Source organism: Caenorhabditis remanei, chromosome X (assembly GCF_010183535.1).
Source record: "Caenorhabditis remanei strain PX506 chromosome X, whole genome shotgun sequence".
Taxonomy (NCBI): domain Eukaryota; kingdom Metazoa; phylum Nematoda; class Chromadorea; order Rhabditida; family Rhabditidae; genus Caenorhabditis; species Caenorhabditis remanei.
In genome coordinates this window covers 716,478-953,089 of record NC_071333.1, presented here as the reverse complement: position 1 = coordinate 953,089, position 236,612 = coordinate 716,478, and the positions used below count along the sequence as shown (strand labels likewise).

Sequence of the window (236,612 nt, the reverse complement as noted above, 5' to 3'; positions counted from 1 at the left end):
ATTCAGCTAGGTTTAGATGTCTTGGAAATGAGAATAAACGCAATTTGACCTAAAGGCAAGGTCAGTCGAATGTGTGGGTGGGAGAGAGCACACTACTTTTTTGAGATCACTAGCTAGCAAATGCTACTTTTAATGTCGAGATGACAGCAACAGAAAGTTCTTTTTTTTAAACTTGACCTTTGTGGCTTGTAAACTGAAAAAAATATCTCAATTTTAGGGAAGGCACAAGCTGCCGTTTAGAAATTCCTAGCCGCAGTAAATAACGTATCTATCTAACATACCTAACAAGTGAACAAGAAAACAAAGAATTGAGTTAGATGTAGACTTCGACAAAAGCAATTTTCGAATTTAGAGGGCCAAGGAAAACGATTTCTTAAGATTACTATAAGGTTTTTCAAAAAAAAAAATCTAAAACTGTCTGAAAACTGCGATTTTTGTAAAAAAAAAACATTTCCGGACAGATGCAATCCGTCGGTGCACTTGAAACTAAGATCAATGAGAGTGGGAACCTGCGCGCCGAGAAGAACACAACTTTTTGCCATCCCCCCCCCTTTCCCCCACCTCCTTTTCCTCAACATCATTCAGATTTTATTCGATAGAGTATATGAGACTCTCTCTCTTGTCGTGAGCAGCTTTGAGCTTTGAGACAGCGCGGCCTAACGGAAAAACGACAACGGACAAGAAGAAAAGGCAAGAGTTTGGCACGGAAGGAGAAAAAGATCTTGAGGTGTGAAGAAGGAGAGAAGATGAGATAAAAAGAGAGGAGGATAAAGATGCTAACAAATGAATATAATGAATCAGTTCAATGGATTCTGGTGGCAGATAAAAGGAGACAAGAGATCAGGATAAATTGAAAGAAGGAAGAGAGAACTAAGATTGATAGATAACATCAACCAAATTATTTATTGCTTTATGATGAAGTTTTGGCATATTGGATAAGAAATGCCAGGTGTGGACTAGTATGTGGAAAAAACAAAAAGAATTGCAGTCTTAAATTTAATTTGCAAGGACAATGATAGTGTGTGGTTTAACTTTATAACAAAACCTCAAAGAATTAGGAATCTATCATTAAAAGAAGCTTGACAAAGAACTCACCTCACAAAATTCTTATTAAAATTTTACACTGACCACCCCTTTGTCACTAGCTCTACTTCTCACCTGTTCTACCTTTTTTAGTGTAATAACCTTTTATGGCAAAAGCCTAACTTTTTGATTAATCCAGCCATAATAAGATATGGGGGCGTATCTAGCTTCTCTCATGTGAGAAAAATGCATCTGAGCTGAGATTACACGCCCCACAAAACTTTCGTCTTGCTATAGCAACCAACATGTAGAAGAAAAGGAAATATCACATGTTAAAGTCATGAGTTTTATCTTTTATCTGAAAAAAACTTTCAATAGAAATTCAGAATTCAATACACAACAAACGAGTGAAAGAAAAAAGCAGAGACCAGAAGAAACATCACAGGAAAGAAAAGAATTACATTATTCATTTGGAATGGAATTCAATTCAATCAAATAATTCTTCATCAGCCAAATCGAATAAAATATTTCGGGAAAAAGAAATCATTGTGTCCAGGTTTTGATTGACTGGCTATATTAAAATATCCAATGAACTGATTGGTTTTTAATATTAAACAAAAATTGGCAATATCAATCCAGACAGGTGTTTTGAAGTTGTGGGACTAAACGATTTCCCATAAATTTTGTTTTCAGAATCCAAACTATCGCAGAATTTCCCAAAGAGGGATGTAACCTGAAATGTGTTTTCAAATTGAACGACTGACAACCAAATTCCACTCATCCGAGCAATGTGAAGACCCATTTGTGTAGAATGACGTCATTTGCCTATCCCTAGCGGAATTTCACATTAGTTACCTAAATCCACCTTCCAAAAATAGCAGACCAACAAGAATCAGTTTGAACCCAATATCTGTTTTGTCATTTCTAGTGGTCTTGTTATGATGTCATATTCAGGTGTTGTCTCAATCTCAACATGGTAAACAAACATTCGGTGTATGGTTTTCCAGCAAGAATAACATGGTTCGTATCATGTGGAGATGTTCATAACAGTAACCTCGAGACATTTATTTCAGATGTTTTTATTCGTTTTGCCTGTGGGATTCATAATATTATTTTTACATGCGGACAGCTGTGATAGATTAATATAAATGAATCTGTGTAATTTTTTTCCATTTATATTTGAACATTGCTTCAGCCAACGTTTTTATTAATTTTCAAAAAAATCTATTTTCTTCACCAACTTCAAATTTTGAAACACTTCAGTTCCAAAAAAAAACAAACACATTAGCAAAAAATTCCTGAAAAAAAACTGTGACCATAATCTTCTAGTTTATGAGTCTAGTGTGTGACTTGTATCAGACCTCGTACTATACATTGTGTGCCATAATTATTATCTTCAATTGTGCAGTTGTGCACTGATAAGACAGCGTTGATTAGACAAAAATAATCGATTTATAGTGACACTCACCTATTTGTATGTGTCTGTTTAGTTGGAAACCTCACGTTCTTTTATTTTTCTTCATTTTTTTTACCTCCCAATCTCTTTTTAGTATATTTTTTATATTTAGACTTGAACCTCAATGAGAACAAGTAATAATGTCTGGAACCGACATGCCCTACACTTTCGATCAAGACCCATTAGACATGGACACAAGTAGTGAAGTAGTTGTAAGTATTAATATGTACTGTCTACTTTTAATTTAAGAAAAAAATAAATTCCAGTATCCAAAAGTAGGCGGCTATGGAGGCACAAGTCACCAGAGGTCAGGATCAACATCTGCGCCGAAAGCAAAAAAAGTGGTGTCCATCAATCCGTCAGACACTAAAAAGTCAACACAGGTAACTTTTTTTATTAAAAAAACATTATTGAGGCTGTTCCTGTATTTTTATTACACAATGAAACTAGAAAAAGTTTTTTGTGTTCGAAACTTTCTGAAAAGTGTTCAAATAACAAATAACAAGAAAATTAATGTTAAAAGAAACAATTATGTCTTGATGACTGTGTAAAGCATGATTTGGGGTGAAGAAAAATCGTAAAACCTCAAAAAAAAATTTGAAAATTTCAGTCTAGAAATCTTAAAAATCTAAAACTTTTCAAACCTCACCCGCATAGCCTCAAGTATTTTTGTCAAAAATCATCACTTTTCCCAAAAAATATAAACCAAGACATCAGTATCAAAAACTTAGTGGTGTCCATCAATCCGTCAGACACTAAAAAGTCAACACAGGTAACTTTTTTTATTAAAAAAACATTATTGAGGCTGTTCCTGTATTTTTATTACACAATGAAACTAGAAAAAGTTTTTTGTGTTCGAAACTTTCTGAAAAGTGTTCAAATAACAAATAACAAGAAAATTAATGTTAAAAGAAACAATTATGTCTTGATGACTGTGTAAAGCATGATTTGGGGTGAAGAAAAATCGTAAAACCTCAAAAAAAAATTTGAAAATTTCAGTCTAGAAATCTTAAAAATCTAAAACTTTTCAAACCTCACCCGCATAGCCTCAAGTATTTTTGTCAAAAATCATCACTTTTCCCAAAAAATATAAACCAAGACATCAGTATCAAAAACTTGGCACTGTTCTAGAACGCCGGAACGAAACAAAAATCCCGGAACGAAAAAAAAAATCCCGGAACGAAAAAAAAAATCCCGGAACGAAAAAAAAATCCCGGAACGAAAAAAAAATCCCGGAACCAAAAAAAAATCCCGGAACCAAAAAAAAATCCCGGAACCAAAAAAAAATCCCGGAACCAAAAAAAAATCCCGGAACCAAAATTTTCATTCTATTATTTGAATTTTTTTACCTTTTTCTTTCAATATGTGTCTTATAATTTAGCTAGTCATACATTTTTTTCTTCACTCTGCCTTTTAATTATTATAACATGATTTTTGCGGATATATAGTTTTTATTCGAATTAGATGTGTAAAAGAAAAGAAACTTTGGGAAAACAATCATTAACCTTTCTTGTTGGTTTTTTTTGTTTTTGGGGACTTCGGGGACTTTGGGGACTTCGGAGCTTGTGTGGCCTTCGGAGCCTTCGTTGTCTTCGGAGGTCTAGTGGCCTTCGGAGATTTCGTTGTCTTTGGAGGTCTCGTTGTCTTTGGAGGTCTCGTTGTCTTTGGAGATTTTGTTGTCTTTGGAGGTCTCGTGGGCTTCAAAGGTTCAGTGGGCTTCGGAGCTTTCTTAGTTGTTCGAGATTTTGTGGTTTTTGGAGCGTTTGTGATTGGAGGATTGACCGATTTGTTGGGTTTGGGCTTCGTTGTCGGTTTCGGTTTTGGAGGTGCCTTTGTTGTCGGTTTGGTGGCCTTGGAGTTAAGGGCAGACTTAGTTTTGGAAGTCTGCACAGCAGTGGGTGCCTCCGTTGGGAGTTTCCGTCTTAAACCCCGTGGAACATGTTCTGCAGAAACGGAAGGTGGTTCGGTTGTTTGATCTTCAACTGTTGGTCCATTTTGAGACGAATCAGATACGTGTTGTTCCCGATGATGTTCTCTGTGTCGAGTCCTGCTTGACCGAGGCTCACAAGGGCATGCACAAGAAGCATCTGAAAAATGAAATTTATGCAGGTAAAATTGACAGGAACCATTACCAATATCTGGTTCCGAGTCATCTTGAGGTTCAGGTTCCGATTCATTTTGAGGTTCAGGTTCCGATTCATTTTGAGGTTCAGGTTCCGATTCATTTTGAGGTCCATGTTCCGATTCCGTATCAGATTCATCTTCCTGTTCAGTTTCGGATTCATCTTCCTGTTCAGTATTAGACTCATCTTCCTGTTCAGTATTGGACTCATCTTCCTGTTCAGTTTCGGATTCATCTTCACTGTTTTTCTCTGTATTCTTTTCCAACAAACACTAAATATCGCATTTTGTTATAATAAAAATGTTATAATAAATCATGTAATAATAAAAAAAGCTTATTCAAATAAATTAAAAGACACACATTGAAAGAAAAAGGTAAAAAAATTCAAATAATAGAATGAAAATTTTGGTTCCGGCATTTTTTTTTGGTACCGGGATTTTTTTTTTGGTACCGGGATTTTTTTTTCGTTCCGGGATTTTTTTTTGGTTCCGGGATTTTTTTTTCGTTCCGGGATTTTTTTTTCGTTCCGGGATTTTTTTTCGTTCCGGGATTTTTTTTTTTCGTTCCGGGATTTTTGTTTCGTTCCGGCGTTCTAGAACAGTGCCAAAAACTTATAGGTTTCAAGTTTCATCCCAGCATATCAAGTTTCTCTCCTCAACATAATCATCTCTGATATTTCCAGTTACTGAAAACAAGAAACTACTCTACATCAAATGCAGTCGACAACGAACTAACCCCACTCCTACATCCATCTGTGTAAGAAATCGGCATATGCCCATTTTTGGTCGCCCTCTCTTTTTTCCTCTTTTTTTTCCTCTCGTCAACTATAAAATATCTTTCCCTCTTTTTTTTAGTTCTCTACCTACGGTTGTGGGCTATGACGGATTCAGTGAGGATTATCAACCTGGTCATACTGCGACTACCACTCGATCAGAGGTAGTGAAACAATTTGGGGACCCAATTATTCCATAAATCATTTCAAATATTTCAGATTGGCCAACAAGAACTTGCACGAAAGAAGCGACGTCGGCCGAGATACAACACACTTCAGGCAGCGAACAGAAGAAAGAAGCCAAGGTGATGAAATATTACAAGAATTCTGAGTGCTTTATGTTTTGTTTCTTGATTTCGAACAAAACAATTTATATAAGAGAGAAAAAAGGGAGGCGGAATCACGATGCTTTGTTTTATTGTTGACAAAGTATCCGTCATTTTACACTTTTTTCATATTGATTTTCTCTCTTCTCTACTTGCTCAATGGGAGATACACGATTTACGAGGCAAAAGTCAGTGGGTTTGAGAGACATTTATGGCGTATAGTGGCAGAAAAATATAGATTTTTTTGAAGTGCCATACACAAAGTTGGCCACAGCGAGGTGTATGCTAAAAATGAGGGAAATCGGATACATTTTTGTCATGTTATGAAAAGTCTTTAATTTTCTGATTATCTACGTTGCATTCTTATTAAACAGGAAATTTTCTTTCTAAGTAGAATTTCGGTTCAACGTTCAAAAATCGCTCTCCTAGGGTACTGTAGTTTTGAGAGATATTTGAGAAAAAAAAGCTCAAAAACGGAAGAAAAATGAAAGAACCGGTTCCTAGAAATTGAGGAAATTTTTAAAAAGAAAATAAAAAGTTCAATTACCGATCCTTCGACATTATATCTCATTAAACGATCAAAATTTATTAGATTTTTGACGCGAAACGACAAGAAAAAATGCGAGAGATAGAGAAAGACAATAGATAAGTACACGCAGACATCTCGAACCTCGTTCAGTATCATCACCTCTAATATTATCACACGGTACAAAATTGGTATAAAAAATGATACAATTCGCACTACGATGGCATGAACTTGGCATAACCTTGGCAAAATAATCCTATTTTCCTTTCGAACAACCCATTCCCAGTAGGTCTCTGTTTCCTCGTCCTTTTGCCTCCCCTCCTCCTTCAGATTGTGATGGTTGTACGAATTTAATGTTGACGGTACAGCTTATACGCGCAGTCCGATTGTCATTTTTATGTTAAACATAACTGGTTGCCCCCTCATTTGGACAAAATATTGTCTTTTGTCTCTTTTCGATTATTGCTATGGTGCGAACCGGTGAAAACAGGTGAAAACGCTTTTTTCCAGGGTTTCAAATGTTGTGTTTAGCATGAATTAAGAAGGTGGGAGGAGTAGGGGGCCTGAACTTATAAGGTGGCACATGTCTAGAGTAGTCAAAGTACATTCCATAAAAAAAGTTTTTCGATTTAGACTCTGACTAGTTTCGCATGAACGGTTTCAGTCTATCTCTCATAGAGAACAAATCAATACAAAACGAAAAGTGACTGTCCATAGAGTTCTCCGCACTTTTAAATTTCTGACCGCAGCTAGACAAACACCACGAGACAACTTTTTTTCTAAAATAGTTGTCAAAACTTCAAGGACACAAGGTTATGCCAGAATGCCACTCAGCAAACAATCAGTATACACCAAAGTCACAACTATTTACGGCAGTCTATAAAAAGTATTAATAACCTCCCTATCATATTTCAGACCATTCATCATTTCCCCTTTTATGCCTATCTCAACACAAATATCTGTGGATGGACCGAGAACATCAGTGTTGAATGCGAAGGTGAACTATGAGACGGCAGCGGAGACACTCAGTATCAAAGAATCGGAGGGAAGTGAAAGTGATTCTGATGAGGAGAGGTGAGTGCAAAAAGAAAATAGATTGATGTATGGCAAAAATTAATTTCAGTGGAATTTCGGATGAGGAGCAGACAGTACCGTTTTTGAAGGTGAGTTGGACAAGATCTAGTTCAAATTTGCAAATTTAAAAATCTAATTCATACAGAGTGCGCTTCAAACTGTGTCTGCTCTCTCTTCCCGCCAAATCTTATCCATTTCAATGCTTAGTCTTGCCAACTTGTGCTCAACTATTGCCTTCTCATGTATCGCACCATTCTATCCAGCAGAAGCCAAACTGAAAAATCTCTCGGAAACTCAAACTGGAATAGTTTTTGGAATTTTTGAATTTACCATGTTCATAATTTCACCAATTTTTGGGAAATACGTAAGTCAAGGTTATCCGGATTAAAATGATTTAAATCCGGATTTTCAGATTATCTTAATTGGAGCTAGGACAATGTTCATTGTAGGTATCGCTGTTACTGGTTTCACTGCAATCTTGTTCGGGTTGGTTTACAAAGTTGCCTGATAAAAATTTCAAAAAAAACATATTTTTAGATTCTTGAACTATCTACCGTCGGGTCAAGTGTTTTTCTGGTTCAGTGTATTGGTACGGATATTGGAAGCTGTCGGAGACGCTGCGTTTGTTACTTCTAGTTTTGCAATTGCTGCCAAAAGTTTCCCGAAAAATGTTGCATTCGTTGTGGGAATACTTGAAACATTTGCTGGTCTAGGATATACAGCTGGTCCTGTAATTGGAGGACTTTTATATGATATTGGTGGATTCCAACTTCCATTCCTGGTACTTGGTGTTGTATTGTTAGTTGCTGCTGTCTTGGCTTTCTTTGTGATCGAAAATAGCAAAGGTTTGTAATCCGGGACGCAATATTTCAAATTTTGCGTTTTTCCAGATGACGAAACTAATGCAGAAGGCAAGGGAATGTTGGAAATTTTGAAACTCCCTCAAATCTGGCTACCCATTTTTTCCGTAATATCCTGCGCTATTTCTTTATCATTTTTAGATCCTACACTATCGAACCATCTAGAATCAGTAAGTTTATAACTGAAATTTTGGTTCAAATTAACAAGCTTTTTGATTTTAGTTCAAATTGACGCCAACAGAAATCGGACTCATGTTCTTGCTTTGCGGAGGGTTCTACACAGTAATGTGCCCGGTATTCGGTGCAATTATGGATCGTCTTCACAATGGTAGCACACTTCTGTTTTTTGGATCAATCGCTACACTTCTTTCTATGTTCTTTATCGGACCTACACCACTTCTTAGCGGATATGTTGAAAAGTAAGCGGTAAATTCTTCAAGAAATTCAATAATTATGAAACTTTCAGAGATTTATGGGTCATTGGTATATCTTTAGCTGTTCTAGGACTTGCTGCAAGTGCTTTATACATTCCATGCTTCCAGATGTGTCTTGATGAAGTCAAGTAAGGAAAATTGAAAAATGTAATCTAGACTCAATGGAAAAGAAATATAATTTCAGAGACAAGGGATTTGACGACAACTTCCAAACCTATGGTTGTGTTTCCGGAATTTTCCAAGCAGCATTCGGATTTGGCTCATTCATTGGTCCAACATTCGGAAGTGTCGTTGTAGAAAGCGTAGGCTTTAGGTGGACCACGACAATGATTGCTTTCTTACATATCCTTCTCAGTACCGTAATCTTAATGCGTATCATCATTAAGAAATGCAGGAAATAAGAAACATATTTGTAAATTGTGATGATTATATTGTAAATTTTGTAACTGATTGACCAAAGTAGCAAAAAACTTAAATTCGGTTATTGATCTTTAATAGTCATGTTGCTCTTCTAAGATTCCAACTCTGTGATAAACGCTTATTTATCAGTATGCATTTTTTTAAACGAAACGAATGAAGTATTAATATTTAGCAAACACTTTGGATGTTTCATGTCTCCCACGCAGTTTGAGGCTCCGAGCTCAAAGAAAATCGCTGAATAAACATTCGCTTTTTTCTCACACAGTGTACACAGGTAACTCGGATAGTTTTGGATTTCGCTGAGATATTGATTTTCACGGTTCGAAATCTTATTTCACTGTCGAAATTGTCAAAAAATGGAAAAAGAAACAGTGAGTGTAGTTTTCAAACCAAAATGTTTTTTAAACACCGGTAGCCTCTCTTTTCATTTATATTCTCAGGATTACGCCAAGCAACAAGCCGAAAAACACAAAAGAAAAATAATTCTGCCAAACGTTATCTCTTGGGAGTATGGAACAAATAAATACGCATCACAGAAGGGTCAATCTGCTTTCGGCACTATTCGTAACACTAGTATGTGTTTTTTTGATATGGAAACTCAGATAATTGTCGAAAAATTTATATTTAATTTTCCAGAACTGAACAACGACTCGGATGTCCAATATTGGAAGAAAAATGACGTTGTCCACTATGTGGTGAGTATTACAGGCAATTTTATTATTGAAAATAGCAATTTCAGTATGAGCAAGTTCCGAATGATGACAAAAAGGATGCAAAATCGCCAGAAGAACCATCAGGTAAAATTCTTAACCCCTCTAAACAAATTGAAGAAGTCCCTAATTGCAGACAGCCGCCCCACATCTTCTGCATCTTCAGTTCCCCGATTTGAGTCACAACATAACACTGACGCTAGCGACGAGCAGTACAAGGCATGGATCGGAGGACAGGTAGAAAATTTTAACGCCATCGCAATAACTTTCAATTTTCAGACTACAACGTTCACGCCGGCTAAGTCCAACGAGTGATCAACCTGATAATGTTTTTTTCTTTTAATTTTCATTTCAAATTCATATAACACAGAAAATTTTTGTTGAGAGTTGTTGAACGTATTAAAATAATTTAGTCGCGAGAAGAAGACACCCATTGAAAATTAAAAAAGGGAACTGGCCAAAAATTAGAAAATGAAGAAACGCGCAACCAGAAAGAGGAAGCCAGCGATTCCAATTGTAGCAGCCACTTTGAAAATTGTCGACCTTCTGTTCAGCGCTTTTGCGTCGTCACGATACTTCTTACTCATTCCAGACAATTCAGATGCGCGATTCTCCAGAACTGAAAAAAAAAGTTGTTGATCTCCTGGTTGGGATCTCCTGGCTTATTATTAATCTTATAGGACAAATATTGAGATTTGGTGGCTGCTAAGGTTGTATTCATGTACCGGGGAGCATTAAATCTTGTTTAAGAGCACCAAGAAAGACCTATAAAAGATTATCATAGAATTTCCTTCAATTTCTCACTTGATGGCTTCCCTTTAAACATGAAAAGAAAGAGCTCACAGCTCAGATTTTAGTCTGCTCACATTTTCCTTCATAAATTGAAAAACGCGGATTTCCTACGTTTTAGCTTTCATTCCTAACGTATTCTATGGCTATTTCTAACTATTCCGATGTTTGGTATCACTTTTCTAGTGTCTTCTTGGATTTCCACTGGAAATGTTGTAACTATGTTTAAAAACTCACTATTCAAAGCTTCTCCACGATGAATGACGTCTTCAATGTTGGTAACCATGATTCTTGTGACGTCTTGAAGCTCATTTGACACGGCGTTCATTGTGTACTTGTTTGTATCCGCATATCTCTGCTTGGCTTGTTGAATGTATTTGTCTGAAACCAATATTGTTAGAATTCATCACACATTTTCTATAAAACTCACCGAAATCAAGGAAATGATACGGACGAACGACTTGCTCGACTTTCGTGCTGTATGAATTCAAGAATTCATTTCCTATGTCGTTCAAATACTGGAATGCAGCTTTCCGTGGGAAACTGCGCTCACAGAGCACCAATGCGCAGATGTTCTGGATGATGACATAGCTGAAGAAGGGAATTGTAATCAACGAGATAACAATTGTGAAATGACAAACTTACTGGAAAACATATGGTCCACTCTCCACACTTTGCTGGGCTGGAGCTCCATTCAACTTCTTGAAGAGCATTTTTGCCTGGTTGGAGTATTTCACCATACTGGAGTCGCCCTGGAAAGGAAAAATCGATTATTCCGAGAAGATCGACTGCCAATGCGTTTTTTTTTCTAAAAGTTTTGCATTTTTCGAAAAAAAATTGATCGGCGGTGATATGGAAGCAAAAAACTAGAATTTGACTTTTTTTTTCTTTAAAAAACTTACACTTTGGTCATTATTTCCTTCGATTGATGTAGCCAAAATAAGTCCATCTCTGACACGAGCAATCAGTGTCAACTCCATTTTCTGCTGAAAATCCGACAAAATTATGCACGAATATACCCGAAAAAGAGAGGAGAACTGTACAAAGAACAATAAAAGGTCGCGCAATGACCGAAACACACAGAAAACGGGAGAGTCGAGTGAAATCTGTGCGCGGAAGGCGACGTCCGCTAACCACGTTGGCCACCGCTCGCAGCAAACGCGCTCCACTGAGAGAGAAACGACAGAGGGGGGCAATGAGGAGGAAGATACGGCGCAGTGTGTTGGGAAATGTGCATCGCAGTATATTGATTGTTTCTCAATGCAGGCTGTATTAGAACCGACAGGGGTACAAAAAATGAATGGGCCGGCTGCAGAGGGAAATGCAACCGGCTCGAAGACACAGACGGAAGATGGAGTTCCTGTGGAAGGTGCAGTAGAAATAGTAAGTATTTTTGTTGATTTGCAGGCGAAATAAAAGGAAAATCGATGCGGAGAGATGATTTTCGTGATTGAGATAAAAAATTTGACGCCAATTTTTAAATAACATGAACTTCTGAAAGCATAACTTCAAGGAAAGATGATTTTTTGAAAATTTCTACCAAGAAACCCAATTTTAAATGAAAGAAGCTATTTGAAAACTCTTTCTTTTGCCAGGTGGACAAAAAATTAAGCTCTTTGAGTTAAGAATTTTGTCCTCAAGCTCAAAAGCTTTTCTATACGTTTTAATAATCATTTTAATCGAAATATTTCGATATAACAGCAGGAATATAGTTTCATGCAAAAATATACCGTTTTAGTAAATTTGATGCGTATTTGTTAGATTTTGCAGGCGAAATTATTGTTTTTACTAAAAATTCGTGATAACATTGTAATTTTAAATTTTAACTGTCTAATTTCGAAACAAATTAGAAATATTCTTATTTTAGCAATGTTTCGATCAAAATCGTTCACAGGGCACTAACTACGTTCTAGGCACTCATTTTTTGGTGTTTGTTATGTCTTCTGGTGGCGGGAGAAGGGACTTATAAAACCATTTATTACATGGTGAGAATCAACAACTAAGAGTTCTCTTCATCTTATATAGGCAGATCTTCTTGCCACGTGTGACCTCAGGGTTGGACGTTCACTAGGCTAGGCCATTGCTAGTTCAAGCCACAACAGTGTTACTACCATTTATCAAAAAAAAACCGCATAAAAGCCAATTTTCACAAAACATTTGGCCAAAAAACTTATTAAAATTAGGGAAACAACTATTTTTTTTCCGAAATTTTGAAAATAGTTGAAAAACGTTTCATGTAATCAATTTTGTTACCTTTCCAGTTGAAACCGGAACGAGTTCATCCCCATCACTGGTGTGGACAGCACAAGTTTGAGGCGGACTCTCCCACCAACTTCTACGACTACACCACTGCGAAAAACAAGCAAAAGTCGGCAATGTGTCGTGTGGCAGAGGTAACTTGGCATTAGAAAACATTTCAGTTTGCACATTCCAATCATTTCAGATTGCGCGATTCAACAAACTGCGACACATCTACGACTTGCAAGATGAAAGTGGTCCTGCTCACAAGAAGTTGTTTACTGTCAAACTAGTCTTGACACCTGAGGAGTCTTTTGAAGGTGAGAACATTACTCTAACCCTAATATTCAAGTTTTGGAAGAGCTCATTTATTACAACTTATTTCCAGGAAGTGGACCATCCATCAAGCGAGCACAGCAGGCGTCAGCAGAGGCAGCTTTGAAAGGCACCAAACTCCCACTTCCGACAGAAAAACCAGTTCGGAAAAAGGGCAACGGTAAGAACTAGTCTCTGTTATATTGATACTGTTTCAATGACTTGTAAGAAAAAAACAACCAAACTTGTTCAAAATTAGAAAATTTTACCGTTTTATGACCTGAAAAATATACCAAAATGTAAACGTTGGCGAGTTCTATGTATCTGATAAAGTGCGGGCGAGATGGATATTCGTTAACATGTTGCGGACCGGGGAGAAATGCAAAAAGGCGCAAAAATGGTCAAAAAAGTTTTTTTATCCAGGACCGCGGCACATTAACGAACATCCATCCGACCCATATTTTATCAGAGACATATAACTCGCCGAGATCTATATTTTGGTATCTTTTTCAGCTCATAATATTGCGACTTAAGTGAGTTACGTGCCTGTCCAGTTTGCAAGTATGAATTTTGCAAACACGTTAATTAAAATCAATTCCGAAATATAAAAATGAAATATGTGATGTTTTAGAGCTGACTAAACCGCATCGTGTGCTTCAAAATGTCTGCCGGACTCTCCACTATCCAACACCCGACTACATTGTCTGCAACCCACCCGTCTACCCGGATCCAAAACACCTCGTCCCCGAACACATCCTCATACCGCCCACAACGTTATCGATGTATCACCCACAAAGCCCGGTGGCACCAATTGATTCAACGAGACCACAAGGTCCAAAACTGCAAGCGGTATGTTATTTTTGGCACTAAAATTGTGTTCAACAATTTTTTCAGGTTATGGTGCACATTGACGGGAAACCAGTTGCCACTGGAGTTGGGGAAACGTACCCGTTAGCAAAGCAGGATGCAGCAGCCAAGGCTCTGATCGCCCTCAGTCCAAGATTGAAGGAACATCAGCGAAATTCCTCGAAAGAAAACATCAATGAGCCGACAGCTGTACGTTTTATCAATAAAAAAAGCAAAACTCTACATTCAAATTTTCAGGAAAGAGTTCCGCTTTACAAGCAGAAGTCTGTTATTAGTGACATCCACGAAAGAGCCCATCTCCTGAAACTCAATGTGGTTTTTGAAGTTTTGAAGGAGGAAGGACCACCTCATGACCGTCAATACGTAGTGCGGTGTGCATTCGTGACAAGTGCGCAGGTAGTGAAGGCGGAAGGAATTGGAAGAGGGAAAAAGAAAAAGATCGCTCAACAAGAGGCATGCGCACAGCTGATAAAAACTGTAGAGCAACTGAGTAAATCGAAAAACTAAAAGAAATAATAAAAACTATGATTTTTCAGCTCCTGACAACAGTTCGGTGACTCTCGCCACCAATGTTTGCAAAACTCAAAAGAAACTTGCTGCATTGAACCGAGAGCCAAAACGAAAAACGATTGTCAAGGACAAGAAAATGGATCCACTTTATGGGCATCAGATTAACCCAGTGTCCCGTCTGATCCAAGTCATTCAATCCAAGAACCAAGAGCATCCGACATTTGAGTTGGTGGCCGAGCACGGGGCGAGTAAGTACAAAGAATTCGTGATCCGAGTGAAATGCGGTGACGAAATGAGAGAAGGAAGAGGACCAAACAAACGGTTGGCAAAACGAGCGGCTGCAGAGGCTATGTTGGAGACTATTGGATATGTCAAACCTTTGCCAGCTCCGGGAAAGAGCTTATTGAAGAAAAATATGGATTTCCAAAGCTCTGAACCAATTATCTCTCACTGGACAGGACCACCGACCCCGCCACCACCCAAACCAGTTGAAGTGATAGTAAAGTGAGTAGTTAGAAAATAGATAACATTATATTTGATTCAAAAAAACATTTTTCAGTGTGCCTGAACCAGTGGAAGCGACACCACTTTCACCGGATTCAGCAGCAACTGATGAGAAAAGAGATGGGTCACCGGAGACAGAGAAACGACGTGTCACATTCAATTCTCAAGTGCAGGCGTGCCCACCACCAGGTAAGAAGCTAATTTGAGGAATTTCGAAAATCGCAATAACAACAACCCTAACTTTCTTTATATTACACATTTTCAGGAGATCAAAACTACCCGAATTCCATTGTGCAGTCTCTCAAGATAGACGAGATTGTGGAAGGAAAGTTCAGGAAGATGAAACGGTCCAAGGAAAATCGTCGTGCACTGACCGAGCAACAAATGCAGGAGCTATGCGAAAAAGCCCAATTGTACCTGGATTCCAAACTTTTGGGCCTCCCAGTTGAAAGTAAATTTTCATTTATTTGAAACATAGAAACTATATCTGAAACTTACATTATTTTCAGCGGACTGCACTGCACAACAACAGCTTGAACGATTCTCTGAACAATTCAAGTTTAGTGTGCACTACACTGCTTTTCCGCATGTTGGACCAATGCAAGAGTTTACAATAGTGTCGCTGGGACTGGAAGCACCTCTCGTAAGTGATGTTTTGAGAATCAAGTAGTGTAACTAGTTTTACCAAAGTCGGATGAGTGCTATTTTTCTACTCAAGCGGTTTTTTCCATACTTGGGAAATCTCAGTTCACTCCGGACCGATCCTCCCGGATTCAGAAACAGAACTTTCTGCCATTTGTTTTTAAACTTTTGTCAAAACTAGTCGGAAAACCGATGTACATTCGACCTTTAATAAAAACTTGAGAACATTATCAAAAATTTCCAAAACAATCTGCGGCAAAGTTTTTTTAACAATACGAAAACACCACACAAACGAATAGTATAAAAAGCATACAAACAAAATATTTTTGGTAGGCCAGCACCAAAGTTTTTTGCGAACGTGTTAGGTGCTAATATATACGCAGTAATGTACAGTGCCAGCCAAATAGATATCATATTTTTCCTTTTTTAGCTGAAAATGCCCAACTTTGAGAGTGTGTCATGCCAAAACTAAGTACCAAGCCAAAGACCTATTTATGGATCGAACCGACCAACAATACATAGTACTCAATTTTTGTAGTTGGCAACTTTTTTTTACGGTTGCTCCCTAGCAAGTCTCATATCCAAAATGTAATTTCTCGTTCAAATCGACTCATTTCACTAGGGAAGGATCCCGAGTCAAGATGGAGTTACAGGTCGAGATATATATTACTAGAACCGAAATTTTGCGCTGATTTTAAATCTGCATTCCAATTTTGCTAAACGATCTCGTGAAAAAAGTTATTCGCGTTTTTGTGGCTTCTTAGTGCAAAAATGAGCATTTTCAAGACTCCCAAAATTAACGTTTTCTTTTTTTTTTTTAATTTTTTTATGTTGTACGTGCAGTTCCAATCATGTAAATTGTATTGTTTGTGTTGGAACTTCAAAAAAAAATTTGAAAAACAATGAGAAAAATGTTAATTTTGGGAGTCTTGAAAATGCTAATTTTTGCACTGAGGAGCGACAAAAACGGCAATAACTTTTTTCACGAGATCGTTTAGCAAAATTGGAATGCAGATTTGAAATCAGCGCAAAATTTCGGTTCTAGTGATATCTATCTCGACATGTAACTCCATCTTGACTCGGGATCCTTCCCTAGTCAGTGCAAAAGTGCGATTTTTGAGCTGCAAACTTAATAACTCTCTAGGAAGTGTCCGCACAGAAATTTATAATTACAAAAACGGATCTCTAATTTTGACCCGTTCGCTCCATGAAAATACTTTGTGAGAAAAAATGTTTTGCTATGACACACCCTCAAAGTTGGACATTTTCACCTGAAAAAGTCAAAACATGATATCATTTTGGCCGGTACTGCACATTATCACATCTATTGTACTTAACAGTAGGTCTAAACACTAGAACTAAAAAAAGAACACTAAACAAGACATTTCTGTTTCAGGTCGGTCATGGAACCGGGTGTACAACCAAAGAAGCAGATGAAAGAGCTGCATTAGATGCAATATCGAAACTCAAAGAACTACCATCTATTATCCAAAAGAATAGACAACAAACCATTGCCAATCAACCACCTCCAATGCCAATCATTCAACAAACTCCAATTTTAAATTAATATGTTCCATAATACCTGAACTTACGTGTTAATCGTTCAAACACGGTTTATTGTTTTCATCCCCTTCTGGCCTTAGTCTTATTTTAAACTGTGAACTAGATTTTTCAATGCCATTCCTGTGTAACTTTTTTCTTTGCTTGTTAAGATTTCAGCTTTTTTAAACCATATCTTTCTGTAATTGTTTTTGTGTCAATAAACTCTCAGAAATCAGGATTATAACAAGTTTTCGTGGTTATACTGCTATGAGAAATTGTTTTTTCGGAGTCACACATGAGAGTAGATAACGTGAGTAAAATTTGCGTAGGTCCTTTCTATTAATTATCCATGTTTGGAATGCTCAATTATTCAGAATTTTCAGAGCCCGTGGATTTCAGCTCATGGATATCTAAAAAACCATGTTAGTTAATAGTTTTTAAGAGTTTGCATATGTCCATTTTCTGAAATTTAAAGTTCACAACATAACAATCAAACAATAAAACAAAGGAGTATTTTTCTTTTGAAAACAAAAAAAACTCTTCTTTTTCTGTAAATCGGAAGTTCAAACAACTAATTTTCAAATTTTTATAACATAAAACTTGATTTTCAATCACGTTTCAAATTGTACTAGATATAATAAAATGCACAGAATCGAAAAACGAATACATTTTGTTGGAGAAGAAAATAGAAAGAAATGGAAAGTATGAAAGAAATGGAATCAAATCAGCCGAGTTTTTTGTTTCTTTGACACATGTGAATTACACTTTTGCAGGGTGGGGTGAAGATTAGGAGGAGTATTTTAAAAAAGAGAAAATAAGGCAGATGATCTACTATAACAACAACGTAAATCGAAGGAACAACAATAGAAATAAGGCTAGTTCACAAAAAAAGAAATTAGAAAGTTTTGGTAATGATGAGCTTGAGGACAAAGCGAGAACATTGTTGGTTTCACTCCTTTTAACTTTTCGAATTTGTTTGAAACGCTTGTGGCACTCTTTTTTACGGGTTTCACAATGAATCTGTAATTATTTTTCATTGAAACTGAAGTCAGACCAAAAACTGATGCAAATTGATCTTTATAATGGTATACTGTGACAAAAAGAGCGTTACCTGAGCAGCAAAGAAATCATGTTGAACTGAGGGTGCAGTTCCCATACCAATGCCTGGTGCTACGATTCCTTTCACATCACACGGATGAATACAGTCACATTCATGACGCCAACTGTCAATATCCATGTCTGAAAATCGTTTTAACAGTGTTGAATGCTCAATCAAATGTTCAAACGGTTTTTTTGTTTCCCAAATGAAAATTTCTACATTTTCTCATTCAAACTCAATATCCCAAATGCCAAGTTTAGTACCACCGTCACATATTTGAAGCGCCGAAAACGTGCAACTTAAGGGCATAGGAAAGGGGGGTAGGGAGAATTCAGGAAATTGAGTAACATCGCACACAAAGTGCACAAAAAGGGTGTTGGAGGGAGATGAAAAAAACATAGTGATGTGGGAAAAACCCAGAAACTTTGAAACTTTTTTTGTCGCACAAGTTTGGGGAGAACTAATTCCCGAACAAACATTTTTTGCGTAGATCTTCTAAACATAAATCAGATGTCGTGTGATTCCCAGTGCGAAATATTTGTCACTTACCAATGATGACACCCTAACCCTCCAAACACCTGGACCAAAATATCCCAGACACCTGGACCGCAAAAATGATTTCAAAATTGTATGTTATTACCTCTGCACTGAAAAGAAGGATGACCTGCGTAGTCCCATAGCTTGGCGGGAGCCAAATGTGGGCAAGCTAGTTGAGTATAGTAGCACCAGTTGATACACGAAGGACGTTGCCAAATTTGAAGTGATTGAACTAACAACCATCGCCGATACCATATCTAAACGAGTTGAATTTATTTGACTTTTAACGATTTTTTCATTCAAAAATTCCATTTTATAATAAAATTTTGTTATCACTGTTTCTGTTCCCATTTTTTACTAACTTTACAATTTTCACACGTTGCGTTAGGTGAGAACGGTCTTGTTGCAGAGGCAGTGTCCACTGCTGGCAGGCAGTCGAATCGAGAAAGAGTTGTGTCGAAAGACCGATAGGCTTCATTAAGCTTACGTAGAGTGCCTGAAGCAATATTCATTATTATTTAAAGTTTTCTCTCCTTTTCCCTCTTTTTTCTAAAATAAGTATGTTTGCAAAACGCAGTGTTTATACAAACCTGAGATCCTCCGGAAGCAAGATGTACACCGATTTATACTTCCCGAAATGCAATCACTACCCTTCTCGCCGGTGTTCAACTGCCACGTATCAGTACTTCTCAAACCCACAGAAAACATCTGAAACAAATGAAATTATGATTAAAAAAATAACAGAAAAAACTTTGCTCACTTCGAATAATGATAATGGTTGTAACTCTGGAAAAAGAAAGACATGTTTCAAAATTCGAATCCGCGATTGTGTGCCAGCTGAGCAGATTTCAGGAATGATGTCATCCGACCAAACAGAGCAACGATCAGTAACAGTTTCGTTATGCTGCAAAATGTTTTGTTCAATAAAACCAATTCAGAAAGAAAAAAAAAACTTACCTGTTTAAAAAACCCAAATGTTTTACAAGGAGGAATTGTGTTAGATAAGTGAGTTGCCGAAGCGCAATTGAATAACATAAATAATTGAATAATCAGAATACTCTAAAAATTTAAGTATATTTTTGTATCAAACACAAAAAAATAACTCACATCGGTTAAATATCGATGAATACTATTGGTCCAGCATCGTCTTGGAGAACTAGTTTTTTTCGAATCGGATAAAATTTGTGGGGAAGGCACAATGTTGAAAGGCTTCAACCATAATCTATTGGTAATAGAATTTCGGAATAAAAAGTTAGTGTTTGTGGAATAAACCGTCTCCTTGACATTGTAACGGAGCCGGACACAGAATGATTTGATAAAGTCGATGATGAGAGTGGAGGGTTTTGCTCCGTGCCGGCCGCAAAATATATTTTTTTGATGTGAAGGAAGAGGTGAATGAGGAATAGGCGGAGGCTTTTGGTGACGACGCTCGTATCGTAGCGGTTCTTTTGTGTAAGGCGTGCGAGGCCGCATCGTGCGCGGAGATTCCACGCATGTCAGGCTAGCCCGCGCACTTCGGAGCACATCTAACTACTTTCTGAAAAAAAATGGGTAGGTTTTTGTAAAGATTCTGAGATAACATTGTGATAAGAAAAAGTAACTAAAAATAAAAATCAAAGTTATTTTTTCATTATGGTCAAATACAGAAAAAAAGCAAACAACACATAAAAAGACCTAGAAATAACTAATATAAGTTTCATAAAAGTTTCATAAAAGTTTCATAAAACCTTGAACACTAGATTTTTGATCATTCCTCTCCCAAACCTTTGGCCCCAAGCAGCTCCACCAATATTCCCGTAGGCTCTCGATTTTTCGCTTGAATTTTTGAACCGGAAATAACTTGAAAAAAAGTTTTTGGGTCTTTGGGTTTTCTAGGGCACAGCTGCTCTTATCCGCAGTCTCGACGGCAGTGAAAACAAAGAGAATGATGTGAAAGGGAAATTTTTTTTCAAAAACGAATAAAAATCAAATCTATTATGTTCCGATTCCTATTGCATGAAGGGAAATTGAGCAGTTGGCAACAAAAATGGGTGATATTGGAAAATTCGAATTAAACGAAAGTGCCAAAAAAGGCGTTGAATGAAAGTTTGTGAATAAAAGCCACTGGAGAATAAACAAACATTTTGATGCCTTCACTCTGCTCATCATATCAAACCCAACACGAGAAATAAGAAATACACATTAAACAAGTTTCGCTCAAGAAAAATTGCACATACATAACTTTTGAGAATGTTCCTCCTTCTCCCCCCTTACAAGCAACTCTCAAAACGCGAAAAAGCTATCTTCGTATAAATAAAACAAAAGGCATGCGAAAAGAGAGGATGTCATGAAAATACACACCATCGGCGCGCCAATACATCCCTCCCCACACATCCCCACACACACACACATCTCGACACACCATACGAAAAGCAGAAAAGAGCACCACTCAGAACAAATGAGATGCTCAAAATCAAATTGAAAAACCAGGACAACGACACAAAAAATGCATAGATATCGATCTTCTGGAAAGAAAGAAGAAAATGGAAAAGGGGGAGGAGAGACGGGGAGGGATGCTCCTCCTCTTCTCTCACGAGGAGAAGCAAAGGCACTAGCGGATATAGGACTTTAAATAAGTTATCGTGACGAGGCGGTCCCATAGGACCTAATTTAAATTACGTCCGGCTTGCTGGATGTGAGAGAAGGGGAAGGAAGATGAAGGAGGAAAATGGAAGGATGAAAATAATAGAAACTACAATAGTTTTGGGAGGATTCCTTTTTTTGAAACAAAGGAATATATATTTTGTTATACAGAAAAATGAGATAAAAATCTATGAAAGCCCAATTTTCCAGTATCTAGTCTCAATGAATCAATGTAAGATTATTAGTAGGTCAGTAATTTATCAACAAAAAAACTTTCGCGTCAAATAACAAAAATTAGTTCTCCTGGCAACCATCAATTTTTAATTAATGTGCTTAAAACAAAATTAATTCATGGAACACATTTCAATAATAGTTATTTGACGTACACACAAAAGTGGACGAAGTTTGTCAAAAAACCTCGTTCCATAAGATTTGAATTCTATTAAGCCGCGCAACACAACGTTGCCTTTAATAAATTTGATTTCACTGTGACCGGTCATAGTTTTATTTCTTTTTATTTCATTTTGTTGAAGCAGCTCCTCAAAAACCATGCATCTCAAATTTCAAGACGGAAAGGGGGAAAATGAAAGGCAACATACACAAAAAACAGTTGGGGATTACATTTGAACAACAATTTATTAGTACTAGATTGACAAAACTACGAATAAAAGGTTTTGAAAAAAGTAATGTTTTGTGAATCAACATTTGAAAACGCGTTATTTCAGTCTAAAATATTCAATAACGTGTTTCGAGTGTGATCTCGAGGCAACACTTCAGGCTAAACAAACATCCATCTGCCGTTTGAAACCAAGCGCGCCGCCAGATGGATTTTGGGATTTCGCGTTTTGAAAAAAAACTGAAACATGCGGAAACAAGCCCAGCTGCCAAGCCGTCATGCAAATATTAAGGGCAAATAGACAAAAATGCAAAAAAAAATTTCGGAATAGGAAGAAAAAGAAGGCAACCACAAAAGTGAAGGCAGGGAAGAAGAAGAAGTAGAAGGAGAAGAAGAAAAAAAAGAAGAAGATGGAGAAAACGAGGGATGATGCAAAAGAAGCAGCAGTAGTAGTGACGAGGAGCATCAACTTTGAGCAAGGGTGGGAAGGGGGGGGCAGTAGAAAGAAAAAGAAGCAGGGGGCCTAACCACTTCAGTAAATATCTTGCCAGTAGCATTAGCCCCACTGTTACCCTGTGTCTCCGATAAATTCATACTATTCTGGTCCCAACGCATTCTTTGCCTCCCCCTTTTTCCGTCTTCTGTCTTCATACGCGCGGGCGCAAGGCCGCCTCCACGATGCTCTCGCAACCGCGACGGACGCAGCGCTTTCGCTTTACAACAACAACTTCTTTGAGACAAACTCATAGTTGCCAAATGGAACAGCGCTTCTTCCTCTTCTCCCGGGCTCCTCCATCAATCGCCGCCCAGAGGCCTTCCTCTTTCCCCCTTCACCAACTTTTCCATCTTTTTCGCCATCCTTTTTTGTCTGGTTGCTGGTCTGATAGGGTTTGTTAATTGTGCCGTCGAAGAATCACTCATCTTGTTTGCCAGTCTTGTTGAAACTTTTCAGGAACAACAGTTCAGTTGGCAGAGGCTCGTCAGGTATACTTTTCTGTCTTTTCTTGCATTAAAAAAAGAATCGTTGCTTTACCTGTTGTTTTTCCTTCAAATAAACTTTGCTTATAATTCAAAATTCAGGGATGTTACTTTTACCTAAACGTTCACCAGAAAACTAGAAATCTTTGGATTTTTTCAGAATCTTCACGTTACACGTGCCTATTTCATAGGTCTCAATGCACAGTGACAAAATTTATTCAAGAAACATAACAACCTTTCAAATCACTGGTAAAAGCATAGAATCACTGACAATTTGTGTTATTATGTTATCATGAACAATGTTTTAGTTATTTTAGGCCACTGGGTTAGGTGGAGCATTTAGAAAAGTCTTTTGATGCGCTTGAATCCGGAGAACGCCTCGATCTGAAATACGCTAAAACCAGATGAATCATTCCAGCACTACAAATTACCAGGAACAAGATGACCCCGAGGATTGAGAAGATGATGATTGCATAGCATGTCCAGCTCACTAAAATTAAGGAATGTGGTTTTTTGAACCCTTATCTCAAAGTGCTAGTCATGCTATTTTCTAGAAAAAGACTTTTTCAAAGAACTCACTTGGCTCCGGTTTCTTCTCGATTTTGTAGATTCTTTCGGCTCTATGTCTCTTCCGGATTTCCGTCGCTTCTTGTCCGACACGACGTCTACGAAGCTCTTGGTCCGCCATTCTGAGATACAAGTATAAAAACAGAGCAAGCTAGAGGGAAAAATGTTGAAAATGAGGAGAAGTAAATGTGAGTTGGAGGGAGATCGATAGGCGGTGCACGTCGTCCGGTTACCTAGGTAACTGTGATAACAATAGGTTAGAGATAACGGGTATTAGCAGTGATGGGGAAACCTGAGGAGACACAGAGACACGCCGTGCCATTTTCGAAATGAAATGAGAAATTTGGGAGACTAATGAAGCATGCATTGTTGTTAATGCTGAATTTTTGATTATACACATGTAAGCCAGAAGAAAAACTGGACGAAGGACGGATATTTAGCAGCGAATTCAAAATAAATGGATTGTTGGTATTAGAAACTCTTGCTTAACCTTAAAAAGAAAATGTTAAAAAAGTTTTTCAGTTTTTCCTAAATGATCAAACAGAACTGAGTTTGAAGTTTCAGCTCACGACGCTTCCGTGTCTTACCTGTATTCAATAAATTTTCAAAACCATCATTAAATAAGTACAAAACAAAAAATAATCCAACTAGTTTATTCTCAATAACGCAAAATGTTTATTAAATTAGTAATGATGCAAGAACCCGTTGTGTTTGTTCCTCTCCACCAAATTTTCACCAATCGGTTTGCACATTTCCCACATATAGCTGGAGTTCCGATCGTGAATTTGTGCGGTCTAAGGAGTTAGTCTGAAGGTTGTTTTTTTTTTTTAATTTAATCTGAAAACGGTAACTCTGTGCTTACCAATGCTCGATGTACACATATTGCAATCTCATGCCACTTTGAAGAAGTGAACATGTTCTTGTATTCTTCATGCTCGAATATGTTTTCTATTTCTGCTGAACTTTTAGAAGAGAGCAGTAGATCACGAATGCGACCATCTTGTTGTATTAGATTTTTCCATCGTACTGAATAAGAACCATGTTGGGTTTGTAAAACAATTAGTGGTTAGTTAACCTACTTATTTCTTGCTCTGTCAGTTTTCGGTACCCAAATCCTCTTATTGGTAGTACACAATCCATTAGGATGTTCTGCATGTCACTGGAGTCACCATTGTCTCTTGATTCTGAAATTGGGGATGTAAAATTATATATAATTCCTGTATCTCACTGCTTTTTTAGATTAGGATGTTTTCTACTACGTACCTTTAGATGTGGTAGCTGTTTCCGCAGCATGAACTATTTCCGTGATGGATCTGAACGATGACACAGCTCTTTCATCCGGTCTCGGTGCCCTTGGTTTACTGATGTTACGTTTTTCATATGGCCTCTGTAAGGAGGGACGTTCAATATATTTTGTATTTGAAATACTTGTAGTACCTCGTATCTTGATTCACTTCCAACATCCACTTCCCTTTCATCGTGAATTTCAGATGTATAGGCGTATGCTGGACTTGCGAGATTATTGTATTCTCCAAGGGCATACGTTTTTGACACAAATTCTTCTAGATTTGACCTGAAAGTTTGTCATTCAGATTGTGAATTACAGTTATTTCTTACTTTAAAGGTAAGTTAACATTTGGAGCAGGCGATTTTTTCTTAGATAGCTTCACACTCGGTCGTCTTCTGCCAGGTGCTTCGTTGGAGCTCTAAAACAAAATGTTGACAATACAGGTTTCATGCTTATATCACAAATTACTCACATTAGATTTTACAACCGTTGGAAGCTCACCAAAAGTTCTTTGTGGTCTGGAATTGTCAAAGTAAAATATATTAAAATATATCATTTTGGAAAATGGACCTACCTGAATAAACTTCTTCCAATAGAAGTGTTCTGGGACTCCAATCGATTTTCAGATTGTTTCGGTTTTCCAAGAACTGGAGGTGGTCTGAATACAGAAGACTTACGATATGAATAAAGTTTGAAAAACAGATAAATTGATTGTTGAATTTGAACTATCAAAAGTATGGCCTGATTTATGAATACTTGAAAAAAATCTAGCGTAAAAATGTAAACATTTACTAGACTGCATTCTAAAATTACTTATCAAAATTATTCAAAAGTCAAAACATACGAAGTGCTTCCATATTCATCATTTGAGGTCGCAGGCCATGTCCTATCTGTAACAGTAACAAATATTTCAATTGACTAAATATTTTATACTCACCCGAAACTCTGTCCACTAACAGTCTTCTATTCCTGATGGCAAGTTTCCGTCGGAGACACATCAGACACAACCCTAGTAAGGCCAAGAACACAATAACTATCAGAATAACTGCAATGATAAAAATCATTGAGAAGGATCGCTTCTTGGTGTTTTCACTTGATGTTAGTCCTGAAAAGTTAGATACACTTGTTGAAATGAATTTTGAAAAAATAGCTACCAAAGTTATTCAAATTATCACTCATCCCTGCCGCATTTCCAAATCCATTATCAATAATTGCTCGATTATTATCATTATTTCCAGATTCTATAATACTTGGTGCTCTTGTGTTCTGACTCATCCAATCCCCAGTTGGCACTTGGTTATTTCGTATAGCGGTTGTTGCGAACTGCTCAGAATTGAACCCCTGTGTAGGGAGAAGTTGAGGAATACCAGAATTTGGAGAAAAATCGGTGACTTTAGTTTCTGAAAATAGAAAAATGAAGAATTATAAATAATATATCCTTTTATGAACCTCGTTGACGAGCGTCCAGGGATTCACTATTTTCGAATGGTGCTGGGTGTACTGATTCCTGTAACTTTCATGGATGAGTAGTTTGTTTTAATTTAGAAAAGTAACAAATATAATACCTTTACAGATTCATCGACGTTGAAATTTGGTCGAGACTGAGAGATACTTGCTGATTGATCTGAATTGTTGGAGAAAGAACGAATTTCAGCCTCCGGGTGTGCAAAGCTGGAAAAAAGTAAACTTCCAGTTTTAAAAAGGAGAAGAGCTGAAAATTATGTCTACTCACTTATCAATATTAAAATTAGAGTTGATAATTGGTAGAGTCATTGTTTCAACAGTTGGTAAGCCATACACACACTTAACAGTGACTGACTGGTCCTCTTCCAATATTACCACTGGGTTTTTCCCAATTCTTATTCTATTTTGGAACACATTTCTGGCTGGCTGAAAAAAAAACGCAAGTTCCATTTTATTCCCGAAATCTCAGGTGCTTACAATTTGTGTCAAACATGGATCGTTAAACACAGCTATCTCAATGATATACTTTGTTTCGCCATTACCACGGAGACGGCATTCCGGTCGTCCTGGGGAAAAAAAAAATCAATGTGTTCCAGGATATATGACTACCTGATACACCAACAATGATCCAATCTGTGAATTTTCCTCCGGGGAGTTGAGAGGGATCAAAATTGACTTCTATCGAGATGAGTTGTGAGCCACATCGTGGTGTGACTAAAAAAAGTTTGGCTTTCCATTTTATATTTCAATGGTCTACTCCAAATAAATTTCTTAGGTCATTCATACAAACCGTTATACTCGTTCCTTCCTATTACCCCTTGTTCGATTCGAACTCATCAATTTCCCCCGGGTGCTCAAATTACCGCTCTCTGTCTCTTTTCAATGACCTTGTTTTGAGATGCGCGCATTCCTTGCGAAGTATAAATCTATCCATGTCTCTCTATTTTCTCTTTTCCTATCCAACTGAATCCACACTCAGGTAGTCTCTCTTCTTTATAATTACCGCTACAGTCACAATACCGGCATGCGACACCTCCCCTTCTCTCTTTCTCTTCCTCTACTATTCAAATCATAATTACCCCTGGCATAATTATGACGAGATGGGGTACTACTACTACGCTCGAAAAAGAGGAGGAAGAGAAGTCGCCTAGACAGAAGAAGTAGGAAAAGGAACAGCAGTGGAATAGAGATAGAAAGTAAAAACCCACTAGATAATTTATGACAATTAGCAAACGTTTTCTCAATGAAGCTTGCGAGGGAGAGGACAGCTAAATCAAACAAAATAAACGGAGGATTTGATCCGGAAGTAATTTGGATGAAATGGTCTGTAGTTCGTTTTTATTTTTCATGGTATACTGTAAACAATCTAGAAATAAATAACAGCGTGAGTTCAAAACAATATATTTTCAAATTTTTAAAGTTTATAGTCAGTATCATGACTAGAGAGTCGTTTACAACTATTATGAACGATTTGGCGGTCGGTTTCACGCTCAATAACACTTTCACACCACATTTCATACTTCTTGAAAAGGGGAGCGTGACTGTTTTTGCGAATTTGACAAAAAAAAACCAATTTTGCAGAAGTGAGAACTCAATTCGAATACTTTATCTCAACAGAAAAACAATTATAGTTGCTGATGATTTATATACATATTACTGTATTACTAAATAAGACTTGAGAAAGGTTTTGTAAGTCCTCAAATGTTTTAACACAACTTTAAGGTAGTAACACTACATGAACAGAGTATGGTGGCAAGAATTTTCGGGATTCGAAAAATATTGCTCATTTTTCATGGAAACATGTATTTTTCCATAGGATACATAATGAATTTGAAAACTTTCTTTATTATGAACTAAGAGTTCACATAAATAGACAGAAAAACATAGAAGCATACAAAAACAATAAAAACTTACCTTTTGTGTTTTTAGCAATAATAACTTGACCAAACGACGTCGATATGAAGGAAATGAGCAGTAGTACAATATAGAGCCTCATGGAAAAAGCTGAAAATAAAATTATGATGTGGAGTAGATTGAAAATTTGGAAAAGGAAATTTTAAGGAAAGATAGAAAATCAGAATATCAGGAGGAAAGTTGAAATACAGAAAATTTACAAAAATAACAGAATGGTACTATTTTGAAACAGGTAGATCAAAAGCATTGACAAAAAAGTTTTATAAGTTCGGAATAGTTGGTTACAGCATTGTGTATCACAAACTGTTCGAAAAATGAAACTTGAAACTGTTGTAGTCTATTGACCGGACGGAACAACAAAAAACAGGAAGCCGATGATGTTACGTCGTCAGTGAGTAAGAGAGAAAATAATACTCATCGGTACATCCGCGCACATAGGTACTAAGTACCGCCCCTATAGGAGGGAAACTGGCTATTTTACCTCTCTTTTCTTTTTTCCCGCATGCATCTTTACAGTGAATGGGGCTGGGTTGGGTTCTATATAGGAGGGCAGAAAAAGGGAATGGAGAAATGAAAACAATGTCTCATGTCAAACCTATAATTGGGTGGAAGGTACTTTAGAGACAAAAGGGGTACAATCAAGGTGAAGCATTGGCAAGTGTAGTTTTCGATTGGAATTATTCTTGGTGAGGTTTGAATGAAAACGAACCCTCGGAATCTCGGTTAGTACACAAAAACGCAATCTGTACTGATAAAATTCGGAGAAACAGTTTAATTTACAGTTATTGCCAGGTAATCAATTTTGTAGTTTACAGTATTTCCTAACTCGAATGGCGCTGCTCCTCGTTTACCATTCAAACCGTAAAGACTCTGAAACTGCAAATTTTTTCGTCTGGTTTTTTTTCAGCGAGTTCACATCTTTTTGAATTCAAAATCACTGAATAATTTTTTATAGCATGTAATTAACGAGTTTTGGCATTTCCCTGATTCAAAAATCAAATTACATAACAAGTACACCAGTTTCGAAACCAGTAGCTTAACCGAGTGCCCGTCACACCAAACGACTGGGCATATCTACCGCATACCGCCAACCATCAAAAACCCAACCCGGCAGAAAATTAAGTTGAGTAATCGCGCAGAAAAACTAGTAGGATGTACTTTAACAACCCTTCTGTTGGGTAGCGTCGTCAACCGGCACGATGTTCTGTTAAAAAATGTGTTCGCATAGGGTAGCGTGATACAAATTTTTAATATCATCGGTCTTGATGAAGACAAAAACTGACTGATGTCTAGCCAGACTGCTTGCTTTATTAATTTTGATGCCGTGCCATTTTAGAGGTTCAACTCTTTTTTCGTGGAATACTTGAAAAGATCACGAAGAATTTTAGAAGTTTAATCAAAAGGTCAACGTGTCAAATGACTTGTATATATTGGAAGTGAATTATGGGAACTCTATTTCCAATAAAAGATTAATTTGTCATAGATGTTGGTAGGCGAGTTTGATAAGCCTGGAGACATGGATTATATAAAATGGAAGAATTTTACAGTGACAAATCTTACTCTGTGAGCATAGCAAACCCCAACGTTTGCACTTCCGTGGAAAAAAAAGAAAAGCTTTGAGATCTCACAGCTGCCACAAGATTTTCCAAGATAAATGAGAGATCTAAACGAAGAAAAAGGCTATACTGTCATTCATCAATGGCTTTGGTTTAATTTCCTTTCCATTTTCTCCATTTTCTCGTTTTCAGGCTCTGATTTATATTTCTCATTTTTCATACGGAAACTGTAGTGTGCCACAGGAAATTGATCAGCGAAGGCCACACCAAAATATTTCCAATTTTCTCCCGGTCTCCCACCCCACCCCTTGATTGTTTGTCGACATTTTTTTGAGGCAATACATATATTTCTTGGCCCATGTTATTTCCTCTCATTGTTATTCGAATTTGAATTTGGTGCTCATTCTACGACTATTCATCGCTTGAGACCTCAACCCGCCATCTTTCTATTTTTGAGGAAATTTTTTCTTAGGTTGGTTTTGATACAATTCTATAGACGCTTATGATTTGGGAAAAAGAGGAAAAGGAGAAAAGGCAAGGTCGTTCTTTTTTTTTGCTCGGCTCAGAGAGTTGGTGTGAATTGGATTTGGGAGCACACACGTCTGAAACTAACAATTATCAGGTATCGTGTCGATTTTTATAGGGACATGTACCAATTTTCGTTCGAGTGTCCTGTGGGCCAAAGGCTGTATTTAGGAAAAATTGTGTATTAGATTCCGAAAAAAAAGGGGCGAGAAGTGCAAGAAGAATGGAACTCCGCCCACATCGAGGAGAACGCGCCTATTTCAATGGAGCTCACACCGACTATTCTTTCAAGAGAGAGTGTATTGTTTCTCAATTTTCGTCCGTTTTGATATTCTGAATTCTAACTTCTTTTTTGCTTTGCCGACGACGAATTTCTCTGAAGTAAGTCAACATCTCAATAAATATAAAATTTACTCCATAAATCTTGAACCATAAATATCAAGTTCATCAATTTATGAGCATAATCCTGGAAAAGTATTTGATATTCCCATCAGCTCAAGAAGGTACTGCGCCTAATATTACGATGCGGACTCCAAATCTTACGGCTCAAAATTTGTTTTTATTCAAATTTCAAAGTTGAGCGTAGAAGATACACTGAGTAATACTGGATTGGAAACATTTTTAAATACCATGACTGTGAAACCAGAAAACTACATGCATTCTGAAATACAGAAAATTCAATACAAAATTCAAAATTCACGACTACCGTAACCCGTGATATTCCGAAAACTTAAAAACAACATAGGACATGATGTCACATATGTTTCACTACGACACTGTCACTATGAGACGGTTTCATAGAAACACAAGAGTTCCCACTTGGATACCACCCCGTCCGTCGCCATTTTCTGCTTCTATTTTTCATTCAGATTCTACTACACACGCAGAGTTGGCGCACCAATTCTTTGTTTTCTTCAAGATCTTCAACATGCGAAAAGTAAGTTAGAGAAAATGGTTTTGAAATTGATAAAGAGTGAAAGGTGGATATCGGTGTCAGTGTGAAGGTTGGGTGGGAAAATGTGAATTTCACACGATTTAGGTGATTCTGAAATTCGAGAAAAAGAAGGGTTTCGTAGCTGCCATTTATTTTCTTAAAATAGTTCCTCTATAGAAGTTGATTCGAGTAAGTTTCTAACATCAGTTGCTCCGTCCGCATTTCTCCAATCTACCATAACCATCGTTGATCACATATGTACATTCTGAATACGAATGTAATTCATTGACGTTATACACAATTTTTTGAAGTAATTATGATTCCGTGACATATCCAAAAATCTAGTTAGATTGGATATGTCGAGTTTCCCAGAAAAGGTCATTTTTCAAGAAGGTAAGGTTTCAGTTTTCCGACATCTTTGTCATTCTTCTTTGATATATAATTTTGTGTTACATCTCCGATGAGAAAGTTTTTGTTGAAGAAGGAGAGATTCTGAGTAAAAGTTGATAATATAAGGCTCTCTCCACCAAAAGTGCATCTTGAATCGCACTAATTCTTAATGTGGGAAAACTATCAATTATGATCGAGTATATATTTCCATATAAATACGGCGTTGACGCTCTTTTTCTGAGAGATTTTCTCTTTCTCACCCAAATCACTAGTTGTGCCACGTCGTTTGCACTTTCGAGAAAGAAAACTTTTTAGACTTTTCGAAAATCAGAAAGACTCAAACAAAAAAGCCAGCAAAAGAGCAGGAAGACTCCAAATGACTCAATTTTTACTTTACCCCACTACTTTCAAAGTGACGTCGTCGTCGTCATAGTTTTTCTCCGTGAGATTGATGCTCTGCCCGTTTATCCTGAGGCTTTCTAGATTCCGGCGGATTCAGTTCTCCTGCAGAAAGCCTTTAGTGCGGCTCATTGGTTCAGCACCCCGAGCCTGTGATTTATGTTGTGTGAGGTCCAGGAAATTGGTTAGACTTGTGCCGCAGCTCCAGAGGAGAGCTTCATATCCCCTCTTCTCATCCGAAAGCTTTTGTTTTTTTTCTGTATTGAGCTGCTAAGAGTTGTTGATGAATCCCAACTGAACGTGAGTCTATTTTTTGGCGGGGACTTTTTGATCATGTGTTGTTTTTCTGAAATTTGTTGTGGGAATCGGTGTGATATTGCATTCGAACAATGACGAAAAGTAATTCTAACCTGAAATTCAGTCTTCGGAAAAAAGTAAGTTTGTGATATTTAGTGGAAACTATAATACTAATGTAATTAGTCAAGCAATGAAAAAATAAGTTTTCTGCAATGTTCAAAACTAGAATAAAATGTTATTTTATGTATTAAATAACTTCAAGTAGTGAGCTTTAAAAACTGTTTTGTGAGTTCTAGAATGTAAGGTATAGTTGAAGTAAAATTCACAAAAAATGTGTGATCACTGTAAAAAATTACAGGATCATTTTCAGTTACAAATTTCATCTTGTGGTACAGTGACAAAAAGTACAGTGACCAATGATTCGGAGTCCCTCTTCATTTTCAGTTCTGATACCAATCTTAGTGAAAGCTACCATTTGGTCTTTAATTGCTTACTGTAATTTTTGTGATCATGTCCAAAAACCAATTCCATCAAAAATGATCCTTTTACTGAAACTTTGAACTTTTCGTCTGATAGATTCTTCTCCGAACTTTTTAGGAAATCCATTCTAGTTCTCGTCTCCTTTCCAATGAAGCTAATCATCTTCTCATTTATGTCACTTTTCGTTATTCATTTTTTTTCTTATTTTTTCATTCATATTGGGAGTACTGTAGGTGTCTATGTTTCCAAAATGAAAGATTCTGCTCGTTCTGACCTCTCTTCTCTTTCCGAAGATCCAAAAGTTTCAGATTTCGCCAGGACTGCTAATAAAGATATCCACAAAGATTCTCCCTATTAGTCACATATAACTTTTCTAGACATGTGTAAATTTTCCAACTTGGTCCCATCCCACTCCACATATCTTCTTTCTCTCTTTTCCTCGTATATAAAACATGAAAAGAGGAAAAGAGACAAAATCAGTCGGGATCCATTTTCAGCAAGAGTCGACTAACTAGCCTCTTCACAACTCCCCCCCCCCTTTTCCATCTCCTTTCCCTTCCAACTCCCTATCCTATTCGAAAAAAAAACCGCGGAAATAAAGAGAGAGAGAGAGAGAGAGAGATGGAAAATTTCTTATTTCTCTTCGTTGAATAGTTTTCTTCTTCTCCCGCCCGTTTTTTCTATGTGCCCCGTTAGGCTAAGCATTGCATCAAAGATATTTTTTACTTCCTACTTTCTCTCTCTCTCTCTCTCCTTTCCTCTCCCTCTCCCCCTTTTGCCTCAAGTCCAGATATAGGCAACGGGGGCCTTCGGACTCCTCGTCCAGCGGCGGTGGCGAGACAGCACAGCCGAGCGGGCAGCCTCCTTCTTCCCTCGGTGGAGCAAAAAATAACACGCTATTCACGGAGATGTTAGATAGCTTCTCTCCCCTCGCCTCCTCACTCCCATCGGCTCTTTGTGCGTTTTCTCTCAGGCGTTTCGGATGGGAATAGGACGGGGGGAAAAGGGGGGGGGGAAGGGACGGAGAAGAAGTGGCTGGGGGGATACCAACGGACGAGAAGACGAGAGGAAAAAGGAGAAGAAGGGTGCGGAGTAGTGGCCGAGAGCTGACTGCGTGCTCCGTGCTCCGTACTGCTGCTACTGAAGGCGTATTTCGTTGCCATTTTGTTGTTTACGCTTGCCCAGCGCCAAGGCCACAGCAGTTTTCTTTCTTGGCTTCTCTCTAATTCACATGGTATTTTTACCTGTGTGTGGTACTGAAAACGAGAATTTGTGTCTTTCTCTATCCGTACGCCCCGTCCTCCCACCCCGGCTCCCCCCCCCCCCCCCCCCCCCCCCGTCTGTCCCTCTATACCTCCCTCTCTCCCTCATCTCCTATCTGGGACCTTCTTCTTCTTCTGTGTGAACATTGAAAAATTATTCACGCAGAAAAAAGAAAAAGAAACAAAAAAGGAGAGAGTCGTAAGTATTTGAGAGTAGAACCACTTGGGACACTCAAAAATAAGGCGAAGAGAGTCTTTTTATTTAGCAGAAAATAAATTACCGACTTTGACTTTTGCATGATTACGCGCAATGGCGCTTTACCCTTTTTCTCTTTTTTCCCGCCGAGAAAAGACACTTTTTCGATTCTAACCCCTTCTCTTTCAAGCTTTGCTTCCCCCGTTTTTTTCCCATCTCTTTCAATCCTATTTTTCATCTTAGAATCTTAGTTTTCCTTTCTCGGGTTGGCTTTCTGATTTTTTTTTCATGAAAAAAACTTCTCTGATTTACTAATCCCCAAGATGCCCACTGGGTGGTGAGAAAATGAAAACAGATATGTTTCAGATCGCTTCTAGATCCCCAAAGAGATTAAGGGCACCGTTCTTTTTTGGTTAATCCCACCCTATTAATAGATTGTTCCAGATTATTTCAGGATTGGAAAATATTTTTGGGGATCATTAACATATTTAGCAAATTTTTTTTCACAATTTAGAAAAAATTCAGTTTCCAAAAAAATAAAGATTTTTCTCATCTCTCCCCATTCAATTACCAAGCACAACAAATCATTCAGAAAACCAAGTACCGTAATCCATTTGTCTGACTGGCATAAATACTTCATTTGTGCTCTCTTTCTGCCTCTGTCAGAGCCATTTTTCCACTAATTTCCGTTACCCATTCTTCCCTCGATTCGAGCCATTTTCATCAATTCGGGGCAGTTAATTTGACATTTCTTTCTCTTTTCGTCTTCCAGTTTGATGGTCTGACGTCTTCAATCTTCTTTTATTACTCTCCCCCAAATGTTCAGTTTTATGGGGCATATCTGGAAGTTAAGTATCCAAACTTTTTCCCCCCTCGTGTTCAGTTTTTTAAGTGTCAGATACCAACCCTCCCACCCGAAAACGTATAAAAATACGTTATTGAATTATTAAGCAAGCATACAAATGACTAACTAGTGACAGATAGAAAGTATGAGAGAAAAATTCAGAATTCTATCCTTTCTCTCGTCTCCTTTTTGATGTGAATCCGTTGTTCTTCTCCCCGTTTTACACACCAAGTACTAAATGTACTTATACTTATAATTCCACTTCTCTCTACTGAATTTCCACTTGAAAAATGAAAAAATTCATTTTTCGCCGAATTTTGAGTTGTCGTAAAATTTTGAAATTTTGCGAGTTTGAAATGCGGATAGTTGTCACTCTTCTCGTTTTTGAAGTTTTTTCCAAGTATCCCAGAACTTCTGACTTTTTGAATTCTCGTGCTCTCTCCCCACTCGTAATTCTCTTAAGACTCTGTCTGACGTCTTCTCTTATTTTCAGAGAGTACTTTGAGCTGAAATCTGTTTGGATTTTCGGAACTCATAATTTCGGTTCGAATGTTATGTACTCATGCTAACTTGAAACTCACCTGACACCGAAAAGCATCACAATTCTGCTGTAAGTTTTGTCATTTTGTCATTCAAATCAACCAAATCAGAAAATTACAATGACGCTCTGACAGTGACAGTGACCAATTTTGTCACTGATAATGGCACAATTAACTAATCCAAAACAATCAAGTCAATCTTTGTTATTTACACAAGTGTATACTTCCAGATGGCAGCTGAGGGGCATAATGTTGATGCGAATTTGGTGGATATGCGGCCGAACCATGGCCATTATTTCGTGAAGAAAACGTTCGGAAAGCCCGCATATTGCCATCACTGCTGCGACAAAATATGGGGCATGTTGACAACTGGCTACAGCTGTGAAAGTAAGTTTTAAATGTTAGCCAATCAGATGCGATGGTTACTGTAGAAGACACCAAAAAATAACGAAAAGAAACACATAATGCCCCACTCAATAGGATTAAAAAGGGGAAGAAGATAGAGACTGTCCGATTTACATAATGAGCTGTTGAATATACAGGACACACGTAATTATAGAGCACGCATTTTCTGTCCCCTTGGAAGACCGAACCCTACAATTTGTAAACCCGACCGCCCCCGCAACACCATGCTAATTTTGGAGCTGTTCGGTATCGAATTGGTAATTAGTGTGTAATACAACATACTGAAAACAGGGGGAAAGGATTTTCACCATGAGTCAGCAAATTGGAAAAATCAAAAAATAAATTTGAAATTGGAGTGTTCTGACTGGATAATATATGGTTGGAATGAAAATGGAGTGTATAGTCAGAAGATGGGACTACTGTAGCATCTGAAGAAATTACAAAAGATGCAATACCCATTTCTCATTCCATTTCCCATTTCCTCCCTCATACCTCATTCCCTTCCCTTTTCTTCCAGTGTGCAACTTCATTTGTCACGAAAAATGCCTCCGAACAGTGGTTTCCTACTGTAGCAGTGTGGCGTTGCAACTAATCAAAAACCCAGTTGCCCACACGTGGTCCGCTCCCTGTTTGATTAAAAGAAGATACTGCTGCGTTTGTCGGAAACGAACCGACGAGGCGATGTCAGTTGAGTGTGAAGGTATTGCGAATCGTTTGACAAAAGTAGAGCATAATAAATGTTTCAGTCTGTGAGTACTATGTTCATGTCGACTGCTCAGATCTTGCTGTATCGGATTGTAAGGAGGCCGCGACTTATGTAGCAAACATGGAGAGTGTAAGTTTGAAAAAAATTGGAAAAGTTCTACCTGGAAAATTTTTTTGACTCAAAAAAGTTATGAGGGTGTAAATAAAGAACGAAACAACAAAGAAATTTTAAATCCAAAATGCTTTTAGGCCAACGCAGTACAGTACCATCATATGAGAGAAGGAAACTTGCCGAAGGAATCGAAATGTGTCGTATGCCGGAAAACGTGTTTCTCAACAGAGTGCCTTGCTGGAATGCGGTGTGAATGGTGTGGTCAAACGGTAAATTTGAAAACTTCAATCTGAAAACACAAAATCCTGAAACAAAACCAAACGTTTAGGCTCATGCGGTTTGTTACCGCCAAATGGATAAGGAATGTGATTTCGGAGTGTTACGGAAAATTATGTTACCACCAATGTGCCTGACTATCCCACGAACGGAACTTCCAATGGAACAGCTGTTGAACATCTCATCACATGATCAGCCACAGTCTCGTAAGGGTCAGATTTTTCACTATCCTGTCTGTCGGTACATTGAAAACTGAACGTCTCATTTAGGCCGACTGAACTCTGGATAGTGTAGTTGTCTTTTCTGTTACCTCTCTTCTTTTTTCAATCCACATCTTATACGAATGTTTCTATCCATTAGTACTTTATGCTTACCTTCTGACTGTCTCTCTAAACTATCCCATTTTGTTTGGACTCTGTAGTGTCATGTGAATTATGTTTCGTCTTTTCAGTATCATCGCCATCAAAAATTCAAGCGGATGACGTCTCAACTTCTGGAGAGGACGTCAAAGAACGGGATGATTTTGAAGTTATTCGAGTTTTCGACGGGAACAACTCATATCGACTGCAGGTAAGAATCGTGGGAAACGAGAGAAGCGAGCAATGCGTGTGTGGGAGTTTTCTTAATTCAAGTTATGAGAAAGGATATATTTGTTTTGTTGAAGAGAGAGAATTCTGAAAGACAAAATAACTGGCTATACAAATTTTGAGACCTGCCATTTTCAGTGTACCAAAACAGTTTGGTATTGGGTGTGACTGACATTGGGAGCCAATTTCAAAAGTAGTACAACAGAAAAACCCAAATTCCAATATGAAAATGCCCCACTGACACTGTTTATAAAAAACATCAAAATTTGAGTTGTCTGAAAAATTCGACTCGTTCAACGTCTCCACTTCATCAATCCAACTTCTCTCAGATTTCGCGCAATATTGTCGTCGCAAAACATGTATCGGTGCAACAAGTTCGCGACGCTGCCCTCCGCCGGTTCCACATCAACGACACTCCAGAAAGATATTATATTACTCAAGTGGTTGGCGAGGGTAAGATTAGAAAAAGGAGGGGAGAGTGACCGCATACGAATAATTCATTTGCAGTAGAGGAAGAAATACTCGAAGATCCAGTACCTTTGAGAAATGTGAAACGTCCTGAAGGGAAGCGTGCTCAAATATTCATCAGATATTATGATGATCCGGACAAGGATGAGGTCAAAGTGTACGGTGGATGGTTGCGGAAAGTTCCGGTCACATTTTGTGCGATCAATGTCACAAAAGACACGATTGTGCAGGACCTAGTGACAGATGCTCTTTATCATTTTGGACTTGATGGGTCGTTTTGGAACCGATATAATCTTATTGAAGTTTCATTAGACAGAGGGGTCGCTGAGAGAACATGTAACCCACAAGAAAACGTGTTGCAGTTGGTTAGAAATTTGAGAAAGGTTAGACCAACAGTAACCAAAAACTACAACAGTTGGCTTTGTTTCAGGATTCTCTGCGGCGGTACCATGTTGTCCGGTTTTATGTCCAAGAAAAAGAGGACCCTCATGATCATGCGGTTTTTGTTGGAAATCTACCTGTATCTCTTGCCCAACGTCAATATGAAAGAATTTTACTAAAACTTCTAGGTGCCAAAGGTAGAGAATCTGGATATTTGATTATTTCAGTATGTAATAATCTTTTTTCTAGAAAAGCCGTTTACTGCAATTGGACCAATCTATTTTGAGTATGGCAGTCTTATTATCACATTCAATACACCGAAAGCCGCGACAGCAGCTGTTCAAAAACTACAATCAGCAATATACGAGGACAAGAAATTAATAGTTTTATGTTTACCCAATGTACAACCACAAATGATTCCGAAAGATGTGGAACCCTTATTGGTGCTGGTCAATGTGAAATCTGGAGGGTGTCAAGGAACTGAATTGATACAATCGTTCCGCAAACTTCTCAACCCATTCCAAGTGTTCGATGTGTTAAATGGTGGTCCTTTAGTTGGGCTATACGTGTTCCGCAATATTCCGAAATACAAAATTCTTGCATGTGGTGGTGATGGAACCATTGGATGGGTATTACAATGCTTAGATATTGCAAAACAGGTATGTTGTGAATGAATTTAGTATTTTAGAACCACTAGGTTACCCTTTAGAACACCTTTAGAATCTAATCTTGTTGAAATTTACAATCACCACTTATTCAGGGATCTGAAGCAATCAGTTTTCAGGATGCCGCTTGCTTTTCTCCACCATGCGGAATTGTGCCATTGGGCACCGGAAATGACTTGGCTAGAGTCCTCCGGTGGGGTGGTGGTTATACTGGAGAAGAGAATCCAATGGATATATTGAAAGATGTTATTGAAGCAGATACTGTGAAACTTGACCGGTGGGCTGTGGTATTCCATGAGGAGGAGAGAAACCAGCCGACTTCATCTGGTACTCAAACTGAGATGAACGAGCAGACAATGAATAATCCGGAGGATCAGACATCAATGATTATTATGAATAATTATTTTGGTATTGGAATTGATGCTGATGTCTGCTTGAAATTTCACAATAAGGTTTGAGGGAAATCTAGGAAAACAATTATCAACAAGAAGACATTTCAGCGAGATGCGAATCCTGAAAAATTCCAATCCCGTCTTTTCAATAAAACGCAATATGCAAAAATTGGGCTGCAGAAAATGTTCTTTGAACGAACGTGCAAAGATTTATGGAAACGTATCGAGTTAGAGGTACTTGTTCCCACGGACCAAGCAATTTTCTCAACTAAAAACAAATTTCAGGTTGATGGCCGTACTATAGAATTACCAAACATCGAAGGAATAGTCGTATTGAATTTGCTCAGTTGGGGAAGTGGAGCCAATCCATGGGGAACGTCGAAGGAAGAAGGAAACTTCTCGAAACCGACTCATTATGATGGACTATTAGAGGTATGCTTTAATAATTCAATAATAATTAATAATAATTGCTTGACTATAGGTTTACGGTATTCTGTGTTTCAGGTTGTTGGAATATCCGATGTCTCCCGTTTGGGTCTAATCCAGTCGAAACTTGCCGCTGGAATCCGGATAGCTCAGGGTGGAAGTGTAAGTCGACAAGATTGTGAAGTCAATTTATTTTTTTATAATTTAGATCCGTATTACTACACACGAAGAATGGCCGGTTCAAGTCGATGGTGAACCTCATATCCAACCACCTGGAACTATAACAATTCTGAAATCGGCTTTGAAGGTAGGCGGTGTTAATGAGTGGGGTGATGGTTCTGTTTGAAACTTTGAAATGGTTACCAGTTATAAAAAATATAATTTTTGATGGGGGGGATTTAATAAAAATTTGAAGAAAAGGAAACATAATTGACGGGTTTCTTGAGAAGAAAGTGCATCATTTCAGAAATAAATGTTTTATTCATATTAATTGATATAAAATTAGGCAAAAAAGAAAATTAGTAGTTACGGAACATTAGGAAAAATATAAATTCGACCAATTGGTAAAACTGAACTTGTTTTCTGAGAAAAATAAAGTTTTGCAATCGGAAATTAGAAAACCGAGTATTGAAAAAATTTCTAACTTTTTTTTCCAACAAAATATTTTTTTTTCCACGTGTTTTTGGTATTTATTTTTCTTCGGTTTGAGATTTCTTCCAACCAAAAGTAATTTGAACTACTAGCAAAATTGTAACTTTAAAAATGTTATGAAACTTACTAAAATGAGCTTTTCCCCCTGAACCCGTACCAAAATTTGAAATAAGAGGTATTTTCTGGAATAATGCACTTTTTTCTGTGTGAAAAAACTTGTTTATGAGATGTATAGTTTGAGACTTGGTTATTTCTTGGTTTCAAATTCTTATTATTCTTATTTTCTGCTGCAGCTCTGTCCCAGTGACGTCATCATATTGTCTTATTTTTATCGATGTGACTCTGTGAATTTTCCAAATTTTTTAATTTACGCTGCATCATACACGCCATTCTTCTTTTCCTTATGTCCCCCCTTCAATTTTCTTCAAGAAAGTAATTGGTAACAAAAACGTTTATTCCCAATTTCATTTTTGTTTCGAATGGAACCTATAGACTCTTTTGCCCCCTTAACGCCCGTCCCATCTTTCTCTTTTCCATTCATTCATCAAGCTTCGCTTCAGTGCAGTATCAATTGAGTCTAATTACAGGCGCAAATGTTGAAAAAAGCCAAAAAGTCACGTCGCGGTGGCAATGCCACAACAAGTGGCCTAAACCAACCGCATCCGGAAACATCCGAATCACTATCCGGACCATTGGGTGTACCATCAACACTTGGTGATCCACATCATGGAAAAACGACTCCAGATAACACTGCCGCGGATTCTGACGAGGAAGGCGACGCCTTTCTCTGATATTTACTACCACACATGTCCTCACACTTCTTTTTTCAAAAGTTTTGAAAAGAAAAACAAATCTCAACAAAATTCTCTTAAGTAATACGTCAAGAAATAATTTGTATTCATGATCTCTCACTCCCCCCTCACTCCCCGTCCCCCTTTTTAGTACTTGGCTCGGCTTTGTCGTAAATTTGATGTTTTTTGGTATGTTACTTAAGTTCAGCTTTCATCATCTGAAACTAATAGTAAATTTTTGAAATTAAATTATTCTGTTGAGTTTGTGGTTGTGCGCAATGTATGCATTTTTCTTTTTATTTAGTTTAAAAGAATTGACTAAAAGGTTGGGAAGGAAGTTCCAAACGTATCTAAAACCTCTGGACAAAAAATCGAAAAACTCAGGCTCAAATGCTCTACAAACCTAACCACAATCATAGCTCTGCACAAAGAAAAGAGTCACAACACAAAAATTCCACTCATAGGTAAGTTGTAGACGTTGGATATTCCTCCAGAAAGAGTGTCACATTTCAGAAGGTCCAGTAACTTGGGAAGCAGCAGATCGAGATGTGACGAGGCACCATTGGCGTCACCGGAACAAGAATTTCTTTGTGAAAAGCGGAATATTCTGGTGAAATTGACAAAGAAGCAGCAGAAACGACACTAGTTGGATTCTTGGACTCGGATTTTTTAGGGGTCAACTCACTTTACACTCACTTTACAATAGAAACGAATAATATGTGAAAGATTATAATTTAAAACAAGATATATGCAAAGACTACTTTTTTTAGTAAGATTTTTTTATCATTTCGGTGAAAGAACAGTTATCCATATCATGGATAATTACATTTTTCAGATTCATATTTTAATTTTTTTTGATTTTCAGTCATTTGTAAACTTTAATTTATTTTATTCTGATTTTAACAAGAAAATTTTGGTTTTAATTGGTGGGGACAGTTCAAAGCATGAAACAGAAATACTTTTTTTTCGAAATTCGAGAATCATTAGAAACCACTGAAAAAATTATGTTTAAATGCATCTAGTCAATTACTAATCTTTTTTCTGTCTTCTCGAAAACGTCAAACACGAACGGTAGATCAAAGAGATAACAGTCCAGGTTGAGAACAAGCTGATTCCAACCCAATGGTTTCCAGACCAATGTTCGTAGGTTTGAGACCAGATTTGTGCTCCGAGAATGGAAATGCAGCAGATGACACGTCCATCAACCGCCGCGTATCTGTCCTCATTGGTTTCCCAGTGAAGAGCATGTGTGGAAACAATATAGGAAGCAATGAAGTTGGCACCCATCACTCTCCCAAGGAACTCATGGGATTCGTCAAGCTCGACAAGTACCTAAATTCGGGTTTTGTTTTTAGTATGGTCAGTGTAACTGTTTCTGAGCTCAAGATCCTGGATCTTTAAAAAAGTTACCTGTCGATGAAGCAGCCATTGTGGGAATGTCATCCAACAACTTCCAATACAAATGGAAGCAAGAGCATCGAGTTGGTACAAGAAGTTTCCGAATTTATTTCCAGCAATCAACTTGGTACCTACAATACTTTTTGTAATCATTAAGACATGCAAAGGTATTGACCAACACGCGAGTCTCTTTCTTATCTCTTTAAAAATCTAAGTATCTTCATGTGGTGAAACTCAGTTTTTGGATAAAATCTAAAATCTACCTGTTTTCCATCCAGCAATTGACAATAATGTGACGTGCAGAGCGATAGTGGAGATCATAAGATATTTGAAGAATTTCAGAGTCTATAAATACATTTTAAGTCTTAAAACTTCATTATAATGTACCGCTGGTTCAATTAGTGATGGGGTGACTGATTGGATTTGGAACACCAGCATGAGAATCAAGATGGATGGCTGTAAATAGTAAAAACGTTCAAATGATTGTCTCAAAATGGTAAACTCACAATAAGCCTGATGAAGTGACAGACAGATTGACTTGTTTGACTTGATCCTCTGAATTTGAAAGACACAAGACACGAAGCGAAGATTTGACCTCCGATGCAACGGATAAGATGCCAGTGGACTCCATCGGTTTCTTTTTGCTAGAAAAAAGTATACTTTTTGGATAGCGTGAGAATAAAAGAATAAACTTACAAAGCAAAAGTTTCCAAACTGAGCTGGGAACAGATAAAGGGCAAGTCCAGATACCGCTGCAAATATCGCGTCGAACGTCAGCGCCACTTTTACCAAACCCATGATTGTAGTGATTCAATACCTGAAATGAAGTTACATAAAAAACCAGCAAAGCAAAAGGTACAAAGTTTGAAAATGCATACTTAGAATATATAAAAACTAATGAAAAATGTGATGCTAGTTCATAAAAACTTCAATGATCAGACTTTAGATCAAAACTTTTCAATCTAATGTATGAGCGGCATAACATTATTTCCAAAAGTGTAAAAGTGATTTTTAGCATTTTTAGCAAAAGAATACCGTTACAAACTCCAATTCCAGAAAAACACATAAAAATGAAAACTATTGGTCAAGTTGACGAACAATGTACATAACACGTTAAGGTTCTCCTATTGAATGGTTTGAAAAAGGGTAGGAAAAAGGATGAGGGAGAAAAGACAATCAAGATAGACGGTACAACGCCATGCGATGGCCTATTTCAAGGTGGAGGGAAGAGAGAGGAAGATGTATGTAGTCGGAGTAGTGAACGATGGAATCTAGACAATTTATATGAATTGAGGCAACACAAGTCGTCAGAAGTGAATCGAAAAGAACGCACTATTTGCGAGACTCGACCTTGGGACACCTATCGCATTCTGCCATCATGTTTTAGATTGGCAACACGTTTTCATAGGAAAGACATAAAGATGTGAGTGAATGGTTATAACAACTAAACCGAGATTCAATTTGTTTTACAGTGGAATGTAGTTACACTTACTTGTTTTTTGATTGTGAAGTGTTCAGTTGATAGAATTGTATTTCAATACCTAACTATGTACGATATGTGTAATGTCTAATGAGTAGTAATAAATAGTAATAGCAATATAGAAAGTGTTCCCTGAACAAATTTTGAGGAAAATTAAGCCTGTTATCACACTGCACAGAGGATAAATCACATTTATCAAATCTATTAGCTACTGTAAAACCATGATCAAAAATGAAACATAATGTTCAAAAGAACAAAAAGAAGAGAGAAAAGTGCAGATTCTGAAGATTCTTTTGAATCATCTATTACACAGAAGATTTTCCAACCACAATGCAAGCATCCTATCTTTTTGTAGATTTCCAATTCATCGGAAAGGAATTTGCTGTCAGAAATGAAAAGGTGTTTCTGATCTTTGTGATTTGATTGGGAGATAAAGAGAAGATTTATTTTTATTTCCAATTTTACAGTCTGTTTCTCGAAAAGTGTGTGGGATGGTGAGGATGATTGTGGGGCGATGTTGATGGGAAAATGGGCAGCTTCTTTGTTGTTGAAATTTATTGTCTTGTTGCTGAAATTGATTTATTGTTTTTTTTTCTCAAACGCTAAAGAAGTAGATGAACATTTCACGAAACTATGAACAACTGATGTTTTTTGAGAAATTTACTATGAATATGATTTCCAAATGAAAGACACACCAAATAAATCACTGATGATATTTGAAATGATATGAAATGCAATTTAATCATCATGAAAAATATTAAAAGCATTGCAAATTAACATTCCTGCATGAAAAGCTGTACAAAAGACTACAGAAGCTGCCAAAATGATATCATATTTCGTTTTTTTCAGTTGAAATTATCCAACTTTGAGAGTGTGTCATAGTAAAACAATTTTTCCTACAGAGTAAATTTTTCATGAATAAAACAGGTCAAAAACAGATCTAGGTTTTTGAAGTTATCATATTTTCTGGACGGGTACTTCCTAGAGAGTTTCAGGCACTTCTATCGTACAACCAGTTCGGGCCAATTTGACGGATAAATCACTTTTTTGATATGTAACTTGCTAAAGAATGTCCGTACAAAAAAGTTGTCAACTACAAAACTGAAGTGCTACTCTTGGTCTGTTCAACCCATAAGAAGTTTTTGTGGGATAGCTAGTTTTATCATGACGCACTCTCAAAGATTGGCATTTCAAAATAGGTTCCAATTTTTCACATGTATCGGCACAAAATCTCATAAAAAAGAAAATATTTTGGAGGAGGGTCGAGAAACCATGATTTTATACAGCTATGAGCGGTCCAGTTATTTAAAATTTACTTTTTTGTGATCAGGCAACCAAGCTTTCTGCCAAAAATTGTTTCCAGAGCATGTAACAAGAGTTTCACTGAAAGCTCATACATACACTTCTTAACTCTGATTATAAACACTGAGTGAATGTGAACGTATTTCTTATAACAAATTCTAGGAAATCTTAATGTTTTAAAGATTTTTAAAATCGTATTGCTCAAGGAGACTTGAATTCATTCAAAGTGGAATCTATTACACTGCTATAATGGGCTGAATCAGTGTTTTCCAGATTTAACCGTGATTTTGAATCTTGAAAATATTCCTCTACGTTTGAAAATAAATCTGAAAATGTTTTAATGATAACTGACTTTTGGACCGTTGATTTATTATTACTTTGCTTTCTTGAAATAAAACATCAGTTTCCTTCCTAACAGATTCATTTTTCAAAACGTCAACTTTCCAATTCGATTTGTCTACCAAAGAATCAAAAGAATCATCCCATACTCGCACTTCGTCCTCCTCCTCCTCCTCCACCGCCTCTAAAACTTTCATCGAAACTGGCCTGACCTGTCAAAAAACGTTATCAAAAACGTCTCTCCGTTTTAATGATAACGTTCTCTAAATGTACAAAATGCAGCGTTATCAGCGCTCAGGTACAACTATTCCGTAAGTCAGCGTACCGCTGCACAAAGCAGATTAATATCACGCGATCGTTCTGTGGGCTTATCTTATCGGTTGGTATACTGAACTTGCGCCATTAATTTCAATGAAAAAGTTAACGATTTTTTTGTTTGATTATTTCTTTCATTTTGCTTTTGTTTTTCGGCAAGAGACTGCTTTCTGAGAGCTTCTCAAATAACACACAGCGGACTGAGAAAGCTAGGCCATCACGGCCAGCGGGGTTACATTGTAGCCTTGCATTTAGTAGAAAAATGTATTGTTTAGCCTAAAAACACTGTTTTTCCGTTTTTCCTTTCCCACTAATCGTATTTAATCAATCTTCCGTCTTCCATAATGTGAATACTCCTAATGAGATTTCGCTTTAGCCCAATATGGTTCTGGAATTGGTCTTTTTCTTGGTACTAATTGCTCCAGTATTCCTGTGGATGTACTCTTGGTACATTTCAGCAGTATGTATACAATTCAAATGATCTGAAATAATAATTTATGTTCTCAGGTACCAAAGCACTTTGTTAAACCTGGTACATGGCTGCACAAAAAGGCTCAGACTAATTTGAGAGTTTTGGAACAGGTAAACTGTGGTTTCAAGATTCAAAGGATTCGTTAACCCGATATGTTTTCAGAAGTACCACCCAAGTTGGTGGTGTCCATTTGGCACTACTCAGACCGTTGTTCGTCAGCTTTTCAGAAACTGCCCAGACCTTCCTTTCGAGAGGTAAGTGACTTCGGTGATAGGGGGCGACCAGCAACATAAAAAAAGTTAATATGGGCTTATAGTAACAAGTATAGTTTGCTTATGAGGAAGCAATTTGCTCTTCAATGTTTGGTTTGTAAGCCGAGTAGGGGTTGTAGTTGATAAAGAAAGGACAAAGATTGTTTCCGACTTTTTGGACAAAAATTTCAAACTGAACCAATTTTTGAGAAAATCTAATTTTTTTAGGTACTGGGCTTGCTTATCTATAACAAAGCAAATGTTATCTTTTGAACCACCGTAATTAATTTTGCAACAATTGATAATGGGCACTCTCAGGGGCTACTGGTAAAGTAAATAACTTTCATTTTGTGATAACAACCTAAACATCGAAAATTTTTAAGAGAAAATCATTTTTTCAAGAGAAATCGTGGAATTCGAGGATGGTGGTGCTGCTGGAATTGACTGGCTCATCCCTGAAGGCACCGATGACACAACACCAATCGTAATCTTCTTGCCTGGAATCACTGGAAGCACCCATGACAGCAGCTACGTCCTCCACCCAGTCATGGAAGCCAGAGACAAGGGATGGAAGTGCCTTGTAGTGAACCCACGTGGACTTGGTGGTGTCAAACTGAGAACTACCAGAACTTACAATGCAGCCCTGCCACATGACTTTGCTTTCATTGCTAAAATGGTTCATGAGAGATATCCAGAGGCGAGAAAACTTGGATGTGGGTTCTCTATGGGAGGGTAAGTTGGAAGTGGAGATAGTTCAATACATTTTTTTTTCAATTTTCAGAATGATCCTTTGGAACTATCTTGCTATGATGGGTGAGGATGTTCATCTAGACGCCGGTATGATTGTATCATCTCCATGGGACCCAATGGTTGCATCTGACTCCATTGAATGCTTCATCCCTCAGACCATTTTCAACAGATTCATTGCAAAGAGTTTGGTGGATATTGTTAGACCGTAAGCTTAAATAGTTTTTTAAAGAAAAAAAATCAAATTTTCCTTCTTCCAGATACCGAGAGCTTTTCAAGGATATGGTAGATTTTGATGCAGTTCTGAAATGCAACACAGTTAGAGGATTCGACAAAGCTTTCGTGACACCAATGTATGGCTTCGAGAGTTATGAGGCTTACTATAAAATGGCTACTTTGGCAACGAAAGTCGACAAAATCAAGATTCCATGTGTCACACTCAACTCAGTTGATGATTATTTCAGTCCAGTACAATGTTGGTGTTGTTAATTTCAACGGTCGAAGACACCTATTTTTCCAGGTATTCCTATTAATGACATTGCTGAAAGTGAAAATGTTCTTGGTATCATCACCAATCATGGAGGTCACACCGCTTTCATGGAGTCCGCTGATCCAAATGCTCGTGGAATGGTAGAGAAGCTGTTGTCACAATGGGGAAACTTGGTTTTCCATGATTATCATTAATTTTTTTGTCCTTTTTGTATCTTTTTTGTAACCACGTTTGAAATCCAATAACCGTATTACTTGTAGAATTTAGCTTTCAATCTCAGTATAGAAAAATGTATACTTATCACGTTCCGTTTCTCATAACACTACATTCCATTCTCTTTCATAGTTTTTAATAAAGATTTTGAATAATTTGGCAGAGTTTTTAAAATTCGCGTCTAAGGTGCGCCAGACAGTTTCAACTGGCTTTAAAATGTCTCGATGCATTCAAAACACTGCTAGAATGCGCCGCAGAATCCGAACTTAATCAGGAATCCATATTTTTCTGGTGAAATTGGTCAAAAGCTCAAAATGCGAAACGTAAATGCAAACCACCAATTATTGGATCCTAACGAACAAAATTTCGAGAGAAACCTTCTTTCTGATCACTTGGTATTCTGACAGAGGAGTCCCTCTGCTAGTAGAATTTGTGGGAAGTGAAATAAAAAAATAATGTAGAGTAAATCCAAATTAACGTTTCCCTCAGTCATGCCAAGTCTCTGGGCGTTCTATTGATATATAAATCTGAAAAAAGTTCGAAAATCTGCTTTTTCGAAAAGAAAACTGAAAATCACTTTTCCAAGTCACTGATAAGTATCTAAAATCCTTGAAAACTTTATAAAAACCAATTCCAAACTCATTTCCTCTATCTATCTCTCCTCGTTCAATGAACATTTACCAATTTTCTTTTCCCTCTCCTTCTCTCTCGTCTATTTGCGCTGAACAAACGTCGACGGCGCACCAGACTAACGGGGGGAGACCACCCAACCGACCTCGACGCATTATTCAATTCTCTCCTCATCTTCTCGGGACAACTGCGCACACTCCCGCATGCTGCGTCTCTTCTTTTCAACGATCCTGCTATATCGATTCCTCGAGACGGCGCGCCGTAGCCCCGTGAGCGTGAGTGTACGCGCACACTCACGGGTCGCTCACAGACATACACTCACTAGGCTACGTCATCATTTGTGGGGAAGGTGGAAGAGAAATGGTGGTCGAACTTTTACCTTCTCTTCCACTTCCATCATCCAGAATTTTAACGTCACTATTCCAGTCGTCGTGGCTCGGTTTGCAAATCAACAATGGATCTCGTACAATCAAGTCGGAAATTGATATCGGATATGATTCAGCTCGCCGGATCCCAGATGAAATTGTTTCTTATGGACGCGGAGACAGTGAGTTTTTGATTTTCAACTTAAAATGGCTTTTATAAATCCTGAATACATGCTTAACAAAAACTTCCACTCTGAAGAGGTGACAAAGCAGTATACAGTTGTATTAGAACCATTTTTGAGAAGGTATGAGTTACTAAACCATTCAAAATGTATCATTTTCGACAATAAATACTTTCAGACTCCCACCGTCTCGTGTGCATTCGCCCAGTCCGAAGTGATGCAAAAAGAAGTGTACATATTCGACAGAATCGAAAACAAAACATCCTCGGAGAACATCAAAAACCTCAAATGCATTGTTTTCGTCCGCCCAACAGCCCAAAACATTGAACGACTGGTCAAAGAGCTTCAAGACCCCAGATTCAGCCAGTATTACCTTTGTAAGTACTTATTCTTGAACAAACATTATCCGAACACGATAATCTTTCAGATTTCACCAACACTATCAACAAATACGATGTGAAACGGCTTGCGGAGTCCGACAAAAACGAAACTGTAAGCTTTTCATTATATTGAAACCATGAAATGTTCCATATTGCAGGTTCGAGAGGTCCAGGAGGTATTTCTTGATGGAATTCCACTCCGAAAAGATTTGTTCACTATGAATCTCAACCACATTTTCGACTCAAGCTTCAATGTCAAGGAGAATGAAGCGGAAAGAATTAAGAGTGGAATCATTGCTCTGTTGCTGCAACTGCGGAAAGCTCCGGCTGTCAGGTGTGTAATTTTTAGTTGAAAATGTTTCAAGAAGAGGACATGAAATTGTCGAAGGTTAAATAGTTCCTGAATTCGAAATAGAGTTAAAACCCGTCTTCTGAAGTTTTCGAAGATGCTCTGGGACGGTGACGTAGAAACGCTGCTAGATGCTGTAAACCTACAGGGTCTTCAGAAATGAATTCAAACCTGGCAGAAGCTAGTAGTGGTTATTGCTTCTTAGCTTTTTTTATGACCAAACTCCAATTGAATGAGCAGAAATTTATCAAATTAACAAGAATTCATAGCTGGGACGGGAAAAAAAAAGAATGCTGCTTGTGAGAGCCCAGTTATCCAAGTTTATTGATTTCTTTTAAACTACTGATGTTCAGATACCAGAAGACGTCCTCAAACTGCAAAAAGATTGCCGATGAAGTCGCGCAATTCATTCGCCGTGAGAACGGCCTCTTCGAAAACGCCAAAAGCGACACGACACTTCTGGTCATCGAACGATCTCAAGATATTGCAACACCTCTTCTAAACCAATGGACTTACGAAGCAATGATTCATGAGATGCTCACTTTGACCAACAACCGTTGCACCTGCACTGACCAGAGCATTGTGCTCAGTGAGCTGCATGATGACTTCTTCGCGAAGAACATCATTTCAAACTTTGGAGAAATCGGTCAGAACATCAAAGCGTTGATCAGCGAGTTCCAAGAGAAAAAACACATCAATAAGAACTTGGAGTCGATTCAAGACATGAAGAAGTTTGTAGAAGACTATCCACAATTCAAGAAGATTAGTGGTACAGTATCCAAGCATGTCACTTTGGTTGGAGAGCTCAGTAATCTCATCCAGAAGCATAATTTATTGGAGATCTCCGAGGTAGGAGTGGATATTCGAAACTCAAAGAGTCTAATAGAAGTTTTTGCAGTGTGAGCAGACGATCGTGTCAGAAGGAGATCAGAACAAGTGCATCAACAAGATCCGTGCGCTCCTCAAGAATCCAAAGACCAGAGAAGTGGTGAGGATGATAAAATTGAACAAACTTTAAACATGAAATGTTATTCGTGCTGTCAAATAAGAGTTGGCCATGTCTAAACTCGCATCGGTGGTGCAAAAACAAAATAGGCTTGTCTAAGTTACCAAGGAGTACTTGACCAGTAAATCGATGCAGTACCACTGGTTATTTCGAATACCACTACACTTTCCGTTTCACAAAATTTATCTTTCCGTACCAGGAGATTCAAGAAAATGAACATTTAATTTTAGGACATTCTTCGCCTTGTTCTGCTGTATGCAATCCGCTATGAAGGGACTCAAAATGAGCTGGAGAGTCTCTACCGGCAGTTGGGACCTCACGTATGTTATTTCTCTTGTGATATCGGAATGAATTTTCGATTTTAGCGTTCCAAAATAGAACAAACGGTGAAGGCCTTACTCAGTTATGGTGGATCCCGACGAAGACCTGCAGATCTATTCGGAGGACAGTCTACAATTGATATCACTAAACGGTAAATTCATTCAGCAGGTGAAAACACCCAAAATCACAAAATGCTCACAGATTCATCAAAGGACTGAAAGGTGTCGAGAACATCTACACTCAACACTCTCCCTACCTCAAAACTATTGTTGAAATGTGCCAACGTGGAAGACTCGACAATTATCCGTTGCTAAGCAATGATTGGTAAATAACTATTGTGAAAAATAAAAATAACCATGAATATGTGTCTTTCAGCGATCGCATGGACAACATCATTCTGTTCATTGTTGGAGGTGCTACTTATGAGGAAGCGGCGTTTGTGAGAAGTCTCAACGAGCGGAGAGCGCAAGGTTTCGGAGGTCCAGCTGTGGTTCTTGCTGGAAATTGTATGCTGAATACTAAATCGTGAGTTTTTCTCTCAATACGTGTGGTTTTATAGAGTTGTGGTCATACGGCTTGGTGTTTATTGTAATTGGTTGGCGCGATTATAAGATGGAATGATATAACGCACTACAATACTATTTTATGGTGCATCTGATATTGTCATTACATAGCGCAATAGGACACCATCCCAGGGTGGTTCTAAACAGAACTCTGTGGGGCATCTAAGCATTATATGAAACATTAGGAAAGCATCATGTGGCGCATCTGAATAAAACGGGATTGAAAAAATAATTGTTTATATTGATTCACAGTGACCTCAATCGTCCGTTGCAATGACAAAACATTTTGATTACAGCGACAAATATCGTTAGTTACAGTGACAAAATTGTCAGTTGCAGTGACCAAAGCTCTATTTACAGTGACCAAGTTGGCATCGTAGTGCTGGTACTTTTATGAAATGAATCAGGCTTATGATGTGTCTTCAAGTTTTGATTTAAGAAATTCCAGTTTTAAAGGATAGCAGTAAAGTGATAGCAGTCTCACGTTCCTCTCTGTCACCTCTACTGACCAGACTGCGCATGTTACAGTAAAAGAAAGTTTAAAGTACTTTCAGTCATCATAACTGGTTCAGTACCCTTTATCTTAAAATAAAGCGACCTTGACTTCAATTTTCACGCTGAATGATTTGACCTCTACTATATTTTTCAGATTCCTGGACGAATTCACCAACCTTGACAGATCTACGGGAGCTATTTGATTGATCCTCGCTATTTATTAATTTGCTATTCTTATTTATTATATTGCCATCCAAAATGTGATATTCCAAACGTCATTTTGAATTCTCTCGCCTGTGAATAAATATGCTTTGATCCGTTTTTTTCTTGTTTTTTTTTCTTTTCAATTCACTGGAAACCGATCTTGACCGAGAAGACGATAGTTATTTCGATCTAACGTTTTTAAAACCAACACACCCAAAAATAGTGTGTGTCCTTTGCCAGTAGTGAAAAACAGATCACACTCACTAATTGGTTAACCAAACTGGCGCCGTTTCGTTTATATTGAGAAAGATTGTAGTGTCGATGCGAGTGCGTGACAGGAGGCCCTCCCTAGCGATGATTCTTGATATCAGTCAGCGAGAAACGAAACCTCAAAACTAAAAACTTTAGTGTTTCATTTCAACCTGAACGATGGTGTACCGTCATGTGAATTTCTTGTGGGTTTTGGTTCTCGTATTCTCTCTTCTATTCTTAGTCTCGACTACAGTAAGCTTTCCAATAGAGGAAACATCGCTAGGGACCATCAACGGTAAGTTATGGTTCAAGTTTTCAGTGTTATATACTTTTATTGTCCATTTTATTCAACGGAATAGAAATTTTTCAAGAAAATAGATCAGAATTCAGTTTCAACAATAAATTCAATTTTTGCAGGAACATCCGTCATTGCAATAACACATGGCAACTCTGAGCGTCTCAAAGAATTGATCCCATTAAAAAACAGCGAGAATGATGATTTCAATATGTTTGGTGGAATGGCTCTCGGAGTTCGAAAACTTGGAATGGATCAAGATGATTGACTTCCTCAACTGTGCTATACGTTTTGATTTAATACACATTCTCGTGCAACTTTTGTATCATATCTTTTCATGTGTTTTGCTCTTTTTATGTATTTTTCCCTTTTCGTTTCTAAAAATAAAGTCCTCTTTTCTATTTCTCCTATTTCCTGTCCTGACTCTCCTCTATCTTTTGTCCGCTAAGCAATAGGAATAAAAGAGCAAACGGAGACATTTCTATGGCAACCGGATGAGTAATGAATCAAACTGCTCTTTTTTTGCTTACTTACATTTTCTTTCATATTTCTCCGGTCGGTTCTATTTGAATATTGCCTCGCTTCTCATCACAACACCACGATGACTTGTTGAGACCAGTGTGTGTCGGTTTGTTTTTCAGTTAAGACATCGGCGTTCCCATCGTCTGGAAGAAAAGGTATGGGTGTGTGTTGTTTTCAATATTTTAATTCGTCTTTCCGTATAAATTTTTTTTTAAATAGAGTAAAAGTGCAATTGATTTTTGAAAAAGTGCAGAAGATGAGAAATGTGGGAATTAGGAGACATGGGTTAGGGAGTATATCTATTCACTAGTTATTCTCTATTTTGTTGTCTCCAGTCTTATTTTTTGGATTAAGCGGTTAAATCTCATTTAAAATATTTGGAAATGTCTTCATATCTGATGTCATCCCAATCAAACTGCTTGTGTTGTGTTTTTTGAAACGTATTGGTTAGAGATGTCGCAGATTTCAATTTTGAGATAGTGAGAAATCAGAAATGTTAATAATCATCATTTTTTAAGAGTCTGGATTTTGACTGACATCTCTGAAGTTTGATTTAGAAATTTCTTCTTTTGAAATTTTGATTTTCCTCATCTCTCGACGCTTTTAAGTCGAAACTCCACCGAATGCTCTGATCCAAAAAATCTGATTTTCAAATGGAGTTTTTTCAATTGACTAATTCGGAGACTACTTGGAAACGTGTCTTTCGGTTTCTGTATTTGATGATTTTCACGTTCTTTTCCAACTTTCAACCGATCACACACAATAAATCCTAGTTATAAATAGAAATCCACTGCAATTTCTTCATCTACGTTTTCCGTTTATACTTCGAATAAGCTCACATTCCGGATAATCTACATGCCCCGTGATTCAAAAACTTCGATGTTTCTTCATAATCCCACACTGCGCCAGTCTTTGCTAGAATTGGAATGTAGGCTGGCAACACGTGAATCAACTTTTTCTCTTTCTCAGTGTGGGACTTTTTACTAGAATATGGGAAAATTGAGTCAGTGGTAGGGAGTTTCTTTCAGTTTCTTTCCTTTTTTAGTTGCACTACTGTAACCCTTGTGTAAAATAGTCTCGGTTTTGAAACAAAAAGCCAAAAATTGAAATTTTAGAAAGTGGAGCACACCACACATTCAAACCACCGTATTTTCATTTTCATAAAATTATGCATAGCTTTTTTCATTGCCTTCCCTCCCCATTTCTCTCAGCCACGATTGTTGTCGTTGTTTTCCATACTAAATCCGCTAAGAAAATGGCGACGACGAGTCTTTAAGCTGCCCTTGCTCTTGCATCCACCTCAAACACTTTAATCAAAGGTCAAGCGGCGGCGGCGTGAAGCGAGAGGCTGCAGTGAGGGAGGTGTGTCCCCCAATAGATGAAACTTATCCATGTTTACTTCTGATGAATAATTTGTTCCGCGCTCGCTTTTCCTTTTTCTCTGTGAAGCGTTTTCAATTCGCTTTTTCCTTGCTCTCTATTTCTCTTGGACATGTGAAAAGTGAGTCGAACTCATTCACTTTTGATAATTTTCACGTTGAAAAACAGCTCGTAGTCTCAGTAGTGTAGACTCATTTTCAATCTGTTTTGGATACATTTGCCAACGGAATACTCGTATTTTTTTCCTTTGAACTTTTTTTCTTTTAAACCTTTTCTTGTCTTTTTGCAAATCTAAGCTACCAACTCAAATTGTTGTTTCTCTTGTTTTTCTTGTTTTTCTTGTTTTCTTCCAGCTCCAATACTTTTCAAGCCTCTTCTTCAAGTTTTCATTGTGCTGTTAGCTCATTTAGAAGCTCAGAATGAAAAATCTTTGATGAATTATTAGTCAGTTAACATTATTATGCTCTTTTTTCTCGTTCTATTCTTTTTCAATTGTATAGTTTTCTGCTGGAGATGTTTTCCTTCTTAAAGACAACCACATTATTCAGAATGACTTTTAAAAATGACTCAAACAGTTATTTGTGAAACGTTTTTGTCAGTGACAATGTCAATTTGGAGGAAACATGATCCCCCGAAATCTTTTGTGAAAGTTGTGTGGATCATTATTTCTTTAAGTGGAAACTTGATCTGTTTGCTCCTTTTGATGAAAAAAAGAAACATTCCCAATTAGATAAAATCTCGTTTAAAAGATATAATCTTGAACTGGTAAAGCTTCTCAAAAAATCACTATTGATTTGATGTGAAACATCTTACTTAAAGAATCGTTCATTTTTTTCGGTTTTCCAGACATTTTTATTTTATGTCTTCTGTCAGTGTATTCAATCCAAATAAAAAAATTAGATCAACTAACTAAATTTGGTTTCAAACGTAGTAGAGACTTCAGAAAAGGGTATCTAATGTTCCATAGTACCAAATATACTATATCTGTGTAATTCCCAGGGTGAAACAAGTCTGCGGTGGTTTTAGAGTGATCCTAAAAAAGATGTTATAAAAATTCATGAACTCTTATGGGGTTATTCACGTCCGGAAAAAAACGTTTTTTCCAGAGGTGAATAACCCCATTAATTTTTTGCTAATAGTGTTCCCGTAGTAGTTAATTACACATTCTTAGTTCCAGTGAGTAATCATGTATATTTTGTTGAATATTCTAACATAAGAATAAATTGAAAAGTGCTTGAAACTTGATATCTTTGGTTTCCCCAATTCTAGTTACACTACAGACATTGATAAGAAAAAAAATCAACACCATGTTGGGAAAGTGCATTCATTTTTGTTTCATGTCAGACATATCTATTTTGGTATATGCGACATTAAAAGTTGAATAGTTTAATACCCCCACTTTCCCCTTTTCCATTTCATTTCCCCCACCATCAAAAGTTGCCTCTCCAATTTAACTTCTTCGTTTTTTTCCACCCGTTTCCTAACACAAGGGTGGTAGTATATGTGTGCGTGTGATATCTCTGAAGGCACACTCATTTTGCGGTTATTCATAAAAATGGGAGACAGAGATAGGATAGAGACCGAGTCCAAGAGAGCAGACAAATTTGTACTGCACCATGATTTAGTTCTCCATTCCCTTTCTCTTCCTCGTCAATCCTTGAAGCGATATCGCTAATCCTAGTTACGCCAGTGATTGGGTTGCTATGAGGCCCGTCCTTCCACACTCTCTATTCTCCTTCTATTCTATTTTCTCACATTTTTCCATTTTCCGTTTTCTCTATCTATATATCCATGGATTTTCTTTTCTGCATTGCTAGAGCACCTCCACTTCGGTTTTAGTTTTTCTTCTTTTTCTTCTTTATCAGCCTCTCACATCAAACCACTATTCTGGCGGATAAACTGATGGGCATCCGCTTGGAGCTTATTGCTGACGTTTACACTCTCTGTCAATGTGCTCTTTGCCATAGAAAGGAGTTTTAAATCGCTCAGGAAAAGAGAGGGCAGAAAGAGATAACTTGCATCAACTTCATATTCTCATTTTATTTCTCTTCATGTTTTTCTGAACTTGTTTTCTCTTTTTCGTTTCACTAGCATGTTCCGTCAAGTACATGTTGAGATGCACTTTGGAAATTGGAACATAATCAGGTTTAGAGTTTAGTGAAACTAGTCCAGACAAGTGTATACACCATTTTCAAAATCCATCACACACTTCATCAGTTGTGGTGCTTGACGTGTTGCAAGAAGCCTTATGATTTCAGATTTCTAACTGATCTCCCTGACCATTCAAGAGTTGAGAATGTTGTCTACGTTGATGTTCCGCACTGACGAATTGATCAAAGACGTCATAGAAAAGACTAGAAAAAAGCGAGTATGATTGAAATTTGTTTCCACAAACTACATCATATTGAATTCTGCAAATACAAATATCATTATGAGTGGGTTCTTCTGATTATGCGCGTTGTGGTCACTGATGGATTAGTGAGTAAACTAAATTTTTTATATTGGTAAAATCACAGAATTTCTATTTAACTGATATTGAAATTTTCTAGCTTTATATTAAACTATCAATAAGGTCAACTACATAAAATCTAGGAATGCGTCATCATGACTAACTAACTGAATTTTTTCGCCAAATCCATGAACTTTCCGGTCTGAACTTCCAGAATCTAATAACCAAATTCACTCTTTCTAATTGTTGTACTCTCCATGCCTCTGCCCTGTGCCTATAAATAAAAAGGAAAGAAACAGAATAATGTTTTCATTCAATTAACGCCTTCCTATCGGCCCTCCACCCCGACTACATCGTTTCCTCTACATTTTTTTCGTACTTCAGAGAAAAACATGGTCCTGATGTTAATTTTTATCTTTCAGCTTCTTTCCTGGGTATTGGTTTTTGGCGTTTCTAATCTAATTGTTGCCTTGTCACCCCAATTCCAAAGCCACCCCACTTCTGGTGATCTATTCTTGTGACAAGAAGACGGAATGGGTAAAGGAAACAGCAAATTGAAAGGATCTCAAATCCGAGACCTGGCTGAGCAGACATATTGTATGTTGAAATATTGATAAACTCAAGGTAACAAGAACTTTCAGTTACCGAAAAAGAGATCAAGCAATGGTACAAAGGATTTGTACGTGACTGTCCAAATGGAATGCTCACAGAAGCGGTATGTGGTTTATTGTCTCGTAATTTTCGAATTAAATTTTGAAAACTTTGTTGCCAGTGAACTTCATCAACTATTATAACATTATATCATTTTCTCACCATACCAATTTCAATTATTCCATAATCCACACACTTTCTCAGAAACTTTTCTCTTTATTGAAAACGTGAGGGAAATGACGTTTGCCTAAGGCATGTACTTTTGGAGGAACCGTGGGAATGAGTAGAACTTATCCTATTAGTTCTACTTGTTAGGAGCGGGAAAATAAAGAATTTCGTTCCGTCTACACATATGTATTCCGTGAGATTATTGAGAAATTCTGGACAAAGAGTGATCTACAATTTCGTGGATTGTTGAAAAAGTGAAAATGACGTTGCATTGAATATTGCTATAAAGTATTATGTGGATCCGTTTTGTACCTGAAAAGTGAGATACTCTGATCAATGGAACAAAACATAGAACGTTTAACATTGTGAAATTAACAACTGGAATTTATCAAATTTCAAGTTAACTTCTTCATTTTTACAGGGCTTCCAAAAAATATACAAGCAATTCTTCCCACAAGGTGACCCATCAGATTTTGCATCTTTCGTTTTCAAAGTGTTTGATGAGAATAAAGTAAGATTCTCAATCTGAAATTCATCTCTTCCAATCTAATTTTCCAGGACGGCGCTATAGAATTTCATGAGTTCATTCGAGCTCTCTCCATCACGTCACGTGGCAACCTAGACGAGAAATTGCACTGTGAGCGCTGTCACTTCATATTTAAACCATTTTTTTGTTCAGGGGCCTTCAAACTATACGATTTGGACCAAGATGGGTTTATTACCAGAAACGAGATGTTGTCAATCGTTGACTCAATCTACAAGATGGTCGGAAGCAGTGTACAGCTTCCTGAGGAGGAGAACACACCAGAGAAAAGAGTTGATCGAATCTTCAGAATGATGGACAAGGTAGATTGGAGGGTTTATGTATCGGGAGTTTATTGAGTTCCAAAGAGTTTGTAGTTCCCGTTTTAGATGTCAGAAGGTGCTTGGATAGCTTTTGAACTTCAATCAGCACGCTTTTAGTTGTTTTGGGAAAAAACTAAGCTGGACTAACTTAGGGCCTTAAAAACAAATCTGCGTATATTTTAATTGACTCATTGCAAAAAACTTTCTGGCTTTATTTTTTTTCAGTTTTATTTTGCAAACCGAGCAAACTGGACACACGAATTCAAGACAAAAACTCAATTTTGAAATTTGCATGCGTGTTTGAATGTTGATTCCGTGATATCACATATCTTGAACTCCGCATAAGCTTACTGGGGAAGTTCATGGAGCCAGTTTAGAGTTATGGATTGTGGGCTATATCGTTGGAAACCTGGAAAATTGCTGATTCCAAATTCGACAAAAACAAGGTCAAAGTTAGTAAAAATAACGAAATTTTTCCTATCTGAGACGGGAAAATGTTTGAAATGTTTTTTTTTTGAATTTTCGGGCGTAACAAGGTAATAACTTACTTTCTCCCGGACTTTGACCTTATTTTTTTTCAAATACCAGGTGTCCAAGGCAAAAACTGAATAGAAATTTGAAACCAGCGTCTTCTCAGCTTTCCAACGGTATAGGTCACGTCCCATATCTACTAACTGACTCTATGACCTTCCCTTCTTTGAAAAAAATGGATATGGTGTCAATGCAAGTAGAAACGTTATTCAGAATGACTTTTAAAAGAATATGTTGCTTGAAACGATGAATCTACAAAATGGGATTGTCGTACTACTAATTCTGCAGTCATGTTTAAAAATTGCTCAAATGGTCAAATCAACCTTTTGATAGATTTATTGAATTTTTTTCTTTAACTTCAAGATTATTTAAAAATTTAAAAATTTCAGAAACAACACCCTTTTTGTAGTAAAATCGCACAATCTTCAGGTTTCCAATTTGAGATTACATTACGGGGTGTAATCCTAAAGAAACATAGAAAACCATCCGTTATAGGAATTAAAAATTTTATCATCCCTCAATGTCTGATCTTTTCAGTATTCCTATTTTAAGCTTTCCCACTTCCGTTGCACCCTTCCGTGCTGCATTCTAAAAAGCAATTTTGCAGAATAACGACGCTCAACTAACATTGGAGGAATTCAAGGAGGGAGCCAAAGCAGATCCATCTATTGTGCACGCTCTCTCATTGTACGAGGGTCTTTCCACTTGATTTCTTTTTTCTATTGTTTGTTTATATCACATCTTCCTCAAAATGTATCATTCAGAATTCAAAAGATTTTATGTTTTCTCGCTCCTCAAAATGGAAAAAAAAACACAAGACGATAATTTTTCTTTTTACAAATAAACCCGGCATTCTTTCATACCGATAGACAAAAAGGCAAATTTTAGAACAGAAATTCGAATTAAATCAAAAGGTTTGAGAAGTAGTCAAGACCCTGCCCATAGTCCCAGATAGCGATTCCCATTTCGTAGCGATGGGCCATATTGATGCGGAGCTCGAGAGAAGTCAGCGTTGGGTAGTAAATCACGGAGGTTGGGGTTTTCAACTTATGCTCCATTGATGTCTCGTCAAATGAGAGTGTGGTCTGGTCAGATTTGAGTACCTTGAGATATCTGGAATGGTGATTTGTGATAATGGTTTGCAGAGAATTTTTTTCGTTTACCTATCGGAGGTGACGGCTTCCATTTTTCCTTTGGAAAACTCGTACCCGTAGTAGTTGAGACCAGCAAGCGTTTTCGGACCAGTTCCCAAGTAGAAAACGCAGTTTTCGAACTGAAACATGATTTTAAAAAAAAGTTTTGCAAATAATATGCTACTCACCCAGTCATATGGGGCCACACCAGCTGGCTTATTACCATGGTAGTCATAAGTCATTATCTGCACAAAGTCGGAGACTTCTGTGAGTTTTTTGAACTCGTCCGGTGTAACCAAGTTGTTTGGCTGACTGAAAAAAGCAGTTTTTGTTTATCCGCTTGCAGTTCCTCGAAAACTCACTTATTCCACTCTAGCGGTGCTGGAACGGTGAGGATCAGTTCCATGTGCAACTTTTTGAACTGTTTCGACAAGTCTTGCATACTTTCAATGACAAATTCTTTAATTTGAAGAGATTGGACGGAAATTAAGGCTTGCATGTAGATTTCCACGATGGCACCTTCGAATTGGTTTCTCTGCAATGTCATAAAATAAATAAAAATTATGTGGAAAATGTTACTCACGCTGTAAAAATTGGCGATATCCACAAAGCAACTTCTCGAGAGCTGCGAATTCATCAGAAGGTCCTTCATGTCGTCGGCACTCCATCCATCAAAAAGGATTCTCGGAACAATCTTGATTTTTTCATTTTTCTCCCGAAGTCTCTCCAGCCAGTCTGCAATTATTCGTTTTGAATGTGGTATTCGCTATTTTTGGAGCTACCTCGATCGATATCATGAGATCCCTCAATTTTACAGGTAATGAGTTTTCCATCGACCTTTGATGCCTTGGCTTGAAACCATACTGGGGAGACATGAGTGAGTTTGTGAGCGGTCTTCTCAGCCAATGAGTATCCTTTATTATTCCACTGGAATATATAATTTTTGGTGGTTTCTGAGGTGTTTCCGAGATAAAATGTTATTGGAATTGGTTTTCAATCATCATGTGTGCCAAAAATTGCAACCATGATTAGTTTTTGTTGGTGAAACTGCACTTGGTCAGTGTAAAACCCCCTTTCGACACTCTTAAATACTGCAAATCCTCTAACCAACCGGTGTGATATAAGCCAATTGAGTGAGTCCCTCTCTGTTATTTGGTTGATGGAAATTGTCGTTAAGCTCCTCATGTTCTCTAATAATTGACGCTTTGGTGATCAAATCCGGTTTGAATTTCAGTGTTTCAATGAGCTCCTTTCCGGTGGCTTGTGCCTGCGTCATAATAATACATACTGCTTGAATTAATAGCAGCTTCATTTTTGGTTTCTGATTCCCCAGATGTTCTTCACCCGATCTGCAAGGGGATATTTAATCCAATTAGTAGAGCGAGAAGAATTAGAAAGAAGTTAATACTGGTAAAAAACCAAAGGAACAATTAAGTGAAGCCGGTAATAAGGAAAGTAATGCCAGTTTATACTTATTTAAAATTAATCTCTAAGATACAGATAAAATGCAATAGATTAAGAGAAGCATCATTGAGGTTCCTTTGTGTAGTATCCTTGAAACTTTTGCGTTGAGACCATATTGAAACAGTGGAATGCTTAAGTGCGAATTGTGAATTTACCCGCTTTTGTTATATACTTCACACCCTTGAATGGCTTATACTTCTCGCCATACATGTCGAGCCGGTTGACCTGAAATGTGAACATTTTGTTTGTTTCGTTGTTGCAGCGGTCGTAAACTAGAAATTTTAGAAAAGTGGCACCGTAAAGAGTTATCCCAGACCGCTAGGCTTTGCAATTTACTTAGAAGGTTTACAGATGGTTTGAACCAGTATCTCAGCCAAAATTTGTCTATTTCCGACAAATTTAGTCATACCTTCAATCCAGAAAGTACCAACTGGTTGATTTTGAATTTTAACGAGATCGACGGGCTCTCTGGCACAACTGTTCCGCTGACAGCAATAGACCCTTTTAATGTCGATGGCTTTCCAACTTCAATCTTTCCAATCGTCCATTGCATCAACTTAGTCGTCGGATCGAACGCAATCTTACCATGACTTGCCACCAAATTACAGTTTTGTACACATTTTGGCATGGTGATCTCCAGAACCACGTCTTCGAGCTGAAAAATAATGACTCTGCTCATATTTGGATGATTGGTCAGGTACATACCACTTTGCCCATGCTCAACTTTGGTCCAACGGTGAGATCTAACTTTCCAGCGTTTGGCTTCAGAGAGATGACTTGTCGGACGTAGATTGGAATAGCGACCATGCTGAAATAACAGAGAGTTAGGATATATTTTCAATGTCAACTTACTTTTGAGCAGCGATGTGGTAGGAAAGCAGACGGAAGTTGCCATCTGGAGGGACGAACGACAAAACCTTCTCATTCTCCCAACGCTTGTATCGAACACATGGATGGAATGAAACATCGTCAAGAAGGCGTGGGTTGATGAGTGTCATTGTGAGATCCGGCATACCAGAGAGCTTGCAGCATACATCAACCTATAATCATATTATTTGTAGGTTGGAATTGTTGTTTATTAGTAGAAAACTGGAAAACAATGTAGCAGGTTAATTTCCGGAGTAACCGCTATACATCGGCGGTAAGCTCGCACCGCCTATTCTTCTCAACAAGATTTTTTTCATGTTAGAGTCATCCTATTTTTAAATTTCTGGGTTCACATCGATACTTACATATCCCTGAATCTCTGCGAAAACCGTCGATCCCTGTTTGTCCACAATCACATCAATCTCTTCAATCACATCAAAGTATGCTTCATTATTCGTGTATTTCACTCCTTGACGTCTCCATGGAATATTCGATAGTTGCCCGGTGGGCAGTGTTTCCGAAAGGTTTGTCCTGCCAGTCACTTGATTTGCAATATTTCGAAGGAAGTTGGGCGGTTTGATCAAGTCTTGAAGAATATTCATCTCGGTCACTAATGGGAATCCATTGTCAAGCATTTCGTCGAGAAGCTGGAATAGAAGTGTTTACCATGTACCTGGAAATGGAGGACAAACCTCAAATACCATCACACAATTCTCTTTGATGGAGGAGTCGGAGAATTCGTCAAAGTATTGGGCAAATGTTGTAATGACACGATGCAGAAACTCAATCACCATCAATGGAGGAGCTGAAAGAGGGGAATTTGAAACTTTCTTCACGAAAAACACCAGTGAACCGAGTAAATCCCAACATTAACAGTTGCTATAGCATTTTTCAGGTTGAGTACAGTGATCTATGTCAAATTTAAGAGCTTACTTTCAACAGTTATCACTGCTACAAGGTACAAGTTATTCTGATAAACATTTATCAGGTAGTGATGAGGAGTTGAAATTATCGGCGGCACATCTTCGGGTTGGTGACTCTGTGAAAAGTAATACATGTTTAGTCGCCGCGTATTCTCATTACTTACCTTTTTTTGAATATCGAAAAAATAATCGCAAATGGACCGATGAATAACCGATTTCCAATGTTTTTCAAGTAATACATCACTGAAAAAGAAGAAAATTCGTTCAAAATCTTAAAATTGAAATCACTTACCCACTAGTATTTACAAAAAATAAACTGTTCAACATAATTTAAGTAGAATTTAAGTAGAAAAAATAATAAATACAACGTTGTTTTGACGAGAATGTGTGTGTTTAGAGAGACGGCAGAGTTCTAAACAATAGGCAGTCCGGAATTTTGGAGTGTTGTAGTGCGCGCACTCATCGAGCGGACGAGGTCATCCACGCGGGCCAAAAGGGGTCCCAGATGCTATCTAATCGCTCCTCTCCAAGACATTGTGTGCGGGGGGCCATGCATTCATAAACATAATCTTATCGATTTATGGCGAGGAAAAGAACAAAGAGGAAGAATTGTTGCAAAATATTTTTATACGAGTGAGAAATTAATGGAAAATGAACACTTTTTGAAGCACAGCGAGAGATGAGAAGAATGACAGGAAAGAGGACATTTACAAAGTAAGGGGACGAGAAAAAAAGGAGTGTGGGGGAAAAAAGAAATGACAGAAAATGAACATTTTGATAATTTATACAAGATTCATAGGAGACTTGGCGGCAAATTGGCGCTTGGCGATGGCTGGTCTTCACTATCGTTTCCGTGGAGACGCATTCGGGCGAAATCTTCGAATATAAGATCGTCGTCGTCCCGTAGCTCTCTGAAAGGGAATGCAATTAGAATTTAGACAGATACGGGGATGAGAAACTCACAATTCTTCATGCAACTGAATGAGATCAATGTCGACTGGTTCTGAGCCGTTTGTTGCTTCGGTTGATGGCAATCCGCGGTCCTGAAATGGAATATGGATTAGGTTTTGAGTTTTTGAGGTATTCTAAGCCTAACCAAATATTATTGAGACTTAAAATCCCATTTCTCAATTTAAAATTCGAATTTTTTGGGAAAATCTCGGTTTACCAGGCGAGACTAACAGGATCTGCCTAATTTCTTTTATCAAACTCAAAAATTGCACCAATTCTTCGGTATGTAGATTGTAAGCTGGTAACATCTTTTTCAAATAGAAGTCGCCTCATCATAAGTTCTTGCTTTTGTTTCGATATGTTTCACTCGACCATTTCAGGTTACAAAGTTCACAAATTTTGTGTTTTTTAAAGTATACAACTCTTAACACTTTTAATCTACAGTATCACTCGTTACTTAACGTCCTTGCCGCGGTGAGTAGCATGTGATAGGCGAAAAATTAAAAGATAGCTGGTAAACCAGCCAGCGTATAGATTTTTAGAGTTTTGACGTGATTTTTGTATTATTTCTAAAACAGGCAGCAGGAATTTTATTATCCTTCAGTTCTGAATGACCATTTTTGAGAAGTGAAAACCCCCTGCCGAGTCAAAAATATTTGGGTCGTCTCGGAGCATCGCTTCCCGATTAGATTTTTTCATTTTTCAACAATTCAAAAGATTCGGGACAGATAAGCTCAGCGGGATTAGCCAAACTCAGCTAATCCTTCTTTTGAACTTCTTTATACGGACATCAGCCGAGAATCGTAATTTTTGACTGATGCCGAATCTATTGAGAGTTGATACTAATCCCTGTCAACTTTCTGTATGTCAATTTTTACTAACAGTTCTTTCCGGGCTTTCTGGAGGCTTTGAGTGTGTCAAGGTAAACGGCAATTCGGCGAAAAGTTCTCCATTGAGTGGTCCCAAAACAGCACGCACTTTAACTCGGTATTGGACAACGATTCCCAAACTTTCTTTCGAAGTTTTTGCATCCAATCTGCAATAACACATTTCTCGATCTCATTTCATGATGAGTGCTGAATGAGAGTTGGAGGAGAAGACACGGGGGGCATCGAGTTGCAGAAATAAGTTTGTCGTTGATGGGGAAAAAGGGGAAGGAATTGAACCTTTCAAGGGAGACACGGAAGTTTATTTCCTTCTCCTTTTCCCGTTTTTCCCCCACAACGCGGCGCTCATCTATTTCCTCTTCTTCTTTCCTCTTATCGACTCTCTTTTCTACTCACATTGTGCTTGAAGCTAAATTAGTGTCCTCATGCTTGAGTTGCCCGTCCAGTGCAAGTCCTCGCTTGTCCTTGTTATTACTCAGAAGAGGACACACGGCAAAAACCTTCGAAAGTGTCGCGCCCGGACCCACTGGGAAGCCTTCGCTGAAAAAAAAGAGGAAAAATTTAGTGAAGGTTGACTAATATGAAAAGGAGTGGGTACTTGAGGCATTACTCACTTGCTTTCAATCCGAGCAACTTCACAAGAGTAAGATGCAGTAGTGAACAGACAAATATCAGCGACTTGGATGATGCAGATTTTGAGTTTCTTGACAGTTTTGTTGCTGTTGTTCTGGATATGCACATTAACAGCAATGGATTCACCATGGTAGTACATCTGAAAATGACTTGGATATGAGAAATCAAAAAATAACAACTCACCTCTTTATCCAATGACACTTCCATATGCAAAAGTCCAGAGGACATCATAAAATACTTGGAGACGTCAACCATCGGTTGAGGGCGAGATTCAAATGGAGCGTAAGTCAACTTTCTGATGGCAAGGCGGACGGTGTTGCTGAGAGCGCTGAAAATGGACCAATTTCCGGAGGGAATTTCTTTATAACGTTCACCCACTTTTTCTTCGGTTTCTCGCTACTGCTTCCATCAGTCACTGCCACAAACGTTTTCAACTCATAATCCACTCCACATGGTTTGCCAGTGTCTCCCGGGGCTGGCTGAAAGACGCAATTATGGTGTTTTCGCAGATTCCGATTGAATTTTTGTGAAACTCACCTGAAGAGTAACACTACTTGCACTTTTAGGCGATACTTCGAACCAAAATGGGAATGCATTTGATCCAAGTTTCCTTTTCAATCGTTCTTGCAATCTTGATAATGGTCTTGCAATCGCTTTTTCTGTCTGTGGATATACTTGAAATGTTTCTGAGATCAAATCCTTGCGGAACGTCAGTCCGAGCACGTCAAGGTCTTCTCTTCCGTATCGGAAAGCAGCCAGGAGATGCGCCGTCACTTTTTTGTTTTCCTTTATGTATTCTTCATCGATCAGAACCATTCCATCTGGAAATTATACGAATTTTCCGGTGGGAAAACCACGAGATGTTGTCTGGGAGACAAGCGTGGGCTAGGGGTACTGGAGTATGGTCACAAGGAAAAAGACTGATACGAAAAACTTGATTAGCTCACAAGCGGAAACTAGAAAACTCTGAAGAATGAAGCAAAACAACATAATTGCTTCTTTTTTCAGATATTCAATCTCAAAAACACTTCTAACATGCAAATCACCCAATAAACTGACCAAAACCTCGTATTAAAAAAGTTTTATAGGGCCGAGAGCCCCTATATAAGCCATCACTTACCTATCAGGTCGACATAGTCACCGCGGTCGATGAAGTCTCTTTTTCCGAGATATGTGGTTATTTTTCCATTTGGACTTGTCTTTTTGAACACTCTGAAATACCAAATGTTAGGTTTAGAGTTACTAGAAATAAAGAATAGCTTATTTTACTCACCTTGTGCCCGATTTTTTGTCCTCATCTACCATCGTCGACTACCACAGCGCTCGGTCTGAAAACTGGCAGGTTGAAAATAGAAAAATGGAAACATGAGCGAGGAAAAGAGTGTCAAAGAGGCATATTGTGAACGTATTATTTGAATAAAACATGCGACGGAAAGAATGAAATAAAATAATACCTCCTCACGGTGAAAAAGTCGATAGCTACCAGGGCGAGGGAAAATAGCGGAATGTGCAATTTCTCTAATTATAATAATTAAAATACGAAAGTTGATAGGAGAGCGCGGCGACCGACATTACTCAACACAAAACTAGACGGGGAGACAGCGAAAAAAACCGATAATTAGCATGTATATTCGACCCGGAGTCCTCTCATTTGAAAACAAATGATGAGAGGGTGGTGAGAGAGGGAGCGTACGCAGTTGCACCACAAATGACGACGGATTGCGTACGTCTTCCCGTCGGAGGAGGGCGAGCCCGCCAATGCACCCATAAACCTTGTCTTCTCCGCCATCTTATTGTGTGTCTATGTCACAATTGTCTTGTCTTGCTTCCCGGTTCGGAAAAAAAACGCGAACCCGAACGAAAAACAACTTATTAACTTTACTTTTTTTGTTTTTACGCGCCCAGCCCCCTTTCAATTTCCAGTTTTTCGCAAATCCGAGCGGGGAATTAGCACGTATTCATGGTGTGATAAGCGGCTGAGATTCTCTTTTGTGAAGAATTGATTTTTTGACGCGAAAAAATGTGACATCTCGCGCAGAAAATTTATTCGCTTGTCGGCAAACGCGTTTTGTTCGTTTTTTATTTAATTATATAACTTTTCGAACAGAGAAGTGAACAAAAAATTAGAAAAACCCTCTAATTTTCCACAACGCCATAATTTTGTGGCATTTTCAAACGGCTAATCAAATAAACTTTTTATCAATGCTTTTTGCTTTGTTGTCTCCGTTTTTTTTCACTCTGCTATCGCTAGTAACATGACACAAACTTTCTTTTCAGATGACAAACAGTTCGGAATTCACAGATGTACTTCAGTCACGAGATCCGTGTGTTAGCAATGGAGTAGTGATTAGCATAGACCCAATTGATCCAGAACCGACACCGATTAGAAAAGAGGTCAGTAAATACAGAAAAATGGAATGAAATGGAAACAGATCAAGGTTTTGAATAGGAAAATGACGGTTCAAAAACAGTTGTGGCCAGGTTTTCAACAGTTTATAGGCAGTAAAACATGAGAACTCTCCAAAAAGTAATATTTTCCAACTCGAAAGAAAAAGATTTTTGCGAGAAATACGAGTTATTACAATTCAGAGGAATTAAGTTTATAAACATAATACATTTTGTTGTCAAATATTCATAGTTGAATGAAAAGGCGTCATTCAAATGCAAAATACCATGTAACAGGTGAAAAGCCATGACGGCATGTGACTTTTAGAAACTTTCACACGTAGGATGAATCAGAGAGCACAATTCTGATTCCGCATGACAGATTTTGCAAGGGAAAATGAAAATAGATATTTGGTATAGATTTCGTTAGTCAGAACAAAGTAGACACCCCCGCAATCAACATAATTAGCACAAACTTGTGTATTTGATGAAAAGGAAATTGAAACACATCAAATTGATCATTTGATACAGAAACCGAATGTCAAAATGAAATTACACAGCAGCGACGGCTGCTTTCCCTCCTTTTTCTTTGATTGCATTGCAGGGAACAAGTTGGTGCAGTGAGTTCAGTGACGTTGCACTGACAGTTTTTGGTCTTTGTTAGAAAAGAAAAACACTGACCATTTTGATGACCATTATGATGGGTCGGAATAACGAAGTTAGTATACATTCTGTAGTGGACTGACCTAGAGATTAATTTTTGAAGATTTAGAACGCCTCGAAATCTAGGCGGCACTAACAAAAATCTTTGAAATATAACCGAATCTTAACAGTTTCGTTTACTTTCATTGTTTTCTACGGTTTCAATATTAATTCATAATTTCTAATATTGCAGTTCACTCTCGAAGACACATTCCACAGTGTTCATCATGGGAATTCCGAAGGATTCAAGACATTGACTGCATTTCTGTGTCTCATGCTCTCCGCATTCCTCAATTTCTTTTTGCTCACAGTAATCCATGACGTCGTTCCCCGACAACCACTCCCTGATCTCACTTTTATGATAATTCCACAACAAAGATGGGCTTGGAGTGTTGGAGATGTACTTTCCACTGTCAGGTAAACCAAATACGCCCCCGACAAGAAAAACTTGAATATGTATGTATTACAGCTCCGTCGTTGCATTCACCATCATCTTTCTTCACCACCAACGTTGGATTGTTCTCCGCCGCACATTCCTCCTGGGAGCCATTATGTACGGACTTCGCGCTGTGATTCTTGGCGTGACTTTCCTTCCTCCTTCGTTTCACAACAGGGACGAAATATGTCAACCGCAAGTGAATAGGACTGCAATGTATGGGATGGAGATTGCGACTCGTTTTCTTACCTACGTTATCACCCTGGGTCTCACTTCTGGACAAGACAAGATTCTATGTGGCGATCTCATGTTCAGTGGACATACCGTTGTGCTTACTATCATGTACTTTGTCCAGTTGCAGTACACTCCAAGAGGACTTGTCCTTCTTAGGTGAGATATGATTGAGACGTGCAAATAGGGTTATCAGTATTTGCTAGCCGGGATATTACATAATTAGTGTATCCACAGTAACCCAAGCATTACTCAGTTCATTTTTTTGCAAATAATGGGAGAGTTTGAAATCGGGTGAACGTAAATACGAACTACATCTACCAAATTATTCAATACAATAACAAAATGTGTCTATACACTGTCTAAGTCATTCAGTACAATGACCGAATCACCTTTTACAATGACCATGTCACCAAGTACACTGACTAAATTACCAAATACAACAACCAAAACAATCAGTACAATGACAAGAACCCAGACACAAACCATTAGGAGTACACATTTTTCATATCTCCGAAACACTGAAAAATGTCTTATCTTGTTTCCCGACATTCAACCAACTTTCTTCATAATTAAATTTTCAGATACATTGCCGCACCTATCACTTTCCTCGGAATCGCAGCTCTCGTCGTGTCAGGCGGCCACTACACAATGGACGTGCTGATTGCATACTGGTTGACAAGTCACGTTTTCTGGTCTTATCACCAAATTTTTGAAATGAAAAAGGAGGACAGACCCCAGGCGCCGCTGAGTAGACTTTGGTTTGTGTTTTATTTGATTTTCAAAATTGAAGTTTTAATACAATTATGTGGGGAAGTATAAAAATTAATAATTTCAGGTGGTTCTGGCTGTGCTACTGGTTTGAGGCGGATGTTGCTGACGGGAAATTGGTGAACAAATGGAACTGGCCTCTGGAAGGTCCACAGAAAATGCACGCTATCATGAATCGGATCAACCTCAAGTTGCAATAGAATCTCATTGTTCTCGTTTCTTTTTTTGTAATCGCTTTTAACTTTTTTTGTTGTTAATTGTTTTGTTTTGTTCCGGCTGCTTCTACTTTGTAGTACAAACAACGATAATCAATACGTGATAACGATATCAAACAACGAACTTATGTTTTTAAAATTTGCTCCACTTCCCCCTGCATTCTTTCTCAGAATTCCCCCCTTCTCAAAATGTTACCTTTTTAATTGATCTCAATGAATTCTTGGCTTTATATTCTTCATTTTAAAAACTTTGAAAAAAAAATCGACACAAAAAGTTTTACAAAATGATCACATGAAAGAACGATGTAATTATCACTGGGAAATGTCTTATTCGTCTGTGGCGCTTGGATTGTCGTACGAACTGTAACTCCTCGGATCCATGGTATCCAGGAGACGTTGCACTTCCTGCCGACTTGGCGGACGACTAGCATCCCATGGTCGTCCAGCTGACAATGACGCAGTTCTGTGATGAACTTCTGTCACGATTTCCACCATAGGTCGGTCTCTGGTTTCTGAAAATTCTCGCTTAGGATTAGCTTAGGATAGGGCTTCCGTTTAAACAAGAATAACGAAACCATAGTTTCTAAATTTGCACGGAAAGTATGAGTGCGTGGGATTGACAAACTTTGTAGGGAGTAGAAAAATTTCCCACAAAGGCATAACTTTTGCGAATAACAAATAAAGTTATGATTTGTGACATGTGATCTCACCTGGAAGTAACACATAGATGAAAATTCCAAAAACTGCAAGACCGATGATAAAAGGGAAATAACTGAGCGTCACTCCAACAAGCTGAAAACAAGATATGGTACTTTGACCGAATGTTCATTGAACACTTTGCAAACAAAAAATCTGCGAGACAACAAACATGAGTGTTTTCTCATTTGTTATCTTTGTTGTTTACTACTCTGCAAACAGTCGACAATGAACATCTTTAGAAGTGACAGATAATCCTTTTTCGCTGAGAACTAACCTGCTGGAATGGGAGATAAGAAGTGCTAACAATGAATGCAAATGTCCACGCGACAAATACAGAGACGGTCACTGCAGTGGCTCTGAACTGTTGTGTGAAAAGCTCACTAGCGATAATCCATGGAATTGGGGATCCAACACCATAGACGCACATATAGAAGACAAGAGAGAAAATTGTTCCATATCGTGCCCACTCGACCTCAAAGGCTTCATTAGAAAAGTTATTTTAGATAATTGGCTCACCTGCTCATAAGTCTGGAGGAATGTAAAAAGTGATAACATCATCAGTGCCACCATGCAACTTCCAAGTTGGAAAAGAGATAACGATCTTCTTCCAACTTTGTTAATCAAGAATGGTGAAGTACATGCAAATAAGAAGTAGACGATACCGATGGCCAATGTACTGAATCTTGCAAGAACTCTGAAAATGTGAAACGTGTGAATATGTAAAAAAAAACTGAAAGTAATACTTACGGACTGAGGCCAGCATTGAGGAACATGTCAGTGGAGAATGCAAAAACTGCTGTACATCCAGTGAACTGTTGAGCAATCATGACAATTATAGACACCGCAAGTGGGATACGTAGGTCGGGTCTTGTGAATAATTCACGGAAACTACCATCACCCTAAAATTAAATGTTCAGATCACCGATTTCTTCTGCAAATTACCTACCGCATCCAACGCCACCTCTCTTACAATAGATTCGAACATATGGGGTGCTTGTTCCTCGCCAATCAACAATTTTACATCTCGAAGAGCTTTTTCTCTGTCATTTTTCGTCCCCAGAGTATATTTCGGAGATTCTGGGCAAAATGGTAGAATGCAGACAAGTGCGAGAGCTGGTAAACCAGGAAGAGCAAAGGCTAATGGCCAGTTATTGGTATCTCCGAGCACTTCAGGCAAACCAATTAGCAGCGAAAACCAGTCCGAGAAAGCAACAGCCACCTGTGATATGATATAAATTCGAAAATAGTTGTATTGGACAACATATACCTGATGAAGGGTTCCTGCTGGACCACGATACTTGTAAGGTGTGATTTCCATCAAGTACATTGGTACTAACCCACTTGATAGTCCCATATTAATGCCGTATATGAATCGACCGAAAATTAACATCTCTGGTGAGCTGAAACCTTTATAATGACCCTTAGTGTTCCTTCCTTTTAGTTACCTGAATCGCTTTGCCACTAATTCAAACAATGAAGCAAATGTGTTCAAAATTCCATTAAATATCAGTCCATTTCTTCTTCCATACTTTTCTCCGATGATTCTTGTGAACGATGCGCCGAGAATAGCACCAATTGCAATACTCGACACCACAAAAGACCATATTACATTTGAAACTGTCAACGACAAGGGAGTTTTGTACCTGGAAGTTATCAACGTTCAAAAAATCAATACCTAACTATACGATTTTGAAGTTACCTCTCAATATAAGTTTGATTAATCCAGTCGGTGATAATAACTTGTGCTGGGTTGACTACTCCATAACTATAAAATTGTGCACTTCCACCTAAAACAACCGTCGTCACCGTTATCAAGTACCTGGAATATAATTAAATAATTTCAGCTAATTATATTCACTCGGAGTTGTTAACTTACTTAGCCGTCACCATTTGTGCTTTTTCCTTGATCAAAAATGTTATTAAATGTTAGTATGAAAAGTTAAATTGAGTATAACAAAGAAATAATGCAACGAAATAGACGGAGCCCCCAACTGTTCTCCTTATCAGAGAATATCTTATCATCTTTGCTTTTTTGATAAACCAGGGCTATTTGCACATACCAATTACAGACCTCCAATAAAATTTGAATAGTTTCAAGTGGCACCGCTGCAAAAAAACATTTTAATTGTTTCTTTTATTACTTATGCATAAAAAACTATAAGAGTGTACTTTCCATTTGTCATTCTCACTCAAAATGCATGATATTGCATCAGGATAGGTTGATAGCTATTTCAGTTTCACTTTTTTATTATGTATTCATGACTGAAACAATATTGTATTCATTGGAATAAGTATTTGCTCCATTAAAATGATGAATGAGAAAATAAATAATAATTGTAACTTTTGTGGACTACTACCAAACCGACAACAAAATATTATTAATGAAAACCAACTAAATTATTGTTACCAAAATTGAAATTAGATCCCATTTCTTGATTCAAGTGAATTTTTTTCAAGTCCCTGTTGGAGATTCAACAACCGCCGCATGTCTAGGAAGACTAGCTGTAAATAATTAATTTGAGTGAGAATCTGGAATTGAGGTTATTACGGGAGATCTCTGTTGAGTGTAATCGTCAATGTCGACTCGCAATGAGTCATGTTCCATGTGCAAGTTGTCACGTTCGAGAAGAAGTCCGACCAACTCGTTATTTTTTCCTGGAAAAAAACATGATAAGAGGATGAAATTCGGCATAATTGAATCTTTTCCCTAGGGAAGGCGCCCAGGTGACTGTAAAGATACGGGAAATGGCCTGTATTATTGGAAACCTGAGATTCCAATTATATATTCAGTTTTGCCCTCGAGTCCTGGTGGTCGAAAAAAATAAGGTCAAAGTTCGGAAAAGTGACAAATTATTGCCTTGAAAATTTTTAAAATTTTCGCGTGTTAAAAAGGCAATAATTTGTCATTTTTTCCAAACTTTGACCTTATTTTTTTGGAATACTAGGCCTCGAGAGCAAACTTGAATATGTATTTCGAATCAGCGTGATTTCAGCTTTCCAATAATATAGGTCACGTCCTATAACTCCAAACTGACTCCATGACCTTTCCTATTGAGTCAGCGTTACAACTTTGTAGGAAAATAATACTTCTGTTATAGATATGTATTTTTAACGAAATGAAACACTATGCCAGTTATCCTTTTCAGCATCAACAGACTTCTGACTTCCCAATAATTTGCACTTTTCTTCAAGCAAAAATTAAAAGTACAACTTTACTATGTTAGAAAACTGATGAGATTCCCATAATCAGACATGTCAACATAGACAGAGCACCTGATCAACGTCAGAGAGAACGTGACTTTGCTCTCCTCTGAGACTCTCTTCTCCTTCAAAACAAGTTGAAACCATGAGAATGTTGACATTTACGACTACATAAATCCAAAATTTTTTGAAATTCGTCAGATTCTAACCACATAATTGCCACTCCATCACGAGTTCGAGTTCTGACATGACTTTACTACACTTTCCCCTCCGCTTCACTCTTATTTTCATACACTCACTGCTTATGGCTTCTTCCATTTGCTGAAGGATTAACTGAATATCCGTCAGTTTAGTCTTGCTCAGATACTGCCTTGCTTGTCGTGGAACCTCGCTTGCTTTTGATCTTCCTCTGAAAACGGCGGCGGTTTGATATATCTTTTTTTTTCGAGAGCATATTTCACCTTCTATATTCTGCCAGCGACATTTTTGCTCCCTCCTCTGCAATCTTCATCACTCGATGTGCCTCGTGTCGCAGCATTTTGCATTGCTCGTCTTCAAAAATATTGATTTTGAAACAACACGTGATTTTGAAACTCACTATCATTGAGGTCCAAATTCTTCTCCAATTTTTCATGTAAGTCTTTCAAAGTTTTGGGGTCCAGCACATCCGGATTAGCAGGGTTTTTAAAATTAGGCACCGATCTGCTTTTTCTCACATACATATGCTCCATGTCAGAATCTTCCGATTCTTCCCCGTTTTCAGTTTCCGTTTCACTGAGTTCATTCATAAAGCAGACCTAAACAGAAAGTTTATAATAAATATTTTTAGCTGAAAATTCATCCTACTTGTAAGTTTTTACTAGGCGGCAGCCTCAGAACTGAGTTACTCTTTTTGTAAGGTTGGTAAGAAACAGGATATTTTTTCCAGTTGTCACAATCTTTTCTTTCCCCAACCTAAAAACAACAATTATTAACTAGAAACTAGTGATTATCACTCACATTATCAATTGCCATTCTTTTCTCCACGTCTTCCCTTTCTTTGGCAGCCGTTGTCAGTTGTTTTTCCAGCTTCACAAAATCTAATTGAGGGAGACCTAGCAAAAAATAATTAGCATGTTTTGAAGCTTACACCCACGCTTACCTGTGTCTATGTGCTCAATTTGATCTGCCACGTTCCTTCGGATCTTTTGTAATTGGTCATCTCTCGATGATGTCTCACCGTAATGGTTTTGATTGCTGGTGACTTGATATGGGTTTCTAAAAATAATTTTTAAATTGAAATCGTTTTGATTATATGGTTGTGAGGCTTATCGCCAATGTTATAATTGGCATATACTACTACTAGGGCTACTGCCAGCTTTGATACTGCACGTCAGGTGTAAAGAGCTTGCATAGTGAAAGTTTTTAGTATTAAACGTGTTTCTACTCAAAAAAGATTACGATTTTCTATCTAACGTCGTCTGCTGATGTTCAAAAAAAGAAAAATCTATAAATAATTACACAAACTGGTTTTCGTAGCTTGGCGCTTTACTGAAATCCGACCTTCGTGGAATCACTTCGTTATTTTCCGTCAGCCTCCTCGTTTCTGAAAAAAAACGTTTTCATTTCATTTTCCGTCTTTTCATAAGAGTAATATGACTCTTACCATCATACATATCCTCTCGTATACTACAAGTACTTGACATTTCGAAAGAGTCCTCTGAGCAGGAAGTGGAACCGGATTCTCCATCACCATCCTGACTGCCTATAAGTTTTGCAATGAGTGAGATGCTTTTTGAAGCGTTTTGTACCTTGATGGTTAGTGAGAGAGTTTCGAGACTCTAAACTGCTGGAGTGTGAGTATTGGTCATCGTTATCAGTACTATTCAAATCAATCAAGGCAACGCCATTGATGCCATGCAGCATATTATTGTTGTCTTCATTGATCTATAAAATAAAGGAAGAAAAATGAAAATGTTTTTTGTTTGAAATAATGAATTTCTTACCAAAACATTATATTTTGAATGAAAGAAACGCTCAAACTTTGAGTTTCGTGGAATAAAACCATCCACTAAGGAATACACGCTTTTGAATACTACTTCACAACAAGACATGTCTTGAGATAGGTGTGAAAATAAAGAAAAATAAGATCGAATAAGAAGAACCACCCAATTTAATTGGAGCCTTGGGTTTGACTCCGCCCAGAAATTGAGAATAACGTCCGTTTCTGTGATTGGTAATTTCGGTGTCTCTTCTTTTTTTCTTTTTTTCCGTTCCGTTTGGAATTGAGATTGAAAATTGGGCTCCTCCAAGAAAGAAAGGAATTATTGCGTTCTTTGCTCTTGGAATAATGAAGTTTCACTTTAAGGGAAACAGTTCATTATGTTTCTCATATCAGTGCGAAGTTGAATCAAAAAATTACATGAGAAATCAAAATTAAATTTTTAAGACGTGGCGGGATCTCAAATTAGGAAATTTTTCTAATGATTCTAAATTTTATTACCTTATTTTTCTACAAGAATGTGTTTTTCATGAGAACCCCAATAGACAGATTTACAGTTAACTCTTATAACTTCCTGCTCCAATCTCCATTCTTTTGATTTCATCCTGTCTCACCTCTCCAGTTGTGATTTTGACAACAGCTGACGTAGAGGTTTGCATAAATTGAGGGAATAAATCAGACGACAAGTTGCAATGTAGGTCAATGTTATTCGGAGAGTTTGCAGAATTCATCTGCAAAAGTTTAGTATGAACAAAAGAAGAAAACGACTACAAAAGGATAGCGGAAGAAGAAAAAAAACGCAAAAGAAGAAAAAGACCAAGCCGTTAAGAAGTTGAGCTTCCACTTTTTTCCTCTAAATGTGAGAAATGAGGGCAATTTGTCATATCGATTTGGCAAGTCGCATGTCACTGCTTATTTTTAGTCCTTAGAAATTCAACCGGGAAGAAAAAAGATTAGAAAAAAGGAAAAAAATAAAGTTAAATAGCTTCATTTTCACGAAGGAGGGAAAAAAACGGAAAAAGCAGTCATTTCTTTTCACTCTCCTTTTTCCGCGCACTTTTTTGTTTTCACATCTATGGCAGAATAATAAGTTTGCTGCGTGGAAAATTTGCTTGCTACTTTGTCTGCGTGCGCGCTCACATAGAGCTCACATAGAGCTATGTTCTGAGTCTCTCCATCTCTCTCAACATCTTTTTCACTTCTTCTTTTTTCTTCTTTTCTCTCTTTGCTTCACTCAGCTCAGTACACACGAATCCCCCGTTAAGAAAAGAAAAGGGAGAGCTCCAAAGCACCGCTCTGAGCCCAAAGGTCCGTGGAATCAGGAAATCTTCTTCTTTTTCGCCGAAGAAAGAAATATTCGTTGCGGGGAGAAAAAGAGGGAGGACAAAAGAAAAGAAAAACGAGGACAAAATGAAATTGAATTGCGAGAAAATAATTGGAATTTGAATGATTTGAATTTCCGGATACATTTTTTTTGAAAAGAGGAAGGGAGAAATGTATTGTTACCTCGTGATTCGGTATTTCATCACGGAAATTCAAATTTTATGTCAAAAATCCACTCGGGATTGATTTTTTCACAAACTAAATCAAAAATGAAGGTTGTTTCCCAGCAACAAATTAATGACATACATACAACTACAAACCATTCATCAAAGTACAATAAAAATAAATTAATTCAAAGAAATATCGTTATATTCAGCAGTATTACAAAGCGACTGACGTATTCATGGGGTGACAGAGCTATTCGATCGTTCATGATGCTTCAGAGAGCTACCGACTTCTTTCAGCTGTGTTATCGTCTTCTTGAACCACCTGAAAAATAGATTTGGCTTGTGGAGAGAGAAAATTGAATTATGTGAAGTATTGATGCTAGAACTTTAGTTTCATGCATTTTTAACTTCAATGGTGGTTTGTTCCCGAAATCGCACATATAACTCTCATTTTATGACTCAAAGTCCAAAAACGGCCGAAAATTAAAATTTCGGCCGTTTTTCGGTACTTCTGGTCAATTATCTCAATTTCTATACATAATACAGTTTTTTGACGGCAATGTGCAAATGAAAGATCGAGTTTTTTTTCTACTGATACAATCAACATTCGCACATATAACTATCATTTTATGTCTCGAAAGGTTCAATGATTTCAATTTTTGAGTTCATTCACTGAGTCTTCGAAAGGAATCTTTTTGAACCTATCCACTGCCTAACTAAAACAAAAACTAACTTTACAGACTGAATCTAAGAGCCACGTCAAAAAATTAGAATGGTAAACTCACTTCTTGCCATCACTCTCACTTTGAGCCATCAACTGATGCGTCAAATCTTGATTCCGGCATTCAGCTTCTACCAGTGACAGTTTCGTTTGTGCTAGGTCAATCTCGAGCGATCTGAAAGCTTTTGTTATTTTAAATCAAGATATCCAATGCTTGCTTGATGTGATCCTCTCGTTCTTCTAGTTTTGTCAGCAAGTCAAGTCCAGTGGGTGTAGATGCTGTGTGGACTGGACTTCTATTCTTCTCCCATTCGCAAACCGACGGCCAACACTTGTCACATTCAGATATTCTAGCCTATAACAATACAATTTTATTGGAAATGTGGTTTACCTCTCACCACAATCGCTTTCTTCTGTACTTCAAAGTTCTCTTTTTCACACTCCGCCCGTTTACTTCTTTCCGAGAACAATTTCTTGTATTCCGCTAGCAACTTCTCCGCCCTTGACCCATTTTCTTCTAACCTCAGCACATCTCGTCTGTACATCTCCTTAATCTGCTCATATTCTCTCATCAGATTCTTATTCTCTTCCAGAATGTCTTGATTCTGTCGTGTCAGTCGCTCAATGGCATTTGCAGAAGTCTCAATTTGATCTTCTGCCACATCCAACTTCCGACGAAGCTCGATTTTGCTGGTGACAAGTTCATGGGCCAAGTCGTCGTTTTCACGCTCCAATCGCAGAGTGTTGGCAAGATGACGACCAATTTCTTTCTGAAAAAAAGGAACAATTTGAATTTGCCGTACAGAGACATTTGTTCTACCTCCATTCTCAACACGGGGTCCTCATTCTCACGTTCTTGCTCCTTGATACGTTTGTACTCTTTTTCATAAATCTCCAGCTTACTATGATTCAGACGGTACTTTACAGCTTTATGAATTAGTTGCTTAGTGGCTGCTTCAGTACGGTATTTTCTTGGAAGGGATACACGGAAGTACTTCAGCGTTCCTTCAAAATCTAATTGCAACAAGTCGGTCTTTGCATCATGAAGCAGTGCGAGGGAGATGTGGAAGATTGTATTCATTCCCTGAAAAAAGAGAAAATTTTTGTTTGAAAAACTTATAGAAGACATACCTGACTCAGGAACAAGTCTAGAATAAAAAACACCATTTGAAGCGGGAACTTTGCGGTAAATAGCGTCAAAAACCATTGAGATGCATACATATGTGTTTCAATGCCGATATGATCGAGATGATGTGAAAGCTCGGGTATATAGTCCTGAAATGTAAAAACATTCATAGGTGGAGAATAGATTTTGGGTATTGGTGGTTTAACTTGAAGACTGGAAATGGTCTGGGTTTTCACTCAAAATAGGTGTAGGTGTATAAAGATTTTTTGAATTTTCAAGAGTCATACCTTTAATAAAGCGGTAAGCTGAAAGAATCGCAGGTGCAAATTATCAAATCCCAATTTGAACAGATCGCGTAACCCATAATTGAACATTATTTTCACAAGTGTACAGAATGCTTGCTCCTCCGGCATATGCAGCAGCAGACTGGCCGCCAGAAATGAAAGACCTTGACAATACGATACTTCTTCGTCGTAGAGTGAATAAACCTGGAAGAAATATTATGCGTATTTTGGATTTAATAAATGAAAATCTTACTTTGCTGATTTTGTACAATGATTCTTGACCTTTTCCTCCAGATTCTTTAAAATAGTCATGAGCTGGGAATGTGCGATGGATATCTCTCATGATGACTTGCTCCGATGGACACGGCTGGTTCAGGAAGTTATGGTACTTTTCAACAAGGTCCGGTTGGTCGATTGCCTAAGATGGGAAGTTATAGTTTCTTTCAGACTAATAAGAAAGAAACTCACGTTAGCCAACAACTGCCACACATGTCCACGTAATTTATCAGGGATACCATCCAGCACCAGTTCTGAGATTTTCTCCGGTCGATCACTTTGTTGATCCCAATTCTCGATAAGACTGTTCCACATTTCTAAATGTTCCTCCTTGCATTCTTGGGAGACTTTTCCAGATCCTGATAGCAGTGGCTCATCGCAATCTGGAATTTGATATGTTGACTGTAATACGAGACAATAAAAATATTAAAATTTTGATGTGATAAACATAAAAAAGACAATTGGAGAGTATTATAGCTGTAAATAAACTGTAAATACTGCCAAGTAAACATGGATGGATTGAAAAGTTTGAGCTTTCAAGGCAGTTCATGAAACTAGAGCATGTTTTTGCAAAATTTTCTATATTATTCTTACCATAAAATGCAGTAAATTATCTGAAACGTCTCATTCGTGTATTGGAATGAAAACTATTATCACACTTGCTTGTCAAGGTTTCGGTATCTTTTGGTAGATTGCATCCGCAAGACCACGTGACTCAACTAGATAACTTTAATTTTCACAAGTTCCAATTTCTTCGGTCAAGTATATTTTCAGATTTCAAATTAAGTTTTAAACTACTGACAAAACCTTCTGCTTAGTATCTAAGTACTCACCTGACTCATCATCTCCAGTTGGATGTAACAGTTGTGTTGGCATTCTCGACGGACTCTTTCCCAGGTTCTGCTTTGAACGTTTTCGATCACTATCCGACTCCAATGAGATGAATGTCAACTTTCGATCGTTTGGATCCGCTTGATCAAAGTTTTTCTGTAAAACAACAAATGTTCATAGAAAAATATAAACATATCAAAAAAGCAAACGTTTTCTCTATTCAACATCAATGGAAAGTAATAACGAAGAAAACTACCCCGCATACCATTTTTAACAATACTAAAACTGAATGGAAAAGAAAAAGCGTTCCCAACAAAACTAAACTATGGTATGGGAGAAAAAGAGAGAAAGCCAGAGGGTTATTGGAAATAGATTGCCCCGATATTTTCTTTTTTGTCTGCCCCTCTTTTATTCTTCGAGCATCTCTTTTCGATTTGCACTCTCTCTTTCTCTCCTCTCTGCATTACTATGAGATCAGCGTCATCTACGTGAAAACAACACAATTTTCAGAAAGCGCTTTTTCGTTTTCAGTTTTCTCATGGTTTATATTTCTTACCTCCAGAACCAATGTGAATTCCTCGGAGACTACTGTTTGCGGTGTCTTGTAGAACCGTTCATGTTCATGGAACACACGTGACATTGCCTCCATTGAGAATCGAATTGGTTCACTGATTTCGGTTACGATCACATCAATAGCCACTGTCATGAACACTCGTGTGTCTGGAAGTGTAATGATTGACTTTCGCTTGCGTGATTTTGTTTGTGTAACACAAAAGACATTGTCTCATGTAAATCAATAGGCACTCACCTCGTGGTGTCTCGGTGTTTAACACTTCAAACATATGCACACGCGGATCCCAATTAGCTTCGATCAAGAATACTGCCGAGTCGGTGCCTGGAATTTTTTTCTTGTTGTTGATTTTTTTGTTTCCGTTTTCCCCCTCCGAGCGCTATCTCACTATTTGGTAGTACAAAATAACCCGGTCTGTGTAACCCTTATCTTATCTTTTACCTGTCTCGTTTCTCTGCATCTCCAATAATTGCAAATCCGAATGCCTCAAGTTCCTTCCGGCTGCCAGTAACATGCCAAAACACTTTTTGATATTGAGAAGGAACCCTTCGATCTGAAATTTTTTGGTTTTTGCATATTTTTTTTTCCTATAATCAAGTTTTTACCTGCTTCAACTGCACCACGATTTTCTTTTCTCGATCCCTTCTTACTTTGAACACTCCATTGTGTTGGGGGCACAGTTTCCATATAGGTTTATCCGCTGTCCCATCGTTTTCTCGGATCTCCAATATGCTCTCGAACAGGAATTCCATCCGGTTAGAAACTGCTGACACGTTTTTGTTGGAGAAGGCGTAGGAGAAACAGTAGAGTGCTTTGGCCGCCTGGAATTCATGATAATTTTAGATTGCTGTTTGCTAAGGATGAACCACTTACTGTTTCTGCTTTACTTGTTCGGAAAACGTGGCACTGGTGTAGGATGTCCGATGAGTTGTTGTCTCCTCTGAGAATAAGAAGTTCGAATGTTATCGAAAATCTATATTCAGTGTTTCTTTTTTTCTCTAGATCTCATGGATGGAATAAGTAAATCTGTCTTTTTCACAGATTACGGTTCTTTTTTTTTGATACATTTTCCAGCATGTTGGTGTATCTTGAATCCTACAGAATAAACTATTACTGCTCTGATCAAGTACCACTTTCAGAATAATTTCTTCCTACCAAACACATTTTTAGTTCCCGACGCTTCATTACCAAAACATGAGTACTCAGTTTTTGACTGACAACCTAAACAATTTGAAACACACAAAAAACTTACACATTGATCTTATGTGTAAACGAAATACCAAAGCAATTGTTTTGAGATGTCGTACTTTCTCCACGAATGCAAAATCTTATGTTGACCAGTGAGAATGATGAAAGCACCTTCCCTTGTGAGTCTATCAACCTGAAATTCAATTTTTATATCTTGTTCTATTCAATTATATATAATATATTAGCTTACTTCACGGTGCCTGAAATATTATGCGGGACTACCAGGGTGACGTTGACTGTTTGTGCTCCTTTCTGCTCGTCGAGCACCTGAAAATAAACAAATTTGTGATTTAGTCCCTACTATTCTATGTGTATACCTTCATCAACGCTTTCATTTCATTGTCATTGTCGTTGTTGACTAGTTGGGAACATCCCAGATATTGAACCTGTAAATAATATTGGTGAATTTTCACACAAATTCGAGTTTGAAACTTACATTTGTAAACTGAGTAACTTCTGTGAAATCTCCAAACTCTTCCATTTACTGGCTATTATGCTGTATTGATAATTGTACTCTTTTGATAATCTGAAAGTTTAAAAGTTGAATAGAAAAGTTGCATTCAAATGAATTGATTGAAGTGCGCATTGGGAACAAAACAAATAAGAGAAGGGGAAATAAGAGACCAGAAATCGATATAGACACCTATTGTGATTCAAATTCAAGGTTGAAAGGACGATGTGTTCTAGTTTACAACAATTATTCATTGAGGAATGAAAAAGAAAGAAAGGAAAGAGGAGTCCCGACAAATAACGACTGTGTTCGCTCTCCTTCTCTCGCCGTCTCTCGCTCTCCCCCACTATTTCTCGCCGTATGCCTTGTTGAATGTTGTTGTATACCCTTATGCGTGCAGTCCAGCGGCGCGCGTTTGCACACCTCCACTGTTTTCCCTTCCCCCGCGCGTGACAGATATCGTTTATTCTCGTCATTTCCACTCATTCTTCTCAGTATTTCTTGCGGTTTTCTTCTAATTAATTTAGCCAATCCCTATAAAAACCGAATTTTCAGAATGAAATCCGAAAATGATGTAGAATATACGATAAAGCAGCCGGATTTGAAGGATGCGTCTGTACCAAACGCGGAAAATGCAGGGAAATCGACGGATGAAATGATCACAGCGCCCGATGATGATATCGAGAAGGAGGACGATGGTGAAATTGAGGTTGGAAAGGAAAATAGCGTGAGTGGGAGTGAAATGAGGAAAAATAAACAGATGACTAATGCGAAAAGAACTGTATTCTGCCAAAAACAACTCTGACACATCAGGAATAGCAAGCTTTGATTTTTTTGAGTAGAGAAAGAGAATTAAAACCCTGAAGACTAACTAAAAACAGAAAAAATAATTAAAACTCGTCGAAAAATTCAAAAAAGTTTGTTCCCAGATAGATTTTTTTTCCGGTTGGGAGATCTGGTTTTATGACATAAAGAGCGAAAATCTCTCCAATAGGTCACAGATAAATTTTTAGAAACGTAAAATGAACAAGTCATTTTATTCAAACTAACCTTTGCCATAGTATCAGTAATTTTGTAAAAAAAAGTGTTGTTAACACAGCTGACCACTGGTTCAGCAAAAAACACTGAAATTATCATTTAGGAATACAAAAACTAGGTGAGGTAGCACTGTGTCTAACGCAATTCTTATTTTCAGATCAAGCCAACACATGATCGACAGAGCTGGACAATTCGACTCTTATCATCTGATAGCTTTGATGCATCGATGGCAGTCGAGTACTTGAACTCGATTCAGGATAAACCCAGTCTCACTTTTCTTGGTAATCAATACTCTACCACCGTTCATCACTAATTTATTTCCACAATTTCAGGAAAGCGACTGTTCGATTTGCCGGAGAAAGACTTGGATTTCTACCTCCCCCAGCTGATGTATCTCTACGTCACCAAAGTCGACGCGGCTAGTGTTTCTCATGCTTATATTGAAGAGAGGTGCGTCTTCAGTTTCACGTTTGTTTGTTTGCCCATCTCCAAAACAGCCTGATTGCGCCACAAGGAGCATAGAAATTGAGGCCGATTCCAAATTCTAACAACATTTTGTTACAGACACAAAAACGACGCTCAATTCACCGTGTTGTGCATCTGGCTTCTCAACTGCTTCACTCGAAACGTGCCAAACAAGTATGAGAATCACGCACTGATGCTGAAAAGCTTGCTCAGCAAAACAAATAGTCCCGGGTCAAGCATTGAGAGTATGAACATATTGTCACTGGATCGACTAGAAGAGACAAATTGGACAGTTGGTAGGATTTTATTCAGAAAAATTGAGGAAATGTATGCCTCAAACGTTTCCAACATTCTAAATGAGTCCCGAAATACTATCATCTTATGGAATTCTGCGAACATAATAAAAACCACAAGTATATTTTCGAAAATTGGTAGAAAACCCGTAAAGTCGCCAAAAGTACCTCCAAGAATAGAGTTTTTTTTGCCCCTCAAGGGTATTTATGAATTTGAACATACGCTTCTCACTAAACCCTAGGATGAACCAAAGAAGGTGCAGTAACCTATGTTCTTGCGCCTCAGGTATAACATATGAGAAACAGATTTTTTGCAAGAAACCTATAAGTGGTCACATCAGAGAAAAAAATTGAACACTGGCACAGCAGAAAGTGCTATTAACCGACTTTCAGTCTTACTATTATATAATACTATTTTTTACACACTACGTTATTGTAGGCAATCTGAGACAATTACATACACAGTGTAGAAACAAAGTGACATAATTTCGAATAGTTGACGATATTATTTCAAAAATACATCAGGATGAGCCTACTTTTTTGTTTTTTAAACGTCAGAAATGTATTGATCAAAAAAGAATGGCAGAAGTTTCGCGAGAGAGCCAGTAGTCATAGTAAAAAAGTTTACGAAAGCAGTTTTATGGAAAAAAGCTAGTACGTGAGAAAAAAGTGCTTCAATTTTTGATATCGAGCGAGGATGTCATGCAAAGGGAGGACGCATAATTATATGCTGAGCTAGCTTGATTTATTGCCTTTTCACTAGATACCAGATATAGGAAAACTCCTTCCTTTTGCCAGAGACCCTGGAAAAGTTTAGAGATGAACTACACTGACGGATATATTTGTAGTTTACAATGACAATAGAGAGCTACACGGACAATTTCCGGTGATACACTGACAATTTCCTGTGATACACTGACAAAATCTTTGTACAGCGACCAGTACAGTGACAAACGCACTGACCAAATCACTTCAATAAATCAAACAATTATCTTAAATGTAGACAAAGTTGTTGAGCAAATGCTTTTTGAGACAGAATCGCAGGTTTTGACTATAAATGGAATAAAGTTTTCATACCCTCAAATGTCTTGTTCCAGGTTCGACATATGGCAAATACAACGGGAATTTCTATCATTCGGAGGTGCAAAGTCAGTCGACAGCTCTCAATGCGACACTGGACTCGTACGAGAAACCTCGTTACGGACCAATCAGCTCGGTATGTGTTTACTGGTAATGTTCTTTGAAACATGAATATTTTTTTCAGCAAATCCTGACGAATCAACAAAACTTCATCGGCCGACTTGTGTTTATTGGTGTAAAACTGACACAACAACACTTGTTCAGTTCGAAACAAGAGAAGACAATTGCGTTACAATCAGAGCTGAATATGTTGAATTCTATGCTGCCTACAGCAGTGTGGATTCCATTTGACTTTGAGAATACAATTTTTAACATTTGTGTTGATGAAAGTGCAGTGTTGAATAGCAAGGATAAGGTGCATAACTTGATTATTTCTTTCGAAAATCATATCGCAATGTTTCCAGGTGCCATATGTGTTTTTCGCAGAGGTTGTTCGGTCTTCACCCCACTACAACAACGTCAAAACACCTGCATCGTTGGATCAAAAGATGAAAAGATCACAAAGTGAGAGTATCTTGCTGAAAAACAAGGTAATACTGCAACTCCAGTAGACAATGGGCTCAACTTCTGTTATTATAGAGCTATCACGACTCAACGGACCCTTCGATTGCAGTTTTTGCCGAGTCTTGGGCGGAAAAGAAGTCTCGGATTAGAGGATCGAGTCGTTATGAAAACCACCAGAAATGGGATTTAATTCCAGTAATAGTCAAAACCGGCGATGATCTGTCACAAGAAGCATTTGCTCAACAACTTTTGTTTACATTCAAGGTGTGTGTTTGAATAATTGAATTATTATGGTCGGTGCATTTGTCAGTGTACTGGTCGCTGTACAAAGATTTTGTCAGTGTATCAGTGTAAATTGTTAGTGTAACTTACCATTGTCATTGTAAACTAAATCTGTCAGTGTAGTTCACTTCTAAAATTTTCCAGGATCTCTGGCAAGAGGAAGGAGTTCCCTTATATCTGCGACCTTACAAAATTGTGTGCATCGGATCTGACGCTGGATTAATTGAACCTGTTCTTGACACATTGTCTCTCCACCAAATCAAACGCCACCTTACAAACCTGTTCCGCATGAATGGAAACCCTGCAACACCCTTGCTGAAGCATCATTTTGAGAATGTATTTGGTCCTGTAAATAGTGAAACTTATGTGAAGTGAGTCTTTATGATTTGTAAGAAATTATAATACTGCATGTCTATTTTCAGTGCTCAGAAGAACTTTATTCAAAGCACTGCGGCCTATAGTCTTGTCAGCTACTACTTACAACTGAAGGACCGTCATAATGGCAACATTTTATTGGATATGGAAGGCCATTTGATCCATATTGATTACGGGTTCTTGCTTTCATCGTCCCCGAGGAATCTTGGCTTTGAAACTGCGCCATTTAAATTGACAACTGAAATTAGTAAGTTTTGGTCTAAATTTTCCATTTGCAAATCAAACCACTTTTAGTTGATGTGATGGGAGGAATAGACAGTGATATGTTCCTATATTTCAAGAGTTTGCTGCTCCGTGGACTCATGGCTGCCAGAAAACACCATCGTCGTATTGTATCTCTTGCTGAAATTATGTCTTCGGGTCAGTCACTCTAATTTAACGCCCGAAAACTGAACTCAGCAATGTTTCAGGTTCCAAAATGCAATGCTTCCGCGCTGGAGCCGAGACAGTCCGAGCACTCGAGGCACGATTCCATGTGAGCAGCACTGATGAACAACTCCAACAACTGGTCGATACTCTTGTAGAAGGTTCCCGGGATAGTTACACAACACGGTTCTATGACTCATTCCAGTATTATACTAATGGAATTCATTGAGTCAATTCGCTTATTTTGCTAGTCTTTCATATTTGGTAGAATCTCATATCTTATCGTGATGATGAATAAATTGCATTTCTGTCAGTTAAGGGTAGTGAATAGTTATGCATGGTCTTTTAGGGTTGTTATGCTTTGCTTTTGATGCTACCAGTTACAGTAGTAACTGTTCTACTCGCAGTTTTTAACGGTTGGGTTTTTCATAGCATGTTTCAGAGATCTCTAAATACTCAGTTATCAGAAAATAAAATTGTTATCTGTTATAAACCCGTTATGTACTCAAAATGAACGCCGTTCCGCGTTTCTGCCCGTTTTTGTTAATTTGTAGGGACACATTCAGTGTTTTTTTCATTTCAATACTCTTTCGATACAGATGGTACGAGTAACAGGTGGGACTCAATGAAAATGTCATCAACTCGCTTTTTTCGAAAAAGTTCACGAACTGCATATATTAGGTTGTCCCATAAGTTTTCGAACATTATTGAATTCAAATTTATTCAAAGCCAGAATATTACAAAAATCAAACATAGTGACCACCTTTATCCACAACTCTTTGCCATTTAGTAGATAGAGATTCAATACCTTTCCGCCAAAACTCAGGCTGCTTCGAGTCAAAATACTTCTTCAACCATTTCTCGACCTCTGACTTTGTTTTGAAGTCCTGGCCTTCAAAGGATCGATGCATGTCGCTGAACAAATGGTAATCCGAAGGAGCGATATCAGGGCTGTACGGAGGGTGAGCAGGGACTGTCCAGTAGATCAGTTTGGGCTTCACCTTTTGTAATTGAGAAGAATAGTAGTCGGCGGTGATAGTTTTCCCCTTGGGAAGCAGTTCCCAATAAAGCACTCCATGAACAGACCACCAGACGGAGAGCACTATTTTCTTAGGGTGTAACTCCTGTTTGACGACATCCTCTTGCTGTTTATCAGCATCAACCCACTGGGCTCTCCTGTGGTGGTTTTCGTATAAGACCCACTTCTCGTCCGACGTAACCAAATGATCCAGCCTGTTGAAATTAGGATGGTGGGTTAGAAGATGCAGTGACATGTCCACTCGGCGCTCAAGGTCAAAGTTAGACAATTTGTGTGGTATCCATCTTCCTATTTTTTTTTACTTGTCAAGAGCTCCCAGTCATCTTTCTACCGCAGAGTGATTAGAGCCCATTACTGTTTCCAGTTCACGAATGGATTGAAGTGGGTCACTTTCCACTACCTCCCGTAACTTGTCAATGTCGAACTCCACTGGTCTTCCAGAACGTGCTGCTTCGGTCAAAGAAAAATCATTATTTTTGAAACGATGGACCTAACGGCTAATTGTCTGCCGTTGAGGGGCAATATCCTTATAAACTTCAACCATACGTTCTTCAATCTCAGTGATTTCGGAGTTAGATAGAAACAAAAATAAAATGACATGACGAATATGAAGTCGGTCGGGGCCAAAGATTGGTGCCGCGTTCATTGAGAGAAGGCAGCCAGAAGAAATGAATGATATTGTCAATACACCCGACGTCTTATATAATGGAAAACATGCACTATTTGGTTTGATTCTCGCTCTCTGTCCTATAGCAGATTAACAAAACTATGTTCGAAAACTTTTGGGACAACCTAATACAACTATGGGCGTCGATATACAGGCAGCGACCCCTGTAAAATGGAAATCTTGGATTTTTCCGCAATTCTAATTGAAGAGATGATGCCAGTGGGACAACGAAAAGTGCAATATATTCAAAATCGACTCCAAAATTGATAAAACTTGAAAATTCTGTTGGGAGAATGATATTTACGAGGAATACAAAAAAAAAACGATTCACAATTTTGTGAATTCCCAGTGAAAAAATATCATTTTCAAAGGCTTCTGAATCAAATTTTTGATCATTTTCCAAAAAATTTGACACAGAGTTGGTCGTCTTCGGTCGTTACTCTATTTCTCATAAATACCGTTCCTTGATGAGAAAGGTCGTTTTCTAAGATTATCTTACAAACTTCAAGTTTCCAAAATCTAGTTTTTCCATTTACCTATTTTTAGAGAAGGTGATGAACTTTGTACCATTCACCAAATTCGTTGAACAATATTTCAGCTTAGCTGAACCCGATTCGGGTCTCTTTTTGTATAATTTCTTTATTGTATATTGTACTTTATCCTAACTCCGAAGATCAAACACCGAGCATCTTTTCTTATCATCGAATAGGAATTTAATAACGAAAGAACCCTTTATCAAACGAATCAATCTGAATTGAATAGATTTATTAAACTTTTCCTCCCCCGCTCTGTCTGGGAATGTATACACGCCCCCCTACCGACAGAGCTCATTCATATAAATAGCGAATCATATCGAAACGATTTCTCATCTTTTTATATTTTCACCCAATTGTTATTTGTAAAATCTTATTGTTTTTTTCTTAATTTATCTTTATAATAAAAGGTTTAATTACCCAAGTTTGAGGTACTCTTCACAACCACCACACACAACACAATCAGGCCAGACTCTCCAGGCACTGGGGAGAGTCAATTTATTAGCATAGATATCACTTTTTTGAACCTAATTTTGCTACACCATCAAAATAGCCTAAAACAGCAGTTCCAGAATTTTATATCCACAATACAGATACTTTTTCGATACTTTAGTAACAAGTGGCTTGTGAGCATCCTCGATCCCTTTCAAGGTCACGATACATCTGTACCAGCTGTGGAGCTATGGGCGGGCACCTCCCAGAAACGGATTTCGTTTTCATTTTACTTTTAATTTTGGTTGATACTCTTTATTTTTCCAATGTTGGTAGTACTTGTTCGTGGATCAGCTCCTGCTTCGAAAATCCAAATTACTCAAAAGAACAATGAGAAGGCTTCGAAAAATCAAAGGTAACTCATAGGATAATAGTACTTTCTTAGGGAAACAAAAATATTTTTCAGTGAAGCTCAATTTTTGAAAGAGAAGGCTGCAGCTAGTGCAATGGAGAAAGTTATCTGTGAAACTATAGTCAGTCAAATCCAGACGCTCCAAGCTCTAGATGTTGTCATAAGAGTATGTGGTATCGATACTCTATACTCTGAGCTCTGTGGTATTCGAGTGGATTGGGTGATCACAATTGGTTAGTTGTATTTGCATAGGGTGTTGAAAGGTGTCTAACTATGGAAGGTCATAGAGTCAGTCTGGAGATTTTTGGTTTCGTTTCCTAAGATAGTAGCTGTCAAAAAAATATCGAAAGTTTCCTCCTCCAGTTGAAAATGATTTAATCTGAAAGTGTGTCATCACGGTTTAACTGATTGTCCCACAAAGTAATTTTTTTAAAGATGTCGTAAATCAAAAATAGTAATCCATTTTTGTAGTTGAAAACTTTTTATTACGTGCAGTCCCCAGCAAGTTACATCTCGACAAAGAGATTCTTGCTCAAATTGACTCTTCTCAATCAGTGCGAAAAATTGAGATTTTTGAGATATTAACCCAAAATAACTATAACTTTCTTGGAAGTACCCACACAAAAAAAGTAGTCAACTAAAAAAAAAAGGATTTTCACTTTTAATCAGTTTTACATATTAAAAGTTTTCTCTGTAGGGACAATCAGTTTTACCTTGACATCCTTTCAAAAAATTTAACTGAAAGTGAAAAACATGATTTCTTTCAGGTCATAACTGTAAAACATTAGTACCTGTGTACTGTAAACACTTTGGTTTATCGATGTTTATGTATTAGTGTGTAAAGACCATTCGAATCACGATTCTTTAATAAAAGTGCGACGCTTTAATTTTTTTCAGTCGTAAAAAAAGTTAAAATTAATAATCACATTCTTCGAACTTATTCATACTGTAGTGCTCACTCCTCTGAATGTCATTCACCTAACCAAATTCTGACCCGCCACATGCTCAGCCACTACATTATCTGAATAACTATTGCAGGTGACAACCTACTGTACATCAAAGCATGCCGATTAATCTACAATAGAGTTCCCATAGTTGGAATCAATCTCGACCCTTATGCCACAAAAGGCTCTCTCTGTCTTTTCGGAAGTTACCTACCACGAATTGTTTCGAACTTCCGTGATATAATGGAGTCCTATGTTGCACGTCAAAGAATTCAGGTGGAAATCATATATCCCGAATTCAAGGCACGTAAAGAGAAGAGGGCGGACGTCAACAACGAAGTTTACAATGTGCTCAACGAGATATATATTGGAAACGTCAAAAAAGAAGAAGCCTCGGAGATGGAGCTCCTTCAAGCCGGAGGATTCCAAGCCAAAAAAATCAAATTCCAAGAAATAATGATGTTGACTGGAACTGGTTATCATTTTCGAAAAGACAGCTTCAATAAAATGGAGATGTCGAAAGCTAAAGTATTGGACATGTACAGAGAACTGGACGAGGATACGGCCAATCGTTTGATGGAGTTCAAAATACAAGGCTATGAACTGAATGAAAATAGTAAGAGTGAGTAATTTGAAAAAAGGGCTCTATTACAGTTTAGATGTCCTTTGAAAACTTGAACATCCCAAAAAACACTTAGACGTCCCTTAAAACGCTTAGACGTCCATTGAAACACTTAGACGTCCTTTGAAACATTTAAACGTCCTTTCGGGTCCCAAATATGTTAAAAAATGTTTAAACGTCCCAAAAAACATTTAGACGTCCCAAAAAACGTTTAGACGTCCCATTAAATATTGAGACGTCCCTTGAAGTCCGAAAATTTGGTTTTAAATACTTAGACGTTCCAAAAAACATTTAAACGTCCCAAAAAATGTTTAGACGTCCCTTCAACACTAAAAGCCACTGAAAGTGTTCAAGGGACGTCTAAATATTTTTTGGGACGTTTAAATGTTTTTTGGGACGTTTAAATGTTTTTTGGGACGTTTAAATCTTCAGAACTATATTTTGGGATTACAAGGGACGTCTAAACATTTTATGGGACGTTTAAACGTTTTTTGGAACGTCTAAACTTTTGAAAGGACGTTTTAAAAAAATTAGAGTTTGAAAGGACGTTTAAGTGTTTCAAGGGACGTCTAAGTGTTTTAAGGGACGTTTAAGTGTTTTAAGGGACGTTTTAGTTTTTAAAGGACATCTAAACTGTAATAGAGCCGAAAAAAGTGTCCCTCAAACAATTCAATCAGTAAATCATTGTTTATTTCAGAGTTCGTCGCCATCACTAAGAAGTACAACAAGAAAGTCGGCTTGGATACTTCAATAATGGAAAGAACAAAAATGGGCCTTGTGACGAGAGAAGACAACCTTCTTGTTGTATTAGATGGAGTGAAAAATATGAAACTTCCAAAAGGAACATTGCTGATCTTTACCATGGAACGGGAAACTTCCTTGAACACTTATAGGAATGATTAATACATTTTTTCTATTGTATTAATTGTTTAAACTGCTCAATTCACCATCGTTCCATTTATCTTCTCTAAAATTTTTCTCTTTTCCATGTGCCCTTTCAGTCCTGCTTCTTCTCTCTCTCCTCTGTATCTCCTCACCCTTCTCTGCTTATGCATATCACTTGACTGCATATCAATACCTCTTTTCCTTCCTCCCAATTTCTCCAAATTCTGCAAACGCGCTCTAACGAGAGAAAACACGAGTGCGAAGGACTTTGTCTTTATATCTGCGTCTCTCCATTCTCCTGTGTCCATCGTCTGCTATCTCACGTTGTTTTTTCCTGAAGCAAATAGATACTTTGAACGATGGTCATTTGGCTGTGAATAGTTACTTTTAATTGTTTCAGAAGTTCAATTTCAGTTTTTTTTCGAAAGTTTTAATGAAATCATTTTAAAATCTGTCTGCGGGATATTTTTGAATCCAAAAATTTCTTTTTTTTACTAGAGTGGGAGAGAGAAGGGCATTGTAAACGATTGATAAAACATGGATGGTTTGGTAGCGGTCAGATCACTAGAAATAGAACCTACTGATAATATATAGTGAATAGCTAGTAAGCGAGATAAGTTGGTTTATTTATCCGTTTTAGATGTTATCTATTCTTTCAATTTCCTTCTTTGTCCTCTTATTGTCTTTTTTCCATTACGTAAATCATTGTATCATATGAAAAAATGTTTTATTTGCAAACAAAATAATTTAAATTTAAAAAAAAAATTAGTTTTTGTTTGGGCCGCTGATGAATTGAATTAAACCGAACCCAAAAAAGACTATGTTTTTTGTCAGTGTCGGCTTTGAAAGAGTAATCTCACGCATATTCCGGTCTCCTTTATACTCAAAGACTGTCCTAATCCAATACCATTTATTGTGCATCTCTGACCATCTGCAGCGTCAATTACGCCCCATGCCTATTTTCTCGGTCCTCTTTCCTCTTCTTTTTACTCACGTTGGTCAGTGAACACACATTGCACCTCTCCTCCCGAAACACATGCAGAAAATTAATGAAGATATTTTGGCGTTCAATTTCAAGTTTTCTCCAAGCTTTTTTATATAGTTTAAGTGACTTTTTACTTCCAAGACTATATTCCCATTTCTTGAGAAAAACATACCTTGCCAGTTTTTTTCTCTCTTTTTTCAAAAACCGATTTTTTTTGTATTCTTTCCGATTTCTCAATTCCCCATTTTTCCAGATCCCAAGTTTTTTGAAAATGAATCAAGATCCGCCTCCTCCCGGCGATCCGAACTTGAAACCAACCGAACCGGAGATTGATGTACAGGAACAAGCTCGTCGAAGAATTGCAGCAAGAGAAAAGAAATTGGCTGAAATAATAGAAAGAGAAGCAAAGAGACAACAGGAAATCAAAGATAAGGAGGCGCGGGCAGCAGAAAAGCAAAAGGAATCACAGAAGATTCTCAAAATGTTTAAGGACGGTTCGGAGTCAAGCAATTGTCCACCAATCTACTTGAAGAAGGCTCGTGACGCTTCTCCAGACGATAATCAACAAGAGTCATGGGAGGAGAGAAGAATTTCTTACTATCAGAAACAGACGGAAATGAAAGAACAGAACAACGAGGCTGCTTCGTCTTCTGCTGGTCAATCCGCAGCTGCAAATCAAAAACCAGAAGCTATGGAGGGGACCAATAAAGACGCCGATTCCGGAAGCTCGTCTTTGAGTGCTCAGGTCATAACTCCCCCAGAAAGACTCTCTACGGAGGCATTGGAAAAGAAGGAAAAAGAAAAAGAAAGAGATGATACTAAGGCTGAAACGGAAAAAAGTGAGTTTATGGGGAGGAGATCTGAAAAAGAACGAGCGGCGGAAGCGCGACAGCCTCAGCTGGTTTTTGAGTTTGAGTTTTGATAGAACGTGTCAGGAATAAGGTAATAGTTTGGTTAGAATAAAAAAACTGAAGTCGTGGAGATTCTGAACCCGTGTTTTAATTTTTTCCAAAGTTAGAATGAACTAGAATAATTTTTTTTTAGTTTCTGATTTATTTCAAAATCCTAACGACTTCATAATAAACCTACATACTTTCAGGACCTACACAGATTCCTCCAGCAGCGGGATCCCCGCCATCAAAAGATTCCCTACCGACAGACCTAATTCCTCCTACCACCGATCGCATCGCAAGAAGAAGAATCAGGGAGCAACAATTGAGCAGCAGATGCCTTGATTCATCTGAGGATGAATCGGAGACCGCAGAAGTTGCACCGGCTGCGCCTAAAAGAAAATCAGATGTGGTGAGAAAGCGTGCTGCTCCACCCGATTCCGATGACAACTAATTTTTCCGATGTGTCACTACTGATTTTCCTCTTCTTCTTGTTCTCTTCTCCTCTTGCTAATAAATTTATGTTCAAATATGATTGTTTTGTCATTGTCGGAAAGCATTCTTTAGGGATTTGGGAGTTCTGTACCATTTAAAATGTTGTAAACTTGTCTGATATTCAGTTTGAAATTATGAATTTTGAAATACAATAGGTTATTTATTTAGTAGATCAAACCCAGTGCATTAGTTTCGAAACTGCGATTATTTTTGTATCAGCACTCTCTGAAGACTGATAGTTAGGTAAAGTAATTCTCCCTAGAGATAGTTTCAAAAATTTATTTTATAAAAGGAAGGCAAAGATTTGAATCATGAGAAAAAGGCAGGATTATCAACGTCACGTTTTTGAAAGAGACATCAAAACGACATGGTGCATAATAACAAAATGATGGCATTGCATCAATTAGATACAAAAAATAACCGATAATTAAAAGAGAAGAATTCAAGAGAAGAATTCAAATCATCATAGGGATGACAATGTGATAATGAAAAAACCTAGCAGTTAAAGCAAAAAATTGAATGGAACAATATGAAAAACAAGAGTAATAAAAAGAGCAAAGCGAGTCTCATATACTAGTAATAATTGAACATGGATGATCTGGGGTCAATTAAGTTATGAGATGAAAACAAGTTGAGATGAGAAACAAAGAAAACGCCTTATGGTTGCTCCATTTCGTCTTCATCTCCTGCGTCTCTTTTTGGGAGTCTTCTAAATGGCTCTACCGGTGTATCTGCTTCTGTATTCTCTCGAGGGTATTGAAGTTGATATCCATGGATTTCACACCATCCGGCAGGTAGAAGATTGTGAGAGCTAAAATGAAACGAAATATAGATGTGAGATTTATGTAGTCTTACTCAATATCAACATATTCATCATTAGCGTCGTCGTGTCCGTTATACTTGATTTTTAGGACTCTTCCGTGAACGGAGACTATTTCTGCAGGACAAATGTATTGATTATCGTAAAAACTGGTTGCTTCCAGACGCATCTTGGGCTGAAAACTAGCGTTTTGAGTTGTAGATATCAGTGTTCGCTATTTTAAACTCACTTTGAACAGGTCCATACGCTCTTGAGGGGGCATCGGTCGGATCTCGTCGATTGGGACACTTGTGGCACCTGTTGCTCTCATATAATCTTCTACGTCGAATTTGCCATCCAGTGAATAATGTTTGGCTTTCCGTGGGTCTTCAAGTGGGAGACGATAATTTTCAGAATAACCGATTGGGTACATGAAGACATTGATTAGATGAATTGGAAACGCTGACTCATCTTCATCCAGTCTCAGAATAACATATCCCGGATTCTCACACTTTGCCATCACCGTTGCAACAACAAGACATTCGAAGTCGTCACTGAGTGGATCGATAAGTTCGCATTTCTGACCGATTTTCACTTTGTTCATCAATTCCTGGGATATTTCTGGCTTCTTCAAGTCGTCAAATCTCACGTCTCCCGGCTCATACTCTGGCTGGAAACCAGCTCTTATCGCAGCCGCAATTTGTTCGGTATACTCAATATAATCTCCGTTGGCCACCAAAGTATATCCGTTGAGTGTGGCGAATCCAACTGGCAGAAGGAAGATGCTGTCCTCGTCAACCCAGTTTTCCGCATTATCACTCTCAGCTTGTGGATCATCGTCTGGTACAAGTTCAACTGGGGAATCGCATTGATTGACGATGACGTTGAGGCGACGGCCACAAACCGCGTGAATGTGAGCAACTCTTATTTGCCCATTGCATCTCAACAATTCGACACGTTGTCCAAAATTAAAACGCGAAACTGTTTTTCCAGCTTTCAGAAGTTCAAAACTTTCCGGCAGTGTTTGTCTGTTGCTGATTTCGCGCTTGATATCCTGAAACCAAATTTTTGCTATTAGCTGAATTGGAATTGAAAATCATACCTCCATGAACAAATCCGCATCTTCATTGTACTTTGGGTGGAATGTTGCCGGTGGTGCAATATCCAAAACTATTCCTATTTTCTCCCTGTAAACATTTACTTTGATTTAGCTGTTATTCGTTTCTAAACTTACACTGAATGAACATTGTCCGACATGTAGTTGGTCCAGAATCGATGGGTGCTTCCAAGAAAACGGCACAGTGCAAAATAACCGTACGATTTTTCAACGGCTGCCACCCAGTTGGCGCCTTTCTCATGATTCACAACAATCTTTAAAAAAGTTCTTGGTTTTTCACAAGGGCAAATAACTCACGTTGATGTTTGTCACCAAAATGTTGGAGACATCCGATCCGAGATTTTTGCTGAAAGCACTCACTGGAACAGCTTCGGATTCTCCATTCACACACTGTTCGAGTTCCTTAATCCAATTGTTGGGTGTTCTGTCTGGGTTACGGAGAGGAGCCCCGACAAACGGTTTCATCTCCACCATCTGAAATAATGGAAGATGTTGGGAAGTGAGTTGCAAAACTTGAAAACAAATGAGTTTCATAGCAAACCACCAAAGAAAATTATAGATATTCAGAACTTCAATCAAAATATTTTTTCAAAAAGAAACCACGGGAAAAAATATAATTTGAAGATTAATCGGAACAGGTTGAAAAAATTCAGGCCTAAAACAAAAGTATGATTTCAATAAATTTGAAATGGCAGAAGCGGAGCTAGGCGACGGCTCTGCGAGAGAGAAGAGGAGCTAGACATGATATGCAAAATTCGAAATGCATCATGAGGAGAGTCGCTAAGGGCCTCTAAGCGTCCAAAAGCAGGGGGGGGAACTGGTGAGAAAAGTTGATACAAGAAAGAATATCAAGTTGAGTGAAATTTCGCAGCAAAAAACCGACATCCAAACGAATTCAAGGGGAAAAAGTAATTTTCTACAGGAAATGACAGAGTTATTTTTAAAAAACTGAACGAGGCAGGGACTCAATTAGTAAATGACAGCAGAAACTAATTTCTGAGACTGGAAAATTAAAATTTGATTAATACGGCAAGATTAGATGAAAAAGAGGAAGGAAGATCGCTAAGAGAAATTTTAGGTCGGAAGAAAACACGTGATTTGAATAAATTCGGAACAGCAAAGGAGGGAGGTGGCCCATGGCCCTGTGAGAGAAAAGAGGAGATAGACATTTAATGCAAATTTCGAAATAGATCATGAGGAGAGTCGCTGAGGGTTCTGACTCTAGGCGTCCAAAAGCTGGGAAGCGTTTATACAAGAACGCATATCCTTCCAGTTTTTTCTGGTTCCGTCTTCAGTCTGGTGGTCCTTATTGGTAATCCCTTGACAACCATAGACAACTATTGCAAACCATTGGGCACTTTTTTTGTCTTGGACGGACAGCGAATAAAAGTTTAAACTTGGAAAAAAAAACAAACTGCAGAAAGTTGGTTTACTAGGTATTGAAGATGCTTGCATGAAAAAAAATTCAAATCTGAACAGTGACTCAAAAATCATGAACCTTTTTTCTAAAAGAAAGGATGCAGAGTGTATAATTGATAAACGTTGGACATTGGAAACGCAATAAAAAATAGAGAAGGAAGCGTCTATTGTAACGATAGAGATGGGGGAGAGCAAATGAAAAGTCAGCAGTGATTAGGCTACAGCACCTCGGAAAAATGAGAAAAAGGAAACATACGCTTTGAAAGAAACGGAAAAAAAGTAGTCCTCGACAACAGCTAGTATACTACATGGTGAAAAATGAAAAATTGATCCCAAATGACAGTTAGAGGTGTCGCTCTGATGAACAAAACAAGTTCAAATATAACAAAACATGTATAAAATCTAAAAAATTTTATTCACATAATAAACTTGGAAAATGGCAAGAGTTTTGGGGGAAAATATTGCATTCTGAACGGAAAAGAGTCTAACATGTAAAATAAACTACCTAAAAATGCTATCACAGGAAAAACTTCTATATTTTTCTTATTTTTTACTAGCATCTGCTTCAAACATTGAATCCACCACTTCGACAATAAACTCTGGGTATGTCTTCTGCAGGAAATGTCCTTCTTTTGTGAAGTTAGCAGTAGCAAACTTTTTTCCCGAATTGAAACTTTTCCGCACTTCTTGACTAGCCTTCTCAGCTGCTGTTTTATCCGGAATCACGTAGTGATTGTCTTTGGCGAAATACATGGCGACTTCGTTAGATTGGTGCTCATCAATCAAGAAATCTTTGGAACCATAACCGTAGAATACTCGAATCCTTGGTTTTTGTCTCAGGTCATCAATTGATAGTTTTTGCTGGTCAAACGCAAATGTTTGCATCGGCAAAATAGCGGCAGCTGCGACTTTTCCATGAGAAACGCGGAGACCGATAACGTTGTTGTAAACTGAAAATTGATAATTTTTTACTCGAAGTTTCTAAGAGATTCAACTCACACCAATGCAGAATAGGATGTAAAATTGCGTTAATTGTATTGTTGTGCCGTTTGATCAAAGATATGATGAAGTTTATGGTACCCATTCTGAAAATGTTTTAATTTATGTGATATGTCTATCAAAAAATTGTGTATAGTACCTTTTACTGATTCCTTTATGCGGTGCAAAGCCTGGTGAATTGATCATCACTGCCCCCACTAACGGCCAACTACTTCTATCCTGAAACCAACTAGTTATTTTCAAATTCATAGCAAATGCTCACCGATAACTGGCTTGTCAGTTGAAGAGCGTTCTCTCCGCCTCTTGAATGACCCATTATAATGAGTCGATTGACTTTTTGGAGATCCAACGTCTCCATCAAGCTTTTCATATACGAATTGCGGTCTTCATTGGTATAACTGTTGTGAAATCCACCGGTAACAAACTCTGACCCGGGATAATTGGTGCAGATCATTCGGATATTTTTCTTTTCAAACAGAGATTTCATGTACTTGAAGTCGTTGTGAGTTCCGGGTGATCCTGACAACGTGACGACGGTTCCTTTTGTGTTGGGAACGTTATTGACATCCTAGAACATAATCAGACAGTCTCGGAGTTGAAAATTCTCAAATTTTCAAAAAAAACTTACCACATATTTTGACTCCACTGTGGTGATATGGTCCATTTCCTTCCCGGTGTTGTATGTGATGCTAACAGTTTTGATAAGATCGTTCAGATCAAAGTATTTTGTTGGTTTCGCACTATTTGCCACACAATATCTTCTGATTGATTCATGATTCTGAAAATTCACATTATAAACCTGTTTGAAATGATGGCTCACCTTTACTAGATACCCGAGACGACTAATTTGGCAATGGGATACTATATGACGAGTGGATAACATCTGAAATGAAAAAAACCATCTGAATTGATAACCGTACAAACAATAGGTCAAATATGAGGCACCTGTTAGCAAAGGTTAGTACAATAGTGAAACAAATTGAATAATAATAAAAAATAACATTTTTATTTCGAACCGTCACTAAAATTCATTTGATTATTTTTAGATTTTGATTGGAATGAATTTTTGGTTGAAAAATAACGGAGATCGTTAGGAAAGAGTGATGATGCAAAAAGCTAAAGGAACGCAAATGTTTTGAAGTACATGAAAATCACAGATGTTTCAGTATAATAGACAATTTTGCGAGACATGGGTGACAAATGGAGTGATGATCCAGCGGGTACAAAAATAGAAAATGAGCCCGGAAAAGATGGAAATAGGGAGAGCCGGAAGTGCCCGCTTGAATACGGCAAGAAGAACAAGTGTGAAACATAATCCAATTAGAATGGCAACATAGCAAGCGATAGTAGTGTTCCAGTCGAAATAGGATGAGGCTTTTCCTAGGAGAACGGAGTAGAAGATGAAGTCACCGAGACCAAGTTTGACACCTCCTGTAAACAAAACTGCAATTATCAGACTGGCAACGGGCCGGCTAGGGCATATGTGAGATTTTTCACCGGCCCGGTCGGCTCGGGTCTCAGTACAAGAATTTGAAATTTCTATTTTTTTCGAAATTTTTTTGATTTTTTTGCAAAAAAGTCGAATTCACTAGGTTTTCAATTTTCGATTATTGACAAAATTTCAGGCGTACATGGGATTTTTGAGAGAAATTTCAGAAATTTTTCACATTTTTGACTCCGGACCGAGATTTTGCAACTTTGGGACTTGCAATCCCGACATAATTTGAAATACTTACTTTCTTCCTGGAAATCATCGTGATGTTGTTGCATTGGTGGCTCTTGCTGAACCGGTCTGGTTGGCACTCTTTCCACTCTAACTCCTCCAGAACCCTCTCCCTGACTTGTGGATTGCGTCTCGATTTGCACTTTTTGAGCGACTCTTTTTACTTTGGTCCGTTTGGCGCCAGTTTCTGGAGCTGGAGCAAATCCAGTTGATGTTGAAGGTACAGCTGGAAATTTTGTTGTTTTTGTTTCTTAGTCTGCTAACCGAGAACTAACCGTCAGTGTCAGCGGGTTGTTCTCTGGGTTCCCTGGGCTCTCTGGACTCTCCTGGATTCTCAACAGCGGTGACAAGGACGTAAGGGTATATGACTCCAGCTGAAAGTGAACAAATTATAGGTTGGCACAAATCATTTCAACAGATTCGATAAATTGATGGCTTCCAAGCCGATCCAATACAAAACATGTATATAAAACTGTAGTGATCATTCAAAAAAATACGCAACTATGATTTCTAAGAGGAGAAAACATTATTGTGTTTTTCACTCATTTACAAATAAAAACTTACACGAATATATCAGTGCTGGAAATATCGGTTCGTTCCTTTCTTGAGCAGTCTCCACCAGATATCTTAACGGTCCTTTTGGTGTTAGTACAGCGACCAGGTCCCAGACGGAAATCACAAAAAGCACAAACCACACTGTCCATTCCGGCAGATACTTGATGAAGACGAGAGCCATCAAGGCGGACATGGTGATGAGGTAGAACTGAAAGCTTTGATATCAGATGAAATCAGTGACTGTGAAGCTGGTACCTGTTGCAGAAGTAGTGGTCCTTTCCAATGAATACACATCATTCCCACTACTCCATAGTTTGCTAAACCAAACAACACCAGAACGGCAGATGGCGAAATATCAAAGCTTTTCATGACTTCTCTGAAATGATAGATTTTTATGTTTGTCTTGACGAGAATATTGGAAACTTACTGTACGTATATTGTTGTGAAAAGAAACAAGAGTAAACAGCTACTGACAATCAGCCAACCATGAATCACTCTGTAGAACTTGTATTTGTAGAAGACAATGAGCAAAACTGTCATGAAAACAACAACAAGAAGCATGATAAGTGCGTTTCCAAGCGACATCAATCCTTTCTCCACAATACTGTCGGTTTCCTTGACGAATGGGGTGTAGAGCCTGGAAAATGTTTGGTTTTAGTAATTGAAGTTAGCTGTGATTTCATATTATCCATTAATTTTGTAGTCCGAGATTCGCTTTTCAAAATTTTGATGTCCGATAGTTGTTAGCTGTCTTTTTGTATACCACCAAACAATAGTCCACAGTAAAAACTTAGTTTTGCTCCTAACTCATGTCATTTAAATCATTTTGCCTTGAAATCAGTGTTAATCTTAATCATTTTCACTGTTTTACCTATATCCGTCAAAATTTTTTTGAAAATCAGTCTTATCTCCAAATTCGTCCACCGCTTTGAACAGGCATTTCCCACTTTTCCTCGCTCAGAAGAGTAGGGAAGATGTCTGCGTCTCACTGTTTGCAGTGATCTGGTCGCAGTGTGCGGCCTACCACTACTCCAGTCCTAGCCAACAAAAAGTGGGAAGCGACTTTTTGAAGCGGATGACAATTTTCGAGATAAAATTAATTTTGTGAATTTTTTCGACGGAAATGGATAAATCAGGAAAAATGATAAAGATTGACACTAGTTTTGTTTCGAAATGTTAGAAATGAGCAAAGTTATAATATTAAATGAGGTGTCAAGCTTCAGTAAACCGACCCTCCTGAACTTTTGTAATAGTTTGTTCCTTTTTTTTCCAAATCAATGATTGATCAGATTACAACAACATTTTTACATCTTTTACAGTTCCTTAAATCGCGAGACAACATTTTCGAAACAAACGGAAATCCAACTTTCTTTCCACCAGAAGAACGTTTTCATTTTTTACATACAACAGAATATCTCAATGGAAATTTTAAATCTTTTCTGACGTCTACATTAATAGAACATTAGCAAAAAGTCTGAATATGAATCGCTCAAACTGTTTTCGTTGAGACTTTGTCTGCGTCTCTCTGTCGGCAGTGTTATTCTTGCAGTGTGCCTTCCCGCCAGTACACCCTCTGAGCTAAGAAAAGTGAGAAATGATTTTCTGAAGAAAAGGACGATTTTGGAAATAAACCCGATTTTTTAAATTTTTTCAATGGAAATGGATAAAGCTGTGAAAATGATCAAGATTAACACTAATTTCAGAGTAATATAATTTAAATGAGCTGAGTTATGAACAAAAATAAGAAGGAGTGTGAATATGACACCCAAAATTCGGAAAATGTTCTCTTGAAATATAGGAAATGTGTCTTCATTGGTGGGAAAGGTACAATCCCCGCTCTGGAAACTAATTACGGCAGAACTTTCAGTTCTTCTTACTGTGATATCGTGAATAGATACTGATAATTCACTGGATGGTCGTAAAACAGCAGAAGAGAGTGTTTAATCTTACGTCTGGGACTATGAAAACATAGTGAATCTTGCTTTTAACTGCCACAGCTATTTTGTTATGATAAATAAGTTTTCCGAATCATGCTAAACTAACCTGGTAAACGTTCATCATGAGTAGAAGAACAAAACAGAAACAGCGGATGAAAACTGTTTTAGAATCACGTCTTTATATTCATTTCAACAATTGAGCTAATTGAAAAAAATTGTGATTGAGATTGACACTTTTTTGGTGACAATATGTTGAGAATGAGCTGAGATATGAGCAAAACAAATGAATAAGAAAAAAAATCCAAAAACTGTTGATTTTGGAACAGTAATCGTGAAAATGTTGATCTAATAAACTTACTGTTAGTAGTTAAAACGCTTCTAGGATAACTTGATTAAGAGAAGAAGTTTTAGAAATACCAACTGAAACATACAAAAAACTTGGCGCAAACGGAAAAATTCAGGAACTGTGACAACTTGATGTGCAAAAATATCATTGGGTATAATTAAGAACTCCAGAAACAAGGCAACTAATCAAAATATGGAATATTATTGTCTTCTCAAATGTTCGAAAAAACTTTTCAACAAACAAGCAGAGGTCGTCCTCGATTCACTCTGGCCTAGTACTGAATGCACTCCTACTTGGTTCTTGTGGGGGTAATACAGAATTTTAGTGGTTGAAACGGTTTCCTGTTTTGGAAACCTATGACGGAAGGATTGATCAGTACCAACAATTCAAAATATACTGTTGGGACACATGCGGCAAAAAAAGCTTGCATTGTTTTAGCATGTCCATTTGAAGGTGTTTTTTTCTTCCAGTTGTTCAAAAAAAGCTTTTTCAGATTTTTATTTTGCAGCCCAAGCACGTTTCGTGCTTTCTAATAACAACGTGTTCTATCTCTTAAGTCAAAATTCCATGTGCATCAAGGTGTCCAATAGTTGATGTGAAAAAAAACTCCACTGTGTGGTTAAGTAATATGAATCGGAGGACAATTCATAGCGTTTTTTCACCATATAAGCTACATTAAAATGAATATGAAACGCTGTGGAGAAAACTTCTGAACCTGGGTATTAAGAATTTAGTGCTTGAGTATCGTTTTTACAGATACAACGGCTAGTTGAAACTTCAAATGTCCCACCGAAGGGATATATACCTCCCGTTCGATCAAAAACGCTGTTTTAGTTGAACGACGTTCTAGAATTCTACGAAATCCATGTTTCTAACCAGTTTTTCTTCATTTTTTATGAATATTCCTAAAATCTGAATGCAAAAACTCACAAATGCCTCCCATTGTTCTGACTGTAAAACGTGACGGTATTCATGGTGAAAACAACAAGAGCCATACACAAGGAAACTGGTACAAACAAGTGTATGACATGCGATGCTCCATATTTCAACTCCGCCTCTTCCACTTGATTTTCTTCTTCTGCTCCAGTCCTGTTTGAGATGAGATTCGTGCCGTATGTTGTCTGAATTGATAAAAAATGGTTGAATAATGTTGAAATAGCCAAAAAACTTACATGTGTTTCACTACCCACGCCGCCTCCTTCGTGTGCACCTCTGTTTGAAGACATCTGAAAAAATATTATTAATTCATTTGGAAAATGTAAATTTATTTATTTAGATTCGTGATGAAGGGCAAAGAGCCACTGATACAACCGAAGTGGATTACAAAAGATATAGAAACAATTTGTCGGGCCTATTCTGGAGGACGCAAAATTAAAATAATAATAATTTCAATAATAATTGGAATGTTTTAAAAATCAATGACAGAAGGTGAGCACATGGTTTCGGTGTTCACAAAATAATGAGAGACCGGGTGGTTGCCTGCCGGCCAGCGGGTCCTAGGCCACGTCCCTCGACGAGAGAGAAGAGGTGACAGACAAAGGTCAGTTTGTGTGTAACATTGAATGAGCGTCTCGGGGCAATGTTTGCCCGTTGTTTGTTGTGTGAGGAGGAAAGGCGTACGTTTCCCTCTTTCTTAATGAAGAGAAAATGCCAATGTATTCCGTCGATAAAGACACCGAGACGACGGGAAAGAAGAGACACAGACATGGCCATGAATAAGATAGTTGGGAATGATGTAATCTATGTTTTCTGCTCAAACATTACCAAAGATGGTGATTAGAAACACAAAAATTATGCATTGTAGTTCAGAATTGTGGTAGTAAAAAGAGAAAAAGATTTTTCATTTTTCATGGTATCGTTAGTTGATAGAACATGTGATTTGAGTGTAAGAGTCTTTTTTCATTATGTTTGTGTTTGGAATAGTCGAGTTCATAAAGTTTCAATCATATTTTTAAAGACAGTACACTTTTATTTGCATTGATACTATTCAGTTTGAAGCAAAGAAAATATCAAAAATCCGAACAAGTATATTTGCTTAGGAAACATTATTACAAAAAAGAAAATTTCTAGAAGAAGAAACTAGGTTTACATAAATTATTTGGGAATTATGGCATCAGTAAGGTCGAAAAATAATACTCTTGACGTATACTCTCTGTTGAAAAGTTAATAATGACTATTAGATAAATACGCCTTGCACGTCTATAGACAACTACTTTTGACTGAGTTTTCAGTTAGTGTTCACATTTTCATCTATTCCGGGGTTGTATTATAAAAGCTGTAACTTATTTAAAACTAAAAAAATTGTGTTAATGTGAAATTCGATGATAAAACTTTCCTTGTATGAAAATCATTCAACATTTTGCTTTGACAGTGCTTTTCCGTGTTCTTTTTCCCCACCATTTCCATTTAGATCATCGCAAATTGTGGTTAAAAACAAGCAACCACATTTCCCTCCCTCTTTTCTCACTTGCTAGAAAAACAGCGCTAATTGAGTAAACACATTTTCTTTCACTAACTCAATTTATTTAATTAATGATTAACATTCAATGCCCAAGACTACCAGTTGTTTTCATACATCGATTCTAATTACTATATAAAATGAGATTATAAAAGCATTGATTGAAATTTATTATTCAACATTTGAAAATATACAAATTGTTTAAAAAGCATGACATGACAATTAAGTAAAATTCTGCAAACCGTGGAATGTTTTTTCTCATAGAACTCTGAAATATTGAACAAGTGGGGTATGGGGGAAAAATGATTTGATTCTGATTATGTCCGAGCCAATGATTTGTGAATCGTTGAGCATTTGAACTGCTATACATCTTGGTCCAATTGAGCCACGTTACGGTTCAACTTCTGTAAGTTTTCCCGTAATAAAGGTATAATGATTCGTTGGGTACAACAGAATTAAAAAATTCAAGTTTCTAACATAAATTTTGGTTGTGACAAGGGAAAAGGTCACATAATGAACCGAGTTTAAAACGAGCATGCGGGTTTTAGCTATTAAAAATAGTTGCCTATCCACGGAATAATATCATATCAGATGTACTGGGTCATTACCAAAAATAAAAGCTTTGCTCCTGTCAAACTAACGTAATTTGGTTTTCAAAATCCGAAAAATCTTTCTTCATACATTAAGCAACATGTTGGTCGATCGCTTCTGGTGAGCCGCGTTGATGGTTCCGCGTTTCTGACGAGATTTTGTACAACAGGTATTTCCTAATGCATTCCTCCGAATGACACAGTAATCCAGCAGTAGGACGGCAATTATCAAAACGGCACAGATCACAAATGACCATATTGCCCACATCGGCACCTGAAACTGTCATTATATTGTGTCAGTTTATTTTGTCATTGTACAGAAATACAATGACAAAGTGTCAGTGTACTTTGTCATTGTACAGAACTACAATGACAAAGTACACTGACTTGTCATTGAACATGGTCACTGAAAGTTGTCAGTGTACATCTGTCAAGTATGCAACTAATCCTATTTGCAGATTTCCCCCAGGACCCAAAAGCTCCGATTTCACAAATCATCATCAGAATAAACAAACTCACTCCTGCCAGCCCATTTTGCACGGTGTTTGAGATGTACTCATGTGGATACGAGTCCGGTTCACCACCAAACTGACCACTATGATAATTGTCCATGTTGTCAACTTACGACCATTCTGAAATTCTCATTTATTGTGAGCGAATAAGACATGTCATAGAACTAAAAATGGAAAAAAAGACCTACGGAGTCAGGAAATGAGAAAAAGGAGTGAGTGAAATATTTTATTACGCTCAAATGATTCTCTCGGTAGGGGAACTAACTTTTTGTTGGAAAAGTCGAAATGAAATGAAAAGCAAAGTGAGGAAAAGAAGTAGAAGAAAAAAAAAATAACCGAAAATAACTCAAGTCAAATCCCTCAATTCTAATTTAACGGCCTGGGGGAGTGATAGGTCCGACTAAGAAGAGCGAAACGACAGAAGAAGCTAGAAATAGAAATAGACAAAACAAAAGAAAATACCGGGTGAAAAACAGCAGCATCAAAATTCAAGTAAATGAGGTTGGATTAAAATACAGAGCCATTGGAATTGTTTTGTCATTATTTTTATTAGAAAAAACCTCATTAGTTATATTTAAATTCATAGAATCCCAAGAGTATTCTCTAGTTCTATCATGAACATGCCATAACGTTATCACTCACATTCATGAAGGGATCTTCGAGAAGTTTGGAATAATTCATAAAAGTAAAGTTTGAACTTCAACTCTTGGTTTCATATACACATGAATTACATGTCTGTGGTAATAACGGGTATTGAGAAAAATGATTTCATAGAAATAGCATGATGCGGTAAAGTTCATCAAGCGTTGTTATTGGCTTTTTGAAGTTTGGAGAATCGGAAAACTGGTATATTATATTAAGAAGTTTGGGCAAACCAGAATATATTTCTAACGTACTGATTCATGACTAATTGAAAAACGTACAACTGTAATTTACATTCTCAAGAAAATAAACACATTTGCGAGAAGAAAAACGTGATAAACACTCGGTGAGATGAAGAAAACGGAAATGGAGTGGTAGTTGTTTACTAGATTTAAAAAGAACTAAGAGGATCTTCAGCAGATTTTTTTAGCTGACGTCAGGCACACTCTTTTTGTGGAATGTATATCAATTTTCTCAAGTTTCCAGAAGTATAAAACTTTGAGTACCTTGTATCATATCTTTTTTATGAAAACCATTCATATATTACCTAAATAGTAATTTGTAGTACTCTAGAGTAATACCTGAGGTTATGAATATGATTCATAAAAGTTGTTGCTTTGAAAATGTTAGGTTTCGGAAAAAGAAGCCAACACCGGACAACTTAATAAGCAGGTACAAAAATGAATCCCCCTGCTACCCATATTGTGGTCATGTAGTATCTTCTGACTTTTCTGACAACATTCGGAGTTTGTTCTGATTAACTGATAGTTCATCAGAACTTGAGCTTGAAGGCAACGCGCCCTACTGATTTGCAATGAAATATGATAATCTTCAACCTCAATTAGCGCTAATTAGGTCACTAATACTAGTGTCGATATACTGTAGCTCAGTCTCATCCTCTCTAGAAAGCATCAATGTCTAGGTAGTCTGCGGCCTCTTTGTGTACACTGCAACATATAATATCCCATCCCGAAAATTAAGAAGAAAAAAGTGGTGTGTGGCGGCATGAGGCCCCATATATCTAGATTACATTTGCGAGTTAGAAAAGGATTTGAATCATGTGATACTTCTTCTTTTTCTCCTTCTTCGTCGTTCTCTGTTGTTGGCTTGGCTTGACTGAGAAGCAGTAGCGGCACACACACACTCACAGAAAATGCAGGTTTTCTTCATCTCGCTTTTCTAAGCTCGCCACTCGGCATGTCGTCTTTCGTTTTCTTCTCGCATCTCGTTTACTTTCAATTAATGTGTCTTGCCATGCTAATATGGAATGCGAATGAATTTTTTGCCAATGCGTGGAGGAAGAAGAGGAGAGAAAAAGGAAGGAGGCGCACTAAGAATACTACTAGTACTGCTACTCCCACTTTTTTAACGATGCCATCAGAATGGCAGGAGTACCTATTGAAATGAGCGGAAACCCTCTTAGAAAAAGAAACAAAACATATTGAAAAAAGAAAAATGGAGAGCAAGGAAGCAAAGGAAGACCTTCAAATCCTGTAGCGTATTTTTGAAAAAGTATAGAATATAAAAAGAAGAAGAAATATAGACACACTACGTGATTAATAGGTCAGGAGCAATGGCCCTTGACCAGTCTTTGAGACACGATCTTCTCAAAAACTCATTTATGGAAGAGTGGATGGGATGCTTCTGAGCGAGGCAATAACATTTGTTTGTCTGAATTTCTTTTTCAGAAAGTGGTGAAATGATACAAATTGGATATGCTGCATAGAAAATTTGAAGGAGAGGAACACTGACTAAACCGTGACCGGGTAATCCTAGTGATTCGTTTGTAGGCAAAAATTGATCAAAAAGCAAGGATCCAGGTTTGAAAATTCAACAAAAAGTGAAGGTTTTTCTAAAAAATTGGAAAAACTGTGCGCGATTTATCCAGCATATGCAATATGATGATATTTCAAGAAAAAAACACATTTTCTCTCTGCAGATGAAAAAATATCTCAGTTTTTAGAGGTAGTCGTTGTCTCAATGAAGACGTCTACTAAAGCCACTAACTGATTGTGCTGTCATCAAAAACAAAGATGCCAACTGCAAAAATTAGAGAAGAAGTCAAACTAAATGTAAGAAAATGATGGTGAGGAGAGAAATGCATAGCAAAAGAAGATACTGCGTGCAGTCACCATTTGCCACACAGAATTAACCGAGTTAGTCCACAATTCGGAGCAAAAGAAGAGCGAAGGCCCACCCCTCGGCTCCATACGCCTTCAGAGGCCTGCCGAAATGGGCGTGTAGTGCTAGAATAAGCAATGAAATACTCACTGAAAGAGAATAAATCGGCGTTAATAGAGGGAAAACTAGGAGAATGGCTAAAAAGTGGGTAAAAAACGACTATAAAATCGTACAGCCATAAAACATGCGTTATTACCGGAAAAGTTGAGAAGGTCATGCGAGCATTTCTTGGAATAATTGAGTTCCGAGAACAATAAGAAATGCCATAAAACTGAGTAATCTGGAAAGAAATCTGTAGAGTTTCTGGAAATTGAATTCCCTTGTGAGTATGCATGTTTCGGTTGATTAAGCCCTTGAGAATTGGTTTATCAAGGAATGAATCAGATATAACAACAGTGTAATTTGTCCTCAAAACAACGAGGGAAAAGGAAAACAAGAGGTGAAGATCAGGGAAGTGTCTGAAAAATACCCTGTAACTGGTTGAATAACTTTGAAAAGAATATTCTGAGAATGTTCGACGGAAAACAAGTTAGAACCGAGTTACGTGTTCCTTTTTCCATTTCGCCTGGAATTGCTGTTTTAGTTAGGTACACTTGTTTTTTTTTTGTGTTTTTTTCAGGTGTCTGCTATAGAACTTCTTTTGGAATTGCAACCGGGAAATGCAAGTTGTGTCTAAAAGAAAATTTTTTATGACAACAATGAGGTGTCGGGAACTTGCTTTCCAACACCTTTAAAAGCATTTGAGAAATATAACTTGAAAACAACCCGGAAATACTTCAAACTTCCGGTAATTTTTGCTAAACGAGTTTCGGAATGGCTGAAAAATATTCAAGTTGTTTGTTGTCTAGATGAATTTCTGGGGTTTCAGGTTTGAGTTTGAATAAAAAGAGAAGAATGAAGTTTTGTCTTTCGGAAAATTGTTCTTTATTTATTTTTCATGTATCAAACGCTTGGAATTATATTGCAGAGCATAATTTACATTCTAATAGAATGATATGAGCTCTCTTGGAAACTGGACCCAGAGACCAGAACAATAATTCTTAAAAAGGATCACATATGCTCAGATATTATTCAAAACGTAGTTATGTAGCGAAAAGACTGCTTCAAAACCTTTGTACTGGAAAGTTTTGACGTATTGCAGGTGTTATCACAGAAATAGTAATTTTTAAGGCTTGTAAGGAAGAATTTCAATTCCCACAGTTCGATTCAAACCCAATAGCTTACAATATTTTTGTAGTACTGACAATGGAACCTTTTTCATACACCGGTGAGGAATTTGCTGAAACTGGGCACACATACATGTTTGAATATGCTCAATTAAATTGCGTTGTCAGAAAATGTGAGAAAAATTGACCTGCCTACTGAGATACTGTCTCACCCAGTCTACACGTTAAAGCTTGACTAAAAATGTTCTGAAACTGCACAGAGCTCAGAATATCAACATTTTCAGGACATACATGTTAGCTTACCATATTCCCCAATTTTCCACCAATATCAAACATTAATTCCTGGAGAAGTCTGTTCTGTTTGTTTTGAAACTCTAAATTCACTTTCAGTTCGAATATTACACTTTGGTTGTATAGTTCATCTCAAAGTTCATTCAATATTAGATTTTCATACACCTGCACACTTTTGTTGATTGCTTTTTCATATTCCAGAACTATGTTCTAGATTCATGATATAATGACACACCTAACATATTTTAACATATTCTGGAACTGGTAATAACATTTTCTGAAATTGATTATGATATCATTCCCTAGTAAATAACACTCCACAGGCTTTGCGTTCTGTTCTTCTTCACCATCCACACCTTCACTCTTTTCTACACGCATTAAAACCAGGGTGATGCTGTTTTTCTCATTTTCCCACTTCCAGTCTCTGTTTTCTTCTTCTTTTCCCCCCGTTCCCTTTATTTTTATCTAGACTCACTGGAATTTTCTGAAAAGAATAAAAAGGATTCTAGAAATTGAATTCGTACGGAACGTATTTGTGTGAATAAAAAAAGAGGAGGAGGAAGAAAAATTGAATGAGTGTTTTTCCGCTTCAAATCAAAAACAACCTTAGGAAGAACTGCGGCGGAGGATTGTGAAAAGGAGAATGGAGTATTGGAAATCCTGACGAATTTGTTGGAATTTCTTATTTGTTTTTATATTTTGCTTATATTTTGATTTTAGTATAAAATCCGGGGCTGAAGAACCACTCGCTTATTGTAAATTTATCTAGCGTAGCCTTTGTGGTTCAAATTTGTATAATTTCAATTCCAGACAAACTTCCGTAGACACCTAATTCTTTATTCTACTGACGTCATTCTAAAATTGGAAACAGATGCTCCTATGACTCCTTTGCTATGAATAGACGCACTCTTCTAATTTTCATTGTTTTTTTTTCAAAAAATATATGTTGAGCGTCTTTACTTGAAAACTAAATGTATCTTTCAAACTTTCAGATTATCCACAATGCTTCCTATCAGCAACAACAGACTAGGGTCCACCAGCAAGGATCAATCAGATACGGTTTCTCATAAATCTCAACACTGCCTGACGTTATCAACCAACTCTAACTATATTCAACATGTCTGTAACGATGCATCATCCCCGATGTATTCTGGGACTCGCAATTCTTCTGTATCAATCAACTATCCGGATTCAAAAGAAGAAGCAAATGATTTACTGCTGCCAAATAATGTAAGGTTCTACATATACTACACTTTTACTGAAACGTGTCTCTATTATTCATTCAACTATTATCCATGACTCCCTATGTAAATCTGACCAATTTTTCAGCTGATGCCACCCCGAGACCCTTGTGCTTCTCGCCTATCCACATCATCTGCATGGAACAGTATACGACTCTCTGCACTTTCTTTATCTAGGGTGAGTCAAAAGAGCCTTAAGAAACATGATGCGTTTCTACTAATTGATACGTGCCAAATGTATAGAAAATGAAAAATGACCTGATGTTGACGGTGACCAACTAGTGTTTCTGACAACCTAGCACTTTATTTCCGTTTCTCATACATTTTCTCATACATTTTCTCATATTTTTTCGAAGAATGAGTCTTCGATTAGAAAAAAAGCAGCTCTCACGCCAAATTCTTTGGCATCAAAGGTACACGCTAGACAATAAACGTCATGCACAAGAAAAGTGTGTGAGTCGCTCTCCGGCAATGTTGGTAAGTACATACTTCCGAGAAGTTGGGTTTGGTTTATTGCTATTTGATTGACTTTATTCTTACTTGAGTTGATGTCTGGATTGATACGGGTAAGTTTTTCTGGTTTTTTTGTTGATTTCCAAGGAACTTTACTTCCAATACTTTAATTCCACAGCAGCAATAACTAATATTGAAAATTCAAACTGTACTCTCAAAATCCCTATGGAGTTTTTCAGGTGTTCTTCCTCAAGCCGTGCTCTAAACACAAATGTTGTTTGGGATGTATTTCCCTCCGTGATGCCATCCCTCTAATCTGCACTGTTGAAATGTTCTCATTAGGTAAGAGTGCAATCTTTTCTATTTCATCTACTTCCTTTTAGTGTTTTGCACAACAATTGCAATTGACTTTTGGATTAGCAACGGAAAATCATTCTACACAGTCAATTTTGAAGGGTACGGGACGCAAATTGCATTGGGGTATTTAGCGTTTCTTCTGATATCAATTGGAGTGTTATGTATGTTGAAAAAACTTATATACGTCAAGTAAAAGTTTTGATTCCAGTGTTCACAATTACTATTTGGAAAAGCAAACGACGGAATTGGTACATTGTGCATATCATTTGGCAGGTCAGTACTTATAATTGATATTCCATGAACTATTTCCTGTTTCAGTGGACTATCATTGAACTATTTGGGTTTTTCATCTATATGGTTGTCACATGGGCGCGGAATGCAGAGAAACAAAGCATTCTTATGCCAAGCGCGTATGTTTTGATAGGTGCCACCTCGTTCGGAGCTCTAGTGGAGATTTGGTGGTAAGTTTCTTTATGTAGTCCTTCTGTTAACAAACCTTTATTTTTTCAGGCTCATCATTTTTGTGGATGCTATGCTATTTGAGAAGTCTAGTGACTCTTATGGGAGCAGGAGGACATCAAATGAAAACAGAGAGGACTTGGAGGAGTCAGAGAGCTCAAACAGCCCAACATCAATCAGGCCCAATATAAAAATAACTGAAAACTGTGAAATTGTGATATAAATCTTCTTTAAAGTACATCGTAACATAAGCCACATAAAAACCGGAATGCCAAGGATATCTGTCTCCAAGGTCGCGCGACCTGTTGTTGCCAGAATGCGTGTCAAGTAAGATAAGGAAGAAGTTGAAAAGAAAGAGACAGAAATCAAAATCCCAAATCGTCTACACTAATCCTACACTTCTTTAGCCCTTCCCAAGTGTTCCATTACGCAATTGAAACATATCTTCCTTTCCTTTTGCGCAATAACCGGAACACAAGATGGCGTTCGGAAAAAAACTGGAAGCGCCAGTTTTTCATTGTGTTTATACTTCCGTGGTGTCGTTTATGTTGCGTTTTGTTTAATTTCCATGAGAAATTGATAGCCCATGGATTAAATTGTGTTAAGGTGATCACAAACGACTAGAGATGAGACGTAACTTTTATCATTGAAACGCTGAAAACACGCTAAGTCTAAATAGTTATTTAGTTTTTGTCCTAAACGCCTAGTATTCGGAAAAACAAGGTCAAAATGCCACGGTCCAAACTTTGACATAGTTTTTTTGTTGAATACTAGGCTTTCAAGGCAAAAACAGAATATTTATTTGGAATCAACGTTTTTTCAGCTTTTCAATGGTATAGGTTACATCCAATAACTCCACACTGACTTGGTGACCTTCCCTAGTAAGACTGGTAGTGATGGCTGAAAAGATCTAAAAAATTCACAGCTGGATCGGGGTGAAAGGGATAATTTTCTTAAAACCCTAATTCAAATAACACCATTCCAAAAACAATATAGAAAATCGAGAGCATCACAAATATTGACTGGAGGAATTTCTTTCTTTTTCATATAATGTTGAATCATAAAACGCTCTTAACTCCAGATTTTTTTTCGTGAGAAAAAATTCAGTGCTAACAATGGTTGAATTTGCCCATGTTTGCGCAACTTCCTATACTGAAACGTATTTTTAAAAACTATTTTGTTTCTAAAGTTGTCTATATCCAAAGGTTCAAATAATCATCTGTAATTCCGGTATAATTGTATACATCTATCCAATTGAAAATAGATGGGAAATCATATCCCCCCTCTCTCTCACCCCGTCTCGTTTTCAATTTTGAAATTGAATTCCAGTTTGTCAGAATCATCATCCATTCTTCGGAACGAGGAACACAGAAGTGAAGAGGTGGATAATGGATAAAGTCAAGAGGAAGAGAAGTAGAGAAAAAGAGAGAGTCGAAATGTGGTGTGGGAGGTGTAGAGCCGGTTGGAAAACGCCGAACAAGGAGAGATCTATCTAGGCATATTGTGTGATCGCGACTGCTGTTGGCCGTCGTCAACATATACGTTCATTGCATATTCAATACAAACGCTTCTTCTCTTTTCGGAAGACCACGCAAATCTGGATTCTCCCATCGCAACTTGCCGCCAATGAACATTACTTGTATTCTGACATGTCTATTTGTCTGTTTATTTATTAGAATACCAGCAGGTGGGCTTTTGGAATTGTAAAAGTTTATGGCTGACACTTTATTGCACCGCTTTGATGTTTTGATTATAATATTCTACCGTTTTACTATGTACCAGTGATTCAAATACACAATTTTAAGGCATAAGTGTCTTTGAATGATTTTATTGTATTGTGAAGCAAGGTTTTTAAACTGAAATTGAAAATCCCACTATTACAAGAAATCACAACCCACTAAGTTGGCAGGGAAAAAGTGATTATTTTTAGAACTCTAGATAATGCGAGAGCTAATTTGAAAATTGGTCATAATATCTAGAGAGGGGAAATAGATGCACCCTTCAGCACCTAAGTTATGTTACAGATCTTTATCTATCAAAATACAAGATACAATCTCCCCAAGTTGCCATTCGTCTTTTTTATTTCAAAAGCCGAAACAAACGCGTTATATAAATTAATTTTTATGAAAATACGTCATTATGTGAAATGGAATGTCTCCTGTGATTGATTGATATCATATGTATCATCTTCTAATTACAATCATCATTTCTCTTTCTTTCAGCTGGATCAAAGACAACACAACTAGTATTCAAGAGATTCACAGAAGAAACATGTCAGAATAATCCATGTCTGAATGGTGGTACGTGTACACCTGGAAAGCTATCTTGTACTTGTTCTCAAGGATGGATGGGCAGATACTGTCATAGTAAGTTTTGTTATCTTAGCTTGTGATGAGTAGTGATAACAGTATGGTTTCTCAGAGAAAGTAGGTTAATGGCGGTCATTAATTTTGAGAGTGAGGGTGAAGCAAGTGGGGAAACTAGTTAGGGGATCTAAAGTTATAGTAGTATCACCAGAGTTCAGCAATAACCGACAACATATCAGCTTCATTTTGAAAATGTTTAATTTTCATATTTGATTTACAGGAAAGTGTCGTAACATTTACAAGAGTTGCGATCGATGGGCGGTAGAAGACAAATGTCACACTATTCTGACTCAAACCAACTTCTTCGATGTAAACTGTGCTATTTCTTGCAAGATGTGCTCTCCAGATCCAAACTATGTTGCTCCAGAGATCCCACTCGCTCCAGCACTTGAGCCTATGCAATTTTTCCTCGGAAAATGGCATTCCAGAGCATCTAAAGGGCTGCGGTTCCCAACTGACTTGTATGATTCAGAGTATGAAGAAATTATTGATATTGCTCCAGCTAATGTGCCAATGTTTGGCCCACCGTCCTTGAATTTTACGTAAGCAAATAGAAACATTTAAATTGATCAAGGACATAGAAGTTTTCAGAAGTACATCGTGGTTTGAAGATGATACCAGAGTGATGCATGGATTTATTACATTGAAACCGAATTCTTTCCCACCAGAAGTTGCTATCCTTAGTACAAGTAATGAAGGTGAGACATTCCATCTGAGAAATAATGCAAAATTTATGTCACTGTAAAAATCTTTGTCAGTGTAGAAGAATATTTTGTCAGTGTAGAAGAATATTTTGTCAGTGTAGAAGAATATTTTGTCAGTGTAGAAGAATATTTTGTCAGTGTAGAAGAATATTTTGTCAGTGTAGAAGAATATTTTGTCAGTGTAGAAGAATATTTTGTCAGTGTAGAAGAATATTTTGTCAGTGTAATATTTTAAAAATTTTGGTCTGTGTAGAAAAACCCAATTATCAGTGTAATGAGTATTTTGGTCACTTTAAAATGGTCGTTGTTAGTTTAAAGTGCGTTTTTGGTCAGAAGAAATAGTGAATATTTCGTGTGAAAAGCTGAAGATAAACAGTCTTCAGTGAGATCTGAACGTTTATTCTTATTATAGATAAATTATGACTCAATAACGTGTTACATAACTCATCAGCCTAATAAATAACCAGATTATGTCAATGATGAAAACAATTGATGATCAGATATCTCACTAATCGCTCACAAATCAATATTTTTCCAGGATTGAACATGATTGAACTTGGAACCCTCAAACATCACGTACTCACTCTGAATGTTTCGTACATGCAAGTACATCCAACAATGGACAGCAAAGTGTTACCACTGGGTGCTACCAGACGGCTGAGAAGAGTTGGAAACTTGCTAGAAATGACAGTAGCAAAGTTGTTCAGTGAGAATAAGGTAATATATTCAACAACCAGAATACATCGTAACTTTGAAAATTTCAGGTGTCTCAATTCAAGAAAATGTTCAAAAAGATTGCGGATTATGCTTTCTAATATACAATACTAATAATTATTTCCTGCGTTTGCCAAATGTGTACAGGTTTGATGTGAGTTCATTTTGATGTTTCAATATTTTTGAAATTGAATAGTATGAACGATCAAGGTGAACTCACATCACTCATGCTAAGATAGTTTATCTATTCAATTATGTAATTTTGACTTGCAATGTGTATGTATCATACGGAATAAAAGTTTTGGATGCCATTTTATTGTCACCCGTCTTTTCGAAAGTAAAAACCATACCAATCTTGCGATGATGGCATTTTACCATAAGCCATCAAGAAGAAGGGGGGATCAGCAGCTATCTTGCGTCGTCTTCGTCATTTTCTTCTTCGATTCGAAGCATTCATCGTCCAGTTATCGCCATGTTCTGCCTGCTGCCTCAATCCTCTTTTTCTCGTTTTTTCCTTCGTTTCTCGCTGTCAAATTCTTTTTTGATTAGTAATCACAATGGGGTTTCTTTTATATCAATTATTGCCACGATTTTTATTCAGTTGTTTCTAATTTTTTCCGATTTTTAAAACAATTTAAAACTTAATTTGAGGTTTATGTTATCCCAGGTGAGTGTTTTCTAGTCGAGTGGTTTCGTAATGATCGGTATCGATCCTTAATTATCTCAATGATTGATTGGGATTAAAAGTCCAGATTTTTATCTGATTTGAATCATTTGCTTGAATGGGAATTTTTTCACGCAACTTTTATTTTTTAACAGTGAGATTTTATCAAACTTTTCTTTTTTTCAGTCGCTTACATAAGTTTTTAATTTCCGTGCTTTTTTCAGCAATTTTCAGAAATTTTTCTATTGTGCGTTCCATTCTTACCAATTTTTAACAAAAACTGTACTAAAAAGAAAAAGGGTAGTTATCCTTCGTTCAACCCTTCGATACCTGAAAACCATTAAATTATGATCTTTCGAATAGCGTTTACCTCTTGAAATTTCTGAATTCCAATACACAATATTACTCCAAAACAGCCGAAATAACAAAAACTGAACTTGCATCAGACTATTCAAACAATTATTTCTCATTCACCAAATCTATTCAATAAGAGGTGAGGGTAACAAAAAGAGGCAGAGAGTTCTTATGTCATGAGTCGGTTTATTTAGATACAAGTGGCGCTTCGTGAGATGTTATTTTTTGTAGTGAGAGCAACCAAAACCCCCCTTGTTTGTAGATCTCATTTTATTTACCGTTTGACCCCCTATATTTTACCGACACCGATTTATTTTTCATTTTTCCCTATATAAAACATATTTATGCATATTCTAGTTTTTATTCGATTTTTGATCATGTGTTTGCATATATTTGACACTTTTCAAAAGGCACACACACAAGAAACATTCCGAGAAAGTCAACTACTCGTGACGGCTTCTAAATGTCAGTCTGCTTTGGTTATCTGGGTTATTGGGAGGCAAGCTAACCTTTTTAGTCGTTCGTCATCAAAAACTTCAATTACATTAGTTTTTTTCTTACTTTTCTGAAAGTATGCAGTTCAGATGACCTATAGCTATTGAAAAATCCAACCCCGTATCTTTTTTTCCATTTCTCTCCGATTTCTTATGTAACACTTTTTTATCAAAGCCGTATCACAATCCAAAATCCCAGATATAGCGGCTCTTGAGTAGAAATTCGTGCCTTTTTCGTTTGACCGTATCCACTCGACTGATCCACTTAAATCGGCTCGTTTGTCGCTTTCACCGCCCGCTAGGGGGTCAATAGTTTATTTTAGCGATTCAGTTTCCGATGGATTTTGATTGAATTTTGATTTGTTTTCTGAAAAAATGATCAACTTCAAAAAATGAATACCTTTAGTTATAAAGAGAAACGAAGTCACGTTCCACAAATCAGTTTTTTGTCATGCAGAACTTTCTAAAAGCGGGAACTCTCTTAGTAGCGGAATTGTTTTCATTTCAAAGGTAATTTGACTATTTGAAACTCACTACAGCGTACAGTAATATTCGTTAGTATAAGAAAGTAGTCAAAGTGAAATTTCAGTCTTAAATTTAAATTTTACAAGAATGTCTTTTTTTAAACAATAGTGAGTATTTTATGTTTTCTGATATACTTGGAAGCTCAAATGATGGTATCGTTACCAATAATATTTTGATAGTGCCTAAATAACTTTTTTCTCTATTTTTCATGAATATGACACTTTTCACCGAAAAAAAACTGGTATGGCTATTAAACGTCGGACAAATAATTTCTTATGAATACAATGAGAAACTATTTAGAAAACATTGCAAACAAAAGTAAGCTTCCAGTGTAATTCAATGCATCCATCATTTTCATCCAAATATCTATTTCCTATTTCCTGTCACCAAAAGAGGCAACACTCGTTGTTGACTCCATGACTTCTAAGGAAAGCGCCACACATACTACAGTTCATCTTTCAACATAAACAATGCTCTCGTAACGTTATTCGCAAGATTAACAGAAGAGTCGTAATGTTCAGTCAGACCTGTGAAAGTATATGTTTGCGTACCGGTATAAAGGTTATGCATAAGAACCTCCCTTCTTCTCATCCTCACCTCCCATCCTCCAAGTCGCCTCCTCCAACTTTTTCGATTCCTCTCATAACAAAACATACACCCACCCCCCGAAAATTCTTGTTTGCGCCTAACCTGTTCGCACTCTGCAACGGTTCAAAAGTTATTTTCTGTCACACTTTCAGTTTCAGAAGTCCGACAAGTGGTCAACGATCTATGTGCCATGAGTCAGCTCGCGTCGGCTCATTCTCAGAATACGATTGTTAGCAAGATACTACAGGTAAAATCGGTGATAGTGAATAGAATTTGTGAAGTATAATAGCTCTAAATAATTTTTTTATCATACTAATGTTATGTATGTAAAGGGATTTGTTTCGTTTTAATGAACTTTTCTGAAGAACTAGATTTCAAAAACTATCAATGCCTAAACTAAAATTCAATCTATCATAGAAATAATACATCATCATCATTCAGGTAGCCCTTGGACTGTTTGTAACAACATCTGATCTACCCCCACTATCCCCAAATCACGAGCAATTATCTTACGACTGCTCTTTCAACTCGAATTGCAGGTAATTTTTGATTTCAGCACTAAATATTTTACAAATTCATTCAGATGGATATCCGCAGGAAGTAATGTAGATAGATGGAGAGTTGCACGCGGAGAACCCGATAGTTTATTATGGTTAGCAGCTACTGGAACGATGCAGATTCCAAGTAAGTGCCTTCTAAATTTTCCTTAATCTTAACATTTGTACCTGCAGGAGAACCGTATGCTCTTATTGAATCTCGAGGAAACCCTGTTGATGCTCTAGTAACTGATGAAATAAGGTGTCAAATAGGATATGCGGAGTTGTCGTTCACTTATTGGGTCATTGGAAATACTGATCTAGAAATATGTCTAACGGATTCACAAGGCGAAAAGTTCAATTGCACTGGAATGTTGAATTCGTCGATTATGCCTGGAAAAGTGTCACTGAAGATACCAGAACTTCAGAAACCGTTTAGGGTGAGAGTCACACTGCAATTGACACTTGTAACCAGAGGTTTTACAGATAATGATACAACCTAGTTCCGATCCCGGAGTAATAGTGTTGGATGACATTCGATACGATGCTTCCATCTGTCATACCGATTCATCGACAGAGTCTAATGCTCTGAGAGGCCGTCCTGATTTTATGGTAAGCCGGGTAGAATAGATTTTATTATAAAATGCAAAACAATTCTCAGACAACATCCCCACCAAAACGAATCCGTCCATGGACTGTGAAGCAGGGAACATCCAAGAAGCCAAAACCAGTAAAAGAAGTGACTGAAGAGATCGAGGAAGAGACGACAACAGCCACCACTACTACCACTACACCAGAGCCAACAACAGAACTGACCACTACCACCGAGGAACCCACAACTCCATCGGGAACAACTACGGAGGTCCCTTTTGATTTGTTGATAATTGGAAATAGGACACGCCCACTGAAAGATAGAAGATCCGGAGAAATAGTAGATGACTCAACTCAACTTCTGTGTGATTTCAATAATGAGTTCGCGTGCCGATGGGGACCAGAAGCAGGACGTTGGGCAATTATAGATAGTGGTACGGGTTTTATTTTTTGTGATTCTTGGGTAAAACAGACCACATAACATACTACCAGAATAAATATTTTCATTTTCCAGGCGCAATCCCATCTCTTGAAGACTCCATCGCTGATCCTTCTCTACTTCCAACATTTCCAGCGGGTTTAGTCCTCCAAGGAACTGCAATGCTATCCAGTGACCCCATACAATGTCAAACTGGCAACGCGAAAGTTTTATTCCGCTACTGGTCCAATGGTGATATCCTTCTACAAGTTTGTGCATTGGGACATGGTGACAACAATGATATTATCCATTGTGTAGAACAGTCTAGATCCGCAAGACATGAAAGGAACACTTTGGCAGTTTTTGAGCTGAATAAGGATATTGCTGGAACATTTACTGTGAGGCTCTAAAAACATTGTTCATGATACTAAACAGTTGGTTTTCAGCTCAATATTGTGCCCCAATGGGAGACGGGACTAAAAAATCGGTTCTTAGTAATTGATGAGATTGCGTACATAGGACAATGTGACAAATCCAAGCTATCTGCTACATCTCAAGCACCACTGATACTTTCAAGAACTACACCAAGAACGATTGAACCCAGAGAATCCACAATTCTGGGTACGAAACGAAGAATTCAGACGACACCGACACCAACGACAACAGAAAGAACTACAACAGCGACTGAACCGGAAGAAGTTGAGGAGGAGACTGTAGATGTAGAAGAAGAAGAAACAACGACAACACCATATCCAACTACAACTACCAGCAGTGGTTACACCAAGAAACGGTTTGGTCAATTTCATAATTTATGGATATATGATGTCAATTTTTCAGAAGAGTTTTCACAACGTTTGCACCTGTCTACCCAGAGGAGGCATATACACACCCAACAAAACCAAGGTGAAAATTTGATTTCATCATAGTACGTAATTTCTTATTATAGAAAAAGCACATGGACAACAACACCTGAACCTAAACAAGACGACTATTGTGATCTTTTGAATTGCAGTTTTGATGGTATTCATAAAACAAAAATCCGTTGATAATCTAGAAAACAAATTTACATTCCAGACACTGCTTGCAACTATCTTAACCATGGTCTCACCAAGAAACCATGGACATTGAGAAACCGTGGATATGGATACCCACTCACTGGAACTACTGATATACGTGCCACCCAAACCAACGGACAATTTGTGTCGGCTATACTAGATGCAGGAGATATTGCGATTCTGGAATCACCGAAATTCAATGCGACCAGAAGTCTCAACGTTCTACTCTTCCAGTATTTCAGACCATCTCAAATGACCACTATCCGATTGTGTCTTGGTAGAATTTTTCATTCAAAAATTGTTATAAATCAAAATAAAATATTTCAGGATCAAGATACACCAATCCAATGCGGACAGTGTCTTCATTCGTTCAATGCCCATCGATTCTGAGATCTGTCACATCGAAAAATGCATACCGCTGGAACACCGTACATATCCAACTCCCTCCAGGAACTACCCATGTGAGCTAGCTTTCTATTTTCTTTATATTTTCTATAAACTCTTAACATTTTAGTTCTATCTTGTGGCTCATAGCAGTGAGAAGTCTGATAGTCGAGCAGCTATAGCAATTGACAACATGCGTGTCGCCATTTGTGACACAAGAGGATTTGCACCGGATTATATCGATGAGACAACCGATTTCCAGAGTGTTCTCTCTCTTTAATCCTTATAATTCATAATTTATTGTTTTTGTTCTGCTTTTCACTTCTCCCAATGTTCTCAAATTGTTGCTTTACTTTTTCTTTTTCAAATTGAGTTATTTATTTATTTATTTTCAAAGTCTTTCAGCGTCAAGTATTATTCAGTTTACGAAGAATGTGCAAAAAATGTCATAAGTCATATGTCCAGTCAATCATGTCAAGTGTGAGAGAGATTAATAAAGAAGTATTGTTCCAAAAAATCAGAATGCATCGAAACGGTCCAATTGCACGTCATTCTCGTATTGACGAGCATTGGTGGGAGCTCCGTTTCCTACGACACCGTCTTCCGCGGACTCATTCGATTTGCCGCAACAGCGGAACAAGCAGCAAATAGCACACTGCAAATACTTAAGATGTTCATGCAACTTTTCTAGTTTGAACTTTTCTTATGAACTTTGACTCTCCACTAACCGTTTTCTTTCCGTGCATGTAATCAATGTACTTTATCCAACCGCAGTTCAACGAAACACATACGAAACCAAGGAAAGCGCAGCAGAACAAAATGATAACTGATCCAATTGTGATTGCTAATGTTCTCCAACTCATTTCTCTCTGAAAACAAAAATATGTATGATACTACCCTCCATTTCGAAACCTGAAAGAATAACAGAGACGTCACAAGTCCCGCATGAGCAACTTCAAATAGGACCACCAAAATAAGAATAGTAGTGTTGAGAACCGCGGTGTCCAATAGCTCCTTTCTAATTGTGCAAATGAACAGAAGGCCTGAGATCACCCAAGCAGCGCATATGGCAAGATACACAAGGGTGGAAATTCGGATCACTTCTAACCAGTCGAATTCGACATCCTTAAACAAGAAATAAGGAATTCCAAAAAAAGTCAGAAAAAGTTAGACATACCCCAATAATAACAGTGGTCAACGGAACTTGTTCAATACCAAAAGATGCGTTCTCAATGAAAGAGTTCGGGCTATCCTCGGGATCGAACAATAAATTGACAGTTTCCCCATCACTATCGTTGTACTGAAATAATAGGTACTGAAAAATGAGATTAGTTGAAAATTTGTCATGCAACACATTTCAAATATACAATTATGTGGTTTGGAAATCACAAAAACAAAACTAATAACTTTGTTTTTCAGATGATGAATGTGACACATAAGGCAGGCACATGACATTGCGAAATGCAAAGGAAATACCAATTACACAAAGTTTTGGTTGTTCAATATTCAAACTTTCAGTTGTTGTTCAAACACCACTCACCAGATAGGATCTCTCGAGAAAGTCCAATTTTCTCTCAGCAGTTGATACCAAGGAATCACTTCCATCATTTGAGACCATTGGGGTTACCATTTCACCGGCCGAGTTACGATTGATGTTATGATTTATGGGCTCCAGAATAGTAGAGTTCTCGTTCCAATGTGTGTATTCATAACCACCAACATGATAGAAAAAGAATAGTGATGTAGTGGCACTGACAATCAATAAAACCGTTTGGATGAACAGACTAACTAGTCCGGTGGTTTTCGGTCGGATGAAGAAAGTTGGAGAGAGTGAGTTTAGACCTCTTCTATGAGAATCCTGTCCATTGTGATGGCTACCGGAAGTATCCGAATACGCATGGTTTATATGAGCCATAGAAGTGTAAGAAAATCCAAGAAATGAGGGAGAGTTAACAAGACTTCGAACCAGTTAGCTCTCGATGTGCGCACACCGGAAAAGAAAGAGAGGGAGAGGGAACTAAGGACAGCAATCTCGTTTTGACGGCGGCACATTGTTGCCATAGGAACCGAGCGGAGCGCCCCCGTAATAACAAAGAGGCGGAGAGTGGACAGACATATAAAAATGAAATTCATGTGTGCATAGACTCCTTCTTTAGAATATGAATCATGGAATTAGAAAAGGAAATTGGAATAATAGGAAGGAGTCAAGGGAAACGGAATAGGAATGAAAAGGACACGGATTACATGTACTTGGTTTTGTTTTTGATTTTATACTTCAAAAAAAATTTTGGCACTGCACTTTAAAGTCCAATTTTCTGATTTTTTTGGAATGGACTTTAAGAAAAATCTTGCACTTCCTGTTTCTCAGAGACTGCTGATAGTTGTTTTAATCTTCAGGCGAGAATACATTTTTACGACAAAATCGAGAAACCGAAAAGTTGAAGGGGAACGAAAGTATTTGAATTTTTCATCGAAAATAGTCAAAAATCCTATGTACGCTCGAGTTCCTATCGATATTCAAAAACAGTTGAAAATTCTACTTTTTTTGCAAAAAAATCAAAAAAATTCAAAAATTCAAATTTTTGTACTGACTAGTGAGACCGGGTCCAAGAAGGGCCAGTGAAAAATCTCGAATTGGCCCGGCCTGGCCACGCTAGTCTCATTTTCAGGACATTTCCTTATCAAACTGTTTTCCGTACCACTCTTTATAGCTGACGGTTTGTCAAAAAAAAAAACAACAATGTCAAAAAATGCAACAATGTCAAACTTCGCAGCTGCCACTGTACTGCCTGACAGATCATTATCTACAAAAATATTAAAAGCAACAAAATACAAAACAATTCATTTCAGATAAAGTGAAAAGCTGAAAATATATCACAAAAATAAGATAAAAACAACCTTGAAAAGAAGAAAGATATGTTGAATGACGTGTTAACCCGGATTCAAAAAAGTACAGAACGGTAGATTGCTAACGAAGCAGAAATAGGCACCTAGTGGGAGGGATTGAGCAAAAAATCAATATTTAAAATTACACAAATATCTTCACGGGGGTGTATGTAGATAAGATGATGTCATTGGAATCAGAACATGCGAATCGCGTAGCTTGTTCCTCCGTTCTTCCATTCGTTGTCCTGGAAAGTAATATTTCAAGCTGATTACTCAGTAAAAGCGACGTTTTCTCAAAGAAGAACTAACACGCACAGATTTTCAGGTTTCACTGTAATTATAAATTCATAAAGACTCATGTGAGCTTGTCACAACATTCCAGACACTATTTTTATTTGGATCTCCACCTAGAAAACTCACCACATCTTTCGTAACCTCAGCTCTGCACATTGGACACGTTGTTTTCTGGTCCAGCCAGGTTTCGATGCACGTTTTACAAAAAACATGTGAGCACTCAAGCTTGATTGGGTACGACAAGTCTTCGTGGCATACTGTACATTGTTTGTCGTCGAGGTCGACAAGTTTCACTGAAGTTCCGACGGAGCTGTCCTGAAAGTACGGAAAAATTAGAAATGTTAACGGCGTGGATTATATTACTCACCGTGAGGAGGCATCTGACCGACTTTTTGACGAAGAGCGAGTAGCGGTACATTTCTCCGACCTGGAAATGGGAAAATCAATATGGATTGGTCGAGTAGTGGAATGTATTGAAATAATCAGAATAAAAATCATTTTCAGACTTATTCCGTACGTCTATTCTCCTCGCATATTCAAAATGTGCTCTTAAGTTCCGCTCACACCAAGTTCGAAATTGTTTTATTTTAGCGCAGGAATTTTTGGTCTGACTAACAGTTTCAGAAACCATGCGTACTGTCAAAATCCTACCTTCAAAGAGAAATAGACGATCGAGAAGAAATAGATCATGAAACCAGCTCCCGGGTTGACAAAAAGAAAATGACGGAGCCAAGGTCCGAACGGAAGAGCACATCGGTATAACTGAAAGACATCGTGATTTCCAAGAAATGAAGTTTCTATACTACCTGGGAGCAATATTCAATCGACTGCAATACTTTCCTCTTGTACGACTGAGACGTGTATGCTTCTGGGATAATCACAATCTGAAATAGTATAGTGAGTATGACACAAAAAACTGAAGGTGCTCACCAAGGACTTTGGAATTACTGTGATCAGTTTGAATGAGGTGTCGGTCATGATGACTCCGTAAATTGTAGATGACACAGAGAGTTCTTTGAATTCACCGCTAACAAAGTACTGAAAATGAGAAAATGTCATTTAGCAAGCTTCTATGAAGGCTTACCAAGATATTCAACCCAAAAGTGTTCGAAAACTCAAAATCGTCCATCGAGTAGTTCCGCAGGTAGAGAACAGTCATTATACTAAACCCGAAACAGTACAAAATTTGCAGAAACTTGTTGGAGAAACCTGAAAGAGTACGGTAAGAACCTAAAGTCAGTTTTTTCTAACAAGGGAAGTCTTTGGAGACTCGAGTCTCAACGACTAAACAATTTGGTTAATTTCGACTACGCGGAGTCCATTTCTACAGTCAAAACCGACTGAATGTCTCTCCAAGCCAAGTTATGAGCTCTCAAACTTTTCATATGCTTAAGCTTTTCCACATGGAATTCCAAATCGGCCGCATATATCTCGCGGATTTATATGTGTTTCCCAGCGTTTACGTTATGAATGAGCACATCTTTGCATAACCACATGAAAAGTTTGAGAGCGCATAACTCGATTTGCAGAGACATTTAACCGGTTTTGATGGCAGAAATGGACTTTCCGTAGTTAAAAATACCTATTACCAAATTTATAGATTATTTGAAAGCCGCGTCTCCAAATATTTCTCTTGTAAGATATACTCACCTCCAGACATAACTTTTTGAACCAGAAAGTCTGCTTGAAGAAATGTGACAAAGAGCAGAGCAAATTGAAAGATGTCGTTTAAGTGGTCGAACATCAGTTTGGCAGCAAAAAGTGTCAGAAAGGGAAGCACATTTTTGATAATGTTCAGAAGTGTTTGACCTTCTCGTGAGTTATCGAACGTGTTCCGTAGCTGCTGGAATCCTTCTCGAATTTGGCGTTGGTCGAGTACTGAAAAGAGACAATTCAGTTGTTTTTTGCTACTAGTGAGAGGAGTATTATTCACATTTTCACATTTCTATGACTATCGGAGTCATGAAATAGTCAGCTATACGTTCTTTCTAAAAGTTTGTATTACTATTTCGATGAATTCAACTACACAATGATCATTTTTCTAAAGAAATTTTAATTTCAAAACTTTTCTCGGAATCACACTCGTCTCAATCCTCAAAATCTCTCATTATCCTAATTGTTCATTGATTTTTTTTTCTCACATTGCTCTCTTTCGTTGTTTCTCAAGTGGTCAAGCGATTCCGGGTCTTCTATACTTCGATTTGTGGACGTTGACTGGTTTAAAATGTCTGAGTTTTGCATGGCACTCTGAAATAAAACTTCATCTCATATCTCAGTTTCCAAAGAATGACACTCACCCCAAATAGCGAATGAATACCGTCGGCATAAGGATGCATCGAAGTGGGCATATGTGGGAAATGAGAAGATAACGACCGACTTCGTGACGACGGCTCGGGCACTTGTTGGGGGTCCATTTTACGCTGAAACAATGATAAAATGTGGAAAATCTTCATGAAATTTGTGTCAGAAGTGAAGAAAACGAGGAGAAACGAGAAGAAAGAAATAATAAGCGCGTGTGTGTACGGGTTTCGTTCTCTGTTTCCTATTGTTCTCCGTGGAGCGCATTTGCACAGTGCCCCGCACAACGTTCGTGTCCGATGAGACGAGGAGGCTAATGCAACGTAGATTATATCGCGGAAAGGACAGGTGAGGGGAGGAAGGAATTGGCAGAAAGAGAAAGGAGAAGAATAAGAAGGGAAGGATGAGAACAGAAGAAAGGGAAGTGGCGAAATATTTATTAGTTTGCGTAGAACAAAGAATGATACACAGTATAATTAGATTTAGGATGGAAAATTGTATTTTTGGTCTGATTTTTTTGACGATAACTTTCTTTAATGAAAATCATGGGTTCACAGTTGGTAAAAGTCAATGCTGTCTTGTAATTGTCACTATTTGTAACGATATAGCTTGTTAAAATAGGAAAAATTGGTTTGTCAAACATAAATCAAATGTTTTATTTCACAAGTAAGAAACTTATTGGAACAAGATAAAAGCAATAAGAGAAATAACTACGAATAACGAATTGGAGGCGGCACTAGTCTTTGGTCCATCAACATTTGGATCGTATCCTGAAACAAGACAAATTATTGGATAGACTACTTTCAAAACACTCACTAATAAACTCTCTGACATGCTGCTTTATAAATGCGCGAGCCGCTGGAAGAGAATTTGGCTCGCCGTCATAAGAAGGATACATGTCTCCACAATGGGCGGTTCCATTGATAAGGTATGGGAGAAGAGCTTGACTTTCAACAGTTTTGTAGGTTCCCAATGCATGCCATGGGTCGAGGGAGCCATTCGGAAGAACGACGTTGGTTGCCTGAAAATTATATATGGGGAAGCCTGCTGACAGAAAGATGCTTACATTGTAGAAGTCAGCACCACCATAGTAGTTTTGAGATTTTTTGTTTCCTGCCATAATTTGCTTGATTTTTATGGTATCTCCGAACATGTCAGTGCACATATCAATGAATAAGCTGGAAAAAAGTTTGGATTTCAATTGGTCTTTATTTTTTTGTATATCGCTCACTTTAAGGTGACTCCCGATCCAAAAACGTTATTTCCTTGGTTAGTGGTTTGCAAGAACCCAATCTCGTTACAACACAGCCACATCCATCCACGAGCGGCAGCTGAAAACTTTATCCTTAGAAATGGCTCTCAAATCTGGAAATCAGACACAATTACCTCCATCTGGACCCAAAACCTTCAGGTCTCCGCTTCCAACTTGTTTGATAACATCCCAATAACTATTCGGCATAACTGTGAGATGATCTGGATCAGCAGGCTCCATTACGTTAAACCACAAGAACAAGTTCTCAACTCTCCTCACTGTATCCGGTTCCGATGTATTAGTCATAATTTGGCACATTTTTCTAACAGTCTTATCAGAGTGAGTACTGTTACTCTGAAACATGATATGAACATGTAGTTCACAGCTATGTGAGACTTACCTGTCCGTCATAAGTGTACTGAGTCATTCCTTGGAATGTGTTGAAGAGATTACCAAAGAAGTTGTTGATATCAAGTTTCGTGGTCTTTCCATCGAAAGGTGGTTGAAGACTGAAATTTGCAGTTTAGTACATAGCGGTACTTTGCAAATATTAGAAACGCTTACTTGAAATAACCATTCAACTGGTTTCTTCCTTCAGCCGTGAGTGACAACTTCTGAATCTTGGTGAAAGCGTCTTTGACAGCTGGGGCACAGTTAACATCGGTGAGTTTCAAATCATCCTCAACGACCATGGCGTATTCTGAATTCGAAAAATATAAATGAACCTTTTTGGAAAACGGTTCAAATACCGTAAAAGTCAAGTTTCAAGTTGACTGGAGCACTGCTAGCCACTGATCCAACCGTTAATTGGGGATACTTTTGTCTGAACCAGGCAGACAACGATCCTGGATAACTTCCTCCAAAAGTAACCCATCGTGGGTTCTTGAAACCGTACAGTTGGTTCATGGACTCGATGAAATAGGCCAAGTCAGCGAGGGCTTGTTGAGTGGTGAGGTAGCGGAGGGAGTTGGTGGTCATGTCTCTGGAAATTTGGAACCTTGATCAAGTTCCAAGGCTGATATGGCACTTACGGAATTGGCCAACTGTCTCCAAAGAATCTGTGCTCCAAATCAAAAACGTCAGCTCCAAATTCGGCAGCCCATTGAAGATACTGTACGTCTGGGTTAGCAGCCCACTTTCCGTTCTCTGGACCTTCTCCTCCAATCATCAAGAAGATGATAGAGTTATTTCTCGAGAATTTCGGGTTGTAGAAGTACTTCTGGTTCCATGTTTTGGTGTTATATGGGTCAAAATGATCTAATTTTTGGGTGAAGTTTTTGACTTGCAACCATGGGTACTGGTCCAGAACTCCAGCATTGCTAGTGACAGTTAGTTGGTTTAAGTGATGACTGAAAATTGAGTGTTACGCCCATAAGTTCAAGGTGAACTCACTTCAAAAGAGTCTGCCCATTAATTTTACCCAAGAAAAATGGTGGCAGCTTCGATTCTACTACCAAAGGCACCAATAATAGTAGAAATGCCAGCAACATTCCTGAAAGTATAAAAGTTGGAAAGGAGAGAAACTTAAACTTTCAGTCAAAAAAAAAGAGTGAAAATGCACAGTTTATCAACGCTGAATGATTACAAAATCACTATCGTTATCATGTTTTATGTTTGACTAGTCGCAGATTCGTTTTTAGTCTCTTTAAAGTCATCATATTGTAAGAAGGGAAGATGGAGAAATAAGAACAAATGAATCAAGGAGTTATTTGTTGAGTTGTGAGATTATTTTCAGGTGTGGACCCGGACCATTGAAAGAATCCGATGATACGATGTTGATGGGGCGGCATGATTCAAAAAAAAAAATAGTTGAAAGTGTTTCATAGCATCTAAATAACTCATATATGAGTCATATCATATTGATTAGACTTGAATTTGTTTTTCCGAAACGATAAAACTAATATCGGAGAGAAAACTGCTATTTTTCCACACTGATAAATTTTCTTCACGAAAAAAAACGGATATCAAACTCATTCTTGAAACATTAGCATTTTCCCCTGCAAATTTTTTCGAATTTCATGAAATTTTCATCAAAAATAGTCGAAAATCCTATGTACGCTTGAGAAAATTAAAAACATCGCCAAAAGTTCGGCCTTTTTTGAGAAAAAATCAAAAAAAATTCCAAAAAACTAAAATTTTCAAATTCCTGCACTGTGACCCGGACCAAGCCTGTGTATATTCTCAAATCGGCCGGGCCCGTTTATGCCAAACGAATACATTTTTAACACAAAAAGAACGGATATCAAACTCATGATTGATAATTCAGCTTTTCGCTGGTCAGACGGTTTCTAATCCAATTTTGGCCGATTACTGTTGTAATCAATCTGGACACCTTATCTGTGACATTGAGAATATTGTCTTCAATGTTTTATCCCCGAAATTACCAAAAAATCTGTCATAGAACAGTTTATGAGCATCATGAACTTTTTGTTTTTTAACGTATTCAATTTTCCCAACCTGGGCGGTCTCGAATCCGTGATTCTTTCTCTAGTTTTTTTGGCACTCATTTCAGAACTTTTGTCTTTATTTCTTAGCATACAGAAATATTCAATATTCGTAGTAAAAGCCTTTCATTTCTTGTCCTCCACATCTCCTCCTATAAGTATTCAGAATACCAAAAACCTTGAACAATACACTTCTCATTCTCAGTTCTTTGTCTTGAAGCCGCCTTCCCCTCTTGCAAAGGTTAAATCAGAACACATGCCATTCGTCCGCAGATAGTGATATATAGACATATATCTGCGCCCTTCTACTCATTTTCCCCTTAGATAGCTTCCCATTTGTTAGTTCTGGCGTTTTCTTCTCACTTTTCTCTTTTTGTTTCTTTTCCCGTTCAAAAACCTAACTCTCCGGCTGAAATCAGTATTTCGGATCATTCATCCCTTTTACAGTACCCCCAACCACCAAACATCAGTACCAAGAACCCCTCGTTTATAGCCCATAAAACTCCTGTGTTGAAGGCAAATTTTTTGAGCAATATGCAAATTTTTATTGTTTTCCATTAGCTCGGGGCGCCTATATAACCGCCCCTCTTCTTCAATTTCCCTCATTCTTTCTTTCCTTCTGTCTTTTCTTCAACTTTTCCAGAAGAATTTGTATTCCATCAAAAAACGGGGGCTCCTTGATGTCTTGATACAACATTAGGTTTGTATTCACTATATAGTCTTTGCTATACTAACTACAACATTTTCACTCCTTTTAAACAAATGTGCGGTTACCGGAAAGAATGCAGAAGGTACACAATCAATAGACCAGTACTCATGGATTCTTTATTATCCCCCATTTCCCCTTGTTCTGCTAATAGACACCCGCTTTCCTTCCTCCCCACATGCATCTATCCCCATATCCACACACACCAACACCTTTCTATTACCACCAATCGCGCTCATTTCGCAACCCCATTGTGCCCTCTCCGCTCACCTTCCCATCCGTACTGGTCACCGGTGCGGTTCATTTAGCAACATTCATTCATTCAAATGACTGAGTCAGCCCCCACCCTCCCCTCTCCTCCTCGCCCGCCACAGTGTGCGCAAACAACAAGGGCGCGTTCGCTCTCTGCGTCTCGAGCCCGACCATTGTCTCTCTCGCACTCTCTCTTTCTCTCGCCTCCCGTCCAACTCTCTCCGCTTCTTTTTTCTCTTTTCGCTTCCCGTATTCGCTTATAAGGTTCTATGTGATTTTTTTCGAGGTTTAACTTCCGATTTGGGCTAAGATGAGCAGTATATTACGGTATATCCGCTCCAAATTCCAACACGAGCCCGAGGAGCACGCCATAGAACAGTTTGCCATCTACGATGAGGTGAGTTTTACCTAAAATTACTCAAAAACTGAAAAAAAACAGATAACCTCTTTTATGTAGTGAAGTTCTAGTAAAAAAACCGTTTTCGAAGCGTGTTTTGAAGAATTTTGCCTTGAAAAATCTCGGGCTAGTTTTTTGAATTCTTAGAGGGCGGAGACACAGCTGTTCTCGTTTTTTTGAGAGCGAGCGCTCTTTTTCAACTGAAAAAAGCGAAATTCTCAATCTGAAATGTTTGGAGAGATTCGTAGAAAACTTCAACTTTGGGATTTTTGGCGGAATCCAACGCTATGTCCCAAAAAGGGTCATAGTTTCGAAATTATTTTTTTGAAAAGTTTATTTTCGATTTTCAGCAACAAAAACACAGACTTTAAGTGATTTTGAGCTTATCTATTTCAAAAACTGAACGTGTCGTAACTATACTGAAAGCGATTCACCATAGAAACCCCAAATAGCCAGCGCGTGCTTAATTTTGCCCCCGATTTTCTGTAATCAGCAAAAACTAGTAGGAAAAAACACTTAAAACTGGTTCAACGTATCGTCAAACTGATCGTCTTTAATTATATCAATTTTTCAGGGAAACCGCGGTGGATTCCCATCAGACGTCGCTGCATTCGACTATCATTCGGGATGTATTGTGATTGGAACTCAAAGCGGAGACGTTACCTTCTACGGATTCCATGGTGCTTCATGGACAATCAATCTGGGTGGAGTCGGTGATCTCAAAACGAAAATCGAGCATGTTTACTTCATTTCTAGCAACATTGCACTAGTTTTATGCCAAGGACCACTAATTATCCCGGTACATATCAAAGGTAAGTTGAAGTTATCGATTTTATGGATGTGGCGAGCCGCAGTTTTAAAATTTAAAATTTTTAGATGGAGTTATCACAAAGAAAGACGAGTTCCGGTTCGGTGACAACCCAAAACACAAGTGGAACACAAGTCATGTCCAGAAGTTGTCTGATGACGCTTCTGCGCTCATTTTCAGTGAGTTATTTCACAGAAATAGGCTCAATTATCTTATATATCTGATTTACAGGCGTCAACAACACAATCCATCGTATCAAGTCAAAGACATTAAAGCTGGAAGTGTTGGTGACAAGCGAAGACTATGAAAAGTTCCTTCCGTCTGACTACAACTTATCAAGCATCACTTCACTCCCAGAGAAGCCAGCTGTCATGATGTTGATTTTGGAGAATGGAACCGTCGGAGTGTTTAACGAGTCACAATTCATAATGAGAATCTCCCTGAAAAATTTCGAAGATGAGGCTATCCAGGTGAGGAACAGCTGTCCCCCAATGTTTATTCTCTGAGGGTGTCATGTTTATAGAAGCTTCACTGGAGTTCTGAGAAAAAGAAAAACATCGCGTATGGAGTCTCATGCAACAACTTGTACACAAAATGGGAGTTCGCTCTTGGAAAGGATAGTCATATCAGCGCCAGTGAAGTCAATGTTTATAGTGCATACCAGTTTGGACCATATCCATGCCACCAGATCAGACATTTCAATGTTTGTCCGGACTTGTCGTAAGTTTTTATTTGAATTTGATTGAATGCGAAAGGCCTACCGAGAGAAGCGATCAAATGATGAATGACAACAGCTTTTTGGAGCTTCGTAGTGGAATTCGTTCGTTTTTTCAAGCTGATTTTCCGAGTATACCAAAATTCAGATCTCGGCGAGTTATATGCCTTTAACCTGCATCAATCGCAAATTGTGAAAGTGCCGCGGGCCCGGGAAAAGTGTCAGAAACGCGAAAATTGCCGAAAAATTTATTCTAGCCTGGTCGCGGCACATTAACGACTAGTCACCCGGCCCGTAGTAGGTCACAAATATAGAACTTGCCGAGATCTACGTTTTGGTATATTCTTTAACTCGCAATATTGGGTTTTAAGCGAGTTATGCGCCGGTCTCCTGTTTTTACTCTAAAAAACTCTTTTTTGCAGAAATCCCGGTGAGAACTTTCTGGTCTACCAAGGCGGCAAGAGCTCCGGAAAGTACGATGACCGAGACCTAGTCACTATCAGTCATGGAGATACTGTCGACAAGTTTGAGCTCACTTCTGAAATTGTTGGAATTGCAGCCATTGATGGCAGTTACGGTAGGCCACTGACTATACTTTCCGACGAATTTTAATAATATTGATATTCAAGAGAGTAGCAAGAAGAACGGAGTGATTCTCATCTGCACGAAGTGCGAAATCATTGGAATCGACTTGGAGCCAGAGGCATTGGCTATGATGCAACCCAAACACTTTCTCTCCATCAACAACAGTACACCGACGACACATGCAAAAGCAATTGAAATTGAGGAGAACGTGTGGAATCGGTTGGAAACTGCCAGCAAGTTATTTTGGGAGTCGAATCAGATGTCTACAAGAGATTGGCCATTGTACTTCCAAAAGAAGATTGTGAGCGATGCGAATCATCAACGTGCGGCATACCGGCAAGTGTACTTGTCTGGTCACTCAAACGGAAATATCTGTATCTGGTCATCCGGAGGTGTTGGAATGTCACTTCTACTGATTATCAAGACGTCTTTAGAATTTGAGGGAATCTCAATGGACGTAAGCATCATCAAAATAAGGAAAATAAGGAAAATAAAATAATTTATTTAAGAACGAAGCTGACACCTACTACAGCAGCGACGATAAGCCGGAAAAGCCAGTCCGTAAAGTTGGTATCTACGATCCGTTCGACGACGAAGAAGAAATGTGTATTACCCGTGTGCATTTCGATCCAAAGTCTGGTATTGTGATTGGTACGAATCGTGGTGGATACGTTCTGATGTATGAGCTATGGGATAGCGCAAGAGTGCTGTCAAACTGGGAGGCTATCCCAATCAGTTGCAACAATTCTCCGCCGGATAGCAGGAGAAGGTCGTTGAGGCCAAGAAAAACCGATCTCGAGTACATTGCGGGTTATCAGATTCGTCTGAAAAATGAGAGTGAACTTCCGTAAGTTTTAGGACAAACTTTTTGAGGAAAATAGTCTCCCTTCACTAAAAACGTCCCGAGAATCCGAAAGACATGACATATGATTTTATGAAAATTTCTCGCATTTCCTAATTCTACTTCTTACCCAAAACGGGCAGAAAGACGCTTTGTAGCAAAATAATGACTTTCAGCGCATGGGCAAACACCAATTTCAGTCGCTGCCTAGTTCAAATAGAGCGAGATACAGATGTTACCTGATTTTTAGGCCCCTGCGCTCACAAATGTTACATCAATCAAACCAACTTCTTCTCATTTCAGACTCGTCTTCTCCATGCATCCAAGTCACAGGGTCACTGACATTGCCTACCTCCACAAGTATCATTGTCTCGCCGTGGGAAGCAACTTTGGAGCGGTAATGCTTGATGTAAACCACGGATACATTGTTTATGCCAACTCTTTCAACGATGATCAGCGTAAGTTTTTCCTTAATTGAACATTTAGGTAAAATATTAATGCTAGTTGGGCTCATTGAAAAAAAAACCGGAGTAGCGCTATTACTCATTTGCCGGTGGCTGGCCGCTCACTCAATGTTTGGCTTGGAGACAAGGTGTAGGTCTTGTTGCGATAACCGCAGAATTAAAGCTTGTTTATGGGTAAAGTACGGTAGAGAGCCGCCGTAAACTAAAATTCCGCAACGAGACCCACACTTTGTCCCCAGGCCGAACTTAGAACGATTGGTCAGTCATCGGCAAATGCTGATAGTTACTAATCAAAAATTCGTCAAATTTGAACAGTTTCACTGTGAAGATTGAAACCTTATGCCCTGAAACCACCGTAGCCGTGTTCAGTGTCGAAATATCCTGATTATTCAGTCAGTACCCCACTGCGACACACTAGAAAGTTTATTTAAAGCCATGTAGTTTATGTAACAGCAAAATCATCATAGCGTAGGAACACAGAACGAATTTATTCGTAATTTTTGCGGTTTCATCGTAACTGGCACAAAAAAGAACACCTATAAGTGTCATCTTGTACTGCAAAACTGTATTACTCTTCAGACGTTAATCAGAAGTCACAAAAACTTACTTTCCTCTTTTTCAGAAGAGACAAGCAACGTCAACCCAAATCAATTCCAACGCTTCAAAAGTTTGAAGAAGTCCCTCCGCAAGACATTCCGTCGCAAGAAGAAGACTCCAGACTCCACAATGATCCTCGATTTCGACGCAGACAAGTCAGTCCGTGGAAAACACGAGGGAAGTCCCAGACGTGTTGAGGAAATTGACGAGGATGGGTACATGGAGAGACCTATCGAGGCTAGAGAAGATTTAGGTGTCTTGGATTGTTATGCTGAGAGTGAGTAAATCCTAAATCGGTTTTCTGTAAATAACAATAATCCTTTCAGACTCGAAAGGAACTGTTACATGTCTCCGTACAATGCGCTTCCCGATTGTCGACGACAAGAACGTGGATGATATCATTGCCGTGGGTCTCCACGAAGGAGGTGTCTACTTCTTTGCTATCAACGAGCATGATGTCGGACTGAGAATGACATTCAAAGCAGAACAAATCAAGAAAATTGTGATTCCTCATAAGCAACCGGTTATAAACATTGATATTACCAATGAAGAAGGATATGTGAGTTTCCTTTCTGGAATGAGACTTATTTCAATAGAATAACATTCTCAGTTCTCTGCATCGACAAGAATTGTCATCATTACTGAGGAGCAGCTAAGAGTTTACAACTGCCAACCGATGGTCAAACGTGAAAGTTATAAAATAACTGCGTTGGAGGGATTGAAGATCAAGAACGGAATGGTCGCTAGAATTCTGAACAAGAAGAGTGAGTTGACAATGTTTTCATGACTATTAGTAATTTATTTCATTCAGATTCCAACAACTTCGAGTCGTTTGTGGTGTTAGTCGCCAACGATGGAACTCTTCGTATTCACTCCGTTCAGAAGACGTCGTTGTTTGAGACTCGAAAGTTCATTGATGTGAGTGTCCTACTCAATTTTACGAAATCTCGGCGTCGACCAATCGGGCCGCTGAAGAAGTTTGCCGACCCGGCTCTTCCCAGTCGACCCGGTCAACACGGTGCACATTTTTTCACAAAATTTTTCGAACCGGATTTCTTGAGTATCGCGTCGGTAAAAAATCTTAAATCCGGTCGGCCTTGCCCGACCCATTGCGTCTGGCCATACTTCTTCGAATTTCTTAACAAAATCTATATTTTTTTCAGCCAATCGATGTGATGGCACTGAACTCAAGCTGTTTGTCAAGAGACGGCGACGTGGCATTCCTCATCAAATCGTCTGAACTCCAAAGAACCACTGTCAACCTGAACTTCCGTGGTTGGAGTAACGCACACAAGTCATAAGTAAAACAACCCTGTTGTCATTCTTTTTATTTATTGCCCATTGATTCTTGTTGAATATATAAGTATGGTATATTATTAAGCTTTATCGGTCTGTGTCTGAAAGATGAATTTTTTCGACGGTTTGATAATTTTTTTTTCAGTTTCTTGGTGATGTACGGGGGTTTTCTCAATTTTTCGTAGATTTTTCGTAAAGAATTTCATTGCAGCGACAGATAACGAATCCGGTTAAAATCCTGACGTGGCGAATGACTTTCCTTCTCATTTTTTATCATTTCAAATTGGTGTCACTAGTTATCAAAAAGTAATCAATCACAAAATAAACTGGTTTTCAATAGAAAAAGACAAATTTATTTTCGAACCCTGTAAGGAACTTCGCAAAAAAAGAAACGGGAATTGCACGTGTCTATCCGTCGCTCGATTTTTTTCTCTTTATCTCACCGATTCTATCTCTTTTCGTCTTTTCAATTCGGAAAGTGCCTATTAATTTGATTTGTTGTATTTCACTGTTCCGAATTGTCTTTGTTTTTTGATGTTGATGTGATGATGAAGTTTTTGAACTTCTGATTTTACATATTAGTTGAACGTTTAATAGTTTAACTGTTTTCTGCACTATTGTTTCAGAAATGGTGTCTTTTGTGCAATTGGTTGTGAAAATCCGAGAAATTTTCGAACAAAAGCTGATTGATATCGATGAAGTCATGAGATTGTTGGCTTCGTACAATAGTAATATGCGGGAATGGAGGAGATTTGCGATTTTTGATCATAACAAGTAAGTTCTCTTCAAAAAATGTAGCTACGACGCATTTTGTACAGATACACTCGAAATCTGGTGGATGTTGGAAATGGAAGGTACAACTTGATGATTTTGTGCTGGGGACCTGGTATGGCTAGCAGTGTACACGACCACACCGAAGCTCACTGTTTCGTGAAAATCTTGGACGGGGAGCTGACCGAGACTAAATTTGGCTGGCCAAGAAAGCGACATGTCCCACTAGATGTTTCGGAGAACAAGACTTATAAGAAGAACATGGTTTCTTACATGAATGGTAGATTTTATAGATTTTAATAGAGTTACATTCTCAAATATGTGTTTTGGTTTCAGACGACCTTGGTCTTCACCGAATGGAAAATCTTAGCCACTCGAATGGTGCCGTCTCCCTTCATCTGTATATTCCACCGTATGATACATGTAACGCATTTGATGAGGTTAGGTTTCCTTATCATTGTTGTGTGGATACTGTATTTTCAGAGAACCGGAAAGAAAACCAAGTGTACAGTGACATTCTACTCCAAATATGGAAGAAAAATCGACCACCGGGGAAACAAAAATGGATAAATAACGTGCACACATTTTTATTAACATACAAGTGTCAACATATGATTCTTGGAATGTAGTTGCTGATTCTTCTTCAATGTGATATTACTCTCTTGCAGAAGCCGAATGACTTCTGGTCTGTAAAATAAACTTTTTTGTGTAGTTTTTAAACTTTTTTGAAAACAAAGTTTTCAAAAAAAAACTTGCAAAGATAAGGAAGTGTTTACTCACTTGTTGACCGGATAACAGTGACTCAACATAATGGTCAAATCACTTGTCGAGGTTTGCTCCCAGCTTTTAACAATTGATGACACAACCTCACTCGAAACGAAACAAGTCCCCAAGTCAATGGTTTCCACTGGAGATCCGCGGAGAATCGCTCTGGAAAAACATGAAAGATCAGCTGTCACCCTTTGAATTGTCATTCTAAATCATTTTTAATGACTTTTTGATGTACTTCGAGATGTACATCCAGAACCAAAGGAACGACAACTCACTGGTTAATACGAATAAGTGTGTCGTCAGTTACGCCGTAATGTGAACCCTTCCCATTGTTCCACAAGCGGAGAGATGTCAGATCTGGACCTTTTCTAAATCAATTTGCAGGTTTTTTTTATATCAAAACATACGACTAGCAATTGGAGACAACAAGCGATCTGTCAGTAGATGTGATGGGGAGCATTCTTCTAGTCCAAAGTCGGTGACAGTGTCAGAGTTTTGCTTGACTAGTTCCTCAAACTTAAAAAAACCTCTATTTTAGATATTTCTAAAATCTACCTACCAAAAAGATGGAGTCCGCAGAAAACTTGCTCCAAATGAAATACATTTGTTGTGGCTGAAGAGTCAAACTGAGTAGTAACCGTAATACTGGACCAGATTCAACTGGAATCAGACCTCTTACAAATAGAGACTGGGTGGTTAAGTGGCGAAGACGGTTTCGGAGTACCTGAGTTAAAAATTAAGAAACTTTTGATTTATGTAAGAATGGATTAATAAATACCTGCAGTGGTGGTAGTGGGTGACGAATTGGGCACCTTTTCTCGTCTATTGGGTACAAGACGACTTCACCTTCATCGAATAGAATTCGGATCTGAATTTCGAAAATTAATTGGATGAATAGCCCATTTTAATTAAAGTTGGGGTACCTGATCCGTCTTGGTGGTTGCAAGCTCACATGCATTCTCACTGATTGCCGTATTCCACTTCCAACACACCAGTTTACAATTCAGCATATCATCGATATCCAAGAACTTGAAAACTTCTACAAGAGCTGGACAGTCCAGATCCGGCTATAAAAAATGTGTAAAAATTAGGTTTTTAGATATTAGATTTTTATGTCTTACCTGCATTACTGGATCTGGTACAACCACTTCTTTGCGAGTTGTGGGACAATACCATGTCTGCTTCTGATTGAACAAGTAAGGGAGACAGTAATGAATGAAAGTTGTCAGCAATTCGAAGAGCTTATTTACAAACATACATATCTTGACGGTCGTTGTGCTGAGACCCCTAAGAAAACGTTATTAAGAAGCGTCCAAAGATTGCTACTCACGTTTCATTAGTTTTCAAAGCAGTTGGATCCTTTTCCAGCTCACATATTGATAACCGTCCACTTCCATATGCCTGAACATGATTAACTACATATTTTTCTTTTTTTACTATGTATTCTTACTCTGAAATTTCCACCAAAGAGCCGTTTTGGTTTTCCCTGGGCTGCTACGGTAACACTGATCATTGAGACGTTGGCGATAATTTCTGAATGACTGCATTTTGATAACTTTCATATAAAATTTCAATTTTTTCACATTTTCATTCACAACGCTTTCTATACCAACATGAATTATCTACTTCCTTTATGCAAACTTTTAAAAATAAAACTCACTGCGTTTTTTATCGTTTATCTGCAGAAGAACTCCCTACAGAGTTAAAAAGCAAAACACGGAGGCATCAAAGTGCTGTGCCAAAAGCATTGCTCCGTGTGAGAGCTCCTCTCGATCGATAGGAAGAAGCCAGAGGAGCCGTCTCTCTCGTGTCTCGTCTATTCACGTGCTCTCACACATTGACATAAGTATTGTGTTACAATTGTGGGGCATTCAAGACACGCGATTTTCAGGCGGCAGTAAATTTTTGGAAGAAATAGAGGAAAACATCAGATGCAATGTGGTTTTTCGAGCATTTAGGGCATGTTTGATTTGGAATTAGAAGAGAGGGAAACGTTTAATTAACGTAAAAAGTAATGGGTTGAATGAAAGAATCTCATGAATTCACAACGTCGTTAAATTGAAATGCAAACACTTTTGAGTAACGGAATCCGTGGAAAGTTGGAATTGACAAAAATCAAAAATCAAAAAAATATAAGATGTACTAATTTTAAAAAAAATTACTTTGAATATGAAAAAATAAAATTGAAAATGAAAAATGGGGAAATCTGAAAACTTCAAAATTTCATTGTTTGATTGGATGCTTGTTAGAGTTGTTTTGAAGATTTCAAGATTACTCCATTTTTCAGATCAGGGTCCTATTATAAGAAATGCAACATTTGCATGAAAAACATGCACGGAAAACCTTCCAAACACAAGTATGATCAAAAATTTTAGTTTATTGTAGCAAATGATTTTTTTCTGAAAATCCGAAATTCAAACTGGTGTTCCGTGTAGAATTGCACCTTCTAGAAAAACTTTTAGCAAAACTTGACTTGAAAGCTATAAAAATGTTTTCAATTAAGAAGACATATTCCGTAAACATTGAACGATCTTTTGTCATTTGACATTTTTTGTTATCTTTTTGGGATTTTAGTTATGGGACACCACTATCTACTTTTCAATCACTGGTTTCACTGGAACTAATCAAATTATGTGAGGAGGTGCTCGACTTCAAAAAATGGAAGCCTGTTTGGGCTAAAAAGAGAGTTTCAAACTTCTCGATTTGGCCTCATCTGAATAATAAATATTTCAATTTAGTTTTGTATGTTTTTTCTTTTATTAACAATGCTTTGATATTGGATACCTGAAGTCATAGAATTCTAGTAGGACCAAAAGAAATCCCCACTATCCACATCACTAAACAAATATTTCTTTATTGGGATTATTCGGAAGAAAAACTTCTGTGTCCTCTGATCTTTTCACACAATTGTTCACCCCGAAGTACCTTTGTAGTTGACCATTAATGTTATCAGTACTTGAAAAAGCTCGTGTTTTTCTCATCAACACATCCCCTCAATAAACGAAGCGCTAAGAGGCGAACGATTTGACGGTAGCTTCCATCGGGAGCATCCACAGTTCACATTTTGAGAGTCAATTCGTGCATCGGAGGCGTGTTTATTGTTTCGGGAATGGTCGAAGAAGTGGTGAAGGGAATTGGGGGGAGAAGGGGATGGTCATTTGTATTTGCTCATCAGCTTTAGTCACATTGTTTTACGCAACTACCTTCTTTTTCCTTAGCGGCTCCTCTCCTAGACCCCCCACTTCCCACCCCGTTTTGTTTGATTGTTGGCTAAATCTTCTCACGGAACGAACGAAGACGAACCGAAGGCGCCCCCGGCGGGGCGCGAGAGCCGCTTATTGTTTGATTCACAGTTTTGAGAAATCATCAACTGTACCCTCCCCTCACCCTGAAATCAGTGAGTTTTATAATTAAATCAAAAATGAAATTTGAAACCCGAGAATGTGATTTCTTTTTGTTCAGGTGAAGTGTTTTGACGTTTTGCATGAAACTATTCTCAAGTGGACCGAGGGTTTAAGGAAGAGAGTTTTCAAAACTTTCAAATGGTTTCTAGTCAGTAGCTAACTAACTAGTCTCGACATACACTTTTTAAAAGTCACTGCTGTTATTTGTATGTGTTAAAAATAACGAATTTTTAATTTGAATTTTAAATACATCGGCTGTATCTGCATTTTTGTATAGTTTTGTGAAACTCAATCTTCACGTCATTATTCTTTACCTTGTCTGGGTATAAAACGTACTAACTCATTGAATAATTCAGTTAATAAACATACTGACAATCACAAAATTGTACTTCATATGTACTTTCTTTTTATTATTAACAGCTAGGATTAGGTTTTTTGGTTTTCTAACAAGATTGTTGTGTTTTGTCACTTGAGTGCCTCATACACTATTCTGGAGTACCACCGGAATAGGTATAACGTGTCAGTGATTTGCTAATCTGAAACTTGTGTTGTTTTGTTTTTAGTGAACTGCACGTACCAAGGTTTAGAAGTGTCATGGTCATTCCATACTTTCTTCAGAATCTACTAACTTTCAAGTGAGTTTCTATTTTTAACAGTAGTTGCTAAATTCAAAAATGTTTCAAAAAATCTTACAAATTACACCCCTACTAGCACTCCCCCAACTCTTCCCTCTATTCTCTTTCAAAAAGAGCAGTTTATGCATGCTTATGTCTAAAACGACCCCAACGCAGATGGGTCCTCCCTGAGGAATCACACCACATTATCATCATCAACATCAATCGTCCCATTTTCCTCCGCAAAAGTCTAGATAAAAATGAAAATTAAACTTTATTTTTGAATACTAGAAATCAAGATCTCGTAGATTTCACGTTTTGACCCGTTTTGTTTGAGTCGAACTAAAGCACTACTACCAGTATACTTCATATTAACATCACATTTATTTATGTATGCCTTTCCGCATGCGGGTTTTGAAAACTCTTGGCTCTGGTGAAGAGCAATCGCAGCACCAAGACAGGAGGCTTGAGCAAATATGCGCATTGACCTGTAGGAATGGTGGTGTACCCTCTAGAACACTAATAATTGACATTTACTTTCTCTTTGATGTGTGGTATGAAGGAAGTGTACTTTGGTTATCAGTAGATGTTGTGATGACTTTGTATTTTTTCTTTCTTATAATGTTATTTACTTATTTGGAATGATTTTTGAAATGGCATGTTCTGATAAAACATAGTGTTCATTAATTTGAAATTTTCTGCTTGTAACTTACAATTTTTCGAAAGGATTTTGTGTTTTGTAAAAAAAATTATTCAGTTCTGAAATGTTGAAAAAAAACCATATACAATTGTTACTAATCAACTACGAAATTTGTTCGAGATTTTCAAATTTCCTCCTTTTTTAGCTACTGTAAGTTTAAATATTTCATTTTACTGTTACAGATCACTGTAATGAGAAAAACGACATAATAAGGTAACTTTTCCGTGGTCTTTGATATTTTATTCAACTATATAAATATACAGTAAAAGTCACTGGAGGTCAGGTAAAGTCCGTCACGATACTAAACCTGAGAAAAAGAAACCGGGTCATTGGTTACTGTAACATAATGTGGTCACTCTAATATGGTCCTTGTACCAAAATATGGTCACTGTAATATAGCCACTGTACCAATGTATGGTCACCGCATGCCACTGTGTTTTAAATCGGTACCGTATTATCACTATACTGATCATCGTTGTTTGAAACACAACTATTTGTTGTTACTGTACTGATCACTCAGTTTCACAATAACTCTGTGCATTGTGCTTCAAACATCCTCATTTTTCGTCACCTAAGAGTGGTCACTGTACTTTTAACCTAATTGACTAAAATTTTGCTTTCCACGAAGTTCAAAACTTTTCTCCCTTTCCCCTAACACGTTTTCTCGCTTTCCTCTCTTTTAATTTCTCATGGAAGCCGAACCTAGTTCAGTTTCTCAGCGTTCACAAGATTACGGGTACTGAGCAACTCAATTCCCGTCACCTAATCTAACGTGCAAACTCACGCTTCCCAATTTCCCGTTGATTAGTGACCATTGGCTCAAGCGCCCCGTGCTCTTTTCGAATGAAACAAACTGAGTTCCGGATTGCCGAACAATTTTGTAATTGGATATCTCCTGTGTTTGATATACAGCAAAATTTTCTATTAGAAATTGAATTGCTAAAACAAAATCTATTCGGAGTGCTTTTTTCTCGGTGCGGAAAAGCAATTCTCACACAAAACATTGACTCTTCTTATTTTTCTTTCCACCGCGCAACCCGCTGCTAGCCGGTAAGGGCGAAACGAACAATCAACACAACAGGTCTCGTCAAATTTATTCTTCCTTTGGCCCTGCTCTGCGCACTTTGTGTGAGCTAACGTCCCTCTCTTTCCTACAGGTCAGCTCTGGCCTATTTACCTTTGCTGCTGTCCTGTATTGCCCACCCAAGACTTTACCTACCATTTTCGGGTGGGAGGCGAAGACATTGCTCTTTTTCTGCGCTTCCTCTCCTTGTAATTTACCTACCGACAAATTAGGGGACAATCAAGAGGCGGGTGGTTTTGTTTTTCGTTTTCTCGAGAACCTCGAGAATTATTTGGAATCTGTTTTTGGACAGCTATCGCCTCTTCATGAATTAATGATGTCGTCGTTACCCGGTTGTCACTTTTGTGTCCACGCTGAAAACTATACATGTATTGAGATAGTATAGCTGATACTTATTTTGATGAATAAAAATTTCAAAATGTCAGTAATTTAAAAAATTTCATTACTGACTAAGAAGTTTGATTTTTTATTCACCTTGTTTGAGTTAGAAGTTCGATAATTTTGAAATTAAATATTCATATATTCTTATCTGAATAAATGGATACTGAATATCCATATCTTATTGACTCGCAGTTTTTGAACACTTAGGAATTTCAATAAACTATTTTTAACAACCAAACAAAATAACTCCATTTTCCCTATTTTCTGAGACCTACCCTGTCTGCCAACCCAATGTAAAATATATCCCCCAAATTACCTCATACATCCCTACCCCTTATTCAATAAGCCTAATACCCAGCAACCAAAACCGTTGTTAATATGTATTGTCCCTCACCCTCTCGTATCCAGATGTACTAAAACCCTATTTCAGGATTAGTGGTCCCGGCCAGGTGTGATTTGAGCCCCGGGGTACGTGACACTCTCCTCATATTTCTTACCTCCATCTGGATATCAAATAGGCACTGAGTGGCCAAAATGGAGATGCGGGTTATTTTGGTGTCTCAAATGATGGTTCTAAGAACTACACAGAATTTTAAATTGTTTTTTTGCTATAATTAGTCTTGTTTCATTGTTTCTCAAGTAGGTAGTCGAATTATTTGGTTTCTGTAGGTCTATATGAATACGAGAAGGTGATAATAAGACTGTCGGCTTCTTTTGTGGTGACCATCTGTTCAAAAAGTGTAAACCATGACTCCTCAATCCTTGCCAAGTTTTATTCCGTCAACCAAAACTTTATTCTCGATTCAATGCCTTGTAATTAGTTCCAATCACGTTCTATTTGTTAGCTGTTCTGTTGTTGTTCGTGTCACTGTACAAAACGGGAACCTCTTTTTGCCTTTCAATGGCACACAACAATTATGGCGGTGCCCAACCATTGTTTCTTCCATTCATCAAGATAATATGTTATGAATCTGAAACCACAACACACCTTTCAAGGGAACACCACTTCCGAAACATGTCTCTCCTAGCAAATGAATTTTTAATTGGTGCTGCTTGCTGGCTGCCTGTGCGGGGATGAATCGCTCGCTCTATGTCTGTTCTTCTGTTCCTTTTCACCCCTACCATTTATTTGTTTCTAAGTCCTTCGCGTCGCACCCGTAATTACGTCTCATAATTAGCCACAGTCAGTTCCCCCTACCTCCAGCAGCCCCCTCTCTCCATCCCACCTTTTTCTCTTTCCTCTCCGAAAAATAATCGCACGGGACATGGTGGTTACGTTGAGGTGGTAGCCTCCAAAAGCACTATCCTGGCATTATTCTGATGGAGGTGGTGGTGGATTGAAATGAAGTGACGACAAATTGAGATGGAATTCACATGTATGAATTTCTCAATAATTCCTTTTTCTCCTTCTTAAAATATCTCCCCCTTCCCTTCTTTTCACATCAGAAATGTGTCATTTCCCGACTTTGCCTCCTTCGGGCCAGTCGGTTGGCGAACTAAATACTAATCTTCACGATCTTTTTTTCCTCATTCTCACCGCACACTGATTCAACCAGTTTCATCGGTTTTTGTCCGTTTTCTTTGATTCGCTCACTAATTTTTTTGTTGTTTTTTGAAGTTGATTCGTTTTTTCTTCTTTTTGAAGAAACCAAATACCAGCATAAGAAAGACATCTGGGGGATTAGTGAGGAGGCGATGAAGCGGAATAGGTTCTCGATTGAACACCCTTATTTTATACTTTTTTGAGCATGAGCTTGATTTGGTAGGATTTTTTTTTAGTTAGTTATGTTTTTGTTTCCTTTTTCCCAGATCATTTGAATTTTCAAACTGGCGTTTTGACTGATTGCATTGTCCTTGTTATTGTGCTCGTTCGTCTTTTTTATTTGATTCTTTGTACTTTTACTCATTTTTTCTGTTTATTTGGAACCCATAATTACCAATTTCAGAGGAATTCTACCAACCCGATGAAAGTGAAGAGGTTATTATTTTTGTTCCTACTGTCACTTGCAGAAAGAGCAGGTATGTTTTTACAAAACCAGTATAAAAATAATGTCTTAATTTTCAGTGTCATCAGATGTTTTCCTAGTGGAGCCCAGTTCTGAACCATATTTTGTACAGGAGGGGAATGAAGGAATTGTGCTGCCATGTGTCGTAAAACCAGAATATTTTGATAGGAGGAAATTTGAAATTAACTGGGCAAGATATAATAATGGACAACTACGGTAAGTGTCTTAGCACTCAATCTCTAAACTATATAATTATGTTCTAGAATGATCACAAAAAATGACAAGCTGCTTGCAAAAAAACACTCAAGGTTCATTTTGGAAAATGATTCGGCGACAGGAAACTACAGCCTTCGAATCACCGAAGTGGAAAAGAATAGTGTTGAAGGAACATACCATTGTAATGTAATTGGAACAGATGATTCTGATGTGCAATACTCCGCACTGGCTACTGTAGTTGTATTGGGTGAGTTTTTACTGAAATAAGAAGGCACTTTGGATTGAAAATAACATTTTGGTTGTGGTAAAATGTGTTAGATACCTGAATATATCTGTGTGTTATTTATCATTAGGTGAACGTGCAGTGGAAAGAAGTTTACACTAATTACTCTAAGTTTAAAGTCTTTTTTTAAAGGTGGCGGTTACCATTACTTTTTACTCTTTCCATCAAGAAATTTCGGTTCAGTAGATCTAACTAACGCAACAAGTCAATTTGTGAAATAATTACTTTCCCTCCACTCATGTTTTACTACTACTCAAATAATGAAATACATATTTCAGTTCCACCTGGTGACCCAATTATAAGCACTACACCTTCCGAAAGCGTAATTGAAGGAGATTTCATGACAGCCAAGTGTGTCTCGGTTGGAGGGAGCCCGCAACCAACGTTCACGTAAGTTTCAAAAGTTTACCAGAGGGAAAACTCAATCGAATTCTTCAGATGGACCCTTCCAAATGACACAACTGCTAGTGAAGCGCTTTTCACCACACAGTTCAGAGATGGAGCGACTGAGAGTTTGCTACAGTAAGAAATAGGTCACCTGGGTAACCTAACCTTCATTTTCTGAATTTCAGCTTCCGTGTATCCTCCAGTGATGATGGAAAATCAGTTCAGTGTGCTGTCACCAACAAAGCTATGCTAGATGGTGAAACCAAGCAAGTCAGAAGTTCCCACCTGAATGTTCTCTACAAACCAATCGTTTTTGTGACCCCAACTGAAAACTTGACTCACTTGTCTGTTGAAGAAGGGGAACTGGTCAATCTCACCTGTAATGCTGCTTCCAACCCACCAGCACACAGTTATGAGTGGAAGCATATTTCATCCGGAGACCGGTATCAAGGAAAAGTCTGGCCGATTCGAGTTGATAGTTCTATGAGTGGAGATTTCGAATGTCGGGCGACAAATGAGTTGGGAGAAGGGACATCTGTTTTGAAGTTGGTGGTGCAGCACACTCCAAAGATCACTGTACCGGTAAGTTAGCATAATTAGTTGTAGATAACAAGAAACTATTATACGAGTTTTCAGGCATCAATCAGTCCAAACGAAATGGAAGACGTGGATATTCAATGTGAAGTTAGCGCGGTTCCAGAAGTCATTGACATCAAATGGGTGGGACCAAATGGTTTCAAGCAGAATGGTTCTCGACTAGTTCTCACTTCAATCTCTAAGTAAGCTCCCTCAACGTTTTGTTTTCTTACTAAAAAGTATTTCTCAGATCCCAAAGTGGAAACTACACCTGTATGGCTACCAACTTTTTGACTGTCTATGGTCATTCTGGATCACAACAAAGAATGGGTACAGGAACTGTTATGGTAGATGTGAAGAGGAAACCAGGACAAGCTCAAATTATCAGTGCCCGGCAAAGTGTAGATGTTGGAGAGACTATCAAGTTGATTTGTCAAGCAGAAGATGTGGGAAACCCACCTTCTTTGTACACGGTGGGTAAAAATTTTTGAAAAAGTATTATTTCACTTGTTGTATCTTTGTATTTCAGTGGGCATCACCATCATCGGGTGGAATTTTCGGACTTGAGGGTCACAATGACAAGTCGTTCGAAGTTAGAAATGCACAACTGTCAGATAATGGTGTCTACTCATGTAAAGCTTATAACGATCTTGGAGAAGGAAAAGCGGCTACTGTCATGATTACAGTGAGTCAATTTTTTAAAATTAATTGATTTAAAAAAAAATTAATTGAAATGTATGTTTTCAGGTTATCGAGCAAGCCCGTATTTCTAGTCCCCTTGCTACTGAACGCATTTTCACTGCAGGAGAGCAAGGAAAAATGTTGGAGTGTGAAGCTCAAGGATACCCAACTCCAGTCGTATCCTGGCTAAAAGACGGAATCCCAATCAAACAAAACTCCTATGAATCATCTGCTACCTCTGAATCAAAGTGTAACCCAGAGGACTTCTGCACTCAAACTGTCGCTAGTACATTGACACTGTCAGGTCCATTGAAGTGGTCTGATAAGGGAAATTTCACGTGTGTAGCTGACAATGGTTCTGATAAGAATGGAAAAGACAGCAGCTCGTGGACTATTGTCAGGATACTACACAAACCTGTGGTTCTGAATAGAAAGTTCCCAGAGAAATCATTGTCTGCTGCTGATATTGGCTCCCAAGCAATCCTCAGATGCAAAGTTTCTGCAAGGCCAGAGCCAGAATTCCATTGGATGTTCAAGGACTCTGAAATCTTTGAGAATGAGAGACACTCCTTCCATACTGTTGGCACATTCAAGAAACCAGATGAATATGAACAACTCCTGCAAATCGAAAGTGTTCAAGAATCAGATTATGGAGAGTATGTGTGCAGAGCTACAAATGGGAATGGAGGAGACCATGTTGTCATTGAGTTGAGGAAGACAAGTCCACCTGCACTTCCATTGGACCTACAGAAGCTGTCTGCAACGTCTAACTCTATTTTGATGGGATGGGTACCACAATTTGATGGTGGTTCTAACCAATCATATATCCTCGAAGCTAGAAAAGTTGATCCATTCAGTGGGGAAGTTGACCCAAGTGCTCCAGCCACTAGACTGAATATCAATGCAGAGCAACAAGAGCACGAGGTGAGTTAATTGACTTTATAATAGTTTTATTTGTATAAATTCCCGATTTCCAGGTTGACGGCGCTCTTGTTTCGAAGAACATCTTCAATTTCACTGGCCTTACGCCATTATCCACTTACAATTTGCGTATTCAAGCTGTTAGCGAAAAAGGCGAATCGGAATTCACGCCAGTTCTAATTGCATCCACTGAAGACGTCGTTGAGGATTCGAACATGATGTCTCCCAGTCGCCTTATTTTGGATTCTGGCGAACAGAAAATTGACGTTGAGGTTGGTAAACGGTTGTCTGGCAAGTGGTCATCAACAATAAATACTGGATATTGACTGGAAGAAAAAAGTAGTGTAGTTGTGAAATAAGTCAATTAGCAATAACACTTTCGTAAAACTAAAAACAATTAATAATAATTCTGAAAACTGCAAGGACGAGGGATCTACGTATCTGAATTTTGTTTTTTCAGCCAAAGCTTCCATCCGATGCCTGCACACTGCTATACATTTTCGTTGATGGTATCTGGAGGACCAGCATCTGCCACACTTCCAGCAACCCTATCTCCAATATAATCTCCGGAAGAGAATACAAAGCAAGATTCTGCACAACAGCAAACGGCCTCAAATGTTCACCAGTGTCAAAAACGATTTGTAAGTGCAGTTGTTTTAAGTGTCAAGGGAATATGATTTGTCATCTTTTAGCAAGTGGTTCCGGTTCTGTCTGGAAAACGAACGTCTTTATTCCATTCATCTTCTTCGTCTTCATAAGTCTTGCAATTTGTGTGTTTTTCTTGGTTTGCTGCAAAACGAGATCAAGTCCAAAGAACTCAAAACTATCGTGAGTCAGAAAGACCGAAGAAAATTCTTACAATTAAATTTTCAGTCCAATCATTCTCACTTCACTGCCTGGTGATGAGCTGAAAAAGCCGGCCGACTACGAAGAGCCGAAACACGCCACATTTGTGATAACGGAAAACGAAACAAATCATTCGAGGTTGGGAGAATTTTTATATTCGAATTACTTCGAAAATAAAAGTTTTAGCCACCACAACCATCACAGCGACGTGCTACAAAAACCTGGTAAGACGGGCTCAAATATGGACTATGATGTGTCTACGGATTGTTACCTACAAGAAAATACAGAAGTGCTGAAAAGTGAGTACTAAGTGTTTCTTACTAACAGTGTGACACCATCTAATCCATTTTTACTAATTCCTGCTTTAAAAATCAAAAAACTGTTTCCAGACACTTCGTTATCCGGTTTTGGAAACGGTGAAACAATAGATAGCAGTGATGGCAATGATGATCGACGAATTGTTCGAGAAATAATTGTTTAAATGTGGTTGAACACATGAGGCTTGTTGTCATACTCTCCTCCTCACAAAGTTCTTTCATTGTGAATGACGTTGTTGAATATTCGGGTCGTTTTAACAACAGTAATAACGTGTTGATTAGTTTTCTAACAGTGTTTTATATTTTTGAGTTTTTCTCTAATAAAAGATTCTTATTTATACATTTTCTCCTTTTCTCACAACATTATGAAGCGAAATTGCCCAAATAATAAAACACATATGCTTCTAATATAAGAGGCATTATTTATTAATGAGCCGCACATTCTAATTCAAAGCACATCGCGCTTAGTCTATGAAAATTTTACGAGCGGAAGTTAGAATCGAGTTAGTCGCAATGTAATTGAATTCTAAATAAGAAAGGAAATCCACATTTTTCTGCTTCTTTTTCTTTTTATCTACTTTTTTCTGGAGAAACTTACGTGAAAATGTCAAGTCCAACGAACCAACTCAGAAGTTTTAGTACGAAAACTTTAGTACGAAACTCCCGGAAATTTTGAGGACAAAATTTTTGAAAAGTTGTGAAGATGATCATGAGGGGAACTACGGAAAATGAATAATATTTTTATTTATTTATTTTTTGTAAAATTTAAACGTATGTATCTTGAGTGTTCTGGAGGCATGTAAAACTGCTAAGTTTGAAAGAACATAACATTTTGTTGGCATTTCATATCTTATAAAAGTTAGTACAAAAGTTAACCAATGATTCATATCTCGTGAGTGTTTACTTTTTCATTAAAACAATATTTCTGATGTTTGGCGAGCAACTTTCCTTTCATTTAGATTCGGTTTAATCAAACACCGCCTTTATATCCGTTTCTCCCCTTCCCATTCCCCCGATTCGTTTTCACATAAGTGACGCAAAACGCTTTGAAAAATTTCCGGGAATTCACCGACCCATATAAATCTATATATCCTTTCTGCTCGCTGCCTTGCTCGTCTTCTCCGTTTAACGCTCATTCCAATTCGAAATCATATGTGGTTGCTTGGTTTCTTCAAAGTCTCATTGCCGCTGCTCCGGGCAGCGGGCAGAAAGGCAAGAAAGACGAAGAAGAAGCCAAGCAGGAGGAGTGAGAGAGTCAATCGAGTCGGGGAGGCAACGGAAGGAGCCTCGATCGTGTGAGAGCAAGAGCAACATTTCTTGTCGATATCTCTCTCATCATGGCTCAGTGTCTCAACCGCGCCCTCCTTTTCCCCTACCTCACACGGCAGCCCCCCCCCCCCCCACATTGAATTTGTGTAGTAGTCGATAAACTAGTTGTAAATATTCGACTCTCCAAGTTTCCCTACAAACTTTTCCTTTTTTGGACCCCCGTAAGTTGGTTGCTCCTGAAATCCGTCGAGGTATCCCAGGATGAGTGTCTCTGTTTGTCTTATAGACTACGGTAGTGAGAATAGACACTCATTAAGCAGCATCATGAAAAAAGTGTGATATTCATAATTCCAGTGGCGACTATTTGGTCACTGTAACTTTTTAGTCTCTTTAGTATTGTAACACGTTTTTATACTGTTAATGTTAATCCTTGCTAATGTTACATTTTTGGAAAACATTTCACTTTTTGCTCCAGATGTTTGGTCAGAGTACTTCATAAAACATACTTGAAAACTTCATTTTTGGACACTTTTTTTGATATTTCTCCCTTGTTCCATAAAAGTTCTCATCCCACTCGTTCCCCTTCCTTCCCAAGAGTTCGTAGTTCGTTACAAAAAACCGAACCAGTATACACATTTTCCACCCAATGCACATATCCACAAATGAGCTCTCAATTATTTTTTCGAAAAGAGAGAGGTTCTGTTCCCCTCTCGACACGCAAAAGAGCGAGCAATGAGAAAAAGAATCGATGGGAGCCAGATTTCCGGCTGTCTTTGACGTTTTTTTTAGAAAGGGAGCTTAGCAAAAGAAAACAACTAAACATGACAAACGTTTTCTTTTCTTCCATTTGAGCCATCCTTCTCTTTCTGGAGACGAAATTACTTTTTTAGTTCTTCGACGTCACAGAGTTTCCGTTTTCCTCGCTTTCACTTTTGCACTCTCCCAAAGTGCACTTTGTGATCCGAACACCCCTTTGAAATTTTCTTCATTTTTCATTTTCCTTGTCACCTAGTTATCAAATAAACATTTTTTCATTCCAGCCGATGGACATTAAAAACAAGTGTTTTGTTCCTCACGACCTCCGTCCAATTTTGGAGGCATTAGCGCGTGAAGTACTCAGAAGTCAGCCATCAGATGTCGCTGAATTCGGTCACATGTTTTTCGATGAGTATCTGAAGCATCGTAAAGGCAAGTTATAGTATATTCTGCAAATTTTGTTTAGTGATTCTAAAATCCTCAAATTTAGTGCATCATTCTACAAAATGAAGTTAATAATAAAAATGATTATTTTTCCAGAAAACCGCAACATCTTGAAGGACCCAGCTGCCTACGAGGTCTTCCGAGCTGATCTTCAGAAGAAGGTATAGTTTTCTTTTTCAGATTTGTTTTCAGAATTGCTTTGATATGATGTATTGTTTTTAACAATAGTATCAGTCTGGGGGAATATCTAATCCAAAGACTAAATACAGGGATAATCTTGGATTGCTGTTGTTTTCACAGAGAATCTATGTACATCTTCTCATATTCTCAGGGGCGAGGTATCTTTATTCATTTTTTCCTCCTATAACTTCCCAATGTGAGACGGAATATGTATTATTCTGTTTAGATTGGAAGGAAAGCGTGGGCTGTGGGAAAACTTTTGTTTTTGTCTAGCACTTTCGACAAAGGGCATGAAAATTCTACCTCTTCTGATTTCTAGACATTTTTTTCTATAAATTTGGGTATATGGACTTTGGTGTCTCAGAGTCTAACCTGAATCAAAACAAAAGATTCCCGTTCATTCGCATTTGCTGAAGTTCTAACAAACCCTGAATTTTGCTTATATGGCTATAATATAGCTAATTCTAAACAAGAAATGTGAAATTAGACTCTTTTCATAAATCACATGAATCCATGTTGCTCCTCCTCTTCTCTCATCTCAGAAGATGTCTCATTATAATTCCAGTTTGCTGAAGTGGAGCGTCCATCGAGTCCAATGGATTCAGCTGCCACAAAAATTCAAGCGGCCTTCAAGGGACACTTGGTAAGTTTCCAATTTCAAGTTTCTGTTTCTTATTTCAATTTTAGGTCCGTGCTCATCCGGAGAAGTACGGAATGGCTACTAGAACTACATCGTCGGAGAAACTTGACTCTGACAACAAGAAGGACCAAAAGTGAGTCACAACATTTTTTTTGTGCAAGCAGATTTTATTTCAGACGTCACTCGGTTGGAGGCTACACCATTGAAATGGATACTCCGGAAGATAGAGCCGCAACGAAAATCCAATCTGAAATCCGCGGATTTCTTACTCGCAAGCATGTTGATAAGATGAAGAAGGAGGACACTGAAGCTGCTACCAAAATTCAGGCTCATATTAGGTTTGTAGAGATTTCACTACATCAAAATGGTGAAAGTTTCAGAGGATTCCTGACACGAAAGCACTTGGACCAAGAGGGTCTCTCTCCATCCAGAAGTCGCTCTTCTCTCCAATCCGATCACTCCGACGTCAACTGATCCCACTTGATTCCTCCCAACTGCTACGAACTCAGAACTTCCCAAGAAATCATCGACAGATTTATTAATTTAACGTTTTTTTTCCTTTCCGCAGTCATTTTCTCTTAATTTACAATTTCTTTCTCTTTCATTGTAATAATATAAAAAAACAAACCGTTTTATTCAACCACCCAAATCACAAATTCGAAAATTAGAGAAAGAAATACATTGAGAATCAGAAATCATTAATCTAGAATCACACCTCTCAAGTTTGTTAGAACTAAGTGTTACAACTATTCAATTTGTTTAATGTCCTCTTCAAATTAGGAGCTATTGTTGGTGAGAGCCAGGGCCTGAAAAAAGAAAGGTTGTTTCTTTGCTCGAACTCAAAAAACAACAAACCTGCTGCTTCAGAATACTCTTTAGCTCCTCATTGTCCACCATGATTTCATCGAGTTGTTCAATCTTCTCGCCATGTATAAAAGGATCAAGACTCGCCTGTCTTGTCTTTTAGTCTTGGTGTGTTTCTTCTAACACTTTGATATGTTGCAACATATTTATTAAATAGTATAAATAGTCGGTATAAGAGAGGTGCCAAGAGGCAACCTACTCCGACCGATGCGTATGCATAAAGTGAGGAAAAAGGCCGTTCGTACGGAAAGATAGTGGAAAGTGTAAACAAGAGGGGTCATTGGAGATAAATCATTCTGCGCGCTGGCAGGAACAACAGAATAATAAAAGAATGACAGGAACGTATTTTGCCCTGTCACATCCCCGCTTCTTAGGAAAAGATGGTTCGTCCTCGAACCACAAAAATGATTGATGGAATTTTAAATTCGAATTAGAACCATTTCCCCCCAAAAAGTATAACAATAGAACAATAACAAAACAAAGCTTTGCGGGTTCTCCCTCCTTTTCGAATAGCTACTTCGTCCCTGAAGTCTCATATCCCATGGAATGATATGAAAAATCTAGTTAGAAATAGTTACACGAAAAACCTTAACATCCAAAAGAATAAACACAATGTACTAATATTCTATCACTAAACTTATAAACTAATACGTCGGAAAAAGTCACTCTCAATAACTGATACTCTAACTCGATTAGTGACAACGACAAAACACTAAGAATCTGAGATACAATAAAATCAAATGAAACTCGACAATACAAAATAGTGAAAATCAAACTAGGAATGTAACTCTCAAAAGATTACCATACAATTCATAAGTTAACAATGGACGGAGGTCCCAACTCAAAATCCATTGGTCTCAAAACTAATCCTACTCGATAATTACCTAGGTGTAGAGATGCCTTAACAATACACTAGAATAATTTCTTTAGGGTAACGCCTACTACTCAGTGGGTCAAGCTTTTCGATAATTGTTAATGAGAACATAACTTATGATTGCCAGTTGAGAAGTCAGCATCCGACGGTTGATATCACAGCATCCGCATTGGAGATCAGCTTCCGGAAAATCGGCTTACAAATAATAGAAATAGGAATAGTAGAACGGCAAAACAGAAGGGAATAAATAGACGGTTCGGTACCCAGGTGTAGCGGTAATACTCGGGAGCACCGAGGAATATGAATCCTTGACCGAGAGTTCACGGATAACTACTGATTATAGGCGAATCAGTTGAAATCCTACTCTTAGGAACCTCCATATAAAAGGATCAAGACTCGCCTGTCTTGTCTTTTAGTCTTGGTGTGTTTCTTCTAACACTTTGATATGTTGCAACATATTTATTAAATAGTATAAATAGTCGGTATAAGAGAGGTGCCAAGAGGCAACCTACTCCGACCGATGCGTATGCATAAAGTGAGGAAAAAGGCCGTTCGTACGGAAAGATAGTGGAAAGTGTAAACAAGAGGGGTCATTGGAGATAAATCATTCTGCGCGCTGGCAGGAACAACAGAATAATAAAAGAATGACAGGAACGTATTTTGCCCTGTCACACATGCATCACCAACGTCTCATTCAACTGCTCTTGGAGTTTCTGAGAAGTCAAAAATAGGGGGTTTTGACAAAATATGTTTTATGGACATATTTTTTAGAAATTTAGGGGCCTGCCCATACAAAAATTGATTTCAAAACGTATAAAAAAGCAATCTGTTCCATTTAATGTCCAACGAGTTGGTTCAAACTGTTATTAGGTAATCAGCTCACCTCAATTTCCCGTTTGTCATGCTTTCTTTGTATCTGCAAATGTCTTTTCTCATTTTCCAGCTGTTCAATTATCCTAAGGAGATCTGTGACGTTTCCGTTTCCTTTGTGAGAAGGTGATGAGCCCATGTTCTCATCTTTATCGTATTCATTGCTGTCCTAAACATGGTTTTTCCTCACTTTATATCATTTGATCGGTTTTTTGTAACTCACATTTTTTGTCGGGTTACTAACATTTGTCTGAGTTGCTTCGTCATGTTTGACAATTGAGTCAGAATCTTCTTTCGCTAGTTTTGCACAGTTACACGGGATTTTGATCACTCTTGGAGCTCGCTGCTGGCTTTCTTTCCTCCTTTGGTTCTCCAAGTTTCGTTTTATTTCCGCTCCAAATGTTTCGAAATCCGAAGCAAACGTCTCGCCGGTCTCTTGCAAGCTGTTCTTCATTTGTGCTATCTAAAAGTTTCCAGAATGTCAAAATAATTAGCTGAAAATCCAAGTCTCACCTGTTTCCGAAAGTAATCTAATGTCTTCTTTGTGTGTGACCAGTAGTTCTCACTCTTCCTATACTTCTCTTCGAATTCCATTTTTTCTGTGACTGCTTGAGAACAGGTAAGCTTGAGTTGTGATATCTCCTGATTGAAATGCTCTCGTTCTAGAAATAAATAAAATGGAATTAATGGTAATCTCAAAATGTGATCTACCTTCATTCAACATATTCACCATTTTCTCATTCAGCGAAAACCGATTCTCTTCCATCTCCCTCTCAATGTTTGCATGACTATTTTGCAGTATCTGGTTGGCTTTTTTGTATTCTGTCAGTTCTTTCCGTAGGCCACTAATTGCTTGATTCAGAATGTCCTCAGGGTTTGGTAAAGGAATTTCTGGGGTTGCTGCTGAAGTTGACACATATGCAGGCACAGGACTAACTTGGGAAATTGACAGTTCCTGAAAATAAGAGGATTGAATTGCACTTTCATCACAAATCTGACATACTTTTTCGAAATCCGACGGTGCTTTCAATCTTTCTGGGGATGCGGTTCGAGAAGATGCTCTGGAAAAATCATTATCCTATTACAATTGTTTACAATTTCAAATTATTTGGAAATATCGAAACTCACAGAACAACACTTTCGGAAAATGTGAGGTCTCTTATTTTGAAAAACCGTGCTAGGCCACGTAGTAGCAAAACTTGCCCCGTAAGTTCTTGGCAAGCTAATTTTTGTCTGAAAAATTGAAAAATCAAACTCCCACCTTGTCAAATGTTCAATATCCGAGGAAATTATTGTTTGAATATCATCACCAATGTATCGATTGTTCAAAAAAGCTAAATATAAACCCTTTTTTCACAAATTTCTTTAAAAGCATGAACTTACGAGGTAAAACTGGTTCCAACATCACTATATCATCCCCTAGTACCTCAGAACTTTGTGAGGGTGACGAGCAGTTCTGGTCGATTACATCCTCTTGTGGTTCCGGTTCTTCTTCAACCTCTACTTCAACACTTTCAGGTCGAATGTCCAGAACTTGATCGATTTTTTTCTGCGCTTGAAGTATTGCCTCCTTCCAGTTGACATTCATTTGTGCAGAATACTAAAAATTGAGAAATAAGTTATGGAAAATCGTGTGAAATGCTTGTAAGTGAAAAAAGAAAGATGAACGAGATAAACAGCGGCATATAAAGAAATCCACGTTTTATTCGGCGAAAAAGAGGAGGTGGAAGAGAAAGGAGGCCGATAGGAGGTTTCTAGGCCATGAGGTATTTTAACTGTGTGTTGACTCAAAGCAATCGGAAAAACAAAGTGAAAAATAGTTGTTTTTCATGTTTTTTTGTTTTCACGAACAAATAAAAATACAACAACAATCCTATTTTGCGACAAAAAAAAATGGTTTCAGGACTAACTTTTCATTGATTTTAGTTAAAAAATGATTTTTTCAATGTTTTTCGATTGTTTTTCTGTTGTTTCTGGAACTATGCAGAGAGAAACAACCTAAAACAAGGCGAATTCAAAGGACAGAAACAAAAATCGATGGCACAACACTAACAAATGTGTTGTAGAGAGAAAGAGAAAAAGAGGCAGAGTGCAGGTCACGTCGCATCAGCAAACACCGGTTGCCCGGGTTCCAGTTTTTGAATGAAATGAATTCTGAAAAAAGAAAAAAGACCTTGAGTTGCCGATTTTGTTTTGGCGTTGGTATAGTAAGATGTGTTTTACGATTTAGGCAAAATAATATATTTATAGCAAATGGTACGTGGGTCAGAAAAAAGAAGATAATACAAATTCCTGTAATTTTCAGGGAGTCACAAACAAGTGTTCTCAAATTTATGAATAGCAAGTTGCTGAAATAAGATTTTAAAAAATGGCTGAATTTATCAGAAATTGGGGAAATTAGGAGGCAGATGTAGAAGGAGCTGCATTACTCTTCTTGACAATCTTGTACATAGTCAGGCAGTTGTTGTCGAAAGCAGCAGTCGCAATAGCGCTACCACGTCCATTAGTGAATTGAGCCCCCATGATCATGCTGTACTCATCTGCATCGGAAAATCGGTACTCCACCTAAAACTGATTTTCAGTTAGGAGTTTTACTTTCTGAAATCTAGGAACCTGATAAGCGTGCGGCTTTCTTGTATGAAGTTTGGATACAACGAAAGTTCCATCTTCTGAAGCTGTGAGCACATATGCACTTTCTGGAGCAACAGAAACACTGTTTACTGGTCTTGCGTGAGCGTTAACCTGAAAATATTGTGAAAAAATATAATGTGGAAGTTTTCCTCAAAAATTACTTAAATCTGATTTCCACTTTCCAGATATCACTTTAAAGGGACAAACTTATTAGGTACAAGCAGATCTGCATTTACAATGACTAAATTATTTCTTATAGTAACACACTCTGAAACACACTGACCAAAATTTGATTTATAGTGACCGAAATTAAGAACACACTAATCACAATGTGACTTATGATCAATAATTTCAAAATGTGGAGACTTATCCGGACGGTATCTGATAACTCGCCTCACACATCAGATCCCCGGTGAGCACTGAGTAGTATTGAACAAGACCTCTCAATGTACCGACTATCACCTGCTTTCGGAGAACGTTGATGACATTTATCGGTTGCCTGAAAATTATGAATATTATTGTTTTTTGACTTTTTCAACACAGAAGATAACAAAAGTGTACTGAGAAACTGCTGACTTGAGAAAACAAATCTGATATGCTCAAAATAGCTATATTGCTAGTTCAACTACTCATTCTTACTTTGTGAGAACTCTGGAATTGACTCCTTTTACAGGTTTCTGCCAGATGATTAACTCTCCATTGGAATCTGCGCTTACTGTAACCTCATCATAACGACATGTAGCAATATCTGCAATAGCGCTACGGTGCTCCTGAAAACATAATATAATGTACTTCATGTTTACTTTCATATCATTGTGATAAATACAATATTACAAAAACAATACCTTCAAATTCTTACGAGTCGTGAAGTTGGAATCCCCATTGCACATAATAACAACAATCTCGCCGGTGTGGGTTCCTATATTGTGAAATATTATATTCTCTAGAGATTTGAGTACGATAAACATACCAACTAGAATAGCATTGTCATTACACGAAATTCCTCTACAGTATGGTGCGACATCCCCTCCAACAGCTGTTTTTGGGTCATTGAGTGCAGATGCAAGCGTAATTGAGAACAATGGCTTCTGGCTTATCTTCTTCACATCGTAAACGTTAATAAATCGTGCCGAGCCGACGATTACGACGGGAAAGTTTCTGGCGTTTGGATGAACCAAGCCAACCTGAATATTTCAAGGGTCTTTCAAATTATAGATACTTGCAAATCACCGTAGTCACATCGATCACTTTTTCGTTTGGAGTTGACGGCTCGGAAGTGACAATAGTATCCCAACTGACTTCTGTTTCCGCTTTATTGTCCCAGTTTCCGACATGAATCTGGAAAAATGGATGGTAGTATTGTTCCCGAGTGGACATGAACCCAAATTTCAGAAGTACGAAATAAGAATGCTTTCTTGACCGAGTTTGCTAAGACAGTTAGGAATACATGAAAAATTGGAAAATATTCTTGGAAGTCCGACAAAAACTGATGAGTGATTTAATAGAGATGAAACCCAAAGGTAAAATTAAATGATTTTAACAACAGGCACGCGAAGGCTAAAATATTATTAGAACTAACTTATTATTAGAACTTATTATTAGAACTAGCACAATGATCTGGAATACATTTCTTGTTGAGAAAAATACTAGCCAAACTTTTTCTAATCTACATTTAAAAAAAGTGAACTTACATTGTTAGACTGAATAACTGCGACATACGTGATGTTCCTTGTGTCGAGCCAGCACACTGCCAAATTGGAAGGCCATGGTGACACAGTTCCTTGCGGAAGAGGTACATCTTTCACTTTCTCAAACATACCAGCAACAAGGACACTTTGATAACTGACAACTTGCTGCTATTCTTTTTTCTTTCAGCTTCCAATCGTTGCTATGGAAACAAAGGGGTGTGGCACTGAACGAAACGAAACCAGTGGGCTATTATTAATTTTGGCATAAATCTCTGATGCCGTGTCGGACCGCGCCGAAAGGAATCGTTTGTTTTCCAATAATGAGATGTTTGGCAGGTGGAAGATGTGGGTCGTTGATGTGAAAAGGGAACATGGAATTGAGAGCATTTGAACAAATTGGAAGGAGTAATTAGTGAAATAATGAGCAAAATAAATTTCTTACGGTATCAAGGCGACTTGCAATTGAGACAATGTGAGGTTTCAAAAGACATTGTGAGAAAAATTCTGTCATTTGAATAAAAAATTTGGAAAAAGATTAAGTTGACTTTGATGACAAGTTTTAGTATTATTGTTTCATCTGAGCATCAAAAACATTACATATCTGAAGAACCAATAAATTGTCAATATTCTAACTCGACAAATTTTTGCTTCAATAAAATTGTTTTAAAACCTGGATAACTAAATAACCGCAATACATTTTGTGTGTTGGTTCCATTTCTGTTTGTTTTTTTTTCCTGTTTAAATAAGTTTTGTGTTTTGTTTTAATTTAAATATAAGGAGAAAAAATAACAAAAAAGAGCAAATGCTTCATAATTTTTATTCAAATTTGATCCTTCTCTTGAGTGAATCTTTTGAAATTCACAGTGTTTCACAATCATGGTTAAACTTGCAAACAGCAGAGTAATTAAATAAGCTGTTTTTAGTAACTCAATTATCAAGAATGAATTCCTATTTTTCCACCATCTTCTCATCTCACTGACAATATTCCTTGTAATTAGGTTCATCTTTTCCCCCAACCAAAAAAAAAAAACAAATTAAGTTCATACTGTTGTTTTCGCTGTTTTGTTGACCTTCTATCCTCCAATAACTATTCCATACTATCGTCTTTCCGAACCCTCAAAAGGTCATCGCGATTGTTCTTCTCGAGACAATAGAATAACTTACTAACCTTCAAAGAATACGGGTCGAGAGGACATTACTTTTCTTTTTCAAGAAATCCATTTGAATTATTTTTCATGTATCTTATTCTGTAATCTTTTTCTAAACGCTTTTCTGTTCACTTCTCATTTCTCCTTTCTTGCATAATCGCATGATGTGGGTCATCCTTTCTCCTGTACGAAAGATTATATAAATGAGCATCTGCTTGTAGATTATAATGTGAAATTACAACATCTTTGGCGTCTCTTAGGTAACGAGATTACAAAGCCCCTCCTTCTAATTGGCGAGACGAGGGTCAGGTGAGAAGCTCACTCATTAGCCACATCAGGTGCTTTATGCCTCATTCCTTCTTCTTCTTTTCTTGTTTATCGCCTCTTATTCCAGAAACCAGGCCATAGTGAGTGTGAAACTGAATCTGTACAAAAATGTGTACCTGAATTTCGGTTATTGTATGTATTGTGTTCCAAAAAATATTTTTTGCATATGAAACGAAATGATTTTTTTGAATAGCTAAGACCACAAATCATACTGATTTTTGTATTGAAAAGCTTCGTGTTGGAATTTTTGCATAATTTTTTGCAATTCCATCGCATTGTATTCCGTTTTTCCCACTTTCTGTATCATTCTTGCTAGCTTTTGAGTTGCTGATCATCGCCTGAAAAGGATTTCAGTTGAAGGCAATATGGCGATCAAGAAAGTTTATTGCCGTAGAGACAAGGTGAGTACATCGTCGGGTTTTTGGAATGATTGTCCGTTGGTTGTGTTGCTTCTTCAGTTCAGATTTGGTAACTTCCAAAGAGCTTCTGAATAGTCTGAAATTGAGTAATTAGGAGAAAGATGTTTCTAAGTAGGGTTACAGTACCATTTTTCAACCCAGCGAAAACAGAGTTTTCAAACCTTATTGTCTTCCCTACTTTGTTGAGATACTTCTCCCTATATACAATATTTAAGTGAGGTGGGATATAGTCAGTGTAACGAACTAATTCAATTAAATTTAGAATTAATACTTTCTATCGGGGACTCTAGCAGTTCTACAAATCTATTGTTAGAAAGGAATCTTTATTTACAGAAGAAAACGGTTATAATTTGAGATTTTGCTTTGCAGAAAAAAAACATAGCAGTTTTGAATTACAAAATATTAAAATAATATAGATTGTTTCATTGAAATTGAGTGATAGAACATTACATATTTCCAGCTATTTTGAATCAATTGACTTTTTTCTGATACCAACAATGTTTTGGGACTTGTTGTCTCTCTTCTAATAGGATACTCTCGTCAAAACAATTCTTCTACTAATAATCTTTTTTCTCCAACGACTTATCGTTTCTTTCCATCTAAAGCGACCACTCCTCTTATGCTGCCGCTTCCCCCCTCCTCCTCCTATTACTCCCCACTCCTCTTCTTCTTCCTCTTCTTTTTCTTATGTGTTGTTGTGTGCGTGTGTGTCGTTGACGCTCGGTCAACGACTAGTAATAAGAGGAAAAGATGGAAAGACCGAGAGTGAGTCACGAGATGCGCCGCGCAAAAGAAAAGCGAATAACAACGGACAGACAAACATAGAACGGAAAATAGTTTGTGCAAACAAGAGACGTTGAGAATGGGATAGATTTCGTCACAATTTTTTTCTTTTTCTCTGCGGCTCTCTTTTCTTTGCTTTGAGTCTAACCCTCAGAAAAGTGGGACTAAATAAGGTGTGCTTTTAGAAAACATGCGGGAAATAGAATAAGAAATCGCATGAGGAAAGTGCGATTGGCGGAAATGGGCTAATTCAATGGCACGGGACATTGAAAAGGATCGTCAAAACAACACATTATTAGAAGCCATAAAAAGAAAACAGTACAGTCCGTCGTTGATTTCTCCGGAGAAAGACGAAAAACGATTTGATGTGATGAGACTAGTCGGGGCAAGAAAAATGTCCTCTGATAACGGTATGTCCAGAAATACCAGCCCACTAAATGAGAGTATCAGACAATTGTTCGAGCAACTGTCTGGACGAAATTTTGGAAGACAAGAAAAGTATCTGGGAGTGAAAAACCTCCAAACAGTGCACGAGGTGTACTTGTATCAGGAGTAAACAAGATGAGATGAAAGATTACTACTCACCTTTCAAGGTTGAATGTTTGCAAACAATTATGAGATGGAAATAGGTATTTCTGCAGAGAACTATCTTTTAACGTTTCTGATATTTGTTGTTTGGTGTACTGTAGTGCTTAATGTTTGCAGATGTTTCAGGAAAATGGGAAATTTTGAACGAAGTCGTGTTTCTGTTGTTTTTCGCTCCGATAGTTAAACATCTGCCACTCAGAAACTAACAATATTAGTTAGGGTTCAGTAGTTCCTTGTACTCTCGACGTTTCTGACTTTTTCTGACGACTCATTAAGTTGTTCTCTCTGGAATTATTTTTTCTTAAAAATCTGGAGCTTATGTCAAAAAAATAACAATCTTTTAACGATTTTCTCATGAAAATAACAACCAAAACTGAGAGTTAACTTGGCCTGAGTGAAAATTGGTTTTAGTTGGGTGCACCAAACCGACTCGTGTCAATATTTGACGAGTACACTTACTATCGTCGATTAGAGGGGTCATTTGGTGTATTTAGATAGCAAATTTGATCGAGATTACATACTTCTGATAGGTCCTCGTGTTTTCTTTTTGATGAGTTTCAAAATATTAATGTTTGTCCGTTTTGCAAACATGTGTTACACTAAATTTGATTTTTACAATACTCCGCAAACTATTAAATTTAGTAATAATCTCTAGACATTACACTTTGCCGCGATGCAACTCGAAAACAATTGGACTTCACTTTTTACGGCCCGAGGTCAGAACAAAGGTATCTGATTACACTGCGCGTGCATCAGCTGTTCACTTTTCGGAATATAACTAGATTGGCTCATTATATTCGAATGGCCACCTCACGCGGAGTCGTCCGCTGCTCAAGTTATCGATTCTTGGCACAGCCACCGTTATATTTGAAAGATAGCGCATAAGAGCAAGAGACATAGATTCACGTGCGCGGTTTTAGAGGAAGAGAGATACGTGTTTGTATGCGCAGAGAGTAGCAAAAACCTAGCGAATAACGAGTAGTGGTTCGGAGTAACATCTTTTGAAGAAAAAACGACTTTTTTCTTTTTTTCTTTTTTTGATTCGTCAGGAGATAGAAAATCCCGATTTAGCGAAGCCTGAGATTATTCTTAATACTAACAAATTTATATCCTTTCTAATCTCTTTTTTGTTTTCGTTTTCTTATCACGTCTTTCTTGCGTGCCGTGATATCTCATAACTTGCAGGTGAAAAAAGAAAAAACAATAAATAGCGTGTGAGAGAAATGGGAAATGTGCAGTTTTTCGTGCGACAAAGTATAAGAAAATCCAATAAAATCTTGACATTCTTTGTTGTTTTTTCGAGAGCCTTCTAAAAATAAGATAAAACACGATCTACTTTGTAAACAAAAGAAAAGAAAACAAGGGAGAAAAGTTCCTTTTTATGGAAAAGTTTTTTGCGTTTTATTGTTCATCCCGTATTGTTGTACCTGTATTATATTACCTGTCTTCGACACATTGCACAGCTTTCTTTTTCTTTTTCCCAGTTTCCGTGTTAGTCTGTAATACTTTTCAATTTATAGGTAATAAAAATCAAGCACGAGGAACGCATGATGACTGAGCGTCAACATTTGAATGGTGAGTTTTTCGATCCTAATTGATAGTGCGCCTTCTTTATTATAACGTGTATAAATTATCTACACTGACAATCTTAATGGCCAAAATGCTACGTGCACTGACCACACTTTTGATAAAATGACAAACAAAAACAAATACACTGACAAAATACAGTGACAAAAAACAAATACACTGACAAAATACAGTGACAAAAAACAAATACACTGACAAAATACAGTGACAAAAAACAAATACACTGACAAAATACAATGTCAAAAATCAAGTACACTGTAAAAATACAGTGACAAAAAACAAATACACTGACCACATATAGTAACAGAAAGTGTTAAAGAAAAAATAGAAACGTTCAAAAAACATTCTTTCTGTAAATTTTTCTTTCAGGTTACCCCGGTTCAGTCCCTCCTCCACAATATACATTTGGACAACCGGGTACCAGTACTGCAAATGTTGGGCCAGTTTATGGGTCAAAACAGGGTGTTCAACAAAACGGATTCGAAGACATTCCAGATATAGAAGCTTACGAAAGAAGCTTACGTGGGGAAGCTACTACTTTCCCACTTTCGCTAGCTTCTAGTACTCCACAAGGTAAGATTTGATACTGGTCAAGAATTGAAAATGTTGGTATTGTGTTTGGTGATTGGTACATTCCTATTAGTGTTTGGTTTTTAGTAAATGTGGTCGCTTTTTGTATGAATAGGCAATTAAGCAGCTTCAGATCTATCCAAATTGCTTGGCAAAGCGGAGAATGATTCTCCACGAGATAGTACAAACCTATCACTGCCTTTCAGCGGCTTGAAACTCGTCACTCCAAAAGTTGAAGGTACAATTTAAAATGAGGGAATGGGCCGAAAAAGTGTTATTTGAAAAGCTTAGCATGCCTAGAAATTCTAGTGCAGGGGTTATTGAAATGTTGCTTTTTGAAGTGAAAAAAAAATTAAAAAGTAAAAATTTAAAAATTTGAATAGGAAAATAAACAACTCAGAATTGACAGAACTCAAATTCAAATCGTCTCCAGTTTCACGGTTTTTGTAAACACTTTACAACTGATAAGAGAAATGTTGCCAAATTGTCGAAAATTTTAGGGGAAAAAAGTTTCCGCTTAAATTTTCTCAGATTTCATAATGTTTTTTATTCAGTTATCGATGATCAGACCCCGCTGATGTCACCAGTGAGCACATCCACAAAAGTCGTGAATAGGAACGGCGTTAAAGTGGAGCAGATGTCTCCGTTTCTAGACCCAGAATGTAACGAGGAGGAACCGGAAGAAGGAGTGTCTTATCCGGATCCAGATCTCTGTATGTTTTTTTTTTTTAATTACAGTTCCTATGAGTAGCATCAACGATGGCTAGTAACACTTGCGCGAAATTCGTATTTTCATACATGCAAAGTTGTTTATGTTAGACAGTGCACATCACGTGCGGAACAATGATAAAATATTTTCAATGCTTCTACAGAAAAAAATGGAAATTCGCAAAAAAATTATTGATAAGTTCGCGTTCACTGCCTGTCTAAGAAAGATAACCATCTAAAAAACAATATTTTCAGTCGATACCAAAAACACAATAATGACGGAACACGATTTGGATGTGTTAAAGTATGGAAAGAACAACCCCGAGGAGTACAGGAAAAAATTAGATGTACCGGATGCTAGTTCTCCGCCTAATAAAATAGTGGAATTTTTAATGTATAATAGAACGGTATGCGTCATAATTAAGTGATTCTCAATGAAAAATGGTTATTCAGCTAAAAGAAAATGAGCTACAACAAATCAATGCATACCGAACGAAGCGGAACAGATTATCTCTTAACTTGGTCAGGCTCAATCCAGATAGAGAGTTCGATCAAAAAGTAAGTTTTGACAAAAATTCGCAGTACACGTCCAACCGGAGACCTCGAAAACAGAACTTGGAATTAAAATTTGTCAAAACTTGTCCAGCACAGGCTGTATTTCAGTTTTCTCAATAGTTTTGGTTTCTAACAACAAATGTTCAGGCCGTAAAGGGAAAAAGGTTGGGAATGCTGTTCAACAGTGCCTACGTAAGCGCTAATAACATAAAAAGTGTCTAAAGAAGAGATAATTGAGTTCAGTTTCTTCTAGAAGTAAGAAAAATGATGACTTTTCCTAGGTCTCTGAATCAAATCGATCATTTTCGATTCGATAGGCATTCTAAAAATTCTTTATTGAAACCAAACTGCAAATTTTATATGACAACAAGCGTTTTCAAAAGACTATTCTATTTATTTTAGGCATGTGAATCTCTTGTCAAGAAACTAAAGGACAAAAAACACGATCTCCAGAATCTTATCGACGTGGTACATACAAAAGGCACAAAATACACTGGTTGCATAACAATTCCAAGAACGCTTGACGGACGGTTACAGGTTCATGGACGGAAAGGATTCCCACACGTTGTTTATGGGAAACTGTGGAGATTCTCGGAGATGACGAAAAACGAAACGCGTCACGTTGATCATTGCAAGCACGCGTTTGAAATGAAAACTGATGCGGTGAGTGAAGTGAGTATGTAAAATAGAAAAGGTGTACGAGTAAGAAGGGAAACAGTTAGGTCTAGCCAGGTATGTAGTTTCTAGCAAATTCTAAGTTATGACGAGTTTTGAAAAAATTGATCACTTGAATCGAAACATTAATAGTATCAATTGAACAAAAACTTGTACTATTAGAATCAAACAAAATTTTTCTTTGTGTTATCACATGTGATTCAATGCTGCGTTTGATTTCTTTTGTTCTAGTCAAAAAAAATTAGTGATCATTTGTCGTAGAACATGACGCCGGTAGTGCAAACACCGAGGCATCAAAACAGACACCAATTCGCGTACGAAACCCCCCGCCTTCCCCTGCCCCTACGCTGCTTTTCACTACTCACACCCGCCCGTTTATCATCCAATTCTAAACAAAACTATATTACAAAAACTTCAAACCATCGTTTTCTGATTCCAGGTATGTGTGAATCCTTATCACTATGAAATAGTGATAGGAACTATGATAGTTGGACAGCGAGAGAGTCACGACAGCAGAGAGATGTCATCAACACACACCCCTAGTCAACGGTACCATCCAAACGGGCGTCCTTCGGCAGATGAAATGTCTCGAATGAATATAAGGCCACCAACATTGCCACCAACGATCCCGCAACATCCAATTCCATCGCTCCCGATGAATCCACAGCATCCTCAAATGCCTCCTGTTCAGCATCACATGCCACCACACAATTCGATTCCTGTCCATCAGATCCAGCCACACCAGTTGCCTCCTACCCAGTATAATCATCATATGCCGCAACAAATTCAACAACACCTTCCCTCAATTCCACAACACCATCAAGTGCCACAACTTCATCAGATGCAGCAACATCATCAGATTCCACATTCAATGACTCCACATCCGACAGCACAACAAACAATGCAACCAATTTACCATGATTTGAGCAATGGGACCATTCAACATCATCAAATGCAGCAACCCATGACATCAGTTAGCCAGATGGATCACATGAACCCAATGAACTCAATGATTCCTCTGACTCCGATGACGCCGTCAAGTATTGGATCTGCAATGCCTCCTCATAGTGTCGCTACAAGCTATGCCTACGAGCACCCACCTCCATATTCGGTTGCTATGAATGGCCATTACGACCCCATGGCGCAGTTTTCCGCGAGTCATATGCCATCGATCACTCCGGATCCCTCGATGTCGCACACTCCTTTTCCACAACATCCAACAAACTACCATTTTCCCATGGACATCCCTTCCACTTCTGGGGCGAATCATCACTTTCCTTCGCAAGCACATCCGCCCCCTAACCAGGATCAAGAAATGTACCAAGATCCTGATGGGAATATTTGGCCTCCTGATTTTTTCCAAGTTTACAATTTGCAAGCTTTTCGTCCAGATGATCAAGTCGCTCAAGAGACAAACCAACCTTTGCCAGGTGAGTTCAAAAACCAAGTGCATCTATAATTATAACTGGTTCTTTCGTGAGCTCGTGAAATATAAGACTTCGAAGATTATAAGAAAGGGGGAGGAGCAATACAAAGTCTGGCAGACTAGTTAAAGTTCATACGATTTCTTGATCTAGAAATATAAATATAATCTTACCGAGAAGCAGAAATTGTATAGTGAGATACACTTTAAGGATGATGTCAATTTTGCCGTACGACGGCCCAGCTTTAATGGGTAAGAATAGAAGGGATGAGGCGAATGGGGTGGGGCTATTACAGTAGTATTATGGCTATAGTCGGAAGTTTTAATTGATTAAGGATATATACCATAGGGAAAATGTTTCCGAGAAACAAAATAAAAATGAGCACATTCACAAAACCGCCGGGGAGTATGTCTTTTCCAGCCGTTTTTAATACTGGCGAGACAACATTCTGAGAAAATGAAAATGCCCCTAGACAACTTGAATAAATCAATCAAAAGTCTAGAACCCATAAAGTATGATTAGTTTCGTATAGTCGGTTGAGCTTGCATATAAGAACAAATTCTGGATTTATTTCTGAGATTAATTCAAAAATGTCTGTTTCAGCCGATTGGACACCCAGGTTCTTTATTCCATTGAGCAAGTTCAGAACGTACTGTAGAGAGGTAAGACACATATCGTAAGAAATGTTTCAACTGATTTTTGGACTTCAGACATTCACTGAACGGTTCTTCGATGCGTCAGAGGAAGATGCAAGACCTGATGAATCGTCCAATCCAAATTTTGTTCGGGTAAGTTAATTTTAATTGGCTTGGTCTAAGCAGTGGGTCACGGTACAGTAACTTTTTTCTAAGTGAGTTACTGTAATGAAATCTATTGAGGGGAGTAGGTTACTATAAGAACACTTGTTTTGGTAAATGCAAAACTAGGTTGTACAGGGTGGCTAATAAGTATACAACGCCACTAATTCTTGGATATTCGGCGGGAAAACGCTTGAATCAACCAAAAAGCGTTATGAATAGTTGGAATGTTCAAAATAGATTTAGTATACAAAAATAATTCGAAGTTGGATACTTTGCCTTTGATACAGGCCATCAGACGTAAGACGCCAAAATCGCCTGTGCGCCGCAGGTAGTCGACGTCGACTTCGTCCCATATCTTCTGAAGGACGGTCTTGAGAACAACGGCCATGTTGTAGGAGATTCCTGAGAACTTGCTCTTCAAATATTCCCATACGATGAAATCCATCGGACTCAGATCCGCCGACGAGGAAGGCCTAAAGTCGTTATTCCAGAAGCCAGGAAAATGAGAGAGATGATGAATTTTGTTGATTTGGAACTGTGGGAGGTAGCCCAATCTTGTTGAAAAATGAAAAAGCGTCCAGTAGATTTTTGAGCTGTACAGAGGAACAAAACATCCTTCAAAACCAAGTTTTGGAAGACCCCGAGTTGATTTTCGCATTTTTTAAAATGAAAACTAACGAAGTTCTACCGTAAGATATCACCGCGGCCCAGACCATCACAGTTTTAGAAAAAAGGTGGTCATAGGCCTGGTAACGTTAAGGGGACCTACTATCACCTTTTGATAACAAAAGTTTCTGCTTTTGACGGTTGGAAAAAGGTTCAATAATAAAATGTTTATCATAAGTCCAGATCACGCCCGATACGCGGCGCACAGGCGATTTTTGCGTCTCACGTCTGATGGCCTGTATCAAAGGCAAAGTATCCAACTTCGAATTCTTTTTGTATACTAAATCTATTTTGAACATTCCAACTATTCATAACGCTTTTTTGTTGATTCAAGCGTTTTCCCGCCGAATATCCAAGAATTAGTGGCGTTGTATACTTATTAGCCACCCTGTAGTTCATAAATTTCTCTATTCGGAAGAGGTTAAAATAGGTTGTAATTGAATTGCAATATAAATGAAAAACGTCTTTCCTTCTTTGATCTTTTTCACGATTAAGTGTTCTTGTCTTCATTTTATTATTAACCAATATCATTTCATTGCCATTTCTTAGTCTCAACTTTTAACTTTTTGCAACCATTTCCCATCACTCATCCTGCAACAAAAAAGACAAGCAACATAAAAGAACAAAAGATTTTTTATATATATTTTATTTTTTACAATACTTTCATTCTGCAATTTTTGATATTCCAGATGGTCGATAAAGACATTCTGGGTGTTGGAAGCTACAAATACAGGCCGTTACCACGAGGAGAGGAAGCTGTTGAAGACGAAGACGAAGACCGTCCAGCTGCAGAGGCACCGTACTCCGACTTGGCCAACTTTGTCGTGAAGTAAGCCGCCGTGCTTGTGTACATTCATTCAAATTATTATTCAGAGTAACCCACGAATCGCTGTGTATGTCTGGAAAAGAGCCGCCGGTCGCACCAGGTTGGTTTTCACTGCTTTACACACTTCCTGATGATAGTATGCATTCATTATTTGCATGCAGTTCCTAATGTGAGTGTTTTCAGATGTTCGTTGGGGAGTTGTTAGCTACTACGAAGAGGGAGATTGCTACATCGAGAGAGAATGCTACAGAGGAAACTTCCATATAGATAGCGGATTCATCATCTCGGAACAACGGCTGAGCCTCGGTCTCATTCAAAACCCATCCAGAAGTACAATGGCATTCAAAATTCGGTAAATCATTAGAAATGGAGAATAATATTGTGATGTTTTCAATTTCAGTAAAGCAATGATTGATGGAATCCGCTTCTCATACAAGACCGATGGAAGTGTTTGGCTCCAAAACAACATGAGACTCCCAATCTTCGTCACTTCTGGTTATCTTGATGATCAATGTCCAGGCATTCGAGTCAACAAAGTTCATAAACTCTATGGACATGCTAAAGTCAAAGTATTCGGCTTTACAAGAGTAAAGCAGATTATCAGAGACCGATTGTACTCGAAACAAATGGCCAGATTATACTTGCAACAAAACGGCAACCGCAATCCGATGTTCGAGGTTTACCACCGGATACCTCTTATTGCTATTCAAAGGGTAACCTATCAGCTTCAAGTCAAGTTTTATAATTGTGTAATTTCAGGAAGCTCGTGTAACCACCGACTCTCTTGTCAAGTACTGCTGTGTCAAGGTTTCGTTTGGAAAAGGATTCGGAGATGCATACCCAGAGCGTCCTATCGTATCACAGTGCCCTGTCTGGTTGGAGCTCAAGATTAACTCGTTAGTGGGGGTATTTGAGTGCTCATGGGACAGATTGCATACGGTAGTTTAGAAAGAGTAGTCTGAACAAACGTGACTAGTCACTAATCCGGCAAAGACATTTTAAAATACAAAACGGGGATTAGCGGTTTTTTTGTGGTTTCAAATCCGTTCAAAAAACATTTGTAATCTCAAAAGATCAAGATTTTTTAGAGCCTTCGACTACATGGACGCAATTCTGAACGACCTTGAGAATCGATTCCAAGGGTTTCAGATGCATGATTACGCAAAACTCGGTGTCGACGTTTCCCCTGATTAAGATCTTGTTCATGAAGTCAGCGATCAACTCATCATTCCAACGATAAAATTTGCATGTCTGTTTAAATTATCTTTAATTCGTACCATTCCTCGCTATCTATTCAAAAACTGCTCATCTAGTCCTTCCCTCAAAAATACGATCTAATTACTCGAACATCCTTTAACTAACTTCTGTATCAAATGTCTTCTAGTCAAAGCCCTGCATTTCGCCTACAGTTTCAAATGTTTCTTTTTTCTCTCTTTCACTTTCGCTTTCGCTTTTGGTCCCCTCTTCTCAAATCGAATATCTCAAATGTTTAGTCGCTAGTTCACAGGTATTTTCTAAAGATTCGCAATGTCATCCTTTTCTCAGTGACTTTTCCCAACTCCCGTCTAGCTTTTTAACACCACCTGTTTTAAAACCGTCATAGTATACATTTCTGAAAATATCTATATATTGAGTGAATGTTAAACAAAAATATAGCATGTAAATATAATCCGTCAACACTAATAAATCTTATATTCTCGAATTTGAATGGAGAAATGTGAATAGTTGATTAAGTTTGGTTGTGAAGAGTCATATGAAACGAAAACGGTTTCAAATACAGAAGGTGTACAAAAAATTTTCAGAGCTATTGAAAGAGTTTTTATAGATTTCACACAAACTTCCTGTGTGAACACTATCCAAAAACACTCGTGCTAGTTCTGAAACAAATCATAAATATAGTAAATTTTACGGTTTTGCTACTGATTTTTTGCTACTAAAAAAATTTTCGGCTGGTAACCAAGATAGTGGAGAAAATCTAATATTTGGACTTTTTAGGTAGTTAAATTAGCATTAATTGCATAAAAAGGAAAAATCAAAACAAAATCTTTGGGGGAATTAACAAAAATGTTAAGTTATAATAAATTGCAGTGAGAATATAAAAATGTATGTTCTGAATTTACTGTTACGAATTAAAATTTTCATGTCATGAAAAATGCTGATGAAACCGCTTATATAAAGTCAACGAAACTATTTTTTAATTCTACTTGTTAACAACTCTTTTATACATTATCACGTGGAGAATGACTACTGTTCGTTCAGTGACTCACAGTTGCCTGAAATTCTGACAAACCTGGAACTCATTACTGTCCCTCGTTATTTTATGACTTCAAATTCCAAAAACCTGATTTCTAAAGACTTCAACGAACCAAACCCATCCACAAAATGAAAGTTCTCAGTATCATATTATTTGAATGGATTGTGACGTAGTATGCCTACGTAACTTCCGTGAAACATATATTTAAGGGATGGGGTTCTAGAAGAAACATATTTGCATCTGTTTGGTTTTTTTTCGAAAATGATTTTCGAAGTGCCAATTGACCATTTCCCTCCTTTGAATACTCCATCCACAAAAAAGATGATTGTCGGGTTCTACGACCAAAAGTTCAAACTTTTGATGAAAGACATGAACAATAAACTTCAATTTGATGGTTTCGGTAGGTTTTGTTTTTTATCATCTTTTATTTGTTGGTTTGCAGAAAACAAGAATCTTGCTGGCGCTAATAATGGTGCTGCAAATCAGAGAACCGAGCCACTGTCTTCTGGAAACGGGAACATTATCAAGCAGCTCTACAATCTTCAGAATTTTGGAATGGAATCACCAAAACAACTTCTCTAATCTATTATAGAACAAAAAATTTGATAACAAAGTATTCACAAGTGTTGTGATAAAATTCTTCCATGTTGAATTTTTCGAGTATAAACATTTTCACAAAGAAATATGAAATATGTACTTCCTACGCATAATTTCTTTAATTCCATGTGAATCATTATTCTGATAATGCCAAATATTCCAATAAGGTTAAGTTTTATGACTCATTCGTTTGTATACAAAATGAGAGTAACATTCCATTCAAAGAGCATGAAAATTAGCGCTCTGCCATCCAAACCTCCAAACGCAACAAACATGATAAGAGGAAAAGAGAACAGTTGATAACGCCCATCTGCATTCTCAGTTAGATACGTTTTGATTGTTTCAGACTGTCTTCTTGTGTTGCTATACAACATTTATTTATTTTTACAACTATTATCATCATTTTGTCTTCCCGCACATTGTCAATGCTACAATCACTCAATATTTCATTTCTTTTGATACTAATCCTTACAGATAATTAACATGACCGACCCGCTTAACCCGAAACGTTTGACCAATCATCCAGCTCTTGCTAGGATCATTGAAAGTGGAAGAACAAATCTCCCAACTGGAATCACCAGTAGTGGATCACTCTCAGCATACGCTCAAAATGCAGCCGCAATTATTCGAGATAATCGTGACAGAGAGAAGATTGAAATTGCAGATTTGAATAATAGACTGGCAAGATATGTGGAAAAGGTAAGAACTTACAGTCATATAACATCATCATTTCCCAAAATTTCGGAGTGATTCAGCAGAAATGCTGATTAAACATAATTTTGGAGTAGCGACAGGACAGTTGAGGGTGTTTACTGAAGGAAGTAAAAATGCCATGTCAGTTTTTGGAGTAAACATTTTTGTACAACCCGGATAAATGTTGACTATGATTATTAGAGTAGTAGAAGACACTCTAAAAACACTTTTTTGTTTTCAAAATATAAGTTGTTTCGTTTTTTTCAGGTTCGTTTCCTGGAAGCTCAAAACCGTGTTCTTGAAAATGACATCGGCGTTTTCCGTCATGCAGCCCAAACCCATGCTGGACGTATTGGAGTTTACTTTGAATCTGAGAAAAATGTGAGATTTTTACATGAATATTTCAGTCATTCGAGTTTTTGTATTTAGTCACTGGCTACGCTGGTCCGAGAGAACAAAGCGAAGATCTCCACCGCTGAACAGAGCATTCGAAAACTGGAACCAGAAGTCATTGCAGCTAAAAAGAAGTTAGTGTAGCAGAATTTGTTTCAACAATATAAACATTTACGTTTTTCAGTCTGACTAGTTCATTCGAGCTGAGAGTGAAGATGAGGGAGGATAAAAAGAGTCAGATGAAAAAACTGTCAGATCTCGAGGCTGAGGTATGTTTCATACTCAACACACTTCGACCATTTTTTTAAAATTTCAGAACGCTTACCTCAAGCGCCTTACATCAGATTGTGAAGAAGAAAAAAGTCATATCAACACTGAAATTTCTCGTCTTCGAAGTGAAATCAAGCGCGTTCATGCTCTTAGAGACAAAGAGCGCACTAAGCACACTTCCGCCGCTCAAGAACTCGTGAAACGTCTCAATGGAAGTATTACTCAACACGAGATTGCTATTCGAGAAGAAATCAACAAGGCCAGACGGGATACAACAGATAAGAATAGAGAGTACTTCCATAAAGAGCTTCACGCAGCTATGAAAGAGATTCGTGATAGGTTTGAGAAGGATTCACGGGCTACTAGAAAGACATGGGAGGAATGGTATCATAAGAAGACGTTGGAGATTAAGAAGGGATCTGAAACATTTAGTTTGAATCAGAACCTGGCCAGGGTAATAATGATATTAAAAAACTGTGTTTGAAGTTTTTAATTTTAGGAAGAAATCCTGCGTATCCGTTCAATTGTCAATGAGTTCCGTGGAAAACTGTCAGATGCAGAAACTACAGTAAGCATAAACATAACTTTCTCACTTACAACGGTTATTGTTTTCAGAACCAACAACTTCTGAAGAGAATTGATGACATGCATTATCAAGATAAGGAAAATCTGAGAATATTCGAGTTCACATTAACAGAGAAGGAGAATTCGGTCATAAAAATGAGAGAAGAATGCACGAAACTCTCTGTGGAACTTGACAAACTTGTTGAGAATCAAATTGTGAGTTTGTTATAACAACAAAACTCCTGAAAAAATTCATTGACATTCTCAGAACCTCCGAAATGAAATCACACACTACCGGAAACTTATGGAAAACGCGGAGCATTTACGTACGACAGCTCAAAGTCACGTGGTCATTGAAACTCCTGCAACAGGTCTTCGCACAACTTCTTATCACGCTTATGGCTCGGCGTACACCGATACAAGCACTAGACAACTTCTCTAAATTATATTTTTCGGTGATGGAAAGTAATATGAAATGTTGGGTACTTGCTCAGTAAGACTAGTCACATTTTTCTCTTATTCTCGAACATTCTTGGATTCAAATTTGATATTTGAACTTGAACGTTGGGAGAGAAAGTTGTAACTTGATGATTGTCCATTTGTACCCGTCAATTCGAATTACTCCATTTGCCAATACTTCATCTCTGCCGATTGAAACTTTTTCTATTGTACTTTGCATATTTACCATGATCAAAAGTCTGTTATAAAGTATAAGAATGCACTGATAACGCAACGTTTACACGTGGTGGTCCAATGTATTTATTTGACCACACTATACTAGGAATATTGTTTCCGCTTCGCCATTTCAGATTATTATTTATGGACGAGTATATAATGGCAGTATCTGAACCTGAAATGTTTCATAAAGAATGCTCCTATACTATTTTATACTACTTGTGATGTTTTCTATCTCTCGTTTAGAAATCGAAGTAAAATAACAAAATATGATGTTGACTACATTGTCGCATCGTTATTTCCCCATCATCATTATCTGTCATTGATCCTTTATTTTTTCACTTTTTTCGTCTCCTTCGCATTTTGAAAACATTTCAAAAACAAATCATTGAACCCAACATTTTTCGTTTAGATTTTCAAAGGAAATGGCAAAACCAAAGCCACCAACTGAGGTAAGTAACTATTATTGTTAAATGACTTCAATTAAATTTCCTTGAACAAACTGATTTAGGGAACTCCGCTTTGCAATGTAGAACACATTGAATTTGAATCGAGAGCTGATGACATCAAAGCGGGACTTATCGACACCTTCTTAAATCTCCAAAGAATTGATACCAACCTATATATGTGAGTTTTAAAACCAAAGTTTAGCTTTCAAAAAAATATTTTAAAAACATATATTTTTTACAGCGCTCGTCATCTACTTAAAGGTCGTCATTCATACAATGCAGTTTATGGAGGTCAAGTGAGTCAATTTTATAACCCTTCAGTTATTTTCTTATCATTTCCTTTACCATTAGTATCAAACTTTAGGTGGTTGGACAATCGCTCGCTGCAGCTGCCGCAACTGTTGAGGATTGCTTCATCCCTCATTCGTTACACAGCTATTTCATCAAGACGGGTCAGTTGATAGAGGGAACAAACAGCAACTGTTTCAAACATGTTTTGTCGTTCAGGAAGCGTAGACAAGCCCATTCTATACATGATAGATCGGATTCGAGACGGAAGGAGTTTTTGTACAAGAGTGGTTAAAGCAGTGCAGGATGGAGAAGCTATATTCTCGTGCCAGATTAGTTTCCATCATGTAAGATACACAGAGATGAGATTTGGAAACCGGGGTGTCAATATATGCATGAAACTAGGAAAAAAAGATGATCCTCAACAAAAACTAGCTTAAGTAAGACAACACAATAAAATTACTCCAGAAAGAACCGGATGCTATCAAACACAACTCAAAAATGCCAGAAGTGACTGCACCAGAAGCGTTACTTGTAAGCACACAGCTCTTCTCTACTTTAATTCTTATTTGGAATTCCAGCCAGCCCGTGAAGCAGCTCTTGAAGCGTTGAGAAGCAAAGATGTGGATGAAGTGACCGCTGGGGTGATTCAACATTTCCTTAAAGAAATTCCTGACGCATTTGAGAGAGTTTTCGACGTGAGACCAGTCAACCCGGGAAAATACTTGTTGAAGGAGGACACTGAACCAATGTCAATGATTTGGATTCGTGCCAGAGAGAATCTAGGTGGGAACTTTTTTTTTCGATTTGCCACCTTAATCTATTTTAGGTGATGACAACCGCCTGCATCAATGCGTTGCCGCATATCTCACCGACTTAAGTATGCTAACAACAGCTGTCAGGCCGCACATGCGTAAAGGGTTTGTCCCTTCTATGTCTTTCTCACTGGACCATTGTGTTTGGATTCACGAGAACGAATTCCGAATGGATGACTGGATGTTGTATGAGACTATCAGTTCAAAAGCAGGTAGAGTTTTAATCGTAAAATTCATAGCCAAACTGTTCTATTTTTAGGAGGTAGCCGAGCATTCATCGAAGGCAAATTATGGTCTCGTGATGGTCGTCTGATCATTTCAACTGCACAGGAAGCTTTGATCAGAGCACCAAAAGTTTAGATGGAAATTCGGAATGTGTACATATATAATAGTATACTTTGTAATGTCTTTTTTTGTTTTCACATAAAAGTTCCAAAAAATGATACAATTCCACTGCACCGCAAATACATACCTACAAAACTAATACTATTTTTTCGTATTGATAGAAGCTCAAAAAAACGTTTTCTTCAACAATGTGAGTCATCTCTACCCCGCGTTTCATCGTTAGACATAAGTTATTGAGCCACTTTTCCCAAATTTTCGGCTTATCTTCTCTCCACACTATAGATCTGGCGATCCGTTTGATACTGAGATGTCGAATGAAGTGATAAATGGTTCCTTTCTATCCCCCCCCCCCACTCTGTCACTCACTGGGGTTGGTTTTTTCTTTTCTGTTCCTCCTATCCTCCCCTGACATCTTTATTTTTTTAGCATTCTTTACTGCACTTTCAACATCTAGCGTCCCTCCTACCGAGTGTCAGCCCACTCAACAACTCATTTGTGTCTTCTAGACATGAGCCGATCAACCGTTTTTCTTATATTCCTTTCATTCTTTGGAATAGCATCTGCTATTTCTCCAATCAACCTAGAGAACTGTATCCCTGGAAGCTTTTTTGTGGAGAACTACATCAAATACGAATGCTTTCAAAGTGGAACAGTTAAAGGATACACTATTGCTGGTACGAATTTTCATATCTTATTTTTCAAACTATTTACAATATTTCAGGATGCCAACCATCAAATGACTTGACTGGCGTTACTTTGATGCAATGGGAAACATACAACGAGAAATGGTTCAAGTATCATTGTGTCATCGATGGACGTAACGCTCAGTATTCTGTTAAAGGTATCGTACTTGCTTTTTTCCTTGCAGAAATTTGGAAATTCAATTTCAGCCTGTCTTGATCCAGTCGGAGAAGTTCTTCCAGTCGGAAAGAGCCGTTCCTTCCCAGATGGAGAGACATTCACCTGCTTCATCGAACGTGACAAGGTCAAATTGAACCACCAGACAAGTGAGCAGAACGTATACTACCACGCTCTCGTACCAGCTAACTATGTTATCGTCAGACCAAATGGTGATATTGAAATCTAATTCCGATTGTACTCCCCAATTGTCTTAATCCCTTTATTTCTTACTTTATGGTAACAATAAAGAATTTGCATCAACATTTCATAACATCATTCGAACAATTGAATTCGGAACACAGCCACATTTCAGCTGTGGGTTGCCGAGTAGGAGAGCAAGTATACGGAGATCGTGCAACATGGATTGACAGAAGAAATGACACTATTACAGTAAGACATACTAATATCTAGTCGTTAGATAAAAATTTTTGAAATTACCAGGTTGGGTCGGAAAGCAAAGTTGTTGGAAAGGGGTCAACCATGCAATGCAAAAAATATGAAAATGGAACATATGCTGTGGAAGTAGCGGGTTCGCTTTAAAACCATATTGAGTGATACAAAATGATTGATGTTCAGCTTGCTTGACATCGGAAAACACATACATCAGACCAGAAGACTTTGGAACAGTGGAGGATGCAATCGTAAAATGTGCGTGGGTGGAAGGGAAATGTGTACTCCGCAAGGCAGAAGTGACGGGTATATGTTGTTATAGTCAACAACATTATTGATAAGTGTTCCTTTGTTCAGAACTGGGATGCAAACATAATAACAGTGTCTACCGCCACAATCAGGAATGGAATTCTGAAGACGGTTCCACAGCATATGCTTGCCAGTTTGGAAAAATTGAGAAGAAGGGATGTCTTGTGGGGAGTCTTCTCATCCCATTGTATGCTATTCGGTATATTGAAGGAAATGCTTTCTACTGCTTCCAAGGAACTCAAGTCAGATCGTTCGGAGATTTGAGTTTGTTTTTTTTCTCACTGAACCTTCATAACTAAACAGATTATTACAGAAGGTTGTACTACATCCACTGGAGAGGTGGTTCCTTTTGAAAACCGAGCCAAAAATGGAGACCATTTGGAATCATGTGGTTTCAGTTTCAACCAGGATGGAACGGTGGAGTTCAAGTGGACGCAAGTTGGATGTATTTACTCTAAGGAGCTGATTACGGTGAATGCGATTCAGAAATTTGGAGATCAGTATGTTCATTGTGCATTGAATGGTACAGCTGGGTATGTAGTGAAGATGATGACAAAGGAAGAGGTTGAGAAATGGTTGACGGCTACACAACAGCAATGGAGTAATATTGTTTCAGGTAATGGAAGTGATGAATTCTGTCAGACTTAAATCAAATCAATGTTTCTGAATATTAATAATATACCGTGAAACCTGTGATAGAGGAGCACCCGATAGCAAGAATTTGGAGTATCCTCTCTCGGCAATATTTAAGGATATGGAGCTTTTTCAAATTGATGAATATTCTATGAACATTATGCTACATTTTGTCAATTTGCAGTTTTTGACTTTCCTTTGGAAACCGAGATGTGACGCTGCGAACAGGCACCGCATGACGCTCCTCTATTACAGTTTTTACGGTAGCCCAGTAACAAAGCGTCAAAAACAAAATACATAATACTAAAGAAAATCGAGTTTTATGGCAAAAATGAAAATGAAAATTTGACTTATTGACAGTTTTTAGGAAATGAAGGCAAGGGTACTGCTGTCAAACGCGAGGTACCAACCCCTGAACCTGTAACAACTCCATCTACTACAACAACATCCACGACTACAACTACCACACCAGCGCCAACCACCACTACCACCACAACTACTACTGAAGCACCTACAACTACCACCACTACGACAACCACCACTGAAGCACCCACTACTACCACTACTACCACTCCAAAACCTCCTGTCAAAAAATGTGTAGACCTTGTGGAGGATTGCGATAAGATGAAAATATACTGTAATTCTGAACAGGAGCAAGCCAAGTTTTTGAGAGAAGCAGTTCAAAAGTTCTCTATCAACCCGAAGAACAAGTCAAAGATGTTAGAGTTCATTGACCATATGTTGTCAGTTTTTTCGTTTTATTTCTCAGACAACCTTAGACGTTTGTATCATATTTCAGTTTGACAGCTGATGAAGAAAACAACGGAAATGGTGATCACAAATTAGAAGGGGACAAGTGCAACTACCGTAAAAAGTGTGGAAAATGTGACAAAGGAGACAAAACGTGTCACTGCAAATGCGATCACCAGAAGGATTTCAATAGAAGACTCGTGAGATCACTGTGTCCAAAAACTTGTGATTTGTGCGATGAGAAACGTTAGTTCATCTATTGAATACTCGTGGGAAATTTATATTTTTAGACTCTTCTATTTCATCAATCATCGCTACCAAAACTTCTCAAGCGTGTGTCAGACATCATTGCGATCATTTTGAATAGGCTTTCATTTTTGAAATACCAAATTTTACATTTATTAGGAACCGTTTTGAAAAATGAATTGAGATCAATAGAATTTCACACAGAAGTAACATAAAAATGAAATAATATGGGAGCAAAAACCTCAGAGACGCGTTTCAAATGCTTCTTTCTCCTCACTATACAAAGCATCAGTGTTTTTCGGTTTCCAGATTCGTTTTCCCATTGTTGAGGCGCACGTCAGACAATTTTTTCTAAAATAAAACCTTGATTCTACTGAATACACATCCAAAAACATACCTGTACTGTTTGATTACGATAATAGTAATGACTGCATCCAGGAATGGGCTTAAAGCCAGCCAGAGTTGTGTAATAATGATAACATTACCATTAGTAATGGGTTCGGAGAGCAAGAGCACTGAACTGAGAGTCAGAAATGCGGGTACCTAAAATGCACGACATGTTCGAAAAATTAAAATCTGGTATTCTAAAGTTACCTGACAGAATAGGGGGATAATAGCCTGTGCAAGTGTTGCAATAGCTACTTGTCTAGTCTCAAGTAACCGCGCTTGGTCTCGAAGATTCTCCACAACTTTTATGTGTTTCGCTGAAACTTTTTCCTTCACAATACAAAAAAAATAGTGAGACAAACTGACCAACAACCCTAAATACCATATAATTGGTGGTAAATGCCACAAAATAGGCGAAGGTTGTTATAAAAGCAAATGTATAGAAGAGTATTTTGGCAACATCATGTTCGACAACACAGATCACCTGTGAAAATGTTCTTGTTAAAAAAAAAGAAAATTGAATATCTCTACTTTTATTATATTTGACAATAACAGGAAGCCTGATACTGTTGTTTACGGAATACACCACTAATGAAGACATAGAACTTACATAAAGAATTCCGACGGGCAAGAAATCCAAAAACACGCAGAAGATCAAAGAACGACGACCGCCAAATAACTGAAACTCGGTTATTGAAATCATTTGATGTAATGAAACACTTACTGTAGCATACAGTGATGCATTTGACAGTGCCAATACCCGACTCAGAGAAATTGGAACAATAGCACATATCATAGTTCCGAATGAACCGTAGAATGCTAGTGTCATATAATAGAGAAATCTGAAAAGGGCAAGTTTTGGCTAATATCCACCATCTGAAAGTCTACTTACTGACTGGGAATGTGATGGTCATCGTTCACATTTATATACCCCATGAACATGAATACTGAGCCACAGAGAATGTCCACCAGTGCAAGGTTTGCAACGAAAAATCGAAAATCTCCCTTTACATGGCCAAAAGACAAGATAATAACTAGGAAATTGGCAAAAATCCCTGTTGCTGCGGAGAAAACAACTGCGATGCCCACAATCGTCTCGAATTCATTCTGAAATTTTGAAATTTCCGCGTTGGTTTATTTGAGTGCTGAGTAAACCTCATCATTGCTGTGTCGGAACTGCTCGATGGGAAAATCTGATGACGAGAAATTGGACATTTGAAAATCCCATTCGAATTTTTTGATTGCATTGATATCATTCATGTTTGCAAAATGGTTAACTTAGGAATTCTGTAATAGAGAACTTTTAATTAAAAACTTTTAAGCGGAGGAATAACAATATAAAGTGAAGTTTCCACATAATGGTTTAATCGGAGAAAATGAACACCCCACATTTCAATTGTGGAAATTAGAAACGTCTGGTCTTATGAAATCCAAAAAAATAATGAAAAAAGTATGGTGCACTGACAAAATTTCTCTTACACTGACAAGTGATACTATACAACGACAGTATACAATGACAAAATTTATCTTACAGTGACCAGCAATTTTATACACTGACAATATCCACTGACAAAATTTATCTTACACTGACCAGTGATTTTTTACACAGACAATATCCACTGACAAAATTCGCTGACATTCCATAGTTTTTGTCTTTATTGTCGTAAACTTTCAGGGTTTAATCTTACAAAACACCGCACCTGTTTCAAAAATTGAATTAATCATTTATATAATGTTTTTTTCACTCCAAAAATTATACGGACTTGTAATTTGTCTCAATTATGTTCATTTTGCTCAGTCAGGTGCTATGTACCTTGAAACACTAGCGACTTCGTTAGACAACCTAATGTACTGGAAAAAAGACCAAACACCGACGGAAGTGAATAGCTGTTCAGGGTCACATTTTTTGCTTTCTATTAGGAAAAGACTACGGAAAATGCATGCACAAAAAGGGGTCAAAGATAACGTGGTGTCAGCTCATCAATTTGGTGTCAGAATATTATAAATTATTGGCACAGAAATAGCGAGAGTCTGCTACTTTGAACACGAGACTCGGACAACTGAAACTATTAGACAATTGCAGAACAATACAAAGCAAACTGTTGACACAAGTGAGTGAAATCTGTGTCTTTCAATAGGAGATTGGGGGAGAAAGACAGAACAAGAAAAATCAAATATCGGAGAAGGACGAGGTTATGAATGAGAAGAAAACACACATAGGAAGAGACAAAGTTGAGAGGGTTTGGGAGGAGGACCGTATCAAATTTCATTTTCTTACGGTTTTCCTCACATTTATTTTCTTATTGAGAAAAGCCCCACTGGTGTTTTATATTGCACTTTAATTTTTTTCTGCGCCTTCTCTCAGTTTTTGAAAAATTTGTGTTCTGTGCTCACAAAAATGTGTGTGTGGTGAGAAAAGAGCAGCTGTTGCCTAAAAAGTGGAAATTCAAGGGGGAGGGGAACAAGATGAGAATTTGAAAGAAATTTCAAATCTCAAATCTTAGAATGCACAAAACGAGAAGCCCTCATTCTAGGTATTCGATTTCAGAGCGCTCTTTCATTGTTATTGTCATTGCACATTTAGGAAAAAACACGAAAAACACCAAAACAATGCCGCATTCTAAATCCTAGGTTCTCTGCTTTAATTCTCAATGTGTTTTCTGTTTGCAAACTATTCTATTCGACTTCCACCTATCTAGAAAATATATAACAGAAAACCGGAAATGTCATCTGGAGGGAAGAGTGTCCACTTGAAGCGAAAATTGGGCATCGGAACACTTACACAATGGGAAAAAGGTTTATTGCAAGTGTAAAACATCACTGACCAACACTGGCTCAAAGGTTGAAAGGGCAAGTTATGGAGTTCAATACAACTTGATTTTGGGTTTGTGGGTTTTCAAATACAGTGATCAAATTAAAATATGAGTTACAGTGGCAAACCTCGGAAATAAATTACACTGACAAAATACAGTGACATAATCCAATGACAAAATACAGTGACAAATACAGTGACAAAATACACAATAGTTTACCAATATCCAGAAATACAATGGGGATTTGCGTTTACAGTCTATATTGTTGCACTCTAGTATCAGTTCCGCCTATACGAATTTCTAGTTCAGAAAATAAAATTTGAGTTCTCACCACTTCCTCGTCAATGTCATCTACTTCCTTCTTATTTCTTAAAGTTTTATACACAACTCAAATAAAGCTCATTCGTAGTTTCTGGTCGGGTGCTTCGGAGTTCTTGCGTCACAACTTTTTAAAACAATGAAAGTTTTTTGTATAGTTTGAGCATGAAAACAGAGTGAACTTTTTCATCCTATTGTTTATGCATTTTAAAACAAAGTGGTGTAAAAAAGAGAAAGTTGGGAGATTTTAAATGTTGCAATTTTGTTCATTCAACATGAAAACGTGCAAAAACGTAAACTGAGATGATAATTATTCTTGAAAAATTAACGCATACCATTTTAAGAATCCCAAGAATAGCAACACATCCAAAAAATTATGCAGAATGAAAATGAAGGAAGAAAAAGAAATTGGATATGGACTGAGATGCATTTTTTTCAGTTTTCTTTCTTAATTGCAGTTTGAAATGGGTTTTGTGCAAAATGAAAAAGAGGGATAGACCTTGTGTAATTAGTTGCATTAAAAGTGATGTTGTGGAGTTTATTGGCCAATTTTTCCCACGAAAATGAGTCAGGGGTTGTGCAAAGATCGTCTTGATGACGTCTTTGAGATGTTTGTATTCAGAAGTGAAATAAAAGATGTAGCTACAACAAATGGACTTGCAAGATTAGAGCAGTCAAAAATAGAATGCGTTTGGTGACATCAAAGCTTGAGTCAAGTTCAGTGAATCTGAAAAAAAACCAAAAAAGTGCTAGAAACAACAATCTTTTGGACTTAAAATGTGTCAGATAAGAAAAAAACTTCCTTCTACGTGCCAAGCCACTAACCATTTTTGTCTTGGTAAGTCTCAAGTGTCCATTTTTTCCAAAGCTGATAATTCTTCGTCCGTTTGAAGAGGATTTTCGCTAGGCCGGGATGGGGAAAAAGAAAAGATACAAGTGGTAAAGCTGGCAAATAATGTGTTGTTTGATGTATGTTTGTTCGATTTTTTGTCTTACAAAGTGAAGATGAAATGAAATGGAAACGGATCGGATTGGATATGTGAGGTTGATACAGCGAGCTAAGGACAAGAATAGAGTATTGTTTAGAAATTGGTCTCAGAGGATAAACACAAGTCCATTGTCAATGAAAAAGAAAGTAGGGATGCTAATTACTCACTCACTCATAAAGGTTTAATAATTATTCATAACAAAACAGAAAAATAGTGTCTAAATGGATATTATTTCCAAAACTCATAATACGTTACGCTCTCGCTTCATTTTATTTTGTTTTCCGGGTTGTATAATGTCCGCATTGTTCAAAAAATTCTTTTACGGCGAAAGCAAACCACCACTTTAAATATTTATTTTACACATCTATAATATCAACTAACTAGCAGCTAATTTATTACTTCACTTGGTTCAGAATAATTTAATTTCACACGACTGTAACTTACCGTAACCAATCTGAACAATTACAATACTCTTCACTTAAAATGCTTCCTCATTGGAAAAAATAAGTTTATTTACATAACCGAATGTTGGAAAAAACGATGACCGGAAAAAAGAAATGAATGTAAATACTGAAAATTCACTGGAATTAAACAATCGAGAACTCCATGTATGACACTATTGACCACAGGTTTTGTTACTACTCCATATACCTCATCAACATGGATAAATATCTAAGAATTCAGAAACACATAGAAAATAAATATGTCAGTGTTGGGAAAATGATGAAATACAATGATATTTTGGGGAAAAGACGTGAACTAACATGAAAGATCTAAAACTAATCTAAGCAAAATAATAAGATACCCGTGGAACGTTAAACGTTCACATAAATTGGAAAAATACAAACGAAAAAAAATTCAAATTGATAGGTGTCGAACTACCTCCCTGACAGGCACTGACATCTCTGTTTGATCAGCTTGCTATTGTGTGTTTTTCGATCTGAAAGTTCATTGATGTATGAAGCTTCCGGTTAATGTTTTGTTCTCACTTGCGAATGAAAACTCACTTTCTACAATTTTTTGTGGATTTTGAAGGTTGACAGTCGGGGTTACCGAACGGTTGAATGTCATGCGTATGATACTTTCCTTCCAGTTTGCCACCTGAACAAAAATTATTATGTCAGGATCTAATATATAATTGTTCAGTCCTGTGAATAGTGACACCCCATCTTCTATGCCAATCAAATCTAAAGGAATACATTTCTTACTTTCGAAATCAACGGCGTCCATCTTGTCTAAAAGATATCCATCGTAAAATTCCAATGAATCCAGCATGTGTTCAAATTGAGGGTCAGCTACCGTGACAGTTCTTGGCCAGTTATTCTGTACACGTGACGTCATTTTCTGCATGGAAGCTGCTTTGATCTTCTGCAAATGTACGAACCGATCCGTCAGGAATTCAATTTCTTGCCGTTTGCTCCTTTTTTCTTTCTTGTTGCTTATGCTTGCTTTTTGTTCAGTGAGACGTTGTATAGCGCATAACACAATACTCACGTCATCTTCGGGTTCATATTCAGAGCTGACAACTTGCTCCTGTTTGGAAGGCGGAATATTCTGTTCTGTTTTCTTTGGATTGAACTTTATGCCTTTTGTGTGCTCGACCTTTGCATTCGCCAAGTCATGGCTACTGAGTTCTTCAATTTTTCGATCCACCACATTTCCCTCTGATGACAAAATATTTTTGAATGCACTCTCCATGATTTGCATTCTCTTCAATTCCTGTTCCATTTTCAGTCTTTGCATGTTTTTCAACATTCTTAGAGTTTCCTCGTCCAGTTGTTTCTCATCATGTTTGCCACGATTGGATGGTACACAATTTTCCCCATTCTCTGAAGCGACTGTTCCGGAAGTTGCTAATTGATGGCGATATCTCTTTAACAACTCTTGGTCTTCTTGTTCAAAAGACTTTGGCAATTCCTGCACTTCCTCGTTTTTGTGTGGTCGTTTCCGAGTGCTTAGCATAAAATGTGGGATCTGAAAGCCTTTGGGCTGCATTCGGAAGAGTGGGACTATCGCTTGAATGTACATTTTTGGTTCTCGTTTGTCAGCGTCCGCAATAGATTTGAACTTCTCATCCACTAGACTGGTCATTTGTGGCAACGTCATAAACATCTGTGTCAATGTATGGTTTCCAGCAGTCTCTGATAAAAAAACTGGTGGAATTGCGAGTGCGTAGTCAAAGTTTTTTAGCTGAGATTTTTCGAAGAAATTGCGTCTTCCAGGTTTCTCAGTTTTCCTCCAGCGATCTTCTTCTTTCCTGATTACTGTTTCCCAGTTTCCAGATGGGAAATTGCTGACAATATTTTTCAATCCAAGAACATCACAACTTTTTAAATTTTTTTTTTAAAAGTTCCTTTTTGATCTTCATCTTTTCTGCGCACTTCTTTCTGACTTGAGGGTGAGCCTTTGACATCATTAATCTTCTTAATCTGCCTTTTTCCACGTTGAAAGCGTCTCCTTGGATATAAGCGTCTATCAACTGAATTCTCCCAGATTTATTTCCCATTTGAAGAAGAAGAACCTTGGTTTCGGCCAAGATGAAGAGATGCTCAGTGTCCTCTAAAGATTGCAAAACTTTGTGGGTTTCCGGGACGTCAACTTTGTCCTTGAATACTTCGTGAGCATGATAGTAGAGTGCTTGGAGTCGAGACGCAAACATACAAACGTCCACCACGGCATCATGCGTTTGAATCAAATGGAAAAGAGAGTTGCAGAGTTTTTTCAATCGTGGCCAAAGCCTGTTCTGGCGTCCACGTTGCGGTGCTCCAATAAAATCGACCGCCGCTCTTTTCAAACTTGTAATTTCTCTCTCCAGCTCAACTTCTCTGTAGTTATTTTTAACTGCAATCCACTTTTCGGCTCGTTGTTTAATCGCTCTATACTTGAATTCAAATGTTCTGTGGAGTTGAAGCTGACCAAATTTCTTAAATTCATCCATTTTGTACTCTAAGGTGTCATAGATGCTTCGAATCTGCTTTCCGTATTCCGATGCTTCTTTCTTACAACTTGGATCTTTGATACGTTTCAACCACCGCCAAGCCGGTTTAACCAATCCACGCAATTCCTTCATTTTATTAGCAACCAACTTGCTCGTGACGTTTTTCACACATGAATTGACCAAGGCTTCATGCCACGAGCACCATCTGGGCCCAGAATCCAAACTTGTTGAATCAAATGCAAATTCAGTCACAGTAGATTCTCCAGTTCGGCAGAGCAATACGTTTCGACCATATTTGAATGCAGCAGTGGCACAATTTTGAACAAAATTATTCATTTGTCTATTGATGTCTTCTGCTACTCGATGATTTACCAAAGATGAAATTGCGTTCGCTGTTTTTATTCCTTCTGATTTGATAGTTTCAAAAATTACATCTGTGAAGACTTGCAACTCGGTGATGAATTTACGGAGAGAATTCACTGTACGAAACCCCAACTTCTTATTCTTGTTCTTGTTTTTCTCCGGCTTGAATTTTTGAACGGTGATGCGTTCAATTTTGAATGGACCTTCATTTACTGGTGTAGAGTCATGAAGTGGTTCTGGCACAGATTCAACTATTCCACACAATTTAATCTCCGAAGGCTTAACTTTTGCAAGTGGTTGGAAAATATTATCAGATTCAACTTCTTCAGACAATTTGATTTCCGATAGCTCCTTTTCAGCAGGTGGTTCAAAAAAAGTATCAACAGATTTTATTTCTCCGCAAAATTCGATCTCCGATGGCTTCGCTTTTTCAGGTGGTTGAAAAAAAGCAACATCAGATTCAACACTTCTGCGAAATTCGATCTCCGAAGGCTTCACTTTTGCAGGTAGTTGAAAAGTATCATCATATTCAACTTTTTCAGACAAATTGATTTCCGATGGTTTCACTTTTGCAGTTGGTTGAAAAGTAACATCAGATTCAACTATCCCGCGCAATGCAATTTCCGATGATTCCTTTACTGCAGATGGTTGAAAATTATCATCAGATTCAACGTTCCCGCACAATTCGATCTCCGACGGTTTCTTTACTTCAGGTGGTTGAAAATTATCACCAGTTTCAACTGTTCCACACAATTCAATATCCGATGGTTCTTTTACCGCAGGTGGTTGAAAATTATCATCAGATTCAACTTCTTCAGACAAGTCAATTTCCGATGGTTTCACTTTTGCAGTTGGTTGAAAAGTATCATCAGATTCAACTATTCCGCGCAATGCAATTTCCGATGGTTCCTTTACTTCAGGTGGTTGAAAATTATTATCAGATTCAACTTCTTCAGATAATTCGATTTCCGATGGCTTCACTTTTGCAGGTGGTTGAAAAAAAATATCACCAGATTCAGGATTTCCGCAAAACTCGATATCCGATGGTTCCTTTTTTGCAGTAGGTTGAGAAGTATCATGAGAATCAGTATCATCCATTTTTCTTTTAAGAGATGCTGGCGATTGAGGGGCAGTGAACTCTTGAGAGACTTGCATGCTTTCCGGCATCCACTTGAGAGCAGCTTTTGTGACAATTTTGGGTTTGAAAACAGGTTCTTTTGGTGGGAGGTTCTGAAATAAAATATTTAATTGTTAAGAATGCATGAATTATGAATGAATACCAACCTTGCTTCGCTCAATTTCTTCCAACAGTGTAATCAGACCCGGATGAGTCAACATTTGCCTCCGTTTGATTTTCGGGCCATCCCGATACCATTCATATGGAAGTAAAGGTCCAGAATTGTCTGTCCAAATAGGCGCATGACCAATAGTTACTGGGTTCTCATAGAGAATGCACAGTCGAACACCAGCAACAGCAAAGAAGGTGGCTAGAGGTGGAGGAAGCTCTTCAACTTTTTCTGGCTCTTTATCTTGTTGTGGTTTTATTAGTGGTTGCTCGAGAGTAACTATAAAGTTTTCAAGAAGCTTGGAGACAACCTCTGGCGGGAAGTCTGGTGACTCTGAATTGCCAAACGTATTTGGTTTTAGACCAGCTAAGAAAGATCTGGGATCCGTGGTAGTCATGTTTTCCAAAATACTGAGGACGGTGTCCGTAGAGAGTTCATCCTCAAATGATTCCGTTGGTGTCACAATTGCTCCTCCAGATATTGAGTTCTTATTTGAACCCTGTAAAGGTAGAATTTTATGTAATGATATCCGTGATATGCTCACCTTCTTTCTTCCTTCTTTTTCTTTTTTAAGTTGATTGCGTAAATTACTTGGTAGGGCTTCCAATATTGCTTGCCTTTCTCTTTCCTCTTCCTCATCTTCGACATGATTTGCGTCATCTGGAATATATATATATTGATTATATACATAATTGTACAAATGCTGACCACAACTTAGAAGATTTCACTCACTTTTGGATTTTCTTCGGTAATTTACAGATGCTAATTCAGCCAGTTCGTCTATTCCGGTAGCCACGAGCGGTGCCTGGATTTGTGGTAACGGTTGTGCAAAGGGCAATTGGTTTGCACAGTTCTTGCGTGGTCGTCCACGTGGTTGGGGATCTTTTTTGGCTTTATGACTTTTCCTTTTATGTGGAGAAACTCTGAAAACGTTTGATTGTGATTAATTCGACAGATAAATGCTCTCACAACTGCATCACTTCATCTTCAATTAGTTTTGGTACGCTCGATGTTTCAGCAGCTCCACTTTTCTCGATGGGGAAGTCGCAATTCATATTCAGTCCATAATCTTGTTCTCCAGACGAAGATGGAACAAATAAAGGATTGGCCACGGCTTCAATGATATTCTTGATTGAATCAAAATCGTCGCTCATATATGATGGATCGGCCACGGCGTCAATGGTATCCTTGATTGAATCAAAACCGTCGCTCACTTGAGGGTAAGGACTCAATAGAGTAGACTGATGATGGTCGTCAGAAATTAAAATTTGTTTTCTTCGCCGTGGAGTGTTTGGAGCTGAAGGAGCTGGTTGTTGCTCTGCTGGAACAGGTGGTTGAGCTAGTCCTGACAATGACTGTACAGACGGGGGAATTGTAGACCCATACAACGGATGGTCGGCAAGTCGATTTGAAGAGGTGTTAACTTCATTGCCTCGGGGTTTACGAAGAATGTTTGGGGTGACTGGTTTGCTAACTGGAAGAAATATCGATAAGATTTGAATCAAAACACGTATATTGTTACCTTGTGGAGTGAAAAGAGACTTTGCAAGTTCTTCAGGCGACAATCCATTTGACTGAGCAGTGTTAACAGAATGAGTTTCATTTTCTTGCGGTCTGACAGGAAATTGAGATGCAGAATGGGTCTGCGTTGAGCTCCCAACTGGCATAGTAGTTTCAGGTAGCGACGGAGGATTCTGATTTGGTGGTCGATGAACTGACAGAGATTGAAACTGTGACAGAAATTGGATTACATCCGTTCCAGGCGGTAAACTAAGTTGAGCGAGGAAGTGCCGTACATCCGTTCCAAATAGTTTTGGGTCTGATCCAAATCTCTGTGGATCCGTGGCGGAAAGTCTCGGATCGAGAGAAAGTTGTCGTGGCTCTATTCCGTGTGTTGAGCCGTTACAGAGTCGTGGATCCATTCCAATTGGTACAGAGTGAGCTGGCGGAGGGCGTGGGAGAGTTTGTTGTTGAGCCTGCAGATAAAAAAAATGAAATATAATCTTGTCGATTTTATAGTACCTTCATATGCATCAAATTTTGTTGTTGGGTAAGTTGTTGCTGAAGCTGTTTCTCTTGATGCATCTGTTGTAACCTCTGCAGTTCTAATTGGTGCTGATGTTGTTTTTGCATCATCATTTGCGGGTTCTGCTGCTCTTGTTTATGATGTTGTTGTTGTTGTAACCATTGTTGATGATATACTTGCTGGGCGTGTTTTTGTTGCTGTTGTTCTAATAGTTGTTGTTTCCGTTGCTGCTGCTGTAACTGCTTTTGTCGCTTTTGTTCTTGTAGTTGTTGTTGTTTTAGTTGTTGAGCTTGCTTTCTCTGTTGTTGCTGTTGCTCCTTTTGTAATTTTATCGCAGCCCTTTTTTGAGCTGCAGGAGATGGAGTGGGAAGACGTTGATATTGAATTGTCGGTTTTCCAATTTCGGGCTGTGTTGACTGCCTATCGCCCTGGAATATAAACAAAACAGTTAGTAGTTTTTTAGAAGGACTATGGATCCCAACAGTTAATTAATGGTTTACCGATAGTAGCACGTAAGATTAGAGCGCGCTGGCCTATAGGAACGTGGCTATATTGAATAAAAGCGACGTTTATTTGCCTAAATTGTATTGCCCGGTAAGATATACCTGAGAGAACTGGTCTTGTTTCATCATCATAAGAAGTCCTTGTAAAGCATCGTCTTCAGCCGAAATAGTTTGCGATGTCGATGTTTCTGCCGGATCCTCTGTTAGTTCCAACTGAAAGTTTTCAAAGTTTACAAACATTTTTGAATAATTAAATCACCTTCGCAATACGTTGTTGTTCAAGATCCGCATCAAACTGTTCCGACTGTTCCAAATTTTCCATTTTCACAGCACTCAATCTATCAAATATACGAGACCCCGTGGATGATGTCTCTTTTGGCAGTTGAACTTCCGGGGCGTTTATGGTAAGTGACTGTCTTGACTCTATCACTGTCACTGGTACTGTTACTGTGTTTTGGGTTACCATTTGTGATGGGATTTGCTGAGGTACCGGCGATTGAGGTACTTGGAGACACGTCTGAGTAAGAGCGGGTACAGGCGTGGGCTGAACAACTGATGGAGGAACTTTGTGAGATATCTGTTGGAGAAGTTGAGTGAGCAGCTGAGGAGGCATAGACTGAGCATTCAATTGTGGAATTTGATGTAGGAACTGTTGAATGATCTGACGGACAATCTGCTCGTGGCTCTGCTGAGGTGCAGGAGAAGTTATCTGAGGTGTCGCCGGAGATGACGTTGTCTGAGCATCCAACCGATGAACCTGCTGCGACATCAGCTGAAGGATCTGCTGAGAATTATGCGACAGATCTTTTTGAGGAGCTTGGTGAGCGATTTGAGCATGAAGTGGTGAAAACGTTGGCTGTGCATTCAATTGACAAACTTGCTGGGACAATTTCTGAAGAACTTGCTGAGCATCCTGCTGGACATTTTGCTGAGGTATTTGGGTACCAATCTGAGTAAGCACAGAAGATTAAGTGGATCGAACAACTAACTGACAAACCTGCTGAGCTATCTGTTGAAGGATTTGTTGAGGAGTCTGCTGAAGGCTCCATTGAGGTACCGGAGTGGCCATTCGGGAACGGACTGGAGAAAACGCGGACCGAGATTCCAACTGATGAATTTGCTGGGACATCTGCTGAATATTCCAATGAGGTACAGGAGTGGCCATCCGAGTAGACGCTGGAGATGGCGTGGGCTGGGAATTCAACTGTTGAATCTGATGCGCCATCTGTTGAAGGATGCTCGGCGGATTGCCCTGAACGCTCTTTTGAGGTTCCTGAGGAGCCAATTGAGTATGCTGCTGAGAAGTTGCGAGTTGAGCTGCCTGATGAAATTGAAGAATCTGCTGGAGGTCTTGTGGAGGCGCTTGAGAATTCATCTGAGTTTGCATCTGAACAGGTATTTGGGAAGGCACCAAGCGATTGGCCTGCTGGAGATTATGGGTAGGCACTTGAGAGATCATTTGAGTAGGCATTTGAGCACCTGTCGATTGAGGGGTCTGTTGTCGAATTAGTTGAAGAATGTGCTCAACGAGTTGTCGAATTATATGCGGAGGCAGTAGGTAAGGCGGTACAGGAGGCGTCTTGGAAGAACACAGTGTGAAGATCGTCTCGCGAATTATTGGAGTCATCTGAGAAAACAAGCGCTCCGATTCAGACATTTTTGGAGCAACGGTCAACGCTCTATTTTTCCGGTTTTGTCTTGGTTTAGCTGGTGGATTCTTCTGAGGAGCTACGGAACGTGATCGTTGAGGAAAATCCATATTTGGTGCAGTGCCATGATGCAAAAGTAGGTGATGAGGAATCCTGGGGTCTATACTGGGTGGTGGGGCTTGTTGAGGCTGAGAGAATCTTCGATTAACATCATGTTCCAGTTGTTGAATAGCCGGTGTTGAACGTGCACTACCGGCTATTGATGATGGCGATTCCAGCAGCCGGTCTGAATATAATTTCATTGATTTTTTGAAATAAATAAATGAGTTGTATAATTTTGAATCGTTCTAGTTTCTAAGCATACATCTCCAGGTTTGGAACGGAATACACAATCACACAAAACGAAAAGTCACATAATCACAAGTTTTGATTCACAACTACATCCGATGGAAAACCACCCGACAGTTACTAAACCCACTCATAGAAAAGTTAGCAGTGTTGACGGTTGGCATAACAAACTGATTTGATGAAATAAGGGACCCATCGGGCTCACCTTTATTCCCTCCCGAGCCTGTAACTCTCCGTGGAAACTCTTTGTTTTATAACGTTAGCTTGAGTAAAAACTTACTATCTGACATCGCCACCGGTCTCTCACTCTGACTTTGAACTTATTATCGAATGTTTGCCGCTATTGTTGATGTGTCTGAATGTGAAAGAAAATTATCAATCGATTGTCGACCTGGCAAAATAACACGCAGAAAAGAGAAAAACGAATGCAAGATGGAAAAAGGGGGGGGAACTGATATATGAAACGTTGGTTATTGCCCGGCAGAGATACCCTTCCGTCGTTAGAAATAATAAGACACAGACTGGCAGAGAGTAGAGAAAGATAACAAGAGAAGAGACGCAGTATTTCGTTGGCCGGCGCCATCGAGGCATTCGAAAAAAGTGTATCGATTTAGCATTGAAGACAACGAAGAGGGGAAAAATGGCGATGAAGAAGAAAGAAGACAAAAAAGATGTTGGTTATGAGAGACGAAAAGGACACTCGATATAAAAATGAGGGTGATAGAGTCAGAAGGGTATAAGAAAAATTGAATGCAAAATGTGACGTAGTGAGTCCAGAAAATATAGAAGACTGAACAAAAAGCGTATACTGCGAAATGTCTTAATGGAATCGGGCATATTTCCATGGTGAAAAATATATTTTTAGAAAAAAATCGAAAATGAAAACGTAGCTATTTTGTTAGAGACATCAGACAAAGCCGTTCGAATGTCATGTGAAGGGGGAGAAAGACAATTTTTGAGAGAAACGGAACAAAAGGAGAAGGTCATCACGATAGCGAATTGACAATAGAAGAATGTTTGAAAAATTTCTATCAGCGCTGTCTAAAAAGATGGGGGGAGTAACGAACTAATTGGGAAAAAGAAGAAGATAGTTTTCAAATAATGTAAACTGCGAATTTCATTTCGATTGGCTACGAAAAACGTTATTTCTGCCTTCTTATGCATTTTTTGGCATTGAAAAGAAGGTTAGTGGTAAGATATCATCTCACGTACAAAATAACTTTTTCTGACAAGAAATATGATCACGAGAGACTGAAAAAAGATTAAAAGAAGAAAAATACCTTATTTTAATCGAAAGTACACTACAATAGTTGAGGGAAGGAAAAAGTGCAATTACCCCACCAAATGAAAACTTGAATATGTTGAATATAATTTTTCGGGTAAAAAAATTCGAAGAAATTGTTATTTGAAGGGTCGGAATCTAAAACTGTAAAACAATACAGGCCTCGTAGTATTGAAAAAAATTGTTCGTTTGTCCCTTACACAAGGAAGGGATGATTCAAAGCTGAAAGTTTATGAATCATCATGAGAACGGGTACGGGAATGAAATTGGGGGAAAGTGCTGAGTGCAACTTATATTTGAATTTATTCGAGTCAAAAAAGAATAACTACAGGTACAATGAAGATTTGAACAGGTTGCCCACACAACAATTTCAAGTAAAGAAAACATGAGGTAAGATAAAATAAGGAAAGGGTTAGTGGCTGGGGAAAAAAGATAAAATGAAGTTCAATAACACAGAAATCTTGAAAAACTGGGAAATATGTATAGGTTTTATGGGAAATGTATGACTGAAAGTGATTGATAGTGGAGACAAGAAAACTGTTAAGTTGGAAACAGGATAGGCAAGTCGTGATAAAATATTTCAATGGAATCGAAAACAAAATTGCTGTTCTCTTGACCAATGGAATTGACAAATGCATAAAACAAAATTGAACTGAAAACTGTTACAGAGGTTAAGACACATTCTCTGTGAAACTCGAGCACCGAGCAGTTACCCACTGTACAGAAAAAAGTCAAACCGGTTTTCATGGGTCGGTATTATGCATAGTTGGTATCCAGACAACTAATAACACATTGGTCCATATTTCATTTGGCTTCGCCCCCTACCGTCTAAAATAGCCCCTATGGAGGGTCAAAATTCTAAAAAGAAATCTGAAAGTTTTTTCGATTAAATTTTGACGGGAACAAATAAAAAACGTCATTTTAAGCATTTTTTGTCTTTAGACCATGATTTTAGCACCTTGTTTTCACTGTGAAAAAATGTCATTTTTGTAAAATTTTCGGGTTTTTTCTAAACTTTTGCTTATATCTCAAAATTCTTACGTTACGGGAAACAAGATCTGTTCAGATTTGAAATCTACATAAAATTTGAAGTAATATAGGTAGTGTCCTGTAAAAAATCTCGGGGTACCTATTTGTGCTACAGAGCAAAATATGCGATTTTTTGAAAAATTTCAACGTATCCCTACTCATGGAGCAAAAATTCAATGTCGCCAAATTGCTTGAAATTTTACTAGAATACTACCACATATGTGGTCTATTCATTCCCAAGATTTCAGCTCATACGGTTCGATCCTCAGCCTTTTCGAAAATCCGTGTTTCAGTTTTCAGTGGTACAACAGAAAAAAACTTCCAATAACTCCGAGAGGCGGGGATTGTACCGTATGAGCTGAAATCTTGGGAATGAATAGACCACATATGTGGTAGTATTCTAGTAAAATTTCAAGCAATTTGGCGACATTGAATTTTTGCTCCATGAGTAGGGATACGTTGAAATTTTTCAAAAAATCGCATATTTTGGTCTGTAGCAAAAATAGGTACTCCGAGATTTTTTACAGGACACTACCTATATTACTTCAAATTTTATGTAGATTCCAAATCTGAACAGATCTCGTTTCCCGTAACGTAAAAATTTTGAGATATAAGCAAAAGTTTGGAAAAAACCCGAAAATTTTACAAAAATGACATTTTTTCACAGTGAAAACAAGGTGCTAAAATCATGGTCTAAAGACAAAAAATGCTTAAAATGACGTTTTTTATTTGTTCCCGTCAAAATTTAATCGAAAAAACTTCCAGATTTCTTTTTAGAATTTTGACCCTCCATAGGGGCTATTTTAGACGGTAGGGGGCGAAGCCAAATGAAATATGGACCAATGTGTTATTAGTTGTCTGGATACTAACTATGCATAATACCAACCCATAAAAACCGGTTTGACTTTTTTCTGTACATCGCCATGCTCGAGTTTCACAGAGAGTGTGTCTTAACTTGTTTACTGACTAGTTTGCACTACAATGTCTTGTCTCGAGTATTATTTATCACATGAGAACACTTGAACGGAATTCAATGTAAAGAAAATGAAAATAAAATTCAACGAAGGTTCAGGACATTTGTTATACATAATATACAGTACCGCTCAAAAGGTTATCAACTGTGCCAGTTTTCAGTGGAAAATGACCAACTTTGTTAATGTATTTTGGTATCACCTCATTGTCCGACAAAGTTTATTTTGTATGGGTTGGCAAAAACAGCACATCAATTTTGTAGTTGATCTTTTTTTTTGGTGAAACACTACCTTGAAAGTTACAGGTCATCGAAGTGATTTCTCCCTGAACCCGAATAATTTCAGTGCAAACGAAATCTTCTCAATTTGACAACCTGTAACTTTCAAGAAAGTGTTTTACAAAGAATTGGTGAACTACGAAAATTATGTGCTATTTTTGCCCTGTCCAATCCATAGAGAATAAAGTTTGTCGGGTAATCAGGTGATACCGAAATACACGTTCAAAGTTGGTCATTTTCCATTAGAAACATCCAAAGTAATTAACTTTTAGAGCGGTACTGTAGATATCATTTTCTGAAAACCTGCATCTGAGAGATCTTGCTTTGGTTTGTTGAAAACGCAGAGAAACTGTGGTTTTAAAAACGTTTTCAACTAATACCGGATATTCAAAAACACAAAACATTGCTTCATTTTTGGCGTTACTTGTTTCAGAAATAACAAATGGGATCTAAGATGAAAGTGCATTTTGACGTTGTACCAAGCAAATATCCATATTCCCAATCATCTCCCCCAATGGCTCAACCCCTGCGCATCACCTATCCAACCAAAATTGTGGGTTTCTCTTTTGTTTTTTCTATTATTCTGTGCATGTGTTCTTTCTCTATTGGTAGTGCCTCCCAATTTCCTTTTTTTTATTCAACCAAAAACTCAATTTCCCTCTCCAATTAATCATTTCTCAACATAACCCTTCATCGCCATCTTTTTGTGGCAGCCTGATAAAAATCTCATATTCCGTTTGGCTGAAAACCCTGCCCTGTCAGAAACTGAATCTTCTAGATTGAGCCAAAATGTCTCCCTTCTGATATTCTGAGAGTCTTTGGCTACCTCTAGATTTGTTATTCAAAGTCAGAAACTTTCAATGTATCTTATTGAGAATCCAATTTCTCAATTTTAGTTATTTTATCTCTGAAATTCTTAAAGTCCTTCCGTGAATTTGCCCTTTTAGGATTACGAGCATGTCTGAAACGAATACATTGCAAAGAGCAATCTACCGTAGTCGGACTACATCTCGTCTATTTTTCTTCCCAATTTCATTCATCACGAAAAGAACCAAGACAGATAGTAGTGTCTATGTCGTTTCCTGTGCATCCACCATTTTTATGTGCCTCGTTTTGTCAATTCTCCTTTTTAATTTCAGGTGTCAAATCTTCTTCATTGGGTTTCCGTTTGCTTTTCATTTCTCCCACCATTTTATTCAATACCAATCAGATTGACATATTGTTTCCTTCTGATTCAACCCGCCCGTGTCTTCCTTCTTGGCGTTCATTGTATTCAGAGCGTCAGGATGGCTTGCACGCAAAGAATTCGTGCGTATTTGAAGGTTAGTTTCATTGAATAGCAGATTTAGGTCTAGGTTCAATAGGTTACGTTTTGTGAAGTTTGTAGTTAGACGAGATTGCCTGAAATATCCCACACTTGATCAGAGAAACTGAGTCTTTATGTAATTTTTGTAGTTGAGGACTTTTTGTCTACTAGCATAGTAAATGCATAAAACGTATTGAATATGCACAATCTAGGGTCAGCTCAGATATGCAACTGCTCGAATCTCATTGCCTAACAATAAAAACAGAAACATGTGAATCAAGGTTATCAGCGGAAAAAAAGACCGTTCACTACACAGGTCGTTCGCAAACGATCCGTTACGGATGCTTCGGACGATCGCGCACGGTCCATATCGGTACCGAAAAAAAGACTCGTTATGGATCCATAACCGACCCGCTTGCGAACAACCGTATACGGGTCCGTGCGCGACCCGTTCATTTCTGGTTGCTCTCCTTGCCCTCCCCTTCCCATTTTTCTTGGTTTTCAAAGCAAAAAAGCTTTTTATAATGTCTTATTTATTTCAGAAAAAAACCATTTAAACAATTAAAAATTCAAGAAAGATAGAAAAATCACCAAAAAAACTAATATAAAATTTATTGAAACATTCCTAATTTTTTTGTCGATTTCGTGCCAATATCCATAATTCTGTCCATTTTTGAAGCCAAAATCCTGTTGTAGTTGCCTACTTCCGTTTCCGCCAAGCCAACACTTGATGCTCTGAAAATTTAGTTTTCTCATTTTTATCTTTAAATAAATCGCACACTCACCGAAAAACTGCCTGAAAGTAGATTTTTTCTGCATCATTTATCAAAAAATATTGAATTTGCGGCTACTTATTTCTTGATTTGAATATCCGACAAGATTCTGAAAAATACAAGTCCTACACTGTATTTATAGGTCGCCGATAGACAAACCTTAACAAAATTGTTGTCCATTTTGTTCGAATTGGTCTCCAATAATTTTATCAGCCTGAAAAACCATGAAAAAGTAAATAAATCAAAGAAAATTGAGAAAAAATAGGAAAAAAAATATTCGAAATAAAAATAAAAATTGAGCTGGCCGCGAGAGAAAAAGTTAGTCCAATCATCCATATGCGATCCGTACGCGAAAGCAATCAGAGTCTCTGAGCAGGACGTCGTAAACCATCCTCACGCGATCTCGTATCCGAGCAGTGCGCGCACAGTCGATAGAAAAGTTGGACATCCATAAACGGTCCGTGTGCGAATGAGGAATACGAGTCGCGCGCGAACGACCTATCGCGAGAAGCGTCGTTACGGATCCGTAAAGACTCCGCACAAGATTCGCATCCGTAACGCGTCAACTCGCGAATGACCTGTATATAAGAAAGAAATCTCGATCAATTTCCCCTTAATGGGAGTAACTATCCACATATTCATGCTTGGTTCCAGACCACCCGTATCATGAAACTCTTCCTCAGCATCTGCGAGTTTCTGTACATCAGATGGCGTGTGTTCAGAGTGGTTTCCACTTCTACAATTGACCCAGACGCGGATTCATTGCTCTCCTCGTCATTTGAAGCTGAAAGAAGTAAGTCCAACAACTTTCCACGTTTTAGAATTTTAGTGGTCACAGAGAAAATAGTGCGCACCTGTTCCATTTACACTCCGTGTTGTCCAACCTCACTGAGAGACCGTTCCGCATTTCAAAAACCAAATTGCATAGAAGTATACCGCCAATTCATGAATTATGGTACAACCGATGAAACTATTCCTGGGCATATATTTCTATCTAATAGTGCATCTTATGTGAGTAAACCTATTGTCGTTCGGGAATTATATTATTCTGATTTCGAGTATGCCATTGAACCCGACAACCTATGTCAACTATCTAAACCAAGTTCTCTATTTGGAAGTGACGAATACAATGGTCAAGAGCAAAGTGAAGTTTTAGAAGAGGTATGCCTTAAAGATATATGAAAACGATTTGAACTCTTTATAGAGTGATTTATATTCTGATACTTGTTCGCTTATTGATGAGGAGACAAACTCTTGTCGGTTGTATGAACGCTGGATGAGTCGTGGTGTACGATCAAAACCGAGACGTCTTTTACCGAGAACTCCTACAGATCCATCGGTACAGCAAGTACAGTTACCTGTCTAAATTCTTTTCGGGCAATCTTTTCCATAATTCCAGGCTCTATCATTTGTTCAAACAGACAGCCAAGGTTCTTTGTTCGACAATCTTTTTAACTTGGCAAGCAGAGGATCGGAAGGGATGACTTACCCTGAAGTAATTTTCAAAAATATTTCAATTTAATTTTAGTATCCCAATTCAGGAACAACGTCAAATAAGAAATTACTTCTTCACAAGACCCCTATATTTCGAAAATGATGAAAACCGTCATGCAGAGGAACGCCGATTGGATGAGTTGGAACGACTAGAAGGGGCAAGAAGAAGAGAAAAGGAGGAAATTTTAGAGCAACAGAGATTGCTGGCGGAGCTGGAAGCGTTGGAAGCACAATACGATCCTCCACCACCACCTATTTATGCAGAGAGGGTTTGGAACTGTATTTTGGTTTTTTTATAACACATTTTTCATTTTTAGCTAAATTCAAATAGTTATGAAAATGTATACCTACGGCAGGAAGCGGAAGAACGTGAAAGAGAACAATTGTTACTGCTTGATGAGACATCAGGAAAATATGTAGAGTCATATTCCTTTAATTCTGTTCTTGCATCCACAGCAGTTCCAATGGGATCAGAGTCATCTGAATACCAAACTGCCTCTATCAGTAGCCCAATTGCTAGAGAAGTTTGTTAAATGGTCATTCTGCAAGAAAATGTTATAAATTCCAGATCTCTGAAAGATTTTCGCAAACCTACTGGAGAGTGGAGGACTACAATAGTGATGGCGCTATTGGAGCAAGAGATAATTATCATAATCGTTATTTCGGAAAGGCTGGCTACTTCTTGACCCGGAACGCAATTGAAAATCAAGCGAATGTACATTTTTATAACTAATAAACATTGATATCTGTCTATAAACTGGTTTTTATTTAGGGCAATGACACGATGCCAGCTGTTGAGAGACGAGCATTAAAAAAAGAGCGGAGACGTTGGACGGAGATTAATGAAAGAGGAGGAAGGGTAAAAATTGTTAGGATTTATGATGAGAAACTTATATTATTTAGTATGACAATGTGGAGATTCCTATTCCTGATACAAATGGTCGAAGAACAAACCATTGGGAAGAGGTAAGGGAAATGGGATGTTAAAACTGGATGAAATAGATTTTTTTAGGAATACGAAGAACCGCTACCACCACACACCAGTGACACTTGGAGAATGCCGAAGGTGAGTGACGTTACAAAGATATACAGTACCGGTCAACAGTTCATGAATTTTGGGCATTTTCCATTGAAAATGCTCAACTTTGAGAGTGTGTCATGATAAAACTAACTGTAACACAAAATTACTTTTCATGGATCAAACAGACCAAGAATAGAACTTTAGTTTTGTTGTTGACAGCTTTTTTGTACGGACACTTCCTAGAGAGTTATAGTAATTTTGAAGCAACAGCCCAAAAATGGTACTATTTTGCACTGAAATGGGGCGATTTGAGGGAGAACTCATTTTCTCGAGATGTAACTTGTTAGGAAGTGTCGGTACAAAAAATTTGTCAACTACAAAAATGGAGTTCTACTCTTAGTCTGTTCGATCCCATAAAAAGTTTTTCTGTGGGACAGTTAGTTTTACCATGACGCGCTTGCAAAATTGGGCATTTTCATCTGAAAAGGCAAAATTTGATATATTTTTTCCCGGTACTGAAGCTATGTGGCAAGTATTAGAAAACCCCAGATTTTTAAGAAGAAATGACAGTACTGTTAGTTTTCAGAGATATGCCCCGCGATACACTAGCCTTTTTTGATGATTCCCTCCCACATTTACAACTTCTCAAATTCCTTTTCATTAAATTTTATTCCTTGTTTCATGGATATTATGTTGTAAAAACTATCCAAAACTCCCAAAACTCCAATTTCTCATATTTTTGTATCAACAGAATATTGTTAATAAATAATTTATTTTGAATCCTTTACCGGCATTATCGATTCAACTAACGAAACGTTCGTCAAATAATAGAAATATATAAAATAGAAATACATATGTATAAGTAACAGAATAAATGAGAGAAAATATGTATGATAAAACCAGAACTCTTACGCCAACAATGACGTTACACTTGTGAGAGTTGTAAAAAATGCCAACTCAGATTTGAAAGGAAAAAATGAAAGAATGTGGAAGATATGATAAAGCATGTTGAAAGATTTGGAATCATATGCCGGAGATACTAGCAAAGGCCACACGAAGCCGGACAATTCTTTTTCATGTAGTTCATGAAGATGCCTTCACAGAATCCAGCGCTCTTCCAGTGTGAGCAAAAATGTTTGCGATCGGAACACTCGCTAGTTGGTGGTGTTGTGGTGAAAGGAGTTGCGGTAGCAGCGGATGTTGTTGTTGGAGCAGCCTTGGTCGTGGTTGAATAAACGGGCGGAGCCGGAGAACGCGACCTGATGACCGCTCTGAAAGCCTGTGGTTGATCATAGAACATGTTAATGAAACCAAGCCATTCCAGGGAAAAAATGGATATATGAATGTATGTAGGTTGAGAGTTATACGAGTAAGTAGGTGAGACATCTGAATCTTATGTGACGAGGGGGGAGATGGCGGTGAGTGGAACTGAGAAAACTTACGGTGGCAGTGTGACAAGTGGTCTGGTGGTTACCACAGTTGGTGCTGGTCCGTTATCCGGAATCTCGGTTGGTGGTGGCTTGTAACAGAATCCACAACTCTTCGCACAATACGATTTCATAAAGTTTTGTGAGATTTTGCAGTATCTAAATAAGTGTTTTGTGAATTACTAAGCGTTCTATATTATATTCGCTCTACCTTTGTGAGACCAACACCAGACAATCCACACGAAGATCTTCGCAATCTTCCGGGGTAGTTGGAGGAAGTGGCGGGACGGGTGGTAGGGGTTGAATTGGAAGGGTGACTGGTTTTTGTGCTGAAACTCAAGAATAACTCAGAGAGTGTTGGTTATTTTCTGTTTCAAATTTACGTTTTGGTGTGGTAGCTGGTTGGGCTGTAGTTTGAATGACTGGTGGGGAGGTTGGCTTGGTTGGAATACACATTCCACATGGAATCGGGCAGTTAGCACGCATCCATCCGGGGTTTCTGATGCACCATCCTAAAAAATTATTGTTTTTTCATTGTGAGCAGTTTGAAAGCATTTTTTACCTTGCTTAGCAAGATCATCACAGTCTCCTCTCAAGTTTTTGCACTCGCTTGGTTTCAATGGGACAGATGGAGACACGGTTTGGATTACTGTTGGTCTAGAGGTAGAAACGACAATCGGTTTAACTGTGATCACAATTGGAGCAGATGTTGGTGCAGCGGTCGTTGGTTTTTCTCCTTCTAAAATAAAATTAATTATTTGATCTTAAGATTTGATAACATACCAACTGGACACCCGTACAAAGTGTTGATCTTGAACTTGTCTACCTTTGAGAAACCATTTCTTTGTCCAATAGTAGCACCACTCTTTTTTGGGATCATAGTTGGTTGTCCGTTTCTTGAGAAAGCCTTTGTTCCGTAATGCATAATACTTCCGTAGTCATATGAGGTTCCCAAGGATTGAATTGTTCCATGTCCATATTTCTCGAACTGTCCTTGCATTCCTGCTTGAATATTGTTCCACATAATAGTAATATGATCGTCACGATCAGTTCTAGACTGCTCGTGGAAGAATCCAACAGCGTGCATCAACTCGTGAAGAATAATTCCTTTTTGGATACATCCAGAGCCGAGGGACAGAGATTGCTTGCCTCCTGAAAGGTTTTTTTTTGTTTTCAAGTTTCAATTTTAATTATTATTTTCCTAACCCATCTTTCCGACCATCGAGTAACATCCTCTGTCTGGGTAGATGTGGACGTAGTTGACATCAGCTGCTTCTTTTGGAACCCAACGGATGCAGGTATGACTAGCATATTCTTGCATGGAGGCAGCGATCAAAGAACGACTGAAACATCAATGGTTTTTTTCTTGCAAAATCTAAGATCGTCCTGAATCCTGGTCTCCAAAATCACGGAAGGGTGTCAGATGTCAAGACCTGTCTATGTTTGTGACTGTTTCTGTATGTTGTTGTTTGCACAGACGATAGAGGCTCATCGCAGACAAATAAAAACTTAGTGAATTGGCTATTGACCTTGCCGGATGTGAAATCTAGATCAGAAGATTTGAAGCTATGATCTTTAAGTCATTGAACAACTGATCACAATGACCATTGCACTGACCAGAGTGGCTAGTACACTGACAATTACAATGACAACCAATTACCTGTAGGAGCTGTATTGGGAAGAAATAGTATATGGAATTCTTCCTTCTGGCCACAATTGAAGTCGGTTCTTGATGGCATTGTACCACTTTCCATCTTCAGTTTGACCGGATCCTCCGTTGGCAAACAACTCAACAGTAGACGCATTCAGCTGAAAATATTATGTATAGAAAACACTTTTTTCCTCTGAATTTTACATTATCATTCGCAATATCTCCTTCAAATCTGTCTTTGCTGTACATAGCATCAGAATCCCAGATGTCTCCGTTGTCATGAGCCATGGCTGCAGTGATACGAACTCCAAGCTCGAAGTCTTCTGGTGTCAACACTGTTTCGTATTCAGAATGAGAACGATCAAACTGAAAAATACAACTTTCATAATAATTTTTGATAGAGGTCGAGTGATAGAGGCACCAGATCATAGAAAATAGAGACTCACAAAATTTTCGTCGTTCAATGGCGGCAACTCTGGTGGTATATCATATGGTCCTTTAATAGCAGCCAATATTGGAGCTACAAGAAATATCAGCGTGTATTCTCTCATTTTGCACCGATACCTGGAATATGGGGAGACTGTCTTCACATTCAAAATACAACAAAAATATGAAAATCGAGGAAATGAAATAAAAATATGCTCGGCGACCACTAAACAAGCAGGTCGCACCTTCAGGAAAAGAAAAATGGCACTAAGCAAATAGAAACAATGTTTTTACTCAAATTTTGCTTCTAATAGACGACGATCCCAGCTAAGAGAGATTGGACAAGTGATGGTCACTTCCATGTTCGACTTCCGAAAAAGGAGTGCTTAATATAAGGGCGAACAATGAATGAGTTGGGCCTGCTTTGATTCTCCGGTTTTTTGCTCTTTTTTCTAGTTTTTCTGGTCTCTCGCCATTATCGCACCCCGTTGTCCTCTCACTTTGTGTTTGTTTTGAAATAAGCCAACAAAAAAGTGCGTTTCGCAGTGGTCACTACACTTGGACGAACAATTGTTGACGGACGACGGGGAGGAGAGAAGACAGCGGAAAACGAAATGAGCAAAAAAAAGAGAACAGAACGGAAAATCCGTCTCTTCAAGTTTGCCTAATTTTTCAACTCCTGTGCGGAAAAGAAACTTTTGAAAAAGATAGAAACACGATCTTCTAGTTTAATGTGTGTCTATTTCAACTGATTTTTTCTGCATTATCGCAGATTCTTGAAGTTTTGATTGACTTTTGGACATTTTTGGTTCAAAAGGTGTTTTTCCAAACTTGGATATTTTGATAAGTTTTTGGGACAGAAAGATTTTTTTATTTTCTGGATTTTAACTTTTTTTGTTGAAATCTGAAGAATAGTCCTCAAATTGAAAGAACTAAAAAAATAGTGAGTTATAAAAGTTTATAGCCAATTTTGGAATTATTCTGATGTTAGATTTGTATTGAAAGAAGTTCAGAGTGAAAGTGAACAGTTCTAGCGATTATCATACCATCTTTTTTAAAATGATGGTTTTAAATAAAGATTATTCAAGATTTTTGAAAATTGTGTTGAAGAAAATACAAAATTTTGTCATTGTCACCACTAAACCTTCTTATGAGTACTAAAAAAAAGGTCGAAATAACTGTGGATTAAAAGAAATACCGTATGGAAAGAAAAAATGAATATTCAGGGAGCAGAAGCTCTTCTTCGCCTTCAGATACTCCTGAACTGACTGCTGACTGCCACTTTTTAGCTGGGGTCTTTAGGAATCAGAGCAATAGAATAAGGGCGGGCACTGTTTTCTCCTCCCAAATGTCTATATTGGGAGTTGGAAGGGCTCTGTCTCGAAGAGAAGCAAAGAAAAGAACATGATGACCCCCCTATGTGCGTCCCGAGTCGTACGGATGAGCCCCTTTTCTCTTGCCCATTTATCAGTCTAATCACTCGAAATCACGATTCACTGACGGTCTTGGGACTAGCGACTAAAAAACACACATGTCCTTTCCCTCTCTCGTTTCGTTTCGGTTTTGCGGGTTGACCCCCGAATGATTGGGTTGACAGGAAGAAACTAAAGATAACGCGAAGAGAACAGAGAAGAGATGAAAAAATAACAAAGAGTTGTGCAGCGGTAAGCCAGGAAAAAAGTGAAATGCACTTTTGAAGATGGGATTGATCTTGTGGACCGGACAAAGGACTTGTTTCAGTTTTTTGTAAGTTTAATTTTATTAGCCTACCATCAATTTCGGGATATACACAACTCAAAGATTTTGTAATTGAATTCACGGAAGACGCTGCATCTCTTTCTTACAACAACTGGAATTTAAAAACCTTAAAACTCAAAAAACAATTGCAGAATTATACTTTATTTAAATATCAGAGCGTCTAAAATGCGGATTTAGTAGGAAAAAAGCAAAATTTAAATAGAAAAGCAGAAAAGCAAGCATGAAGAATCGACTTTAGAAAGTTTTTCTTGGTTTCTTCATGAAGTCCTCAAAGATATCAACTGCGTCATTTGTCATTGGGTTGATGACCTCAGCGTTTTCAAGGAGAGCATCGAATGTCACCTGAAATACCAGTATTCTGTTTTCAATATCATTTTTCGGCATTATTACCTTGCTGAAGAAAATCTTCGCCTCAGGATCTTGTCTGAATACACATTCGCGTGGGAGCTTCTTCTGTAAAACAATGAATAGGTTACTCATCACTCGAGTGTTTGCAGTCCGGTCTAAACCGCTTGTTTTCCATTATGTTAATGACTCATGTATGCCTTGTAAGAGAAAAACAGTCCAAGGATTCTAATTCGGGGCCTCTTTTCGATTTTTTCGATTATCTCCTGATGAGAAAAGCAAACAAATTGCTCATCTATATCCAGTACACTGGGTGGCCTTGACACTGCAAACTAACCCGACTCACGAAACGAACGTCTGCCCTCGGCCGAGACGGCGAACCGTTTTTTTGTTCCTGTTTTCTTCTTTGATTCCCGACAAAACGAGGCGAAAAAACTTGTGTGTTCAAACAACGTGCGTTCTGATGTTCTTTCAAACGTTTTGGATGGGATACGCGCGGTTCGACAAGATTTGTTTTATTCGAGTTCAAAAGGATGAAAAGATTTTGAGAAGGAATAAGACTGGGATCATTTTTGTGTACGTATACAATTTCATGAAACACGAACAATACTAGAAATCAAGGGTATTTTTGGATGCTGGAAAATTTTGTTACCGTATGCCAGGGTCAAATTCCAAATTGTATATGGAATATTCATTTTTTGTAGTTTTTGTACTCAAAAATCTCTAAAGAAACCACTAAACCGGCAACTCGCTGTTGTCGAAATAGTTTGCATCTTACTGGGATTCGCCGGTGTTTTTTATCAAAAACGCATTCTTTTAGTTGCCAAATATGTCTATCAACGAAATTTTCACTTACGTCTTTGCAAACAGCAGCAGAATGTTTTCCATCTACAAAAGTCTCTTCAAAGATCCACTGATCTTGAAGTCTTCCGTCCTCCAAAACAGTTGTGCTTGTTACGAATGCACCTGAAAGCAGAACACAATAAAACCAGTTTTCACTCTTTCCACGACATGTATCTTACCTGGACGATAACGATCTTGCATGTTTACGCGGAAGTCCAGACTGTTCAAGTCCTTCATGATTCCCACTCCGGTGGCTTTCAGAATTGCTTCCTTGAGGCACCAATAGCGATAGAACATGGTCATCTTCATGGCCTCGGTTGGCTGGGAACGCATCATGCGAAGCTCTTCAGGAGATGCCGACTTCGCCATGGAGTTGATGTATTCATCAGCTGTTTTATTGTTTCCTGAAGTTAAATTATTGTTTTTTGGTTAAAAACTATGCAAACTAACGTTCAGTGTCTAATCTCATGACATCCACCCCTACATTCGGAGTACAGCTGCTAGCGAAAGCGACATAGTCTCCCTGATGTGAGATATTTAGTCCAAACTTGGTGTCCGCTGGAGTAGCCAAGTATGGTTTTCCGCGTTCGGTTCTCTCAAACTTGATGTTCTTCCATGGCTCCCCACTGAATTTTTGAGCGGAGTGACGGAGAAGAAGTTTTCCAAAAAGACAGGCAAGTGCGTCCTCACGATGACGGAACTCGGGGATTCTCTTGAATTCTTCTTCTGTGATACTTTGCACTCCCTTCCGGAATAGTTTTTCGAACTGAAAAGTTTTAGAAATTTGGTTTTTAGATTCGAAAGGTGTGTAGCTTTCTTTCAATCACGTATTATTTTAATGGTTCCGAAAAATTCAAAATTATAGGATATTAATTTAGTCTTTTGATACCTTGCTAAATATATAGGGAAGAAACAAAACAAGTATATTCGAAATGCATTATTTCAGATACAATATGAAAACAATATTCATTGTCGCCCTTTAAAAAGGAGGCAGCTTTCACTGACAAATACTTTACTTCTGTACGCTGCAGAATTACATTAATATATACCATACAAGCTTCTCCGAAATAACACATTGTTTATGAATCAATCAAGTTACACGGTCAAAAACGGATTTAAAACATACGTCATCTCTTTCAAATGCGGCTTGAAGACTGATCACCCATCGGTTACATTTGCAGTTTGGTCTGAAATTAGTCTTTTTCACAATTTCGACCGAACAATCAAATCTTATCACAATAAAACTATTTGAAACTACCAAACTTACCCGTCTGCCATTTTGCTGCCAGCTACCACTTGCAAGAATGTTGAGGGAAGACACAAATGTTGTGAAAAGAACGGGAAAACCGAGTGACCTTGCCGAGTGGGCAGTCGGGAGAAGAAATGGACGATGTCGTCGTCAACAGGCAAATCGAGGACACAACAGAAAATACAGGCCAATCTAGATAAGTGCCTTCACTCTTCTCCTAGGCTTTCTTATCGACTCTTTCGGATCGGACAAAGTGCCTCCTGTTGGAAGAGGGAAAAATGTGAATCATCAGAGATATTTTTCAATTTTCGCATGTCTGTTTGACGAAAGGACATTGTTTTTGAGATAATGAAAAAATCAGAAAAAGAAGAAAGGACAGTTTTTTCTATCAATTTTGTGACATAACAGTCGAAATATAAAAAAGGTAATTATTCAAGTTTTGCAGAGCGAGGGATGCAAACGGTTTTTTTAAAGTTGAAAAGCTAGATATAATTATTCTTCAATGTCGCTGGCGATTTTATGGAATATTCTCTGCAACATCTTGATTTTCTTGTCCAGTTTTTGAAGAACGTCCGTAGTTTGATCCATGAAGTTCATTACTTTCTTTTCAAATTCCTCGGATTTTGCGTCGCGAACGTTGATGATGTTTGCTGGAAAAAAAGCCTTGTGTGTCGGAAAAGACTATAACGTTGAAAATCTTACCTTGATCACGTTGGACTTTGACAAGGGTATTCAACACATCCATTACTTCCTTTGCATTGGTCATATTCATGTTTTTTTGAAATTCACCTGGAGCTTCAGTTGTAGAACTCATTGCTCGAGGTGTGAATTTTCTCCAGAACAATTGATTAATGCGGGAATCCTAGAATAAAACAAGTAGTCCTGCTAGTTACCGGTTCAAACTCACTTTCGCCAGAACAGAGGCAGTCAGGACAAAAAGCAAGAAAATCAAAACTCTTTTCATCTTGTGAAAATGAAAATGCTCCGAGAGAATTTTCTTTTATATGGTTTTTAATCAAAACATCCAACACCGACACAAAAGCTTTTATTGGGAATGGATTGGGTATCGATAAATCAATCATCACTCTGAAAAATTGAGAAAAATGAATGCAGACAGCTTTTGGGTCAATAAAAACAAGTGAACTTTCGGTATTGAAGGTTCCTTCACTATATATGTTCGGCCAGAAAAAATTCAATCTTAAAAACTTCAACAATTGAAAATTAACATTTATCAAGTTGAAAATTGTTTAAAATATTTAAAAAACCATCGCTAGACAAAAATAATCTGGCTTATTCGTCAATGTCGCTGGCAATTTTGCGAACAACTCTTTGCAGGGTCTTGATCTTCTTGTCTTGCTTCTGGAGGACGTCGGTGGTCTGTTCCATGAACTTCATCACGTTGTTCTTGAAGACTTCGAATTGAGAAGCCCAGAGACGGAAGGTTTCAGCTGAAAAATGATTGGAACATATACAGCTTATTTTGCAGCGACTTTAAATAAATCCTTTTAAATTTCATTTCAAAACAGCCCTAATTCCAGGGAACTAACCGTTATGTCATCCAGCAGGTGTTGCAAATTTGTGAAAAGTCTTTTTTTGGCCGTTATTCAAAAAAATAGCAGCTTCAAACTACCCAGTTTTAATCTTTAATGCGTTACTACTCTCAAAGCTTGTCTGAGACGACACGGTTTTCAATCGCCCCACGGACATGTGCTAATGAAAATAATCAAAACTAGAAGAAGTTTGAGCAAAACTAGCTAAAAATACAAGAAAATTACTAATATCGCCGCCACAACGACGCATTTTTCGTTTTCAATTATTTTTATCTAAAAATGTCCAATAATCTTACCCTGATCGCGTTGAACTCTTGCAAGAGCAGACAAGGTATCCATGCTTCCCATAACTTTGTCAGTCGACTTCTTCACCTCCTCTTCTTCATGATGTTCCTCATGATGTTCTTCTGGAGCTTCAGTTGTTGATCCAGAAGATTGAGAGCGAACTCTCTCTCTGTGCAGACGACTGGGGCGATCCTGAAATAATTGGTGATTTAACGCGGTACACGCTGGGTATATAGAACTTACCTGAGCCAAAACAGAGGCGACAATCACGAAAAGCAAGAAAACAAAGGTTTTGTTCATCTTCGAATGATGAGGATGCTCTGAGAGCCCTCGCTTTTATAGTTCTCACCATCAAAACATTCCACGCCCACTCACCCACACAGAAACTTTATTGGATTGTGAAAGGATAAATCAATCATCAATAAGAGAGAAAAATAAAGAATGAGGAAGGGATGCGAAAGAATTCGTTGATGAAAAAGCCAGAGGAACACGATAAAACCCGGATAGTTAGCTTACCTATTGCAGTGTATAATCACAAAGATCCCCCACTTAAAACAATTTTAAAAATTAGTCGAAACACTCGCTAAGTTGAGTTTTTTGGGCAAGCAACAATTGAAGATAATAAATTAAAAAATCATAGTTTTTTTTCCCTAATAGAATCGTTTCCTCTGTCGCTCGTTCTTCTTTTGGAAGTAAATGACTCCAAATCCAAGTCCTCCAACAAGAACAATGATTCCAACAATCACCAAAGCAATGGTTCCTCCCCATCCAAGGCTGGATGGTCTGGCATCATCCGAGTGGTCTCTTGGAGATGTGGTGAATTGGGCATGTGGGACGACGTTACGACGGTCAGCCTGAAAATAAAACAGTTTTTAGGTTACGAATATATTTTGCAATCAATATTGTTATTTTCAGTTTCATCGGATCCGTAGGCATGAGTTTGCAAAACGTGGGAAATATCTGTGAGATGAATCTCTTTAAAGCATTTCCTCATGTAAATCTCCCCCACATTCTATATTCAACTGGCATGTGCATTACGTTTTCTAACTATTCATTTCCAATTACTGAATTCATTGCGGCATGAAATTCCTCATTATCGAGCTATACACGCATTGGAGTATTAATCTAACTGCGCATATCTAGTTTCCCATCTGCTGGGTCGGCGTGAATCAAAGTCGGTTCCCGTAGTTTTGTAGGCTACGACAACAATTCTAAAGGCTAGATGAGGAACTTCAGGAAAAGTTTTTCTCTCAGATTTCTCAGAAACACTATTTCATATTGTTTTTGACTTTGAGGTTTCTGCTATAGTATTTTCTAGGAGTCAGCTCCATTTCGATAACAAGTCTAACCTCTCCGACTCGCTCAACATGGGCGAACTCTTGCTCAAACATCTTGACAGAAACAACATCATGGGCATCCGACAAGTCACCAGTAGCAGCAGAAAGTCCGATGTAATATCCAGTTGGCAGTTGAACGTTGTTGACGCTCATACACAAGTTCCACACTCCCTTGTTTTCAATGTCGGTGAAGATCTGGAATAGAAAATATGATTGAAAGAGGTATCAGTGGCGATTGACATACGGAAAGAGTGTCTCCAACATAACGGATAAGAAGTTGGGTGTCGTGATCTTTGTTACGGAACTTGGCAGTACATCCGGTGTTCTCTCCTCCGAGTTGGGTGTGGGTTCCGTCCTTGTCGTGGTCGTAATGCAAGCTTCCGTCGGAGACCATAGCGGAGATGAATGGGTGACCGTGCTGAAAAGAGAAAATATAGAAATGGTGCAAAAGGCTTTTCCATCCTCTTTCACTATTTTTCTATCACATCCAGCAACTCCTCGACATCGGTTTCTTACATTTACCTGATGTGGTCCATTATGATTGCTGTAAGTATCCAAGAACACAGCGAGTCCACGGAAATAGTCTTTTCCTCCGAAAACTGGTCCCAAGTGGTTTGGCTCCGAAGTATACCAAATGGCCATTCCATCTCCGAACAAATCTCCAGTGCTTCCGGACACCTTGAACGATACTTGGAGCTCCCAGTCGCGAGACCATACTGGCTGAAATTGAAGCATGATGAATCAATTATGGTGTTTTTCAGATAGATTTCGTCAAAAGTAGTGGTGCTTTGTCCTTTATGGATTTCGAATCGTCCATCTTCCTCACCTGCGTGTTCCAAAGTCCTCCTGCTTTGCTCTGATCATCGGCTGTCAATCGGATTTGATTCGAAGAGATGAAGGTGCTTCCGACGATGTTCCAGTTGGGAATATCTGCTCCGGATCCTGAAAATCAATCATTAACACCATTTTTAGCAAATATAACAACTTGCAGCGCTCAGTTGTCGGTTCCTCACCTGTGTATGGCTTAATAAGGGAGTGTTCTCGTTTGTAGTATCCTCGGAACTCGTGAACAGTCTGTCCGTTGATATTTTCGGCAAGAATCTCTGCTGCCGTCGGAGCAGTACCCGGCGGATCTTGTGACGCGACCAGTGAGAGGAGCCCGAAAGCGATGAGTATTTTCATCTACCTGAAATAATGACATTATTGGTATTTTCGAGACAATGAAGGAAAAAAAGCGGGAACGACATATATTTTCATGAAAAGAAATCAATAACAAGCTAATAACTTAACAATGGCTTTTAAAAATGGATGTTCTATTTGAATTTTTATTAAAACTTATATAAAATTGTGCTTCTTATTCGAACGTTAACTCCAATTGAAAAATAATCACGTTTTGCGCGTTTACTTTCGTTAAAATCTATAGCATTTTACTAAAATTCTACACTTTTGGTCGAAAAAATTCAAAAATTCAGATTCAAAATTCAGAAAAACTTTTTTTCTTTTTTGAAACACGAAAATAACAACAAAACTGACTAATATACGTGGTAATAGCGGCGAGCGAAAAATGATGCAAGTGCGCTCCCTCGGACACACGCGAAACGACTGTTACCGTATATCGAACTGCAAAGCCGTTTCTGCGTATCTTACGTGTGTGTGTAGTGTTTTGCGTCCCCTCGGCCAACGTCAGCGGTGCACGTTGCATCTATTGTTGGCCTCCTCACAGTTCTCCTCTCGCGTTTTTCGGGGGTTATTGGCCTCTTTGGCATTGTTACACGTTTTTTGATTGAAAATTTAGCAATTTTATATTAAATTTTGTGTTGTTTTCAGAAACATGAAGTTCTCACTCTTCGCGCTGCTGGCTGTAGCGGTTACCTGCGCTGATGTTGGGACTCAAACCAAGGTTAGTACTTTTTTTGTTTGATGAGCAGGGGATAATTATTGATTTTCGCAGGACGCCTTCGTTCTGGCCCACAAGCAGCCACTCTCGACCTACGCAGTGGAGAACATGGACTTCGTTTTGGAATACGGAATCTACAACGTTGGAGACAAGCCAGCCCAGAAGGTATGTTTTTTAGGAGACACTACATGGCAGTTTCTTGAACTGAAATCATCATAGAGTAATAATCCTAAATTCAATTTTCCAGGTCACCCTCGACGATCGTCACTCGTTCCCAACCAACTCCTTCGAAATTGTCAAGGGACTCCTCCACGTTCACTTCGAGAAGATCCCAGCTGGTGGAAACGTGACTCACTCCGTCGTCATCCGCCCAAGAGCCTACGGATTCTTCAACTACACCGCCGCTCAAGTCACCTACTACACTGACAACGAGAACCTTCATGTCACCCTCACCAACACTCCTGGAGAAGGTAAGAAATTTTAGATACATATTTGTTTTACTGTGAAGCGCTATAAGAATCGTTGTGATGCCAAACTGCCGCTGGTTATCGTGAAAAACGGATTGATACTTCAGTTAGTGCCTATTGGCTTATCGGTGCATGTCAACTGACTACCTAAGCCAAATGTGTTATTAGGTACTCACTACTGCTAGCTAACTGCTGCTATATGACATGTGCTGATTAAGCGCACCTGCGGACTAGAGCTAAATCATTGCTAGTGCTGACTTGGCTGGCCGCTACTGACTAGGTGACATCTGCTCTACCGGCAACTTGACTCTTTAGATATAAGTTATCCTTTTAATTGAAGACTGCCGCTCAGATTTTATTTCTGTGCTTCCTTCCTTGATGCTTATCGCGATAAGGTTCCCAAAGTATCTAATCTCTCATTTTCTTGCTAACACATCCAAAATCTAATGTTCCATCTTTCCAGGATACATCTACCGCCAAAAGGAGTACGACAGACGTTTCGCTCCAAAGTACACCTACTTCCTCGTTTTCTTCGCTCTCATCGCCCCAACCACCCTCGGATCTTACGTTCTCTTTGAGCAATCCAAGGCCCGCTTCCCAAACAAGCCAGTCAAGAAAACCACCTGAACGTCCTACCTCGCAACTGTTGTTTATTTTAAATTATTGTAAAATTTTTATGTCATCATTACGTTATGCATTGCCCAATGCGGGTTCTTACTCATTTTCAGCACACTGCCATCTTCTGGCTGCTTGTTGGACTTGATTAGTATATTTGTTTCCAATTTTTGATTGCTAAGTCCAAACTTTTTCGTCTTCTCCTTCATGTTTTGTGTTATTCCAACAAACTGGTCTATTTTAAACGAACAAATTTTACTGTTTCATTTTGTATTTGGGTAAAAAATAAAGAAATTTTAGAATATTATAAGTGTGTTGAATACATTTTTCAAAGATTTTCCCTGCAATTTGATCGTTTTTGTTTTCAGGTCCCAACTACTGATATGTACTTCTGAAATATTGGTTGGTTTCTGTCTGTTCTAGAATCCTGTTACTCCACCATATGAAGGGATGCTGTTTTGCTTCGAAGAAAAGTATAAATATTTTATGTCAAGCATTTAGCAGGTTTAGAAAACACACTTTGATCAGATTTAAAAGGCAAATGTTGTTTGAGATGATTACATCGGTTTAGTACATTGAAAAAGTTCAGGATTGGTATTGTATATCGTTCACGGGATTTTTAAGGTAGCATGCTATAAATAAATAAAGTGATTAAAACGGGAATGAATAAAAGAGTGCATCATTATCAATAAAAACCGAAATTATGGGTTGAGAACTGTAGAACGTAATAAGAATATTGTATGAACTAATAGAAAATCTCGAGGAAACAAAAAGAAAGGAATATTAAACATTGGAAATGAAAAGTTGAATACGTTTTTCATTGTTGAGAACGCGTCCTCTTGCTTTACTCAACTCTTCCTTCATATCACTGATTTCTTTTTGTAGGTTGGCTATCATGTTGTATAGTCTGAAAATTTTATTTAAACGAGCTCAATATTATTATAACAACTAATACCTGCTACTATCCCCAAATCCAGACGATTTCTTGTTTTGTTCCTCCTGCTCGTTCCGTCGTTGTTCACTTCTCCAACGTTCCAATTCTTTTATCATGGACTCAATGTCGTCCTATAATCAGATAGAATCATAATCTTTTCAAAAAAACTTACATTAGCAAAATCAAAAAGTCTGGCTAGCGGATAAGCAGCTTTTGTCAAGTCTTGAAGTCTGTCCTGTAATTGTTTTATCTTCTCCTTCTCTACTGACACATTCTTGTCAGTTTCCGCATCCTGTTCCTGGTCTTGTGTTGCACTATCCTCTATTCCAGCCTTGGTATCCATTATTTTCTGGACCAGTGCTCCACGATCTTCTTCATCAACTAGCTCTGAAATTCTTGCAGTTTTATCCTCATCATCTTCATCGTTCTCCATTATAAAATTATCATAATCCCCCAAGTTAAGAGTTGGTATCGATTCTGTGAATATTTCAGACTTCAGTTCTATCACCTGAAATTATGGGTTACATTCATGAACGACAGAACAATAAACAAACCGCTTGGGGAGTGGCATCAACAGTAGCAATTCGCTTTTTCTTCAGTTTTGGAGGTGCTGGTCTTGATGCAGCGGTGCCGGGACGTCCCATAGATGTCATTGGTCTGCCACCAGCTGCTCCTGTCATCGGTCTGAAAAACATTTCTCATTCCTAGTTTTGGTTCAAGTAGTCTATCACTATCACCTTATCAGTGGTGGAGGTCTATCTTCTGGTTTTATCATTCTGGGACTATCACCAATCCCACTATCATCAGTTTTCAATGGCGAAGATACTGGTTGTATTGTGAACGACTGCGCTGACGTTTCATTCTCCGAATTGGCCAAAATATTTGGTTCCGGGATGCTCAGTTCATCAAAACCCTCGTCTTGAGGATTACGATTCTCATCTGTCGGGGGAGTTTCGGGCGCGTCTCCATTAACTGCTATCATGGAGTCCTGTCGTTGTAAAAGTCGTTCTGTCGGGTCCTTTTTGCTGCTTTTCTTGGGTTTCTTTTCTTCGTCCGTCTTCTTCTTCTCTTTGCGTTCACTGGACTTATGTCGTTCCTTTGAACTTGACGAAGAGGTTTTCTTCTTTTTCTCATCTGAACTTGCTTCTCTTTTGGATTCTTTTTTCTTTTCTGATTTATCTGATTTTTCTGATTTTTCTGATTTATCCGATTTACTAGCAGACTTCTCCACTTTTTCTTCACTGTGACTGTCCTGAAAAACAAAAGTAACCGGAAATTACAGTGGTCTTATTTTGGAAATTACTTTTCTACTGCTCCGCTTTTTTGGTTTTTCCTCGACTTCTTTTTCTGTTTTTTTGTCCTCTTTTTTTGGTTTTTTCTTCTTCTTTTCCCCTTGTCCGTTTGACATAAAGCTTGCTGCATTGGTACCCAGCACTTGGAGCATCTGTAACAAAATAACATTAACCAGAGCAAAATTAGGTTTCCAAAGAGGCAAAATTTAAGTGCTTCCGGAAACAAGAACATGTTGCTTTTCTTTTCTTTCTGTTCACGTTAACATTCCGATCCTTTTTGACATTCGCCACATTGCTCTTCTCATTCCATTTCTACCAATGAGTTTTTTTTCAATTCTCTCATTGTTCACTAATAGAATGTACACTCACTTTGTTTGTCTCCTCCGGCTCTTTCCCGGACGACACTTTGATGGCTTTTACATTTCCCAGACTACCATCGTCCAAAATTTGGATCAATTTTTCCAGAAATGCTATTTTTGTGTCTTTATCAGTGGCAGCTGTACTGATCTCCTCATCAGTAAACTCGTTCTGAAATAAGAAATATGAGAATACTCATTCTGATAAATTCACTAGTTTTTACACAACTATAAGTTCTTCCGTTTTTCAATTCTTACATTAATTTTCACTGACTAAAGTATTTTATTTTGTTTTGTAGTAATATCAACCTAACAAAGTTCTCGCATAACCAATGGGTTTTTGACGTTTAAAATTTTATAATAAAGCCGTCACGTGATAATCACGATATCTGGGCTACCTCGTTTAATAACTTAACGTAATTAATATAATGTTTTTGTGACCAATAACAGAACGGATAAACATTACAAATTTTAATACTGACATGCATGTCATTTAGAAATTAATAGCCGGTTATAATTTAATTTAATTTGAACGTATTTTTGCTCACTAGAGCGTTGAATTTCATCATGGGAGTTGAGTTAATCTGTCTAGCTGTCGGATTAGCGGCAAGTTGATGATTTTTGTTTTGCAAAAAGAGTGATTTTTACGGCTGGCTGACCGGATAAGCGCTAATTAAATTATATATTTGGAGAACGTTGAACTATGATTGATCACGGCGGTGTTGTTAGCTAAAAATGTGGCAGTATACATTTCAAACTATGCGGATTCGATTTCAGTAGTCAAAATTAACTAAATGCTAGCGAGAAACAAGTTACGGTTTTTCAAACTATTTCTTTTGCAATATTGCTACTTTTCCTTACCTTCAAATAGCCTGTGGCAGACCTCACATTGCTAACAATATCCGCAATGAATTTGAAAGGTGGTTTGGACAATAATTTGTCTGTCAAAGATGGTTTCTCTATCACATTCTCGAACGCTTTTCTTGTTTGATCATAACTCATTCCAACGTTCTCTTTTTTCACGCTTCTCTGAAACCCCAAAATATTATTGGGATTAAAAACATACAAAGCCAAGTAACGAGGTATGACAAAATGCAAGGTGAAAAAAGGTATTATAGAAACAACACGGCAAAAACGGGAGCTGTGTATGTAATAAGCATTCCCTGGGGAGTGCTACTTGGCATACGACGGGTGGGCGCTTTCCTGTTGCCATGGAAATAAGAACGCGCGTGAGAAATGAAGAGGAGATGAGGTGGGTGACGGAAGTTTGTGTCTTATGTGAGAAATATTGTGGCCTCTCACAATTCTTCAATTTCCTGTGCACGAACACAAAATCTGTATCTCGGTCATAAGATTTAGTGACAAAACGTGATAATAACAATAACAATGGAGTCGAGCTGATAACTTTTATGCTATTATTGAAGCAACTATTATTAAAGGATTGTTGTAAACGAAAAAAATATAAGTGTGATGGGATAACCATTGCCATTTAAAACAAGTCAAACATGCCAGAAATTGAGAAAAGAAAAAAAGAGTTTATGTGAAAAAAATTGATTTTGAAGAATCATTCTACTGAAGCCGAACCTAGAAAAATGGGCATAACAAGATTAGTGATCGTGTCAACAAATTTGATATTTCAAAATAAAAATCTTCTATAAGAAATATTGTTTACAACTTATGTTCGTGGAAAACGGTGCTAACGTGGAATGTTCTCCTGCTGTTCTCCCACAACTTGAGTGTTTATTGAAATAGTTAATATATTTTACAGAAAAAAAGACAAATCCAAGAGCTTTGCCGGTAACTCAACCTAACTTCCGAGATATTGAGATTTTCAGAAAAAACCATTTCTTCAAAAGTTCGTTCCATTTGAAATTTGAAAGTGCAACAAAAAAATCATAAGTTTCATCACAAAATTAGAAGTTTTTGTAAATGAGTCGAAATGCTCAAATTGGATTTTTATACAGAAAAAGCATTTTCATCAAAAGTTTTCTTTTTCAAAGCCTCAATATCTTGAAAGTTAGATCCCGTCATTGCAAAAGCTCTTGTATTTTTTCTGTAGAATTTATCAAATAAAACATCAAACTCCAAAGTTGTGGGGGAACAGTCGGAGTACATTACATGTAAGGTAATACCAATGATGTTAGGTTTTGTGCACTTTGAAACCTTAAGAGGAACATTGTGCGAGTAGCCGTGTCTGGAACGTTCGATTCGAAAGTGCAAAAAAAAACCATAAATTTCATCACAAGTCTTGAAGTTTCTAATAATGAGCAGCAACGCTCCATTTGTACTTTTACACTTCGTTTCATAGAGTGCCTACAGCTGAACTCGTATAACACGAATGTCAAGCGGGTGGAACTGAAATACTTACCAGCGTTGAATAATTCTTAGCTTTTATTTGATCTTCAGTAATCCTATTGACATCATACACAGACAGCTGAAAATAAAAAGAATAAAAAAGCTATCACAATGGGTCATTAAAATTTGGAAAGTTGTGTTTTGAGTTAACAGTTGTGGGAAAATTAAATATTCGAAAGATGATAGTTTGTTTTCATAAATTTCACTATTTATGTGGAATGTTTTGATTTCGAGAAATTTTTTGAGGGTGATTAATAAAATTATGAGAAGCCTTATTACGGAGTTCATAAATTAAATCTCGATTTTTCGATTTCGTTGCACTTTTCATGTTTTCTATGATGTGTAACATTATGCTTGCAACTTTATATTTACATATTTTAAATTTTTAGAAGCCGGCTGTCATTTCCAGCAAGTTTTTAGCATAATGGTCAAACAGGCAACTCTCAAAACATTTCTATTTGATTAACATCATTACCAATACGTCATTCTCTTTCTCTCTCCCTTTCTCCTCCTCCTTCTCTTCCAATTCTCCGATTATTATGCTGAAGTCCTTTTCCTTTTGAATGGTCCGTCCGTTACTCTCTTCTCTCTCGTTTTTCTATTGATTTGGAACTCACTACCCCTTCTTTTTCTCTCCTTTTGCGCCGTTTCACTCCCCCCCACATCTCTCAAAAATGGCATGCGAGGGGGCGAAACAGAGAATGAGGAGAAATACACATACACACACACGTCTCATGCCTCTTTTTGGTCAGCACACTCTCTTTTCCATCTCCTGAGGCTCTGCTGTTATTGCAGCACCTCTCCCTTTTTTTATTCTCTTCTTTTTTTCCTGCTTTTTTTCTTTTGTCTCTCTTCACTCATCCTTCTAATTTATAACTGACAGCAATAGAAATGAACATTTGCATATGTAATTTATTATGACTTGTACTTGTTTTATGTTTCTGATCTATTTCATTTAGTAGATGGATGCTGATGAAAAACATGGAATTTGTGTTTCTCTCATGAATTTCACACATTTTTTTCCGGTTTCCTTCCTCTTCCTTGTTTTTAAAATTATCTCATCACTCTTTTTTCGTCTGCTGTTTTCTACTTCCCATGAAAACCTTTTCTCCGAAAAACTAAAAGTCTGGAAAAAAAGATAGGAAGTGCAAAAGAGATGCATCTATTTGACAAACGTTCCCCTCATCAATTATTCTTCTAAATTCAGCTTTCTCGACGTCATTCCTTCTTTCGAATTCCTATTCTTCTCATCAGTTTGTTTTTGGTTGGCTAGTCTAACTTTTTTCCTATTCGCCCACACATTTTTTTCTTCGAAACATATTATTATTCTCTCGCTTCAAAAATTTCAAGATGTCGTAATAAGAATAATCTGATAATGTTTGTTTAGTGAAGTGAAAAATGTGGAATGATGAAATCTGATAACTTTTATTCAGTATTGAATATTCTTTTCGTTCTGTCTCATATTCAAGGTTTTTCGAAATTTGCCCTATATTTGATCTTCCAGAATCTACAAATGCCCTAACATACAATGAATGATAAAGAAAAAGAATTATGCCCCCGTCTAATAGACTTTTTGGTTGTTGTTGGAAAAAGGAACCGGACTAGAGGAGCCAGTCAAAGCAGTCCAGATGCGATCACAGATTCCACAGTCACCTATCCTGAAATATTAAGGAGATACCCTACTGATGACCACAAGGATTTCATCCTTCCTACAGATGTAACGGTTTTCTGTCAACCAGAGGGTTGCACCACTACAAGTTAGTTTGGTTTTTCAGTACACTATCATTTTTACAAACATACAGTTGATGCAACGAGAATAACTCAAAGCAAAATACAATGACTAGTTACAGTGACAATAATCAAAGTACAATGACAAACTACAGTGACAAATTGAATTACAATGACTAATTACAGTGACAATAATCAAAATACAATGACTAATTACAGTGACAATAAAGTTTCATTTTCAGGTGCCCGCATCAGGAAAAACAGTCGAAATGATCCCCAATTCTTCGTTTTCATGCTGACAGAAAAAGACTCTGCAAAAATCCGTTATGGGATATGTCTCAACTTCTACCAATCATTTGACCGACGTTCTACGCCACGAGATGAAGCAAAACGACTTCCAGATGAAGCACACCATAAAAAGTAACATTCTTTTGTTTTGTTTCTCATTTCACTATTCACAGACTTGAATTCAGACGTGACACTCAAGTCTCTTTGACGAGTCTCTGCTTCATTTCACATCATCCATTTGTCTCAATTTTTCATCAAGTACTTCTTTTATTGAAACGCATCATTGACAGCGCCAACCATCGAGCTGCGCAGAGAACCGGACTGAAGTGAGTCATTCTGATTCTTAGAATGAAAATTATAACGAGTCGGTGTTACAGAGATATTGTGTGGGCTATTCTTACGGGTCATTATAATGAACCCATTGTTCCGGAAGTAATGAAAGAGATCAAAGAAGTGGAGACATGGATTTTGATGTTGCTGAGCTCCCCAGTCCCAGTTCCTGGTAAAACCAAAGTTCAAATTGAGGTATGAACATGGTTTTGATAGTCGAGGGACCCAAATGATTGCTTTTCAGGTGATGCCGATAGATCTGTCCCAAGTGTTTGAATTTGCTTTACCGGATCATACACGGTTTACACTGATTGACTTTCCCTTGCACATTCCATTTGAAATACTTGGAATTGAAATGGCTCTGAGAGTATTAACAGCTGCTATGCTGGAATTTAAGGTATGTTAACGTTTTAATCTACATGTGGTTGAAAAAGCGTTATATTTTCAATGTACACTTGTGTAATACGCAAAACAAGTAATGAAAGGAAACCAATTTGAAATTTTTTTTTCTGCCTTTCAGATTGTCATTCAGTCCCGGAATTACAATGCAGTTAGTATGTGTATCCTTTCAATAGTGGCTCTCCTTTATCCTCTGGAGTACATGTTTCCTGTCATACCTCTTCTCCCGGCGTACATGCCGTCTGCTGAGCAGCTTCTTCTTGCGCCCACTCCATTCTTGATTGGAGTGCCTTCATCATTCTTCCATCATCGTAAAATTAGAGAGCTTCCGTCAGATGTCATTCTAGTGGATCTTGACACAAATTGCCTTCAGGTACCGGATGATTTGTACATCCCAGACCTACCTGAGCCAGATGTCACACAGTTGAAGGTAATCGCAGTGACAAATACAAATCAAAAATTCACCTTCTTATTTTTTCAGGAGAAACTGAAAAATGCTATTAATAGAATGACAACGATGACAGTGGACAACGAGAACAGTGTCACAGACGCAGACTTTGGAATTGATATTGACAGTGTGGATGTTGCTTGCAGAGTAGCAATGGTATCCAATAAAATTTATTCCCAGCTAATTAATATTTTCAGGTTCAATTCTTCAATTCTGCCAATGTCTTCGGCAATTTCAGTGAGCACACAAGAACTCTCCGCCTGTACCCAAGACCAGTTGTATCTTTACAAACTGATTCGTTCTTACGAAGTCGTCCACAATGTACACAATTCATCACCGATCTGTGTCGTACCCAGGCAGTGGAATATTTTGCGGAATGCTGTCTCTGTCCGAAAAATGAGACATTTGTGAGAGTGCAAGCTGGAATTGAGAGTGCAGAACAAGTTGGAGATAAACCAAAGTGGTTTAGTGAAGCACTCATGCCAGTTCATTTTACGGTATGGAATTCCTGCCTGGTAGATTTTATTTTATTCAACAATTTTCTTATTTTTAGGTGTATCCAAGTAATTCAACGCTAGATTCGGCGGTCCGTGTGTATAACACAGAAGTCGATGTGGATGAGTATGAAGAAGACAGTGCAACATCTACAGAAAACTCCAATAGTATTGATGACTTGGTATTTGATGAGAATCAGTCTACAGGTAAGCCCCAATGTGACCGTGAATACCAAATACGTATATTTTGCAGATGTTGGAGGAGAAGTCACCAAACCACTCGCGGAAGTCAATTACATTTATAAGGAGCCAATGACTCTAGAGCTACCACAAAGTGAAAGTGCAGTTTCTATAGACAGCTCCTTGAGCAGTGGACGGAGCAGTCCGGATTCTTCTCTTTCAACCTCTGCAGTGGATAGTGAAGCCGATTTCGCAAGACTTGCTGATAACCTTGCTCTTAAGTCCAATTCCCAAGGAGCATTCTCGTTCGATCACGGCAGTGACTCTGAATATGAATCCACACCAGTTTCTCAAAGACGAAAAACTATTCATAACCCGGGCAGTGAAGCATCTGATACACCGACTAGTAGAGGGTCTATCAAATCTGGATTGAGAATGAAAGGTCTTTCCTCACTGACGGATTCTGGAGAAAAGGTTCTGGGACCATCTTTCATGAATGCAATCAATGGATATGCGGAGAAAAGCCAGAGTGTATTCAGTCAAGTCATTAATAAAACAGCTCCAAGGGCTCAAGCTTTAAAAGAGAGGACAATGAAGCCAATTGCAACTAAAATTGAGCAAAGCCAACATATCGTGAGATCCAAAGCACTTCCTAACCCAACAAGCCAACAAACTGCTAATCAACAGAGGTATGGTATCTTCCGAAAACTGTGATATCATATTTCATTAGTTTTTCTTTCAGCAAAAACCAACAGACCGTAAAAGAATTTTGTGACCAAGCATTAGCTGGACAGAGCGTAGGAATGTTCTCAGCTCCAAAGCTACGAAGATTAATGGAGGATGAAAGTCTCAGAGAATTGGTTTGCTCTAAGCTGAATTTGGGATTAGAAGTGAAGCTGTCCGAAGATGAATTTGTTAAAGAAGTGGTATGTTTATTGATTGCTAATCAAGGTTCATAGTCCACATTTCAGCAACTAACAAAAGGACAGTTCAAAGCATACGTCAAAATCCTGAAAGCATGTCTGGAAGGTATCGAAGTCTCTTTCAACACACCTGGCTGTTGTGGTTTTGCATCAGTCTTCCACGTACTCGAGATTGCTCACACACATTATTGGGCAATGGGTGGTGGGGACGCAATCACTCCAAGTAGTTCGGCGCCTAGCACCGTAAGACATCCTAGTTCACAATTTTATTTTCATTCTTTGATTGTTTCAGATGACGACTCCATCAGAGCACTCCAATGACATTCTAAAAGAAAGCATATCCCGTCCAAAGCTTCCTGCTTCTACTATCGACCTTCGTACCCCAACGAAACCTCTTGGAAATAATGTCACTCCTACCGCAACTGAAACCCCAGAAGTTCCTGCGTCTAATAAACCACCAAGTCTTCCACCACCAATTCCTCCTCGTGAAGCCCCACCAGTTCCAAAAAGAAATCCACCACCTCCCGGTGCTCCACCAAAATTACCAGATGCAGCGAGAGCGCCGCCACCACTACCACCTAGACCAAAAGTGAAAACAACAGCTCCTCCAACAGAAACTTTTGAGCCTAACAATGAGCCAGCTCAACCAAGCTCTCCAAGTTTCCCTGCAGATGCAGATGAGCAAACAAAACCACTGCTGAAACCGGTGCCTCCAACAAGTCTTCCGGTTGGCAAACAGGAGCCTTGTAAAGTTCTTCCAACACCAAATGAGCCAGTGAGACACTACATTTATCAAGAACTGATATGTAAGTTGCTATAGTATTGGTAAATGCAATAATTCCTGTTTTTACAGTAGCCGTGCAACACCAAATATGGCAGAATCTTCAGTTTTGGGAAAATGCGTTTGTGGACCTTGTAGCTCAAGAAAGAGAGATAGTTGGTATGGATCAAGAGCCATCAGAGATGATTGACAGGTGAATTTTCAAATTTTCAACAAAGACCAATCAATTAACCTAATCTAACTTATTCCAGGTACTCCGCCTTAAACGACTCTGAAAAGAAGAGACTGGAGTTAGAAGAAGATCGTCTCCTATCCACTTTACTGCATAACATGACTGCCTATATGATTATGTGTGGAACAGGCCAGAGAGCACTTCAACAAAAAGTGCGACGACTTCTGGGCAAGGCTCATATTGGCTTAGTGTGCTCGAAGGAGATTAACAAGCTTCTTGACGAATTGCCTTCTACTCAAGGAAATTTCATTCCATTAAAACCTCTTGGAAGTCGGCTCGTGCAAAAGCAATCATTCACTGTGTGCCCAGGACCAAATGCAGATGGTCAGATGATGTTTATGGAGGTTTGCGATGATGCAGTGGTGTTACGATCGATCACTGGCGCAGCGACAGAACGATGGTGGTATGAACGTCTTGTTAACATAACGTATTCTCCAAAAACCAAAATACTTTGCCTCTGGAGACGACATGACGATAAAGTTCATATGCACAAATTCCATACCAAGAAGGTATATTTGGTTTTTTGACACTAAAACATTTTGATTTCCAGTGTCGAGAGCTCTATCAATGCATGAAAGCAGCAATGGAAAGAGCCGCCGCGAGAGGAAAAGTAAATGTGGAAGGTAGAGCGCTAGGAGGTGAATTCCCAGTCCACGACACAGAAACCAATCAAGGAGGATTGCTACAAGTAAGAATTACAGCCAAATTTACAGACATCAGAACATTTGAATTTCAGGTTCGTTGTGATGGTGTTGCAGTTATATTTGCTCACAGTCAGATATTTATTGGTCTCTCTAATATCAAAAAGTGCAACACATTCGGAGGAAATGTATTCCTTCTGGAAGAATTTGGTTGGTAGATACAAATAGAGTCAGAGAAGTGAAATATTGTTTTATACGGAACAGTTTTTGACAGATTGATACAATATAGACAATAAATTATTTTGCAGACCGTAAGAAAGGAGAAATCATTCAAAGGAGATACTTCTCTCAAATGGTAAGTTCTATCATATCAGAGTTTAGGTTACAGTGCACCTTGTTATACTTACCAATATTATTTTCTTTATATACCTCACTAACAACTCACATCCCCCTCAATTAATATATATTGTGATGTTTTGGCTGAGTGTTTACAGGCAGTGGACATAGCATGGGCAATGCATCGTGTATTTAGTGTGCAGTTTGCAATTTCTTGCCAGAAAGACCCAAATTGATGGATAACTTCTACACTAAACATTTTTTTCCGTTTTCTGCATCCTATATATCGATACCTACTCAAAATATTAATGACTTGTTTTTTTTTCATAACCACTGGATTTTTATATATGTGATTGTATACAAAACATGTTGGCTGAAGTATTAAACATAAGCAGCTTGGTAATTTGGTCATTTTGTGAATCACTGGTTTTGTGTCGTGTCTTTCAACTTTCTGTTTTATTGAATTCAAGGGATCACCTGACTTCAATAAAACTTTTTTTTGTCATCGTTCCCCCACACTTCTTCAATTTTTTCTACGCATGTGATAATTTTCAGTTATTCAATGTATTGTCTTTTTTTCTGATGAAACTATGTATACTTGTCATAATAAAGCACAGTAACCCCTCGTATTACAGGCAGATCAAATTTGCTATGCAGTTCTTTGTGTATTCTCCCTAGCAGCTGCTGGACATAAAAAAGAAGAGCATAGTAAATAAGTTGTTTCTCATTAATTCCAGCGTTTTCTCTCTGACCCACTGTTCCCAAATCTCGTTTTGAATAAATGTAAGTTATTCAAACACACTCACATTCAGTTTTATGACAGTGCAATTTTAGTCATGTTCTTTCATTTTTCTTTTTGCTTGTCTTGCTTCTTTTATAAATCCTTACCAGGCCAAACCATCTCTTAAATTCATTCCAGTTCTTTGTTCTTGACTCAACTCTCAGTGTTTTGAAATGTTCCTCATAGAACCTATTAGGTCGTGTATTAATTTATTATTTGCAATAAATTTTTCATAACTGAATCTGGTTTCAATTTCATTGTGGAGAGAGTACTGTAAGTTGTTTTAAAATGCGTTTCTAAAACCAATCAAGGGCCAAAACAAAAGATGTTTTCCTTTGTCGGTTTACGACCACGAGCCACACATCAAAGTTCAATAGTACTGGGTTTAAAGGTGATGGACAGCTCAATGAATCCGAATAGAAACGATTTCAGTGGATGCGAATGGAAGGCAAAAATAGCTCTGTCAGATACTTTTTAGTCGGTTAGCGTCACTGCTGTGCATAAATCAATTTGATTGAAAACTCCAAGAGTATAGTTTTCCACAGGTTTGACCCATCATAGAAATTGACAACTATAAAAAACGCACTGCATGGTAGTGATAGCTAAGCCAGATATGAATGTTATTGAAACGTTTAAAAAATGATATTACTTAATTAACACAAATTTCGAATGAAGTTATATGGAAAAAACCAAGTCAATCAAAACATTTTGGAAATCTAAGAATATGGCCTTGCTAATATTATATTAAACATCTTGAATGTTCAAAATACATTCCAAAACACATGTTCAAAAAAATCCGAAAAATTGAACAGGGCACAATAAAAATGTGCAGCAATGCAAGATTTGAACAACTGATAACAGAGCAAAGCAAGTTTTTGTGGCCTTCGGTTAGTTTTCGGTGCCCGCCCGGGCGGGCATGCCCTCCAAGTCCCTGAACACATTTCAATCATTGTGACAAAGTCAGCGAATTAAACGAGCCGAAGAAAATCGACAATGATATGCAAAGCAGTGTGGTGGGAGATGCTCTGTGGAAGATGAGAGCCGTACAATTCCCCAGCCTATTTCTTTTATTCACACGGATTTCTTTTCCTTTTTTCCTTTTAAGTTTTCCGACTCGAAAATTGGTTTTTAAAGATTCAGATTCTCATTGACTCCACCTCTTCTCTTTTCGATTCGTTTTTTTTTTCAAAAAAAAATTCC

General features: G+C 37.9%; 58 protein-coding genes across 58 annotated transcripts; 29 read left to right on the top strand and 29 right to left on the bottom strand.

The window, feature by feature from the left end:
• Positions 1-2,619: 2,619 nt before the first annotated feature.
• On the top strand, positions 2,620-5,682 carry GCK72_022252 (uncharacterized protein; the record flags this gene model as incomplete). Its single annotated transcript, XM_053734728.1, has 5 exons — positions 2,620-2,691; positions 2,746-2,862; positions 5,284-5,357; positions 5,456-5,537; positions 5,593-5,682. 5 exons carry the CDS (start codon positions 2,620-2,622, stop codon positions 5,680-5,682), a joined length of 435 nt encoding a protein of 144 aa, XP_053578294.1.
• On the bottom strand, positions 3,980-5,353 carry GCK72_022253 (uncharacterized protein; the record flags this gene model as incomplete). The annotated part of the gene is made up of 3 exons (XM_053734729.1): positions 3,980-4,566; positions 4,612-4,873; positions 5,348-5,353. 3 exons carry the CDS (start codon positions 5,351-5,353, stop codon positions 3,980-3,982), a joined length of 855 nt encoding a protein of 284 aa, XP_053578295.1.
• Positions 5,683-7,162: 1,480 nt separating the features above from the next.
• On the top strand, positions 7,163-10,038 carry GCK72_022251 (uncharacterized protein; the record flags this gene model as incomplete). The annotated part of the gene is made up of 14 exons (XM_003106963.2): positions 7,163-7,299; positions 7,349-7,388; positions 7,445-7,663; positions 7,712-7,785; positions 7,837-8,144; positions 8,190-8,329; positions 8,382-8,578; positions 8,626-8,721; positions 8,778-8,895; positions 9,454-9,586; positions 9,650-9,708; positions 9,753-9,810; positions 9,860-9,960; positions 10,003-10,038. The coding sequence occupies 14 exons, from the start codon at positions 7,163-7,165 to the stop codon at positions 10,036-10,038; spliced, it is 1,716 nt and encodes a 571-aa protein (XP_003107011.2).
• Positions 10,039-10,187: 149 nt separating this feature from the next.
• Positions 10,188-11,492, bottom strand: GCK72_022250 (uncharacterized protein; the record flags this gene model as incomplete). The annotated part of the gene is made up of 5 exons (XM_003106868.2): positions 10,188-10,342; positions 10,750-10,893; positions 10,943-11,103; positions 11,158-11,264; positions 11,415-11,492. 5 exons carry the CDS (start codon positions 11,490-11,492, stop codon positions 10,188-10,190), a joined length of 645 nt encoding a protein of 214 aa, XP_003106916.1.
• Positions 11,493-11,808: 316 nt separating this feature from the next.
• GCK72_022249 (uncharacterized protein) lies at positions 11,809-17,155 on the top strand (the record flags this gene model as incomplete). Its single annotated transcript, XM_003106817.2, has 12 exons — positions 11,809-11,895; positions 12,774-12,905; positions 12,956-13,070; positions 13,139-13,246; positions 13,697-13,914; positions 13,960-14,121; positions 14,170-14,422; positions 14,469-14,946; positions 15,002-15,135; positions 15,212-15,397; positions 15,456-15,589; positions 16,985-17,155. The coding sequence occupies 12 exons, from the start codon at positions 11,809-11,811 to the stop codon at positions 17,153-17,155; spliced, it is 2,178 nt and encodes a 725-aa protein (XP_003106865.2).
• Positions 17,156-17,961: 806 nt separating this feature from the next.
• On the bottom strand, positions 17,962-19,801 carry GCK72_022248 (uncharacterized protein; the record flags this gene model as incomplete). The annotated part of the gene is made up of 7 exons (XM_053734727.1): positions 17,962-18,150; positions 18,242-18,369; positions 18,870-19,023; positions 19,129-19,262; positions 19,357-19,474; positions 19,527-19,670; positions 19,724-19,801. 7 exons carry the CDS (start codon positions 19,799-19,801, stop codon positions 17,962-17,964), a joined length of 945 nt encoding a protein of 314 aa, XP_053578293.1.
• A 3,520-nt stretch (positions 19,802-23,321) lies between these two features.
• GCK72_022247 (uncharacterized protein) lies at positions 23,322-23,670 on the bottom strand (the record flags this gene model as incomplete). The annotated part of the gene is made up of 3 exons (XM_003106976.2): positions 23,322-23,366; positions 23,414-23,472; positions 23,562-23,670. 3 exons carry the CDS (start codon positions 23,668-23,670, stop codon positions 23,322-23,324), a joined length of 213 nt encoding a protein of 70 aa, XP_003107024.2.
• A 611-nt stretch (positions 23,671-24,281) lies between these two features.
• Positions 24,282-28,297, bottom strand: GCK72_022246 (uncharacterized protein; the record flags this gene model as incomplete). Its single annotated transcript, XM_003106894.2, has 17 exons — positions 24,282-24,356; positions 24,412-24,575; positions 24,629-24,733; positions 24,813-24,936; positions 24,987-25,122; positions 25,167-25,255; positions 25,310-25,355; positions 25,412-25,495; positions 25,682-25,727; positions 25,775-25,942; positions 25,992-26,237; positions 26,287-26,344; positions 26,403-26,508; positions 26,570-26,727; positions 26,779-26,867; positions 26,911-27,015; positions 28,216-28,297. The coding sequence occupies 17 exons, from the start codon at positions 28,295-28,297 to the stop codon at positions 24,282-24,284; spliced, it is 1,881 nt and encodes a 626-aa protein (XP_003106942.1).
• Positions 28,298-35,867: 7,570 nt separating this feature from the next.
• GCK72_022245 (uncharacterized protein) lies at positions 35,868-41,496 on the top strand (the record flags this gene model as incomplete). Its single annotated transcript, XM_053734726.1, has 16 exons — positions 35,868-36,024; positions 36,560-36,742; positions 36,789-36,877; positions 36,997-37,128; positions 37,188-37,347; positions 37,587-37,705; positions 38,052-38,175; positions 38,230-38,573; positions 38,621-38,768; positions 38,821-39,230; positions 39,356-39,688; positions 39,737-39,862; positions 39,914-40,060; positions 40,133-40,216; positions 40,263-40,361; positions 41,293-41,496. The coding sequence occupies 16 exons, from the start codon at positions 35,868-35,870 to the stop codon at positions 41,494-41,496; spliced, it is 2,859 nt and encodes a 952-aa protein (XP_053578292.1).
• A 390-nt stretch (positions 41,497-41,886) lies between these two features.
• On the top strand, positions 41,887-42,142 carry GCK72_022244 (uncharacterized protein; the record flags this gene model as incomplete). Its single annotated transcript, XM_053734725.1, has 2 exons — positions 41,887-41,960; positions 42,010-42,142. 2 exons carry the CDS (start codon positions 41,887-41,889, stop codon positions 42,140-42,142), a joined length of 207 nt encoding a protein of 68 aa, XP_053578291.1.
• Positions 42,143-42,525: 383 nt separating this feature from the next.
• GCK72_022243 (uncharacterized protein) lies at positions 42,526-43,692 on the bottom strand (the record flags this gene model as incomplete). The annotated part of the gene is made up of 6 exons (XM_003107024.2): positions 42,526-42,828; positions 42,907-43,025; positions 43,158-43,239; positions 43,282-43,350; positions 43,401-43,538; positions 43,591-43,692. The coding sequence occupies 6 exons, from the start codon at positions 43,690-43,692 to the stop codon at positions 42,526-42,528; spliced, it is 813 nt and encodes a 270-aa protein (XP_003107072.2).
• A 3,020-nt stretch (positions 43,693-46,712) lies between these two features.
• Positions 46,713-48,484, top strand: GCK72_022242 (uncharacterized protein; the record flags this gene model as incomplete). Its single annotated transcript, XM_053734724.1, has 7 exons — positions 46,713-46,790; positions 46,838-46,912; positions 46,965-47,056; positions 47,456-47,785; positions 47,835-48,008; positions 48,061-48,275; positions 48,321-48,484. 7 exons carry the CDS (start codon positions 46,713-46,715, stop codon positions 48,482-48,484), a joined length of 1,128 nt encoding a protein of 375 aa, XP_053578290.1.
• Positions 48,485-49,587: 1,103 nt separating this feature from the next.
• On the top strand, positions 49,588-52,265 carry GCK72_022241 (uncharacterized protein; the record flags this gene model as incomplete). The annotated part of the gene is made up of 10 exons (XM_053734723.1): positions 49,588-49,680; positions 49,859-50,057; positions 50,108-50,172; positions 50,219-50,394; positions 50,763-51,258; positions 51,308-51,397; positions 51,646-51,735; positions 51,781-51,887; positions 51,938-52,060; positions 52,112-52,265. The coding sequence occupies 10 exons, from the start codon at positions 49,588-49,590 to the stop codon at positions 52,263-52,265; spliced, it is 1,593 nt and encodes a 530-aa protein (XP_053578289.1).
• A 1,162-nt stretch (positions 52,266-53,427) lies between these two features.
• GCK72_022240 (uncharacterized protein) lies at positions 53,428-53,813 on the top strand (the record flags this gene model as incomplete). The annotated part of the gene is made up of 2 exons (XM_003106938.1): positions 53,428-53,545; positions 53,668-53,813. The coding sequence occupies 2 exons, from the start codon at positions 53,428-53,430 to the stop codon at positions 53,811-53,813; spliced, it is 264 nt and encodes an 87-aa protein (XP_003106986.1).
• Positions 53,814-58,429: 4,616 nt separating this feature from the next.
• On the top strand, positions 58,430-60,801 carry GCK72_022239 (uncharacterized protein; the record flags this gene model as incomplete). The annotated part of the gene is made up of 6 exons (XM_003106847.2): positions 58,430-58,493; positions 58,538-58,611; positions 59,137-59,226; positions 59,274-59,352; positions 59,395-59,561; positions 60,700-60,801. The coding sequence occupies 6 exons, from the start codon at positions 58,430-58,432 to the stop codon at positions 60,799-60,801; spliced, it is 576 nt and encodes a 191-aa protein (XP_003106895.1).
• A 193-nt stretch (positions 60,802-60,994) lies between these two features.
• On the bottom strand, positions 60,995-64,806 carry GCK72_022238 (uncharacterized protein; the record flags this gene model as incomplete). The annotated part of the gene is made up of 15 exons (XM_053734722.1): positions 60,995-61,205; positions 61,256-61,365; positions 61,414-61,537; positions 61,588-61,760; positions 61,809-61,960; positions 62,008-62,152; positions 62,337-62,492; positions 63,099-63,344; positions 63,395-63,497; positions 63,542-63,729; positions 63,922-64,203; positions 64,249-64,361; positions 64,490-64,595; positions 64,644-64,722; positions 64,772-64,806. 15 exons carry the CDS (start codon positions 64,804-64,806, stop codon positions 60,995-60,997), a joined length of 2,223 nt encoding a protein of 740 aa, XP_053578288.1.
• Positions 64,807-65,272: 466 nt separating this feature from the next.
• On the bottom strand, positions 65,273-68,255 carry GCK72_022237 (uncharacterized protein; the record flags this gene model as incomplete). The annotated part of the gene is made up of 10 exons (XM_003106940.2): positions 65,273-65,390; positions 65,443-65,522; positions 66,313-66,466; positions 66,714-66,857; positions 66,932-67,089; positions 67,134-67,278; positions 67,329-67,429; positions 67,488-67,771; positions 68,071-68,162; positions 68,224-68,255. The coding sequence occupies 10 exons, from the start codon at positions 68,253-68,255 to the stop codon at positions 65,273-65,275; spliced, it is 1,308 nt and encodes a 435-aa protein (XP_003106988.2).
• On the top strand, positions 66,898-71,675 carry GCK72_022236 (uncharacterized protein; the record flags this gene model as incomplete). Its single annotated transcript, XM_003106994.2, has 6 exons — positions 66,898-67,080; positions 69,228-69,344; positions 70,231-70,454; positions 70,507-70,863; positions 71,289-71,465; positions 71,543-71,675. 6 exons carry the CDS (start codon positions 66,898-66,900, stop codon positions 71,673-71,675), a joined length of 1,191 nt encoding a protein of 396 aa, XP_003107042.2.
• A 342-nt stretch (positions 71,676-72,017) lies between these two features.
• GCK72_022235 (uncharacterized protein) lies at positions 72,018-74,279 on the bottom strand (the record flags this gene model as incomplete). The annotated part of the gene is made up of 10 exons (XM_053734721.1): positions 72,018-72,202; positions 72,401-72,482; positions 72,664-72,861; positions 72,906-73,083; positions 73,137-73,288; positions 73,336-73,608; positions 73,657-73,789; positions 73,835-74,032; positions 74,089-74,208; positions 74,266-74,279. 10 exons carry the CDS (start codon positions 74,277-74,279, stop codon positions 72,018-72,020), a joined length of 1,533 nt encoding a protein of 510 aa, XP_053578287.1.
• A 528-nt stretch (positions 74,280-74,807) lies between these two features.
• On the bottom strand, positions 74,808-78,302 carry GCK72_022234 (uncharacterized protein; the record flags this gene model as incomplete). Its single annotated transcript, XM_053734720.1, has 12 exons — positions 74,808-74,891; positions 74,938-75,044; positions 75,890-75,999; positions 76,052-76,142; positions 76,189-76,387; positions 76,437-76,544; positions 76,590-76,684; positions 76,732-76,847; positions 77,097-77,175; positions 77,236-77,334; positions 77,381-77,516; positions 78,186-78,302. The coding sequence occupies 12 exons, from the start codon at positions 78,300-78,302 to the stop codon at positions 74,808-74,810; spliced, it is 1,341 nt and encodes a 446-aa protein (XP_053578286.1).
• Positions 78,303-79,295: 993 nt separating this feature from the next.
• On the bottom strand, positions 79,296-84,599 carry GCK72_022233 (uncharacterized protein; the record flags this gene model as incomplete). Its single annotated transcript, XM_003106787.2, has 19 exons — positions 79,296-79,383; positions 79,847-79,957; positions 80,001-80,137; positions 80,181-80,552; positions 80,603-80,866; positions 80,914-81,057; positions 81,196-81,396; positions 81,446-81,610; positions 81,661-81,851; positions 82,302-82,455; positions 82,856-83,019; positions 83,108-83,194; positions 83,312-83,423; positions 83,476-83,691; positions 83,744-83,810; positions 84,123-84,251; positions 84,309-84,385; positions 84,436-84,504; positions 84,555-84,599. The coding sequence occupies 19 exons, from the start codon at positions 84,597-84,599 to the stop codon at positions 79,296-79,298; spliced, it is 2,793 nt and encodes a 930-aa protein (XP_003106835.2).
• A 526-nt stretch (positions 84,600-85,125) lies between these two features.
• Positions 85,126-89,321, top strand: GCK72_022232 (uncharacterized protein; the record flags this gene model as incomplete). Its single annotated transcript, XM_053734719.1, has 12 exons — positions 85,126-85,296; positions 85,765-85,888; positions 85,940-86,057; positions 86,172-86,368; positions 87,463-87,581; positions 87,630-87,860; positions 87,910-88,035; positions 88,085-88,273; positions 88,436-88,662; positions 88,714-88,913; positions 88,961-89,086; positions 89,137-89,321. The coding sequence occupies 12 exons, from the start codon at positions 85,126-85,128 to the stop codon at positions 89,319-89,321; spliced, it is 2,013 nt and encodes a 670-aa protein (XP_053578285.1).
• A 2,768-nt stretch (positions 89,322-92,089) lies between these two features.
• Positions 92,090-94,644, top strand: GCK72_022231 (uncharacterized protein; the record flags this gene model as incomplete). The annotated part of the gene is made up of 4 exons (XM_003106953.2): positions 92,090-92,178; positions 92,230-92,408; positions 93,214-93,741; positions 94,439-94,644. The coding sequence occupies 4 exons, from the start codon at positions 92,090-92,092 to the stop codon at positions 94,642-94,644; spliced, it is 1,002 nt and encodes a 333-aa protein (XP_003107001.2).
• Positions 94,645-95,882: 1,238 nt separating this feature from the next.
• On the top strand, positions 95,883-96,955 carry GCK72_022230 (uncharacterized protein; the record flags this gene model as incomplete). The annotated part of the gene is made up of 2 exons (XM_003107023.2): positions 95,883-96,450; positions 96,711-96,955. The coding sequence occupies 2 exons, from the start codon at positions 95,883-95,885 to the stop codon at positions 96,953-96,955; spliced, it is 813 nt and encodes a 270-aa protein (XP_003107071.2).
• A 698-nt stretch (positions 96,956-97,653) lies between these two features.
• GCK72_022229 (uncharacterized protein) lies at positions 97,654-99,386 on the bottom strand (the record flags this gene model as incomplete). Its single annotated transcript, XM_053734718.1, has 6 exons — positions 97,654-97,807; positions 97,852-97,991; positions 98,046-98,849; positions 98,898-98,982; positions 99,030-99,166; positions 99,210-99,386. 6 exons carry the CDS (start codon positions 99,384-99,386, stop codon positions 97,654-97,656), a joined length of 1,497 nt encoding a protein of 498 aa, XP_053578284.1.
• A 1,488-nt stretch (positions 99,387-100,874) lies between these two features.
• Positions 100,875-102,213, bottom strand: GCK72_022228 (uncharacterized protein; the record flags this gene model as incomplete). The annotated part of the gene is made up of 6 exons (XM_053734717.1): positions 100,875-101,281; positions 101,331-101,416; positions 101,470-101,549; positions 101,593-101,898; positions 101,959-102,108; positions 102,151-102,213. The coding sequence occupies 6 exons, from the start codon at positions 102,211-102,213 to the stop codon at positions 100,875-100,877; spliced, it is 1,092 nt and encodes a 363-aa protein (XP_053578283.1).
• Positions 102,214-102,492: 279 nt separating this feature from the next.
• GCK72_022227 (uncharacterized protein) lies at positions 102,493-107,598 on the bottom strand (the record flags this gene model as incomplete). Its single annotated transcript, XM_053734716.1, has 9 exons — positions 102,493-102,761; positions 103,067-103,279; positions 103,329-103,427; positions 103,618-103,816; positions 103,864-103,984; positions 104,036-104,245; positions 106,822-107,012; positions 107,064-107,117; positions 107,512-107,598. The coding sequence occupies 9 exons, from the start codon at positions 107,596-107,598 to the stop codon at positions 102,493-102,495; spliced, it is 1,443 nt and encodes a 480-aa protein (XP_053578282.1).
• A 1,113-nt stretch (positions 107,599-108,711) lies between these two features.
• GCK72_022226 (uncharacterized protein) lies at positions 108,712-109,551 on the bottom strand (the record flags this gene model as incomplete). The annotated part of the gene is made up of 3 exons (XM_053734715.1): positions 108,712-108,753; positions 109,031-109,213; positions 109,459-109,551. The coding sequence occupies 3 exons, from the start codon at positions 109,549-109,551 to the stop codon at positions 108,712-108,714; spliced, it is 318 nt and encodes a 105-aa protein (XP_053578281.1).
• Positions 109,552-114,733: 5,182 nt separating this feature from the next.
• GCK72_022225 (uncharacterized protein) lies at positions 114,734-116,464 on the top strand (the record flags this gene model as incomplete). The annotated part of the gene is made up of 6 exons (XM_053734714.1): positions 114,734-114,961; positions 115,061-115,150; positions 115,665-115,767; positions 115,991-116,055; positions 116,101-116,243; positions 116,293-116,464. The coding sequence occupies 6 exons, from the start codon at positions 114,734-114,736 to the stop codon at positions 116,462-116,464; spliced, it is 801 nt and encodes a 266-aa protein (XP_053578280.1).
• A 1,900-nt stretch (positions 116,465-118,364) lies between these two features.
• GCK72_022224 (uncharacterized protein) lies at positions 118,365-120,126 on the top strand (the record flags this gene model as incomplete). The annotated part of the gene is made up of 6 exons (XM_053734713.1): positions 118,365-118,401; positions 118,464-118,607; positions 118,828-119,149; positions 119,199-119,305; positions 119,850-120,028; positions 120,076-120,126. The coding sequence occupies 6 exons, from the start codon at positions 118,365-118,367 to the stop codon at positions 120,124-120,126; spliced, it is 840 nt and encodes a 279-aa protein (XP_053578279.1).
• Positions 120,127-122,840: 2,714 nt separating this feature from the next.
• On the top strand, positions 122,841-125,914 carry GCK72_022223 (uncharacterized protein; the record flags this gene model as incomplete). Its single annotated transcript, XM_053734712.1, has 13 exons — positions 122,841-122,897; positions 123,092-123,189; positions 123,234-123,334; positions 123,382-123,626; positions 123,673-123,798; positions 123,848-124,211; positions 124,292-124,593; positions 124,642-124,985; positions 125,033-125,098; positions 125,142-125,215; positions 125,270-125,527; positions 125,578-125,711; positions 125,765-125,914. The coding sequence occupies 13 exons, from the start codon at positions 122,841-122,843 to the stop codon at positions 125,912-125,914; spliced, it is 2,319 nt and encodes a 772-aa protein (XP_053578278.1).
• A 237-nt stretch (positions 125,915-126,151) lies between these two features.
• GCK72_022222 (uncharacterized protein) lies at positions 126,152-127,549 on the bottom strand (the record flags this gene model as incomplete). Its single annotated transcript, XM_003106796.2, has 5 exons — positions 126,152-126,289; positions 126,363-126,503; positions 126,547-126,759; positions 126,812-126,934; positions 127,175-127,549. 5 exons carry the CDS (start codon positions 127,547-127,549, stop codon positions 126,152-126,154), a joined length of 990 nt encoding a protein of 329 aa, XP_003106844.2.
• A 1,165-nt stretch (positions 127,550-128,714) lies between these two features.
• On the bottom strand, positions 128,715-131,228 carry GCK72_022221 (uncharacterized protein; the record flags this gene model as incomplete). The annotated part of the gene is made up of 10 exons (XM_003106917.2): positions 128,715-128,765; positions 128,941-129,129; positions 129,182-129,241; positions 129,466-129,576; positions 129,621-129,698; positions 129,745-129,852; positions 129,899-130,023; positions 130,465-130,692; positions 130,956-131,061; positions 131,112-131,228. 10 exons carry the CDS (start codon positions 131,226-131,228, stop codon positions 128,715-128,717), a joined length of 1,173 nt encoding a protein of 390 aa, XP_003106965.2.
• A 559-nt stretch (positions 131,229-131,787) lies between these two features.
• Positions 131,788-133,854, bottom strand: GCK72_022220 (uncharacterized protein; the record flags this gene model as incomplete). Its single annotated transcript, XM_003106884.2, has 10 exons — positions 131,788-131,882; positions 131,929-132,133; positions 132,179-132,290; positions 132,344-132,443; positions 132,499-132,718; positions 132,765-132,873; positions 132,929-133,064; positions 133,114-133,346; positions 133,396-133,713; positions 133,757-133,854. 10 exons carry the CDS (start codon positions 133,852-133,854, stop codon positions 131,788-131,790), a joined length of 1,626 nt encoding a protein of 541 aa, XP_003106932.2.
• Positions 133,855-136,076: 2,222 nt separating this feature from the next.
• On the top strand, positions 136,077-141,474 carry GCK72_022219 (uncharacterized protein; the record flags this gene model as incomplete). Its single annotated transcript, XM_003106939.2, has 14 exons — positions 136,077-136,163; positions 136,738-136,975; positions 137,040-137,150; positions 137,203-137,441; positions 137,495-137,691; positions 138,109-138,263; positions 138,316-138,728; positions 138,781-139,118; positions 139,416-139,570; positions 140,199-140,450; positions 140,500-140,732; positions 140,784-140,937; positions 140,985-141,091; positions 141,337-141,474. The coding sequence occupies 14 exons, from the start codon at positions 136,077-136,079 to the stop codon at positions 141,472-141,474; spliced, it is 2,817 nt and encodes a 938-aa protein (XP_003106987.2).
• Positions 141,475-142,097: 623 nt separating this feature from the next.
• On the top strand, positions 142,098-142,810 carry GCK72_022218 (uncharacterized protein; the record flags this gene model as incomplete). The annotated part of the gene is made up of 4 exons (XM_003106900.2): positions 142,098-142,243; positions 142,288-142,520; positions 142,577-142,680; positions 142,724-142,810. 4 exons carry the CDS (start codon positions 142,098-142,100, stop codon positions 142,808-142,810), a joined length of 570 nt encoding a protein of 189 aa, XP_003106948.2.
• Positions 142,811-142,830: 20 nt separating this feature from the next.
• Positions 142,831-144,524, bottom strand: GCK72_022217 (uncharacterized protein; the record flags this gene model as incomplete). Its single annotated transcript, XM_003106891.2, has 10 exons — positions 142,831-142,927; positions 143,021-143,170; positions 143,287-143,368; positions 143,419-143,527; positions 143,571-143,735; positions 143,790-143,879; positions 143,935-144,078; positions 144,133-144,298; positions 144,342-144,412; positions 144,462-144,524. 10 exons carry the CDS (start codon positions 144,522-144,524, stop codon positions 142,831-142,833), a joined length of 1,137 nt encoding a protein of 378 aa, XP_003106939.1.
• Positions 144,525-151,158: 6,634 nt separating this feature from the next.
• GCK72_022216 (uncharacterized protein) lies at positions 151,159-155,591 on the top strand (the record flags this gene model as incomplete). The annotated part of the gene is made up of 16 exons (XM_053734711.1): positions 151,159-151,213; positions 151,260-151,416; positions 151,464-151,663; positions 151,978-152,089; positions 152,138-152,221; positions 152,272-152,668; positions 152,723-152,865; positions 152,913-153,135; positions 153,192-153,347; positions 153,410-154,267; positions 154,321-154,536; positions 154,725-154,905; positions 154,957-155,092; positions 155,138-155,248; positions 155,297-155,409; positions 155,500-155,591. The coding sequence occupies 16 exons, from the start codon at positions 151,159-151,161 to the stop codon at positions 155,589-155,591; spliced, it is 3,234 nt and encodes a 1,077-aa protein (XP_053578277.1).
• Positions 155,592-157,739: 2,148 nt separating this feature from the next.
• Positions 157,740-159,190, top strand: GCK72_022215 (uncharacterized protein; the record flags this gene model as incomplete). Its single annotated transcript, XM_053734710.1, has 6 exons — positions 157,740-157,894; positions 157,943-158,057; positions 158,642-158,719; positions 158,764-158,849; positions 158,893-159,054; positions 159,097-159,190. The coding sequence occupies 6 exons, from the start codon at positions 157,740-157,742 to the stop codon at positions 159,188-159,190; spliced, it is 690 nt and encodes a 229-aa protein (XP_053578276.1).
• Positions 159,191-159,492: 302 nt separating this feature from the next.
• Positions 159,493-162,912, bottom strand: GCK72_022214 (uncharacterized protein; the record flags this gene model as incomplete). Its single annotated transcript, XM_053734709.1, has 9 exons — positions 159,493-159,522; positions 159,572-159,667; positions 161,338-161,493; positions 161,548-161,787; positions 161,838-161,986; positions 162,036-162,279; positions 162,328-162,385; positions 162,586-162,658; positions 162,708-162,912. 9 exons carry the CDS (start codon positions 162,910-162,912, stop codon positions 159,493-159,495), a joined length of 1,251 nt encoding a protein of 416 aa, XP_053578275.1.
• An 809-nt stretch (positions 162,913-163,721) lies between these two features.
• Positions 163,722-165,772, bottom strand: GCK72_022213 (uncharacterized protein; the record flags this gene model as incomplete). Its single annotated transcript, XM_053734708.1, has 8 exons — positions 163,722-163,889; positions 163,938-164,066; positions 164,418-164,454; positions 164,595-164,725; positions 164,801-164,874; positions 164,926-165,139; positions 165,186-165,293; positions 165,647-165,772. The coding sequence occupies 8 exons, from the start codon at positions 165,770-165,772 to the stop codon at positions 163,722-163,724; spliced, it is 987 nt and encodes a 328-aa protein (XP_053578274.1).
• Positions 165,773-170,455: 4,683 nt separating this feature from the next.
• GCK72_022212 (uncharacterized protein) lies at positions 170,456-177,913 on the top strand (the record flags this gene model as incomplete). Its single annotated transcript, XM_003106970.2, has 15 exons — positions 170,456-170,483; positions 170,865-171,068; positions 171,620-171,778; positions 172,029-172,180; positions 172,227-172,331; positions 172,731-172,991; positions 173,443-174,433; positions 175,031-175,089; positions 175,138-175,215; positions 176,583-176,722; positions 176,767-176,819; positions 176,903-177,071; positions 177,120-177,432; positions 177,479-177,615; positions 177,808-177,913. The coding sequence occupies 15 exons, from the start codon at positions 170,456-170,458 to the stop codon at positions 177,911-177,913; spliced, it is 2,955 nt and encodes a 984-aa protein (XP_003107018.2).
• Positions 177,914-179,294: 1,381 nt separating this feature from the next.
• GCK72_022211 (uncharacterized protein) lies at positions 179,295-179,555 on the top strand (the record flags this gene model as incomplete). The annotated part of the gene is made up of 2 exons (XM_003106856.2): positions 179,295-179,373; positions 179,416-179,555. The coding sequence occupies 2 exons, from the start codon at positions 179,295-179,297 to the stop codon at positions 179,553-179,555; spliced, it is 219 nt and encodes a 72-aa protein (XP_003106904.2).
• Positions 179,556-180,053: 498 nt separating this feature from the next.
• GCK72_022210 (uncharacterized protein) lies at positions 180,054-181,932 on the top strand (the record flags this gene model as incomplete). The annotated part of the gene is made up of 8 exons (XM_053734707.1): positions 180,054-180,269; positions 180,531-180,644; positions 180,693-180,790; positions 180,841-180,925; positions 180,973-181,380; positions 181,426-181,494; positions 181,542-181,706; positions 181,759-181,932. 8 exons carry the CDS (start codon positions 180,054-180,056, stop codon positions 181,930-181,932), a joined length of 1,329 nt encoding a protein of 442 aa, XP_053578273.1.
• Positions 181,933-182,590: 658 nt separating this feature from the next.
• GCK72_022209 (uncharacterized protein) lies at positions 182,591-184,077 on the top strand (the record flags this gene model as incomplete). Its single annotated transcript, XM_003106991.2, has 9 exons — positions 182,591-182,617; positions 182,677-182,792; positions 182,856-182,910; positions 182,979-183,066; positions 183,122-183,249; positions 183,371-183,436; positions 183,484-183,688; positions 183,732-183,929; positions 183,977-184,077. 9 exons carry the CDS (start codon positions 182,591-182,593, stop codon positions 184,075-184,077), a joined length of 984 nt encoding a protein of 327 aa, XP_003107039.2.
• Positions 184,078-184,570: 493 nt separating this feature from the next.
• On the top strand, positions 184,571-185,149 carry GCK72_022208 (uncharacterized protein; the record flags this gene model as incomplete). Its single annotated transcript, XM_053734706.1, has 3 exons — positions 184,571-184,736; positions 184,784-184,903; positions 184,953-185,149. The coding sequence occupies 3 exons, from the start codon at positions 184,571-184,573 to the stop codon at positions 185,147-185,149; spliced, it is 483 nt and encodes a 160-aa protein (XP_053578272.1).
• Positions 185,150-185,196: 47 nt separating this feature from the next.
• Positions 185,197-187,295, top strand: GCK72_022207 (uncharacterized protein; the record flags this gene model as incomplete). The annotated part of the gene is made up of 7 exons (XM_053734705.1): positions 185,197-185,352; positions 185,404-185,491; positions 185,539-185,658; positions 185,710-185,925; positions 185,975-186,277; positions 186,662-187,037; positions 187,094-187,295. 7 exons carry the CDS (start codon positions 185,197-185,199, stop codon positions 187,293-187,295), a joined length of 1,461 nt encoding a protein of 486 aa, XP_053578271.1.
• A 237-nt stretch (positions 187,296-187,532) lies between these two features.
• On the bottom strand, positions 187,533-188,937 carry GCK72_022206 (uncharacterized protein; the record flags this gene model as incomplete). The annotated part of the gene is made up of 8 exons (XM_003107015.2): positions 187,533-187,641; positions 187,688-187,833; positions 187,885-187,994; positions 188,044-188,161; positions 188,288-188,356; positions 188,402-188,519; positions 188,570-188,784; positions 188,833-188,937. The coding sequence occupies 8 exons, from the start codon at positions 188,935-188,937 to the stop codon at positions 187,533-187,535; spliced, it is 990 nt and encodes a 329-aa protein (XP_003107063.1).
• Positions 188,938-192,800: 3,863 nt separating this feature from the next.
• On the bottom strand, positions 192,801-200,864 carry GCK72_022205 (uncharacterized protein; the record flags this gene model as incomplete). Its single annotated transcript, XM_053734704.1, has 12 exons — positions 192,801-192,898; positions 193,006-194,090; positions 194,179-196,328; positions 196,383-196,883; positions 196,929-197,044; positions 197,117-197,307; positions 197,354-197,858; positions 197,907-198,360; positions 198,407-198,838; positions 199,016-199,126; positions 199,173-199,862; positions 199,911-200,864. The coding sequence occupies 12 exons, from the start codon at positions 200,862-200,864 to the stop codon at positions 192,801-192,803; spliced, it is 7,287 nt and encodes a 2,428-aa protein (XP_053578270.1).
• Positions 200,865-207,215: 6,351 nt separating this feature from the next.
• On the top strand, positions 207,216-210,299 carry GCK72_022204 (uncharacterized protein; the record flags this gene model as incomplete). Its single annotated transcript, XM_053734703.1, has 11 exons — positions 207,216-207,342; positions 207,478-207,710; positions 207,754-207,897; positions 207,949-208,044; positions 208,091-208,312; positions 208,361-208,567; positions 208,612-208,758; positions 208,816-208,902; positions 208,947-209,009; positions 209,056-209,109; positions 210,186-210,299. The coding sequence occupies 11 exons, from the start codon at positions 207,216-207,218 to the stop codon at positions 210,297-210,299; spliced, it is 1,494 nt and encodes a 497-aa protein (XP_053578269.1).
• On the bottom strand, positions 210,104-212,693 carry GCK72_022203 (uncharacterized protein; the record flags this gene model as incomplete). Its single annotated transcript, XM_053734702.1, has 10 exons — positions 210,104-210,335; positions 210,507-210,650; positions 210,703-210,820; positions 210,875-211,003; positions 211,054-211,230; positions 211,275-211,643; positions 211,698-211,834; positions 212,152-212,300; positions 212,347-212,508; positions 212,589-212,693. 10 exons carry the CDS (start codon positions 212,691-212,693, stop codon positions 210,104-210,106), a joined length of 1,722 nt encoding a protein of 573 aa, XP_053578268.1.
• Positions 212,694-214,560: 1,867 nt separating this feature from the next.
• GCK72_022202 (uncharacterized protein) lies at positions 214,561-216,792 on the bottom strand (the record flags this gene model as incomplete). The annotated part of the gene is made up of 7 exons (XM_053734701.1): positions 214,561-214,668; positions 214,717-214,779; positions 215,528-215,637; positions 215,694-215,918; positions 215,965-216,280; positions 216,641-216,701; positions 216,782-216,792. 7 exons carry the CDS (start codon positions 216,790-216,792, stop codon positions 214,561-214,563), a joined length of 894 nt encoding a protein of 297 aa, XP_053578267.1.
• A 463-nt stretch (positions 216,793-217,255) lies between these two features.
• GCK72_022201 (uncharacterized protein) lies at positions 217,256-217,727 on the bottom strand (the record flags this gene model as incomplete). Its single annotated transcript, XM_003106815.2, has 3 exons — positions 217,256-217,413; positions 217,466-217,625; positions 217,671-217,727. 3 exons carry the CDS (start codon positions 217,725-217,727, stop codon positions 217,256-217,258), a joined length of 375 nt encoding a protein of 124 aa, XP_003106863.2.
• A 326-nt stretch (positions 217,728-218,053) lies between these two features.
• On the bottom strand, positions 218,054-218,898 carry GCK72_022200 (uncharacterized protein; the record flags this gene model as incomplete). The annotated part of the gene is made up of 3 exons (XM_003106869.2): positions 218,054-218,211; positions 218,610-218,790; positions 218,842-218,898. 3 exons carry the CDS (start codon positions 218,896-218,898, stop codon positions 218,054-218,056), a joined length of 396 nt encoding a protein of 131 aa, XP_003106917.2.
• Positions 218,899-219,248: 350 nt separating this feature from the next.
• GCK72_022199 (uncharacterized protein) lies at positions 219,249-221,117 on the bottom strand (the record flags this gene model as incomplete). Its single annotated transcript, XM_003106946.2, has 6 exons — positions 219,249-219,452; positions 219,948-220,130; positions 220,180-220,353; positions 220,458-220,655; positions 220,762-220,877; positions 220,949-221,117. 6 exons carry the CDS (start codon positions 221,115-221,117, stop codon positions 219,249-219,251), a joined length of 1,044 nt encoding a protein of 347 aa, XP_003106994.1.
• Positions 221,118-221,766: 649 nt separating this feature from the next.
• On the top strand, positions 221,767-222,926 carry GCK72_022198 (uncharacterized protein; the record flags this gene model as incomplete). Its single annotated transcript, XM_003106997.2, has 4 exons — positions 221,767-221,835; positions 221,887-221,997; positions 222,080-222,302; positions 222,763-222,926. 4 exons carry the CDS (start codon positions 221,767-221,769, stop codon positions 222,924-222,926), a joined length of 567 nt encoding a protein of 188 aa, XP_003107045.1.
• A 771-nt stretch (positions 222,927-223,697) lies between these two features.
• Positions 223,698-226,498, bottom strand: GCK72_022197 (uncharacterized protein; the record flags this gene model as incomplete). The annotated part of the gene is made up of 8 exons (XM_053734700.1): positions 223,698-223,821; positions 223,870-223,967; positions 224,021-224,356; positions 224,403-224,532; positions 224,586-225,100; positions 225,152-225,292; positions 225,510-225,668; positions 226,358-226,498. The coding sequence occupies 8 exons, from the start codon at positions 226,496-226,498 to the stop codon at positions 223,698-223,700; spliced, it is 1,644 nt and encodes a 547-aa protein (XP_053578266.1).
• Positions 226,499-229,379: 2,881 nt separating this feature from the next.
• GCK72_022196 (uncharacterized protein) lies at positions 229,380-235,347 on the top strand (the record flags this gene model as incomplete). The annotated part of the gene is made up of 19 exons (XM_053734699.1): positions 229,380-229,608; positions 229,822-229,999; positions 230,053-230,193; positions 230,245-230,392; positions 230,442-230,594; positions 230,718-231,026; positions 231,078-231,191; positions 231,242-231,541; positions 231,598-231,745; positions 231,792-232,407; positions 232,461-232,644; positions 232,690-232,884; positions 232,934-233,447; positions 233,495-233,615; positions 233,674-234,133; positions 234,205-234,342; positions 234,391-234,505; positions 234,604-234,650; positions 235,267-235,347. 19 exons carry the CDS (start codon positions 229,380-229,382, stop codon positions 235,345-235,347), a joined length of 4,191 nt encoding a protein of 1,396 aa, XP_053578265.1.
• Between the last annotated feature and the right edge of the window lie 1,265 nt (positions 235,348-236,612).